The sequence below is a fragment of the Balaenoptera borealis genome, assembly GCF_965194805.1.
Source record: "Balaenoptera borealis genome assembly, chromosome: 8".
Classification (NCBI taxonomy): domain Eukaryota; kingdom Metazoa; phylum Chordata; class Mammalia; order Artiodactyla; family Balaenopteridae; genus Balaenoptera; species Balaenoptera borealis.
The window spans coordinates 25,065,023-25,353,380 of NC_138865.1; the positions used below are offsets into that span (position 1 = coordinate 25,065,023).

The 288,358-nt window shown below is 45.0% G+C and overlaps 3 protein-coding genes and 1 long non-coding RNA gene across 10 annotated transcripts; 2 read left to right on the plus strand and 2 right to left on the minus strand.

Annotated features, from left to right (window-relative positions):
* Positions 1 to 11,585: 11,585 nt before the first annotated feature.
* LOC309632957 (uncharacterized protein) lies at positions 11,586 to 21,609 on the minus strand (the record flags this gene model as incomplete). 2 transcript variants are annotated; one of them, XM_082401075.1, is made up of 2 exons in its annotated part: positions 11,586 to 15,254; positions 19,890 to 21,609. In XM_082401075.1, the coding sequence occupies one exon, from the start codon at positions 21,607 to 21,609 to the stop codon at positions 21,085 to 21,087; it is 525 nt and encodes a 174-aa protein (XP_082257201.1). In that variant the 3' UTR covers positions 11,586 to 15,254; positions 19,890 to 21,084. The 2 variants fall into 2 exon arrangements, with proteins under 2 accessions (XP_082257201.1, XP_082257202.1); XM_082401076.1 differs by lacking the exon at positions 11,586 to 15,254 and having other exon boundaries at positions 18,137 to 19,991; positions 20,935 to 21,609.
* A 72-nt stretch (positions 21,610 to 21,681) lies between these two features.
* FAM120A (family with sequence similarity 120 member A) lies at positions 21,682 to 125,154 on the plus strand. Of its 4 annotated transcripts, XM_082401037.1 has the most exons (18): positions 21,682 to 22,347; positions 41,878 to 42,124; positions 45,508 to 45,590; positions 59,825 to 59,953; positions 60,724 to 60,820; positions 71,913 to 72,010; positions 72,255 to 72,532; positions 83,535 to 83,622; positions 85,374 to 85,601; positions 88,201 to 88,375; positions 97,951 to 98,200; positions 105,770 to 105,884; positions 111,228 to 111,437; positions 113,201 to 113,384; positions 113,974 to 114,111; positions 116,450 to 116,591; positions 117,060 to 117,156; positions 123,243 to 125,154. In XM_082401037.1, exons 1-18 carry the CDS (start codon positions 21,874 to 21,876, stop codon positions 123,552 to 123,554), a joined length of 3,345 nt encoding a protein of 1,114 aa, XP_082257163.1. In that variant the 5' UTR covers positions 21,682 to 21,873; the 3' UTR covers positions 123,555 to 125,154. The 4 variants fall into 4 exon arrangements, with proteins under 4 accessions (XP_082257163.1, XP_082257162.1, XP_082257164.1 ...); XM_082401036.1 differs by lacking the exon at positions 113,974 to 114,111; XM_082401038.1 differs by lacking the exons at positions 113,201 to 113,384; positions 113,974 to 114,111; positions 116,450 to 116,591; positions 117,060 to 117,156; positions 123,243 to 125,154 and adding an exon at positions 107,261 to 107,315 and having other exon boundaries at positions 111,228 to 111,365.
* On the minus strand, positions 124,730 to 138,082 carry LOC309632973. The gene is made up of 2 exons (XR_014247236.1): positions 138,010 to 138,082; positions 124,730 to 126,933 (listed from the first exon to the last, which is right to left on the minus strand). It is a non-coding gene; the product is annotated as an uncharacterized lncRNA (long non-coding RNA).
* Positions 138,083 to 138,351: 269 nt separating this feature from the next.
* PHF2 (PHD finger protein 2) lies at positions 138,352 to 231,399 on the plus strand. 3 transcript variants are annotated; one of them, XM_082401035.1, is made up of 22 exons: positions 138,352 to 138,619; positions 188,302 to 188,387; positions 193,125 to 193,239; positions 198,629 to 198,789; positions 207,744 to 207,885; positions 208,705 to 208,891; positions 210,043 to 210,205; positions 211,170 to 211,257; positions 211,702 to 211,808; positions 213,424 to 213,515; positions 214,849 to 214,938; positions 215,506 to 215,865; positions 216,883 to 217,002; positions 217,463 to 217,581; positions 219,427 to 219,605; positions 219,752 to 219,822; positions 220,596 to 220,759; positions 225,006 to 225,280; positions 226,966 to 227,061; positions 227,595 to 227,704; positions 228,308 to 228,728; positions 229,403 to 231,399. In XM_082401035.1, exons 1-22 carry the CDS (start codon positions 138,522 to 138,524, stop codon positions 229,489 to 229,491), a joined length of 3,333 nt encoding a protein of 1,110 aa, XP_082257161.1. In that variant the 5' UTR covers positions 138,352 to 138,521; the 3' UTR covers positions 229,492 to 231,399. The 3 variants fall into 3 exon arrangements, with proteins under 3 accessions (XP_082257161.1, XP_082257160.1, XP_082257159.1); XM_082401034.1 differs by having other exon boundaries at positions 225,027 to 225,280; XM_082401033.1 differs by having other exon boundaries at positions 220,599 to 220,759.
* The last annotated feature ends 56,959 nt before the right edge of the window (positions 231,400 to 288,358 follow it).

The following is a 288,358-nucleotide window of genomic DNA, read 5'->3' on the forward strand; positions in this document are numbered from 1 at the left end:
TTCAGTTCTATTCATTTGGGGTTCACATGTTTCGAACCTCTGTTGTTTGTGCATCACATTTAGGATTGCTATAGCGTCTGGGTGGACTGACCCTTTTAGTGTTATATAATGTCTCTGTCTCTGGTAATTTTATTTCTGAAGTTCAACTACTTTGATATTAAAATGGCAACTCCTTCTTTATTTGATTACTGTTTGCACGGTATATATATTTCCATCCTTTAAATTTCATCCTGCTTATATCATTACATTTGAAATAAGTTTCTTGTAAATAGCATATAGTTGGGTCATGTTTTTTAATCCACTCTGCCAGTCTCTTTTAATTGGTGTATTTGGACCATCTATATTTAATGTAATTATTGAAATATTAGGGTTTAAGTCTGCTGTTTAATTTTGTTTTCTGTTTGTTCTGGTTTTTGTTTTTCTGCTTTATTTTGCCTACATTCCCTTGGATTACTTGATAATTTTTAGAATTCTATTTTGATTTATCTAAAGTGTTTTTAGTTTATCTTTGTATAACTTCTTTATTGGTTGCTCTAAGTATTAAATGATGTATATATACCTTATTACTATTATTGGTGTCAACATTTTACTTATTAAAGTGAAGTACAGAAGGCTTACCTCCCTCTATGTCCCTATACTTTCCACTATTTATAACATAATTGTCTTAAGTATTACTTCTACACATATTGAAAACTACCATCATTATTGGTATTATTTTTGTTTCACCATCATTCATAATTTAGGAGTCTCAAGAGGAGAAGAAATATGTATTTTCTTTACCCCTCTTCCTTTTTTTACTCTTTTCACATTTCTTCCTCTTTCTCAATGTTTTATGACTTCTTCTATTGTTTCCTTTCTGTTTCGAGAAATTCCCATAGCCATTCTTTGAGAGTAGATCTGTTGGCAATAAATTCACTTAGTTTTCCTTTTTCTGAGAACGTCTTGATTCCTCCTTCATTCCTTAAGTATACTGAATTCTAGGTTGACAGTTCTTCTGTTTTGGAACTTCAAAAACATTTTGTCACTTCGTCCTGGCCTCCATGGTTTCTACTGAGAAATATATGTCATTCTAAATGTTTTTTCTCCTATAGGTAAAATGTCATTTCTCTCTCACTGCTTTCAAGATTTTCTTCTTTGTCTTTAATTTTCAGATGTTTGACTATGCTGTGTCTTGTCATGGATTTCTTTGGGTTTATAGTATTTGGGGTTTGCTTAGCTTCTTCAAACTGCGGCTTATATCTCTTGCCAAATTTGTGGAATTTTCAGCCATTATTTCTTGTATTTTTTCAGTCCTTCTCTCTTTCCCCTCTTCTTCTGGGACTCCAGTGACATGTATGTTAGATCTTTTGTCATAGTCCCACAGGTTTCTGAGGCTCTGTTCCTTTTTTTTTTTTTTTCCAGTCTATTTTCTCTCTGTTGGTTAGTCTTGGTAATTTCTATTGTTCTATCTTCAAGTTCATTGATTCTTTCCTCTGCCTCCTCCAATTTGGTATTGAGTCCATTCACTGAGATTTTTGGTTTTGGTGCTAAATTTTTCAAATTTAAAATTTCCATTTGGCTCCTCAGGTTTTCTATTTCTTTGCTGAGATTTTCTATCTCTTTGCTGAAATTTCTATTTTTCATTTGTTTTAAGCATGTTCAAATTACTCATTGAAACATTTTCATGATGGTTACTTAAAATTTATGTCAGATAATAATAACTCTGTCATTTGGTGTTGGTATGTATTAATTGACTTTTTTCATTCAAGTTGAGATTTTTCTATGACAAGTGATATGTCACTTAGTATGACAAGTGACATTTGTTTGAAACCTGGACACTTTGGGCTATGTATTATAAGACACTGAGTCTTTTTTATATCTTCTGTCTTAGTTGGCTTCTTTTGAAACTGCTTTGGTAGAGGAGGTGTGGAATTCTTCCTTGTTACTGCCACATGTTATTGCCATATGATGTGGAAGCCCAGGTTCCCCCTCAGCTTCCTTACAGTAGGCAGGCATGGGGATTCCAGTTCCCCACCAGACCTTTGCTGACACTACCCTAGCTACTAAGGGCAGGAGTGCCTCCTTACTTCTCCTCACATGGCCTGTACTGTCACAGCATTGGAGTGGACTCATTATCAATGAGTGGTAATTCTCCACTAGACCTCTTCTGATACCACCCCAGCATGGAGGGTGATGGTTACCTCATAACCACTGGGTTGAGGTGGAAGTCTAGGCTCCCCATGTAGTCTCCTGTGGCACTGTGGGGCAGGCCTCAATATCTCCTGGCAGGCATAGAAGTCCTGGATCCCTAGCTGGGCCTCTCTGAAACCATTCTGTAGGGAACTTGGGGAGCCTATTTAATGCTTGACAAAGGTGGAAGACTAGGTCCCTCTTCCAGCCTTTGATGGTGAGGCTGGAGGTCAGGTTGCAGCTTCTTCTATGGTATTTGGCTGTAGTAGAGCAGTTATTGTCTAAAAGTTTTCTGTTTTCCTAGTCCTTTGTTTAGACAGAAAGCTGCCTTCCACTGAGGCTTCTTAAATTTTGGTCTGTGTCTCATGTTGTTTTTCTGTTGCCAGTGTTTGACTGCTCTATGTACCTCATATAAGTGGAATCATATAGTATTTGTCTTTTTCTGACTGGCTGACTTAGCATAATGTCCTAAAGGTTCATCTCTGTTATAACATGTTGCAGAATTTCTTTACTTTTTAAGCTGAATAATATTCTATTGTATGTTTATACCACATTTTGCTATCCATTCACCAAAAATGGATGCTTTGGTTGCTTCCACATTTTAGCTATTGTGAATAATGCTGCTATGTACATGGGTGTACAAGTATCTCTTCAAGACCCTGCTTTTAATTCTTTGGGTATACACCCAGAAGTGGAATTCCTGGGTCTTATGGTAATCCTATTTTTAATTTTTAAAGGAACCACCATAATGTTTTCCACAGTGGCTGCATTTTACATTCCCAGTACACAATGGGTTCCAATTTTCCCACATCTGCACCAAGACATTGCTTTCTGTTATTTTGATAATAGCCATCCTAATGAGTGTGAAGTGGTATATAATTGTAGTAAGTTTTCAAATCAGGAATTGAGAGTCCTCCAGTTTTGTTCTTTTTTTTCTTTCAGGATTATTTTAGCTATTCAGGTTCCCTTGAGATTCCATATGAATTTTAGAATGGGTCTTTCTATGCCTACAAAAAAATGTCATTGGAATTTTGATAGGGATTGCATAGAATCTGTAGATCACTTTGGGTTATCTTGACATTTTGACAATGTTAAGCCTTCCAATCCATAAACATGGGATATGTTTCCACTTAGTTATGTCTTCTTTAATTTCTTTCAGCAATGTTTTGCTGTTCTCATTGTACAAGTCTTTCACCTCCTTGGCTAAGTTAATTCCTATGTAATTTATTTTATGCAATTGCAAATGGTATTGTTTTTGTAACTTCCTTTTCAGATTGTTCAGTTTTTGTGTTTAGAAATGCAACTGATTTTTGTGTGTTGACTTTGTGATCTGCTGCTTTGTTGTATTTATTTATTAGATTTTTTTTGAGTCTTTAGGATTTTCTATACATAAGATCATATCTGTAAACATAGATAGTTTTAATTGTTCCTTTCCAATTTGGATGCCTTTCATTTCTTTTTCTTGCTTAATTACTCTGATTAGAACTTCTAGTACTATGTTGAATAGAAGTGGTGAAAGTGGGCATCCTTGCCTTGTTCCTGATCTTTGAGAAAAAGCTTTCAGACTTTCACCACTGAGTATCCATCATGTTGGCTGTAGATTTTTCACATATGGCCTTTATTATGTGGAGTTGTTTTCTGTTTAATCTATTTTGTTGAGTGTTTTTATCACAAAAGGGTGTTGCAGTTATAAAGTGCTTTTTCTATATCAACTGAGATGATCATGTGAGTTTTTTCCCTATATTTTGTTGATGCGGCATATTACATTGATCAATTTTCATATGCTGAATCACCCTTGCATTCCAAGAATAAGTTGACTTGGTTATGGTATGCAATCCTTTTAATATGGTGCTGAATTCTGTTTGCTAGTATTTTAATGAGGATTTTTGCATCAATATTCATAAAGGATATTGGTCTTTAAATTTTCAGTTATCCCTACTCGAAGCTTTATTATTATTATTATTATTATTTTAAATTATATCTCAAAGCTCTTAATTTTTTAAATTTGTATTTATATATATATTTTTTGGCTGTGTTGGGTCTTCGTTTCTGTGCGAGGGCTTTCTCTAGTTGCAGCAAGCAGGGGCCACTCTTCATTGCGGTGCGCGGGCCTCTCACTGATGCGGCCTCTCTTTGTTGCGGAGCACAAGCTCCAGACGCGCAGGCTCAGTAGTTGTGGCTCACGGGCCCAGTTGCTCCGCGGCATGTGGGATCTTCCCAGACCAGGGCTCGAACCCGTGTCCCCTGCATTGGCAGGCAGATTCTCAACTGCTGCGCCACCAGGGAAGCCCCGAAGCTTTCTTATTTATTTCCTTCCTTCTGCTAGCTTTTGGCTTAGGTTGTTCATCTTTTTCTAGTTCCTTAAGTTATAAAATTAGGTTGTTGACTTGAGATCTTTCTTTTTTTCTTTTTTAATGTCAGCATTTATAGCTATACATTTCCCCCTAAGTATTGCTTTCCCTATGTTCCACAAGTCTTGGTGTGCTGTGTTTTCATTTTCATTTGTCTCTAAGTATTTTCTAATTTACCTTATAAAATCTTCTTTGGCCCACTGGGTGCTTAAAAGTGTGTTATTTCCAAAATTTCTTGAATTTTCAAATTTTACTTATATTATTGATTTCTAACTTCATCTAGTAGTGGTCAGAGAAGACATTTTGTATGCTATCCACCTTTTAAAATCTATTGAGACTTTTTTTTTTTTGGAGTAAAATTGCTTTACAATGCTGTGTTAGTATCTGCTGTACAATGAAGTGAATCAGTTATATGTATACCTATATCCCCTCCCTCTTGGACCTCCCTCCTTCCCACCTGCTCCCCCCCGCCATCTAGGTCATCACAGAGCACCGAGCTGAGCTCCCTGTGCTACACAGCAGATTCCCACTAGCTATCTATTTTACACATGGTAATGTATTTATGTCAAACCTAATCTCTCAATTCGGCCCACCCTCTCCTTCCCTTGCTGTGTCCACATGTCTGTTCTCTACGTCTACATCTCTATTCCTGCCCTACAGATAGGTTCATCTCTACCATTTTTCTAGATTGCACATATATGCGTTAATATACGATATTTGTTTTTCTCTTTCTGGCTTACTTGACTCTGTATGACAGACTCTAGGTCCATCCACATCTCTACAAGTGACCCAATTTTGTTCCTTTTTATGGCTGAGTAAGATTCCATTGTATATATGTACCACACCTTCTTTATCCATTCATCTATTGTTGGACATTTAAGTTGTTTCCATGTCCTGGCTATTGTAAATAGTGCTGCAATGAACACTGGGGTACATGTGTCCTTTTGAATTATGGTTTTCTCAGGGTATATGCCCAGTAGTGGGATTGCTGGGTCATATGATAGTTCAATTTTTAGTTTTTTAAGTAACCTCCATACTGTTCTCCATACCAGCTGTATCAATTTACATTCCCGCCAACAGTGCAAGAGGGTTCCCTTTTCTTCACACCCTCTCCAGCATTTATTCTTGGTAGATTTTTTGATGATGGCCATTCTGAATGGTGTGAGGTGATACCTCATTGTAGTTTTGCTTTGCATTTCTCTAATAATTAGTGATGTTGAGCATCTTTTCATGTGCCTCTTGCCCATCTGTATGTCTTCTTTGGTGAAATGTCTATTTAGGTCTTCCACCCATTTTTAAATTGGGTTGTGGTATTTTTCTTTTTTTTTTTTATTTTGAGCCCCATGAGCTGTTTGTATATTTTGGAGAGTAATACTTTGTCCATTGCTTCGCTTGCAAATATTTTCTCACATTCTGAGAGCTGTCATCTTGTTTACAGTTTTGTTTGCTGTGCAAAAGCTGTTAATTAGGTCCGATTTGTTTATTTTTGTTTTTATTTTCATTACTCTAGGAGGTGGGTCAAAAAAAAAATCTTCCTGTGTTTTATGTCAAAGAGTGTTTTTCCTATGTTTTCCTCTAAGAGTTTTATAGTGTCCAGTCTTACATTTAGGTCTTTAATCCATTTGGACTTTATTTTTGTGTATGGTGTTAGGGAGTGCTCAAATTTCATTCTTTTACTTGTAGCTGTCCAGTTTTCCCAGAACCACTTATTGAAGAGGCTGTCTTTTCTCCATTGTATGTTCTTGCCTCCTTTGTCATAAATTAGGTGACCGTATGTGTGTGGGTTTCTCTCTGGGCTTTCTATCCTGTACCATTGATCTATATTTCTGTTTTTTGTGCCAGTACCATACTCTCTTGATTACTGTAGCCTCGTAGTATAGTTTGAAGTCAGGGAGCCTGATTCCTCCAGCTCTGTTGTTCTTTCCCAAAATTGCTTTGGCTATTCATGGTCTTTTGTGTTTCCATACAAATTGTAAAAATTTTTGTTCTAATTCTGTGAAGAATGCCTTGGTAGTTTGACAGAGATTGCATTGAATCTGTAGATTGCTTTAGGTAGCATAGTCATTTTCACAATATTGATTCTTCCAATCCAAGAACATGGTATATTTCTCCATCTGTTTATGTCATCTTTTATTTCTTTCATCAGTGTTTTACAGCTTTCTGAGTACAAGTGTTTTGCCTCCTTAGGTAGGCTTATTCCTAGGTATTTTATTCTTTTTGGTACAATAGTAAATGGGATTGTTTCCTTAATTTCTCTTTCTGATTTTTCATTGTCAGTGTATAGGAATGCCAGAGATTTCTGTGCATTAATTTTGTATCCTGCAACCTTACCAAATTCATTGATTAGTTCTAGTAGTTTTCTAGTGACATCTCTAGGTTTTTCTATGTATAGAAATGACATATATCATGTCATCTGCAACAGTGACAGTTTTACTTCTTCTTTTCCAATTTGGATTCCTTTTATTTCTTTTTCTTCTCTAATTGCTGCTGCTAGGACCTCTGAAACTATGTTGAATAAGAGTGGCGAGAGTGGACATCCTTGTTTTGTTCTTGATCTTAGGCGAAATGTTTTCAGTTTTTCACCATTGAGTATGATGTTTGCTGTGGGTTTGTCATATATGGCCTTTATTATGTTGAGGTAGGTTCCCTCTATGCCCATTTTCTGGAGTGTTTTTTTCATAAAGTGGTGTTGAATTTTGTCAAAAGCTTTTTCTTAATCTATTGATCATATGATCATATGGATTTTATTCCTTAATTTAATATAGTGTATCACATTGATTGATTTGTGTATATTGAAGAATCCTTGCATCCCTGGGATAAACCCAACTTGATCATGGTGTATGATCCTTTTAATATGTTGTTGGGTTCTGTTTGCTAGTATTTTGTTGAGGATTTTTGCATCTATATTCATCGGTGATACTGGTGTATAATTTTCTTTTTTCATAATATCTTTTGCTGGTGTTGTTATCAGGGTGATTGTGGCTTTATAGAATGAATTTGGGAGTGTTCCTCCCTCTGCAATTTTTTGGAAGAGTTTGAGAAGGATTGGTGTTAGCTCTTCTCTAAATGTTTGATAGAATTTGCCTGTGAAGCCATCTGGTCCTGGACTTTTGTTTGTTGGAAGATTTTAAATTACAGTTTCAATTTCATTACTTGTGAGAGGTCTGTTTATATTTTCTAATTCTTCCTGGTTCAGTCTTGGAAAATTGTACCTTTCCAATAATTTGTCCATTTCTTCATGGTTGTCCACTTTATTGCCATATGGTTGTTTGTAGTAGTCTCTTATAATCCTTTGTATTTCTGTGGTGTCAGTTGTGATTTCTCCTTTTTCATTTCTAACTTTATTGATTTGTGTCCTCTCCTTTTTTTTCTTGATGAGTCTGGCTAAAGGTTTATCAATCTTGTTTATCTTCTCAAAGAACCAACTTTTAGCTTTATTGATCTTTGCTATTGTTTTCCTCATTTCTATTTCATTTATTTCTGCTCTGATCTTTACGATTTCTTTCCTTTAGTGACTTTGGGTTTTCTTTGTTCTACTTTCTCTAGTTGCTTTAGGTGTAAGGTTAGATTGTTTATTTGAGATTTTTCCTGTTTCTTGAGGTGAGATTGAATTGCCATAAACTTCCCTCGTTTTTTAAAAAATATTTTATTTTTTATTTTATTTATTTATTTTTGGCTGCATTGAGTCTTCATTGCTGCGCAGGCTTTCTCTAGTTGCAGTGAGCGAGCGTTACTCTTTGTTGCAGTGTGCAGGCTTCTCATTGTGGTAGTTTCTTTGTTGCAGAGCATGGGCTCTAGGCATGCAGGCTTCAGTAGTTGTGGTTCACAGACTCTAGAGAGCAGGCTTAGTAGTTGTGGCACATGATCTTAGTTGCTCTGCAGCATTTGGGATCTTCCCGGATCAGGGCTTGAACCCGTGTCCCCTGCATTGGCAGGAGGATTCTTAACCACTGTGCCACCAGGTAAGTCCCTAAACTTCCCTCTTAGAACTGCTTTTGCTATGTCCCATAGGTTTTGTTTCATTGTGTTTTCATTGTCATTTGTTTATATGTATTTTTTTAATTTCTTCTTTGATTTCTTCAGTGATCTCTTGTGTATTTGGTAGCACACTGTTTAGCCTCCATGTGTTTGTGTTTTTTAGCTTTTTTTCCTGTAATTGATTTCCAATATCATATTGTTGTGGTCAGAAAAGATGCCTGATATGATTTCAATTTTCTTAAATTTACCGAGGCTTGATTTGTGACCCAAGATGTGATCTATCCTGGAGAATGTTCCATGTGCACTTGAGAAGAAAGTCTATTCTGCCACTTTTGGGTGGAATGTCCTACAAATATCACTTAAATCTATCTGGTCTATTGTGTCATTTAAAGCATGTGTTTCCTTATTTATTTTCTGTGTGGATGATCTGTCCATTGGTGTAAGTGGGTTGTTAAAATCCTCTACTATTATTGTGTTACTGTTGATTTCCCTTTTTATGGTTGTTAGTATTTGCCTTATGTATTGAGGTGTTCCTATGTTGGGTACATAAATATTTATAATTGTTATATCTTCTTCTCGGATTGATCCCTTGATCATTATGTAGTGTCCTTCCTTATCTCTTGTAACAGTCTTTATTTTAAAGTGTATTTTATCTGATACGAGTATTGCTACTCCAGCTTTCTTTTGATTTCCTTTTGCATGGAATATCTTTTTCCATCCCTTCACTTTCACTCTGTATGTGTCCATAGGTCTGAAGTGGGTCTCCTGTAGACAGCATATATACACGTCTTGTTTTTGTTTCCATTCAGCCAGCCTGTGTCTTTTTTGGGAGCATTTAATCCATTTACATTCAAGGTAGTTATCAATATGTATGTTCCTATTACCATTTTCTTAATTGTTTTGTGTTTGTTTTTGTGGTTCTTTTTCTTCTCTTGTGTTTCCTGCCTAGAGAAGTTCCTTTAACATTTGTTGTAAAGCTGGTTTGGTAGTGATGAATTCTCTTAGCTTTTGCTTGTCTGAAAAGCTTTTGATTTCTCTGTTGAATCTGAATGAGATCCTTGCTGGATAATCTTGGTTGTAGGTTTTTCTCTTTCATCATTTTGAGTATATCCTGCCACTCCCTTCTGGCTTGCAGAGTTTCTGCTAAAAAGTCAGCTGATAACCTTATGGGGATTCCTTTGTATGTTATTTTTTGCTTTCCCCTTGTTGCTTTTAATATTTTTTCTTTGAATTTAATTTTTGTTAGTTTGATTAATGTGTCTTGTTGTGTTTCTCCTAGGGTTTATCCTGTATGGGACTCTCTGCCTTTCCTGGACTTGGCTGACTATTTCCTTTCCCATGTTAGGGACGTTTCCCACTATAATCTCTTCAAATATTTTCTCAGACACTTTCTCTATCTCTTCTTCTTCTGGGACCCCTATAATTCAAATGTTGGTGTGTTTAACTTTGTCCCAGAAGTCTCTAAGACTGTCCTCATTTCTTTCCATCCTTTTTTCTTTATTCTGCTGCTCAGCAGTTATTTCCACCATTCTATCTTCCAGCTCGCTTATTCATTCTTCTGCCTCAGTTATTCTGTTACTGTTTCCTTCTAGTGTATTTTTCATGTCAGTTAATTGTGTTGTTCATCTCTGTTTGTTCTTTAGTTCTTCTAGATCTTTGTTAAACTTTTCTTGTATTTTCTCAATCCATGCCTCCATTCTGTTTCCAAGATTCTGGATCATCTTTGCTATCATTACTCTGAATTCTATTTCAGGTAGGTTGCCTATTTCCTCTTCATTTATTTGGTCTTGTAGGTTTTTACCTTGCTCCTTCATCTGTGACATATTTTTTTGTCATCTTTTTTTTTGTTTTTGATGGGTAGGACTGTGTTACTGTCTTACTGGTTGTTTGGCCTGAGGCTTCCAGCAGTGGAGTTTGTAGGCTGCTGGGTAGAGTTGGATCTTGGTACCGAGATGATTACCTCCAGGAGACCTCACTCAGACAAATATTCCCTGGGGTCTGAGGTTCTCTGTTAGTCAGTGGTTCATACTTGGAGCTCCCACTGCAGTAGCTCTGGCCCGACCCCCGGTTCGTGAACCAAGATCCTGCAAGCAGCGTGGGGTGGAAAAAAAGAAAAAAGAAAAAAGAAAAAAAGGAACAGAACAATAACAAAGAGTAAAAAATAAAACAGGATTAGAAAACTAACAGGTATGTTAGAAAGAATAAAAAAATAAAAATATAGATGAAACAACAACCAGAAGGTAAAGCAGAACCACAATAGTAAAAAAGAGGAGAAAAAAAAAAAAGCTGGAAAACGCCTTGGCTGTGGGGGGCCAGGCTTAGGCAGGGGTAGGGTTTAGGTGGTGGGTAGGGCCTATGCTTAGGACCCACAGGCCTGGAAAAGGCCCTGGGGGGTGGGGGTGGGGCTTATACTCAATGCAGTAGGCAGTGTCCAGGAGTGCCTCTGGCCTTGGAGGTTGGAGGACCAGGTCCACGACCCCAGCAGGCTCACTGGGCCCAAGTGAGTGAGAGAAATGTTAGGTGCATTCCCCCTGATCCTCCCCTGAAGGGCCCCTCCCCATTGGCCTCTCTTCTTCTTCCCCTCCTTCCTCCCTCCTATGCCCCTAGGAGCTACGTGGCCAAAGGGGGTCCTGAAGGCAGGGGATGAGACCCCAAAGCCCAACAGGCTTCCTGGGGCCGAGTGGGTGGGGGAAACACCCTCTGCACCTCCCCTGATCCTCTGATCCTGGAGGGCCCCTACCCATCTGTCTCTCCTCCTCTTCCCACCCCCTGCCCATGCACCAGGACCCCTGCAGCCAGAGGGGGCCTTGGAGAAAGGAGGACCAGGTCCAGGAGACCAGCAGGCTTCCTGGGGCCTGAGTGGGTGGGAGAGACACCTGCCACACCTCCCCTGATCCTCTGGTCCTGGAGGGTCACTCCCCCACCGTCCACCTCTCCTCCTCTTCCCCCCTCTTCCCTCCCTCCCACGCCCCTAGGACCCATGGGGCTTGAGGGGGCCCCAGAGAATGGAGGACCAGGCCTGGGAGCCCAGCAGGTTTCCTGGGGCCTGAGTTGGTGGGGGAAATGCCCTCCGTGCCTCCCCTGATCCTCCAATCTTGGAGGGCCCCTCCCCATCCACCTCTGCTCTTCTTCCCCCACTTCCTCCTACGCCCCTAGGACCAACGCAGCCCAGAGAGGGCCTTGGAGGGTGGGAGACCTGGCCTGGGAGCCCAGCAGGCTTCCCAGGGCCCGACTGGGCAGGGGAAACGCTAGGCACACTCCCCCTGATTCTCTGAGCTCCAGAGGGCCCCTCCAGGCGTGGGAACCCCTCCCCCTCCCAGCCACCCCTCAGGGGCACCGGTCTTGTCTGGCCCCCACTTCTCCTCCCCCCTCACTCCCCCCACGTCTTACCCGGTCACTCAGGGGTTTCTCCCATCTCCTTGGGCATCAAGGTCCCCCACCAGCATCCAGCAGCCACCCTAGTTGTTGTCTATTGAGACTTAATTTATGGCCTAACATATGGTCCACCCGGGAAAATGTCCCATGTACACTTGCGAAGAATGTGTATATTGTTCTTGGGTGAAGTGTACTGTATATGTCTGCTAGATATAGTTGGTTTAGTGTTTGTTTACATCCTCTATTTCCTTATTTATCTTCTTTCTGGTCGCTCCGTCCAGTATTGTGATTTTTTAATTTAAAATATATTTTGTCTGATATTAGTATAGCTACTCATGTTCTCTTTTGGTTACTATTTGCATAGAATCTTTCTCCCATCCTTTCACTTTCAACCTGCTTGTGTCTTTGGATCTCAAGCGAGTTCTTGTAGACAATACCTAGTTGGATCATGTGTTTTTATCCATTCTGGCAATCTTTATCTTTTGACAGAAGAGTTAATCAATGTATATTTAAAATAGTTACTGATAAGGAGGAATTATTTCTGTCATTGTGATGATATTTATTTTCTATTTGCCCTATTGTTTTGTTTTGGGTTTTTTTCGGGGGGGCTGTCATTTCCTGCATTCCTACCTTCTTTTGTGTTGACTTTTCTGTAGTAAATTGCTTAAATTCATTCTTAATTTCTTTTTGTATATATTCTATAGCTATTTTCTTTGTGGTTACCATGGGAATTACATTTAACATCCTGAAGTTATAACAATCTAATTTGAATTTATAGCAGCTTAACTTCAATAACATACAAAATATTTGCTCCTTTGTAGCTTCATTCTGCCCCTTTCAGTTGTTGATGTCACAAAATTGCATCTTTATACATTGTATGTCCAAAACAAAAACTAATAATTCTTTTAAAAGCATTGGTTTGGAGTTACAAACCAGTGTTTCAGTAATACTAGCTTTTACACTAATTTTTTTCCCTTTAAATGTAGTAGTCTCTTGAATCATGTAGGATGCAAAGAGTGTAATTACAAACCATTGTCACAATAATACTAGCTTTAAAAATTGCCCATGTATTTACCTTTATTGTGATCTTTATTTCTCCATACAGCTCTGGGGTACTGCTGAGTGTTCCTTCATTTCACTTTGGAGGACTCCCTTGAGCATTTCTTGCAAAGCAGGTCTAGTGGCTACACCCTCAGCTTTTGATTATCTGGGAATGTCTTTATTTCTCCCTCACTTTTGAAGAGCAGTCTTGCTGGATATAAGATTCTTGGTTGACAGGTTTTTTTCTTTAGCACTTTGAATATATCAGCCCACTGTCTTCTGGCCTCTAAAGTCTCTGATGAGAAATCTGAACATAATCTTATTGAAGATCCCTTGTATTATGTAATGATTTGCTTCTCTCTATCTGTTTGCAAGATTCATTCTTTGTCTTTTGAAAGTTTGATTATGTGTCTCAGGGTGGGTCTCTTTGAGTTCATCTTATTTGGAGTTCATTGAGCTTCTTGGTTATTTATATTCATGCCTTTCATCAAATTTGGTAAGTTTTCAGCCATTATTTCTTCAATGTTCTCTCTGTGCCTTTCTCTCTCTCTCTCCTCCTTCTAGGACTCCAATGATGAGTAGGTTGGTATGTTTTATGATGTCTCACAGTTCCCTTAGGCTCCATTTCTTTTCTTCAGTTTTTCTTTCTGTTCTTCAGCCTGGATACTTTCCACTCTCTTATTTTCTAGTTCACTGATTATTTCTTTTGCCTGCTCAAATGCCTTTGAATCCCTCTAATGAATTTTTCATTTCAGTTATTGTACTTTTCAGCTCCAGAATTTCTTTTTTATTTCTTTTTAGGCTTTCTATCTCTTTATTTATACTTTTATTTTGTTTACACCTCATTTTCTTGACTTCCTCCACATCTTCATATAGTTCTTTGAGCATCTTAGGACAGTTGTTTTAAAGTCTTTGTTTAATATATATTCCATTAGGTCTATTTCATGGACAGACTCTTGAATTATATTTTTTTCCTTTGAATTGACCATACTTTCCTGATTCTTTGTATGCCTTGTGTGAGTTTTTGTTGAATGAACACTGGACATTTGAATCTAATAATATGGTAACTCTGGAAATCAGATTCTCACCATTCCTCAGGGTTTGATGTTTTGATTATTTTTTCAAAATAAAAATAATGTCTTCTTAGGTCTTTTCTGAGCCCTTCTTTGAGCACATTTAGTCACTTTCTAATTTCCCCCATATATGTAGTTGTTTTTGAATGTCCTAGTCTTTAATACCTGACTACCAAAAGGGGAAAAGCAAAAAATTAAGGCAGGAGAAAAGGGTACTGGCCTTTTAAGTTTCCTAGAAGGCTGTTCAGCTAGAGGAGAGAAGCTTGCAATGAGGTGGCGGTGGGGGGGGGGGGCTGTGAGGGGAGGTGCAGCAACAATGGCTGCCTGCCTTTTTCCATGCACCTCTGTGATCAGAAGAAGCAATCAGTGACCAGAACACAGATCCCCAATATTTGGGGAACAGGGTCCTTTTTGTCTACCCTGGCTCCTGCAAGCTGTGTGCAAGCTGCTCAGTGCCTGCCATGTGGCTGGAGGTGGGGATGTGTAGCTACTACTGTCAGCTAAGAGCTGAAATTGACTAAAATTAACCAAAATTTACCATCCAAGCCTTCCCCAGAAGTTGCAAGTCTTCAACAGACTCCAGAGTTCCAAATTAGTTACGTCAGACAGAGTCTGCCAGTGTCATTGTTGTCTAGGTGCGAGACAGATTTCTGGTGCTTCCTACTCCATTATCTTCCCAGAATCCTTGTCTAGAGTTAATTTTATCTCACTACTAGAAGAGCCTTTTTAGTACTCTAGCTGATGACTTTTGAATGATGTGATTTTCCAATCTGTTGGGACAAGCACTACTTCTGGCCTCATGTGAACTTCAGGCACTGTATCCTTTCATCCTTCCCAATGGATTTTTCCTCTGCCTCAGGTAGCTTGCTCACATGTATTCACTAATTGATTCTCAGCTGAATATTTGTGGAGGAGTCTCTGCAGATCTCTGGAGTCCTCTCTTTGTACATCACTCCTCTTTCCAGTACTGCCCTGTGAATTCTAGCCATCTTGCCCAACCCAGATTCCCAGTTTCATCCCCTCAATTTAGGGAGGCTGCCAGGCTCTGTGGGTTCATTTCCTTACATCATGGCCTCAAAACTCAACAGGCAGTGAGGTGGGTCAATTGTAGGGCTCATCTCCTTTCTTTTCCATTTCTCAAGGATCTGTCCTTCATTGACTTATGTTCAATGTCTTGAGAACCATGGTTTCACATATGTTGTCTGGGTTTTTTTGGTTATTATTATTTCAGGTGAGAGGGTGGTCAGTTCCTGTTACTTCATCTTGGCTGAAAACGAAAGTTTGAAGCTTCAATTTAAAATTAGTTTCTTCCTTATATGACCTCCTAGGATATATTCTCTGATCTTCCCATTGGTACTAATCAATATCTTTCTTGGTAATACAAGTTATATATGCAATTATTTTCTTTTCTTAGTAGTCTGTGAGTTTGTGGAGAATAAGATATAAATCTGAGTCACAATATGTACTTTACAAATATGAAAGATATGAATGCTTAATAAGCATCTACTTAGTGGATTAAACTATTAAAAATTAACCTTACTTGGCATAGATTTCTAGACTTGTAGGTCATGGAAATATCACAGTGTATGTTGATAGTTGCAAGGAGTTCCATGATGTTTCCTATGAGAACTTTTGTGTTAAGATATAGATATCGATTTCTTAGGGTAGTTAAGTGAATTTGCAGTGAGTTAAATAAATGCAAAGAAAAAAAGAAAAATGGATCAAATAAAAATAGGACATGTTCTTTAGACACGTAGCTCACCAGTGATTCAGTATATAATCAGTGGCTTAAAATTCAGAAGGCATGGCTTTACAGTGTCTATATCTTTTAAGGACAGGGTATAGGAAGGGTCTTATCATGCATGTCATGAACATATATCTATTTTGGACATTCAGCATTCCTTTTCCCTTCCTAAAGATATCCAGATATCTTTCTCAGAAGTTGTATATTGTTTTGGTGAAATGGTCAATCCAGGTACTTGCTTACCATATTAACAGCAAAGGAGCCATATTCTTTTCACCAGGTTGGAGACATTAAATGTAATCTAATATGGGGCCAGACTGATGCAATTGTTCAGTTTGTTAGGAATTAAGATCTTTTGCTACAGTATCCACTAGACACATGTAGCTATTTAAATTAAAATTAAATAAAATTAAAAATTTAGTTCCTCAGTTGTATACATCAAGTGCTCAATAGCCAGCTATGGCTAGTGGCTACCATACTAGACAGTACAGCTCACTTCCTTCATCACAGAAAGTTCTATTGAACAGTGTAGCTCAAGGAACATAAATGTTAGGATAAGATTATTGAGTATATAATCTTTTCTTTTTTAGGGACATGGAAATTTTTATTTTAAAATATTATATTTATAGTGCTTCTTGGTTTGACAAAACTGTAGGTATCTGTTATAAGATAGATAGACTGGGCTTCCCTGGTGGCGCAGTGGTTGAGAGTCTGCCTGCCAATGCAGGGGACACGGGTTCGAGCCCTGGTCTGGGAAGATCCCACATGCCACGGAGCGGCTGGGCCCGTGAGCCACAATTGCTGAGCCTGCGCGTCTGGAGCCTGTGCTCCACAACAAGAGAGGCCGCGATGGTGAGAGGCCCGCGCACCGCGATGAAGAGTGGTCCCCGCTTGCCGCGGCTAGAGAAGGCCCTCGCACAGAAACGAAGACTCAACACAGCCGTAAATAAATAAATAAATAAATAAAAGAACGTGAATTTCAAAAAAAAAAAAAAGATAGATAGACTAACAGGCATTGTCTCATGACTGTGCTGAAATCCTTATTCCGGGTTGCACTGAAATGGAAGATGGAGCTCTAGGCCCCAGTCCCCCGTCCTGGGCCAGTGCTGCCTGTACCACCTACCTGGGACCCGCAAGGAGTGAGGGAGGGGGAGGAGGCAGTGATGGGCAGGGGAGGAGGGGCTGTTTCTTGCCTTCAGCTCTTTCCCAAGCTCAGGCTACTGCTCCACCCTGAGGGCATCTGCATTTAAGGCAGAACTTTCTCCCTGTCTTCCAGAGGCACTTGCATTCTTGTAGTTCCAAAGGCAAGCCTGACCTCTTCCTTTGGCAGCAGAGTCTGTGCCAGGAGCCTCAGCTCAGTTTCCAGAGAATGACTATGTGCTCTCACCTGTCTGAGGCCCCAGACACCCTGGAGGAGGTCAGATTCATGTGTTCCAGCATTGTCAGGGCTGGGTGCTTTTCATATTCTGGTGGGAGAGAACTGCTCCTACCAGAAACATTTTTATGGTTTTTATCAAATGCAATAGACCATTTAATGATAACTAGTCTCTACTTAAATCTTAAAATGGTTTTGTACTTATGAATGGAGATTCCTGGTTTAAAAAAATAAAATTTTCATTTGATTTATATCATGTTTAAAAATAAGATTTAGTTTACTAAAAAAATTTGGGGAGGGGGAATTCTCTGGTGGTCCAGTGGTTAGGACTCTGAGCTTCCATTGCAGGCAGCGTGGGTTCAATACCTGGTTGAAGATCCTGCAAGCGGTGTGGTGTGGTGCGGCCAAAAAAAAAAAATTATTTTTTGAAGATTCCATAAGGTAGTATGTAAGGGATGACTATAAAGTTCTTCTATTCAAATGAGAGAATATATGCCCAACTGAGTATTGTCTTCCAAAGAATCCCTATGGATGTTTGTCTACTTACTCCTTAGCACCTTCCAGATATGAGGGTGGGAGTCAAGGCAGACTGATGCCTCATGTCAGTAAGGACTGATGTGGAGAGGAAGAGGTCTTGGATACACAAGAAATGCCAGGAAGGCCTCTGTGTATTTCCACAAGTGGTGGAGAGGGGACACAGACAATCCTTTACAGACTTCAGAAAGAATGGGCACCAAAGAGCTCCCAGTTGTTGTTAGATAGGGAAGAGAAAATTAGTAATGAAGGAGTACAGTAACCCTTCAGCTGAGATGGTAACCAGCTGATTATATAAAATGTTTGTCAGCCACGCATTTGGAAACTCCCTCTATTCTTGAAAAGCCCCAGAAATTTGCATTTATTGAAATTCACTTATACTTTCCCATTGACGTACAATTTAAAACTATAATGTATACCTGTTTTAAAAAATTATGGTTGAAAGAGAAAATGTATTCATACTTCTGAAGAGAACATGACTTTTAATCCACATAACTAAAGACAAAAAGCACTTTTTAATTCCAGAATACCAAAACAAAAACAACTACAAAATCCTCAAGACTGTAGAGATACCTGTGTGTTCTTCCAGGTAATTTAAATTGACAATCAATTAACAGATTAGAGCTTAGTGCTAGGTAAACATTACATGTTCAAATCCCAAGCAGAGATTAATTTGCTCTCTTCCAGGGTCACACATTTCACGCTTAGCCCCAGCCTGCACCCCAGCCTGCTGTTCTCCTACTATATGCTAATGTTTACATGGGTCTCAATCACTTTAGTTGAAACACTGAACGCTTAACCTTTTAGTGGATAGAAGCCTCAGCTAAGTAGAATATTAAGTAAAGTTATCATTCTACTACAAAACACTTTAATTGGGAAAGAATCATGTAAATAAGATAGACAATATTTTCCTACATTGGGCTATAGATTAACTGATCAAAACTAAATTGGCTAAAATGTGAAAGAGCTGAAAATAAGTATTTCTGTCATTGGTTTTCCACACACCAGTAATTTTTGCATACATGGGCTGGCTCTCTTTGTCTATTAATCATAACTTTTTTCCGAAATCTCTTTTTGTAATTTTTATAAAGCATGGGGCCATGTCCTTTTTAGCATTTTTGTTTATTTTTCAGATTTTTTTCTTGCTTGTGGGGCAATCTCTTAGTGAAATTAAAAGTTTTCTCATATGCTGTAAGTGAAATGTCCAAAGATAAAGGTGGTTGCAAATAGGAAAGTCCCCAACCATTAGTTATCATATATTGTGAACCCAAGAAGATATTATAATTTTTATTAAATTTTAAATACAGATGTTTCCTTTTACCTTGATACTTAAAAAATTTAACTTCAACCAACCTCTGAATTTGAAGATTATATAAAATATTTGTCAGCCAAACATCTTGCCAGCCACTAATAATGTTACTCAAAACATACGAGTTTTTTTTTTTAATGTGAACACATACTTAAATAGGGAAAGTAAGCATAAATCAATTTATGTTTTATACTTATGAAAATGAATTTTAAGGTTTCAAAAAGTAAGATAACTGATCCATGTTCTTAAGGATAAAGTTTATACAATTATAGGATGTGGAAGTAATAGTTACAAAAGCCAACATTTATTGGACATTTACTCTGTGGTAAGCATACAAATTGTCTCATTTAATCCTTATAATAATCTGGAAGGTAAATACTATTAATATCCTCATTGTACAGACGATAGAAAGCAAGGTTTTAAAAGATTAAGTAATTTATGCAAGGGCACAGAGGTAGGACTAGACAAATTTGGTAGTCTGACTCCAGAACCTTAGTCCTCTATACTGTCTTAAGACGAAAATAAATTTATTCTCAGAACCCCAGACACTGGCACCAAAGCATTTAAAATGTTAAAAGCAAGCACATTTAAAAGAAATAAAAACAGTACATAGCAAAAGTAAATATGGAATGCAATGCTATAAATTAAATTACAATGAGTGACTAAAATTACTACTCCTAATCTTGTGTACCTACAGTGGATTATAGAAGGAAATTTGAATATTTGTGGTGTCAGTATTTAACGTGGCTTTAAATGGTTAAATAACATAATCCTGGCTTCATCTCTAAGTTTGTGTATGAGTAAGTGGCTTAACTTGCCAAAGTCTGTTTTTTAAAAATTAAACATACTTATCAAAATACCAAGAGCATTTTACTTATGTGTATATCATACTGGCCTATATTTGAGGTGAAGTTATAAGAAATGGAAAAATTCAACTTGCCTTTTCGGGGACAGAGAGTATGGAGGCTTCTTGGAACCTACATGGGTGCAGGTTCCATCTGCTCTGCACCTGCTGTCTGGGCCTGCTCCTCTACAGAGGTTTCTCCAGAAAAAAGAACAGACAGGAGGATTGGAGGTAAGTAAAAACGCCACTTCCAAACTTCAAAGAGTTCTGAGTTTTTAAATGCTTCATTCTGTAAGACATTAATCTGTTTTAAAAAACATTTTATCGAAGCATAATATACTTATAATATTAACCTCATTTAAAAAGCAATTACTGCTGAGCTCTGGGACAGAAGTCATGAAAGGATCTCCTTCCAGAAGATGCTACTACAGCAAGGATTTAAATCATTTTCCTTAGGAGGGCTTGCACAGCCTCAGGAAAGCGAGAGTTAGGGAAGATAGGCATTCCACAGTTGGAACTAAATAGAAAGGAGGCATTTCACATGCTGTAACAGATCTACTGTTTTTAAAGTCTCTTCGGTGATTATCTGACACTAAGGCTACTTGTATACTACATTATAGATTGTCATTTCAGTGTCTGGGCCATGAAATCTGTTACTGGTGTGAAAATGAAAAAGGGGAGCCTGAGGCTCCTTCAGACAGTGAAACCACTTTGAGTGGGTTGAGTCAGATCTGCCTGTAGGGAACCGTGCTACCTAAAAGGGAGCTCCAGTGAGGGTCCCGGCTCACACCGCCCTATTTCTCCCAGAAAAGCAGTAAACCCAGCGGGCAGTGGGGTCAATCTGCCACCTTTCCAACTTCCTCAGAATTACGACTCCACTCCTTGTGAACAACCAAAAGTCTGGAGAGTTATTTCCCAAGTTAATTAAAGATACCAACGCGATTAAGGTTGAGAGAGCAGGTGATCATTTCTAAAACTCGGTAACTACACTTGGGGACACAGCGCAGAGACTTATTCCTTTCTCCATTGGGGACAGTGGCTTCTGCTCCCTCCTCCCTCCCAGATGCACCCCGACTTCCAGTTCCTGACCAGCCTGCCCACTTTCCCTCTGCAGCCACCCCGGCCAGGGCACTGGTCCCACCTCGGGATGACTGGCCCTCCCGGGACGAGGACGGGACCTCTTTGGGGTGACCAGACCCCAGGGATTAGGGCTTCTCAGGGCACAGGGATGGGAAGGGGCCTCCTCTGCGTGACCGGTCCTTGGGGACGAGACAGGGCCTCCTCGGAATGACTAGACCCGGGGACTAAGATGGGGCTTCCAAAGGGTGACCAACGACGGGACGGGGCCTTCTCGGGGTGACCGGCTTCCGGGATGAGGCCTCTTCAGGGTGACCAGATCCCGAGGACCGAACGCGGACTCTTCGGGGTGACCGGCTCCGAGCGGGTACGGGGAGAGGGCTGCCTGACCGGCTTCCGGGGATAAGGCCGTCTCGGGGTGACCAGATCCTGGAGCCGGGGATGTGGCCTCCTCGGGTGACCAGCTCTGGGAGACCAGGAAGGGGACGAGATGAGGCCACCGCTCTGAGACCTCCCGGGAGCTCGCGCAGGCCCAGCGGCGCCGCTTGGGCCCGGTGCCCCCTTCCCTGGACTGGACCTCGCGGACTCTCCCAGGTCTGTCCTCCTCGGTCTCGGACTGGGGTTCAGGATCGGAGTCCCGGCCCTCAGTGTATCGACCGCTCAGTGCGGTGTACCGGCAGCTCAGCCGCGGCACCGCCTCTTCCGCCTCTTCCGCCGGCCCACGTAAGTCAGCTGGCATCGCCCCGCCCCTCCGCCGCCGCCCGCCCGCCCGCGCGAGGCCGCCTCAGCCTGGCCTGGGCCTGGAGCGGCGCACGGCGCAGGTCCCTCCCCGCCATGGCCCTGGGAGGCGGCAGCACATGGCGGCAGCAGCGGCCATGAGCGCGCCCGCGGCCCGGCCCGGCCCCCCCTAGAGCCCGCCGCCCCGGCCCCGGCCAGCGCCACGGCCCCGCCGCCCCCGGCCCCGCCGCCCCGCCGCCCCGCGCCCGCCGCCGCCGCCGCCGCCATGGGCGTGCAGGGCTTCCAGGACTACATCGAGAAGCACTGCCCGAGCGCCGTGGTGCCGGTGGAGCTGCAGAAGCTGGCCCGGGGCAGCCTGGTGGGCGGCGGGCGGCAGCGGCCTCCGCACACGCCGCTGCGCCTGCTGGTGGACGCCGACAACTGCCTGCATCGCCTCTACGGCGGCTTCTACACCGACTGGGTGAGCGGCGGCCAGTGGAACCACATGCTCGGCTACCTGGCCGCGCTAGCCAAGGCCTGCTTCGGCGGCAACATCGAGCTCTTCGTCTTCTTCAACGGCGCGCTCGAGAAGGCGCGGCTGCACGAGTGGGTCAAGCGGCAGGGCAACGAGCGCCAGACGGCGCAGCAGATCGTCAGCCATGTCCAGAACAAGGGCACCCCGCCGCCCAAGGTCTGGTTCCTGCCACCCGTCTGCATGGCGCACTGCATCCGCCTGGCGCTCATCCGCTTCCACGTCAAGGTGCGGCCCGCCGGGCGGGCAGGCTGGCCGGGGTCCGCGTGGGCCTGGGGGCCGGGGGCGGGGTTGGAGGCCGGGGCTGGGCTGGGGTCTGCGTGGGCGTGGGGCCGGAGTAGCTGGAATTCAGAGTCAGGGTGGGTCGGGATCTGGAGTCCGAGGTCGGGGTTGGACTGGAGTTTGGGGGACCAGAGAAGGAGCGGGCCAGAGTTCTGGGCCTGAGTCGGGGTCTGGGGTCCGGGCTTGGGCCGGGGTTGGGGTCTGGGGTCCGAGCGGGTCGGGGTCTGGGCTCGGGGCGGGCCGGGGTCTGAAGTTGGAGCTGGGCCGGGTTCGGGGTCTGGGTCCTGGGGACCGCAGGCGCCTCTCCCCTCCTGGTCTGAACTGCTGCAAAATGGACGCGCGGCCTGGAGCCCGGCCGGCGGCTGCGAGTGCCCGGGGTCTGGGGACTTCGGCTGCTCCAGGCCGTTTGAGAACCTTAGGACCAGCGGATAGCTGCAGGCTTGGAGGGTGCAGTGCCACCATCGCTGAGATCCGGAGTATTCCTCCACTCTTTGAAGCAGGTAGATTACTAACCTGAACTTTTATGAGACGCTGGTTTTCCTTTAGCAGGGCTTGAACAGCAACAGGTTTTTTTGGGGAGCAAGTGGGATAGATGGCGACAGGAAGGGGTCTCCAGCCACTGAGGGTGGATGGAAGGTCTGCCTACTGCTGTCACCCCGGCTCAGCTGGGGGCAGTGACCTGGGCAAGGCCTGTGGAGTTAGCCTCCTCTTGAGAACGCAGGGCTGGGTCCAGGTTCCCTGGAAGATGACAGTTTTTAGAGAAATTGTCGGATTTTCGTGTGTGTTAGATTTCAAAGAATCATAAAGTTTGACATGCTGAAATTTTGTCAGTTCTGTGACTTAAGAGTCTACGTGAAAAAGTCTTTGGTTCTGTGTATCTGATGTGAAGAGAGTAGTTCAGAGTCAGGGCAAAGAGAATGTGAATCAGAGTTTACAGGATTTATTTCTCTCTGCACAGTGAGGATTCCACCACTTTGGGCTGTGCACTCAGGTAACCAGAGCTTTGACTGTCCGGCATTCTGCTGTGCTTTTGGCAGAGGTCTCCTCCCTGAACCCAGGCCAAGGAGTGCTTGAGGACCTAGCAGCCACGGCAGAGATAACATGCAAATCAATGACCCTTGACTTGAGTTTTGATTGCTTCCTTTTTCATTGTTCTTTGTTTAAAAGTTTTAGGGGGGCTGTTTTGGTTTTCTGACTTTTGCCACTCTGCTTTCCAACGTGTTTGTCATTCCTTTATTTCTTCTTGAAACTGTGCTTGTTCCCAAAGTTTGTGAAATTCAAACTTCCTGATTGCTCTTGCCTGTGCTGAGATGGTGGTGGTTAAGCCTAAAGTGATAGCGGAAGTCCCACCCCGATCCTGTTGCAATTGGTGACAGGGTTTCTAAGTCTGCGGGTCGAGGCTGCTGGAAGAGCGGCGATTGGTCTGTGAGTATGGCAGAGACCTAGCCTGCGTCCCTGGGGAAGTTCGGCTGAGAGCCAGGGACTGCTGCTGGCATTTTCTGCCCTGGAGCCTGGGCTCTCTGAGAAGTAAGACAGTGCCGACTCCCAGGTGTGATCCACCTCCAGAAGATGCCCTGAGTGTTAACAGTTTTATCTTGTTCAGAGATGGAAACTGCTACTGGGAAGACAATGAGCTTTCTAGTCAAGTGGCTTTCAAAGGAACACTGTGAATTTTACTTAGGATTAGAGTCAGTGTTTGTACACAGTCGCTGTATCTTTTGAAAGAACTGCTAAATTCTTTTTTAATTGTAAAATTTCTTCATGTTTATCTTTGTGCCCCTGTAAATGTCTCACTTACCTGCTGGGTGCCCAGAATTTTGACTAATGTGTGAGTAAGTGAGTAAGAAACTAGATTTAAGATCATTTCTTCCACTTAGGTTTCTGCACTCAAGATATAATTGAGTCTATAATTATTTTGCTTTAGATAAGCTTTTAACTCCTTATATAGAATCACAATATAGTGTTAATTGTACAGTTTAATATAGTAATGACTCAGTTCCCTGGTGGACACTTAACTGGCAGCCTCACCTTTTTGGAAAATGCCTAAGAAATCTAACTACTAAAAATTTCTCAGCAGCCAAATGAGAGGTCAGGAAGCTTTGGTATAGTGACCCAAAAAGGAAACAAAGAAGCTTTCTGTTTCCTCATTGAAGAATCAACTTCTCTCCCTGGTAGACTGCCCTCTCCTTTTCAGATGTAATTCTGATAAGCTTCGTTATCTATTTCTAAACTTAGCTTGAGAAAAGGGTGCAGAGGAAAGTCTGCCAGGCAGGCGTACCATTAATAGACGGAAGTGACACTTCACAAGGGAGAAGATAGAAAAAGCTATAAAAAACACACATAATTCTGGGGCTTCCTTAGAAAAAAGAAAGCAACCCTATGTACTTCAGTAGCCCCTGAGGGTGGTATGGTTTACTCTCTGAGGATGATTTTGAGCCAGAAAAATTTATGTTCAGCATTCTCTAAGGGAGTGAAGGGAGTGTACTGTTTTTTAAAAAATGCCCATTAAATGGTTACGTGAATTAAAACCATGATGGCATATCACTACATACTTGTTAGAATGGCTAAAATAAATAATTCTGGCAATGCCAAGTGCTGGAGAGAATGCTGAGCAATTGGAATCGTCCCACGTGGCTGGTGGGAATGCAAGATGACACGCCACCCTGAAAAACAGCTCCCTTAGTTTCTTATAAAATGCATTTACCATGTGGTCCAGCAATTGTACTCCTGGGTATTTTCCTAATGAAACTATTATTCACACAAAAACTGAACTTGAATCCTCATAGCAGTTTTATTCATAATAGCCAAAACTGGAAACAACCAAAATATCCTTTAATAGGTGAATAGTTAAGCTATGGTACTGTGCAGTACTACTTAGCAATAAAAAGGGAGAAACTACTGATACACACAACTCGGATGCGTCTTTATAGCTTCATGTTGAGTGAAAGAAGCCAAGCTCAAAAGGTATGGTTCTATTCATATGACATTCTCTTGAAGATAAGGCTGTAGTGATGGGGACCCGAGGAGTGGTTGCCTGAGGGTGTGAATATAAAGGGACAGCAGGAGGGAGCTTTTTGGGGTGATGGAACTGTTCTGTAACCTGACGGTAGTGGTGGTAGCATGTTGTAAAATCATAGGACTATACATCAAAAGTAAATAAAAGTTAATTTTACTGTATGATATTTGTATTTTTTTTAAAGGTTAAATAAAAATTGGCAAAGGAATTGATGCAAACATCTCACTATATATAATGTTGGGCACATGAGGCATTTTTCTTATAAAAATCTACCATCGTATTGGTCGTCTCCAGGGTTCTGTAAACTGGCAGAAAGTCTTAATTTCCTGTCAGCTTTGCTTAGAGAAATCTTTTTTGGCTTAGAAGAGTATGTCTTTGCTAAAGTAATAATTGCATTTCTTTAACCATTAGAAGTTGGCCCACACATCAGCTAATTTTGTTCAGGTCATTAAACTGCCCGGCCTGAACTTGGCTTCTGTTAGTTACTAGGAGCATTTCCTCTTGTGTGCCTTGAGTCATCATAACCTTTGAAACTTGGTGAGGACTGATGTTGATTTAAAAATCTTGGTGGCATTAAATGCCTGGAGCTTTACTAAATGTTTCTGCCTGAAGACGTGTGGTGTTGGTGTACAGGTTTATAATGAAGTCCTTGAAATCTTATCCTGAATTGGTACTCTGGGGTATTTACTGAGATCTTACCTAAAGCAGAGCTCATGTTTTAAGTCACTGGAAGAATGTGAGATTAGGCTGTGGCCTGAGATCTTGGGATGATGATCTCTTTCTTTGTATACTTTGTAGGGTGCCAGTCCCATGCTAGGTCATCTCTCACAGAGCTGTCTCATTTAGCCCTCAGTGTTTTGTTAATATGGGAAGAAACGGGATTGCTGATTGAGCAACGTCTGGGGACAAGTAACCAGTAACTTCAAGAGGGAAGTGGTGTGCTGAAGTCAAAGTTCAGTTTCATTGTGCAAGAATGCTGTGGGGTGTGCCTACCTGCAGTTCACTCTCAGGTCAGATCTGATAGCAAACGCCTCTGCTGCTTTTTCCAGGTGGCACAGTTTCTATCCAAGAGACACTGAAAACTAGCAATATACTGTTATACTTAAAGCTCTCTAATTGATCAGGGAATACTTACAATTCAGAATTGACCACATTATAACTCAAACCAGCCATACATTTAAAATACTTATTTTAAAATATTTATTTTCTTCAAGTGTACCAGTTTTGTGACTGCCTTATTTTACTTAGCATAATGTCTTCAAGGTTCGTCCATATTGTAATGTTGTGTCAGAATTTCCTTCCCTTATAAGGCTGAATAATACTGTATCCTGTGGATGGACCACATTTAGTTTATGGATTCTTGGGTTGCTTCCCCCTTTGGCTGTTGTGACTAATGAATAGTGCTGCTGTGAATATGGGTGTACAAAAATCTGTTGGGAGTCCCTGCTTTCAGTTCTTTGGGGTATGTACCCAGGAGTGGAATTGCTGGATCATTTGGCAATTCTATATTTAATTTCTCGAGGAATCACCATACTATTTTCCACAGCAGCTGCCTATGTATATTTTATATTATATATCATATGTTATCAAAATAGTTTTAGTTTTTAACATTAATGTGATCACTACATTATTCAGCAATTTGTTTTTTTCTAAGTATGTAAAAAATCTTTTCATGTCTATACTTACAGTTCTAATTCTTTTTAATGCCTGCATAGTGTATGATTTATCTATCTATCCCCTACAAATGGTATGCACACACAGACTTGATAGATTGAAGAGTGTGCACATTTTAAATGCCTTACAAGACTATAGAGCCAACATTGCCAGACCTTCAGATTTTTCAAGAAAGTCAGAAATCCAGATTTTTATTTGAAATTATACCATTTAAAAAACACCTTTAAGCCAAGGAAAATGGACTCCGGGCTAGATTCAGATCTTGAGCCACCAATTTGTGACTTCAGCACTGATACTTATCAACAATTATCACCCATTTTTTAGGTTTAAAGTTAGACTTACCAAAGCCCATTGCCTCTTCCCTTCAACATTGCATTGTTGAAGCTTTTTTGTTTATCAAAGCACTTCCATTTCCTGGAGTTACTGAAATACGACTTTCCATAAATGCCATAATTCTGTGGACTTTCTCTGTTATATACTCTTCTCATTATTACCCATATTACCTCTTTTGAGGTTAATACTATGCACATATTCTTTCAACATCTGACAGTTTCCAGTGCACGTTTTACTGTTCTCAAAGACTTGAGCAGCTGGTTTTATGTACTTAGAGATTACTTCTCCCATATCCCATTCAACACACAAACTGACTATTCTCCTCTCTAATCTGATCTCAGATTACTCACCTCTAGTGACTATTGTAATTTCACTTTAGCTACCCTAGGGTTTGTTCCCTATAATTAGCAGGAAGAATGATACCACCTTTAAGACTTCAAACTGCATGTCCCCCCTAGAGCCTGACTTTTACTGATATACCCTTCATTCTCCTTTCACTTTCCACAATTGTCTCTTCTCCCAGTCTGTTCTGATTTCACTTTTAGCCCTAACTGGTTTGAGCCTGATGGTCACCTATTTCAGAGTTACACTTACCACCCTAGAGTCATCTTTGGCATTTTTATCATTCCATCCTGCCAGTCCCTGCAATATGACACGTCAGTTCTAGCCCAGCAGTCTCTTACTTACACTTCTGTTTCTCATTTCTAGTATTCCCAACATGTGAACTCACCAAGTTTACCAAAAAGGTCTGGTGGGTTGTGAAACCAAATTATTGGGTGTTTATTAGCATTTAGAAAAATTCACGCAGAATAAAATAGAGTAAAAAGTAGAATGCAAGACATGTATTAAGGGTAAATACCATTATATTAAACTGTGTCTTACTGTGGATAGTAGTCACAATTGCCTCTGGATCTGACCAGGCCCCCATGCCTAGTGTCAACAGTGGAACTCATCTTGCACACAATGTCAGAGCAGCCTGCAGGGTCCTCAGGTGAGTCATTCTCCTGGCAACCACTGTCAACAAAACCATTAATCCAAACTCCTTATTCAGGCTTTTAGACCCTCCTGCAATCTGAATCCATTCTACCTTCCTTCAGTTTCACAATTCTTCTATTATAGTTTTAAAATGCTCCCAACCAGACTGTTCACTGTTTGCCCAAGAAATGTCCATTTCCCAACTCTACTGATGTCTTCCTCTGTCTACCCCACTTTCGCTTGTCAGAATTTTGGTTCTACCTCAAAGCCCATCTCAACAGCTTTATTATAGCTACCTTCATATGTATCTCCCCCACTAACTCTAAGCTACTTGAGGCCAGGGACTAATTTTACTCCTCCTGTATTTCCTATGTTTAGTATAGTCATTCAACTTTTTAATCATAAATTTACTTTGTTCTATTTATATAGGCAAATTTAATTATTTTCTTTCAACACCTGGATCAATGGCCATTAAGTAAGATTTGTTTTCTTACTTTAAATTTCTTATTCTCTCTTCTCTGGTTTCCAGTGATGATTCATTCTCCCTTTAGCAAACATTGAGTGCCTGTTATTGGCCAGGTGTGGAGGAGTGAATATAGCAGAAAAGAATGGAATCCTTTAAGGAGTTTACTCTAGTGGAAGCGGGGGGCTCGTTTACATCATTTTCCCATGTCACGTTCGGAACTTTCTTTGATGCCATAGGACAATCTGTTTAGTCAGTGAAGAGCAGTAAGTGATTCTCAACAGGGGCTAGAGGGCTGGTGATTTTGGCAAGGTCTAGAGACATTTTTGATTGTCACAGATGAGGGCATACTGGCTGCAGGCATCTAGAGGCAGGGGCCAGGGTTGCTGCTAAACATTCTACAATGCCCAGGACAGCCCCACAGTAAAGAATTATCCATTTCCAAATATCACCAGTGCCAAGGCTAGGAAATCCTTGTGTGAACAAGTCAAAGAATTCTAAGCTTTGGGCCTTAGTAAAGCCATATAAATGTTTGAAATAGAGATTTCTAAGTATACCAGGGAGAGAAGTAAAAAAAAAAAAAAAAAAAAGAATACAGCTTAGTTTTCTAAATAAGATACATACATACACACACCTTCTCTCTTATATATTTCTAGACCCACATTGCTCTTCATTTTGTTTTATACAATTAGAATTTATACAATGGAAAGAAATTAATTAAAACATACTACACATTCCAGCCTTAGTAAGAAATTGACCATAGGAATAAATAGCATGTAATATGAAGAGGAGTTCCTTTTTTTTTTAATTGGGATATAGTGGACATACAGCATTATATTAGCTTCAGCTGTACAGCATAATGATTCAATATATGTATATATTGTGAAATGATCACCACATTAAGTCTAGTTAACATCCATCACCATACATAGTTATACTTTTTTTCTTATGAGAATTTTTAAGCTCTCTCTTAGCAACTTTCAAATATACAATACAGTGTTAACTATACTCTCCATGCTGTACATTACATCCACATGACTTATTTATTTTATACAGATGACCCTTGAACAACACGTGTTTGAGCAGTGTGGGTCCACTTATATGTGGATTTTTTTCAATAGTAAATATTACAATCTGTGGTTGGTTGAGTCCATGGATGCAGAACCGTGGATGGAGGACTAACTATAAAGTTATACACAGATTTTTGACTGCGTGGAGGGTTGGTTTGCCTAAACATCTCCCTCCCCATTGTTCAGGGGTCAACTGTAACTGGAAGTTTGTACATTTAGACTTCCTTCACCCATTTTCTCCACCCCCACCCTAAAGAAGCGATACTTTAGAATTTGAAAAATTAGATTTATTTTCCAATGGGTTTATAGACAAAGTTTTATAAATAGAACAGTTAGATGTAAATGAATCAGAGTTCAGATAGAAATATTCTAAAATTCTCCAAATGTCTCTATATAGCTGGAATTGTTTATTTTTTACTTATGTTTATGTTTTCTCTAGCAAGTAAGTCCTATGATGGATGACCACCTCTTAGAACATTATGTTATCCATCTCTTAGAACACTGGCATGTAGTAGGTGTTCAAAATATATTTGAGAAATGGACAAATAAATCAATTCCAGACTCACCAGTTAGTCACCTTGTGCAAGGCAGTGATGGCAGAAAGATGGTAGAAAGTTTGTGTGCAAACCCAGAGTCTAGTCAGTTCCACAGATAAGTAGTCTCAGCTTGGCCACCTGGCACAGAGGCTTTATCTTTGAGTAAGCCCTTTATGCTTGTTAATTTAGGAGCTGTGTTGAAGACATCAAAGGGGTGACTGCTTAGGGAAATGGGCTGCATTTAGCCATCTTTTTTTTCTCCCTTGTTATACGTGGCTCTATCAAACATTGTTTCTCGGCATTTTAGGGCCAGTATAGAGTTGAACTTGGCACACTGATTTATCTGCAAAGGTGATGGTAAATCTACAGTAATTAAGGATCTGTGATCTAGAAATGTGATTCTTTTTTACCCTGGTTACTTGGTATTTCCCGCTTGTCTCTAGAATAAATTTATTTCTTTGGAAAAACTGAAGCTACCCTGTTGGTATTTTGCCAATTAGTGTAGGAAAATATACTGGAAGGAGTATTACTGGAGGGTTGAGTTTTCATAGGTCTGGAGTGTATTGTTCATCTTCATGAGCCGGAGTGCCAGCCAGTCCAGACTGGGAGGGCCTCCCTGGACTGCTTGGATGAGCACAGGCACCATGGTTTTTCAACCTCCTGTACCTATGTGAGCCATTAAAGAGGTCAGTAAAGAGTTTGCACGTGTCACCATTTTGAAATAAGTTGCATCAATCTGAGATTCATTTTTCTAAATTCCAAAAGTTAAATTTTGATGTATTTTGGAACTGGAGTTTTAAGAAGAATACTATTGCTAGGAGTTAGCTGAATCATTAGGAGATTAATATAGTAGGCTGAATAGACACTGAATACAAATAACGTTGGTGTTTCAACACTCCTTTTTTTTTTAAATTAATTTTTATTGGAGTATAGTTGCTTTACAATGTTGTGTTAGCCTCCACTGCACAACAAAATGAATCAGCCAAACACATACAGATATCCCCTCCCTTTTGGACTTCCCTCCCATTTAGGTTACCACTGTGCAGTAGGTGAGTTCCCTGTGCTATATAGCATGTTCCTATCAGTTGTCCATTTTATCCATAGTATCAATAATGTGTATGTGTCAGTCCCAGTCTCCCAGTTCCTCCCACCCCACCCCTTTCCCCCTTGGTTCAACATTCCTTTTATTATTTTATTTTAAAAATGTATGAAGTTTAACTTGCATTTCTTTTAGGACATTCACTCTCTTATTTAATTTTTTAACAGAGAAAGGAAACAGTTTTATTATTGAATAAGCATTGAAACAGATTGCAGTTGCATCACAGGCAACCTGCTAAAGAGATTGCAGAGAAGAAATCTCACCCTTTTATGTAGGCTGGCAAATATAATACATTACATATATGCTAATGTCATTATCCAAAGGAAAAATAAAACTTCTTTTTTGACAAGGAGGAAGTTATATCTTGGAGCTAAGTGCCTAGGATTTCTGAGAAAACAGGGAGACGGGGTGCCACCCTCTTATTATTATTATAATTTTTATCTTTATTTTTGTAATTGTAAACTATATATAACAAAAGTTTTACCATTTTAACCATTTCTTATTTTTATTTTTGTATTAATTTATTTTATTTTTGGCTGCATTGGGTCTTCATTGCTGCACATGGGCTTTCTCTAGTTGCGGCTAGCGGGGGCTGCTCTTCGTTGCATTGCGCAGGCTTCTCACTGTGGTGGCTTCTCTTGTTGCAGAGCATGGGCTCTAGGTGCGCAGGCTTCAGTAGTTGTGGCGGGCGGGCATAGCAGTTGTGGCTTGCAGGCTCTAGAGCACAGGCTCAGTAGTTGTGCACGGACTTAGTTGCTCCGCAGCTAAGCATGTGGGATCTTCCCGGGCCAGGGCTCGAACCCATGTCCCCTGCATTGGCAGGCGGATTCTTGACCACTGCGCCACCAGGGAAGCCCGCCCATTTTAACCATTTTTAAGTGGAATTAAGTTCAGTGGAATTAAGTACAATCTTCCCTCAGGTATATGTAGGGGACTGATTCCAGGAGCCCCCTCAGATACCAAAATCCAAGGATGCTCAAGTCCCTGATGTAAAATGGTGTAGTACAGTGAGTCCAGTTGGCCCTCCGTATCAGCGGATGCGAAACCGCATTCACACTGCTGTGCAGACATCACTACCATCAATCTCCAGAACTTTCTCATCTTCCCAAAGTGAAACTGTCCTCATTGAGCACTAACTCCCCATTCCTCTCTGCCAGCCTGTGGCAGCCACCATTTTACTTTCTTGTCTCTATGAATCTGACTACTTAAGGCACCTCATATGGATGGAATCACACAGAATTTATCTTTTTGTAACTGGTTTATTTCACTGAGCATAATGTCCTCGAGGTTCATCCGTGTTGTAGCATGTATCAGAATTTCCTTCCTTTTCGAGGCTGCATAATAATCTTTTGTGTGGATAGAACACATTTTGCTTATCTGTTCATCTGTCAGTGGACTCTTAGGTTGCTTCTACCTTTTGGCTATTGTGAATAATATTGCTATGAAAATGGGGGTGCAAATATCTGTCTGAATCCTTGCGTTCAGTTCTTTTGAGTATATGCCCAGAAATGGAATTGCAGGATCATATGGTGATTTTATATTTTGAGAACTGTTATACCATTTTCCACAGCAACTGCACCATTTTACATTCCTACCAGCAATATGTGAGGGTTCCAATTTTTCCACATCCTCGCCAACACTTGCTTATTTCTGTTTTTTTTTTTAGTAGCCATCTTAATTGGTGTGAAATGGTATCTCGTGGTTTTGATTTACATTTGCCTATGATTAATGAAGTTGAGAATCTTTTCATGTGCCACTCCCTTATTTTAAAAGAAATTGTTTTTCCTTGCTTTTAAGACTACTGCAACCAATTCTTATAGAATAACCAAGAGCTATATAAGGTAAGACGTTTATTCAGCCATGATTACAGATTTCCTGAGGAGAAGAGATTTACTTTTAGAGACATTGCTAATGTATGTCATGACACTAAAATTGCTTTTTTAAATTAAACAACAACAATAAAAATCTTCTACCAAGTTAGCGTTGACTTTCATGTTCTCACTCTTCAGCTCGACTTGAGTAGGGAGTAAGTAGCCTGAGTAAGTTTTACCCACCTCACACATAGTGTCTAGAATTCTGCTGGATAAAGGTCAGAGCCTGATTTTTTTTTTTTTTTTTAACAAAAGAATTTAGGTTGACTTATCCTCTTACGTTCAGGTTAACTTACATCTTTTAAGGCTGGTAGCTGGTTGAAGGACGTGTCACATTATTCCCTGAGCTTCTGTAAAATTATTCTAAAGAAAAACCACATATGATATTTTTATCTGTGTGTCAGAAAATCTCTTTATGACAACTCATAGTGTTTCAGATCCTGCATGCAAAGTATGAAGAAGCAGATCCTTTCTCACATAGCTTACTTAAAAATAAATAGTACCTGACATTTATCAAGTGCTTATTATTTATGAATGATTCTGAGCTGTTTACGTGTAGTAACTCATTTAATCATCACAGCTACCCTATGAGGTAGGAGAGTACTATTATTTTTGCAGATGAAGAAATGGAAGTACAGAAAGTATTAAAGTAGGCAGTGGAGTTCACTTGGTGCCAGAGACACAAAACCTCACTGTACAAGTGCTTCTTCACTGGAGATTAGGAGTAAGTAACGGTGTTACATTTTCATTCTTGTGGGACTTTCCGCATAGCTGCTTTCAGCATTAATAAATAATTACATTCACAAAGTAAGCTTGAGAATTTTTTAGTCATTATTCTTTGTAAAAAATACTGAATTTTGATGTATCTGCCTTTTTAATGATGAAACTTAAAACTATTGAGATAAAAAGATTTAACTAGGATTCTGTGGCAAATATATAGTTGTATAAAATTATCCCTAGCTAAATACAAAATACTTCATTGGGACCAAAAATGGGGCGTTTTGCCAGCTACTGAAGATCTTCAACACTGATTGCATACACCACGTTTCTTGGTGACGGATGGGTGGAGAGGTGAGGTGAGGTGTTTGGTGGTTCCCAGCCTGGTTGTGGCTACCAAAGCACGTATCAAGTGGGCTTCCCTCTTGGCGCAGTGGTTAAGAATCTGCCTGCCATTCAAGGGACACAGGTTCGAGCCCTGGCCCGGGAAGATCCCACATGCCGCGGAGCAACTAAGCCCGTGCACCACAACTACTGAGCCTGAGCTCTAGAGCCCGCAAGCCACAACAACTGAGCCCACGTGCCACAACTACTGAAGCCTGCACGCCTAGAGCCTGTGCTCCGCAAAAAGAGAAGCCACAGCAATGAGAAGCCCGTGCACCACAACAAAGAGTAGCCCCTGCTCACCTCAACTAGAGAAAGCCCGCGCACAGCAATGAAGACTCAACACAGCCAAAAATAAAAAAATAAAATAAATAAATTTATATATAAAAAAAAATAGTAAACGACGAATGCTCTGTGCACTGTACACAGGAGCTCTGTGGTTTCACTCCCTTGATCTGAAGTCGCATTTTGATGCAGTGGGGATGGCAGCCATGGCAAAAATCCGTCAAGGCCTGGTGCCTTTAAGGTGGTAGGCGGTCTGGTTACTAGCCTGGTGTTTTCTGTGAGGAGGCTATGCATAATTCCAAGTCTGGCTCACTCTCATAGGAGGCCTTCACCCTTTCTTTATCACCTGTGAGTAGGTAGGTCTCAGCTTAATTTTTTAGCTTGCTTTATACTCTTTGGGAGTTCAAATTGAAATAATCTTCCCAACATTATATTTCATAGTTTTTACTCATTTCTAAAATAAGAATTAAGAACTAGACATACCATTTTCATTAAGCATAATGTGCCCAGTCTGAGCCAGGAGCTGGAAGGCCAGGGAATTGGAGAAACAGAACACGGGGAATAGGGTGAGTAGAAGAGATGGCAAACAGGAGTGAAAGGCATTCAGACCGGAAGAAAGACACACTCAAAGGAGAAAGAACAGCGATACCCTGTTAGACCCTGATTCCTAGAAGCTTAACCTCTGGGATTTAATTTTTATTTTTAATTAAATAACTACCTCTCAGGTTCTGTTTTGATGCAATCCAGGTGTTTTCCTATCCCCACCCAAACCTTGCATCGAGTCTCCTTTGCACCGCATCCAATTCTCTGCCCCTGACTCTTTACCAGGCTCTTTGACATAAGTCTTGAGGAATTGTTCAGTGGGCCTCTTACAAGTATTCTTGGTTGTTGGACTTTATTCTTTCATTCATAGGTTTATGCCGTCTGTGGTGGGCTTTCCTACTTCCCTTAGTTGGACTGCCTGGGGAGAGTTGTGTTTTCACATGATAGACTCTTGGAGACTTTGCCTGTCAGGCCTTTCAGTGCTTTGTTCACATGATGAAATAGCTTAAAACAGTCTCTCAGTTAGTGTCTTGTAGACCAGGGGTCCCCAGCCCCTGGGGTACGGACTGGTACCGGTCCATGGCCTGTTAGGAGCCAGGCCGCACAGCAGGAGGTGAGCAGCGGAGGAGTGAGCAGAAGCTTCATCTGTATTTACAGCTGCTCTCCATGGCTCGCATTACTGCCTGAGCTCTGCCTCCTGTGAGATCACCTGCGGCATTAGATTCTTATAGGAGTGCGAACCCTGCTGTGAACTGCACATGTGAGGGATGTAGGTTGTGCGCTGCTTATGAGAATCTAATGCCTGATGATCTGAGGTGGAGCTGAGGCAGTGACGCTAGCACTGGGGAGTGGCTGCAAATACAGATTATCATTAGCAGAGAGGTTTGACTGCACAGAGACCATAAAAAATCAATTGCTTGCAGACTCATATCAAAACTCTATCAGTAAAGGAAGCTCAGGGCTCCCACTGATTCTGCATTATGGTGAGTTGTATAATTATTTCATTATATATTACAATGTAATAATAATAGAAATCAAGTGCACAATAAATGTAATGCACTTGAATCATTCCGAAACCATTCCTTCCCCCACCCCCACCGCCGCCTCCAGTCCGTGGAAAAATTGTCTTTCAGGAAACTGGTCCCTGGTGCCAAAAAGTTTGGGGACCGCTGTTGTAGACTATTGTGGTTTTTTTTTTTTTCTTTTTAAAATAAACTTCTTACTTGGGAATAATTTGGGGTTTATAGAAAAGTTGCAAAAATGGTACAGAGAGTTCCTGAATATCCTTCACTCAGCTTTCATGCGTCTTAGCATCCTATGAGCTAGTACAACTGTTACAACTGAGAAATTAGCATTGGTACAGTACCATTAACTGCATTATGTATTTCATTCAGATTTTTTCCATTTTCCACCTGTATCCTTTTTGGGTTCCCTGTTGCCTTTAGGCGTCTTGTCTAGTTAGTGATCTCTGATCTGGGACAGCTTCTCAGCCTCTGCTTGTCTCTGTGGTGACTCGACACTTTTGGAGAACTGATCAAGCATTTTGTAGGTTGGCCTCCAATTTGGGCTGTCTGATATTTTCTTGTGATTTGAGGAGAACGCTGCAGAGGTGCAGTGCCCTCCTTCCGTATATCTACTGGGCGTCTGCTCAGTGTCATGCCTTTTAGTGGAGAATGGTATTTAGAAACCATATCGGGGTACAGATGTTCTTTCTCCGGGGGTGTTGCTGCTTCTAGGTTCTCTGCTGACTCCTGGGAGATGTATGTGTGTGTTTATAGACTAATCCACGTGCACACACTTACCGCTAATGATTTCTGTGCCTGTCTGTCTGTGTTGTCATCTACTTGTGGGTTCTTACGGACATCTCCATGGCTAACCCAACACCACAGGGTCATGCTAGCCTCCTCCCTTTGCACATTTGTAAGCTCGTTCTCTGATAAGGAGACACTGAGGTCATCTACCATCCATTTACCCCAACCTTAACAGATGTGAAAGTGATTTCAGAGTTGTTCATTGGCACCCCTGTGACAGACAGTTTATAATACAATTCGATACATTTGTCAGTTTGCATTCTGACCTAGCATCCCTGACTGCTGGCTGATTTTTTTTTTTAAGTTGTGTATATTAAAGTTTATTCTTTGTATGATATGTACAATGATGTGAGCTTGTACAAATGCATAGAGTCATGTATCCATCACCCAGACTCTTTCATTTAGGTGTTTTGTGGGGTTTTTATTTCCCTAACCGAGTAACTGCTACACCACACTTCCACTGTTCACTTGTTGGAAAGGATTGCATCTCTGTTACCTTGTGGTTTTTAATGCCATGTAGCCTTCCTCAGATAAAGGCAAAATGGATTTTAACCAGTGGGGAAGAATACTAGAATTTCAGAAGTTGAAAGAACCTTAAAGATTCATTAATTTTACATTCCTAGCTAGGCAGGTTGGACATCAAGCCAGAACTCGTACCTGTACATTTTGGTTCTCCTCCCCATCCATATCACTCAGGGTACCTGAGATAGGAAAGGTGAGCACGACAAAGGGCACAGATTGCTCCACCTTGCTTTATTATTATTATTATTCTTTATTGAAGTATAGTTGATTGAACTAACACAATGTTAGTTTCTGGTGTACAGCAAAGTGATTCAGTTATACACCTTGCTTTAGATTTGAAGTCTGTGCTTACTTAAGGGCAGGATTCCTTTATCTTTTGTTTTAGGAGATTAATTCTAGCAGACAGCTATTTGTTTAATGTTAGGTGTGCTTTGGGGGAGGATTAAGATATTATTAACATTTGCAAATTAGTCTTGTAGTGAATTATTAATAGTTCATTCACTTTGCTTATTAATGCCAGGCTGAAACCAAGTGTTCTGAATGAACGAAGAATTGTGTTTGGGGAAGGGTCAGTGGAAGGAGGTGACTGTGGAAAGCGCTACATTCCACTCTCCAGAGATAGATGAAACTGCTCTATAAGGCTCTACTGGCTGTTGGTTTCTACTGTTTAGAGTTTATAGTAATCTTTATAGATAATTTAAAGACTGTTTGGGGCCCCTGAACTGGGACCCCCCAGAGTTTTTCATTTCATAAATAGTCTTTACTGTGTGCCAGGCACCAAGCTAGACCCTTGATATGTAGATGAGCGAATTGCATGCCTTGTCTGGCAGGAGATGGATGTGAAAGGAGGAGTATTTGCCCCCAGTGCGGTGGCATAGAGGTGGCCATTGTGGGCGTGGCTTATATGAGGGCTGTTTCAACTTTTTATTAGATTTTTTTCTTTTAAAAAAGTTTTTTTTCTACCATAATTCAAAAAGAGTCATGTACCACAAAGTTCATTGAAGCAATATTTACAATAGCCAGGACATGGAAGCAACCTAAGTGTTCATCGACAGATGAATGGATAAAGAAGATGTGGCACATATATACAATGGAATATTACTCAGCCATAAAAAGAAACGAAATTGAGTTATTTGTAGTGAGGTGGATGGACCTAGAGACTGTCATACAGAGTGAAGTAAGTCAGAAAGAGAAAAGCAAATACCGTATGCTAACACATATATGGAATCTTAAAAAAAAAAAAATGGTTCTGAAGAACCTAATGACAGGACAGGAATAAAGATGCAGACGTAGAGAATGGACTTGAGGACACGGGGAGGGGGAAGGGTAAGCTGGGACGAAGTGAGAGACTGGCATGGACATATATACACTACCAAATGTAAAATAGATAGCTAGTGGGAAGCAGCCGCATAGCACAGGGAGATCAGCTCGGTGCTTTGTGACCACCTAGAGGAGTGGGATAGGGAGGGTGGGAGGGAGACACAAGAGGGAGGAGATATGGGGATATATGTATATGTATAGCTGATTCACTTTGTTATAAAGCAGAAACTAACACCATTGTAAAGCAATTATACTCCAATAAAGATGTTAAAAAAATAATAAAATAAAGTTTTTTCTTTCTTTTTTTTTTTTTTAAGCATAATTGTGCCACCCTGCACAACTGTGTTAGTTTTTGCTTACTCCCTTTCAGTCTTTTCCCACAGGTGCAGTTTTATGTGGTTGTATGTAGCGGATATTGTATTCTGAAATGGTTTTGTTTAATATTTTGTCCTAAGCTTTTCTCAAGTTTCTCCACAACATTGTGTAGTTGCTGTGTTTACCCAGCTCCTTAATGTTAACTTATTTTTCCCATAGAAGGCTACCCTCACCCTTTTTATGCTCCCAACGTTTTTTATCAGATACGTTGGTTTCTTAGGCTCTATTTCCTGGCGTAAGATTGCTCCAGAGTCAAAGAGTATGAGTGCTTTACAGCTCTGGAAATATATTGCCTGTTGTTTTACAATGCCAGCAGCCTTCCTTGAAAACCTGCCAGATTAGATCTGTCCCTGCCTACTCTGACTCCATCACCTACTGCTTTCCCCTGGGTCTCTGGGATGAGGCTGCGGACACCACACTCAGCTCTGAGTCAGTACACCTGCTGTTCCCCTGCTTGAACACCCCACTGAGTAACCACACAGGGCTACCTCCTTCTTTCCCCTCCAAGGGTTGTTGTGAGGGTAATGAGGTAATATGTTGTGAGGCATGCAGAGAGTGGGTGCTCAGGGAGGATGAGTCTCTGAACCGCTCTTGTCCTGGAGCTGGGCAGAGCTAGGTTCTGAACTGCTGGCAGCCTCAGTGTCCTGGAAGAATAGGTTAATAAACTCTCTTGCAAAATATAGCTTGTACTGTACTCAACTCATACATTTAATTTTGCCCCATCTCCTCTACAGGATATCTGGCTCTATGAAGCAAGCAGCCATGCTGCCTTTTCTAGAACTCCTCCGAGGGGACTGGAGTGAGGGGGTGGTAACTCACAACCTCTCTTCATTTCAGGGCCTCTTAGGATGATTATGCAGACTTTAATATTAAAGATGTCTGGAAAACAGGAATTGCTGGTGATTTTTAAATGCCTTAAGACATTGCTGTAAATATAAAGTTCTGTGTAATAAAATGATTTGAGGTAGAGGGCATGGACTTGGAGATTATCATTTCTAGATGAAGCTGGGCTAATTAAAAAAAATTTTAACTGTCGTTTTCTATTTTAGTGAAAGTACTCTATTTTTAGATTGAGATAAAACAGCATCATCCTATTCTAAGACAGAACAGTAAGTTGTTATTGTTTTCTTTGTAACACAAAATATTTTTATCAAAATACTTATCAAGAGAATGCAAAAAATTATTTTTCCTTTAAATATGCATCTTTAAAAGGACTGCTTTGCCGCTGAATTTTCATTATAACTAACTTTCTAACAAAATTTGGTGAAAGTCAGTGAGAGATGAGAGTAACTCTACAATGATGTCCATCTAGTAGGTGACCATTGAACACTTGAACTTAATTTTTAATGTATTTTTAATTTTAATTCAATATAGCCACAAATCAGGCAGTGTAGTTCTAGAAATTTATGTTTAAGGGCACTTGTTTTTAACCTTTAGGGCTCTATGGAGAGTTAATTTTCCACAGCTCAATCACTCAATTAAGTTTAAAATTCTGTTTTCTAAAATACCTTTATCCATTGTAGGGGGAAAAAAAAACCTGCCAAATTTTAGTTGGATAAATGAGTGTGGGTAACAGCAGGAGAGGAATTGTCTTTGACTTTATATATATAATTTTAGGAAAATGTTTTTCAATGCCCTTTGGTATGTTTTTTGGAATAGAGAAATTCCGGGGGCTTTTTGCTTTCCTGTGGGCGTTGCTTCTCTGCCCTCTTTAGTATGTGACAGACACCTTAGATGGGGTTGACCTTTCACAATGGGAGAGCCAGTAGAAGTAAAGAAGCTTCAGCTTGTAGTTTTCATCACTAAAAAGGCAGTAAATTTAGACCTAGCCTTCACAGTTGTCCTGAACCTGGTGCCACACCACCAGGCATGGTCCTTTGCACAGAATAAACACGTGACAATTATTTGGTGGTGAACATGTTCATTCTTATTATTACCCATATGCTGAATACTTCAGGGTCTATAGTAACTAGTAGGTCGGTGATGGATAATACTTGGCTTTTTTTTTTTTTTTTTTTAATCCTTCTGGTTATTTCACCTATTTGCTTTGATTTACTTTGAAGAAATTATTTTGTTTTCACTGAGTGGCTGGCTTCTCTCTGTCTCCTTCCTTTACACTTCTTTATTTTCCTCTTCTGTCTCTTTTTTTCCCGTCTGTCTCTTTTCCTTCAAAATACTGTCACAGGGGCCACCTGGCATTGTGTATTTTTAAGCAGGGTGATCTTTGAACTTGATAAGAAATTGAAAGTTAATTTGCAGTCTGGATGGGATCATAAGTTACTGACCAGGAGATTATTTCCCACTGAAATTTCTTATTTGAGCAACGTGCTGCCTACTTTATTATTGTCAGTTTTGACTGTTTGGCTCTCTTGCATATCTTCCATATCTGGAATTTACAGGTTCTGTACAGATATGTCTGTGTATTGAGCACATGCTGCAGTGGTGCCTGGCCTCTGACGAAGTGGTCTTCTCACTTGCACAGGTTGCGCAGAGCATCGAGGATCATCATCAAGAAGTGATCGGTTTCTGCAGAGAAAACGGCTTCCACGGCTTAGTTGCATACGACTCTGATTATGCCCTGTGCAACATCCCCTACTATTTCAGTGCCCATGCCCTAAAACTGAGCCGGAATGGGAAAAGTCTCACCACAAGCCAATATCTGATGCACGAGGTTGCCAAGCAGCTGGACCTGAACCCAAACCGCTTCCCTATCTTTGCTGCTCTGTTAGGTAGGTGGGCAGTGTGAAAATTCATTTTATAAAGGAGTTCTATACTCGAAACATACTGTTGTTGTTTTTTTTAAATTTCAATGCTAGAATGTTTTGGATAGTATCGCACTTAAATTTAAAAGAACCAGGGAATGGGCTGGGCTTCTCCTCAGTAACATTCTTTACTCATTATTTTTTGGTGTCACTGAAAATGTGCTTCATTTGTTCTTAAGTGTTTGTTTATGTATTGTTCCATCTAGGCCGATAAACTAATTTTGTGAAAAAAAATGCCCTTAAAGTTTGGGGAAAATAACATTTAAAAATCACAAATGTTAACACAGTCTCGCTTATGAAAATTAAACATTTAAACCTTTGGCACAAATTATGTTTGTTATAGAAGAAAATATGCTGTGAAGTTACCACTGTCATGTTTTCCCCTCACTTTCAGGATTCTCACTACTTTAAAAGGGAAAAAAAAAAAAAAAAATTACGTTACCCTGTTTCCAATGCCTGCATCTTAAGTAAATGTATAAATGTCTTTAAAAACTCCCTTGGAGGAATTCCTTATGCTGAATACCTAGAAAGGATGAAATCTGGTTTCAACTAAGATTTTATATATTAATTTCTTTCTCTTAAAAATAACTTGGCAATAAGTAATATATTTATTTATCACTTTATGTCTGTAGTTTATAGTTATTTCTTTCTTTTCTGTCCACTTCCCTTTCTTGTGCTTGGAATGTACACGTTTCTAGCTACTTGAATATCCGGCTCTAGTTTGCTCAGAGTTTGTAAAAATTATGTCCACAGTATAAGTAAATGTGTTCTGAGCAAAGCCCTCCTGTGAGTAAAATCCATGAATTTCAGTGATGGGATTGAGGGCTGTTTGGGGACACACAGGCCCTTTTTGAAAGATATGTGGTCTCCAGAAAAGTGCGATCTTATTGTACTCTCTCAATTTCTATTCTGTAGTGCTTAGCAGTGCTGATCTGGTCATGTTTAAGAGGGGGATTATATTGTAGGTTATTTTTAGAAATTCCTAATTATCAGATTTTTTATAAACATTCCAAAATAGTTTTATACAACTAGAAATTATAGTGAGAGAGCCATAATTTTTCATATATTATTTGGTGATAACATTTCAAATTGTATAACTACAAATCAGTCAAAAAATTTCTGATTTTACAAGTTGTCTTTATTTGGATCTAATCTCAAGTACATGTCTTTAAGTTAGTACTTGGCTATTTTCTGTCCATTTTCTTGGTGAACTCTTGGGACTTGGGATTTGGAGGATTAAAACCTAATTTCTAAATATATGTAGTACTTTCATATTTTCAGACATTAAAATATAAAAGGATATTTCCTCAAATGTTAAAAAGTGATGGAGTGGATGGGCACATTATGAAAGTTTCATATTTACTTAAATGTTACCACAATTGACTTTAAATGAATGGGAAAATTGTATGCTTTTAGAATATGGATGCCTTAACTAATTTGGGAAGGATATTTGTTTATCTTATTTAAGGAAACATTGAATAAATTTCTTGGGAGATAATGCCAACTAATACTTTTCTAGCTAACTTATTTTGTGAAATAGTAAAAGAAATGAAAAACAGTAGTAACATTGTGAATAATTTAGTAATAAGTTAAGGCTTGGAATTTCTTCAGAAAATTTAGGCAAGTTATAGATAAACGCTTAATTGGGTGAGCATTTTTAGTTTAGATTTTGTGTAAAAGTTTCAACGTCCTCAAATGAGAAAGATTATTTTTCCTTTTTTTAATACAAAGTATAATTTCTCCTTTTTGTAATAGAAAGTATAGCTATATAAGATGTTTTGTTTTAGAAAGGTTGAGTGAAATACTCATTTAAGTATTTGACCCAAGTTTTAACAGACTATTCTTTTTTTTTTTTAACATCTTTATTGGAGTATAATTGCTTTACAATGTTGTGTTAGTTTCTGCTTTATAACAAAGTGAATCAGCTATACATATACATATATCCCCATATCTCCTCCCTCTTGCGTCTCCTTCCCACCCTCCCTATTCCCACTCCTCTAAGTGGTCATGAAGCACTGAGCTGATCTCCTTGTGCTATGTGGCTGCTTCCCACTAGCTATCTGTTTTACATTTGGTAGTGTATATATGTCCAGGCCACTCTCTGTTTGTCCCAGCTTACCCTTCCCCCTCCCTGTGTCCTCAAGTCCATTCTCTACATCTGCGTCTTTATTCCTGTCCTGCCCCTAGGTTCTTCATAACCTTTTTTTCTTTAGATTCCATATATATGTGTTAGCATATGGTATTTAACAGACTATTCTTGATGTTGGAATTGGCTTAATATCTTTTCAGATAGAAGCTTCAAAAACAAATCTCAGATACTTAATACTTCACAGTAAAGTTCTATACATTCCATGAGCTGAGGAAAGCAGTACAAAACTCGGTAACTGGACAGTTAGGACTTACCTTTGCTCTTCTGGACATAATGACAGTTCGGTACATCTGTATCATATATTTGTGTGTTTAGAGTATTATGATTAGCAATGCTGCAAATGAACTCACCTTGTTTTGTTTTCTGTTAGCAGCTGATTAATGAATCTGCTTAGTGTGGAGGTGACTAAATCATAATATAAAAATTACAGAATTATTTAGGAAATTACTGCTTTTAAATTGTATCAAGACCACTAACAAACCAAAGATGTTAGTATATCAGGCATCCAAGCACTACACTGAAGGGAGAATGTTCCCCACAAAATGTAGTTTCTCAGCTGAATACAGTTCTTATTTGTGACACAGCCCTGGTGATAGTGCGTAGAGCTGATTGGCACTTCTTGATGGCACTTGTTGTAGTCTGTGCTTTGTACATCTATTTGTGGGTGGTGCTGGAAGTTATGGGAGGAGGGTGTTGATCCGTGTCACAGGCAGCAAACGTTGTCACTTAACCTCCCTTAGATTTTATAACTATAGATTCTGCCTCTGCCGTTGAACCTACTTCACAGAATGCAGTTTGAACTATAGTCTCTCATAAACACATGAAAACTTGTTTCAAATTGACATTTGGCATCTGGCATTATCAGACTGACCTTAATACTGTGCTGGGGAATTACTTAGGTTTTTATGCAGTCTATTCAGTTTGAATGCTGTTGAGCCTCTACTGGAAATTCACGTTGTACTTGAGGCAGCTGCAAGAAGTCTGCCTGCTGTATGTTGCTTTGTATTAGAAGATGAGGAAATATTCTCAATTTCTGTGTGGAAGTTTTATGTGGCGTATCAAATGAGGTGGTCCTATGAAGTCATATTGCAAAGTCTGAAACTAACAAAGATAATCTACAAATTATAACATGCAATGATACTGAGTTTCCCCTGTGTCACTCATGATGATGGCTTTTATGGTATCCCTGTTTGTATTCCAGGAAATCACATTCTACCTGATGAAGATCTGGCTTCCTTTCATTGGAGTTTACTTGGTCCAGAACATCCACTAGCCTCACTTAAGGTACAGATTCATTTCATTTCCAACATTTGTTGATTTTGCTATTACTTTCATAATATAAATAATGTTTCTTTATTGTAGAAGGAAATATACCACAAAATTAGCAATATTCTGCTTCCCCCTAACTTCAGAATCTGTGTTGCCTTAAAAAACAAACAACCTGTCTTATCTTGTTCCCAGCACCTATATTTTAGGGAAATATATAAATGTACTTAAAAATTCCCTTAGAGGAATTCTTCATGCCGTATACCTAGATAGGTGGAAATTTTTTAGCTAAAGTTTTTATGTATTAATTTTCTTACCTACAAGTATTAATTTTTTTCAGTAGATAATACCATCTTCTGTTACTCAGATCAACATCTTAGCATAGTTTGATAAATTTCATAATTTTCTTACTAATTTTTCAATATTGTAAAAATCGATTTACAGTTTTAATGCTATTTGAATGATGGAGGAGACCCAAGTTCATTAGAGAAGTGGTCCATTTGTACTATTTTGTTAATATTTATTTTCTTATTTTTCTCCCCTTCCTGTTTGTGAAAGTAATGGACATCCAAGAAGACTCACTTAACTGATTTTCTAGAGTGGGAAGGTTTACGGTTTGATGTGAACATAGTAGTGAAATTGGTATGAGCCACTAGGGAACTTGGAGTTGTACTTGTGAGTGGCTTCCTGTGATTTTCCGTATTCCCTTTGCTGGGTAAAGTGGCTCTGGTGTTCTCTGCTATTTAGTGTTGTGATCATAACTGCCACTTGTTAGGTGGGGAGCTGGGAAGTCGGGACCTACACTGGCTGGCAGCCTGGGCCTCAGTTCCTCATAGTAATAGGGAGGTTGCATGGAATGGTTTCTGAATGCACTTTTTCCTGTTGTCAGAATTGCCCTCCAAATTGGAGTTTTTGTGTTTTAGCTTATAGTGAGCTTTTGTGATACTTGCAAGTTCAAGCGGCATTCCTTTCCTGCCTCTTTCATCTTGTTTCTTGCTGCCTAGAATCCCCTTTCTTTTCCATTTCTTATTGATGAGTCCTGATGTTTTCCTTTTTATCATAACAGTTCTTTGTATGGGGCTTTAAAACTTCTGTTCAAAAGTCAGTTTTTCTCCTCTTGTTAGAAATTACTTGTTTTCTTTTGCTTTTTTGTCCTTGAAGGGGAACAGCTTTCTATTTGCTATTGGCCAGAGTGTTCTTCATATGTATTTTCATTTACAGAGTGCTACAATTTGTAATCTTGATTCCAAGCTCCTGGTGATACCATTATTGAACTGCAGAATAGGAAAAGTATAGTCTGAAATCAGGTGGACTCAGAAGAAGTATTGTGCTCATTAGGTTCATTAAGCAGTATGCTTTTATAAGTTGAGACAAAATGAAGGCTTGTTTTTTAGAAGGTTTGTAGAGTTTTGAGTAGCCGGGGTGAGAGGCTCCCAGGATCCCAGACCATATACATATATCTAAATTGAGCTTGCCTTGTTTCATGTGTCAGAGGTTAGAAGTGAGGAGCTGTTTGAAGAATTACTGGAAAACCAACTCAAACTATTGATAGGTTACAAACATCATTATCATGTATTTTTCCTAGTAGTTTGTTAAGAAAAATATTAAGTATGTAAAAAGTTGAAATAGAAAATGTCTATCAATATATCCACCATCTTGGTTAAACAGTTGTTAACAGTTTCTTCTAAAGTATATTTGTATCTGTGTGTTTGTTTTTTAACTCAACTATTTGGAAGTAAGTTGCAGATATCATAACACTTCACCTGTGAGAACTGTGGTTTACATCACCACCACCTAAAAATAAGGATAATCTCTTAATTATATTACTATTATCACATTAACTAAATTAGCAATAATTCCCTAATGTCATTTAATATTAAGTCCATGTTCACATTTTTCTATTGTTCTCTGAAAGTTGTTTATAGGATTGTTTGTTGGTTTTTTTTTTAAAGCAAATCAGATTTTTTTTGCATTATCATCATGTGTATTTTAAATATTAGCTGGGTGTTTTTATGGCATAGTGAAGCAGTCCAAAATAATTTTTCAGTGAGTTAATAAGTTGTAGGATTTTTAAAGTCACATTCTGAAAAGCAAAGCATGTCCAGCTTTGAGTTCAAAAATTGCATAACTTTTATGTTTTGACCTTTTATACATAGTTTTCTGTGTATAGTATCATTTTAATCATTTTAACAAAGACTGTGGGATATTGAATGTGGTTTTTTTCTCATGAACATTACTACTGTATAGAATTATCTGTATCCCATCTGCTTTTTTAGTCTCTTCTTTTTCACAGTAATAAAACTAACTACATCTTTTGAAAATTTGGTTAGTTGTTGTTTATGAAACTTTCTTATGATTTTCATTTGTTCCTTTTTAACACAGTATGTTGTATACACAGCTTTTAAAGATATCTGATTTTGCACCCCCAAGTTCAAGCATTCCTTTTATCATCCTTTATTTTGCCAAAGTGTTTCACCAAAGTCACATCTACCAGTTTATTGTTCACAGAGGGTTGGTGTTATATGAACTTATTATCTAATAAATTCAAATCACCCCTTAACATGTAATACCATAATCTTACCCCTGTCAACATTTCAACCATTGTATTCATTTTAATGGTTTTTGTGTTCCTAAACTTCGTATTCAGTTTCATGTATTTCAAGTTTTTATCCCCATCAGTCATTCATGACCCCCCCAAGTACTTCCGGCCCCGGAGTCCCTTCACCATTTCCTTCATATTGGACAGGCTACTTTGCAAGTTTTATGCTCGCGTTTCCTCTCCCCAGACCTCCCACAAGTGTTGTTCTCCTGTATAGCTATTCAGGTTCTATTTTGGTCTCTCTATACTACCACCCCAATTGTGGCAAGCAGGCAGTGTGCCCCTCCCCTGGCACACTGCCTCCCCCCCACCGCCACTCCCCCCAAGCCTAGCTCTGCCCATCAGCCCCGGGCCAGGCAGGTGCTGGTTTCTCTTGAACTCCTTCTCCCTCTGTGTGTCCAATTAAATTAAAATACGTCCTTGAAAGTTCCCTTGCTTGCTTCTGCCTCTTCTCAAAGCTCTAAGTCCTAGCTCTTGTACATTTCTCTTTCTGATTTAAATAGTCTTTAGTATTTATTGATATAACCCTACCTTCAGGTTCACTTATTTTTAGTCACTTTCCTTTTTTTTTTTAATTTTATTTATTTTTGGCTGCATTGGGTCTTCGTTGCTGTGCATGGGCTTTCTCTAGTTGCGGTGAGTGGGGGCTACTCTTCCGTTGTAGTGTGTGGGCTTCTCATTGCAGTGGCTTCTTTGGTTGTAGAGCACGGGCTCTAGGCACGTGAGCTTCAGTAGTTGTGGCGCACGGGCTCAGTAGTTGTGGTGCATGGGCTTAGTTGCTCTGCGGCATGTGGGATTTTCCCGGACCAGGCATCGAACCCGTGCGCCCTGCATTGGCAGGCGGATTCTTAACCACTGCGCCACCAGGGAAGTCCCAAGTCACCTTCCTTTGCCAGCATTATCTTTTCCCTGAGGCAGCTGTATACCAGGGCAGTCTGTCAGGTCAGGTTAGGAATGTTTTGTTTTAAATTTACCTAGAGTTTTACCAGAAGGTATCTCTAACTTTATATTTTTTACGTGCCACCAAAAGTCACTGAGTAATCCTTTCTACCCATACCTTTAGGGACAGGATGTGGCAGTTGACCCCGGGGAGGAGGGAGGCTGGTTCTGGGTGAGTAGCATGTTAGGGTCCCTAGGAACGTGGAGGTGGACAGAAGGGCCATCTGTGTGTCACCATGCAGTCCATGCAGCCCCAGCCTTCCCAAGGTCAGGGCACATGGCAAGGCTCGCAGGGGGCCCTCAGGATGAAGCCCGGACTCGAAGGATCTCCTCTCTCTTGGCTTCCCTGAAGGGGGAGCGGGTCGCAGCTGCACCTGCTGCGATCAGTGGCCAGCCAACCAGTGATCTTCATATCCACCGTACGTGGCCCCTGTCTGGGTTTCACACTGTGGATCCAGCTGCCAGAGAGAAGAGCAGCACGATTTCAGGCAGTTTGAGTTTTATGGTATATCTAACGTACTGTGCAACCTTACCAGAGTGAGATTGATGATCAGACTTTCTGGGATCCTTTGTGAAAGAAAGTTGAGTATAAATTGTGCATGAATAGAAAGATGATGGGCTTCAATTATTCTGAGTTCCACCTTTTAAGGCAGGGGTCCCCAGTCCCCGGGCCACAGACCGGTCTGTGGCCTGTTAGGAACCAGGCCGCACAGCAGGAGATGAGCGGCGGGCCAGCAAGTGAAGCTTCGACTGTATTTACAGCTGCTCCCCATCTCTCACATTACCGCCTCAGCTCCTCCTCATATCAGGTCAGCTGCGGCATTAGAGTCTCATAGGAGCGCGAACCCTACTGTGCACTGCGCGTGCTAGGGATCTAGGTTGTGTGCTCCTTATTTGCAGGAAGACAAGCTCAGGGCTCCCACTGATTCTGCATTATGGTGAGTTGTATAATTATTTCATTATATAAATGTAATAATAACAGAAATAAAGTGCACAATAACGGTAATGCGCTTGAATCATCCTGAAACCATCCCCCTCCCTGTCCGTGGAAAAAGTGTCTTCCAGGAAACCAGTCCCTGGTGCCGAAAAGGTTGGGGACTGCTGTTTTAAGGCATTGCAAGAGGTGGCAGTTTGGGCACTTAAGACCTTCCAAAGAAGGAATTCCTGCTTGCATGTTAGAGTTAATTGAAGTTATCTCAAGAAGTCATCCTATAGTTTCATAAGAGCTAAGAAGTACTTCCTAAAATCTAAAGACTTTTTGGGCTCTAGAGAAAATAACGTTAGGGGCCTGGAAGGTTGAAAAATTCAACCATTATGCATTGTGGAAGTGAGAGCTATTTATAATTGCACTCGTGGAAGAGAACCACTTTTAACAGATTGATATTTGGTACTCCAGAATTGTTTTAAAATGTACATCCTACTAATATTATTATTATAATGTCATCATCATCATGCATTCAGTGAGCTGCACATTCTTAACAGTCTGGAATTTCAGTGCACAGATTAACGGTACTGGGCTTTAAGCTTTTAGGTCGTGGAAACTTGCTTTTAGTAAGAAGTCTTATTCTTTGCTCATTTAAAATTTATATATGGAATCCTTAAATGGAAAATAAAAGACTGAACTCAAAAGATTTTTGCTTGTTTATATCTTCCCATCAGAGCTTCCTTCCCTGTCCCCAGTTGGTTTTAAAGTGAAGATGGGGGACTTCCCTGGCAGTCCAGTGGTTGAGACTTCGCCTTCCAATGCAGGGGGTGCGGGTTCAGTCCCTGGTGGGGGAGCTAAGATCCCGCCTGCCTCAGGGCCAAAAAACCAAAACGTAAAACAGAAGCAGTATTGTAACAAATTCAATAAAGACTTTAAAAATGGTCCACATCAAAAATAAATAAATATTAAAATAAATAAAGTGAAGATGGAAAGCTTGGCATTCTGAGGAATCTGCTGAAATCACTGGGACTCAAGAATAGCTTTACTGTCTCTGTTTTACAGATTGTGGGTGGATCACAGGTCACTTTGCTGGGAAGGAGGGACAGAGTCATGGGAGGGGTTTGTGTTCCCTAGTTGTTACAGGATTGCTTTCAGTTTAGCTCCTTCCTCTTGAGGGACTGGGCCTGCCCTGGGCCTGCGGGCAGAATTCTTCCGAGTGAGCTGAAATGCATGACCTAGCCAGAGGAGGGGAGATTCGTGGTCCAAATGCAGTCTGAAAGATACAGTGTTTATAGTGCCCGACTTCTGATTCCTGGGGTGGTGAGTGATAGGGTCAATGAAACAAAAAGAAGCTTACTTAGGGTATTTTTGCTTTCTCTGTTTCTTCTCATGACCTGGAATCTTCTAGTTTTATGTTAAATAAGTGGCATATTCTCAGTTTTAAAAATGTGTGCAGACACTTTCAAGCTTATTTCCTCCCCCTGTGGGTCCACAATCTCCGCCTTGTTCATAAGTAGGCCTTCTCCATCACTCTGACTGGAAGAGATCACTTCTGCTGGAAATGTGGCTCTTTTGGCAGTTTCCCGACACTGTGTCTTGGGTGTGCACACATACACCCCTCACATTGCCAGTGGTCTCTCTGCTCTGAGCACTCCCAGGCGGCTCAACCGGAGATGTCACTTTTCTTGAGACTAGCCCAATCTGGGTCCAGAAGGACATGTGACAGAATTGGGGTTTGCTGGCAGTTTACTTCCAAATTGCCATTCTTGGTTAGAATGTTTTTTAAATTTTCTTTTTATAACAGTTTTATTGAGATATAATGACATATCATAAAATCTACTCCTTTAAAGTATACAATTCAGTGGTTTCTAGCTTTCACAGAGTTTGTGCAACCATCATCACTGTCTAATTTTAAAATATTTTCATCACCTCAAAAAGAAACCCAGTATCTTATCTGTTAACAGTCACTCCCCATTTCTCCCCCTCCTCTACCCTCTGGCAACCACTAATCTACTTTTTCCTCTATGAATTTGCCTCTTCTGGACATTTCACATAAGTGGAATTATATGACCTCTTGTGTCTGGCTTATTTCATTGAGCATAATGTTGTTTCAAGGTTCGTCCACACTGTAGCATGTATCAGCACTTCATTTTTTCTTTTTATGGCCAAAAAATAGTCTGTCGTGTGGGTATACCTACCATGTTTAATCCATTCATCAGTCAGTGGACATTCAGGTTGTTCAGCCACATTTTGGCTTTGTAATGCTGCTGTGAATATTCAAGTACAAGTGTTTGTGTAGACATGTTTTCATTTCTCTCAGGTGTATACCTAGGACTGGAATTGCTGGTCACATGGTAATTCTATGCCTAACATTTTGAGGAACTACCAGACTGTTTTCCACAGTAGCTATACTGTTTATACTCTTACCAGCTATGTGTGAGGTTTCTGACTTTTCCACAACCTCACCAACACTTGTTATTGTCTGTTGTTTTATTTTTAGCTGTTGCAGTGGGTGTGATGTGGTTTTGATTTGCATTTCTCTGATGACTAATGATGTTGAGCACCTTTTCCTGTGCTCACTGGCCATTTGTTTACCTTTTCTGGATAAATGTCTATTCATATCTTTTGTCCATTTTAAAATTTTTTATTAGTGAGTTGTAAGAGTTTTTTTAAAAATATATTCTGTATACAAGTCTCTTACCAGATACATGATTTGCAAACACTTTCTCCCATTCTGTGGGTTGTCGTTTTACTTTCATGATGGTGTCCTTTGATAGCTCTTCTGAGACTCAGGCAAGGTCAGAGTACTGGAGATTACCCACAGACAACTTGGCTGCATGTTGTTTCCAGTAAAATAGTGTATACTATACTGCAGCCTTCTAGGCCCTGAGTCATACACTGGGTCTTCTCCCAGAAGAGCTCCATTTCCTATCGTACACTTTAATATCCCTTCTCCCTTTTGTCTCCACCACTTCTATCTTTAGTATTCTCATAAGCTGACACTTGGCTCTTTTGCCCGCCCTGGGGCCTTCTGCCCATTTATTTGTTCACTGTTTCTTTCTTCCCTAGCTGGCCTGGACCTCTTGGTGGGTCATCTTGAACTGGTTGTACCAACATCACCCTTCTCTTGCTCCTTCTTCCATCTCACCTGCCCAGCAGACCCCTCCACCCTAGATAGGTACTATCTAGAGAAGATTTGAGAACCACACAGCTAATGGATGCCACTGCAAACTTACGGTCTAAGTTAAAGAAGGATCTAAATAAATGAAGAAATGTACGTGTTGATGGCTCAAAAGACTCTGTTGTTATATAGATTTACTGCATCCCAATCAAAATCCAAGCAAGCTTTTTTTTAAGTAGAAATTGAAAAACTGATTTTAAAATTCATGTGGAATTGCAAAGGACCTAGAATAGCATCAGAGATGTTGAAAAGGAAGAACAAAGTGAAAGGACTTAGTATTAGACTCACTTTAAAGCTATAATAATCAACTCAGTGTGGCACTGACATAAGGGTAGTCGAACAGATCAGTGGAGCAGAACAGAGTCCAGAAATAGACCTATATATATATTTAATTATTTTCACCAGAAGTCCCTAAGTAACTAAATGGGGAAGGGTTAGTTTTTACAATAGCTGGATATCCATATGCAAAAATTAAAAGAATATAAAAATTATTCTAGAAGAAAATATAAGAGAGGATCTTTATGACCTTGAGTTAGTCAAAGATTTCTTAGTTAAGAAAATGAAAAGCAAGCAACAACAGAGGGAGAGGAGCTATTTGCAGAATATTATCTCTGGTAAAGGACTTGTATCCAGAATATGTAAAGAACAACACAATAAGAAGATACACAGCCCAACAACAAAAAAAAGATGGGTGAAGTTTTGAACAGACGTTTTGCAGAATATTCAGTAAGCACACAAAGAGATGCTCCATGGAATTAGGGAATGCAAATTAAAGCCATCATGAGCTGCACTACCTGACCACTGGAATGGGCCAAATGAAGGAGACAGATGATGCCAAGTGTCAGTGCATGTCAGCACCCATAGCTCTGAGATGTGGCTGCTGGGAAGCAGAATCCAGACTGGTCACTTTGAAAACAGTCTGGTAGTTTCTTACACAGTTAAACATATACCTACCATATAACCCAGCAATCCCGCTGCTAGACATTTACTCACGAGAAATGAAATCCTATGTTCACAAAAATAATTAACCCTGAGTGTCCTGGCAGCTTTATCCATTGTAGTCTCGAACACACCAAGCAGTAGTCAGCTGCTGAATGGATGAATAAATTGTGGGACAGTCATACAATGACATGCTGATAGCAGTGAAAGGAACCAACTACTTTCTTATAATATGTATGAATCCTAGAAGCGTTATCTTAAGTGAAAAGTCAAACACCAAAGAAATATATGATTGCTTTTATGTAAAACCCTGGAAAAGGCAAAAGTATGGTGATAGAAAGCAGGTTAGTGGTTGCCTAGGGCTATGATGGGAAGGGGCACAGGGAACTATTTGAGGTGATAGAAACGTTATACTTCATAACTATGGCGGTGCCTACACTAATGTATGCGTTTATCAGAGCTCAGTGAATTATGTGCTTGAAATTGATGAATTTTACTTTAAGTAAAATATCTCAGTAAAACTGATTCTTAAAACTATGGTCTCCAACTTCAACCAAACTATCAGTGTCAGCAGTTAATCCTTTTATTCTCCTTAATATTTATCTTAAACATTCATCATTTCTTCAGACCTCTCTTCAGTTTCACACTTTCTCTTACAGAGAGGCCCTTTATCCGAGGATGGTGAGAGTCCTCAGCTTCTCGTTCCCCTGTTTTCATTCTTCTTCATCCAGGCCCATTTTACTTCCTGAGACTAGACTATACTGACATTCTTGAGCTGTTGTCACTGAACACATCCAGGGAGCCCTGCGTTACTTCGTCCAATCAACTCCTTGCTCCTGTGTAGACGCCCCCCTCTTTTGGTCGTTGGCCCTCAGTTTGTAAATGCGGTCTAGTCTCCCATATTCTCCTAACTCTCTTTTTCATCCTCGACTCTCCCGAAGGCAGCCTTCCATAATGTCCCCAACAGCTTAATCCACCCTCACCGCCCCCTGCGCCCCTCCCCACCGATCTCTGGTGGACACAGTTGGGTCTTTGTCCAAGGCTGTGGATTTGACAAATGCTTTGTCAAATGATTTTCAGCCTCTCTGGAGCACTTGACACTGTCAGTCATCCTGCTCTCCTCACCCCTCTGGGGAAATTCCTGCCTTGATTCCCAGACCCCAGCTTTGTTCTGTATTCCTTATTTCCACATCCTTTCCTTGTCTCTCGTGTGAGCTGGCTTCCTCTAGTTGCATGTGCATTCCCTAGGATCCATCTCTGTACCTTGCTGTGAGCCTCACACTTTCTTTCTGGCACGTCTCATCTGCCCTTAAGGTTTCAACTACTATGTTGATGACTCTCCAGTGTACTTCTCCCAAGAGACCCCTTCCCTGAACTGCAGGGTGTATCCCACTGTCCACCAAGTCATCTCCACTTGGGCACTGCACCTGTGCACCAAATTTGATGTTTCTGACTTAGAAATGTCGTCACCTTCTCTTAATAGGTTTATCCTCCTGTATTTTGTTTCTCGCTAGTGATACCACTGTCCCTGCAGTCATCAGGTTAGAAATTGAGAATTATCTTTGATTCTTCTCCTCTCTGCATCTGACTCTACATCTGACCTTTCCCACCTTGCTCATCCTGTCCTTCTCGACCACCTGTGTTATCGTTACTTAGGTTTACGCAGGAGCTGCTAAATGTTCCCTCCTTTGTTCCTCTGCCTTCATGCCCATCCTCCATGTGTCTGGAACTCAGGCCTGATTTCATACCTCTCCTGTTGAAAATCTTTCTGTAGCTCCTTTTGTTGACAACAGGGGTTTGGGTTTCACGGATCTGTTGGGGAAGACAAAAGTTGGGAGGGCTACTGTTGTGTTGCCAACTTTTAATTATTCTAAATAAGAATGTTAGAGGAAAAAGGAACTCGCCGTCTACCATCATTTCATAGAAAAGGACATTTAATGCTAAAAGAGGCATAATTTAGAGATGACTAGACCAGAGTGTGGTGGCCAGGTGTGCAGTCTGCAGGTCGGGCGGTGGCCCAGCTACTCACCTCGTTGGCTCATATGGGTGCCTGAATGAACTCCTGTCAAATGGGGAGTACATTTAGGAGTACACCTCACAGCATTGTTTTGCGGATTAAATGAAGTGATGCATACTGAGAGCAGTGTGTGGCATATAGTCTAGAAGAACTCAATCACAGGACAGTACAGCCCCAGCTGTATGCAGACACTTCTGCAGGAGGGAGCCCAGGCCTGCCCTCCTTTCCCTGTGAGCCTACTGGTGACCCTTGCTCATAAAACGTGATGGAATTTTTCTTTGTTGACACTTAATACTTTAAATACTTTAAATTCAAATCCATTAAATCCTTCGGTATATCTGCATAACAGTTTCCACCTGCAGAGCTCACATTTAGCATTGTTTGTGATTAATTGCATTTTATCATCCTTTTCACAGCTATATTTAAGCAAATGTATACAAGATATTGATACACGTCATAACTCTTCAAGAATCTCAAGGCATAGCCATAACGGTTTTGGTGTTTAAATGTTTTCCTTACTCTTGACTCTTTTAGAAAATACTAGCCCTCAAGGTGTGTTCAGTGATTTAGTGGTTGGAGGACTTATTACAACAAACTGCCAGAGCCCCCTCACACAACTCTTTTCGTTGGTTTGGGGGCTCCAAGACGGCACTGGATTGGATCTCAGGGCCTGCACTTTGAGAACCACAGAGGATGCAGAAGCCTTTCTCCCTCCTCAGCTGGGCCATGATTCCTCCAGGGTGTCCTCTGAGGGCCCTGTTGGAGTCTGGTCAGCATTTTTTCTCCAATAAGAATGTGAGCTTCTTGAAGTCAAGACACTGGGGAGCTGCTCCATATTCTTATTTTCTAGAATAATACCTTACCCACAAGTGAATGTTGATCAAATCAGGTTTCTAGTTTTCTTCCTGAAAATTGCCAAGATTTGTAATCCTTTCACTTTGCTCTTTTCCAAATGGCAGTGAAGTGGATCAGGTTCTTCTGCTTCAGCAATGATATTATGTGAAACTTGTTTTTAGATTCACTTGCATTTAAAGAGCAGCCAAGATACGGCTTGGGAGCAGTAGCACCAACAGTCTCAGAGGAAGATGTGGGTGCTCACCCTGAGCTGGATTTGGAAGGCTGGATTAGGAGTGAAGCTGGGGGAGCGAGGGGTGGTGGGGCGTGAGGGAGGAGTCCGGGCCATGGGAAATTATAAAGGACGCAGTTTCAGGGTGGTGTTAATTAGCCTCTCAGAAGGATTTAGGGGCCCTCTAATTATAGGATCTGCTCACTTCAAGGATTTTATAGCCTTAGTGTTGTGGGGAGTGGGGGTAGTGAAGACGAGGATATCCACAGGAACCAAAATGACAGACTCTGTCATCTTCACTTGAGGTGGGATGGGACAGTATGCGGCTGCCCAGTCGTCTGTGGTGTCCCGGTGTCAGGGTGCACACGCTGGGAGAGGCTGCCTGCACTACCGCATTAGCTCCCAGCTGCTGGAGGAAAGCCCTTTTCATATTTTGGACGTTTATGTACCCAGTAAATTCTGTTCTAACCATGTTAATTGTCATTTGTTCTATATATAAACTCCTTCTACAGTGGCCGGCCTTTCCAGTACTGTATGCAACATAATGAGGTAACCCTAGGCTTTCTGACTGCCAGGGGGCATTCTTTGGGCAACTAGTCTCAAACTGTAGTTAGAGACAGAAAGTCGAGGCCCAGAGAGGGGGTTGTCCAAGGGCCTGGAGCCCACTGGCCATTGCAGACTGTCCTCAGGCAAAGCTGTCCCCTTCCCTGTGGAATGTGCTCACCAAGGGGGAAATGTCGACGGTAGGACAGCTCAGGGTTTCTGTCCTGACTCCTCGTTCCTGGGGCTGCCACCAAGCTGGCCCTCCTCGCTGTCCTGGCTGTGGGACTATTAAACACCCCAAAAGGCGGGGAGTGGACAGAACTTCCATTGCTCCCAGACTGGCTGGAACGCACTGTTCCAGGGACCTCTTCATCATGAAGCGTGTGTGTGTCAGTAGCTTTTCATTCTGCAGAGGGGGAATTGGGTTTCTAGGAATGTGCTTGTGGTCTGCAGCCTCAGACATTTTACTAGTTCCCTGGAGTTCATTGTGATGAACACTGACCAGAACAAGGAGATACATGCTTCCCTAGGAGACGGAGCAGCTAACATTTTCAAACATGGAAAACATTATTTCAAAAGAAAACCATTGCTTGGGACTTCCCTGGTGGTCCAGTGGTTAAGATTCTGCGCCTCCACTGCAGGGGGCGTGGGTTCGATCCCTGGTCGGGGAACTAAGATCCTGCATGCCGTGCGGCACAGCCCAAAAAAAAAAAAAACATTGCTTTTCTAAAGAGAAATTGAATATACTCATGTGCATCTGAAAATTTGCATGATGATACCCTAATAGTATAAATATCTATTTTTCCAGAAGTTCTTTCATTCTATTTGTTAATTTTTTTTGTTTTTTCTTTCCTTTTTTCCTTTTTTATTTATTTATGTTTGGTGTCTTAAAACAGCAAATAATATCTTACAGTTCTAGAGGTCACAGCCAAAGTGGGTCTCACTGGGCTAAAATCAAGGTATCAGCAGGGCCAGGGGGAGTGTTTCTTCTGGAGGCTCCAGGGAGAGTGTTTCCTGCCTTTTCCAGCTTCTGTAGGGGCTGCATTCCGTGGCTCATGGCCCTTCCTCCATCATCAAAGCTGGCAATGGCCGATGGAGTCCTGCTCTACCTCATGTATGAAACCTGCTCCTCTGCCTTCCTTTCTACATTAGAGGGTCCTGTGATGACATTGGGCCCATCTGAATAATCCAGGGTAACAGGCTTGGCCTGAGGTTAGCAGACAGCCAACCTACCCCCTCCTGCCGTGTAACGTACCACATTCATAGGTGTGGTGGGCAGGAGTGCACAGCTCTGGAAACACAAAGCCTTTAGATGGTTTTGCCATCTTTTTTATCTTTATGATCTTTGTGACTAAATAGGAAATAAAATGTCATTTCATACTGTCATTCAATTTTTAAAAAATTTTTATAAACAGAGTTAGTACCTGATTCATCTTTGTTTCTAAGAACATGGGCATACCTTAATTTTGTTAAATTAAGGTATCTTTTTTCTTTTAGTTTTCATGAAAAAGTCCAAAACAAACCTTTTTAAAAAAAATTTGCTTACTTACCTTTTTCTGGTATCAACTATTCTTGGATAGAAAATATTCCTACACTTTATTCCATGTGTCTTTCACCGGACATGCCCCTCAGCAGTCAGGGATACCATTATCCTCCCCTTCAGAGCTTACCTTGGCTTTTTGCAGTGGTCTCAGGTGCTTGGGGCTGCATTCATCCAGCACAGCCTCCTGGTGCCTGGTGTTGAAAGAAAGGAAGCATCTGTGGCCCAGGGCTTCTCTGTGCTGTGCTCACATGAGCAGGTTGCAGACATCCCAGAAGTAATGGAAGGCTGTCAGACGCTCTTTTACCTAGCCAGGTTGAAGCAGCTGAGTTATATTCAACAACTGAAAGGGAGATCCAGGGCTTGACTCTCAGACCACCAGAGTCTTGGGGCCAAGAAATCACAAATTGATACTAATCAGGCCCTTAGAAGGGAAACATCACCTGGAGTTTCTGGGCCTGTGTTTAGAATTAGTGTATTGACATGTGTGCTTGTATTCTTAGGTCCGGGCCCACCAGCTGGTCTTGCCACCGTGTGATGTGGTGATCAAGGCTGTGGCTGACTACGTTCGCAACATCCAGGATACCTCGGACTTGGATGCCATAGCTAAAGATGTTTTCCAGCATTCTCAGGTAGAAGTACAAGCTCCTGGGTAGCGCTTTGTGCTCTGGTGTGTGCTGGGTTTGGAAGGGGTTTGAGAGGCACACACCAGCCGTGTCCAGGAGTGCTTGCCCAGCTGTCAGGCCTCTGCCAGCCAGGAGGGCTGGCACCTCGCCTAGCTCCTCCAGCCTCCCCTCCGGCCTGCACAGAGGAGGGATTGAGGTAGATGAATGGTAAGGTCTCTGCTGCTCCTAGATTTGCCGTCATAATTTAATGGGATTTCTACTAAGAAGACAGATGAATCAAATGGGTCAAATGGAATTGTGGATCTCTGATTTGTCCATCCCTTCAGGTGATGATCAGGGATTTCTTCTTCCTTTTTTGGAAAGTAAGGATGCGAGGGGGGTCAGGGTTAGTAGAAGAGGTGAAGTTTGTGTGACTTCCTGTTTGCTCTCTGAAGAACTAAAACTGCTCCCCCACTTGCTGGAGATGAAAAGTAAAACCTTTCTGGGTAGCACCAGAGACCTGGCCAAGGAAAAGTTGGAGGACTGCATCCCAGAACTCAGGTCTCCTGACTTCCATGTCAGACTCTGATAAGTACATTGCTCTAAGAGAGTTAATGTTCGATTTGTTTCTTTAATGATAATCTGTTGATGTTCCTTGAAGATTTTAATGTCATTCTAAACTCTCATCTAGCTTGAAAGGCCGCAGATTATTATACATGTGCTGAATTATAAAAATATATTAATACACATGACCAGTGGCATACTGATTTACAAAGGTTTTCCTGCGTTTATTTCAGTCTAGAACAGATGACAAAGTTATTCGATTTAAGAGAGCAATTGGATATTATTCAGCGACTAGTAAGCCTATGGCATTTCACCCACCACATTACTTAGGTAAGTAACTCAAAGCCTCTGTGATGGATGCTGACCATGCAATAACCAAAGAGATTTAAATATTCAACCAGTAATCTTGTTGGTTTATTCTTTTGAATTGAGATTTCTATAGTTATACAAATAAGTATAGCAGAACTTCCTGGGCAGACTCAGTGGTAATTCCTGAAAGTGTTGAAGAGCAAGAGAAAAGTTATGAGACTGGAGGAGAAGAGCAGGCAGCCATGAGGACCAAGGCTAGCAGATGACGGTGACGCTGAAATCTCTGTCAGTGAGGTGTCCTCTTGCAGAGAGCACCAAGGACATAGAAGACCCTCTGGATCTATAAGTGCCTTCATAAATGCAGTGGATTTGTGTCTCCTCTTTTGTTGCCTTTTTTGACAAAAGATCAAATTTCACTCAGAGATTTGAAATTGGGGAATAAAAAACAGTTATAAACTGTTTGCCTGAAGGCTGCTTGATAGTGAATATCTCACGGGAGGTTGTAAAGCACTAACCCTAAATACCAGCCTCCTTCCTGAGTGAGATTGCCTTTCTTAGGCTCCAGAGCAGTAAAGCTATGAGAAATCATATTGCCAACCATTGTTTCAGTTGTGCTTATTTCACGTAATGAAAGAAGTCATGTTCCTGAGATTGTCTGTAGTGACAGTCTAGTCCTCATATGACAGTTGTACTTTAATCATTCATTATAGTATACTTGGGACTAGAACATTTAAAGAGAAGGAAAATGTGGGGAGAGAAAGGATAGAGAAAGACACTTGACTTAACATTTGGCATTGATCTGAGCTGTTAACAGTTTGGAAGATGTTCTGAAGAGGAAGGTGAGTTTTAAATTAGGTTTAAGTTTGAATTTCTTAAAAATATTTACTGTTCTATACTGTTCTATAAGTTCTAAAGTGCTTTCATGTTCTTATTAAATCATCAAAGGACATTATGAGGTAAGTATTTTATAAATGAAGTCAATACTCTTAGAATTCTCTTTCACTTTCAGTGGTTTATGGAGAACAGTGGTGTAATTGGTAAAGAATTTGGGGTATTTATTTAGAGTGATGTTTTCAAGCAGGTTAATGTAGGTGATAACTACCTACAAATCCTTCTATAAAGCATTTCCCGTTGCTTCCGACTGTTGCAGTAATCTGAATTGTACAGCAAGGGACTTAACAAAGCACAGTCACAGAATTACAACAGGGCAGGAAGTTTGGGGCAGTGTAGAGTTCAGTGTATGGCCTGGAATATTGGGATGAAATTGAGAGAGGTTGAGGCAAGATTGGGAAGGAAGGTTTATTTCAAGTTAGATATCTACACATAATTTGGAGCCAGCAGAAACAGATTAATGTAAAAATCACTTTTATTGTTTTTTTTTCTGATAAGTATAAAGAAGTAAAAGTATCTGGAGATAGTGCTCATTGATTTCGTCTATATGTGCTGTTAGGGACCCACTAAATGGAGAGTGATGACTGAAACGGAAATCAAGAGCGTAGAAGAGGCAACACTGAGTTGGGGAAATACTTTCTTGGCATCCCAAGTGAGAACCTAAGACATATTTTCCACAAAAATATTCTTATAAGTAATAGGTAGGTCATAAGTGGTCTTTTCCAACCATAGTTCATTATGTTATTCTATAGGAAAACACATTCAGAATTTTGAAGAACCAATATTGGAAAATAACTTTCTTGTTCATTAGACCCTGTCTGTATTAATCATTTTAGAAACTGGAATATGTGTAGAGCTTTGAAGAAATCTTACAGAAAAATGGGGAGAGTTGACTCTACCCAGAGGTTTCTAAATCTGTCTGGCATTTAGATTCTACCGCAGAACAGTTTTCAGAAGCCTAATTGGCCTCAGGGTTCTGTATTTTCAAAAGGAAAACCTTCCTGGCCAGACCCCATGTGAACTGGTGTTGGGGGGGTGACTGCTGTGTCTTCCGTGCTTTCCTTCTGAGTTCGTGGTTCTCTGCAGCATTGAGAAAAAACCTCAGGTCTCCGTACTGTTATTGGATGGTGTGGAATTTACAAAGGAAGTGCACATGCTCCCTGTCCCATTGCTGGGAGGCCTGGTCTGCATAGTGTGTGGTCTTTTTCAGGGTGGAAAAAGAATTTTTTCCAGCCCATGCTGTTTTTGTACTATGAACTCCCAGAAATTATCTACATTATATAACATATTATAGATTACGGATATATTAATATATAATACCTATCTGTATATATGTATATTTCTGAATTACCTACTAGATAGATTTTTTAAATGTTACAGGTGAGATTAATATTATTTTTCAAGCATTTACTCTACCAGAAACACTGTGTTGGGAATTGGGGATCTAGATATGATTATAACTTTTTCCTTTCCATCGTAGCACTTAATGTCCACCATCTCCAGAGAATCTGCAGTCTAAATGTAAGATATGTCAGAATTGAGTTGTCAGCAATATTTGGCTCCCTGGTTGAACAAGTAGTTCTTAAACCTTAGCTGTGCTCCAAAATCATTGGCAGAATTTAAAAATAGCAAATAACAGAGATGTTAGAGGCCCGCCTCAGGTCTGTGAACGTGGACTCTGTAGGCGTGAACTAATCCTAGTGTATTTGTGAGAAGCTGCGCAAATAAAACAGAGGCCTTGTTAGTCTGAAGAAGCATGCACTGTGTCCTCTTGGCCTTCCTCAGTGAAAAATAGATGAGCTCTCACTGCACACCTACTAGAATAGCTTACGATCCGGAACACTGTCACCACCAAATGCTGGTGAGGATGTGAAACACAGAAATTCTCATTTCTTGCTGGTGGGAATACAAAATGTTACAGCCACTCTGAAGACAGTTTGGCAGTTTCTTACAAAACCAAACATACTCTTACCACAAGATCCAGTAATCCTGCTCCTTGGTATTTACCCAAAGGAGTTGAATACTTATGTTCACACAGAAACCTGCACGTGGATGTTTATAGTAGCTTTAGTCCTAATTGCCAAAACATGGAAGTAACCAAGATATCCTTCACCAGGTGAATGAATAAATAAACTGCTACATCCAGACAATGGAATATTATACAGTGCTGAAAAGAAATTGGCTATTAAGCCATGAAAACCCATGGAGAAACCTTTAATGTACATTACTAAGTGAAAGAAGCCAATCTGAAAATGCTACATACTGTATGATTCCAACTGTATGACATGCTGGAAAAGGCAAAACTATGGAGACAGTAAGATGATCAAGGGTTCCAGGGTTTGAGGGTGAGAGAGGAATAAATAGGCAAAGCGTGGGATTTTTAGAGCAGTGAGAATATTCCTTATGATACTATAATGCTGGATTTATGTCCTTGTAAGTTTGTCCAAACCTATAGAATACACAACACCAAGAGGGAATCCTACTGTAAACTATAGACTTTAGTTAATAGTAATGCGTCAATATTGGATCATCAGTTGTAGCAAATGTAGCACACTAATGCAAGGTGTATACTTTCTGCTTATGTTTTCTGTAAAGCAGAACTGCTCAAAAAATAGTCTATTTATTTTTTGAAAAATGTGAATGAGCCTTTGATGTATTCACTTCCTGCCACGCACTATGCTGAGTGTTGGACAGGGTGGTAGACAAGATAGGTGTCATCCTTGCGCTTGTAGATGATTGAGACGAGGAATCGTACAGGAATGTGAACGGGAAGGTCAAGGAGGACCAACCCGGTTAAAACAATACTTGATTAAACCAGTGTTTAGTTCTGCTCAATTAAATTAATGTTTAAGTGAGGTTTGAGTGTAGAGTAGGAATTTAGCAAGATGACGATAGAGCGGAAGTATATATGCAGAGGAGACAATGTGTAAAGGTCCTGAGGTGAGAGGACAGGATGTAGAAGAAACAGAAGAATGTGGTTGGAGCACAGGAAAGCAAGGGAAGGAATGGTCAGGTGATGCTTGTCGGGCCATGCATGGCCTTAGATTTTAGACTTACACTTTGGACCATGAAAGCTCATTGAAAGATTTTTTTTCATTGTAAAAACTTAAATTATTTTGAAACTATCATACACACAGTATATTTGTACAGTAAATAAACATCAGTGGAATATTACTAGTATCAGAGCCCTATCCCTGTCTCTTCCTGGTCACGTTCCCCTGTACTCCAGCACCCTGAATTTTGTATTAATGGTCCCCTTGCTTTTCTTTATTGTGTATGTACCCTGAGTACTAATTGGAGCAGCGGAAGTAGGTCGGATGCCCTGGGGAGGTTTTCTGTGGAGCGCACTCTGTATGGAGGTCTTGAGATGGTGTACCTCAGATCAGGGAAAGGAGGTGGAGCTGGGGGCACAGGGAGAGCAGTGCAGCAGCCAGAATAGGAGTCGTGGCAAGAACAGTTGTCAGCAGAGGTGAGGAGGAGGCTTCTGTGGCACTCGCAGCTCCCAGACCCCGTGCAGGTGCGGGCGCCTGCGTGATCCTCAACGAGATGCAAGGGGTCCTAGGAAAAATAGTTTTTTAGCTTTGCAGCTTCTTCTGTGCTGTAAAATATGGAAGAGGGTGGGATAGGTGGCCAGCACCAGTCCTCCAAATCCACCTCCAATTGCTTCCATAAAGGGTGGGGCTTGAAATGGGAGGGAAGTTTGAGCATGCTTAAACTTTTAGGTTGATGATGAAAGCTGAGACGGGACTATGAAGGGAGATGGAAGGTTGGAGGTAATAGTGACCCCTGGTCCCTCGGAGCACAGAGGAGTAAGGGTCTGGTGGGGACCAAGGGAGCCCTCAGGGCAGCAGGCCACCATGAACAAATAATAGAGAATTGTGCAAAGAGAACCATATTGAAATAGGAGCTGTCACCGCTAAAGCAAAGAACAAATTCTACATAGTGACCACAAAGAAAGGACCTCTGGCTATAGAAACTTCCTAGGTGCTGGCAGAGAGGCCCCATGGGTGTTTTATCTGGACGGGCTTGCCCAGGTCAGGGGCCTGCATCAGCCTGTGTCCTGACAGGCCCCCAAGGCTGGCCACGTTCTACCTGACTGGATCAGAGGATCCTGATTCACAAAATGCCAGATGGCAAGCTTCAGTGCCAACTGCTGGTGACCCATCTACAAGAGAACATAAATGCCTACTGTCTTAACAGGAACAATTAGACTCCGTAGTTGGTGCTCCTGGACCACAGCTCTTGGGACCAGGGCTCAGAAAGGTGCATCTTCAAGTGTAAGGGAGAAGCAAGGACCAGTCAGTGGGCCCTCATTCTGAGCCATGGCCTTACTGGAAGGCATCACTTCCTGGTGTCTTGAGAAGGTGGGTCCCTGAGGCTACACAGTCTGCACAGTGCTCACCAAACTGTTCTATTGATTGTTGCTGGGCTTCTAGGTTGTGTTGACAGTCTTTTTGAAAATACATCTCTACCTCCCCAACAACACACACTCCCAGCATGAGAGGGGATGGTCAGGAAGTGTCCCCCCCTTGAACATGAAGACACAGTCTGTGAAGAAGGATGTGGCATCTGCTGGGCTTCCTCAGCTGATGAGAAGAGGCTGTTAGGTCTCCAGGACCCAAGGTCACTCATTCGGGTCCACTGTGGGACACAGAGGTCATGCAGAGTCCATAACGTGACCTGCCCAGAATAGAGGGCGATGGCATGTACACATGTGCCCGGGGAGCAGAAGTGAGAGAGATCAGAACGCTGCCCGCGCTGCTCCTGTGGCTCGAACTGTTGAACTCCTCAGCGTCACTGCTACCCTATGCCAGGTGACATGGCCCTCAGGACCTCGTCCACCTGCCATCGTCCATGCGCCCAGGCTCACTATGCAGGGGTGACACAGGCCTGCTGCAAGTGCTGGCTGTAGCAAGGCCTCAGGACCCATAGTGGGACTGACGTACATACTATAAGGCAACTTGCCCTGTTCCCACCGGACAGTGTGCCTTTGGAGCTTCCCTGTAACTTCACAAAGGTTTGCCTTAGTTTTGTTTTTTTTTTTTTTTTTGCCTTAGTATTTTTAAAGCTTGTCTAATGTTCCACAGTGGGGATGTGCTGTAATCTACTTAACCATGTTCTGTGGTCATCACTAGAATATTTTCAGTTTTTCTACTGTTATAATGATCAGTTTAAAAATTTTTTGTCACCAAGTATATGATATTATACTGTTGCTCTACTCTACTAATAAGTTTTTGAAATTTGGCAAGTTATATTCATTCTTAAAGTTTTGATTACTAAACCCACTCTTTCCAAGGTTTTTGCTTAAATTTTCTTATTATGGAAAGCTTTAAATATAACTGAAAAATACAAAGGATAGTATCATGAGCATTAGGGTACCCACTAAACAGGTTTAACAAATGTCTTTAAAGAAATACATTAGGCTGTTCTGAAAGGTCATGTCTGTCCCCCTCTAATGGTTTTTATAGTTCCTTACCTCGTATGGAATAATAAATCATAGTGTTTTGATTTTTAATTAAATGCTGTATTGTACCTGTCATTCTGTACTTGCTGTTTTTGAGATGTGTGCATGTTCATCTTTTTCAATTTTTATCTTTTTAAAGCTAATGCAAATGGCATTGATGTCAAGCCCCGAGGGGTCTGACAGAACAGATGCTGCCAAAGAGAATCTAAGATGCTATCACGTTAAATAGGAAGTCCACTTATTCTTTCTCCTTGATTCCTATGTAGATCAGTGGACTCTCTCAGTCTGTTCCTGTGACCTTTCATTCGGTTTTTAGTCAGTTTATTTCAGTTGATGTGGTATGCAGTGCTATAGGCTGTCTGGTCTTACGGGTTTTTGAAAGGTCATTTTTTTTAAAAACCTGAAAGTTAGTCATTTTAGAAGAACTGAAAATACATCTCCTTTCGGTTGCTGTCTGGTTTAAAAGACTGCAAGGTGTGTCTTCCTGAGATGGGCACAGCTTGTCATCAGGTCTGTTGGTGGCTTCTCAGTATTCAGTGACAGAAGGGGACTGCTAGTTCAGTTTATCAGTGACTTCCAAATAAAGGCCTTTAGACTTTTCTTTTAGGTTGTGCTTTTTAGAATTCACAGATGGACAGAAACTGCTTTGTCTTGATTTATCATAGACTTATAAAACCATGTAGGTGGCTGAATGAGATTTAAGAGTTCTTTTCTTTTGCTGTTTTACGCCTACGATTCAAACCTGATTAAGTGAACTCAGGAATTTAATAGATTTGGATAAAATTTGGGATAAGTTTCTCACTATTCAGACTCTTGCTCTTCAAGACTCAGGTATCATGTGGATTTGAATAATGCTGTATCCTTTGAGGTCTACACACGTGCTATCCAAACTCAAGGACAGAAGAGATTTGGATAACCAGGGATGCTGTGTAAGCACCAGGATACCTCCTGACCATGGTATATTCCTACACCAACAGTCAAGCAGTCAAAGCAGCCCTTGTCATTGTTGAACAGCTCTAGTTCTCAGAAAAGTCTTAATTATTGATATATTAACCTGAAATGTGCTTCCCTAGGTTAAGTTTTTTCATTGCTCATAATTCTTTCAGGTGCCTACTTGCTTTATTCATGATCTTACTTTAATTTGCCCTATACTTAGCCTTCCATTGTGAGGGCTTCTCTCCTGGACAGTGGCCTCTGACTCTTCCTGTGGGGCCTTGCCAGCACTGTGGCTCCAGGTAGGCATCAGCTGCCCCAGCTCTGAGCTCTTGGGAGTTGGTACTCTGTAGAAACTGACAAGGTTCAGTCCTCTAAGAGCTGGGATGATTTCTGTCTCCTCCTTCCCAAAAGCCCCGTGCCTCCTTGGCTATGCCCGGCCTACCAGGCTTCATAGGCCACACCAGTGTCCTGTTGGTTCCCACTGTCCCCCACCCCAGCTTGCCTTCGGAAGCTATTTGTTTGGGAGAGGATGAAAACAAATTACGTAAAATTCCCCTTCATCTAACTTTGTACCTTAAGTTCTGTAGAATGTTGGTATTGAGTGAATATGTCAACATGGTTAACATAGTTTGAAAATTTTGCATTGTTTTTTTGCAAGCATTGAAAACTAGTGTTGGTGGTAGGGAATATATTGGTTTATTTATTCTTTAAATTTTCAAAGCTATGTTTTTTGTGTAACACTTGAAAATCATGCATCAGCCCCCATCTAAATTATAGAATTAAAAAAATATTACTTTGTTACTATTATTTGTTTAATGTAACATCTTCACAGTAACATGCCCAGTAATAGATGAATATTCGTTAGGTTGGGGTAGGGGTGACTAGTTCTCAGTAGAGTTTTTGGTTAACGCCATTCCTTCTTTTAATCTTATTTTAATTTAGAGAAAAGCTGGTTAGCTTCATACAGGCACAGTGAGTAATTCAAGGGAGTGGATACTGCACAGAGTGTCTTATCTATGAGAGTTCCCAGCTAACTAAGCACAGCTGTAAGGGCTGCAACGCATGCTTTCTTTCTCTTATTCTCAAAGTCTTTAATATTTAAATATTTTTTAATTATGAAAATATTTTTCAAATACTCATTAAATACTTTTTTCCCTTTCGTCTGTCTTCATTCTGCATACTTTTCTAACAAAGGCCTACCTCTCTTAGTAAGTATTTGTGAAAGGAAGAGAATGAGAAACTGGTGGTGTTCATCTCCGCTCTGTGAACTGGTGTCAGTTCTGAGAAAGATGTCCTTGTCACACAGAAGACAGACAATGACTCTGCTTAAGCTGCACTAGGGCATTGAGAACAAGAACTGATTTATAAGAAGGCATGCAGTATGCAGAGGCAGGCCCTCGCTTATTAGGCATTTCTGCAGCCATCAGAGAAATGTAGACAAATTAATTCACTTAGTAGACTAGGTTATGACAGAATAGTAACTAGTCCTGTGGGTTCTCAAAGGTTTATTTGAGGTCAGTGATTGAAATACGATTTTAGAAAATGTTCTTTCCTTGGAAATCTTTGCTTTTAAGTTATAGTTTTGTGTGTGTTTTTGTTTTGAGGGGTTTCTTTCTTTTTGTTTTTATTTTTGTTTGTTTTTTTTTTTTGAGGAAAGTTTGTGCTTTCAGGAATTTTGTAGCATATAATGGCCAAAAATAGAGTGAAACATAAATGTTCATCTTCACTTGAATGCTGCTGCATAATTGAAGAGTCCAGTCTCTCATTCTTATTACTCTGAAGTTAAGTATGGCAGGTCAGCTACAAGGGATTGTATACTAGACTTTTTACAGTGACTTAAGTTACAGCATTAGAGCTTGAGTGGATTTCATAATACTCTTTCACCCAAAATCTGGCTAAAATTCAGAATCACCTGAGAAGGGACTTTAACAGTTACGGCATCACCTATCTCACACTCGGAGGTTCGTAACTCATGGACTTACTGTTTGATCAAGAGTGTCTCCTTGTGTGTGCAAGTGCAGGCGAATGTGCATGTGTGTCTGTGTGGTGAACATTTGTGTGTATGTGAGCGTGTGGACAAGTGTGTAGATGGGACACCAGCCCCACATGCACATGTGCCAGCGTCACCATTCCCAGCTACTTGTCCCGCAGCCATCTCTGTTCAGTGGAAAGTGGAAGCTGGGCCAAGCTTTCTGTTCATGCGAGTTGAGATCAGAGGGCTATGGCATTTCCAACTTGAGCACCAGGCGCTTGGAGATGGGATCTTCCAACAGATGATGGCTTCTGAGGCTCATGAGTCTTGTGGGGTAGTAAGAAGTGAGCAACGGCCCAAACCTCAGTGCTCCCAGTGTCCTTGCGGCCCAGGACTGGATTGGCTCAGGGAGCCTCAGGTTAGGCATCAGTGGGAGTTTCCTTTCAGAGAATGAGAGGGAGGGTTTGGGGCACTTTATTATTTTTTTTAGTTAAATTAAATGTGTGTTTATTTTTCTTGACAAGTTGGTAGTGGTTTATGGGTTGTGTGTTTCTCACCTGATGTCCCTCAGGTTTTGAGGTTAGAAAAGCACTCTTCCTGATAAATGACATTCGCGTTGAGGTAGCTCTAGGCTTGGTTTTGTTCTGTTTTTAAAAGAAACCTAAGGAAGAGACGGTGTGGCCGTGGGGGCACCAGTAGGGTCTGTTGTATGTTCTCACTGGGTGTGTTTTCTCTGTCTCCTGCAGTCTGAGTCCTGACGACACCCCCGGGTCTTGTAGTAGCCCTGGGCTGGCCCTCGCGGCCTGTCCTCTCAGGCACGCCACACCTAACTGTTCAGCAAGTGAACAAAGCCCTGAAGAGTCTCCTCATTTTTATCACATTAGTAAATCATGATATTTTGAAGTGTCTTTGACATGAAGGCCACACTCATCCCCCATCACCGCATGCTGGGGGCATTGCCCTACTGGCCTTGCTTGTGCTCACCCCCACCTCTCCTCAGGCCCGCAAGGAGACTGAGTGTTGTGGATATGGAGGTTTCTGAACCTTGGGCCGAGTTGATTGCTTTATGTCATGTCTTTAAGCTGACGTGAGACCCACTCCTGCCTGACGTTGTGTTTGGGGCCGCTTCTCTACGTGGCTTCCATTCTGTGCTTCACTGTTAGAAGTTAGCACAAGGATAATGAAGAACAAATGCCAGCATACATCAGAACAGGTTTTATAAAGTCATTTTCTAAGGGAGCACAGAATCCCAAGTTTTACTGACCCTGCAGTGCATGTATAATGCATGTGTAACCTGATCATGGTTTCCTTAACGATGAAAACAAACCAAAAGTATAGGCAGTGACTACCACACTTCACTTTTTATATTTAAAAGTGTGCTAGTAGCTACGAACCTAATTTTAGTTTAAATAGAAAAATTCCATTGTTTCACGTATGGAAGGGGAAGTGCTGTGTCCTTCTTTTGTTCCTTTAGTGCTTAGAGTACTACAGGGCTTCCAGCTTTGTCAGCAGTGAGCAGAGAGAGAATAAGAACACCTGTTAAGTTAAAGACAGAGACAAGCCAGGCATTCAGGGACATGAACAAAAGCAAAAACACCATCAGACATTAATTGAAAACTCTTGGAAGTTAGAATTCTAGCCCCAGTGTATAAAATTGGTCATCATAAGATTAAGTATTTTTAATGTTAAACATGAATTTCTGAAGGTTTCTGGGAAGTGGGGCCAGTGGTGTGCTGGCACCTGAGGAGGTGCCAGACAGATGGAGATGTGTGCTGGCCACTGCTGTGTCATGGGGAATGTTCTTCTGCTCACAGTTGTTTTATTGTTTTCTTTCCATATTGATGAAACAGCCAGACCAAATCCGTTTGGAATGCCTGGGATAGTGCCACCGTATGTCCCCCCCCAGATGCTCAACATTCCACAGACCTCTCTGCAAGCAAAGCCTGTGGTAAGGCCTTTCCTTTCCTTCCTCAGCTGGTCTGCCCAGCCTTGGTGCGGGACAGCTGCCTTGAAAGCTGCATATGCATCAAATCTTGATGAATGCTAAAATAATTTCTTCAGCTCATGATATGTGAAGCATCTGCTTCACAGTGTTTGTTGAATTAAAACTTAGCCAAGGCCGGGTTATGCTAATGTGTTCCGGGCCATGCAGGCAGTGTGTATGCATGTGTGATCCGTACCCTCTGTTTCAGGCCCCCCAGGTGCCCAGCCCTGGTGCTCCGGGCCAGGGTCCACACCCATACAGCCTCGCTGAGCCGGCTCTCACCTTGGAAACCAGCGGAAAGAATCTGACTGAGCAGAACTACAGTAACATTCCTCATGAAGGAAAGCATACCCCACTGTATGAACGGTCCTCCCCGATCAACCCAGCTCCAAGCGGCAGTCCCAATCACGTGGACTCAGCATACTTTCCTGGTTCTTCTACGTCATCATCTTCAGACAATGATGAAGGCAGTGGAGGAGCTGCAAAGTGAGTGGTGTATGGAGTAGTTGGTGCTTCCGGGAAGTGTAGCAGCTTCTTAAGTAGCTTGTAGTCCCCAGGGAAGCCGCCTTCTGGCTGGCCAGCCCACGGCACCGATGGTTGTGCTCAAGTATGCTGTTTGTTATAGGTAGGTGACAGTTACTCTGTGCTTGGACCAAGACTCCTCAGACCGAAAGAAAAGGTTAGATGTTTCCTTGAGGCTTCCAAGGTTGAAAATCTGTACTATGCCAGCCCAAAGCCTTGGCGTCCCCCACCCCCCACCCTGCTCTTTTTGGGTGGAATTTTAGGAAAATTAGTTTGTGTGACCACCAAACGTGGTTAAGTTATCTGGTCAAGTTCTACCTGACCCTTACTCTCTTTTGGGCTGTGATTCCCCTAGTCCCACTCCCAGAAAGCATTTTAAGTTAGACTCCTGTGGCTTTCAGTCTCTTGGCTCCTGGATTGAAGGGGAATCAGAATTTCCTTTCCTTCTGAATTCAGCAACTTGAACCCCAACTCAGCAGCTCATAGGACTGTTCTTGAAATAACACTGTTCACCCAACCAAAACCATGGAAAGCTGCCAGACCCAGGTTGGAATTCTCCCTGTAGAAGGAGTATTTTAAACAATGTGTGTCCCTGAATAAATGCGTTTTCAAATACTTAAATTTGTTAGAATCTGATCGAGAAAGTCTTAAAATTCACAGTCCTCCTCCTCCCCTTACATAATCTTATGTTTCTAAGAAACCTGATTCAAAAAAAGAAAGAAGAAAGGAAGAGTCTTTCTTTTCTTTACATCTGCATCTCCTTTTCCTCGGTTTGAACTCTGATTCACAGTAGATGCCCAGGGCTAGTTATTGCTCTGTCAGTTTCTGCTGTAAGAAATTCTGAGACACAGTTTCCAGTCTTCCTGCAAATTCTATGGGTGTGTCACCTGAAGCCAGAGATTCTTCCTCTTTTGTCCTCTTTTTCTCCATCTGTAAAATGGGCACCAAGTTTGCTGACCTTGGGCGGCAGTTACTGAGGAGTTTGCTGCCAGCCAGGGATGTGTGCTGTTGTGAAACAGAGAAGCATAAAATGCATAAATATTTAGTTGTTGTATGTGCAATCCTAAAATTCTAAAATGAAGGAAAAAGTTGTAATTTAGCGTTCAAACTTTTAAATTAACCTTCTAGAAAGATAATATATTTAAGACCTACTGAATGAGAATTGCTGTGTTGGGGCTTAGAAATCTGCAAGTGTAAATGAGACCATGTGACTCTTCAGCAGAGAGAAGTATGAGAACAGCTGATAGATGTCTCAGGAACCCTTTCACTCACTAAGGAACTCTGAGTTTTCTTTTAATAATTGACTCATGTCAGCAAGACCAAGATATCTGTAGGCAGGTTCATTTTAGTAAGAAACATTCTTTCTAGACTCTGAAACACAGGTAGAAATAAGACACAAAGCCACTGTTTGTGGCTTGGAGTCCTGTGCAGGTGATGAGCGTTGTGAGCCAGGACAGGCCCTGGTCTGGGGAGGTCCAGTGGTGATCCTGTTCCTTCGGGTAGGGATGCGGAGATAATGTGAGTTGCCTGCTTAATTTGGCAAGCTGCCCTGTTAGGATATGAGTTGAACTTGAGTGGATAAGATTGCATGAGAGCCCCTCCCTTTTCTTGTGCATACTCAACTCTGCCCTGTTCCCAAAGGTTCTGATCCGTGTTGCCTTCCCTGGAGCTTTTCCTCAATCTTAGTCATTTCTCCTACCTCTGAGCTCTGTAGCACTTAACTGTCTATACCCCCAACTCGGGGCATTTTTACTGTGTTTTTCTGGAGGCGCCTCTGGAAGGTGAACTCCATATGTGGGGATGGCATGGGCATCTCACCCTCTCGTGGTGTGAAATGTGGTAAAAAAGGCAGAGCACATCCACAATCTGGAATTGAAAGATTGCTAAGCCTGGATCAAGTTATGTGGCTTAGCAATGTTTTCATTTCCTTGAATCTGTTTTTCCATTTATTATAACAAATAAGAGATAGGTGTGTTAAAACTGAGAGGGAGGAGGGAAGGAAAAGGGGACAGGGAGCTTGTACCAGAGGCTTCAGGATCATAAGCCAGCCAGAGTAGGATCTGATTATGGGCATCCCTTACTTGTGGCAGGATGCTAAGAAGGGTAGTGTTCACGACTTCAGGGTGAGGATTCCGGTTGAAGTTATGTGTGTACACTTTTGAGGCCGTGCATAGGACAGAGAATTGCCCTCCTAGTTCAGAAACTAAGTAGGGGCAGTAAGTCAGGATTTGGTTTACCTTTGGTTTGGACTGAAATTGGGACTCCTGGATCTGCACTGTGCTCTCAGGATGGTCTTAAGGGAAAGAAATCATCCATTCATTTAGCCGAGCAACACCTGAGCCCTTGCCATCTACCGGTGAGCATAGTGGCAGGCAGTGCAGACATGGCGTGCTGAGGGAGGCCTGCAAAGAAGTGAGTAGACAAACGAACAGATAACCCAAGTGGTGAGTGTGCGAGGCAGACACCAGACAAGTTGGTCTGGAGGAGGGATTGCTTCCTGAGAGGCAGGATTCGAGCTGTGACGGAGCGGGGGGAGAGCTGGACGAGTGCGGGGTGGAGGAAGGGGAAGCCAGCGTGGCTGCGGTGTCGAGTGAGGTGGAGGCTGGGTGGCGTACATTCTGAATTCTGCTCTGAGAGTGATGGGAAGCATCCACAGTGTTTGCTTGGAATGGTCCTGGGGCTAGAAAGATCCCAGCGTTTCTTTGGAAATGAATTTGCTCCAGTCTGGGTGCTCTTTGTCCTGGGGATGGGCAGGTGTCTGGGTGGCCAGGCCCTTTGGCTGGGGAAATTACTGCACAGTTGAACTGAAGTGCCTCTGGTCATACCACCTTCTGCAGATTGACTGTAGAAACATTTTTAATTGCCCTACCCTAAGACACCGACTTGTACAATAGAGAGGAGGGAGGCCTGCACCGGCCCTGGCTGGGTGTGCCCTTTCCTGTTCAGTTCCCTCAGGCATTTGCACTCCTTCCACCATATTCCCCGCAGTACCGGGAAATAATCCTGAATATGGGAGATCACAAAATAAATGACCTCATTTCCCCAGTGGAAAAGCAGTAGTATTTTTTTTAAAGGATGGTGCTGACGGGTAATGGGGCCTGTTACAGAATAAGCCTCCCCAAAATACGCCCCCAAATAAGCCCCTCCCCCCAAAAAACCACCCAGCTTCCTACAAGTTAAAAAGATAACTGCTTTATATGGCAAAGAATATACACATGCAGTTCACAGAGGAAACACAGATGGTCAATAACACGAAAGAATGTTGTTCACTCTCACTAAAAAAAAAATCAAAGGCATGCAACTTAAAACATAACAAGGTACCTTTCTTTAACCTATAAAATTGGCAAACACTGGTTTTTAAAGATAAAGTTCAGTGGGGGACATCGGTGGAGTTGGTGGGACACGAGGTTTAGGCTCTCCTGGCAGGTCCTCGGTCTCTGTGGTCACCACGACCCACAGGTGTCTGAGGGCTGTGGATCTTCCTCCTGGGAGGGTTTGCACCATCTGTGTGCAAAGATGGGTGTGGGGGAGCATTTAAGAGCAAAAGATGTGTGTATGCCCCAAATGCAGACAATAGAGACATTCCTTATAGGGAACACCGTGGAGCCACTCCAAAGAATGTCCTGATGTAAAAGGAAGTACGTGCTAAGGTGTCCTATGGAGGAGTTGCCAGGTGTGAAAGTGCCTCTTGGCTGGTCTTCAGGTTCAGATGGTGGCACCTTTGCTGTATGTGTGTATGTATGCATTCGGCAGGCCCTGTCCTTTATCTCCCTCCCTTTTTTTTAATACCTTACCTGGCATTTTAGTCTCTTCATCTGGGAGTGTTCAGGTGTCTTTCCCATCACACTGCTGGAATGGACTTCCTGGGCTGTTGTTCTCTTGAAGTCAGCACGTGTCCCTGCAGGGTTTGCAGGTCTGTGCCAGACAAGGAGTCTTAGGCTACGAGAGGCCCCCTGCACACAGCTATGGTGAGTCGGGTGTCCGGGCCAGGGCTGAAGCTGTCCCGAGTCTCCTTGGTGGCTTCGCTTCTGTAGAAACGCAGCCTGCTGCTCTTGCTGTGGTTCTTTGTGTGTCAAAGGACATAGGCCGGTGCCTGGGCAGCTATTCCAGGACAATTATTTTGAAGTAAAATAAGAAAGGAGTGTGTTGCCTTCTAACAAAATAACTTTTTTTTCCTATTCCTTTCCTTAGAGTATCATCAACATATACTTCTTTCTCTATTATTGGTTAAAATGTAAAAAACAAAACCAAATCAAACCTCAGGCTGTATTCTTGTCTTTCTTTCCTGGTCTTTGTCAAATCTTTGTAATTCTATTTTGGTTGAATTAAGAATTACAGTTGAATTCTTGTGGAGGTGTTTATATTATTTTCATAGATTTATTGGCTTTTAGAATTTGAGTCTGATCTGAGGTTGCTAATTTTCAGTTTTCAGTTATTTTGTATCTTCTTTCTAATTACCATTTCAATACACAGTTATAGAATTCAAACATTAGAAAATACAATATAGGAACTCCCCCGTGATCCCACCTCTAGAGAGACAACTGTTTTCAAAAGATTGGTGAATATTCAAACACCTTATTTTTTACTGCATATACTAACATAGGGTTTTTACAATAATCAGATCTTATCTTAGGGACAGCAACTTACCTTTTTTCCTTTTTATACTGACTACACTTCTGTAAGTATGTATTCTTATTTGTATGTATATGTGTAAATATGTATGTGTACACTGAATATTGCTTCAGTGTTTTTGCATGTCATTACTGACATTTTTAAATGGATATTTAAAAGTCCTATTAGGAGAGAAGACTAACTTAATTTTTCTCCACTTTGTGACTTCATTTGTATAGATTTGTTCTCTTTCCCTGTACATTTACGTACACATCGATTTCGAGGTATCGTGTCATGGCGGCATCAGTTGTATAAGCTTTGCATGCCCCCATGTGGTCCCTGTGGGACCAGATCTGGGCTATAGAAGGTCGCTGTCAGTGCCTGAGAGACTGTTAACCAGTGCAGAGACCCAGTGCTGTCAGGACCCAATACCCCAAGCTCCCATGGCTTGTCTTGCTAGATACCAGTTGCCACTTGGGGTTATGTGACCTAGAGCTCCCTGGGCCCAATGTGCCCAATGTGAATGGGAGGGCTCTGGGTTGTTTGTGATTTAAATCAGTTGATGAGTAACCACAGTAAGTGACAGCTATCACTATTATTTAAAAACTAACTATGGTCCAGTAAAATACCAAAACATATGACTTCATTCTTAATGTAAAATACCTAAAGAATTTCATTTAGCGCCCTTGATCTGGTGTCCTAGGAAACATGCTTCTTCTAATGCATCTTTTTTCCTTTAAGTGGTATTGGTGTTCTACTCTGAGTCCTGTCAGGCTTCCTCTCCAAAGAAACTGTGTGATTTGCAAAGACAATTACATGTTACCCTGCCCTAGGGTACCCAGTCCCAGACAGGCTAAATACAGCTGCACATTTTCCTTTCAGATTGTTACGCTGTTGTGCCAGACAAATGGCTACTTTACATTTATATTTTGATTTTTTAATATAAGGTAACATTTCTAATATCTTCTCAGAAAAACTATTTTGAATTTTTATGTTCGGTAAAAATTAATAATTATCTATGCCATCATAGGGAGAGGGTCTGTATTTGTTCTAGCCACCAACTGACCCATGTAGGCATTTTATGTCAAGCTCATCTGACTCAGGTGTCTCTGAACCTTCACTTGGGTGGGAAAAGCATGAGAAGTCCTGACAAACACGAAAGAGTAGCATTCGGGACAAGAGGCCCATCTGACTGCTGCATAGGAACAAGACCAGTACTTCTCTGTTACCAGCTTTTTATGAAAGAATCTGAATGTGTGACGCTAGCTTAATTTGGGGCACAGGGAGACTGTACCTAGGGTGTTTGTATGTGATAATCTTGTGGCTTCCCTTGTCAGGGAGCTCAAATCTTCACCCTCTGTCGTAGGAGCACCTGACTGCCAGGTCCCTTCCTCAGAATTCTTGGGGGTCTGTTGAATGAGAACAGGCTGTGGATCAAGTCTCCTTTCCATTCCCGAGTTAGGGAGCATATGGAAATGAAAATGTATGCATGCTTGTTGAAGCTTTACATGATTTAACCATATCTGTGACCTTACACACATATACTAGATAGTGCTACTGAAGATTTGATCTTTCATGTTTTGCTTCTTCCCTTTAGTTTTTATTTTTTTTTATTTTTTTTCATTTATGGCCGTGTTGGGTCTTCGTTTCTGTGCGAGGGCTTTCTCTTGTTGTGGCAAGTGGGGGCCACTCTTCATCGCGGTGCATGGGCCTCTCACTATCGCGGACTTTCTTGTTTTGGATTACAGGCTCCAGACGCGCAGGCTCAGTAATTGTGGCTCACGGGCCTAGTTGCTCCGCGGCATGTGGGATCTTCCCAGACCAGGGCTCGAACCCGTGTCCCCTGCATTGGCAGGCAGATTCTCAACCACTGCGCCACCAGGGAAGCCCTTCCCTTTAGTTTTATTTGACTTTTCTTTCTTTCCTATTGACAAGTAAGTCAGCTTGTGGCAAATGCTATCTTCCTTTTCTGTTCCATAAAAACAAACCACACCCATGGCAGGGGGGCATGTGACTGGTCAGACACTTTTACACTTGGTGTAAATGGACACCAGTCTATTTCCATCCTAGCATCACCAACCTGCTGACTACAAAAATGTGTAGGAGAGAATTCAGTAGTTAGGAGAGTTGGCTACTTTCAACCAGCTTTACTGCAGAAAAAGCCCCAGGTGTCCTGGAATGCAGTGAGGCCTCGCATCGCCTCCTGAGAGTCCACAGAACCTAGTGGTGTGATGCTGGCCTTTCTCCTTGCCACCAATCTGGTATGAGGGTAGTTCTTTTCTGTTGATTGCCTGCTGCGTCATAAGCGCATCTTATGGCTTTTTGGTAATAGCATGTGGTAATGTCTGGAATGGTGGGTCTGGGTTTGAATCCAGTCACTTTTGATGTGGCTGTGAGTGGATTCCTTCTCTCTCAACCTGAATTTTACCAGCAGAGAGTTTTGCCTTGGGGTGAGCAGGAAAATTCAACTTGAGAACACATGCAGAATTCCCTGTGGCCTGCATGGGTCTCAGCAGGTCTCCCCAGGGCACAGCTGATGAAACTTCACATTGACATTAGCAGTTCCAAATGTGATTATGAGGTGGGAGCAGTTGTATAGAATGGAACCTAACTGAATATACAAATAATTCTGAAATCTCTAATCTATCTTGTTCTTCAAAGCAAGGCATTTGTTATATTCAAATATTTTGTTTTCTTAAGTTGTAAAGTGATATAGTTATCCTATTGAAATATTCTGGACTTTAAAAAAATTGGCCATTGTCAAGATTATTTTCAGGCAGAATTTTAGATTTTATAGTACAGTATTAAAAGGTCTTATGAAGGACTTCCCAGGTGGTGCAGTGGTTAAGAATCCACCTGCCAATGCAGGGGATACGGGTTCGAGCCCTGGTCCAGGAAGATCCCACATGCCGTGGAGCAACTAAGCCCGTGCGCCACAACTACTGAGCCTGCGCTCTAGAGCCCGCGAGCCACAGCTACTGAAGCCCACATGCCCTAGAGCCCGCACACCATAGCTACTGAGCCTGCATGCTGCAACTACTGAAGCCCGTGTGCCTAGAGCCCGTGCTCCGCAACAAGAGAGGCCTGCACACCACAACGAAGAGTAACCCCCACTCGCCACAACTAGAGAAAGACCTTGCGCAGCAGTGAAGACCCAACACAGCCAAAAAAATAAATTTAAATAAATAAATAAATAAATAAAAATAAAAGGTCTTATGAGCATTTAGATTATTACATTATTTTTAGTTTGATAATCTATATAAAACAAAACTAAGATTTATAAATAAAAATTCTATGTGATCTTAAGTGGGACAAGCTTTCCACTTGAGTAGTGTTGGTATGGTCTCCCCACCACACTGTACCCATATAAAACCCAGGTTTTATACCTTCTTTGCCATATACCTGTAGGCTACAGTTATGTGATTTATTCATTCAACTGTTGGACACCTGTTTAGTAGTGACTATAAGGTCTTATTATCTTCATGGAGTTTATAATTGAATGATGAAAACAGACAGTAATTAGAAATAGTGCTGAATATGATGCATGCCATGAAGGAAACACAGAAATGAGAATAGCAAGGATGGGGTGGTCAGGGAAGGCTGCACCCAGTTGCAGCCAAGTCGTACAAGATGAGGCATCACATGTATACAAAAACGTCAATCTGTTGTAAAGAGGGAAGGGTGGCAGTCCAGTAGGGCATGGAAGATAATTGCAGTCCATACACCTGACCAAGAACTTGTATCCAGAACCTATAATTTCTTCCTATAAGTCCATAAGAACATTCTGTACATTCTCCACCTATTGTAGAATGTTTGAACAGGCACAACACAAAAGAAGATGTCACACATGGAGAGATGCTTATCTTCATCATTATCAGAGAAGTGCAAATTAGACTATGCTGAGATTCACTGCATTCCCTCCCAAAAGGCTAACACAAGAACAACAAAATACTAAGTGCATCAAGGGCAGGGATCTCCTGCAGGGCTGGATTACAGATCCAACTGTGGCGTGCCCCCACAATGGAATGCATGCAGCACTGAGACCGAACCAGCACTGTGTACAATAGTATTGTTGAGCCAAGACACCTGGACACAAAAAGTGTACAATCGCATGATTCTTTTTATATCGCGTTCAAAACCAGATAGAAGAAGTCTTTGCTGTTAGAAGTCAGAATAACCGTTGCCCTTGAGGCAGTGTCTGGAGCAGGTCAAGAAGGGGATCCTGGGATGTCAGCCCTGAGTCTTGATTTGGTTGCTTACATGATGTGTTCAGTTTGTGGACATTCATTAAGCTGTTCACGTGTGCATTTTATTGATATGTTATACTTAAATGTTTAAAATTGTAGGTAACAAATGTTATGTTTCTTTATAAAACATGTAAATATCCAAATAATTTGTTCTAAAATTTCACAGAATAAAAGTCACCAACCTTTTAAGCAGCTCTATACCACATTCTAATGGAATACTCACTTTGGATGTATGTATGACAAGATTGTCCACTGTCTGTTTCCCTATTTCACAGGTCCTGGCACAGTTATCACATAACATGTCCTGACCAGTAGACACTCAGCAAATAATTGATTCACGAATCAATTTGTCCAGCTTCTTATCTGCTCACTCACGTAGTAGCTGCTTTTCTCTCGGATTTTAAACAGGATGGATCACTATGCTTTTGGAATACCTAGATTTATTTTTATGCCTTCTCATCACTTGGGTTTCCTCTGCTTTTGCAAAGTTGTAGCCTGAGGTTGCACACATGAGTAGCAAACTTGGACAGAACAGTGGTTTCTCTGAGTCCTCACTGAAGATAGGGAGCCCGGATGCTGGATAACTGGGCATCTGGGCGACCTTGTTTCATGCGGAGGTATTGGGGTATCCCATCCCGTGACTGGGATCAAGGAGCTAGAATTAGACTCCAAAATATCACAACATGGGACACGATTCTTGGTTTAAGATGGGACAGGCTTCTCATCTCTCCTCTTTTTTGCAACTGCTTTTTTTTTTTTTTTTTTTAAGTAGAACTAAAATGAAGTCGCTTGGAAGATAGAATTACCAAGTCTTAAAATCTCTGTTTGTCAGGCGAGTCAGAAAGGCAAACCAAGTAAAAGCTTTCTACGTTGGCTTGGCTTGCCTTGTGGCCAGCACTGGTTTTAGAAGGTAATTTTGGCGTGGAGCCCTGCAGGGGAAGGGACAAGTGAAGGGTGGATGCCTGTAGTGGCCCAGGCCATCCCTACAGCTCACCAGCATTACATCCCTGCTCAAGCCCCTCTAGATTCTCTCCTCCTCCAGGATGGTGCTTGTCACAAAATTTGCCCAGGTACCGAAGTAAATTTTCTTTTACAATGTGGCCCATAATACACAAATGCACAAAGAGTTTTTGAAATAATATCATTCATACCACATTCACTGCATCTGCTCTGTTCCATTTCTTTCTTTTTTTTTTTTTGGCTGCACTGCACACCACGTGGGACCTTAGTTCCCTGACCAGGGATCAAACCCGTGCCCCCTGCAGTGGAAGCGGCGGAGTCTTAACCACTGGACCGCCAGCGAAGTCCCCATTTCATTTTTTTAAAAATGCGTGTTAAATCCACTACATTGTTTTCTCAGGCTACTAATGGATCACAACCCACAGTTTTTTAACAACACTGATTGAAATACCTCATTCTGGCATTTAAGATACTCTGTAATCTTCCCCATCTCTTTTTCCCACTTTTACTTTGCCAAATAAAGTTATTCCCCACATAAGATTCAGTTAACTCCCTGTTCTCTGAGCTTACCAAATCCATTCCCTCTCCTTGGGCCTGGAAGGCGCCCTCCCACCTCTGACTTGTTCGTGTGAGTTATCCCGAGCCTTAGCTCCTATGCCCCTTTCCATGAATAGGAATGCCCCCCTGAATTGTCACTTGACATGTAATACCTTACATTTATTTATAAATTGAGTTAACATGTGACCCAGATAACATTCAATCTTCTACTGCCTGATAATTATCAATTAAATATGATTTTTTTGATCTTACTTCTCCAAGATGACTGAGCTCCCAAAGGCGAGGTCTGCATTTGTCTCCTGTATCCTGAGGCACTAGCGCATCCTAGACCATCTTTAAGCCGAGCAGTGAGGCATAAGTTAGGTGCTTGATTTCTCTTCTACAGTGGGTGGTTACCACCTACCTGTTTGAAGTAGGTGGAAAGTGTTCCCGTGATAGGATTCTCTCTGGAGATAGGTTGTTGGGGGAGGTGAGATCAGGAAAGCATAAGGTATCACTGAGTCTGTAGGCTTAGTGCAGGCCCTTATTATTATGAGCATGTGTGGGAAGTGGTCGACACTAATCAGTATTCTTGTTCATTTTATGTTCAGCCATATCAGTGGGAACAAAATTGGCTGGGAGAAGACAGGAAGCCATTCAGAACCTCAAGCACGGGGAGACTCAGGAGACCAAACAAAGGTAGTAAGTCTATGCCTTTTATTCTTTCAAATTCTCCTTCTCTCAGCATGTAGTGCCAGGGATTGGTTTAAAGTAAAATGCTCTCTCTCTTTTTTTAAGCATGTTATTTATGAGTAATACATTGACAGGGGTGAGAGAGGAAGGAGGAACCCCAGGGCTGTGCTACCGCCAGCCTGCTTTCTTTCACAAGGCAGGGTGGTGACGTAGTAGAGATCCTCTTCTCTCTGCTCTCTGCATAGCCTTCCAGAGCCCTCATTTCTTGTAGGGTTTTTGTGGTGATTAAGTGAGAAAACCACCTGGGATGTATACATTAAAAATGAAAAAGATAAACTAAATTTTCCTTTTTTTTTCTATTTCTACCTGTTAATATTCATCTCTAGAAATATCTGTTTAACTTACAAAGCCACATCTGTCCCCACATGTGAGGCTGGAAGAGGGCTTGTTTTATATAAGGTGATGGAATATTAGAAATCTGTTTAAAACTCTGAAATATTCTCACTGTTGAATGATTATCCTGCAAATAGATAACAGAAATGCTTTCTGGATGCCTACTATTTGCAAAGTACCTCCCAAAGCATTTTCAGTTGTTCATGTCTACATTCTATGGAATGGAAAGTGTACAAAACACTCGTGAGTTATCCATGAGTTATTCATCTTAAGACTAATTTTGGCACTTTACGTTTTAATGGATAAAATTAAGCACTTGTTGCATACCACTGTAAAGAATACATTTCGTTTCAAAACAGAAAAATGTATATTTTTTAAGGTGCCACAAAATCAGTGAGCAATTATTATTACTAGGATTTACTGTGAGAAAAAACAGTTTACTGCAAAAATAATAATTGCTCTTGGTAAACAATTAGGACTTTGCTAAAATTTGTAAGGAGAAAACTAAGACTCTCCCTTTGCCTTTCCTCCCCTTGGTCCTGCTGCCTTGCAGCGGTCCAGCACTGAGGTAATCATTTGGTGTCCACACTCTTTCCTATTCATGTACATGCATTCTGTATTTTGGTGATTGATTGTTACAGAATGGGTATTTTTCACCTGACAGTTTACCATGCACATATTTCTATGTTAGTATATATAGATCTGACTCATCATTTTTAACGGTATTAGCTTGTTCTTTGGTTTTAATTTTTGGTAGATAGTTCTCTACATATACTTAATTTGGGGCTTTTCGTGACCTAAGAGAATGCCTGAGGTTTGTTTTTTGTTTCTTCTTTAAACAACAACCGGTGGTGGTGGTGAAGAGCAGGCCTGACTCGAGCCTAGTTTTGAGTCCCAGGTCCATGAGTTACTGGTCTTGTTACCACGGACGAAAGACGTACCCTCTCAGAGCATTAGTTTTTTTATCTGTAGAGAGGATGATGCCTATTTAGTTTAGGAAGGGTCTCCAAGGAAAGCAGAAACACAGGAGTTGACCACATGGGGAGAGCCAGGTGGGACCAGGGTTAGCAACCACAGAAGGCCACTCACCCCACGGGGATCCCAAGGGAGGAGCCATGGGTGGGGGTCACCCAGCAGAAGCTGCAGCAGTCCTCCAGGCTCCCACCCCCAACACAGGCATAGTGGGTGTCCGTTTACCACTTCCACTGTCCAAGGAGGAGTGGGTCATAGTTCCCTTGTCCTCATTGGCGAAGTTGTTAATCACGTCTCTCTGGATAGGACTCTGTGTTGCAAGTGGACAGACAGGTTAAAGGAGTGGAAATGTGACATGAAACCATTTTCCCCTCTCACCCATTGCTCTGTAGGCAGAAGGTTCGTCCACTGCCTCTTCGGGCAGCCAGCTTGCTGAGGGAAAGGGGAGCCAGATTGGCACTGTTCAGCCAATTCCGTGCCTCCTGTCCATGCCCACCAGGAACCACATGGACATCACCACCCCGCCCCTGCCCCCCGTCGCGCCTGAGGTGCTGAGAGTGGCCGAGCACCGGCACAAGAAGGGGCTGATGTACCCCTACATCTTCCACGTCCTGACAAAGGTATGCACAGGGGCTGTGGGTGTGGCCGTCATCTCACAGTGGTCACTCCTGTGGAGTGTGTCCTTGTTCCTTTTGGAACTGCTTTTTATCTTACAAGCTACTTGAAACAAAGTTCATTTTCCCTTTTCTAAACTTTGAGAAAAAAGATAGAAATTTATACTTATAATAAAAGAAGAACTTGGGAAAAGTCTTATTTTCCTCTTCAATTTAATACAAAATATTTTTGAAACTTCTAATTAATGGCACGTCATGTCATTTTCTAATTTGTAATTTTATTCTTTTTATTTCTGATTTCAAAATTTCCTACATCATATTTATGCTATAGTGTCAAGTTAACTTGTGATGTCACATTCAATATCTGATTTATCATCTGTCCTAGAAATACCCAACTTCTGAGTGGCTGATAGCAGTTCATGTAATTCGACTTGTTCCTCTACCTCACTGAGCACTTATAGCAAAAAATGGAATACAGGACCTCGTCGATTTATTATTATCTTACTAAATGTATGCTTAAATAGATATACAGTGTGGTATTAATTGTTTCTGAATCTTAGTGTCTTGAATAGATCTATGTGTACTTAAATTTCCTCAATGATTTGTAGTCTTTATGTTTATAATCACAGACCTACAGTTTAACAAGTTAACTTGGTGACCAGATTTCTCATGCAGAATTGGTTCATTACTGTATGTATATTTAACATGTTTTCATCAGTATCTATACCACCATATATGATCAACCTTTTTTCTTCCTATTTTCTGTAGTCCATCTATGGTTTGTAGAATGGAGTCAGGAAATACAAAAGTCACTCCCATTCCACAGCACTCCTGAGCTGGACTTTAACTGTCAATTGACTAATTTGAACTGCGTACTTTTATATTTTATAAATTAAAGGACATGAAGAATACTATATTTTATAAAATAAAGAAAAATATTATATTTTATAAAATAAAGGAAAAGAAGACCAGTACTACTTATTCAGGTCCTTTAACGTATTTTTAAATTGTAATTGCCTCCAAGTCTCATCTGTTATTGACATGGGTATGCATGTGTGGTATCACTTCTCAGATTATGGTTATAAAGTAAACATTTTATTTTTCAGGTCCAACATAAATTATAAGGGTAAGTGAAAGTTACTGTTGCGGGAAAAGGATTTTGCTAAGCTTAAAGGGACCTGAGTTTGGGGAAGATTGTGCTCTTTCTCTTTGTGGTTGTTTGGAATATGAGGTCCCTGGACTCCCTGCTGTTTGTGCCTTGCCATGCTGGTGGATCTGACTTGGGGACTGTCGGTTAAATCAGTCTGAGTGATGCAAACTGCCTGTCCTCCTCTTCGGTACTCACTGATTTCAAGGGCAAATATTGATAAAATCACTGTGGTTGAGAAAAGTGAACTCGACTATCTTCTGATTTTAAGGTGCCACCTAAAGTTTTTCAATATATTTGGGAAAAGTTTAGACTAAAATGTGTGCTGTTTCCTGGGAGCTGAGTAGCTCTGGTATTAAATTGTCCAGGCTGAGACATTTGCAGTGAAGTGAAGCTTCATAGTAAGAATGTAGAGAATTATCAAAGCCTCATAATATTGAGAGAGTAATAACTGACTAGATGAGTGTTAACCACATGTAGGTACTAGATTAATGAGTATGAAGGTTCTGATAAGGGAAAAGACCAATTTTGAAATTAAATTTATGTGAAAGAAAGAGTAAATGCAATGACATAATTAAAAGTATGTACCAATAGAGTTAATATACATTGGAGGTCATAAATATATTTTTATGTTATGAATATACATAAATAAAATTCCTTGTGAAATATCTTGAGATGTACCTTGATAGCATAAAATATTCAAGACAGGACCAGGGTCTCAGGTGCAGGTGGTCGTAGCAGTCATTTGTCTCCTGGAGCCACAACGGAGCCCCTGCTGTGTTGGCAGAGGTGGATGGGGGTGATGAACAGAACGGGGCTTCCTTCGTTTTCTGCCCCTAGTGACCATCATGCCCTCTCATTCAGTGTGACGCGTCTGTTGAGTACTTGGTGCACTGGGGCAGAGGCCTGATACATGCCGAACACTTTAAAAATGAATAACGCTTAAAAGAGTTCTCTTAGGTAGATCATTTTTGTGTATGGTAATTTTTTATGGAAGAGCTTGGTAAAGGAAATTTGTGACTGTTTTATTTTCAGGATGCTCATTTCTTGGATTTTATATAGGTCATTGAAAATTATGAATTTCATTACATATGGCTATCTTGACTCAAATAAAATTTGCCACTTCTCAGCGTTTTCTATTCTATTTGTTGTCTGATGTTATCTATCTAGACTGTTTCAAAGACTTTGGGATCATCTACATGGTTTTCTTTAGTTCTTGGTTCCAGATTAAAAATAAAACAATGTAGATTTTATTTTGACTCTTTGAGCATATGTTTTGACGACAACCTGCTAAATGAACTCTTCCTACACATCTTGATGTAGGCAACTTATTAAGCAATTGATTTGGAATAGAATTGCAATTTCGTTAACTGGAGATAATACAGTATATTTCTGTGAGTTTATTGTAAATTCAACATGAAAAACGTGCAATATTATTCTGCTTTCTTCCATGCAAAGGGTGAAATCAAAATTGCTGTTTCTATTGAAGATGAAGCCAGCAAAGACCTGCCTCCCGCCGCCCTGCTCTATAGGCCAGTTCGTCAGTATGTTTACGGAGTCCTGTTTAGCTTGGCAGAAAGCAGAAAGAAAACTGAGAGACTTGCTTTTAGAAAGAACAGACTTCCACCAGAATGTATGTACTGTAAAATCCATTGTTTGTTTTCCTCGGTACCTCGTAATCTCTTGTGCATTTTTAAAGCATTAGAAGGATCGTAACTGAGTTCGCCCTGAGAGTCCCCACATAAAGGAGGTGGGCTTCATTGGGGCTCTTAGGAAAGGAGGACAAGCCACAGGCTGTCTTCCTCAGTAGCATCCCAGCAATGGTGTTCATTCAGTAAAATGATGAAACAGCAGGTGTATGCTTTAAACTGAACTGTGATCTGGAAACAGTCCTGATGATTGCTGTCCTGCTGTGGTTAGCATGTCCCAGGCAGAGCAACAGCAGTGTCTGCTCTGCTGTCCACGAGATATGGTCCGCTCTTTCCAGAAGTCAGTGTTCCTGGGGAGGTCCCACCAGCTGTCCACAGGGCCGCTTCTGTGCAGTTGGTGTATTGCTGCACACATCCCTGAAGCTGAGAGGGGACTTGTAATGATTTCCCTCAGAGACCTCTGGCTGATCAACTCTGGGGGTGGAGGGAGAAGTGGAAAGACAGAAAATGTTGTTTGAAATTTTGGCAAAAGTTGAGGTCAGAGTATTCCCTCTTCTAGTGAGCCAGTGTAATTTTGGGGGGAAAATCATGCCTTTCTGTTCTAGGTAACTTTATCTACTAATGTAGGGAATGTAAAAGTCACTGTATATTTAGTAGGAAATATTGAAAAGTTTCACAAAACATGCAGTCTAAAATAAGAATATTATGAAGTGTGGAAATTGTAGATTACTAGATCATCCTCTAAACTAAGGCTATTTACTGACAAATCACCTTCTTGTATGGCAGCTCAGTGCAGGCCTGGTAACATGGGTGAAGCTGACCAGTTCAGGGACAAGTGTGGGAGTGGGTCTTACCTTTGGAACTCAAAACTAGAGAGATTCTCCAATGCTAAAAACTCAGTACTATAGATTCCTAAGGTTTCTATTTCTAATTACTATGAGACAATTGTGATTCTGTAAGCCTTTCAAATGAAGCCATCTGTCACTACCCTTAACTTGAAGATAGTCGTACTGAGAGTGGCGTGTGACTGTAGCTGGAGAGGGTGATGCCGGCTCTGCAGGGCCACCTCTAGCTGATGCTCCTACTGCCTTGATCAGGGCTGTAGGCACCATGTGAATACCGAGTGTTGTCAATGGACACTCTTTTCAAAGGCCCAGTACGTTCCAGATGTACAAATCCTCGTTCTTTTCTCACGCTGTGTGATTTATTTGCTCAGAAAAGAAGGACCTTTCTAACTTTGCATGGGATTGGTCAGTTTTCTGTGCTGGCCCACCCAGGCCACCCTGGCTCCGCAGCTGTGACGTCCACTTCAGTTCACCTCCGTCTTCGTCCCTATAGCCCCCTGGGTCTCTGTTGGGCGTAGAATGCTGAGTGCTGCAGGGTCCCATGCAGCCCCACTTCCTGCCATGTCCTCAGCTCCGTAGCACCACATTGGCTTTCATGGTGAAAGGCTGTTTCTTTCATTTGCTTGTATGTTCCAGAAACATAGTTATCTTTATGCAGAGACTCCTCGGGAGCTTTCGGTGGTCACAACCTGGAGACCCTCAGGTAGATCCCAGGTCGGGCTCCCCTTTGCAGTATTCACAGCTTCATACAGCAGCCTGAATATGGCTGGTGTGCTCTGTTCATGCCCTCAGCGGTGGGCAGTGTGCATCCCTCATGTCTGGTTCAGGGAGTTCTGTGTCACAGGTGAGCTGCAGGTGCCAGGCGCTCTCAGGAAGTAAGAGTCTTGGTCTGTTCTGCCCTGCTGCCAGTCTGAGGGTTTAAAACACTGTGGAACACAGAGCTGGCAGCACACAGCATGCTCCACTCCCTCATCATTTAATTTGTACCTGGGTGGTACAGGTGTCTTACTGGCCTGGGAAAGGCTGGCCTGTTAGCAGACAATAGGGGAAGCAGAACCCAGGGGAGAGTATTAACTAAATGGACCAGCATCCTCTGAACATAAGCAAGAGAGAGGCACATTGTGGTGAAGGGCTGAGTGTGCAAACCACACCATAGGGCCTGATGCTGCTCTCGCAGAGAAATGACAGGGTCAGTTTGCCTGTGGCAGGCTAGTTCTGGCCGGGGCTGGAGGGCATGGGGAATGGCACGATCAAAGAGAAGAAGAGAAGAAGGGTGATATAGTCTGGGTGACTCAGATGAGCTCTGTGAGGCTCTGGATGGAGGTGCCTTGACTTCATTTGGAGGGGGGGAGGCACAGGGGAATACAAAGGAAAGGAGGAGAAAGGTGTACTAGTGTGAGGTGGACGGGCGAAGGGTGAGGTGAGTGGGAGAAGGCCGTAGCTTCAAAGAGAATTTGGCAGGCATGTCTTTTTCCTTTCCTCCTGCCTCCACTCCCCTCCCCACTCCTCTGACTTCTTTTTAAGGATGGGACAGACACAGTTGTTTGTCACTGCTATGTTACTTTTGGCTAATGGGAAACACTGACTCTTATGATGCCACTGATTTAGGTTTCCAAGCCTGAAACATCTACTAAGTGACTATGCATTTTACTATTCTTACCGAGAAAATGCTGTAGCTTCTTGATGGTCTGGATGACATGGGAAAGCAACAATGTCTGATCATGCCAAAAAGAGCATTTTCTCAGGAGTTCTTGGTTGACAAGATTTGAAAATATGTTGAAATCTTGTTTTACCTACACTTATTCTTAGACCATATGTAGATGAAACGAAATCAATGGCACTTTGCAGGAGATTCATAAACCACGTGAAAGTGCACCGTAAGGTCCTTGGGACAAGTTTGTTTTCCACATGCCCGCTGGCTTTGCTTTCCACTTTGGTAGTCTGGTAACCAAAACCAAGCTATGTGGGTTCCAGATAAACCCACCTACTCAAGTAGGTGATGCAGCTGCTTCTGAATGTGAGGGTTTCGATCTAACGTGGCTTCAGAATGCCGTGCGTACAGATGCATGTTCCTGGTGTGGTCACTGTGACAACCAAGAGTTTTCCCAAGAGGGCTTTGTTGTCAGAACTAGTCAAAGGGCATATTGAAGTCTATAGGGTTGTTAAAAAATACTTAACTCTCATTAGATATAAGACATGTATCCATTTGGACATTAGTCTCTTGCTTAAGGCATATGATAAAATGTTCATCATCTACAGTGAATTTTCGTGTGACTTACCAAAGTTTCATTTTTAAAGTCATTATATGGTTAAAGTAGGATAGCTATAGTTGGATCCTTAAAAAATTCCAGCCTTTGAAAATCATATTGAATTACATGCTGGCAGTTTATTTTTCTATTCTTTTCTGTCCATTTCTAGGTTCTATCATTTTGCTTTTAGGAAATTAATAAGAATACTTGTTTTATTGTGGCAGCACGCTACTGAAGTCACTATTGTGGAATTCGAAATCCTACCAGTCCAATCAGAAGACTGTTGACCCAACACAAACAGACTCACCCAGATGTGTTGGATGGTGATGGTGGCAGTTGCTTTGGGGAGAGATGGGAACAGGGACCTAGCTGTCTCTGTAGCTGCTGGAATAAAGGCTGGGCCTGGAGACAGGCGCCTGGGTCTGAGCCAGCCCTGGCCTCGAGGCCTTTGTGTGTGAAATCCAGATGGCGTGGCTGCTTCTCAGATGCACTTCCGCCCTGGAGTCGGCTCTGGCCTTGAGTGCCCTATTGACTCTTCTCCCTGGGGGCGCTCCTCAGCCACCTGGGCACTGGGGTTCCCCCAGGTACTCCCCAATGGTGAAGGGGCCAGAAGAAAGGGATCAGGTTCTAGAAAGACTATAGGATAAGGAGTCGCCTCATCTATAGCTGAACTGCTAAAATTCCAGGAAGTGATTTGTGAATTTAAAAATTATTATCCACTTAATAAAACTGGCTTCCGTTTTCTGCAAGTCTCTTCAGTTCCTCAAAATTAAGTAAAAAAAAAAAGCAGGCTTGGGAATTCCCTGGCGGTCCAGTGGTTAGGATTCCACTGCAGGGGGCACGGGTTCAGTCCCTAGTCAGGGAACTAAGACCCCGCAAGCCGTGCAGTGCAGCCAAAAAAAAAAAAAAAACAAAGCAGGCTTGTAGAAAATAGATGGACGACATAAATTATAGACACGTGAGATGTAGTTATGGAAATAGAAAGCAAGTTTATATTATACTATGTTTATATTTACTATACTTACGCTGTATTTGTATTTCCCCATATTTATTCTCTACTTTTTAAACTATCAAGAAAAGCCAAAAGGAACATTGATTTCTTTTTCCTGGTCCACTTTGCTTTAGAAATTTTGTTAGTGCCAAATAATTGGGACTGCTAATTGAAAATAAATAAGTTAAATTTGTTCATTGTGAATTACATTATAAAGCAGAATACTATAACATGACCAATATTAATTAGCATGCCGTTTCAATATGTGTGAAAATTGGTTACCATTATCATTTTTTTCTTATGATTTTATGAAGGCTGTTTATATATTAATCTGAATTTCTTTATTCTTCAAAGCTTTCCAGAAGTAGCATTAGCTAACTGCCTTTTTCTCACAGAACTTTGAGCAGCTGAGCTCGAGAGACAGCTGTTGGGGAAGGCACTGTTGTGTGACAGGCAGTGTTTGATGGTACTCTTTTGGATTAATGTTTATGTCATAGTTCCTTGAGCTTCGGAGTTTCTAATGTAGTAGGAATGACATAAATGGGAAGAATGAAGACTAAGAATAGTGTTTACCACATGTCTATAACACCACGTAACACCATGTTCTATGTGCCCCGTGGCCTACTGAGCATGTATATGTTTGTGGACAGTAGGATACCCCCAGCCTCAGATATGAAAGGTTTAAGGAAAAAATTCATAGTCTTTTACTTTTGAGAGTTGTGGAGGGTGCTCACAGATGCGTCAGCATGAGGAAATGGGCGACTAGCTAGTTGGAACCCCACAGCCTGTACACAGTGCTGCTTGGTAGTTAACCAGCAGTTTTCCCATTGGAAGGATTGACCAGCTGTCATTGCATCCATTTTTCTGTTTCTGCCGTGATACGAAGGAACTAGAGTTTTGTTTTTATTTATTTGTGTGGTTTTGTTTTTTTTTCTATAACTCCAGAGGAGAGCTCAGGGTATAAAACAATGGCTCCTCCCCCAGATACACACACTTGCACAGACACAGACCAAAGGGTCCAGTTGGCCATAGTATTGGAAGTTGTCTCCATCTTTTTCCTTACCTGTAACCATATTGTGTGTGTGCTACAACTCTCACTCCTAAGCCCTTACAGCAGGCGCTGCTAGTTGCTCATGGTGCTCTGGCACTGAGCTTAGAGACATACTTCATCATATGGCACTATAGGCAGCCACCACCAGTCAGTTGGAACAGGCTTACAAAATGAAACGTTCATTATTCCTGGTCTGGGATGGATCCCAAATTCAGCATTGTAACAGATTTCTAAGGTAGCTGGTTGTTGTATGTGTAAATGTGAAAATAGTAGATGATTAACGTCTGATGGAAAACATTGGGTTTTTACGGACAGCTTAAGTTTTAATAGTGTTTTATGTCTGGAAATTGTATTTGAAGAGGTACTTCCAGTAAAGAAGCTGCATTATAAATTTAGCTTCCAGTAATACAGAAGACTTGTGCCCTGGAGTTGTTTTTGCCAGTGTAAAAATTCAGTTTAGTTTCAGGTAAGGAAGACAATCTAATAATTCAGTTTTTTTGAAGCTGTCCACTTGAAATCATGAGTTTTCCTGTCAGTAGAAAAGACGAGATAAATATTTATTGATGGTGGCACACAGAAAATTTATTCATGGACAGTAGCTGGATTAGCTAACCTCTAGGATTCTCTTATTCTTGTTTTAACAAGGCAGCATGAACATGTCTTTCCAAAATGGTGCCTTCACAGAGAGGGTTTTATACCCCAGTGCTCTTGTCTGCATGCACTTGGAGTGCTCTCATAATCCAGCCGCCCCGTACCATCTGGATAATCCCTGTATAACCAGTGGGTTTTGCAAAAATGATAAGAGCCCAGATTACTTGCTGTTAGCTGGCTACTTTGCATCTGCTTATTCCTGTGAGCTGAATCAGAGACCGAGCCTTCCCTCCTGGGCAGCAGCGACTTGGGGAGAAGCCTGGAGCCAGAGGGAGAGAAGGTACCGTGTGTGTACCAGCCACCCCAACGGGCAAGCTTGTAACACAGAGGCTGCCATGTGTCAACCCGAAAATGGGATGTCCCTTGGAATTCATTAATCTATAAAACACTAACCTTTAATTAATCTAATGTAATGAGCCTATACAACATAAGTTGATCTCACACAGTTGAAAGCACATAACAGGTGCAAGATGCCTTTGTGTTTCCTCATCTGGATTGTGCTACAGAGTGAGTTGTTGGCCTCTTTTTTTAGTGCCTAGTTCCAGGGCTGGGCCAGGGTGAGGCAAGTGAGGGACCCAGGCCTCAGAATTTAAGGAGACCCTTGTTCTCACACTGGCGCGTGGGAGTTGGCACCTGAGCCCTGGGTGCCTTTCCTGCCTCACCCAGTGCATAGTAGGTGCTCAATAAATATCTGTTAGGTGATTGGCCAAAGGTTCCACAGCTATTAAGTGGTGGTATACGCAAAAGATCTCCAAGTTTTCAGTTTAAAAACAGATAAATGTTAAAAAAAAATAAAGCAAATTGGAAGCATCTTTGCTTTTGGAACAAAGCTTTTTGTTACTGCACATTTATTTTCTCTGATAAAGACATGTATTTCCTAAATTAGATATGAGCAATTCTTGTCATGAATAGTGCAGATAAGGAAGCTACTATATCTGATACCTCCTTTACAGCTGCAGCCTCCCCTGCCCCGTCCTGTGCTCCTGGTGGGTATGGACTGCATGTCCCTGCTAGTATTGGGGCAGTCCTTTCTCTAGGACACGGGAGTTCATGAGCATCAGCTGGCGGTCCTCAGGCACGAGTGTGCTCTCATCTGTAGCCTCTACAGGCTGAACAGGATCTGAGCACACAGCATCATGCCAGGTAAATTCAGGCATACTTAGGTCCCTCAGAGCCCCAACTAGTGTGGACACAGCTGTCTAGGGCAGCTTCAGGGAACACTCAAGTGAACAGACCCACTTGTGAAGGGACTGCTGGTACCTCTGACCTCCACTTATCTTCGATGTAGGACATGGAACATAAAGTATGTATAGGTCTAAGCATTCTGAACTTGAGAATGAAAATCCTCCACCAAAAATTTATTTCTAGAATGAAAACAATGTAATAAAATGATTGCTAAAAATTATTAAAGAGAGACAAGAGCAGAGCTGACAAAGGGGAAAGAAATAAATGGATGAAGATGAAGACAGCTTTAATAAGAAAGCCTCTCTTGAGAAAACTCAAGGGAGACTCCTGGCACTATAATCTGAGTTTTTTAAGATGCAGTAAACTTATGCTCTGTGTGCATGCGTGTGTGGTGGGTGTGTGCGTGTTTGTATTTTGGGGGAAGAAAGTGAGAGACCTTAGATTAACTAGGTTATTAACCCAGATTAACAACCAAAGATAAAATCTAATTAGTTCCATTAAATAAATCTTTGCCATCAAAATGAAGATGTTACATAGAAAAAATAGATTTATGCATTTTTGCTTGGGGGGCGTGAAAATGAACTTTGTGAACTGACCTAATAGAAACATAGCATTACTGGTTGTCTTGTAACCTCCTTTCACCTGTTTTCTTGGGGCTGACAATGTGCCAGCCTCTCAGACTGTAGTTGGGACAAAGGTGGGTGGGGTGTACTGCACCTAGGAGGGCGCTGCGGTGGTGACGGCCACCCTCTGCGTACGGGTGGGCGACGTGTGGAGCTGTGCGCGCCGGAGGTCGGCAGGAATGGGGGTGAGTGCTAGATTGTGAGTCCGAGGACAGGGTCTGCCGGACGCTGGGGACCTTATGAGTTTGTGTCTGGCACCTAAAATATAGATAAATTCAAAGACACATGTATTTATATATACATGTATATCTCTGTTTTGACTTGATGGATTTTAAAACAAACATTTTAAGTTTAAATTTTTTTTTTAACATTTAAACACTAAGATATCCAAATGTAAATTAAAGGGATTTCCCAATGACAAAACAGTTACTTTTTTGTAAGAAAATTTTCAGAAACTGTCCTGACTTGCACCCCTGCTCAAGCAGCCTGCTCCTGGGAGTTGGGGTCCCTGCAGAATGGCCGCGTGGCACTCCTCTGCAGCGCACTGTCACCTGACTTGACTGGGGTTGATTGTGCAAAAGCTTGCTTTCCCTGTTGCTAACAGCTGTGTATATCCAGGTATCTGACTCCTGAAGTTCTTCGTGACATTGGAAGAGATGATTGTCTTGCCTGATTCTGTTCAGACTTGGGGTGGAGCTAGAGATGAGCCAGTTAATCATTTAATTTTGTCAGGATTTGGGTTCTTCACAGTCTCGGTTTGCCTCAGGTGTTCCTTTAGGGAAAATGAGCCCAGGAAGGGGGTATGGTTATTTGGATATAATTGATGTATCCAAGATCACGTTAGAATCATAGCACCATCCTGGTTTCTGTATCAGCTGTCAGCCGTGTGAGGGGAGGGTGGGTTATGCTAGCAGCTCTCTGGGCCAGGGGCTCCATGGGGCCCTGCTTCAGTTCTGATGTTTATTGCCCAAAGTGAGCTGTTTGTTACAAAATTCACACCCAAATCTGATGAAATTGTTTACATCAATGCACTTCGGTGAGAAGTTTTAACATATTTCTCTGCAGTATGCTTTATCTCCATTGTTTTCCTTCCCCCGTCACAGTCTCTCCCTTAAGTTATCTGGAAATTATGTGGGAAAATGTGCATGTTTGTGTGTTTTAAGAATTAATTGATGCTAATAGTGGTAAAGCTACGGTGGATAAAAGGTCATTTTTTTGTATGAAATCAACTTAGTACTTCTTGATTTTTTTTTTGAAGTGAAATGGGGAATTTTACAGTTTGTCTTCAGTCCTGCTGAAGAGAAATACTGTGTAACGACTTCACTTGGGATTTCAAAACATGGACTGTCGCTTCCGCTTGCCACCTCACTGGGCCTTGGGGATCTCACTACATGGTAGTTTGTCCCTGCCAATCTTTAAAATAGACTTTAACAGTTATATTTGTTAAAGTAGGAGGTCCTTAAGTAAAGTGGCTACCAAATGCAAATGATTTCTCCGATCTAATTAGTATGACATGTAGAAAAAGGTTCAATTAGGTTCAGTAGTTCAATTTAGCTATCTAAATCGGATTTTCCATGGATTTCTTTGATAATCACATACTTTCTGTAAGTTGTACCCATTGTTATTACTAAAACTATTAATGGATTTATAATATTAAAACAAATTTTATCTAACATCCTTGATTTATACATATTAGTTATATGGGGAAATCTAGCTTGATTTGATTGAGAAGAAATTTAGTGGTGGCCTGACTGAAAATCTGAATGAGTCACCGAAGTTCATAGAGTAAAGAACAAAATGAGGATTAGAGGTGAGGATTGATGACCGATGGCTTACTAATGAGAGAATCCATTGTTATACCAGAATGATATCTTCATACTGTAATTATTAGAGCTGTTTGTTTTTGTTAGGCTTAAAGTAGCTGAGATAGGGCATAAATGGTTCTCTGATTTTCCTTCCTGTAGTTTCACCAGTGATCATTAAAGAGTGGGCAGCTTACAAAGGGAAATCTCCGCAAACCCCAGAATTGGTGGAAGCTCTTGCCTTCAGGGAGTGGACCTGCCCCAATCTGAAGAGACTCTGGCTGGGGAAGGCAGTGGAGGACAAGAACCGCAGAATGAGGGCCTTCCTGGCCTGCATGAGGTCAGACACACCAGCCATGCTCAACCCAGCCAGCGTGCCCACTCATCTCACGGTGCTGTGCTGCGTCCTACGGTAGGTGCTGCTGGCCGCTGCCTCAGCCGCTGTGTGTTCTCTAGCAGGTGCTTGTACAAATGCCTCTCAAAGACGCTTTCTGTATGAAGTAGGTGGGGGTTATTCCAGATGAATCATGTTGTCGGTTGAAGTTTGTCCTCATCTCATATTTTCATATATTATAGAAATATAGGCCATGTAAATGCAATGTGGATCTGAATTGATGCTATATAGTATGTTTATAAAATAGGTATATTTGATGAACCTGTATTTTATGCAAATATCATAATGAGTTTAAACATAGTTTATCCTTTAAATGTTAAAGCTTTTGAAGGCTATTGGGGAGCTATATTATGTATTATTTGTAATTATTCTTTAGGGAAAATGTGTGTCTTCTTCCTCCTTCATTTATTTAACCATATGTAGATCAGTATGGACTCGTGGTTATCTCTCTTCCTAGGGTTATAACCTGATATAACCTTGTTATTTGGTTGTTCAGTTTGTTCCAGCTCAGACCTTGGGAGTTCGTTCAGTGGCTCCTATGTCCCTTGTCCCCCCAGGATGTCCTTGCTTTCTGGCACCACAAGATGCCCAGGCTGTTCTGTATCTGCCCTGGAACCTGCCATCTCTAAGGGGCTGGCTCCTGCCTTGGAGAGAGGGGTTTAAAAACCTAGATGTGGGCACTCTGTGCTTCCAGACCCTCTCAGCCAATGGGCCACAAATGCCTATGTGGACACTGTTGGCGTTTTGGAGTTAATTTGAATTGGCATGCATACTTGAATCAGGTGAATTAGTTTTTTGAGGGTTTTTTTTTGGAACCAATTTCAAACTTAGGAAAAAGTTGCAAGTATAATACAAAGAGCTTTTTTTTTTAAATACTTGATTTAAAAAAAAAAAAACTTGTGATTTTATAACAAACAAGGACACTGTCCTATGTAACCACAATACAACCATCAGGATCCATCAACATTAATACTTTATTTCTATCTTAACTTCAGGGTTTGTTGCAGCGCCTCCCTTTGTAGTTGGAGGTGAAGTCCCATTGGTCTTCAGCAGATGCTGGTAGAGGGCAGAGCTGTTCCTCTGCTCCTCCTGTCTCATCCATGCTGTGCATCTGTGCTTTGACCGCTTGGCAAAGGGGGTGTCTGCCTGGCCTCTCCAGCAAGGCCATTCTGTCCCCCTTGTAACTAATACGATTTCATGGGAGGCACTTTGTGTAAACATGCCATTCCTCCTCAGACTTCAGTGTATTTATATCAACATGGGCTCCTGGCTTCATCAATGACTTGTGGTCCACTACTGCCATCATGTAATTTGGTGCTCCACTGTCACCTGTTGGGCCAGTTGTGGGCCTTGTCAGTCTGGCCTCCATGTGAGCACTTCTGTGCAGAGATTCTGACCTTACCGTGGATGCCCCCTTTTCCCAGCAGCCCTGGTTTCTAGTGATGGGGTCAGTATTGGACACCAGGCTCTTGACAGCAACTTTGCTGCTCCCAGACCTTCCCCAGTGTGCATACAGGCACACAAACAACTGCATGTTTGTAGACTTCCGCTTTTTGATATCTTCAACCTGCCCATCCTAGCTCTCCCTTCCCATGTGTATGGTCTCTGGCCCTGACAGACAGTGAGAGCCTGGGGCCCAGCTGCCATACAGGTCGTCACCTGCCCCAGCCCTGTGTGTCCCATCCCCCTGGGCTGGCCCCTTCTCCATGGTCCCCTGACCCCCACTGGGTCTCACCTGCTTCCTGAGGATGGGGGCAGAGCTTTAGTCAGGTGTTTATTTCCTGAAGTTTCTTACATTCATAACCGACTTTAAGGCCAATAACTTATTTAGAAGCCTTTCCTTAATTAAATTGAGGTTGACTAAAATTAGCATACTGTATCAGTTTCTTATCTTTATCTCCATTGAGGATTAGCTAGTGGGAAAGACTAGTTTTTTTGTTTTGGTTTTAGAATCCTCTTCTGGTTTCCTCTGATGGAGAGTTCATTTTATATTAGCCAAAACGTTAAGATTAAGACTTTGGGTGCTCTAAGATCAAATTAGCAGTAATGATTTTGGTTACTTTGTGTGTCTTCCAAGTTTAAAATGATGTGTGGCCTTTAATCTAGTGGGTGGACAGCTAACTGTCTACCATGTACCTGACCTGAAGGTCCCACTGGGCACTGAGTGAGGACGATGTGTGCTGTGCCTAAGGCTTGTTTGGCTGCCTCTTGGCCAGAAGCAGCTGTACATTAGTGCAGGACAAGCCACTGCTGTGTTGACGTGAGCACAGTGCTCACATTATTTCATGCTCCTTGGGATGGCGGTGCCTTCACGTCTTGTTTCTCCATGCACTGGGCCTCCTGGGACACTGGGTTGCCTGGTGGGTGCAGACTGGACAGTGTGACCAGGCCCCACTCTTTTTTTTTTCATATACCTTTTGGTTTGGGGTTTGTTTTTAACTTTTTATTTTATATTGGAGTATAGCCAATTAACAGTGTTGTGATAGTTTCAGGTGCACAGCAAAGCAACTCAACCATACACATACATGTGTCCATTCTCCCCCATACGCCCCTCCCATCCAGGCTGCCACAACATTGAGCAGAGTTCCCTGTGCTATACAGTAGGTCCTTGTTGGTTATCCTTTTTAAATGTAGCAGTGTGTACATGTCAATCGCAAACTCCCTAACAATCCCTTCCCTCCACCCTTCCCCCACTGGTAACCATAAGTTCATTCTCTAAGTCTGTGAGTCCACTTCTGTATTGTAAATACATTCATTTGTGTAATTTCTTTTTAGATTCCTCATATAAGCAATATCATACGATATTTCTCTTTCTCTGTCTGACTTACTTCAGTCCACATGACAGTCTCTTGGTCCATCCATGTTGCTGCAAATGGCATTATTTCATTCTTTTTTATGGCTGAGTAATATTCCATTGTATATATCTTCTTTATCCATTCCTCTGTTGATGGACATTTAGGTTGCTTCCATGTCTTGGTTACTGTAAACAGTGCTGCAATGAACATTGGGGTGCATGTATCCTTTCGGACCATGTTTTTCTCCAGATATATTACTGGGCCCCACTCTTTGTCTTTGTCCTTGTGGCCCTTCCTTGGTCATTACCCCAGAAACAGCTCTGCTTCTTTTAGGCACTGTTCAGATGGCCTTTGGAAAGTCTTTCCAGGTTTCAGGATTGTCCTGGTCCCTGTTTTTATTTTTTTGTGTTGTTTATAAAAAACGTACTCATTTTAGAACTTGAAAAGGTTAGTAAATGCAACTAGTAATCTCTCATTTCACCAAACCTCCTCCTGTGCTTATCTCTGTGGTGTCGAGAAGCTACAGTGAGTGCAGCACAGGTTCCCTCGTACTTGCTACTCTGGTGGAAGCCAGAAGACGTGCTTGGTTGTGCAGACTGTTGTGTGCATTGTGGGCTTGGAGCCATGGAGTTTCCCACTGGGAAAGACTCACAGTTTCAGATCCTGAGGAGGAGGGGCTTATTGAGGCGAGGTGGTTGGGGAGAGATGAGAGAGAATGGCTTATGGGACCAGTCTCGGGGATTTGGGGCCAGGACACCAGTAAATGGGTTGGTCCACTTCTGCTAAGAGAATTTGTTCTACCTTCATGAGTGTTTTGGGCCACAGGGACAAGCAGGTAAAGAAGGATTCCCTGCATGGCTTCTGTTTGATTGATGGGTATGACCTGCTGAGAACGTGGGGTGAAGAGTGGGAAGGGCATGGAGCAGGGGGTTGCGGGGGGCGGTGCAAATGAGTAAGAGGGTTGGTGTATGTCTCCAAGGGCCTGCCAAGGACAGGCTGTGGCCTGGGGCCAGTGGCCCAGTGGTCTTTCTCTGGCGAAATTGCAGCTGTGTGACAAAGGTCTGCTGAGGATGGGGGAGGGGGCAACAAAGGGCAGAGCCTGTGTCCCAGATATGGTAAGGCCCTGTGGAGGCCACACAGCATGACCCTTGGCCTTGATGGCTGGGGCGGGGCAAATGTCAGCAGTCACAAGGTTGGGCTGTCATCCCAAAGGCTCTCCCCTTCCTTTAATCCTTTTTTTTTTTTTAACATAATTTCAAACTTGAAGAAATTATAAGATTAGTACAAAAAGTTGGTGGCTATTCTTCACCCAGATTCCCCACATATTAACCTTTTACTGCAGTGGCTTTCTCCTCTTCTCTCCATGTGTCTGTGTGTTTTTCCTTAATCCCTTGAATGGAAGTTGTGAGTATGATACCTCTTTACCCCTAAACTCTTTATGTTTCCTAAAAAAACAAGGACATTATCAAAATCAGAAAAATAATACTAATACATCTGATCTACAGATCTTACTCAGATTTCTCCTGTTATCCGAATAACATCCTTTGTTAGCAACAAAATCTTGCCTTGTGCTTGCGCTCAGGTGCCTTGTCTCCTCCAATCTCAGGAAGCTTCTCGTGTTTCTTTGGGTTGATGCAGAGATGTTTCTGAAGAATAAACACTGGTTTGTTTGCAGACCAGGGATCTGCAGATCATACGTCTTTTAGACAGCATGTGAACTGATGCGTGTGGCTGCTCCAGGAAACTGTGTTTAAAAACAGGCAGCCAGCCCCTGGGTGCAGTTTGTCAACCTCTGGGTAGACTATTTCTCCGTCTAGATTTGCCTGTGTTCCTTCGCAATGAGATTCCGCTTCTGCCTTTGGGGCAGGCATACCCCAGCTGGGAGGTGGTGGTTTTCTCTATGCTTTCACTAATGATATCAGCACCCATACAACAGCAATCAGGAGAATGGGGGAAGAAATGGCAGTCACATCTCTAGAAATCCTTGTAGTGAAGATGAGGAGGGGCCAGCATCTGAGCAGAGGTTCAGTGTGAGGGTGAAGCAAGTGTCCAGAACAGAACAGAAAGCAGCCTTTCCTAGGGTACAGCTGAGACCAGACAGACGAGGTCCTTATCCAAGAGAGCTTCTGAGAAGACAGACTGAGTTACGTTCTGGAGGAACTTAATAAATAAAAAAAGGGAGATAGAGGGCTTGAGCCCCCAAACAAGTGCAGGCTTTTCCAACACCCCAAGTAGCATACCAGGGTCCAGCTCCCCATCTGTGCCAATAGGAGGCAGACCACGTTGGTCCCCCAAGTGACGTGGAGACCTGCTTCTGTTCCAGCTTCCATGCTTCTAAAGGGTAGTGAGAGGAGAGGTGACTAAGGGGGAACTGCAGATACCCTCAGACTTCCAGGGTAGGAAACTTAAGGCCCGACCCAGGAAGAAGACATGGAAAAGAATGTCTAGAGAAAACTGAGAAACACAAAGTGATTGAAAACACTGTCAGTGCACAGATAGGAAGAGCGTGAACACGTGAGATAACCAAGGGTCAGTTTTTGCTGCTCTCACCTTTGCCCCTGACTGCAGTGCCATCGGTGCCATCCATGTTCTATGGTATTTAAGCTGTCTATCTATGTACATGCATATCTTTATGAACACACTTCATACTCTTTCTACATCCAGAAAGTCTTTCTGAGGACTTACATTGAAAAAGAGATAAAGGATGACTTTGTTAAAATGTAAATAGAAAGCCAAATGGAGGAAATGGTAGGTATTCTAACCCAAAAGACTTTTCATTGTTGCAGCTGAACTGACTGCTGAGAGTCTTTGCTGCCAGAAAAACCAGGAAAGATCTTAAGAAAACCAGCCTGTCCCCAAAACAATCTTTTTCTGATTCATAATTTTTAAAGAAACATCTAGCCTAGGGCTAGGGGATGAGGAGGGGAGTTAGTGTTTCATAGATCTGCAGGATGAAAAGAGTTGTAATGATGGACGATGGGAGGATATCTGTGCAACACCATGAATGCACCTCATGCCCTTGCACTATCCACTTAAAAATGGTTAAAGTGGTAAATTTTATGTTATGTGTATTTTACCACAATTTTTTAAAAATAAGAAATAAAAGGGTTGTATAACATGGATACTTAGGCAAAGAACATTGTATATTGAGCAAAATCTTTCCACAGTAATTTTTTTCAGAGAAAAGTAGGGAGACTTTCTTCAGATTTGCTGCTTCTTGCAACAAGCCCTGGTAAAAACTCAGTAAGACTTTTATTTAAGATTTTTGGCACTCAAACAATTGCAAAGGGTGTTATTTTTGTCATTGTAAATGTTGACAGTTTAATGAAGTAAAACTTTTATATCACTCGAATCTAAATACCATACATCCACTGTTTGTTTACCTTGAAACTGCATGCCCTTCCTGCTTCTACTACATAATTTTACCATGAAGTATATAAGCTCTGTGCCTCCACTTCCCCATCTCTACAATGGGATAGTAATGGTTCCTGCCTCAGAGTTGCTGTGACCATCTGAGGAATCAGTGTGTGTAAATGCTCAGACTAGTGCCTGGCACCAGCAGGCACTTTCATTTTCTATTGGGATTTTTATTGAAAATACTTCTCTTAATCAACTGGATGAAACTTCCTCCTTCACCTTTTAAGTTTATGTTCCTGTGGATGGATGTTAATTATTACAGAAATGAGAGCGGGCTCTGTACCAACTCTGATGCTGATTTTTGTTGACTTAAATTTTAAGCACTGAGAAAACTTTCTCAGCAGACAGTACTGGAAAGAGCTTTGTTAGGCATGTCACAGTTCTCCAGACTCCTTTTAAGCTATTTGCCAGAGATCACATAGGGATCTGTGTATCTCCAGAAGTTATTTTTGGTGATCATCTGGCAACTTGGCTAGGTCATCCTTCAAGTTTGCTGAATGCAGAGACTTAGGAACCACTGGACATGCAATGAGACTTATGACGAAGTTCTTGGTGGTTAACCCTTTACTCTCTCACACCCAAATACTATTTGGGATTGTGCCTTTGCTTAATGTCCTGGAGGTTGTCACTGGGGCAGTGCCGTGCGGCAAGGTGAGTAAAGGGGAAATGATTGGCAGAGAAAAGGGACTGTGGACACCTGGCAGTTCTCAGGCAGATAGTACAAATGGAAGTTGAAGTTGTAGAAATTGATTTCCCTTTCGCTGCTCACACCAGGGTGGCCCCAGTAAGTCTGTGTGTCCCCAGGGATTGCAGGTACCAGTTCTGAAGGCTGAAGCTTTAGTTCTTGTCCCTGCTGTCCCTTCCTATTCCACTGCAGAGCATTCACCTGCCACTGCCAGAGCCCCTTCTGTGCAGACAGTCCGCACAACACTTACTCTTCATCAGGAGATAAATCTTGCTTATTTGGACCTAGGGCCTGCCTCCCAGGTATCCTGTCTTGAATTAAAATAGATAAATCATACAAATTTGCGCTTAACATATATTTTCAGGGTTTCAGGGTAAAACTTGTGCTTAACTTTTACCTCACAAAAGTAAAGTTGTATCAAAAAAATCACTTACCAGCTGGTTTGCAGTGTGTTTAGATTTAGTGTTATTTTTAATTACTCCGAACATTCTTATCAGCCCAGATGATGGATTAGGTTTTCACTTGTAATTGGCATCATCCAGTGAAAATAGAAAAGCTGGGTAAGAAATCCATATAGGCCTCCTTAGCTTGTGTCATCCTGAGTCTCCTTAGAACCTGAACACCAGGTTATGCATGTGACTGGTGACTGCTCCATCCTGACACCAGGCCTTCTCTGTCCACCCGCTGTAGGTATATGGTGCAATGGCCTGGAGCACGGATACTGCGTCGCCAGGAGCTGGATGCCTTCCTGGCACAGGCGTTGTCCCCCAAACTCTATGAGCCTGATCAGCTGCAGGAGCTCAAGGTAATTGACAAGCCTCATTCCTTGTTTTGGGAAGTCTTGTTTTGGAGTTCTGTGAGACACAGCTAACCTCACCGAGGAGTCACTCAGTGCACTAAACTAGTAATAAAAATGACGTGAACTTAGAGCCTTCAGGGCAAAAGGAATTTCCTTCCCGGTTATGGAAACAGTCAAGTCTACTTTTGTTCGATAAAGATTTTCCCTTGTTTACCAATGGGTGTTTATTCTCGTTTTCCACATCAGGAAATAAACTTGCCTTTTATTTCAGGTGGGGATCCCAAACCCTGGGAGGGCTTGGTCCTAAGAATTTACTAACATCTGGCCAGGATTCTTTTTCTTGTTTCGTTCTGTTGTTCCTAAATACAACATTCGTTTTCTCTAAAAAATAGTCTTTGCCCTCCTAGTACTGTAAATCCCTTTTAAAAAAACCACTTGAAGAACAATGTTATGTCATCATCCCTGTGCCCTTTTAGTCAGCATTTAACATCGTATTCCTTTTAATTTTCCCTTCTAGTATTCCTTTTTTTCTTTAATTGTTTTGACAGTATTAATTTTCTCCATGTTGTCACCTGATTTTTTGGTGTGCTTATCTTTTCAGTGCACTTTTATTAGTCACTGTGTCCACATGGCTGTACTCGCTTTCTAATTTCTACACTAAATTTTAGAAAATTCAATACTTTTCAGAGTTAGCTAAATTAGTGGATCTGCCTTTTCTTTTTAATGTACAGGGTTTTGTATTTTTTCTTTGCCATTGGTTTGGGTTTTTTTTTGTTGTTGTTTGTGTTTTTTGTTTGTTTTTTACAAAATTTGATTTGTAATCAAGTAATCTCTTTTGACAAAATCGCCTTCACTTTTAGATCTTTTTGCCATTCTTTATGAAGGCGTTCTTTCCCTGCAGAAGAGTTTTAGGCTCATTTGATGGGTTTTCAGTATTCTATTGTTGGGGCTCAATAAATCTCTGGTTTCCCCTAAATTACTGAGTTAAATTCAGTAATCCGGTGTTGACCCTGAACTGTGTGGAGCCCATGTCATTTGTGGTCGCCTTAGGCTTCTGATGACTTTGAAACAAGCTAAACTAAAGACAGCCAAACTTAGGAGAATCTACCTCAAATTGTATTCTTTGTAGTTTAAGCTTTTCTGTTTGTTAGGCAGAAATTATTTTTTTAAATGGTTTTGAATTTAAGTTTTCATTCTAGAATATTTGGCCGGGTGTCCCCCCAAGAGGCTGGTACTAAGTGCAGGCTCTCCCTCCCTGTGTCCTAGCGTGTGGTGCCGTCACCAGCATCTTCATCAGCAGACTGTGCTCAGGGGTGTTGTAAATACTTTTACTAGAGTGTGGTGCCATCCCTCTACCTCTACTTCCTGTTTCTCTTATTTAGATTATTACATCAGTATTGACATCCCAGTTCTGAAAATCAGACCGCCAGGTATCAGGTATGCCCACCAAGCCTTATTCACCATCAACTTGCTTTTACTCAAAGTTCATCTTCTCCCATATCCTTTTCATTTTTGGATCAACACATAGGATATAACTTTTGAAAGACAGTCGCACTCTAAGCTTTCATTTTGGTTCTTTTGAGGTCTTAGTGCTTTCATAATTTTCTCCTGATTCTTCATCTAAAGCCAGGCGTTTCTAGAGCTGTGTTTAGAAAGACCCATTTTATGTGCAGTTACTTCAGGCCCACCACTATCCCTTTGGGTCTTGCTGGTCTGGAGGTCTGTGTTCCTTTCACCAAGGACAGCCTGCATCGTTAGTGCTTCATTCACGAGCACCATAAATTCTGAAAGAGCTGGAAGGGAAAATAACAGCATTCATTGGGGGGAAAGATAGTTGGGGGTTTTTTAAGATCAGAGATCCTCTCAGCTATCAGATTGAGAACTGATAGGAATAATCATTATTTAAATGAACAAAAATCCCTATACAGAGACTGAGGGTCCCAAAATTCAGTGATAGAAAAGTAAATTTCAAAATTGCTTTCTCACTTAACCATTAAAGTTGTTTTGATATTTCAAAAACAATGACGATGCTTTTCTATAAAATACCATTTTCCTGTTGAGGATATAGTCAACTCTTGATTTTTGTTGTTGTTTTAGGGGCCATTATCCAGTTTGTGGATTGCCCAGATCCTGTTTTTCTTCTCCCATTTTTGTCCATTATATGCTTTGAGAATAAATAGGAGAAGAGAAAGAGAAGACCTAATTTTGAACAGTTTGGCCTCTTGATGGCTATTCTGTTAGGAGGTTTGGTGGGAAAAGGTGTTGAAACCGTTGGTTTAAATGAATTTGCAAGAGTTTCGTCTTGTCCAGTCTCTGTCCTCCCGCCATGACCCTGAACAGTTGAGTGTTCTGCGTGGCTCCTTGAGGATCCATGACAATGATTGACAGCCCTCACTTTTTCCCTGGTTTATTTTTGTGGCGCTTCTCCTAGGTTACCAGCACAAACATAATGACTAAGGTAAAATCAGCACTGACGCTGTGTTTGGAGGAGGGCGGGTGAAGGATGAGGAGAAGGACCTTTGCACAGTTTTAATATTTATCCAGTTTCTTTCTCCCTTGCTTTTGACATCCCTATAATTGCCTTAAATTCTTTTAACAGTTTCACATGCCAAGTGCAGAATTAAAAGATGGAAAATGAAGAGCTTTAAAGACAGTAGTAGGGACGTGCAGCATGTCTGTGATACCTGTAAGAATTGTTGTGCGTATAGGTAAATATGACAAATCAAAGTAAGAGTCTGTTGCCCAGTAATTAGAAGTTGGACCAAGTAACCTCAGTGGAATTTGGTTCTTGAACTAATTGGCCAGAGATACATTCTATATTTGTATTTCCTGTAAGATCATAAAATTTTGTCACTATTTTTCTAGTTGAGGAACTTTGAATAATGGTGAATATTTTATCTTATGTGGTATAAGAGAATGAGGTTGGAATGTGAATATTGCAACCATTTCTATGATCAAGGGTTCAGATTCTGGTGCCACCAGATCAGTTTTGTGACCTTGAGCTCTCTGTGACTCAGTTTCTCCATCTATGAAATGGAGTACTAACAGCAGTATCATACATAAGATTGTTGAGATGTTAATGAAATAGTATATGGAAAAATACTTAGAGTGGTGTCTGATACATATTTGTTAAGTGCCCCGTAAATATTAGATAGTATTATGTGTGTAATTAACATTTAGGGAATGAAATATAAAACACCACGTAAAGTAATTAAAAGTTTTTTTGAATGAAGTGAAATCCACACAGCAATTGAGATTTTATTCACATTATTTAGGCAGTTTTTATTTTAAGAATTTTTCTCTATTGAATTAATGGTAGTTGTTATTTCTAAAACAAATTGACTTGAAAATCATTTTTTAAACCCATAAAAACACAGTTCTTCAACTAATGATGAGGCCATTTAAAATGAATATATATGTGTGTGGATAATGTAGATTTATCCATTCCTCCCATCCGCTCACTGGGAGGTTACTTGTTCTAACTAGGGTGCTTCTGTGTTCCACGCACTGGCTCCCATTTCTTAGCCTCAGCACTCAGATGGCCATCTGCCCAAAATGGTTTTGAGCTATATTAGTTAAATAAGGGCTAAGGGTGGCTATGACCAACACCACCAGTGACTAAGAAATGACAGCAGTATCGGATTTCACCAGAAGGACCCTGCTGGCACTTTGTTATAAAGCAGACGTCTTTAGAGCAGCATCGGCACCATCGTTCCCTTCCCCTCAGCCTTGACCTGGTCCTCCCTCCTCTGGCCTGGAAGGCTGTGGGCTGACAGTGAGAGAGCGGCTAGAGGCCTGGTTGCCATCGTCCCTGCAGAGGGGCCGGGGGATGGGTTTCTGCACAGGCAGCCTCCACGCTTGGACTGGCATCGCTGCTGTGCCACTTTCCCACAGCGTCAGTGTTTAGGGAGGAGAAACTCCCTCTTTCTGCCTCAGGACTCAGAAGAAGGGAGTTTCCACTTCCTTTCTGCAGTGCAGAGAAAGGCAAGGCCAGTGGGGATCTAAGTAAGTTAGGTGACTTTTTTTTTTTTTTTTTCCCATTTTGACCCTCTTTCTCTCCCCTTTCTGCTCATAAATGTAAAAAGGCATCAAATTCTATCATCCTGACCCCACCTGCCCTCAACTGAACATGTTTATTAGTTCCATTTTCTGACACTACATTAGAGAAGCAGGAGCCAGCAGAGGTGGGCTGGGAGGGGTGGACAGACTTCTCCAGGTTCAGGAAGTTCTTTACTGCATTGACTTCAAATTTAAAAAAAAAAAGGGGGGGGGGGAGGGGGTTGGAAAACACAGTGTTAGCTGATAATGGGGAATGTTGACACTGACAGCACAAAACATCAGATAATCATAAATTCATTAGTATTTGGCACTGGAGTCATCTTTTTTATCTTTAATGAAAAGCCAGTTTACCTGCCACAATTAGGCATTGCTTAGTTTGGTACCCATAAAGACTGCATTCTCAAGATACCATCACCTTAGAAAATAGCGTGGAAGGTGGGAAGACAGAAACCAGGACAGTTAAAACTCAGTCCTGGATAATCCACAAACAAGGTCCTTCACAGATAATCAAGAGTTGACTGTATTTGTCAGTGTTTCTTATCCTACACATTAGATGCTAGAAGAAAGGGCTGTGTGTACAAAGGAAGGCTCACAACACTAATGACTGAGTGAGAAGAACCCACAGATACAAGTCTTTAGATTCTGGTAGTCTGCATGGTTCAAATACAATGTTTTTGCTGTTGCGTTCTTTCATTTATAAGCTATCCATTTCTCCTGAAACATTTTGACAGTCTCATTAATAAGTTGCTATCTAAAACATTAACATATAAAATAATGTAAACATAAAGTACAAACTTTAGAATGAAATTATACCAAGTAATTTTTTAAGATAACTGCTCGAAAAATGCAGAATCTTAGTAGAATATTCCTTTTTACAACATTTCTATTAATATATTACCAGTGTTTAGAATCTTCAGTGTAAAATTTTATTTCGTAAATGAATTGTGGGCTTCTTAACTGCTAAGGAGACTATTAATAATTTGTTACTTTGTCATGTGTCCACCTTAAATACAGCATTACTTTATACTTGTGTAACTCTTTACAAATTCCAAATTGAAATATTTCAGTATGTTTATAAAACAGTCTCTTAAATTTAAATTTGTTAAATAACATAAGTCTTTCTGTTCAGACAAGTCAGTGTTAAGTCACTGTAAGGTAGTGATAGGGCTGCTTATGGGGCATTTGGTTGAGGGGTGTGCTCATTACGTGTGGAGAGTTGTAGTCAGACATTGCAAGAATTGGATACTGTAGTACTCTTACTCCATAGAAATCACTCTTTTCCATTTAAAGATTGAGAACCTCGACCCCCGCGGCATTCAGCTGTCAGCTCTCTTCATGAGTGGCGTGGACATGGCCCTGTTTGCGAACGACGCGTGTGGCCAGCCAGTGCCCTGGGAACACTGCTGTCCTTGGATGTATTTTGATGGGAAGCTCTTCCAGTCCAAACTCCTCAAAGCAAGCCGGGAAAAGACCCCACTCATCGACCTCTGTGATGGTCAGGTCAGTTGCAAGAAAGCAGGCTGGTTGGGGCAGGGAGGAGCGGGTGGCCACCTCCAACCAGAATGAAATAACGCTCACTGGCTAATCTGTTGTCTTTCCTACCGAATTTGTAATGAGCCTGTGTGACAGGAATTTGATTTAGATTGGGCCCAGCCCAGTGTGTAACTAAATGCCAGTTCAGTGCCCAGCTCAGGATATGCACTTGGTTCTCATTATTCACGGTAATTATATTCTATATATTCGCCTTGAACACTGAATTAGCAAATACTGAACCTTTGCTCTTAGGGGAAATATACGGTTAGGTTCCTGCAAGCCTCCCGTCACATCATCTTTGTCAAACAGTCGATACATAACCTTGTTTTACGTGTGTTTCTGTTTAAATACTTCTTAATGCATATATACTACTAATTCACTCACATTGAACTTATGGCCGACAGCACTATAACTCAGCCTCACCAAAGCTCATTTAACTAACACGTGCATTTTCTCTGTAAGGCACATCACAGCCTAGCACTTGGGAGCACTAGTCAGTACTCAGCACTGCTCTTGGGGCCGTTTCAAACAACAAAATCATTCACAAAAACACGAAAAATGTGGCACTAAGGAGACAGTGAACAGGACACATGTTTACAGTATAACAGCTGAAACACGAAGGCAGTGCTGTCTTCTTCAAGCTCAGGTGGCAACTCAAACTTTATCCCACTTAGCAAATGTCTTCAAATGACTATGAAAATGCCAGGAGTATTGATTTTGAGGTTACAAGTAAATTTTAGCAAGTGGGTAAGTGTGCAGATGTGGAACTCATGAATAATGAGGATTGACTGTACTTTTTAAAAATCCTGATTTAAAAATAAAGTGAAGTAGGTTATGAGGTTATCTTGTCCCTTTATATAAAAGAAACTCACATGTGCTGCAAGCTTTTTAACCTTAGACTACAAAACATGCATTCTCCCACGTGCTGCTTTAGTCAAGCTCAGTCTAAAGACAGATTTACAGAGTAAGCAGATTTTCAATTTCTCTGATTAAAGATTGGTTGCTGGTGTACATATTTATGTATTTATTAACAAAAGACGCTCAAGTTGAATGTTTCTGATGTTTATTCACAGTGGAATTTGACATAACACAAGTTGTATTGTCCACATTTGTGCAGGTTACTGAACAGTCATCTCACAGACAGCCCCACAGACAGATCAGTTGGGCTGTTGTCCTGTCCAGTCTCGAAGAGCTCCAGGCTTCCCTTAAAAAGCATCTATCACTCTGTGCCTCAGTTCCTTCTCTGTAAAATACAGTAAATACCTGACCGAAAATTAAATGGATAGGAAAGTAAATTTTAAAGATGTGAACTAGGCATCATCTACCTCCTGGTCCACAAGTGGAAGGAAGGCTGTGAGCATGATCTGTCTGGACTTAGTCATTGATTTTGAGAACCAAATTCATTTTCAGTTAATAAACTTTATAGTAAATGGTTCTCACCTGAAGATATGCTGAGAAAGTAGAAATTTAAATTCTTGTTTTATAAGATTAAGATTACGAGATGAAGAGGTATCTGTTAATTTTTTTTTTTTTTTTTTTTGCATTTTTGCTTTTGGGGTCATGTTTGCATTCTGTAAACAAGTGTCACTGAGCAGATTGTGACTGTGTTATTTATGGGTAAATAAGTAGGCATGGCACAGTGGTCAGCATGTCTCATTTCTTTCCTGTTCTTTCCAATTCAATTGAAACCTTGTGAATGAAGTTTTCACATGCCAGTCCTTGACTTCCAGGCCGAGCAAGCTGCCAAGGTAGAAAAGATGCGGCAGAGCATCCTGGAAGGGCTGAACTTCTCCCGGCAGAGCCACCCGCTCCCCTTCCCACCGCCAGCGGCGCTGCCTTTCTACCCCACCTCCGTGTACCCACGGCACTTCGGGCCCGTCCCACCAGCACAGGGCCGAGGGCGGGGCTTTGCAGGTGAGTGTGTCCACCGCTGTATGTAGGGACTTGCTAGAGTGGGGAGACAGACGCACGTACAGCGTGCAGGCCTTCTTAGTGGGCAATATCTTGCTGTGTTGAGACCTTGTAAATAATTGACAGGCTTAGTTATGAAGTTTGCAGCAACATCTCTTCACATTAGAAAGGAGCAAACTTGATCCCGGAAGAGATTATGTATGGGAAAGGGAGCGGGAACTACAAAAGCTATTGCAGAGATCAGATTTTAAAATTGGTCAGTGCAGCTGAAAACTCTGCCCACGTTTGTGATTTAAGATTTTCTCATGTGTGGGGTCAGCGGAGCTCTCCTCCACTAAGGCCACCTCCCAAGCCTGTGGCAGAGCCCACAACAATAGTGTTCGGTCTCCAGAGGCTCCTGCAAGAGCAGGCAAGGCGACATTTCAGTGTTGTTGGTGACAAGAGGGGTCAGGAGTCTCCTCCCTGGCAGCTGATGGTGTAAGAACAACAGCTGAAGGACATGGGGGTTGCTCTACCTGAAAGCCCACTGGTGGCTCTCCCTGAACCCAGTTCCTCATGGCTTCTCCCATCTCTCTCCACCCGGGTCCCACAGGAGTCTGTGGCTTTGGAGGCCCCTATGGGGAAACTGTAGCGACAGGCGCTTACCGTGCCTTCCGCGTGGCGACGGCAGCAGGACACTGCGGAGCGTTCTCAGGCAGTGACAGCAGCAGGACTAGCAAGTCACAGGGCGGTAATTATGCCACACCTCCTCCTAGAGCTTCTGTTTGCCAGCAGCTTCCCGCTTCTTCTGGCTCTTCTTCCTCCTCGTCTGTCCTGACTCCAGCACCATATCCTTCCTGATAGGTCCCCACTCTGGCATTCACTGCTGCTCTTCTCCCAGCCTCTGCCTGCCCCCAGGTCTCTGCAGCAGCTTTGCTGTGGCCCATCTCTGCCTTCCAGAGGGGCCAGTGTGTGTCCACACACAGCCCTTCTTCTGTGCACCTGGCCTCCTAACCACTGTCTCCTGTGATAGAACAGGCGGCCCATTAATACCCAGTGACGTGTTTTTCCTGTCGTATTCCCTAACAGCCCCCTCTGGGGAGAGAGGATGATGCCTGTATAGAAGATTCTAAGGGCATTGTACAGTTCTTGGCATAGAAAACTTTATCACAGTTTGTTTCATAGAAACATTTTTAAAGAAAGATCTAATATCAGATATATAAATAGTCTATTTTAAATTCCCATTGCTTCTCTTCTTATTTGTATTAGGCTTGTGAGGGAGAGAAAAAGTCTTAGCATTTAGTCTTGAAATACTATCTTGTGATTTTGCTGTACTTTGAAGCCCATGACTTGTGACTTTGTCATAAATCCCACATTTTGGGACTGCGGATCTAAACATGGCTATCAAGTCTACGTTACAGGATCACTCAAATACAATTTTGAAGAACTTTTAGGATAGGCAAGCCTTTCTTGACCGGGAATATTTTTCCAGCTCAGTTACTTGCGTACTTACAGAAGCTACCTAGAGACATCTTTTGTAGCAGTAAGACTCTTACAGATGAATGCTGCCCTCTCTCTGTAGCTGTAGGAGCCACTTCTCCTCTCCTACTGCATGCCCCTCTCCTGCCTCCCCTTAGTTCTCCCGGCTGTCCAGGGTGCTTTTCCTCCTGTTACTGCGCATTATGCAGTGCACAGTAACGTGTGTTCTCTGCTTCACAATCGGCTTCAGCTTCTTGCAACCCTTACCTGGAAACTTACGCTGGCCTGCAGTTGTGATAAAATACTGTGGTGGCAGGGAGGGCAGGAGGGGGGAGTTCTGACTATGAACATTGTTTGGTCAGAAGTGGTTTTTTAGTCTGAAATGACAAGAGGAACCTGCTTCTTAACTTCCACCAAATTGTGTCTGGAATTCGGATCTGTGCTGTCCAGTATAGTAGCCACTGGCCACATGTGGCTCTCGAGCACTTGAACTGTGGCTCATCCAAACTGAGCTGTGTCCTAAGCACACATCTAATTTTACAGACTTAATACAGAAAAAAGAATGTAAAATGTCTCATTAGTAGTTGTTTTTTATATTGATTACATGTTGAAATTAATGTTAATTTGGGTATATTGGGTTAAATAAAATATACTTTTTTTTTTTTTTTTTTTTTTGGCTGCACCATGTGGCATGCGGCATCTCAGTTCCCCGACCAGGGATCGAACCCATGCCCCCTGCATTGGGAGCGCAGAGTCTTAACCACTGGACTGCCAGGGAACTCCCTAAAATATACATTACTAATATTTATTTCATGTGTTTCTTTGTACTTTCTTAATGTGGCTACTAGAAAATGTAAGGCTTGTTGTAGATTTTGTTGAACAGCGCTACTTGGCTGTTAATCATCATGGCTAATACCAAGATGATGGAGAATTTATTATAATCCATTCCATGTGCCAGAAAAGAAGATGCTTGAGGTTCTGTTTTGTTTTGTTTTTATCAGAAATTTTGGTACCAACTAATTGTTTGAGGATTTTCTTAGGTAAGTCAGAAAACCTTAGAATATGCAGGCTACCAGTAATTAATAGAAGTTAGTGAATACAATGAATATTTGTAACCCTGTCTAAGGAAATTATTGTTTAATAATGCAATAAGAAGTAACAGGCTAGCTTTACTGATTAATTTCTGTAATGTTTAGTTAAGGTAGTAAACTTATAAGTAATTACCCAAAGAGAAAGACATTCTGAGTTTGCAGATTTCCATCTTGGTAATATAGAAGGTGTGCCATATGCACCCAATACTTTATTGGATCTATTTCTACCTAACAGTCGTGCTCATTTTGCAGTTGTAACCTATTTCAGTTGTCATGGGTTCTTTAAATAGCCAACACAGTTGTCTTACTTTCAGGTGTATTTTTAACAACAGCTTAAAAATAAAACCATTAAAATCAAACTCGTGCACATAGATAGTTCACATAATAAACAAGTCTTCACAAAGCAAGAGAAAGGGGCTTCATATGAAATGGAAACCACATTTGAAAAGAAATTGCTTGCTTATTTCTCTTTGCTAGTCCTGTGATTGTAAAGATTTTTTTTCATCTACTTTTGTGCAGGAATCCAACCTATACCTTCTCAGGGAGGGAAGCTAGAAATAGCTGGCACCGTGGTTGGCCACTGGGCTGGGAGCAGACGGGGCCGTGGAGGCCGTGGGCCTTTCCCCCTACAGGTAGTTTCTGTTGGAGGACCAGCAAGAGGGTAAGTTGTGAACAATGAAAATGTATTTGTATAAACTTAAAAAAACAGCCTCTTACTTGTTACTTTAATCATGAGTTTACTAGGAACATTTTTACATCATTAAATACATTATTCTTTCATATCATTCTTAGTGGTTGTATAGGAATCCATTATATATAGCATTATGTAATTATTTAAACCATTATTAAATAATTATCCAAAAATTACTCAATTAACCATTTTTTAATGTTTTTAAAAAATCATTTTTGAAGTGCATTATTTTTAAAATTGAATACACTGGATATATACCAAAAAAATAAGATTGATTACTTGGACTAAATCTTTGGCGTGACCATGATTTAATAAAGTTTGTGCTTCCTATAGCATAGACTAGGCACCTTTAAATCCATCTGATATTATTTTAAATGTTTAAATGTTATCTGTAACAGATTCAAGTCTGCTTGTTTTCGTCCTCTTTTATGTGTCTAGGCGTCCAAGAGGAGTTATTTCCACTCCAGTGATCAGAACATTTGGAAGAGGTGGAAGGTACTATGGCAGAGGCTATAAAAACCAGGGTGCGATTCAGGTAATAACACAACATAGTGCTAGTACCAGTTCACTCCTGAGTGCCTGATCGTCCCAGGCCAGTGTTTCAGTGCCTGTGTCCAGATAGGAGGGGTGTCAGAATGTTTCTGTAGCTATTGAGCTTCTAACACAATAGCGGCACATGGTGCTTACCAGATCATTTTAGCATCACTTGTGGTAAAGAGAGCATGATCTCGTGTTCACATGCTGTACATAGGAATTTAGCTGAGAATAATCCAGGAGCTATTAATGCTGTTTATATTATAAAACATTACGTAGGTAAATCACATTTAGGATTTAAAAGAAAATTGTGACTTTAAATCCTGGAACAGTGCATCTTTTTCTCCTCCTGGACCATCATGACTAGCTGTTCCCTGAAAGGATCAGCTTATGAGAAAATAAAGTCACGTCTGTCTTCATGAAAGAGCTAGAACTTTCTTCAGCTTTGGATATTCCATTTTAGGACCTGGATTCTGATGAACTTCCCCTTGAGAACAATCTTTTAAAAACACCAATCAGCCCTAACAATGTGTATTATGTTGTCTCACTTACTGAATTATGGCGTTTAGTCAAAGTACAGTTTTTTCCCATAGTGTCCTTGTAAACATTAAGAGGAGTACACTCTTGTGACTCATTTATTAATAACCCATATTTGGAAACTTACTTGGCCAAGAGAAAATAAAACTTCTGCCTTTGCCTGGTGATCTTAGCGTCTTGGTAGCTTCTGTTTTGATGAAATACATCAAGCAAGTCAAGTGCAGAGGCAGTCTCTTTCCTGAAAGCAGGCCCAGGCAGCCCCTCTTTGCAGCACAGCATCCAGCAAGGGGGAGGCACTCAGCTCATTCTGGCTCTCCTGTAGCCCCACCCTGACCTTCCTCAGCCTTCACCAAAATGCCCTTTTGAGCTAGAGGCACTCTCGGCCTCTCGACAGGTTTACAAGAGGGAGGAGAACTTCATTCTTACTGGTTCTCCAGAGCTCGTCCTATAAAAATGCCTCTGGTTGTACGTTATGGTCATACATGGTGGATACAGGGGCCTTTCCTAAGCTGGTAGTGGGGAATATGTGTCCCTATGTTGCTTAAGCACTTTTATTTTGATTTTAATATAAAACCTAGATACCAAAAACCACACACACACACAAATGTAGCTTAATGAGTTATAAGTCAAATAGCCATGTAGCCATCACCTGTGTGATGAATAGCATTTTCCCAGCCATACCAAGAGCCCCTCACGGGCCCAATCCCAACACCAACCTCCTGCCTCCCTCTGCACAAAATAACTACAACCCTGGAGTTTTACACTCAGTTATTTCTCCCTTGTCTCTTTCTGGTTTTATCACTCACAATGTGCGTTCCTAGACACTGATGTTGAATTGTGTTCATTTTCTTATAGTTTGCTATGTCTTCTAAGTCTCTCTGAATCAGCAGGCTTCCCTCCCTCCGTTTCTTTTCCTTCACTTATCTATTGAAGGACAACCCAGGTAATTTCACCTGCAGACTTCCGGCTTTTGCCGAGTGCACACTCATACTCATGGTGCTGTTCCCCATGTGGCTCTGACCTTTCTTGCCCGCTGGTAGCTGGATCTGGATGCTGCATCGGACTTCAGTTTGTCCCTGTGGCAAGACTGTAGTGTGTGCTTTCATGTCTGCTTATCTATTTTTATGTTAGGACCTGTTAATCCATTCATATACTGCAGATTGCAAAATGAAGATATTCTCATTCAGTCATTTCTTTTTCTTTATTTATTGGGGTATTTTTATAAAAAGATGCTTCCCATTGCTTTCTGTTTGGTGCCTGAGTATTACAGCCCTTACAGGAACTAGGTCAACACATGGTTTTTTGTAGCTCACCTCACCCATCCTTGGCCACTGAGCCCTTTGCCGTGACCTCTAGTCTTCAGTAGCTTCCTGTGTGGTGTATCACCCAGCCCAGCAGACCAGTGACAGTCGTTTCTCTTAGTTTCTCAGTTTCTTTAGTGAGAAATGGCATTTCAAGTAGGGGCACCAATGGACCCTGGCTGCCATAGGGTCAGTCATGGTTCCTAGTGTTCTGTGTACATAGACACACAGAGTCCTGTTTCTTTATATATGTAAACACACACACAACCGATATGCCTTTTTATTGTATTTTTTAAAGGTATGATTCTCATGAATTCACACTGATGTTTCCAGTTCAAACTGAGGACTATAGGCTCTTATTTAGTCTCATTTCTGTTACATCTCTATGTTCTTTCTTCTACACCAAATCACCATTTCTAGGCTTTTCCTATGAACAGAGCTAGAGGGAAAAGGTGTACACATCCACACTCACGTATACTATGCACACACAAACATATATACATGTAATCTGCTGCTTTTTTCCTCCCTAATTAAACTGACTCTTCTTATTCAAATTTAGGATTTCAGGAATTTGACTTAACCTTTACTGTTTATATCAGTATGTCTTTTCTTCCCTTCTGAGAATCTTGGTTCCTAAGAACCCGGAGGGTGATTAAATTAGAACATCCCATAACTCATTATTTACTTCATCCCACATTGCATACACAGTCTGCTAGGAATAGCTAATTCTTCCATCAACAGCACAATCACTGGGAACAATTAAAAGAAAATGTTGGTATATGCTTCCCCCATTTTCCCCCGTCATCCTCACAGTTTTGAAAAATAGCTTTGCCACTATGGTCTACATTGGCCAAAGTATACTCCTTTCAGCCACATTTGTCCAGGGTTCGTAGATAATTGTGTCCCGTGCCCCACCAGCCTTGAGTCTGCTGGTCCATTTTGTCCCTCTAAGGCTCTTTCTTTAGTGGGTTCCTAGGGAAGACTTAGGAAAACAGTGTTTAATTTGAAAACGGTTTATTTTCCTAGCAATTAGAAATACTGGTTCACATCTTCTCAAGTGACTTACACATTATATGATTTTCCTCTGTTATAAAGCTTTGCTGTTAAAGGCTAATAATAATTGAATTGTCTTTCCCTTTGAAGGGAAAAGACATTTGCTGTTTTGGCCTAAATGCCTAAATTGTTTTCATTTTTCCATCGAAGTTTAGTGACATGCCCTGCTGCTGGTTGTTCTTGGTCAGTGCACTCGGTACGCAATGCTTTCTTTCCAAATGCAATTTCAAATTTGTTTTATGTCAGAAAATTTTCTTGAATTACTAGTTTTTCATTTCAGTTCTTTTGCTTTGCTTTGTTTTCATCTCTGGTGCTCCTGTTGTACTAGTCCTTCTGGGTCTGTCTTCAGTGTTTGGCATACTCTTGATTCCTTTTCGTCTCTTCCTTTCTTTTTTGAGATGTAACTCATATACTATACAATTCACCTGTTTAAAGTGTATAATTCAGTCTCTTCCTAAGGTCATATGCAATCACCGTTAATTCCAGAACATTCGTCACCCCAAAAGAAACCCCTTATTCATGAGCAGTCAATACACCCCACCCCCATGGTCTCTGGTGGCTCTGCTTTCTGTCTGGAGTTGCTCTCTGTACATTTCATGTAAATGCACATGTTGTGCCCCATACCAGGACTTCATTCTGTATTATTGCTGAGTGATGCTCCATTATATAGATGCACTACATTTTGTTTACTTGTTCATCAGTTGATGGACATTTAGATTGTTTCCACTTTTTGACTATTATGAATAATGCTGCTATGAACATATATGTACAAGTTTGGTTTTTTCCCCCCGGTTTTATTGAGATGTAATTGACACATAATATTATATTAGTTTCATGTGTACAGCATAATGATTCGATATTTGTATTTATTGCAAAATGATCACCACAGTAAGTCTAGTTAACATCCATCACCACACATAATTACAAATTTCTTCTTCTCGTGATGAGAAATCTTTTAAGTGATGAGTATATCTTGTGATGAGTATATCTTTTAAGATATACTCTTTTAGCAACTTTCAAATATATGAGTACTGTTAACTATCTCTTTTAGCAACTTTCAAATATATGAGTACTGTTAACTATAAGAGTGTTGTTAACTACTGTTAACAACTTTCAAATATATAAGAGTACTGTTAACTGTTAACTACACATTTTCAGTTCTCTTCGGTATGCATGTAGGAGTGAATTTCTGGGTCATATGGTAACTCTGTGTTTAAGCATTTGAGGAACTGCAAAACTGTTTTCAAAATGGCTGCACCATTTTCCATTCCTATCAGCAATGTATGAGGATTCCAATTCTCTACATGCATGTCAACATTTGCTACTATCTGTTGTTGAGTTTGGCCATCCTAGTGGGTATGAAATGGTATCTCATTGTGGTTTTGATCTGCATTTCCCTTTCTTCATCTCTCTGATTTAAAAAATTTTGTTCTTTCACCTTCAGGTACTATGATGTTTATTTGGTGTTGTTTCTTCTAGTTTAGTGTTCATTTCTCGAATTATTTTTTCTTTATTTTAAATTCTTCCCAAAGTTTTTCACCTCACTTTATGGCTTTTCCTGGTTTAGTCTGTGCTCCTCTTCCTCAACCTGTCCTGTCACAGCCTGTTTTAAAATCAAAGGAAGCAGTCTTGGTCTTTTATTGACATGCCTTTCTGATGTATTTCATTGTCCTTAGGGATGTTGTTCCATCTTTTATTGCCATAATGTGTGGATTCCTTGGTACTTCCTGTTGCTTGTTTTTAAGTGAAAGTAGTATTCTTGCACCTTGAGAAGGACAGATGATGAAGGGCAGCTTGTTTCCTAAGAGTCTCTGGCCTTCCTTTCTCTGTTGCTGCCATCCTGATGGGGCCAGTTCTGATACGATGTGTCAGTGGGACAGAGGAGGCGGTGCTGCCCCGTGCTTGTGGTGCGTATAGTGGTGGGGGACTCCTTGCAGTGGCCTACGCTTATGGGAAGAATTAGCTGTAGAGAGGGGGAGTGTCTGTTTCCAAACAGGTACAGACTGGCTTTCTTTCTTAGTCTTCCTGCATCCTTCATAACTATAGGGAGGTTCCCTAATAAGCAGGCGCCTCAACACATTTCATGTAGCAGGCACCCATGGGGAAACTGCTTAATCACCACTGGCAATACTCTGCCACAAGTGTGTGTTTAGTCTGGCAAGTGGACTTTTCCTCGAGAGAGTGAGGGTTTTGAGATTTGAAAGCATGTAATTGAAGCCTTCAGTATTATTTTTCTCCGCTTCTTGGCCCTCCTATATTTTTATATTATGCTTCTCAAGGTTCCAAGAGAATGACAGTAGTATTGACTTCTAGAAAAGTTTACATGAGTGTTTCTGAACTATAGGATTGAAAACTAAAATGAGAACAGTCCTTCTGGGTCTGTTGAACAGTCCTTCTGGGTCTGGGTCTGTGTAAAATTGAGCCCAAATGGGGAACATGGTAGCCCGTGGTGTACAAGAGGGTGTCTCTAAAGTAAGGGTGATAGGTACCTCCAGTTCCACTCTGTATATAGACTACAGAGTGGATAGAGTATATAATAGAATGTTTAGAGTATAGAAAATTTAGATGACAGAATGGATAGCGTATAAAATAGAATGTATAGAGTGGATAGATTATAGAGTGTATATGGACTGTAAAGTATAGAGAGTACAGTTGACCCTCGGACAATGCCGACTCTCTGCGCAGTTGAAAATCCACATATAACTTTACAGTCAGCCCTCCTCCATATCCACAGTTCCACATCCGCAGATTCAACCAACTGTGGATCATGTAGTACTGTAGTCTGTGTTTATTGAAAAAAACCCGCATAATGGCGGACTTGCGCAGTTCAAATCCATGTTGTTCAAGGGTCAACTGTATAGAGAATGTATAGAGTATATAATAGAATATGTAGAGAATAGCTTGCATAGAGTATATAATAGAATGTAGAGAGTATATAGAGTATACAATAGAATATGTAGAGTTTAGAGAATATAGATTATGGAGGATATAGAGTATATAATGGAATGTATAGAGAGTATACACAGTATAAAATGCATAGGGTGGAGAGTACATAACAATGAGAGACACAGCCATGCACTCGCTGTGTTCTGTTCTTAAATCTGCAGTGAGTGTCATCAGGCCTCAGCTGGTGTCTCCTCTCTCCCGCTGTTTATCAAAAACTGCCTTATCGCTTGCTGTGCTTCATTTTAAATAGGGCAAGCCTCCTTATGCTGCTTCAGCAGAAGAAGTGGCCAAAGAACTGAAGTCGAGATCCGGGGAATCTAAATCCTCCGCTGTGTCTTCAGACGGGTCCCTGGCTGAAAACGGAGCGGTGGCTGAGGAGAAGCCGGCTCCCCAGATGAATGGGAACGCGGGCGACACCAGGGCCCCCAGCCACTCGGAAAGTGCCTTGAACAATGACTCTAAGACGTGCAATACAAATCCTCACTTAAATGCACTAAGTACAGACAGTGCTTGCCGTAGAGCTGATGCTCTGGAGGCAGCTGTCTTAAAGAAAGAAGAGTAAACTTATTTTTTATAGAGGGTGAAGGATGCTGGAAGGGTAAGGATTTAGGAATATCTGGAGAGAAAGAGAGCCTACAGTTATGTACATTTTTTCCTTTCCGTAAGAGAAAAATGAGGACTTTGGAAATTCGGATCCCTCTTTGATATCAGAGATTTAAACAACACATTTTTAGTTTTAACCAGTTGTAGTCAAAATGCTACAATAAAACAAAAAGAGAGAAAGAAAATGAAGAGCATTTGACTCCCACACTTAAAATGAAGTACACACAAAGTTTAAACTGGTTAATGACAAAAGCCTATAGCTGTGTTTCTTGAACTATAAAGAAAACAAATTTTGGCAGTCTTTAAGTATATATAGCTTAAAATATCATTTTTAGCATTTGGCACCATATGTATGCCATTATCTTTGATTTTGCATTACTGTTCACAAGAAAGCTTTGTCTAAGGCTTTGATTTTATGATTATGAAAGAAATTAGGCACAACCACAGTTTTTCTTTCTTACTTAAATTTCATCACTGTTGATGTGGTTCTTTTGTGTTAAAAAAAAAAGTGCAACTATCAAAACTGAAAAAACTATAGAGTAATATTGCCGTTCTGCTGATTTTAAATATACAGTACATCATACATACTTTACAAGCAAGTTAAATGGAGATAAAGTTGAAATCATAGAAGATGCAAATGACCTTTCAAAATCAACACACTGTGTTCTGAAACTTTTCGTGACTTAATACCATGCATCTGTGATCAATGAACTATGTGGTTTTGAATCGGACGTAGACCATTAGTGCTACTACTTGAGCTAAACTTCTGCATGGTTCATAATTTTTAAAGTGTGTAGTTAATATTATGCATGTTATTGTCCTTTCTTCCATTCTTACCAGTATGTGCCCATTTGCAAAACAAAAATGCTAATAATCAGTAATAGTCCTATAAAAGATGTTAACTCTGTTTAGTCATTGACTGATCTTGCTCTAACCTTAAAATTTTGTGATTATTGACCTCTGTTGCATTTATTCTAAAACCCCCCAAATTATCTAGCTGTTTCGAATATCAACATTACCCTGGTGTATTCACTGCTGTATGCATTATTGTTCTTTGTTGCTGTTTTATGCCTTCATATTAGCAAAATATGAAATTCTGTGAAAAACAAAAAAAAAATCCCTTTGATCTTTTAAAAAAAAAAAAAACAACAACCCCCCCTTCTGTAGCAGGAAACAAATTGCTTGTTCTTGAGAACTTTCCCATCAAGAATTTAGTAGAAGCAGGTATACTTATATCATTTTGATGTTTTTGTTAATGTTTCCAAACAATGTACTTTGAAATCAGAATCACTTCTTATTCGTTTTCATATAATTCTCCTGATGCTCTTCATCACACATTAGTGATCAGAAATGAGATGTAATTCCCCAATCCCTGCCCGCAAGACCTGAGTAGGATCTTACTGTAAGTTGAAGGGAGTTTTGCCCTAACTCATGGATTGTGCAAGAATGAACTGCTGTTGGGTTTGACTGATTGTAGATGGGTTGTGGTGTGGTGTATCTGAAGGCTATTGAATGCAACTTACAATGCTTAATAAAAATCTTTATTCTTTTAGTATAAAGATGGTACGGCTTTTAAATTCCTTGTAAAAACATACCTTTTACTGAGGTTTAATTCAAATTGAAACAGCTACTGAAGAGCTTAGTCAAATAACCAAAATTTAGAAATATTTTGCCCATTGCAGGTAATTCCAGGTTTCTAGCTCTAAAGAAACATATGTGGTCAAAATGCAAGTTATGCTGATGTCTGAATTTCACAGTTACAAAAAAACATTCTCTGATAGAGCAGGCTTAGAAATAGAAATTTAATTTAAAAAAAAAAGCCCAAGGAAGAAATACATTTGATCTTGATTAAACCGCCTTTTTTTTTTTTTTTACCAGATCCATACTATATTCAGATTTGTTTCGTTATTACTTAATGTCTTTTTTTGTTCTAGTATCTACCACATTATATTTAGTTGTTATGTCTCCTTAGGCTCTTCGTTCTGACATTTTCTCAGACTTTCCTTGTTTTTGGTGACCTTGTGACAGCCTTGAGGAGTAGTCAGATATTTTGTTGAATGTCTTGTAACTGTGATTTGTCTGATTTTTTTTTTTTTTTAATGAGTGGACTGGGGTTAGGCTACATAAAATTAACATGCCTTATCACCATTGATAGCGACCTTGATCATCTGGCTGAGTTAGTGTTGGTCAGGTCTCTTCACTGTAAGGTTGCCAGCCCCTACTCCTTTCCATACTGTGCTCTTTGATAGAGCCACCATGTGGCTCACGAGTGACTCACGAGTGGGGAGTCATGCTTTAGTTATCTAGTAAATTATTTGGAATTCTTGTGCGTGGCAAATTTGTCTCTTCTCTGCCATTTCCCCATATGTTTTTACATCATTGAGTTCTGAGTGCTTAGCACAGGACAGGGGTGAACGGTAGGCATTTAATACATTTTGGTCCTTGTTTTGTGAACATCCATTGTAAATCTCTCACGTTCTAATAACACCTTCAATGATGATGCTAAAACAGGACGTGCTTTTTTAGAAGCACTGTTCTAGGTGTTTTAGCTCAATTAATGCTCACAGCAATGCTATCAGGATGACACTGTTATCACCACCGAAGGTTTTTAACTTATTGGAGGCCACACTGCTAGTGAGCGGTGGAGACAGGGTCTGAGTCCGTGCCCTTTGGAGCCCACGCTCAGAGCCTTTGAGGCGCCCTTTAGTCCATCATGCCCCTACACATGGCCCGCCCAGCTCCTCCGGAACCGCTTCTCCGGGAGGTGCGGGGAGGTGGGGCTGTGTCCCCGCCTCCGCGGGGTGGGCAGGAGGGGAGTGGCCACACGGGAGAGACGGGGGCGGAGGGGGCGGTGTCAGAAGACGTGTTATCAAAGACGCTGGGACTGCGGGCGCGCGCTCTCGGCCGGGGTCGGAGAGGGAGGGCCGTCTCAAGGCCCCGCCCGCCCGCCCGGCCTCCTAGTCAGAGGAAGACGCGCCCGGGATGCGCGCTTCCGGCCTTGCGTGGAGAGGGGTGGGGCCATGCGTAGGGCGGGGCAGGGCGGGGCCTTGTGTAGGGGAGGCCCGTTCCTCCCTGCGCTGACGGTGCGCGCGCACCTCTTTCCTCCTACCCTTGAGGCCCGCGTTCCGCTGCGTCCCAGCGCTGCTACCCAGGCCAGGCGCGAGGCGACCGCGGGAGGTCGGCGGGGGCCGGTTCGGTGTCCACACTGCCAACTCCTGGGGCCGAGTTCCGCGCGCAGACAGCTGACCGGATCCTCGGGGACCGCGAGAGCTGGGCCGGGCTCCCTACACGGTCACCAAGATGCTGACATCGAAGATTTCAAAGCTAAAAAGAAGGAGCTAGAAGAAATTGTTCAGCCAATTATTAGCAAACTATGGAAATGCAGGCCCTCCCCAAACTGGTGATGAAGAACCAGCAGACAACGATGAGTTGTAGACACTGCTCCGCTAGTGCTGTAATATTGTAAATAACTGGACTCAGGAACTTTCCTTAGGAGAAAATTGAGAGAACTAAAGTCTCGAATGTGATTGGAATCTTCATCTTGGAGTGGAGTTGAAAATGTTATAGCCCAAGTAGCTGTTTACTGCTTTTCATTAGCAGTTGCTCACATGTTTTGGGGTGGGGGGCGAGGAGGAATTGGCTATCATCAAAAGTAGGTGAAAAATCTGGGTTAGGATGTGTGTTCACCTTGAAAATGTCCTATTTAACAATTGGGTCATGTGCCTCTGGTGTAGGAACTTTTTTTCTACCATAAGTGACACCAATAAATGTTTGTTGTTTACACTGGTCTTACAAAAAAAAAAAGAAAACCCTCCAGTTCTGGGGCTGGGCACCGGCACTGCATGTCCCTATAGCCTGGGAGCCACCTACGCCTCTGTGGGACCCACCACGGTCCCCGGTGCCCGGGACTGACGAGGCACTGTCCTGAGTCAGTTTGTTCCAAGCAAGCCCTGAGTGTTCTCCTGGTTCTGACAGGTGTGCAGACTCCAAATGCTGTTAACCCTCTATTCCTACAGGCTGTGGCTCTGGGATTTGGAGGAAATAAAGGAAGCACCCACACCTCTCCTCCCTGACACTTGTCTGGTCAATCGTGTTGGCCCCACCGTTCCTCAGGGACGTAGGTTCGAGCTCCTCTGCATTCGTATCATGCTCTGGTCCACAGTACCAAGGGCCACGATGGCCCCCCAGTCCTTGCTTGCCCTCATTTTGCGAGGCAGTGGGGAGCAGGGGGGGCTTCCTCTTTACAGAAACCTCAATTCCAGTGAGGACTCACCAGCACGTTTAATCCAGTGTCAATTGCAAACGCCTGTCAAGTTTCCTCCGTTGGAATGTCTTTTCAGGGAGGGTTGTATTCTCAGTGCCACCGGCCCCTACCCCCAGATGCCAGCAGTGCCTCCCCATCATGACAACTGCATGATGCTGCCCTTCCCCTTCCCCACCGCCCCCTCCTCTCTGGAGCAGGTCCTCCCCGCTGAAGAATAACCCTGTGTTTTGGAGAGGGGATAGGGACGGAGGCACAGGCCTGGGCAGGAAGCAAAGGGAGGCCGAGGACACCACGCTTGCTTGGGGACAGGCTGGCCATCTCTCCCACGTCACTAGGATCACGGGGGATGGCCTGAGTGGCATCCAGAAATAGGCGAGGGGCCAGCAGCTGTGCGTGGCACTCTGGGGCTCGGGACTGAATTCTGACCCCAGCGTTGCTCCTAGGACAATTCACATACTCTCCTGGGCTGATGGTTTCTTTTCCCTTTCTTCCTTTTTGAAAAATAGCTTCTACTGATTTTTTTTTTCTGGTTTCAAAAGTAATATGTTTATTGTAGTAACTTTAAGAAATACAAGTAAACAAAAAAAAGAAAAATCACTATACTGTTAATATTGTTAATATTCGTAATCACCATATTGTTAATATTTGGCCCCTATCTTTCATTTTTCTATGTAATATATAATTTTTTTTGCAGAAAATAAACCATTACACATGTTTTGTAACATTTTCTCCCCACCTACAAAATATTTTATGGCTCTTTCTCTCTACCATTTCATATTCTGCCATAGCCCCACGATTCCACGGGTAGCTGCACCATGAAGTACCTGCTTGCCCAGTGTGGCTGGACATGGCTTTACTTTGGCATCCCCCAGTATTGATGGAGCATCTGTGTTGGGTACTGCCCTAGGCCCTGAGGCTCAGAGGGCAGCAAGGGCCCTCCCTTCATGGGCATTTACAATTGGGGGCTGGGGGAAGTATACATGTGTACAAATAAGACTATTTCAGACAAGAAGATGAGGAAAATAAAACGGGGTGATGGTTCCGAGGCAGGGGGGGCCTCTGGGATGGGGGATGAGAAGGATGGTGGTCTGTGGAGAATGAGGTCAGGCTTAGGCCTGGGGTAGGAAGCAGTGGATGGAGAGAATTCATGAGTGAGAGGGAAAGCCAGTGATGCAGGGTGAGGGTTCTGGGCATGCTGGTGGCCCTTCAGAGGTTGTGACCAGTCTCCAGGTAGTCACAGCCTGGGAGGCATGCACACCCTACAGGTGGTTAGCATTTCACCAGAAGGACTGCCTAAGGGTGGGATGTGAGGGTAGGTTGTCTTGGTCCTTGGTGCTGACCAGACCCTGACTCTTTGCTAGAAGGACGCAGAAAATGGTTTTCTGGTTTTCATCTGCATTGCTTCGATTGCCAGCGAGGGTGATATATCCCTTCTTAGGTTTACTGTGCCCTCGGTTTACTATTTTCTAATTGACAGAGAACATCTAATGCCCTGGCTCTTTCCTGATTCCAAAATCCCAGGCCAAGGCAAGAATGTCAAGAAATAATTCAGCAGTTGTACCCTCATCCATATGATTGCCTGCAAGGACAAAGAGTTTCGGACGCCTCCCTCCTCGTCCCCCCTCTTGGCCTCAGAGGGAGCCTGTTGCCGCACTGGGTGCCAGTTCTTTCCTGATGTAGGTGTCCTCAGGAGTAGCTCTCTCTCCCAGGGAACTTATTCTACCCTCAGATTTCCTGAGAATTACTAATTTATTACCCCCTTTTACTCCTTAATCCCCACTTAGTCGAATGAACCTTGCAGAGACCACTTTGCCTGGAGCCCTGTCTTTGCCCTGCCCATGTGGGCCTAGGCTGTTGAATGCTTGTCCTCTGCTCCTTGCTCTATTAGCTTCCCTGGCACAGACTGGGCCACAGATGACCCGAGGACCTGTAGACAGGGCCAGAGTAGCTCTGCACTAGATGCTTCACCCTGTGCTATGGGCTGGACTGGGTCCCCTCCACTTTCATATTTTGGAGCCCTGACCCCAGTCCTTCAGAATGGGACCTTATTTGGAAATAGGGTTATTGCAGATGTAATTAGTTAGGTTAGGATGAGGTCCTGCTGGAGTGGGGTGGGCCCTAACCCAACAAATCTGGTGTCTCTATAAAAAGGGGAAATTTCGACACAGAAACAGATACGCACAAAGGAACAAAATGGCCATGTGAAGACTGGACTGATGCTACCACAAGCCAAGAAGCTACCAGAAGCTAGAGAGAAGCTTGGAGCAGACCCTTCTTGGGGCCTTCAGAGGGGGCATGGCCTTGCTGGCACCTTTATCTTAGACTTCTGGCCTCTGGAACCCTGAGACGACACACTTCTGTGGTCCTAAGTCACCCAGTGTGGTACCTTGACATGGCAGCCGCAGGAAGCTGATACGCTCTGCATGCTGCCGTCCTGTTAAGTGCAGACTGTACTCTGCCCAGGGGTCTCTGAAACCATGGCAGGGGGCGGGCACCACCACCCCAGACCCTTAGCTGGGTGTGACTTAGCTCTGGCTGCATGTGTTTCTTTTTTCTTGACACCCAGAATAGTGACTGGAAATGGCCCAGGCAGACCTGAATGTGAGAGGTTCTACCTGCAATGAACCTGCCTGGTAGCAAGAACTATGGCCCTGCCTCTCAGACAGATGGAGGCTGATTTCAGGCTGAGGGTCTCGTCCTCACTTGGTATCAACCCAGCGACCATGTTGGATCCTATACAAGTGCTCCCAAACCCATGCATCTGGGAAGAAAGATATTAGGTCTTCCCTGCTTAGAGAGATTCCTGGATCTCCATCAGTCCTTCTGTCCACCTGTTGGTCATCTGGGTCTACTGGGGCTGGCGTTGTGCTTGTTGCTGAGGACTCAGCCATGAGCAGAATAGAGACCTCTCTGTGCTGTGTCACTTCACCTGAGTGGACAGTCATGTGGAAATGCAACGAGAAAAAATAAACCCATGTGAAAATGCAACAGCAATGATAATATGCTCTGTGAAGGAAAATGCAGAGGAAAGGAGGAACTTACTATGGTGGAGGAAGGTGTCAGGGAATCCTCTGATGAATGACCTGGAAGCCAGGTGGGAATTACCCAGGCAGAGTTTGAGCTGCATCAGGGTGGGTACCCTGGTTGGCCTTAGCCTGCTGCATCTGGCAGGCACTGGCACCCATAGCAGACCTAGCCAGACCTCATCGCGCCACACCCCCTCGTGGCATTTGTGCATGTCCATCCCTGCAGACCTGAGTGACCCAGTGTGGGCCATAGGAGGGCCACCCTGGTCCCAGTTTGACCAGGATAGCCTTGTTTGCCCCTGTTCTGGTATTTTATTAATAGCACCCTTTTGGATAATAAATTATATGGTCATCCAGCTGAGTGAGTTTGGTCTACAAACTCACTGCTTCCAAACATCACAGGGCCATCCTAGAGATGGACAACAAGAAGGGCACACTTTCGTACCCATCAGAAAAATCCAGAAGGCTTTCAAAATTCCTGTGGCTTACTGTTCATTTCAATTGGTTCTGGTTCTGATCACCATGGTCCCAGTAGCGCAAGAAGCTCTTAGAATTTTCTTTGCATTCATCAGATGGATTCATCTGATACAAACGCACGCATCCAACCTTGAATTAGTATGTCCTTTCTGACATCTCCCCCCAAGACAGTTATTAGTTTTCTGTCTCCTGCTCTGGCATATGAGCTCCTTGGAGGTAGGAATGGTGTATGCCTTGTTCACTGCTATAACATCTGCAGTAGTTGTGTGCCAACACATTGGATAACTAGATTAACTGAACAAATTCTTAGAAACACACAACCTACCAAAACTGAATCATGAAGATATAGAACATCTCAATAGATCTATAACTATTTAGGAGATTGAATCAATAATCAAAAACCAAGAAAAGCCCAGGACCAGATAGCTGCGCTGAATTCTACAACACATTTAAAGAAAAATTAACACCAATCCTTCTTAAACTCTTCCAGAGGAGGGAATACTTCCTAATCCTTTCTTTGAAGCCAGCATTACCCTGACAAAAGCCAGACAAAGATTCTACAAGAACAGAAAACTACAAAACAATATCCCTTGTAAACATTGATGCAAAATCCTCAACAAAATACTAAGAAACCAAATTCAACAGCGTATTAAAAGGATCATACACCCTAACCAAATGGGATTTATTCCTGGGATGCAAGGATGGTTCAACATCCTTAAAATCAAGAAAAAGTCCCCCCAAAACAATGTAATACAGACCACATTAACAGAATAAAGGGGAAAAAATAATCATCTCAATTGATGCAGAAAAAGCATTTGACAAAATTCAACACCCTTTCATGATAAACAAACAAACAAACAAAAAACTCTACAAACTAGGATAGAAAGAAACTTCTTCAGTGTAGTAAAGGCCATATATGAAAAGCCCAAACCAAACATCATACTCAATGGTGAAAGACTAAAAAAAGCTTTTCCCTTAAGATCAGGAACAAGAGAAAGATGCCCATTTCACCGCTTCTATTCAGCGTGCTATTGGATGCTCTAGCCAGAGTAATTGGGCAAGAAAAATAAATTTAAAAAGCATTCAAATTAGAAAGGAAGAAGTAAAATTATTTCCGTTCATAGGTAACATGATCTTATGTCATGTAAAATCATCAAGATTTGGGAACTCTAAAGATTCTACAAATAACTGTTAGAACTAAAAAACAAATTCAGCAAATGTGCAAGATACTGAATCAACACACAAAAATCAGTTTTGTTTCCATACACTAAGAGTGAACAATCCAAAAAGGAAATTAGGAACATAATTCCACATACAATAGCATCAAACAAACAAAATACCTAGGAATAAACTTAGCCAAGGAGACAAAATATTTGTACACTGAAAACTTATATAAAACATTGCTGAAAGCAATTAAAGAAGATACAAATAAATAGGAAGACATCCCATGTTAATGATCAGAAGACTTACTGTTGTTAAGATATCAATATTACCCAAAGCAATCTACAGGTTCAACACAATCCTTGTCAAAATTCCAATAGCTCTTTGTGAAGAAATGGAGAGGCCAATCCTCAAATTAATATGGAATTGTAAGGGGCCCAGAAGAGCAAAAACTTGAAAAAGAAGAGCCAAGTTGGAGGTCTCACACTTCATAATTTCAAAACTTACCACAAAGCTACAGTAATCAAAATAGTGTGGTACTGGCATAAAGATACACAAACAAACCAATGAAATACAATAGAGACCCCAGAAATAAACCCTTGGCCCATATGGTCAAATGATTTCTGACAAGGGTGCAATGACCATTCAGTGGGGAAAGGAGTGTCCTTTCAACAAATGGTGCTGGGAAAACTAGATAACCATCTACAAAAGAATTAAGTTGGACCCTTACTTCACACCCTATACAAAAATTAATTGAAAATGGATCAAAGTCTTAAATTTAAGAACTAAAACTACAAAACTCTTAGATGAAAACATACAGTGGAAAGCTTCATGACACTGGATTTAGCAATGGTTTCTTAGATATGACATCAAATACACAGGCAACAAAAGGAAAAAACAGATGAATTGGGCTTCATCAAAATTAAAAAATTGGGGGCTTCCAGGGGCTTCCCTGGTGGCACAGTGGTTGAGAATCTGCCTGCCAATGCAGGGGACACGGGTTCAAGCCCTAGTCTGGGATGATCCCACATGCCACGGAGCAACTGGGCCCGTGAGCCACAATTACTGAGCCTGCGCTCCGCAACGGGAGAGGCCACGATAGTGAGAGGCCCGCGCACCGCGATGAAGAGTGGCCCCCGCTCGCCACAACTGGAGAAAGCCCTCGCACAGAAACGAAGACCCAACACAGCCAAAAATAAATAAATAAATAAATAAATAAATAAATAAATAAATAAATTTATTAAAAAAAAAATTAAAAAATTGTGTGCATCAAAGGACATGATCAATCAACAGAGTGAAAAGAGAACCCATGGAATGGGAGAAGATACTTGCAAATCATATATCTGAGAGGGGATTAATATCCAGAGTACATAAAAAACTTCTACAACTCAACTAAAAGCAACCAACTCAAAAAATGAGGAAAAGATGCGAATAGACATTTCTCCAAAGAAGGTATATAAATAGCCAATAAGCACATAAAAAGATGCTCAACATCACTAATCATTAGGGAAATGCAAATCAAGACCACAATGATCATGGAGTTTCAGTAGAACCAAACTGCTGCCGTTAAAAACTATTATATTGAACTATACATTGAGAAATCAATCAAAATAAAAATATTTACCTCAAAAAAACCCCCCCCACACACACACAAAAAGCCACAATGAGATACCACTTCCCACACATTAGGATGGCTATACAAAAGATAAAAACAAACAAACAAAAAAACAAATCCAAAACCAGAAAATCATGTGTTGATGAAGATGTGGAGAAATGAGGACCCTCGTGCACTGTTGTTGGAAATGTAAAATGCTGTAGCTACTGTGGAAAACAGTATGGTGGTTCCTCAAAAAGTTAAAAATAGAATTACCATATGATTCAGCAATTTCACTTCTGGGTATACACACAAAAGAAGTGAAAGCAGGGACTTGAACAGATATTTGTATACCCATACTCATGGCCAAATAGTGGGGACAACCCAAGTGTCCATCAACAGTAAGCAGATAAACCAAATGTGGCATAGCCATACAATGAAGTATCATTCGTTCTTAAAAAGGAAGGAAATTCTGACACATACTACACCATGGATGAACCTTGACGACATTCTGCTAAGTGAAATAAGCAACACAAAAGGACAAATACTGTATGATGACACTTATATGAGGTCCCTAGAGTAGTCAAATTCATGCAGACAGAAAGTAGAATGGTGGTTACCAGGAGCTGGAGGTAAAGGGTAATAGGGAGTTAGGGTCAGAATTTCAGTTTGGAAAGAGGAAAATAGTTGTAGAGATGGATGATGGTGATGGCTGCACAATATTGTAAATGTACTTAATGCTACAGAGCTGTACACCGAATAACGGTTAAAATGGTAATTTTTATGCTGTGTATGTTACAATTAAAAAAAAAACAAAACAAAAGCCCTGTACTTGCAATTCAGTACACTTTGTTGAGTAGTAGGTGAGTGAATAAACACATACTGGAAGATGCTGCTTTTCCACTGGGTAATAAGGTGAATAAAACACGTCTTGTCCTCGGATGCTCACGGCAGGTATGCAGCACTGCAGTCGTGCTTCACCAGAGTGCCAGGGTGGAGGGGCAGCACATGGCCTTGTAGTTTGGAAGCCCACCCCCCTCACCCCTACAGCATGCCAGGCTTCTTGGGGTGGGTGGTGAGGTCTTGATGCTTGCACAGACACATGGGTGCTGTGCCCTGGGGAATGGGGGCAAACTTGGGAGACGGATGCTGAGGTCAGGGGCAGACCGCATGGAGGGGCCACTGAGCTTAGTGTGGCAGAGTGCTAAGGCCACCCCTATTCCTTTCTGGGTCCTTGCAAGTAATTTCCCTTTGCTTTCCTTCCTCGACTCACCCCTTCCAGGCCTCTGCTTCCAGGTCACCTCAGGAGTTCTCCGCCTCTGCCCGGCCCCCACCCTGTGCCAGTTTCCCCAGGCACTGTGGTACCCAGCCCACTATATGTGTTGCTGTCTCCCTTTACTGCCACATGAGCTCCACAACACTTGGGCCTGCTGAGTGCTCCATGGCTACAACACTGCTCAGCACACAGCAGATGTTCAATATATGTTGAAGTAAATGAATGAGAGAGAGGGAGGACATAGAGATAAGGCAGGTTTTCTGATGGGGCATAAGAGGGAACTCATTGGGAGGAGCCAAAGAGAGGAAGAGTCTGGGACCCATATTGAGTCTTATTTTAGTTTGTAGCTGGAAGGCAGCCTTGGAAGAGCTTTGAGTAACAGGAAAGTATTTCAGTGGACATTTCCAGATGCAAGTGGACACAGCTGTAGACAGGGGAGTCCTGGAGGGCAAGGAGTGGAGGTGGGTGGCGCAGGGTAGCCAGAGCCATCCCAGAGGTCAGCAGTGAAGGACTAGGGGTCAAGGATGGGCTCCCATGCCTAGTGTATGTGCTCAGGGTGCCCTGGGAGGTGACAGAGGGGCGGCAGTGCAGGCTCAGGCCCTGGAGAAGTCTGGGTTCCTGGCTTGCTCCTTCCTCTCACTAGCCAGCTGACCTCCTCCATGAGGCATTCAACTGCTTTGGGCCTCAGTTTTCACTTCTGAAAAATGGCACCAGTACTTTACCTCTCTCTGATACCTGTTTACATACCTATCTCTAAAGTGGCAGCAGTAACACCTAAGGTGTCAATGTGAGTGCTGAGTATGTAATAATCACTACCCAGGGGGTATGCTGAGTGCTTTATAAGCAGCTGGGTGAGTTCTGGTCCACGTCTGAAGAACTAAGCACAGTGCACTCCACCTGGTAAGCATTTGACAAATGCTGGGTACCTACTATCATTATTTGTAAAATAGGAAATGGAAGTGTCAGAGATGAGGACTGCCCACAGTCAAGTTGGTCTCCAGAAGTTTCTGGCTTCGATGGATGATAAGTGGGGGGTTGTGGACACTGCTAGTTTAAGTGCTTCTGTACTGCCATGGGGGAAGGTAACTCAGCAGTGCCCAGGCCAGGCTCTTCTGGGCCTCCTTGCAGACTTTGATCTGCAGGCTGAGTACTGTTTATCTGCACCAATTCACATTAGGGTGTTAATTGTGGACAATGCTTAATAGTCTCACTCCCTTTCCAGAGCCATCCAGGTTGTCACCAGGAGGAAGGACTCTGGAGGTGAGCGTGACAGCTAGAATTCAGGTTGGAAGGCCTTGTGCTCCAGATCCTGGGCAGCTCACCAATGTGTGAGAGGGTGAGGGAGGGAGATAATCCCTTTCTCCCCACTTCCCCCTTCTCCGTCTTCTTTTTCCCACTCTCACATTGTCCCTCCCAGCTAAGGCCCTGCCCTGGTCATTGCTGAGGCTGCGGTTGAGGGGTCACCTGTAGAGGGAAGGCGGCTGACAATGTGAAGGCAGATTTTGACTCAGCAGGAGGGAGAGCTGCCTACAAGTGGAGCAAGTTGCCCTTAGCAGCTGTAGGCCTCAGCTGAGTACCTGTCAGGGATGCTTCTGTGAGGTGAGCTGAGCCAGGTTTCCTGCCCCAAGCCTGGAACTCTGTGCTTGTGGTGGCCAGCATCTCCTAGCACCATGCATATTTTGCTTAGGGAGGGTGGGGAAGACCGACAGAGTGAGGGAGCACAGACAGGTTCCTTACTCTGAATTAGGAGCCAGCTCTGTTCTAGCATCCTGAAATGATCACGGATGCCCAAAGGATGCAGCAGCTGGGTAGGGGGCAGGGGAGAGCCTGCTACAGAATGCCTTGGGAAAAGATCCCTCAGAGCCAGGCCCCCTCCCCCTCTCACACTCAACAATTACCCTGACCACCACAGGTGAGGAGGGAGGACCACTTTAGGGCAAAGGATGCTGGGCCCAGAGCAACACTGCAGCACCTCTCGGTTCCCCCCTCCTCCTATATCCTTGTTGCCACCAGCAGAACTCAGCAATTTGGGACACAGACAGGAGGCCTGGGACCTGCTGTCCTCCCTGCACCCTAGGTCTCACAGGCCTGGGGGCTCCCTCCAGGGCTCCTGGGCAGCTCAAATTCCAGGTAACTCCTTTCTCTTTACAGAGCTGACCCGTGCCAGCATGCTCCCGGGTCCCCTGAATTCTGTCCTCTGAGGACTGAGCATCAAGATCGTGTGAGGGAGGGTGGGCTGTCCCCAGCCAGGAGTAAGGGGGAAAGGGAAGTTGTATTCCAGCCAGAAACTCAGTCGGTAAGGTAGGAGGGAGGAGGGAACAGGAGGAACCCCCCACCCCTGGCTGCCCCCTGCTCCGCTGCTTATCAGATGAAACTTAGAGCCAAGTAGTTGCTCCTCGGCCTTCTTAACCAGGAAGGACGTCGTCCTCCTCCTCGGGGGTCTCACCTCACACCCAGAGGGTCTCCCAGACCTGCCTTCCCCCTGTACCCTCAGTCCACCTTCTCCCCGGGGAATCCCCCTACCCACCTTCTTCCAGATGACAGTCTACTAGCCCACCTTCTCCTCTGGAGGGGTGTCCCAGTCCACCTTCTCTCCCTGCAGGTCCCCCGACCCACCTTCTCCTGGCAGGTCCCCCGGTCTCTCTTCTCCCTCAGCAGTGTTCCCCCGGCCCACCTTCTCCCCCGGCGGGGTACCCCGGCCCGCCTTCCCCGCGGTCCCCGGCCCGCCTTCCCGCGGCGGGAGCGGCGGCCCAGGCTGGCGGGCGGAGGCGGCGCCACCCGGGGCGCTGACGTAGAGGCCGCTCGGCGGCCGGGGGTCCCTTCGGTGGGGCCGCGGCTCTCCGCCCGCCGCCCCCGCGCGTCCATTCCCTTTTGTGTCCCGCGCGCGGCCCGTCCCCCGCGCACACTCGCGCCCTGCGCCCCGCGGGCCAGCGGGCGGCTCCCGGCGCGGCCCTGCACCGCGCGCCCCGCTTTGTGTGGACGCGCCGGCCGGGTGCGCGCGGGCTGTAGTGCGCCCCCGGCCCCGGCCCCGGCCCCGTCCCCGGCCCCGGCCCCCGCCCGGCCCGGCCCGCCCGGCCCGACCCGGGAGCGCAGCGCGGGCCGAGGGGCGGGCGGGCGGCGCGGCGAACATGGCGACGGTGCCCGTGTACTGCGTCTGCCGGCTCCCCTACGACGTTACCCGCTTCATGATCGAGTGCGACGCCTGCAAGGACTGGTTCCACGGCAGGTGAGCGCGCAGCCGCCCGGCCCCGGCCCCGGCCCCCGGCCCCCGGCCCCGGCCCGGCCCGGTGAGCGTCCCGCAGGCCCCCGCCCGCCGCCTCCCGCCGGCCGCGCGCCCTTTTGTGCCCGGGGCGGGGGCCGGGGCTGGGCGGGCGCCCCTCGCCGCCGCCGCTCACAAAGCGGGCCCGCGGGGGGCCGCGGGTGGGGGCCGGGCCGGGAAGTTGGGGCGCCCGGCCGGCCGGGCCGCCTGACAGCGGGGCCGCGGAGGCCGGGCTCCCGAGGCCCAGGCCCCGCGTCCGCCGCCTCCCCCGCGAAGTTGCAGGAACTTTCCCCGCGCGGGCCCCAGAGAGGCGCGAGTGGCGGGTTCGGACGCCGGCGGGGCTGGGACGGACGTGGGGCCCGGCCGGGTGGCGGCCGAAGCTCCCACCCTCCGCCGCGGCCCGGAGCTCCGGCACCTCGTCCGGGTGGACGGGACCCCTGCCCGGCCCCAGCAGGGCTCCTGGACCCGGCCGGCCTGCATGTCCCCGGGCGGGAGTGCGGGTGACAGAATGGTGTCTCTGTGTGGGTGGGGGTGTCGTGACTTTGCCGCCTCCTCCCTGGCCATCACATTTCCCCATTCCCCTCCTCTCTGTTTTCAGACACAGGCCCACCCTGGTTTTCACTTGACCTTATGCTCTCTCAGAGGAAGATGGGGTGGGGGGAGATAAAGCTTGGCCTTTGCCTGTGACCATGACCTGGCCCTGTGCCGAGTTTTCAAAAGCCCGAGGCCCCTTCCCACCCAGAAGTAAGTGGAGGAGGAGGAAGAGGAGGTGATACTGGTGCCCAAACTGCTCCAACAGGTTCTCATGTGTTTGGGCCTCAGCGGGACCGCCAGAGGCTGGCCAGGGTAGTGTGCTCTCCTATGCTCCAGTCTTAAACCCAGCAGGAACAGGGCTGGGGGCAGGAGATGGGTGTGTGGTGGTAGGTGGTCCCTCAACCCCCAGAGAGGAGAGCCTCCCCCTGGCTTTAACTGTGGATGGGCCAGTGGCCCTTAAACATGGACTATGGTGTCCAGTCCTGCCAGTTTACATGTGGGGAGCCAGGCAGCCAGATGTGGCAGGGCTCACTCAGGTTGATCAGCACCAGGCCTGATTCCCAGCTCAGTGCCTGTGACAGTGACCCCAGTGAGGATGGGTGGGACTCCATGGGACAGGGACTCCCACTGAAATCTCCTGGGCTTCCTGGGCTGCCTTCCTGTGGATGTCCAGGGCTGCAGAGACCCCACAGAGCAGAGGAGCCTGGAGTGTGAGCGCTGGGCTCTGCCCAGAACACTGCTACTATGCACACCCACCAGTTGGCATCCTCTCAGAGTTCATGGCTGGATCAAGGGTGAGAGCTGCCACGTGATCCTTCATGGCTCCTCAGTTCCAGAGATACTGAGAAGCGGGCCCTGAGTGCCCTGAAAGTGGTAGGGCCTCTCCCTCCTCCCCCACCCCCACCGGGGGCCTGCAGAACTCCCTAGGTGCCCAGGCTGGGGGAGTGTGAGGGCCTGGGAGGACCCTTGTCTGGCTGCCCAGGGGCCCTCTCCTCTGGGTGGGGAAGGCAAGACCAGTTCTGAGCTAGACTTTGAGAAGGGAGGTAGGGGGTGGGAGGAGTGGAGGAGGTAGGGAGAGACCCAAGAATGCGGGGCAGGCAGGGGAAAGGGGCTGAGGGCTGGCCTGAGGGGCTGGTGGCATTTGCTCGATTGGCTTAGGCAGAGGCAGGGAGAAAGATGCGTCCTGACAGCTTAAAGGGGATGTTTTTGGGAGGTCTTATTTCTTTATTTCTTATTTTTCATGTGAGGTCTTGGATTTGATCTGATATACGCACAGATCATTTTGATCAGCACAGATCCATTTCCACCTATGTGGGGTCGCCCTAGGGTCTGAAAGGGGCTGTGCTTTCCCCCTGCCATGGGGCACATCTTCTCTACATCTAATCAAGGGTCCCTTACGGAAGTGAGTGAGCCCTGAGGCCAGAACACCTCCTGTAGTCCTTAGTCCCCTGGGTGGCTCAGGGGAGGTGCTGTGATGGGGGAACACAGGGTCAGGGGTTGGGACCTTTGTGGGCAAGGCTGCATGTGGCCCTCGCAGCCCTGGGCAAACCCCCCACCTCTCTTGGCGTGGCCCTTCTCCACTGTGACAGGAAGGTGTGTGAAATGATCCACATGTTTCCAAATCTCCTGATATTCCTGGATGGATGGCCCTCCGTTCTTTCCAGATCCGTGTATCATCTGTACTGTTGTTTACTTCATATTCAACAGCTCAACTCACTTTTTAAAAGTTTGAATACTTTGTAACTTTTTATTTTGAGAGATGTTTAGACCTAAAGAAGAGTTACAAAAAAGGTACAGTTTCCTTCTGTCCCACACCCTGCCTCCTCTGAAGTTAACATCTTATCAAATTATGCTGGAAGCATGGAAACTGAGGCAGAAACACTAGCGCAGTACTGCTAACCAAACTCCAGGCCTCGGGCAGATTTATTTAGGTCTAGGACCCCATTTCACTCTTGTGTCTCCTTACTCTCCTGAATCTTTCTTTTCCAAGGAAACTTCATATCATTCCCTGAAATAGGACATTAGTATAACTTGCCATAGACAGTACTTGTAAAAATAAACATAACTGTGAAAGTAACAGCCTCCCTCTTGTTCCACCTGTGACCCCTCACATCCCTACAATGCACCCCATTTTGGATGGATTGGAAGGGGGTCTCTGAGGTTACTTTCACTGGCAGTGGCCAACTCTTTGCTGGTAGGACTCTAGCAGCATCTCCGGCTGAGATCGTGGTCGGGGCAGTCCCCTTCTAGGGGAAGAACCTGCTCCCAGAATGTGTCCACCTTGGCAGGAAGCCTTGAGCACCCTGACCACCCCTCCTGGCATTCTTTGGGGAGGTCTTTCCGCTGGACTGTGCTGGTACTCATTCAGCCAGGAAGTCAGGAGCGCGTGTTCCACCCCATCTTGACCATGGCTGGTCACTCCTGGGGCTGGGATACCTTGTCAGCCTAGTCTGCCTTCACTGGCGCCTACTGTAGTGTCGCCTGGGAACTGGCTTTGACTAGGAAGGGATGGATTTTGCGGCTGGTTGTCTTCGGAGCTGCCTTACCTGCGTGTTTGATAGGGAAGCATGGCACTACTCAGGCACTGGGAAACTTCCTGCCCAGTTAGGGTGCCGCAGAGCCACTTAGGGCCAAGAACTGGGGGGCTTCTGTCAGACCCCATGTGTCCTTCCACCCCTGCCTTCAGCAAGGCATCTGACCATGGACCAGTCACTCTAGGGACTGACCTGGGCCTCTCACCTTGTCACCGTCTTGATGTGAAGAGTCTCTGTCTCTGAGAAATAGGAGTGATTCTGTTAAAGTATCAGATATCCTGAAGCTTCCTGGCCCTCTTTAAGTTCCTGTTGTATTAAACTTGAAGGGTTTTTGGAAGCATAATCAGTAAAGTTGACTTTAAAGAGTTTGAAAGCTGAAGGTGCTGTACAAGTCCTTCAGTGGGAGAAGTTTCATTTATCCCTCAGTAAGTACTATGGGGTGCATGTTCTGTGTGGGGTGCAGTGCTGGCCCTGTGGGTTCCTGGGGTAACAAGGCAGCTCCCTTGCCTCTTACAGGGTTTCTTCTATGGGAGTCAGACTTGTGGATCGGGAGTTCCGTGCCAGCCTGGGGAGCTGCTTCAGAGCCCCGAGGAAGCACTGTGCAGGGCAAGGAAGCTGCATCAGGGACGGCCTGCAGGTGTGGCTAGGAGGCAGTAGCCACCCTGGGGGCTCTGAGCAGAGCAGCAGTGGGAGGGGACTGAGGATTTGACAGGGTCCCTCTGGCTGCTGTGGGCACAGTTGGGGAAGAGGGTGGGGAGGGACAGGAGCCTTTGTCCAGGTGAGAGGTGACAGGCAGGACCTGGGGGTGGGGACTGGGGTGTGGAGAAGGGGTCGAATTCTGCAAGTACTCAGAAAGGTGGGCTGACAAGACTTGCCTGGTGTAGATCCCCTCTGATTCCTGTGTGTTTGTCCCTCCATCTGGGGTCCGCCTGCCCTCCTCTCCAGGGCCCTATCTCTGTGCCCATCATTCCCAGGACTGGTTGGCCTTTGTGGGCTCTCGCTGTGTCTTTCACCCCATCCAGCCTTAAGCTTCCTGGGGCAAAGCCTCTTCCTGAGTCCTTGGCCCTCATGGCTGCTCAGTACCACAGAGTGAGACTGTTGGCTGGCTCTGTTGGCCAGCAAAGTGTGCGCACTTGGAGGGAAAGGAGGGCCTGCCAGGGGGACAGGCCTCAACGTCGCAATCTAGGTGATCAGAGCTGACAATTAAGTCTTCCAACCTGAGATCCCTTAATACTGGGGGAAGTGCCATTCACATGGCAATGGAGTTGTGGCGTGTTTGACGTGGTTAGGAATAACGATTCATCATTTTTAAATGAGGAATTCTCACTGTGTGAGTTTAAGAAGTTCCAGAGTTTAAGAAGTTCCAAAGGAGGTTGGGGGAATGTTCTGCCAACTTACAGAGGGCAGAGCAGATGTCCCCTGTCCATTGATCCTTTCCAAATGAGATGAATCTCAAAGGAAGAGACTTGGAGCTCATGGTAATTACCAGAATGTTTGCTTTTATTGAAAATATTGGCTCAGAAACATGCTTGGTGTGAGCCTCTGCACTGCAGCCCACGTTTGTTTGGGGCTACTTTGGCTCAGGTGCGGCTGCAGTTGGCCTGAGATCGGGCAAAGATTTGGGGTACTTCATGTGGACCCTGCCACTGCTGGGTACCCAATCCTCTGGGGCCATCCCCTCGCCTCTGTGCTCGTGGCACCTGGCCGTGTGGCAGGGCCTTTTTCAAAAAGAATGAGCAGATTTGCTGTTGGGAGGGAGTATTGGCCAGAAAATAATGTTCCACGACAAAGTGTGCTAAAAGAATCTAACTCCTAAGATTCCGGTGTGGGTAAAGCAAAGCCGTCAATTGACTTCTAAATGACTGATGTGACTAATAGTGCTGCAGGGCTCGCACTCAGGCTGGCCTTTATGGCGTCAGGATTAGTTCACAGTTATCCTCTTTATTGGTTCTCACAGCTACTTGGGTGGTGGGCCAGGTGGGCCACCTTGTCCTCCCACTTCAAGCAGATGTGGGGGGGGTCTCGTCTCCTCACCTGCAGCAGGTGTACGTACCTCTGCCAGGTGCAGGGACAGAAGTGGCGTTTGGCATATTCTGGCTCCGGGTGCTGAAAACCCCAATACTGTCCACGGTTTTGAAATGCTATGTGGATGGAAACATCTTCTCAGCAGGAAGGCCACATCCGGTGCCAAGTAGGGAAGCTGGGCCCTCTGCAGCACCCTCTGTGTCTCAGGTGTGCCCAGTCACCCGCTGGCCTCCCATTTAGAGTTGTACCTCCATCCCTGCACCTCTCCTCTGTCTCACTCCATTTCCATCCCCCTACTTCTGCCTGTCTTGGTTCTCAACTTTTTGGCTTGGTGGGAAGTGAGCCTAACCGTGCTCTTTGGAATGGGGCTTGGCCCTCTGCTTCAGGGTGCAGGGTCTCTTCACTTCCACCCAAAGTGCTGGGTCATCCGTGGAAAAACATCTGTGTAAAACATAGTTAGAATTCCAGCCAGTGACTGGCTTTGACCTCAGAGCATAAGAACTGAAGGTCCTGTGGTGTTTGTCCAGGCAAATGGTGAAACCCGCCTTTCATCCTTTTTTTAAAATTTAGAGTGAAATTCACATACCATGAACTTAACCATTTTAAAGTGCACAGTTAATAGCATTTAGTGCATTCAGAATGACTTGCAGCCATTATCTCTATCTAGTTCCTAAACATTTTCATCACCTCAAAAGAAAACCCATTAAACAACTTCCCCGTCCCTCCTCCTCTCAGCCCTGGACAACCACCCATCTGTTTTCTGTCCCTATGGATTTATCTATTCTGGACATTTCATATAAATGGAATCATACTATATGTAACATTTTGTGTCTGTCTTCTTTCACTTAGCATAATGTTTTTTAGGATCAACCATGTTGTGGCATGTATCAGAACTTCACTGATTTTTTTATGGCTGAATAATACTCCATTGTAAGGATATACCACAGTTTGTATATACATTCCTCTGTTTATGGATACTTGGGCTTTTTCCACCTATGGCTATTGTCAGTAGTGCTGCTGAGAACATTTGTGTACAAATACTTGTTTGAAGACCTGTTTTCAATTGTTTAGGGAATTGCTGGGTCATATAATTATTCTATGTTTAACTTTTTGAGTAACCAACAAACTTTTCCACAGCAGCTGCGCCGTTTTACATTCTTACTACCAATGCAGGAGCAATCCGATTTCTCCTCATCCTTATCAACACTTGTTGTTTTCTATTTTTAAAATTATGGGCGTCCTAGTGGGTGAGAGTTGGTATCTCATTATGATTTTGTTTTGCATCTCTGTAATGGCTGATGATGTTGAGTATGTTTTCATGAACTTGTTGTCCATTTGTGTATCTTCTTTGGAGAAACGTCTGTTGAAACAGTTTGCCCATTTTAAAATTGGGTTCTTTTTTTTATTTTTGAATTTTAAGAGTTCTTTATATATTCTGGACACTAGACCCTTATCAGATAAAATTGGCACATATTTTTCCATTTTGTGGGTTGTCTTTTCACTTCTGTGGTAATGCCCATTGATGCACAAACATTTTTAATTTTGATGAAGTCCAATTTGTCTTTTTCTACTGTTGCTTATGCTTTTGGTGTTATATCTAAGAATCCATTGCCAAATCTGAGGTCATGAAGATTTACCCCTTTGATTTCTTCTAAGAGTTTTATAGTTTTAGCTCTTGTATTTAGTTTTTGACTCATTTTCAGTTAATTTTTATATAAGATTTGAAGTAGGGATCCAACTTCATTTGTTTGCATGTGGGTATCCAGTTGTTCCAGAACCATTTGTTGAAAAGACTATTCTTTCCCTATGGAAAGTCTTGGTAGCCTTGTTGAAAACCATTTGACCATATACATGAGGATTTAATTCTGGACACCATTCCATTCCGTTGGCCTGTATGTCTGTTCTTATGCCAGTACCACACTGTTTTGATTACTGTAGCTTTGTAGTCAGTTTTGAAATCAGGAAGTGTGAGACTTCCAACCTTGTTCTTTTAAAAAAATTATGTTGACTTTTTGGGGCTCCTTGCAATTCCATATGAATTTAAGGATTGGCTTCTCCATTTCTGCAAAAAGGGCTGTTGGAATTTCGACAGGGATTGCATTGAATCTGTAGATTGCTTTGGGTAGTATTGACATCTTAGTATTACATCTTCTGATGCATGAGCATGGGATGTCTTTCCATTTATTTAGATTTAGGTAGCCCCTGATTTCTTTCAGCAATGTTTTATAGTTTTCAATGTACAAGTTTTAAATTTCTTGATTTAGTTTATTCCTAGGTACTTCATTCTCTTGGATGCAATTGTAAGTGGGATTGTTTTTGTAATTTCCTTTTTGTATTGTTCACTGCCGGTGCTTTTACCCTTTTTATTAAAAAAATCACCTTTTAACATGTGGCAGCTGAATTTCCAGAACCAGACATGTGTGGGGTGCAGGTGTTCATGCATGTGCTGGGGTGTGTACACACTCAGCTGGGTGCCTGTGGATGTCCTGTGTCCAGAGTGTGTCTGCATGCCCTGGGAGGGGTGCTGCTTTCCTTTTTAATCTTAAGTGTTTGTTGAGCCTTGCCTGTGTCACATCCTGGGCTAGGCATTTTTCATACACATGTGTTGGGGGGCTCCTTCTTGTATTGTGTGGGGGTCGCCCTGCAGGTCTCTATCTCCTTTACCCTGACTGTTGAGGAAGCTGCCACTGAGTAGATCAGGGCCCACTGCTGGGCATGTGCTGCACATGGCCTTGCTGAACTTGCCACTGCCCCTGAGGGCTTGGTGGTGGTGGGCTGTTCTGATTGGGAGGCAAGCGAACTGTGGCTGGAGAGATCAGCTCGCTGAGGTCAACACTACAACATGATAGGCTGGGACAGCAGCAGTGTGTCTGTCCTGGAGCTCCCCCGACCAGCGCCCCTTCATTGATGTTAATGATGGGGGACAGTGCCCAGGACCCCAGAAGGCAGGAGGTCCCAGTGAATGCAAATCTGTAGGATGGGTCAGCACTGCTCCTTGGGTTGAGCAGGACATGAGGGCAGTGAACAAGCCCCTGGGGTGGCAGCCCAAGCTGCTGACTAAACCGTGAGCCTTATGCTGGGGTGGGTCACGTGCCTAGGAAGCTATGGGCACAGTCTCTGGCCTGGGTCCTTCAAGTGGGGTGCCGTTTTCTGCTTCACACAGAAGTGCAGAGTGGAACTCATTTCTTCTTGTGCCCTACACACCGTGGGCTGGGCACAGGTCCCATGGTGCCGGTTAAGTGTGAATGGCTGGATGGGCCTTGGAGAGTGCCCTGGGGCCAGGTCTGAGCTCACAGATACGTACCCTTGGGACAGCCAGACTTGGGCTGGCAATCCCAGACTGATGTATAACCAGCCCAGCTACACGAACTCTGATACTTGAAAATCTTCTTGTAACTTTGTGACTTTGCCTCTCATTTTATCCATCTCCTTAGAACTACCCCCCGAGTCAGAGTCTGAATGTGAATCTCAGGGAAGTTGGGCTAAGTGGGAAGGGCAGTGAGAAGGTGCTTCCTGGGGACATGAGCGTGTCCCAGTGAGACACAGGACCCTTCCCTGCCCAGACCCCATCTCACCACCCTCCTGGGCTGACTTGCCATCAGCTGGAGAGATGACACAGATTTAGGGGTTCAGCCCCCATTTCCTGCAGAAGAGATTGAGGCCTGGTGCAGCATGACTTTTGGCACCCTGGAATAATCAAGAAACTGCAGCCTGATCCAGTGTGCCTCCCAGATGAACAACGCCCAGGGAGGTGTGCAGCGAGCTCCCCAGGAGAGCTCCCCAAACCCTGTGGGGAGGGGGATCCCTCAGCACTGCATGAGGCAACACAGCGGATGTGCATCAGAGCTCGGGGTGGGTTCTCACTAAACATCCTTCTGCTGACATTTGCAAAACTCCAGGATTAGTTGCCATTGGTGCCTGTGGAGTTTCTTTCCTGGAAAGTCTAACATAACTATGGCTAATCTCCCAGCTGTTTTGGAGCTATAGCTCGTAAAAAAAGGGGCACCTGGGACGGTGAGGGGTGTTTCTCGCCTCTTGTTTGCTCCCAGCAACAGGTACTTTCTGTCAACACCTCGTTCTTTCAGCAGCTCCCCAAGGGCACTAGACTTGGGTCTGCTTAGGAGAGACCCTGGCTCGGAGAGGGCCAGCAGCCGGCCTGGGTCACCGGCTGATAAGTGGCACATGCGGCTTTGCCACTCTGACTTCACCTTGGCAAGTTTGAAGTCTGCCAGGCACTGCTCTTTCCCCATGCTTCACCCATGCTGTTGGAAGGTGGAAGTCTTAGCTGCCGTTCGGCCTCGTGGTTCTCATGGTACCATGTTGTCATGGTGACCTTTCGATCCCAGTCTGGGTGCTTGTGTAGCCGGCCCCCATCTGATCCTGGTACTGCCCCTGGGCCTCTCCAGCATCCCCCTCAGGAACCTGGACCCCAGTCTGCCAGGGCGCCTGCCACCTGCCCACTGTACAAGCACCAAGCATTTGCATTTCAGTCCCTGGCTCCAGATGTGGAGGTGGACAGGTAAACCTGGGCGTGGCTCACTAAGTGAGGGTGGGGCATCTTTGTGAGTCTAGGGGCCGGGTCATATCGGCGCCCCCTTCACTGAGCCACAGCTAGGTGTGGAACTAGGGCTCTGAGGACCTTTTACCTGGGTTCAGCCCCAAAACACAGGTACCAATGCTTTTCCACTGTGTCCTCAGCCCAGTTCTGCCCAGTGTGTGCTGTGTGGCCCTCTGCTGGCCTTGAGATGTCCCCTCCCAAGTCCCACAGCCACTCCCCACCCCCGACTCTCTAAAATCCCTGTGGGGCCTGAAGGTAATGCTGGGCAGAAGTGAGGAAGAGACCCTGGAGCAGGGAGCCATGAAGCCACTTTCCCAGGCCCCCCATGCCGTGTCCCAGTCCTGCCCATCCCATGCCCTTCTCCAGCTCCACAGGGCACGTGGTTCCCTTCCTTTCGTCCACAGATGATGTGACCCTCTGGAATAGAAGGTGGGTGTTGGTGGGACCAGAGAGCACCACATGGCTCTGCTCATCCTTGCACTCAGCGGCTGAGCTCCGGAGGTGCCGCCCCACGTGATCCTTCTGCAGAGCAGCCGTCCCGGCCTCAGGGCTGTGAAAAAACCAAGTGCTGGACTGAAGCTTGGAGAAGGAGGCAGGCAGATTTGCATTCAATTTGAGAAAAAACTTTTTAATAATTGAAACTGGCCCCAGACTGGACACGTCTGGGGAAATAGTGTGTACGTTAGAGTAGCGTTTCTCAGCCTGCGCTCTGTGGACATTGGGGCCAGAAAATTCTTTGCTGCACAGGATGTGGAGCAGCATCCCTGGCCTCTGCCTACTAATCCAGTAGCACCCGCCCCCCCAGCTGTGACAGCAAAAGTGCCTCCAGGCATAGCCGATGTCCCTTGAGGGACACAGTTGCCGCCAGTTGAGGGCAAGAGGCGACTGAACTTCTGCAGAAACATATTCACCTTTATTGGGTAGAAAATGGAGCTTCTGACCCCTTTTCTTATGTTTATTGTGATAAGGAATAACTGCATTTATTCACTTAAAAATAGTTAATTGAAAAAATTTGCAAACAGAACACTAAGACATGGGTTTTTAAAAAAGGGTATGAAAGAATATGTAGTGAAAAGCTGTCTTCTCACCAGAACCAACTCGATTGCAGCCCCTTAGGAAAAACTGCTGAGAGATTTCTGTCTATACAACGTCTGTGTCAGGCAACCACCCCCTCTCTCTTTTCTCAGGCACATAGGCACACAGACACACATTGCGGGCATGGCTCTGCCTGGGACATAGTTCTCAGACAGGGCTCTGTTGTGTGGGCTGCGCTCAGGGATGCGTTTTCCCCGTCTCCTCTGGCCTGGTTGGTGTTAAGCTTGTTTCTCATCTGGAGCAACTGCAGTTTTGTACAGGGAGCGTCCTGGTACATACGACTACGTGTGCATATGTGCAAATTTATCTGTTGGATAAATTCCAAGACAATAAAGGTGCTGAGTTGAAGGGAAGCATTTCAGGTTTTAAAATCGCCAGATAGGTTGTACAGATTGCTCTACACACTGGCAGCACATTTTCTGAACTTTTTGATCTTTTGTCAGTTCAGTCTGGAAGGTGAAAAATTGTATCTCACTATGGTTTTATAGTGCAGTTTTTATATTATATATTATTATATTATCATTTCAGTTTGTAGTTGTCTAATTATTAAGCTCACTCACTTTTAAATCCTTTTCTCCCTACAACTGTAGGATTTTGTAAGTGGCCCAGATGCTTTCTAACAAAGACAAAAAGAGCAGGCTGAATCTGAGAAGTGAAATGATGGGTCAGGGCAGCGGGGGGCACTCCCATCCTCTCCCTCCTCCCGCTCCAGCAGTGCTCTGAGCCCCTGCAAACCTCCAGGGCTGGCAGAGGGTGAAAGCTCACTTGTTTGCTAAATATCCCCTCTCCCTTCCTTTTGAGTCTTATTGTGAAGTCAGCCTCATTCGCTTTTATTTTCTTCATAAACTTTTATTTTAGACTTGTTTTAGGTTTATAGAAAAGTCACAGCCATGGTAGGGTTTGTGCATGCCCCGGCTCAGTGTCTCTGATTGTTAGCATTTCACATCACTTCCATACCCTGGTCACAGTGCAGGAGTCCATGTTGTTTCATTGCCATGCACTTCCTACTCCTAGTCCTCCCCACAGAGCCACGTTTACTGGAGGCCTTGCACACCCAGCTGCTCCAGTTGTGGTGGCTTCGTGGACCCCTTTGTCCTCTGATCCTGACCCTGAAGATCCTTCAGGGTTTGTGTACCTTTGAGGAGCCATGTCTCCAGCTCATGAGGCCTCCCCCCAGGCACCTTCACACATCCCTGAACCTAGGACTCAAGCCCCAATGAGGGCACCCTGACAGCTCGTGGGGCTACCTGTGACCCTGTGAGGGAGCTGAGTGTCACTCAGCAGCCCTGCGGTGGTCCCTGCAACACAGACATGGGGCGCTCTCCACGTGGTCCTGATCACAAGGGCTGCCATTTAGGATCATGGTGCTGTTCCCCTTTCACAGTTTCTTCTAGATCTCAGACTTGTATTGTTTCATTAGATTTCAAACTACTCTTTGGAAAAGAAAGATGTAATTAGAGTGGTTTTTTGCACCGCCTCTCTGAAAAGCTGACTAAGAGAGCAGTTCCCCCCCTCCCCCACTCTTACGCTCTGCCTTAGGGGCCAACATTACCACCATCCACTTGAATGGCTCCTGCCCTCCGGACACACCACTGGAATAGGATGTGCGAGTTGGGCCTCCCAGGGAGGACTTGATCCAAGCCCCTCTTTCACAAACGAGAAACAGAGGCTGCCCAGCAGTCTGTGTCCTTTCTCAGCCTGGTGCTCTTTCCAGACCTTGGGGTGTTCCCCAAAGATGGGCTGCAACCCTCTTGGTTGGTTCTGCCCTTGGGGAAGCCCCCCTGCCCCCAGTCCTGAGCAGCACACGTTTGAGTGCGGGAAGCCCTGTGCCTCCTGTGATTCGGTGAGTGATGACTGTCGGCCCCCATTCCAGAACACCTCGCTGTGTGGCCGGGCTGCCTGTCTGCAGTGGGAGGCTGTGCCCAGCTGGCCTTGAGGTTCTGGGGTCAGGAGGAGGTGGCCTGAGGCCTGTCCAGGTAGAGGCCTGCCCCACTCCGGGGTCATCCTGCTGGGGCCTCCCTTCCCTGCCTGCCCATTTGCCTTTTCTGCAGGACCTCTGTGTCACCCGGGCGGCCTGGCCAGCTCTCCAAGGTCCCTTGTTGGAACCACGGATCAGGATCCAGCCCATCTTCAGCCACCCTCAGAGCTGGCCACTGGAGACCTGAGGGGTGGCAGAGCTGGGCCTGGTTGTCTCCTTGCCACTTCCCTCCCAACACTCCGGGATTCCAGGATTCAGATTCATTTTAAACTCTTGGGGGAATCCCTGTGCAGACGGTCCCTGTGATGAGGCCGCTGGTCTGGATGATGGCACATGGTCACAGAGCCTTGTTGTACCAGCGTGTCCTCCTCTGGGAGCGCGCAGTCATCTCCCAGCACTGGCCTGTTCACCGTGATCTGCACACACTGTCAGTTAGTGAAGGAAAAGGCTCTTGGCGAGGTCACCCAGCAACAGTTGGCAGCCTGCCATTCTTACCCGTCGCTTGGCAAGAGAATCCTTCAAGGCCTTCCCGGAAGTGTCCTGTCTGTCGGAGGGAACTATGGACAAGGCCTAATGCTGTGCTTGCGGGTATCTGTCAGTGTGAGTGTCCCTGGGATGGACGGAGGGCTCTGGTGCCCTCTGCACAGTGAGGTCCAAGGTATGTGTGTGCCTCATCTTGTCCTCAGGACCCGCTCCATGAGCCAGGCGAGGTCCCTGATTTAGGGATGGCAACATTGATGCTCAGTGTTCCCAACACACCACTAGGTTGGAGGTGATCAAGCACAGCCAGTGTCCTTTCACCACGCTCACTGCCCACTGGTCATGCTGGCTGCTGTTGAAGTGTGCCTTGAGGCCCAGCTTGTACCAACCTAGCCTCATGGCCCCGGTCCCCTCTGGGATAGGGTCCATCAAAAGGCACTCACCTCAGGGGGCCGCAGCACATGTCTGCTCCAGGCCCTACACCTTGCATTTGTGCCTTCTGGGAGTCTGGGGCAAGGGCCCGCTGGAGCCCATCCAAGTTTCAATATCCTGATCTTTGCTTTTCTTGTCCTTTATGGTTAAAAAAGAAAAAAAAAGATAAAGAACAGATATTAGAATGTTCCAGCAGGATAGGACCTTGGAGCATACCAGTCACTCCTCCCTCAAGATATAGCAGCAATGGGGACCACAGCCTTCCCTTCATTCTGGGCTGCCCCCTGTAGGGTCACAGCACAGAGTTTGTTCCCAGGCCCCACCCCTAAACACCCTCCAAGTTGATGCCCTCAGGGGTGTGGTAGGGGTTGAGGACAGGGGCCTTACCTCTCTTGGTCTAGAGTGGTATTTCTGTTAACATGACCTTGGATTGCATTTGCTCAGGTGAAATTTGTCTTCCCAGCCACCTTGTGAGTCTCTGAGGGTTTTATCCAGATGGAAGGCTGTAATTCCCAGAGCTTCCTGACAGAGGTATTTGCTCTATAGCTGCATACAGTTGGTTTCCCTAGAAACTGCTGGAATAAATACTCCAAAACCTGCTTCTGATTTTTAAAGAGACCATGCCATTTATCTGGAATATCTATTAAAAATCCACTGGAACAGGTTTAAAAACATATAAAGAGATATTTTGAATATTCATTTAATATATCAAGGATTCTAGACTCTTAGATGATAGAATTGAGGGGAGGATTAAGTAAATTATAAAGTACTCACAATAGGAAATTATTCAGTCATCAACAGTGACGTTTACGACAAGATTTCAATGATACGGGAAAATGTTTATGCTATCATGTTAAATGGAAAAAACCCCCAAGATTCTACGTTGTCTATATAGGATGTTAGTTGGTGTGAATCAGTTAAAACAGAAGACATGCTGGAAGCAAATGTTAGAGGGTTGAGAGTGGTTTTTCCTGTTGCTTTCATACTTATCTCCACTTTCCAACTTGTTTTCCAGGAGCATAATATCACTTTTATAATCAGAAATAAAATAAGCATGAAAATAAGATTTCAGAGTGCAGAGGTCATCCTCCCCTGCCTCTCATTTCACAGATTTTGTGGACTACAGGTTTTATAGACACTTGGGCTCAAGTGTCTCCCACTGCACAGCTGCCTGGAGGCAAGGGTGAGGGATGCTTTCTTTAGGACCCTTGACTCTAAAGGCCCTTCTGGCAACCCCTCTTCAGATGTGACCCCCCCACCCCAATAATGAACGCTAGCCTAGCCTGCAGCCTGTCTGCTGAGGAGGGGCTCCGTCAGCCACCCAACAGCCCCATCTGCCCCAAGCATCTTTCTGCAAGTGGAGCTTTAAGTCCCATAGGACCCTGTCCAGTCAGAGGCCCCCTTTGGGATCATCCCAGGGATGAGGCCTCAGGCTAATGGGTTGAGGATGGGCCCCCCATCCCCCCCCCACCTAACTAGGAGCAGTGACTGAGGCCCCATGACCACTTCCCAGAGCAGCAGGACCATCCTGTCACCAGCTACTCTCACGCCGGAGTGTCCCACCCTAGGTGGGGACCAAAGCATATGGCCAGCTTTGGAGGACAGAGCCTGTAAGCCAAGCTCCTTCTGGTCTGTCCTCACATTTCTCTCCTGCAGACTGACAGCTAAGCCCCTAGTTACTTCATTCCAAATCTGTGAGGGAAGACAAGTGAGGCCTCAGTGCCACAAAATGTGTGGTTTGCAAGGCTGGTGGGGGTGTGACACAAGAGGGGGCCCTTGGGGAGGTCCCAGCAGACACCAGCCTTACCAGACATGCTGAAGGCACAGGCCAGCATAGGTTAGTTCCAGTCTGAGAAGCTAAACACTGCTCTATAAACGGGGAGTCCTCCTTCACAGAGCTTTAAAACATTACTTACAGACATCAAATGATTACTCAAATACACTTGGATACTTACAGATACTAAATTATTATTTACAGATGCTCCACCTAAAAATAAAGAGTAGAGTAACCTAAGGCCAAAAATATGGGGAGCCACTTCCAATCGGATCTACTTTAGCAATGACAGCAAAGAATTCTGAAAATACAATGTAAGCCATGAGAGATTTAGGATTTGGTGTTACAGAAAATATTTCCTGATCACATTCATTGTGTGACCATTCATTTTCAAAATGCTCATTCTGGTGGCGCTGGGTCGGAGGACGGAGAGAACTATTCAGAGAACTGTGATTTCTTCTTGAGTCAGACCTGCCGTGTGGCTGGCTGAGAGGGTCTTGGTGCTCCGGCTGGGTGTCAGGCCTGAGCCTCTGAGGTGGGAGAGCCGAGGTCAGGACATTGGTCCACCAGAGACCTCCCAGCCCCACGTAATGTCAAACAGCGAAAGCTCTCCCAGGGATCTCAATCTCAATGCTAAGACACAGCTCCACTCAGTGACCAGCAAGCTACAGTGCTGAACACCCCATGCCAAATAACTAGCAAGACAGGAACACAACCACACCCATTAGCAGAGAGGCTGACTAAAATAATAATGAGTTCACAAACACCCCAAAACACACCACCAGACGCAGTCCTGCCCACCAGAAAGACAAGATCCAGCCTCAACCACCAGAACACAGGCACTGGTCCCCTCCACCAGGAAGCCTACACAACCCACTGAACCAACCTTACCCACTGGGGGCAGACACCAAAACCAATGGGAACTACAAACCTGCAGCCTGTGAAAAGGAGACCCCAAACACAGTAAGTTAAGCAAAATGAGAAGACAGAGAAATACACAGCAGATGAAGGAGCAAGGTAAAAACCCACCAGACTAAACAAATGAAGAGGAAATAGGCAGTCTACCTGAAAAAGAATTCAGAGTAATGATAGTAAAGATGATCCAAAATATTGGAAATAGAATGGAGAATATACAAGAAACATTTAACAAGGATCTAGAAGAACTAAAGAGCAAACCAACAGTGATGACCAACACAAGAAATGAAATTAAAAATTCTCTAGAAGGAATCAGTAGCAGAATAACTGAGGCAGAAGAACGGATAAATGACCTGGAAGATAAAATAGTGGAAATAACTACTGCAGAACAGAATAAAGAAAAAAGAATGAAAAGAATTGAGGACAGTTTCAGAGACCTCTGGGACAACATTAAACACACCAACATTCGAATTATGGGGGTACCAGAAGAAGAAGAGAAAAAGATCAGGTCTGAGAATATATTTGAAGAGATTATAGTTGAAAACTTCCCTAATATGGGAAAGGAAATAGTCAATCAAGTCCAGGAAGCTCAAAGAGTCCCATACAGGATAAATCCAAGGAGAAACACGCCTAGACACATATTAATCAAACTATCAAAAATTAAATACAAGGAAAAAATATTAAAAGCAGCAAGGGAAAAGCAACAAATAACATACAAGCGAATCCCTGTAAAGTTAACAGCTGATCTTTCAGCAGAAACTCTGCAAACCAGAAGGGAGTGGCAGGACATATTTAAAGTGATGAAAGGGAAAAACCTACAACCAAGATTACTCTGCCCAGCAAGGATCTCATTCAGATTTGACGGAGAAATTAAAACCTTTAGAGACAAGCAAAACCTAAGAGAATTCAGCACCACCAAATCAGCTTTACAACAAATGCTAAAGGAACTTCTCTAGGCAGGAAACACAAGAGAAGGAAAACACCTACAATAACAAACCCCCCAAAATTAAGAAAATGGTAATAGGAACATACATATCAATAATTACCTTAAATGTAAATGGATTAAATGCTCCAACCAAAAGACATAGACTGACGGAATGGGTACAAAAACAAGACCCATATATATGCTGTCTGCAAGAGACCCACTTCAGACCTAGGGACACATACAAACTGAAAGTGAGGGAATGGAAAAAGATATTCCATGCAAATGGAAATCAAAAGAAAGCTGGAGTAGGAATTCTCATATCAGAAAAAATAGACTTTAAAATAAAGACTATTACAAGAGACAAAGAAGGACACTACATAATGATCAAGGGATCAGTCCAAGAAGAAGATATAGCCATTGTGAATATTTATGCACCCAAGATAGGAGCGCCTCAATACATAAGGCAAATGCTAACAGCCATAAAAGGGCTAATCGACAGTAACACAATCATAGTAGGGGACTTTAACACCCCCCTTTCACCAATGGACAGATCATCCAAAATGAAAATAAATAAGGAAACATAAGCTTTAAATGATACATTAAACAAGATGGACTTAATTGATATTTATAGGGAATTCCATCCAAAAACAAAATAATACACTTTCTTCTCAAGTGCTCATGGAACATTCTCCAGGATAAATCATATCTTGGGTCACAAATCAAGGCTTGGTAAACTTAAGGAAATTGAAATCGTATCAAGTATCTTTTCTGACCACAGTGCTATGAGATTAGATATCAATTACAGGAAAAAAACTGTAAAAAATACAAACACATGGAGTCTAAACAATATGCTACTAAATAACCAAGAGATCACTGAAGAAATCAAAGAGGAAATCAAAAACTACCTTGAAACAAGTGACAATGAATACACAACGACCCAAAACCTATGGGATGCAACAAAAGCAGTTCTAAGAGGGAAGTTTATAGCTATACAATCCTACCTCAAGAAACAGGAGACATCTCAAATAAACAACCTAACCTTACATCTAAAGCAAAAATAAAGTCAAAATGGATTATAGACCTAAATGTGAGGCCAGACACTATAAAACTCTTAGAGGAAAACATAGGCAGAACACTCTATGACATAAATCACAGCAAGATCCTTTTGACCCACCTCTGAGAGAAATGGAAATAAAAACAAAAATAAACAAATGGGACCTAATGAAACTTAAAAGCTTTTGCACAGCAAAGGAAACCATAAACAAGATGAAAAGACAACCCTCAGAATGGGAGAAAATGTTTGCACACGAAGCAAGTGACAAAGGATTAATCTCCAAAATATATAAGCAGCTCATGCAGCTCAATTTCAAAAAAAACACCCCAATCCAAAAATGGGCAGAAGACCTAAACAGACATTTCTCCAAAGAAGATATACAGATTGCCAACAAACACATGAAAGGATGCTCAACATCACTAAACATTAGGGAAATGCAAATCAGAACTACAATGAGGTATCACCTCACACTGGTCAGAATGGCCATCATCAAAAAATCTACAAACAATAAGTGTTGGAGAGGGTGTGGAGAAAAGGGGACCCTCTTGTACTGTTGGTGGGAATGTAAATTGATACAGCCACTGTGGAGAACAGTATAGAGGTTCCTTAAAAAGCTAAAAGTAGAACTATCGTATGACCCAGCAATCCCACTACTGGGCATATACCCTGAGAAAACCATAATTCAAAAAGAGTCATGTACCACAATGTTCACTGCCGCTGTATTTACAATAGCCAGGACATGGAAGCAACCTAAGTGTCCATCGACAGATGAACGGATAAAGAAGATGTGGCTCATATATACAGTGGAATATTACTCAGCCATAAAAAGAAATGAAATTGAGTTATTTGTAGTGAGGTGTATGGACCCAGAGACTGTCATACAGAATGAAGTAAGTCAGAAAGAGAAAAACAAATACCATATGCTAACACATATATATGGAAACTAAAAAAGAAAAAAAAAAGGTTCTCAAGAACCTAATGGCAGGACAGTAATAAAGACGCAGATGTAGAGAATGGACTTGAGGACGTGGGGGAGGGTAAGCTGGGACGAAGTGAGAGAGTGGCATGGACATATATACACTACTAAATGTAAAATAGATAGCTAGTGGGAAGCAGCCGCATAGCACAGGGAGATCAGCTCGGTGCTTTGTGTCCACCTAGAGGGGTTGGATAGGAGGGTGGGAGGGAGACACAAGAGGGAGGAGATATGGGGGTATATGTACATATAGCTGATTCACTTTTGTTATACAGCAGCAACTAACACAACATTGTAAAGCAATTATACTCTAGTAAAGATGTTAAAGAATAAATAAATAAATATAAATAAATATAAAACTTTTATAAAAGTAAAAAAAAAAAAAGCCTATTCTGAAATGTCGTGAGAACACGTGTATCTGTATGCTGGTGCACACATCCTTTCTGAGTGTGCCAGGTGCACTTTGTAATGCACGAGGATGGGCATTCCTACAGATGCACCCTCTGGGCACATGTCCTTTACAAACGTGTGTGTCCACATGGCTGGTTTGCACCAAATATGTGCATATTCAAAGATGCCCTATTCTTTTTTTCTTACACATTTTACAAAATTCAGTTTTATTCTTTCCAGCTTTACTGAGTTGTAATTGACAAAATTGTAATATATTTAAAGTGCACAATGTGATGATTTAATATATGTATACATTGTGGAAAGATTCCTGCAATTGAGTCAATTAGCATATCCATCATCTCACATAGTTTTTTTTTCTTTTGGTTAGAACAGTAAAGTTATACTCTCTTGGCAAATTTCAATTATATAATACAGTGTTATGAACTCTAGTCACTGTGTTATACATTAGATCCTCAGTCCTTATTAATCTTACAGCTGAGAGTTTGTGCCCTTTTACCAGCCTCTCCCCACCCCCCCCTCCCCCAAAGATGCCTTGTTCTTGGAGGGATGGTAGACCTGGAATTCCTAAGATGATTCCATCAAACAGAAAGTCAATATCCCTAAGTTGACCCACTTCCTTTACTTCACCGAGCTTCGTATTACTGTTAGTTTCACTCCTGTACTATGTCAGATTTGGTAACTGGTTTCTGTTCGAATTGTTGTGTCCATGGCAGCCAGCAGGAGTGGACATTTTCCCAGTTCCTCATTTACCAACCATCCATCCTCTTGGGTGAGCTGCTCCCAGCTGTTCCTGAGTTTTCTTTTGAGCCGGGCTCCCTCCTCTCCTGTTTTCTGGTTGCGGGGTCTGTGCTGAGACATCTACAGGGTGCTTGAAGCAGAAGAGGCAGAACCAGGTTGAATGGGTGGCTGTCCTGGGCGGGTAACTTTGAACAACTGTGGGCGAGGAGAATCCAAGGAGGTTTGCTTGTTTCTGTCAGGACCCTGTGCCCAGAGCGGGAGGGAGGGAAGCTGCAGGTAGTGCTGGGGCAGCAACCCAAAAGGGTCTGGAGGTGCCCCCTGAGAACCAGGGCCGAGACTATTCTATAGAGACTGGTAGCCTTGTTGGGCCGTGCCTTCTTCACCTAGCTCAACCCAGTTCTGCACCTGGCAGGTTCTGGGCCTCTGGGAATGATGAGCAGTGTGGGCTCACAGGCTGCCAGGTGTGTCCGAGACCTCTATAGGAGGAGACAGGTGATGTCAAGTACTTTCCCAGCCCTAAAATCCCACACTTCTTGAATCTGATTGTTTTCTGTGGTGGGTTGGGTCTATCCTGGTGGGAGTGAGGGCTCCTGGCGGTCCCAGCCGGCCCCCACAGCTTTGAAGAGATGGCAGGCAAGGCAAATGGGTGGGGTTGTTCTCGCTTCCTGGGGCTTCCCTCCCAGGATAATGCTGATACAGACAACTGAAGGTGTGTCCCTGGGCAGAGTTAGGGAAATCATGCCTGAGAGTCTCAGAATTTCTGCCACGTCTTAAAAAAATAAAAAGTGCCTGGCTATGAGGTTCTGGAAGACGTGCAACAGGAGTGACAGGCGTTCTGGGACTTTCGTCCTGGTTCCTCTTTGTTCCCGGACCCCCGCCTGCCGGCTGTGGGAAAAGCAGAGACAGAGCCCTGGAGGGAGGAGCTGTGAAGTGGGGGGAGGAGAGCAGCGGCTGCCAAACCTCAGTTTCCCTACCTGCGGAGCTGGAAGCAGCTGTTTGCTGGGTGCATGGGGCTGGTGGACATGCAGTGCCCACGGAGGGGTGTGGCTTTAACAGCCCTGCCTATGTTGGGATGCAGGAGATGGTTGAGTGTTCTGAGATCTGCTGGGGAAGGGCCCCTGTTGTCTCTAGGAGGAACCTGGCACATGCTCTCAGGGGGGCTGGGACCTATCCTGTAGGCGACATTTCAGTCCCCCTGCTGCTGAAGCCCTTTCATTCATCCCCTCCTGCATTTGTGGGTTCTTTCAGCCTCCCTTTCTATACAGTGTGGGAAATATCCATACAGCCACGAGTAGGGGGTTTTAAAGGAGTCCTCTCTTCTTGGCTCTCTGCTTCTCTGATTTTCCAACCCCTTCCCTCCCCAGGAGAGCACCTCGGCCTGGCATCCTCCTCCTCTAGGCACCCAGAAGGGGGGTGTGCTAATGTGTGCAGTGGTCCTCAGGAGCACCGTCTCCCAGTTTCAGCACTTCCTGTAGCTCAGCTGATAGGCCTCTGCACTTCATCTCTCCAGAGGGCTGGCTGGTCTGCCTTGGTGGGAGGCCTGCTGCGTGTCTGATGACCACCAACCCGGGGTGGGGGGGTGCAAAAGTCCAGATGCCCCTAAGAGAAGACAGGAAAGCCTGACCCATTCAGGCACACAGCCCGCCGTGAACCCTGATTATTCTGACAGGTGAGAATCAGGCTGACGGATTGATAATGGAGGCACCAACTCCCTAGGAATGTGGCTGCGCTTTGTGGGAGCCTTGCCGACTTCCTCATTTGCAGAACTTTGAGACTTGGCTCCTATCCCACCAGAAAGGCCATGGAGAGGGACACTGGGATGGGCAAGGGATGGGCAGCCATCAGGGTCCCTATGGGCTGGATCAAACTTCCACAAGTGATGATGACGAGCAGGGAAAGCCACCAGTCTCAATCAGAAGCGCCGTGCCCATGCTGGTCCTGGCCCTTGCAGCTGTCGCCTCTGGAGGCGGGCATGGCCCCGCATCCTGCTACCTCCTGGGAGGCCCCACTCACCTTTCATGCTGTGTGAAGGCCCAACAGGCTGGCCCTGAGGCTTGGGGCGGGGTCCCCTTTGCTGGGAAGATGGACAGAAGAGGAGCTTCCATAGGCCTTCCGGGCCAGGCTGGCTCCACAGCTGGAAGTCTTGGCTGCCATGTGCTCAGGTCTCATCATTGTTTCATGTCCCCAAGAATGGCATCCTTAATGCTGGCCCATGTGGGCCTGGGTCTCTCTGTCCCAGGACTGGCTGTGGTTGGTCCAGGGAAGAGCCTAGTAGGGTGTCCTATTGGCCCTGAGCCCTAGAAAGTACAGTCGTCCTCCAGAGGATCCTGCCACAGGCATGTGCGGTGAGTGTGTTTTGGTGGACCAGCTACCTCTGACCCCATGAGAGGGTCCAGCACAGAGGTCCCCATGCAGGGAACTTACGATCACCTCCAGGAGGGCATTTCCCTAAGAAGCTGCATCCCGTGCCATCCTATTGGCCTCGCTCTGTCCCCACACTGCTGGGGGTCCAACATGAGCCCCCACCTTTCCACATGTTTGCTTCTTGCCTGCACCCTCAGAAACTGTTTTTATTGTGCATGTTCTTCATAAGTGATTTCATTTGTACCAGTTGTTCTTCAGCCCCTTCTTCCCTTCAATGCAGGCCTCAGTGAGCCAACCCAGTTGGACACCCTCGGTTGTTCCAGAGCCCCCAGGGTCTGCTGACCGTGCCCCTCATGGAGGTGGAGCAGCTCAGGCACCTGTCCCTATGGACCCTGCAGAGGCTCCCGACGGCAGTTTCGGGGTGGCTTGTGGGGCTGGGGCTATTCTCAGGGTTAGTTTTTATGTCCAGCACATTCACTTCCCTCTGGCAGTGACAGGCAGAGATCAGGCGGCACTGGCATGGCCTGAAAGCATACGTGTACTCCCGGAGCAGGCTCACACTGCACACAGTCATGCTGCTGCCCTTGCATGACCTCCGGGTCAGCCTTTCTGTTCTGCAAGTCCAAGAAGTGAATTTTTAGAGGGATCAAGGAGGGGGTTTCAGACAAATTCCAAGTGAGTTATGGTCAAGGTCGTGCAAGGAGATGGGGTTGGAAAACCAAGTAAAGGAGCGTGCCGCATTCATCGTTTGAATGCCAGTGTTTCAAAACGAGATCCCGTGCCAGTAAACAGCTCATGGGGGAGCTAGTCTACCACCTGGAGTGTTTGATGATCACCCCTGCATTTCACCTTTCCTGGTCTGCACTAAAGCATGAAATGTCTCAGCTGGGACAGACGGGGTCCAACTCTCATTTCGCACATTGTGGGATTCAGAGTCAGAAGGAACTTAGAAATGCAGGTAGGGGTGCCAGATAAAAAATAGTTTGAATTTCTTTTTATTGGAAATGCATATTTGACTGGGTGTCCTGTATTTTTATTTGCTAACTCTGGCTACCCTAGGTGTAGCCCAGCCCTGTATCTTTGTCAGTGAAGATGTTGCAGCCAGGAAAGGTAGGACTTCCACTGTCCCAGCACTTTTCAGGGAGGGAATCTGGCTATTGGGATGCCTTGTGCCCCCCAGCTTGGTCTAGCCTGCTTTACCAGTGAGAGGAGAACCCTGCAGTGGGGGGTGTGTTTGCGTGTGTGTTTGTGTGGTGTGTGTAGGTGCGTGTGGTACATGTGGGGTGTGTCGTGTACATGTGTAGAGTGTGTGTGTATGTGTGTAGTGTGTGGCCTGTGGGGTATGTGTGTATGTGTTGTGCGTGTGTGTGGTGTGTTTGTGAGCATGTGTTTGCATGTATATGTGTATGGTTTGTGTGTGTGTGTTATGTGTGGTGTGTGTGTGGGTTATATGTGTATGTATGTTTGTGTGGCAGCCACAGGGCGGTGGAGTAGGATATGGCTGCCTGTGTTCAGCACCCTGAGAATTTGGGGGGAGGCCCTCGTAAACCCTCAAGGCCATGGATGCCACACATTCTTTCTCTTGAAGGGAAAGCAGATGCACTAGGAGGAGAGTCTAGGAATTTTCCAGAGCATCACCTGTGTGAATCTGTCCTCACTGTGGGAGGCTGGGCCACTGCTCCACTGATGTGAGGCTGCCTGGCCTTCCTACAGCGTGGGATGGCTTTGCAACCTCAGATCTGTGCGGCCACCTTCAGCACATGGCCTGAGTGAGCACCTCACCTGTCACAGTTTCTCACCTGTAAAGTGAAAGTGACAGGGCCGCTTTGCATGTTGTCGTGCAGATTGAGTCCCAGGCCAACAGCTACTCTTTGATCACATCCTGGCGCCTGTCAAACTCAGCAGGCCAGTGTGGATGGGGTCTCAGCCCCACAGCGTGGAGGCACTTGGCTGGAGCCCCATTGGCTCAGCACGGGCAGTTCTAAGTAGCGTCACGTCATAAAAGAGTTAAGTTTTGCTCAAGCCTGAGAGAGGGAAAGACTATCACGACACCACAGTCAGGCTGAGTTTATAGCCAGGCTCTGACTGGTGGAAAACACAGAAAGGGGTTCTAATCTTTTTTTCGATGTGTTTATTTGGTAAAGAATAGAGGATAAATTGGGCAACTATGGACTTTAAAAATCGGTGTTTTGGATTAGTTGGCATTTCAGGAGCGGTAATTGTGTGCTAGCAGGAGGACTGGCACCCCGACCCCGTGCACTGTTGCCAGGAGGATCTCTGTGGACCTAGGAGGACCCAGGAGGTAGATCAGTGCCCAGTGAGAGCCCCAGTGCCTAATGGGCACACCAGAAAGGCTCTCAGGAGGGTGGGAGCAAAGCCCAAACGTCGTTTCTGGGGGATGAGGGGACTGTTTTTTCCAGGACACTCCAGGTGGCGAAGCAGCTGCTGCCCCCACTCCCCCACGCCTCCCCGCCCCAAACCTGATGGCAGTGATGGGAAGAGATTCTTGGAGAAGGGGAAGCAGGGCCCTGACTAATGCAAGTGGCAGCAAGGTGGACGTTACGCTTCTCCAACTACTTACAGTCCATCCTGCCTTGGCTCTGCTTCCTAGAGCTGAGCTAGGCCTTTCTTCAATTCCATACAGCCCTCAGCCTCCATCTCTTGGCCTCTCTTCCATTCTCTCCTCACCTCCTGAAGCTGTTTTCTCTTGTGTTGGGCCCTCTCATTCTCTTTCATGGCCCTTTACTTTGCTTTCACATTTTCCCATATCTTTTTCTTTCTTGGTGTTTCATTCCTGGTGACTCCAGTTCACCAATTCTCTGAATTCCATGGACACATTAAACAAATGTGTCTAATTTGTTGCTTAAACTGTTCATGGAGTTTTAAATTTTAATATTTTTCATTTCTAGAAGTTCTAGTTTTTCAGATTTGTCTCATCATTTTATTTTTCCAGCATGTGTGAGTGTGCGTTTAATGCTTTTGATTCTTTTTTTTTCCTACTATCATTTAAAATTGTTTTATATCTTCTATTAGATGACTCTATTATTGTATAATGTACTTGGGGGTTTAGTCCTACTTTCCCTCAGGGTAGGTCATCTCCTTGTGTTTGGAAATCTGTCCTCCTGAGGCCACAGGGAGCTGCTGTCCTCACCCAGGTCTATGGGGCACAGCCGGCACCTGCCCCACAGTGTAGTTTCTAGGGGGTGTTGGAGCATCTGAGATGGCCCCCTAAAGTGTGCCCCCTCTTCTCTGCTCCATGGGCTCTGGAAACCCCACCGCTGTGCAGAGGCTTTCAGCCAGCTTCTGTCTGATATTCTGTGGGCCTGGGCTGGTCTTGCGTTGATTTGCCTCTCTGACAAGGCCTTTCAGGGACTGGTGCCATGACTGAGCAGTGCAGAACTGTGAGAAGAGTTATTGATCAGTAAAAACACCTACAGTGTCATGAAGAGACGTGAGGTCCAGCAGCAGGCCCACCCATAGTCTACCACGGACTGCGGCCCTGCTTCTGTTCCCCTGGCCTTCAGGCCATGTGTGCCATTTCCACATGGCTGGAGACACATCCTGATGTTGTAAACGTTTTCCTGTGTTTTTCCACGGCCTCAGATTTCTCAGGGTGTGGCTCACTGTTAGTCCCTTGGTTAGTGGCACCCCTGCGCCAGGCCTCCCTCTGTGGAACACCCGGAACATCAAAAACATCCTCTTACGTTCTTTGGAATCACATCTTTGGGGCAGAGTCCCAGCAGTGAATTTATTTGGTCAAAGGGCCTGAGGCTGGTTGTATGGCTCATTGGTTGCGATATTGCCCCTTAGGGCACTCAGGGGTGGCTCTAGTGCTGTGACAGACTGGTGAGGCCATGGGGAGATGGAAGCTTCTGATTCTTCCAGAGCCTGGGGCTGGGGGCCCTGCCTAGGAGTCTTTCCAGCAGGGAGGGTTGATGGACCCCCTCCCTAAGAGGGAGGACCCCTGAGTCCTCCCTCAGGGGCACAGATGGGGGCATCAGTGGGGGCACTGATGTGGGAAGGAAGCTGAGAAATGGAGATGGACTCCCAGGTCTGTGGCTTCCCTTCCCAGGGACCCAAGGCTGCAGAGGCAGCTGGCCCAGATGATGGCGCTGGTGCTCGGAACCTCATATTGGTGCCCTGGGCCACAGTGCATGGGCAGGACAAGGCCCAATCTAGATACTGGGTCCCCTCCCCTAGGGCCCTGTCACCACTTGGCGGGAGCGGCCAGGTCGGGAAAGGGATGGTTGGCTCCTGGCTGGGCCTGGTGTTTCCAGCACAGAGCACAGGGCGTTCGCAGGCCTTGGATACAGTCTGTCCTTTGGTTGACTTTGAGGGGCCGTGGACCACCCCCACAAAGTACTGCTGGTGCTGGACTCCCACTTTCCACACAGCTAGGGTCACAGCCCCTTCCCCTTCCCCAGGCTAGCCCTCACCTCCGGGCCTTTACAGCTGTTTTCTGTCTGCAGCCTCTCTTCGCTCAAGCCCGGCTATACCTGCTGCCTGAACATTCTCTCCACTAGGGTCGACCACATGGAAACCTGGACACCCCCATTGTCTGCAGATTCAAATGGCAACCCTCAGCCTGGGTCGGGACATGCTGGGTGCACCCTGAGTCCCTGCCAGCCTGTCTTGAGCCAGGACCACACAGGCTCCTCAGTGTACACTTCACCTTTGCCCAGCGGCACCCCTTACTGCAAACCTGCTTGTGGAAGGAAGCCTTATTCTCCCTTCAGGATGGCTTGTTCCAGATGCTGCCGGAACTCCTATCTGATGGCATCCCCATGGGGTTGTGTGTGGCCTGGCATAGTGCACTTACCTTCAGTGCTCACCTTGTTATTGCCTCATTAGTCACCACCTGGAGGCTACCCAGTGGCTGCCTCTGGATCCCCAACCCACAGCCAGTTCTGGTCCAGATGGGCTCAGGGTCTGGGGTGGGCCAGTCTGCACCCACTGGACACTGCTAGCGTGTCTGTGATCGTCTCAGAAGCCTGCTGGCCAAGGGGGCATTTCTGCTGTTTGAGGGGACACCCTGGCCTTGACCTGTGAGCATATGAGGGAGCACCGAGAGTGTGGAGGAGGAGACCCTGAGATGAGGAGGCCCCTGCAAGATGGGAGAAGACAGATGGTGCTCCAGACATCAGACTAAGAGGCAGATAGTGGGTGGTGGGTGGAGGCCTGCACTCACTAGGTGGGGGCTGAGGGTCAGGCACAGTGGAGGCCTCAGCCTGGAGCCCTGAGCTCTGCTCCTGGTATCAGGGAATCAGGGAGAAGAGTGGGCTTAGTGGGGGTGAACAGGAGGCCTAGGCCTTGCTTTTAAATTTAGAGAGATGATTTACATTAGCATAGGATTCCAAAATTAAATAGCAGCGTGTTTCACCATCTCATTACCCAGTAAGTCAGCATTTCTTATATCCTAGTCCTTGTCCATTTGCTTGCTCATTTTTAAGTTATTTTAAGTAATATCTGAGGTAGATATTATTTCTATAGGTTTTTATTAGTATTTCCTTCATAAGATTTTCACATAAGGTTTTGGCAGTTTTTCTCCAGCATTCTCACCAGATGGCTCCCCTTGTCTCTCTAGGATCTTTCAGTTAGGAAGCATGTGGACACACGTGGAACTTTTCCTTTCTGATTGAAAAAAGACGTTTTTAAAGAGTAGTTTTAGATTTACAGAAAGATTGAGTGCAAAGTGCAGAGTCCCCATGTACCCCTTCATACCTGCCCCCAGCCTTCCCTATTATTAACATCTTGCATTAGTGTGACATATTTGTTATAATTCATGAGCCAATATTGATGCATCATTACTAACTAAAGTCCATAGTTTACATTAGGGTTCACTCTTGGTGTTGTACACTCTATGTTTTTGGACACACGTATAATGACACGTACCTGCCATTATATCAATAGTATAATACAGAGTATTTTCACTGCCTTAAAAATCCTCTGTGATCCCTCCGCCTATCCCCCCCTGGCAACCACTGATCTTTTTACTGTCTCCGTAGTTTTGGGTTTTCCAGAATGTCATATAGTTGGAATCATACGTATGTAGTCTTTTCAGACTGGCTTCTTTCTCTTAGTGATATGCATTTAAGTTTCCTCTATGTCTTTCATGGCTTGATAGCTCATTTCTTTTTAGTGCTGAATAACATTCATCATCTGGATATGCAACAGCTTATTTATCTATTCAACTACTACAGGCATCTTCGTTGCTTCTGAGTTTTGGCAATTATGAATAAAGCTGCTATAAACATCCATGTGCAGGTATTTGTGTGGACATAAGTTTTCAGTTCATTTGAGTAAAAACCAAGGAATGCCATTTCTGGATCGAATGGTAAGAGTACACCTAGCTTTGTAAGAAACTGACAAACTGTCTTCCAAAGCGGCTACACCATTTGCATTCCCACCAACAATGAATGAGAGTTCCTGTTGTTCCACATTTTCACCAGCATTTGATGTTGTCAGTGTCCCAGATTTTGGTCATTCTAATAGGTGTGTAGTTGTATCTCATTGTTTTGTTTTAATTTTATTTATTTTTGGCTGCGTTGGGTCTTCGCTGCTGCACGGGTTTTCTCTAGTTGCAGCGAGTGGGGGCTACTCTTCATTGCAGTGCATGGGCTTCTCATTGCGGTGGCTTCTCTTGTTGCAGAGCACAGGCTCTAGGTGCGTGGGCTTCAGTAGTTGCAGCACGCGGGCTCAGTAGTTGCGGTTCACGGGCTCTAGAGAGCAGGTTCAGTAGTTGTGGTGCACAGGTTCAGTTGCTCTGTGGCATGTGGGATCTTCCCGGACCAGGGATCAAACCCGTGTCCCCCGCACTGGCAGGCGGACTCATAACCACTGCGCCACCAGGAAAGTCCCAATACCATGCTATCTTGATTACTGTAGCTTTATAGTAAGTCTTGAAGTTGGATAGTGTCAGTCCTCCAACTACTTTCTTCTCCTTCAATGTTGGCTATTTTGTCTCTTTACTTTCCATTTAAACTTTAGAATCAGTTTGTCAACATCCACAAAATAACTTGCTTTCCTTTTGATTGGGATCACATTAGATCTATAGATCAAGTTGTGAAGAACTGACATCTTGACAGTATTGATTCTTCCTATCCATGAATATGGAGTATTTCTCCACTTATTTAGTTCTTTGATTACATTCATCAAAGTTTTATAGTTTTCCTCACATAGATCTTGTACATATTTTGCTAGATTTATACCTCAGTATTTCATTTTTGGGGGTGCTAATGTAAATTGTATTGCATTTTTAATTTCAATTTATAATTATTCATTGTGGTATGTAAGAAAGCAATTTACCTTTGTATATTAACGTTGGTATCCCACAACCTTGCTCTAATCACTTACAGTTCCAGAAGGTTTTTGTTGATTGCTTAGGACTTTTTATGTACACAATCATGTCATCTTCAAACAAAGACAGTTTTATTTCTTCCTTCCCAATCTGTATATTTTTTATTTACTTTTCTTGTCTTGTTTTATTAGCTAGGACTTCCAGTACCATGCTGAATAAGAGTGGTGGTATTGAATATCCTTGCCTAGTTCCTGATCTTAGGGGAAAAACATCTAGTTTTTCATATTACATATGATGTTAGCTGTAGTTTTGTGTGTGTGTGTGTGTTTGTTTGTTTGTTTTTTGTTTTTTTAGGACTTTGTTACCAAGTAGAGGAAATTAACCCTCTATTCCTAGGTTGTTGTGAATTTTTACACGAAGGAGTGTTGGACTTTGTCAAATACTTTTTCCCCATCTATGATTATATAATTTTTCTTCTTTAGCCTGTTTATGTGGTGGACTATGTTAATTGATTTTCTTTTTAAAAATTTATTTATTTATTTATTTTTGGCTGTGTTGGGTTCTCGTTGCTGCACACGGGCTTTCTCTAGTTGTGGCGAGCGGGGGCTACTCTTCGTTGTGGTGCACAGGCTTCTCATTGCGGTGGCTTTTCTTGTTGTGGAGCACAGGCTCTAGCCGCGGGGGATTCAGTAGTTGCAGCACGTGGGCTCAGTAGTTCCGGTGTGTGGGCCCAGTAGTTGTGGCTCGCAGGCTCTAGAGCGCAGGCTCAGTAGTTGTGGTGCGCCAGCTTAGTTGCTCCGTGGCATGTGGGATCTTCCTGGACCAGGGATCGAACCCATGTCCCCTGCATTGGCAGGCAGATTCTTAACCACTGCACCACCAGGGAAGTCCTAACTGATTTTCAACTACCGAATCAACCTTGCTTAGGTGAAATAAATCCCTCTTGGTCTTTTTACATATTCTTGAATTTGATTTGCTAATGTTTTGTAGAAGATTTTTGCATCTGTGTTCATGAAAGATATTGGTCCATAGTTTTCCTTTCTTGTCTTTGTCTGTATGGTTTTCCTTTCTTTGTCCTTGTCTGGTTTTAGTATTAAGATAATGCTGGCCTCATAGAAAGAGATAGGAAGTATTTCCTCTGCTTCTAATTTCTGGAAGAGATTGTAGAGAATTGGTATAATATTGTCCTTAAATGTTTGGTAGAATTAATCAGAGAACCCATCTGGGCCTGGTGCTTTCTGTTTTGGAAGGTTTTTAAATATTGATTCAATTTCTTTAATAGATACAGTCATAAGCAGATTATTTCTCCTTGTGTGAGTTTTGGTAGATTGAACCTTTCAAAGAATTGGTTTATTTAATCTAGGTTATCAAATTTGTGGGCTTAGAGTTGTTCATAATATTCCTTCATTAACCATTCAATGTCCATGGGATCTGTAGTGATGGCCCCTCTTTCATTTCTGACATTAGTAATTTGTGTCTTCTCTCTCTCTTTTTCTTTGTTAACTTGGCTAGAGGCTGATTAATTGATTGATCTTTCCGAAGAACCATATTTTGCTTTCCTTGATTTTTTTCTATTTGCTGTTTTCATTTTCATTAATTTCTGCTCTAATTTTTTTATTATTTATTTCCTTCTGCTTACTTTGTATTTAGTTTTCTTTTCTTTTTCTAGTTTCCTTAGGTAGAAGCAGAGATAACTGATTTTAGATCTTCTTTTGTAATGTTTGCATTCAATGCTGTAAATTTCCCTTTAAGCACTACTTTCACTGCATCCCATAAATTTTCTTAAGTTGTGTTTCATTTTCATTTAGTTAGAAATATTTTTAAATTTCTCCTTAGACTTTGTCTATGTGTTATTTAGAAGTGAGTTATTTAATCTCCTAGTATTTGGGGGGTTTTCTAGATATCTTTTTATTATTGGTTTCTAGTGTAATTCCATTGTGGTATGTGAGCATCCTTTGTATGACTTCTAGTCTTTTAAATTTGTTAGTGTGTGTTTTATTGCCCAGAATGTGATCTCTCTTGGTGAATGTCCTGTGTGAGCTTGAGAGGAATGTTTATTCTGCTTTTGTTGGATGATGTATTCTATAAATGTCAATTAGATCAAGTTGGTTGGTGGTGTTGTTCAGTTCAACTATATCCTTACTGAGTTTTTGGTCTGTTGGATATGTCAATTATTGATAGAGGATGTGGAAATCTCTAATATAATAATGAATTTGTCTATTGCTCCTTGAAGCCTATCAGTTTTTGTCTCTGGTATTTTGATGTGCTGTTATTAGGCACAGACACGTTCAGGATTGTTATGTCTTCTTGGAAAATGAACCCATTTATCATTACATAATGCCCCTCTTTATCCTGATGATTTTTCTTACTCTGAAGTTTACATTGTCTGAAATTACTTTAGCTACTCTGGCTTTCTTTTGACTAGTATAAGCAATGATATATCTTTCTTCATCCCTTTACTTTTTCCCCTCCATCTAAATTTTTAAATTTTTATTATTTTCTAACAGACTTTTATTTTTTAGAGCAGTTTTAGATTAAAATTGAGCAGAAAGCACAGAGTTCCCATACCCTTCCTGCCCCTACATTATCCCTTTACTTTTTAAAATTAATTAATTAATTAATTAATTAATTAATTTTTGTCTGCGTTGGGTCTTCGTTGCTGCGCACAGGCTTTCTCTAGTTGCAGTGAGTGGGGGCTACTCTTCGTTGTGGTGCGCAGGCTTCTCATTGTGGTGGCTTCTCTTGTTGCAGAGCACGGGCTGTAGGCGTTCAGGCTTCAGTAGTTGTGTCACGCGGGCTCAGTAGTTGTGGCTCATGGGCTCTGGAACGCAGGGTCAGTAATTGTGGTGCATGGGTTTAGTTGCTCCGCGGCATGTGGGATTTTCCCAGACCAGGGATCAAACCCGTGTCCCCTGCATTGGCAGGTGGATTCTTAACCACTGCACCACCAGGGAAGTCCTGTCCCTTTACTTTTTTTTTTTTTTTATTTTTTTTATTTTTTATTTATTTATTTATGTCTGTGTTGGGTCTTCGTTTCTATGCGAGGGCTTTCTCTAGTTGTGGCAAGCGGGGGCCACTCTTCATCGCGGTGCGCGGGCCTCTCACTAACGCGGCCTCTCTTGTTGCGGAGCACAGGCTCCAGACGCGCAGGCTCAGTAATTGTGGCTCACGGGCCCAGTTGCTCCGCGGCATGTGGGATCTTCCCAGACCAGGGCTCAAACCCGTGTCCCCTGCATTGGCAGGCAGATTCTCAACCACTGCGCCACCAGGGAAGCCCCTGTCCCTTTACTTTTAATCTATCTCTTTATATTTAAAATGAGTTTCTGATAGAAAACATGTGGTTTTGTTTTTTCCCCCCGACTCTTATAATCTCTGTCTTTTAATCTGTGTATTTAGACCATTGATTTTTAAAGTGATTATTGAAAATGTTGGATTAATATCTTTATATTTGTTTTTGTTTTCTATTTGTTGCCCTTGTTGTTTGTTTAGGTTTTTGTCTTCCACTCTTTTTCCTCCCTTCTCTGGTTTTAATTGAGCATTTTACATGATTTTTTTTTTCTCCTCTCTTAGTATATATACTACTTTTTAAACCTTTTTTTTAGTGGTTGCTCTTGAGTTTGCAATATATATATTTATGGCTAAGCCAAGTCCACTTTCAAACAATATACCACTTACGGATAGTGCAAGTTCCTTATAACAGAGTATCCCCTATTCCTCCCTCCCATCTCCTATGACATGGCCATCATTCATTTCACTTATCCATAAGCTATAATCAAGTTCATTGTTGCTATTATTATTTTGAACAAATTATCATCTGTTAGATCAATTGAGAATAAGAAAATAAAAGATTTCATGTTCCCTTAATTTATGCCTTTTCTAATGCTCTTCTTTTCTTTATGTAGATCCAAATTTCTGACTTATGTTCTTTTCCTTCTCTCTGAAGATATTCTTTTAACATTTCTTGCAAGGTGGGTCTACTGGTGACAGGTTCCCTCAATTTTTGCTTGTCTGATAAAGTCTTCATTTCTCCTTCACCTTTGAAGGATAATTTTGCAGGATACAAAATTCTAGATTGGTGTTTTTTCTTTCAACATTTTAAATGTTTTACTCTGCTTTCTTCATATTTGAATGATTTCTAAAGAAAAGACCATATAATTCTTATCCTTGCTCTTCTATGAATAAAATGGTTTACCCCTATGGCTTTTGTTTCAAGATTTTCTCTCTTTCTTTTTTCTGTTACAGTGTTTTTGATTTCTAGCACTTCCTTTTGTTCCTTTCTTAGGATTTCCATCTCTGTGCTTACATTGCCCATCTGTTCTCACATGTTGTCCACTTTTTCCATTAAAACCCTTAACATAGTAATCATAGTTATTTTATTTCCTTATCTGATAATTCCAACATCTCTGCCATATCTGAGAAAGCATATCTCATGCTTTCTCTGTTTCTTCAGACTGTGTTTTGTTTTTTTGTGCAAAAAAGCTATTTTAAAGACAAGAAAACTGTCCCCCATCCAGAGGTGCTCACTTGTAACTGCTGTACACCACAGCCTCCCTCCCATCTCTTTTCCGTGTGGATGTTGGGGTGACCCAGTGTGCTGTTTCCTGTATTGCAGCATAAACGTGTCCCTGTCAGTACAAACCTTTGGGTGCATAACGATCTGTTAGGTGGAAACTGACTTAACAGCTCCCCTGTTGTTGGATACTTTAGTTTGTGAGTTTTTTAGTCTCTCCTGACCTTGGGAGGCTGAAAAGCAGGTTTCCTTGCTGTAGTCTATGGACAAGGAGACTGAGAGAGGCGCCCAGAGGGGCAGCACCCAGGCCAGCCTCCTCCCTCCTGCTCACCCTGATGCTGCTGCAGGCCTGGGTCGGACCAGGACTCCTGGCATTTCAGCGTCCTGGCCCCCCAGCATCCTGTGACCACATACCAGCTATGCTGTTAGTTCTGCAGGTCAGTGTCCCAGAGCAGCTCCAGGCCTAGCGTCTCCTAGGACAGATGAAGTCCCCTTGCTGCTGGACTGCCTTTCGGTCAGGATGTGTGCAGACCCTGTATTGGTGGGGGAGGAGGGGTTGCTACCCCAGACATCATCACTGAGGTCTGGCCAAGGAGGGGGAGCACTGGAAGGCCTCAGAGGCCAGTGGGACCTCTCACTACCCTGGCACTGGGCAGTGGAGGAGGGCCTCAGGTGGGCTCAGCTGCCTAGAGCAAGGGAGTATATTCTGACCTGGTGATGGGGGCAGAGGCAGAGGTTGCAAACTGCCTGCTGGGCCACAGGTGTGTGCTGGGCCCATGATGTTGGTCAACACAGGGTTTTCAAAAACAGTTCCATTAGCTGCAACATATTAAAGTCAAGAAATTTCACATAAAGATGTGCATTCCCACGTTTTCTTGAAAAATCGGGAGATCTGACAGAGCTCAGTGCACATCCACAAGGTGCCCCCATGGGCCTGCTTGGCATTGGGCTGTGGTGTTCCCGTCTCTGCTGCTCACTGAGCTGAGTGGGGGCTGCACCTCTGCCCCCTCACACCTGCACCTCTGCCCCCTCACACCTGCCCGCTCCTACCTGTGGGCATGCAGCATCCCCTGTGCACAGTCAGGGCCCATTTGGTGGGTTGTTCTAGATGACCTTCAGGTCCCTGCCATGTAGAAATGTGATGGGTCTCTGAGGGCCAGCTGTGTGGAGACCCGTGAGTGCTAGGGCTTCTGTCCTTTCCTTAGAGCTGTGTCAGGGAGGGCTGTCCCTGTGCATTGGGCTGCCTGCTTCCTGCCATGGCCCAGAACAACATTAAATGTGATTTGTTGAAGGAATTAAAGCAGGGTGGGTACGCCCACTGTCCACGCTTGGCCTTAGTGTCCTCGTCTCACAAATGAGAGTGCTGGGCAGGATGGATTTTTGCTGAGAGTCCCTTCATTTTTGATGCTGCAAGAGCCTTCGATTCTTACCTGCTTGAACCTGCTCTCAGAAAGTTCTGAGCACTTACCATAAGCACACGCCAGCACTTGCTTATGACCTACATTCTATGCAGATTTATTTTCGAGAGTCAGAAGAGTATATCTTTAAAAGTCTATTTTTGTCCTTTAAAAAATTCAAATAGCTCTAATATGAATCAAATCAGTTTATTGGGATTACAGTTGTTCTTTATAATGTTTAAAGGGAGATAGCAATATGCACACACAGGAAAAAATTCAACAGTCAAGAATTTGTCTTCAGTGGCAACTCTGTCTCCTCCCTGCTGACCACCAGTCTTCTCCAAAGGTGGCCACTTGGGTTAGGTTTCTGAGTCTTTGCAGAACATTCTGATTACAGAGGAGCATGTGTATGCATTTCTTTCAATGCCCCACAAAAAATGGGTGTGTGCCCTGGCCCCTTCTGCAACTTGTGCTCTTTGCTGCACAATACATCCTGGAGATTGTTCCAGATAGAAAGTGTAGAGTTTGTACTTCTTGGCATTCCAGACATTTACCTAAGTCTCCCCTGGATGGGCACCTGGTTGCTGCTGCAGTAAACGCCCTGTACACCCCTGCGCCAGTGTACCTGTGCATTCCTGGAAGAGGGCCACAGACAAGGGTACACGTGTTCTCAGTATCAGCAGCTCCCATCCTAGAGGCTGTGCCAGTGTGTGTTTCTGCTGAGGACATAGAATGCTTGTCTGTCTGCAGCATTGACACACCAGGTACTCTCCAGTCTCCTAGGGCTGTGCCAGCCGATAGGTGGAAAACCTTGCACTTTTAGTTTGCATGTCTTACTGAAAGTGCTGTTGCACCTCTTTTCCATATGTTGAAAAACCACTATGTCCTTTTCTGTAAATTGTTTACTAAAAGCCATGATTTGAATCACTGGTCAGGCAGTTTCACTATGTTTTTTTTCCTACAAAAAGTCTTTCTACTGTTTACTCCATTCTTGACATGTGGTCCAGACCTAAACTGAGGTCTCGCAGAGGCACATAAGACTACACGGAAAGCAGTCATTGATTTGGGTACTTGGTATTTTTCACTCCTGGTGCTGCTGTTCATTGTTTGGAATTGTTTGGGTTTTGTGTCCCTGAGGCCAGCAGCAGGGCACCCTGGCAGGGCTATGGGGAGATGTCCCCCTCAGCTGTGTCTCTGTGGGGTGTGGGAAAGGCCAGGTTTCCCTCCCTGACATGGCCTTGGTTAATTAGTGCCATGAGCCTCTGTGTCCTGCTTACTTCTCTCCAACAAACACTTACCTACACTAAACCTGCAGATGTGGTTTGTACTTTTAAATGCTTTAGGAGTAAGATTTTAAGAAGGCAACCCTTAGGAGGGTTGTTTCAGCTAAGTCCACATGAGTGTCGTGGGCCCTTGAGTGCTGACCTCCCTCTGGTTCCCTCCTGTTCTTGTTTGCTTATGGGTGGCGGGGCGGGGGGGCGGCGTCTGCTCAGTTGTGATCTCTACTGGAGTCTCCGTGCCGACTGGAAATCAAGGACTTCCCTGCTTCCTCTGGGACGGAGCTGCCCATGGGTTTCTAGGTCGTGGAACTTCAGTGCTCTTGGGACTTTGGAGATGCGCCGGCAGAGCGGTTTGCTTAGGGCTGAATAACAGGACTCCTGGAGGATTAGTGACTTATGTCCCAGGTGCAGGGGGCTGTGCTCCATCTGTGGTTTCCGCCAGTCACTCCTGGGGTTTTCCATCAGCAAATATAGTCCAGAAATGAGGTTGAGCAGTGAATTCCTAGGCAAAGCTGGCACCTGGGTGCAGACTGTGGCCGAGGGCCAAGGTTGCTAACCAGGAGCGAGCCTGGGACTCATGCTATGCATGTGGGCTGCTTTTCTGGAAGGGGTTGTGTGTCCGCCTAAGAAGGAAGTTATAGCCCCGATGGCTCATGGAAACCCCAGGTGAGAGCTGAGAGGAGCATAGGTCCGGCCCCACCTGGCTTCCTAAAATAGGCCCTGCTACAGCAGCTCCCAGGCCCCAGCTTGTCTTTAGAAATGGGCCTGATCCAGTAAGTTAGGTGGGGCTTGGGGTCCAGATCTTCAAAACCTTCCCAAAGGCTCTACCATCTTGTCTGGACATACTGCCAAGACAATATAATTGCCAGGACATATTAGTAAGTGGAAACCCCAGGGCAATAACTGGATCAGCCCTGGACACTGAGGCCACAGGTCAGACGTTGTGGGGACAACAGAGTGACCCCTCACAAAGTCGCTTCTTCATCACCTGATAGTGGACTTGCCCTGGCCTAGAGACTCCAGTCTGCATGCCCATGGGGGCACAGCCTGACCCGAGTCTGTGACCTGCACCAGCACCACCCATGGGGCACTCGTGTCAGGTGTGGTTGTGCAGGAACACCAGATAGTCCAGAACTCAGTGTCTGTAGGAGATCACTGGCTTGGAGCTTGCAAAAGGCAATAGTGCCAAAGACAAATAGCATCCCTCACCCCCATTTAAGGAGCCCAGAGGCTGGGCAGCTGGTGCCATGTGTGATTCTGAGTCAAATATACAAACAGCTGTGAGGAATGTTGTCGAGACAACCGGGAAAACGTGACTATGTAGACATGTGCATTAGGACACATCTTATGGTGTTAACTTTGATGTTGTGGTTATGGTGGCGACAGCTTGGTTCTTAGGAGACTGCAGGCTGATGAATTAGGGGGCCGGTCCTCACGTCTATAACATATTTTCAAGTGTTTCAGAAAAAAACTACAGAGATATAAAGCAAATGAGGGGAATTGTTAACCGCTGGAGAACCTGAGTGAAGGGAACGCGGGCATCCATTGTAATTTTTCTATAGGGTTTAAAATTTCAAAACGGGAAGTGGGTCGGGAGAGCCCTCTCAGGTGATGGTGACACTGAGCAGGCAGAGAACTGTCACCTACCTGCTCTGCCTGAGTCCCTCACCCGTGCCAGGGGAGGGCCTGGGTCCTGTCCATCTCATAGTGGCACCTGTTTGTAGACTCCCCAGGGCTGTACTCTGCCCCACTTGGGACCCTTCCCAGGGCCCTGTGCTTGCTCCCCCCTGCCCTGCTCTTCTCTATCCTGTCAATCCTCTCACTGCCCCTCCCACTGCCTTCGGTGCCTTTACTAGATGAAGGAGACTAGGGATGTGAGTCACCTGCTCCAAGGTGGCTGGCAAGAGAGGTGTGTGGACATTGGAGACCTTGACCTCCACCTGCACCCGCTGGAGTGAGCGACATCAGTTTATAGGGTCATGACCCACCTTGTTTAAACCTTTGAACTAGGAGAGAGGAGAAACCCCATGTGTCCTGCAAGGTACATCTATGAATGTTTGCTTCCATTGTAAGTATGGACGCAAGTGTTTCTTTTAGAGATTGTGATAAATTGTGATAAATTGGGAAGTTAAGTGGAGGCTCTTTGGGCTCTGCTTTCCTCCCCTGCAGTGGTGCTTCCTCCAGATTCCTCTGAATGGTGCTCTCCGGGTTGGCCTGGAAGATGATGGAGACTCCTCTCCAGCATGTCTGCCTGTGGCTTCCATCCCCCCATGGCTTTCATCCCCTCCGTGGCTTTGTCCCCCCGATGGCTGCTGTTCCCCCATGGCTTCCAACCCCCCATATCTTCCATCCCCCGGAGGCTTCTGTTTCCCCTGGGTGCCCCATCCTGCTGAGGGAAGTGTGGAGAAGCACAAACAAAGGTATTACGGCCAGGAAGGAAAAACTTTGGGCAAGACGGGGTGGGGCTCAGCTGGTCAGAGGCCACTGGTCCCTTATTCTCTCCTTGGAGATAGGGAGGGGCTGGGCTGGAGTCCATTCACCTCAGAGTCCTGGAGGAGTGGATGTGACACATCTGGGAAGAAGAATAGATGTTGACATTCTTTCCATGTGGATTCTGTGTTTCCCTCTGGAGTTTTGCTCTTTCTCAGCCACTTGCTGACAGATGAGAGCATGTGTCATGATCCATCAGACCAGCAGGAGAAAATGTTGATGATGATGATAATGTTGCTGGTGATGGTGATGGTAGTGATGGTATTGGTGAGGGTGGTGATGATAATAGTGATGATGGTGATGATTGCAGTGATGATGATGGTGATGGTGATGGTAGTGATGGTATTGGTGAGGGTGGTGATGATAATAGTGATGATGGTGATGATTGCAGTGATGATGATGGTGATGGTGATGGTGATGGTAGTGATGGTATTGGTGAGGGTGGTGATGATAATAGTGATGATGGTGATGATTGCAGTGATGATGATGGTGATGGTGATGGTAGTGATGGTATTGGTGAGGGTGGTGATGATAATAGTGATGATGGTGATGATTGCAGTGATGATGATGGTGATGGTGATGGTGATGGTAGTGATGGTATTGGTGAGGGTGGTGATGATAATAGTGATGATGGTGATGATTGCAGTGATGGTGATGGTGATGGTGATGGTGATGGTAGTGATGGTATTGGTGAGGGTGGTGATGATAATAGTGATGATGGTGATGATTGCAGTGATGATGATGGTGATGGTGATGGTGATGGTAGTGATGGTATTGGTGAGGGTGGTGATGATAATAGTGATGATGGTGATGATTGCAGTGATGATGATGGTGATGGTGATGGTAGTGATGGTATTGGTGAGGGTGGTGATGATAATAGTGATGATGGTGATGATTGCAGTGATGATGATGGTGATGGTGATGGTGATGGTAGTGATGGTATTGGTGAGGGTGGTGATGATAATAGTGATGATGGTGATGATTGCAGTGATGGTGATGATGATGGTGATGGTGATGGTGATGGTGATGGTGATGGTGATGGTGATGGTGATGGTGACTACAACAAGCAGTAAACTGTCTTTTCAGGCTCCTGCTGTGTGCCAGGCGTGGCGCTGGGCATTGTACATACAATCCTTTTTGAGCTTACCTGCCCCACTGGCAGGGGCTGGGAGGACAATTGTCCTTCACATTCTGGAGCCTGTTTTCATTTCTTCTGAGTATTCAGTCCCTCCCCATAGTCCTGGTTATCTGTGGCTGTGTAATAGTCACCCCAAAACATAGTGGCTTCTGACAACAACTGTGTGGATTTTTCCCACAAGTCTGCATCTGAGCTCAGCAGGCAGACCTACCCCCACCAAATCTCTGTCATTGCTCTGTGGCTGGGTCCCCACGAGGTCCAGGTGGAAGCCACATGGTCTGTGTGACTCTTGGGGGTCCTGATATACTGAGTCCCCAGGCTGACTGCCCTCCAGGGTTGGTAGTGAGACCCTCCTCTGTGGCGCAGTGTCACCTACCGCCCCCCAGGCCATGGCAGGCACCTTGTCATCCCATGCACACAGGCACCCCCCTCCCTGGGGGCCAGGCTTTTCCAGCTGGGCCAGGTCTGGCTGTTTTCTCTTTCCCCTTTCCTGCTCTTCTTTATGAACTTGTCCTATGAGGGCTCAGGTGCCTCAGGGGTCCGGTCTTTATTGCACCCCCCACCTCCTCCTGTGGCAAAGTGTTTGCTACCTACTCCTGCAAAGCAGGCCCTTGGCTGACTGGAAGCTGTGAAGGCTCCTGAGCCTGGCGTACGAGCTGTGGGGTGCAAACAGACTTGGCTGCCCCCACCTGCTCTTGCCACCTTTTCACATGGTCCTGGCAAATGCGGACCTCTCTGGGCCTCAGCTTCCCCCTTGCACACCATGCCTGAGGCTCTTAGGGTGAAACCACAAAACCCATGGACAGCTGCTGCCTGGGGGCGTCCCGAGGTGGGACCCAGACACACTGCCTTGAGCCCATGTGTGGCTCTGAGGGTGTCAATTCCCTCCTCCCACTGTGATTTCTCCCCTGTCGTGTGCAGAAGGTTGTGTGGCTCCTGGACTAGTGGCTGGGCATTCAGTGATTTAGTAGTTGTTCACACGATTAGGGCCTAAAGGACCACCTTAAGTATGACATGTGGCTGATGACCATCTTGAAGCCGAGTGGTGACCGAGTTGTGGTCCCCATGGCTGCATCGTGTGGAAATGTGCCAGTGAACAGTTTCTGGGTATCCTTCGGAGACCGCAGGCTGGGATGGGGGAGGATGAGGGAGGAAGGGGATGGCCGTGAAGTGGGGCTGGCTTGACATAGGATGAAGTCATCATGAGGGGAATCACTGAGCACCCCCATGCCTTCCAGGGCTCCTTGGCCAGCCCAGGCTTCCATGCAGGTGTCTGCCTGCCCTGCCTCTCCCTGTTGTCTCCAACGTGGCCTCTCCCCTCCATCAGGCTCCCTGGGGGAGACCCAGGGGCCCTGAGATGGGTGTCCCAGCCTCGCTGCAGGGTGGACAGCTCAGGAGCCCTTCTCAATGGGGCACCAGGACCTAAGAAATGCAGGAGGAGGTGAGCTGGGAAGGGGCACCGTTCTGACTTTCCAAATAAAGCAGGAATTTTGCTGCTTGTTATAAAAAGAATACACACTCATTTTCAGTGATTTAGGAAAGTACAGAAAAGTGTAAAGAGAAAACAAGCATGCCACTGCCCGGCACCAGTGTGGAACCCTTCTGTGTGCCAGGGCTGTAGTTTTAGTGTCTGCAGATCTTAAACATGTAAACTTAAAAATAAAACCTGAGTTTTGGTGACTGCATAATATTCTGCTGTGTGAGCGTAGCATGACCTGGGTATCTGACCTCCTGGCTGGAAAAGTTTACTACTCCTAATTTTTCGCTGTTTTAAATAATCTTGCGGTGGACCATCTTGCATGTGAATCTTGTATGCATTTCTACTTTCTGCCTTGTAATAGGTTTGTAGTTGTGGAATTACTGGCCTGAAGGATAAAATCCTTCTTAAAGCTCTTGGCACACACGACCATATTTGGGGAGACTCCTCCCCATGTTAATTCCTCCATGGGCAGGATGAGTGCCTGGTCCCTGTGGCCCCACCTGCATCATGACCATTATTGACACGTCAACTGTGCCACCTCTGAGCCCCTCGGTGCTTCACACTGCAGGGGCTGGCATGTGAGGCGAGGTTTACCCGTCCCCCTCCCCTCTGGAACTGAAAGGGGCCACTTCCTTCTTTGAGGCTCCTCCCCTAACTTAAAAAAAAGTCAAAACAGTGTTACAGAAGTTGTGGTTTATGTTAAATCAACATTCTTGACAACACAATAGAAAAAAACCACAATGCAATCTAATTGTGGATTCATGAGAAAATTCCAGCCTTGATTCTCACAGGCTGAGCAGAGGAGTGTGGTGGGGTGCCCAGGCTGGGCCAGGAGCCTGTGCCCTGGGGAGCTCCTCAGGCAGGGCCATCACCATGAGGTCATACCCTGCATGCTTGGGGCTGGGATTCTAGAAAGTCCTGCTGGAAGTCGCCCTACTGGAGGGCAGAGCAGGGATTACTGTGGGACGACCTCAGAAGAGCTGCTTCCTCTCTCGGTCCCCCTGGCCCTTGGTGTCACAAGGGTCTCACAACCAGAGCATCTCCAAGGGGCAGATTCAGATTTTGCACAAAGAGCAGGGAACCCAGGCTTCCTTGGGAGCAGGACTTCCCAAGGGCAGCTGGCCACTTTGGCAATTCTGACATGATTTTGCCGCCTTTGCAAGTGTCTGAAATCTGCAGCCTCCCACCCCTCAGTTCCCTTTTTCTTGGTCATTTTCTTTGGTGTCTTATCCCCCACTCACCTCTGCCTTTGAAAATTCTGTTGTCTTTCTACTTACTTGGCTCTGGGTACCAAATTACCTTTAACATTTGTTTGGGGTTGACTTTCTGGCACGCTGGGGTGGCTGGTGGCTCAGATCAAACCAGTTCCTGGCCCCACTGTGTCGTGAGCCCCTGAAAATGCAGCTGCATCTCTCCTTGTTTCTCACCACCTGCCCCCTCAGTGGCAAGGTGAGTGCGGTGGACTGAATGAGCACATAGACAGGAACACATGGGCCCACACACACACTTGCACACACACACACACACACACACACACACACACACATTCACACACCCCATAATTTTGTTTTGGGTTTTCCACCAAAAGAAATTATACCATACACATTCTCCTATTACCTGCGAATTTTCAATTTACAATTACTGTGGATATCTTTCCATGTCAGGATGTAAAAATCTACCTCATTCTTTTTATTTTTAAAGTAGTTCAGCAGTATCCTGCCCGCACAGAGCATTCTGCATTACCGTCTGCCTGTGCCGGGCAGGTGATTTCCAGGTTTCCTTTATGCTCTGAGGCCTGGGTCCAACCTCGGTCTGTGTCCCAGCCTCTCCCTCAGCTGTCACATGGGCAGAGCCATCCCTGGGCCCCTGGAAGGTCTACAGGTTGGTGGAGACATCACTCATTCATTTGAGTCTTCTCCTAGGAACCTGGAGTCCTGGGTGCCAGCGACCTGGGTTCTCTCCAAGGGAGGGAAAGCGGGGTCAGCAGGGTCCGTGTTGATGTCTTAGGTGGCCCTGGCAGCCTGTGCTTCTGCCTGCTGCCCACCCCCTGGGTGGGCCACGGCTTTCCACCCTGGGCACTGAGGCTGGGCAGGCTGGATTTGGCCCCTGAAGCTTCTGTCCTTTAGGAAGCCATGTGGCCTATGGGGTGCTTGGGGGACTGCTGCTCTCACCAGAGTTAAAAATGACAAACGCCACAATTATCTGGCTGACTGTGTCTTTTCTCCAAGGTGTCAGGGCTGTTGCAGTTGGAGCTCTGTTTTAGAACTGATGTCCTGGGTGATTCTGTCCCCATCTAGCCTCGAGGTCTGTGTAGGGCTCCCCTGCCTTGGCCCCACAACACCTCTCCCAGCTGCTGGTCTTTTCCCCTGTGCCCTGAGTTACCTCCCCCACTGTCTCTCCCTGCCTCTGCCCCTCTTCCTCTCACCCTCATGCCCTCCCCCAGACACCACAGTGTGCTCACCCGGCCAGCGCAGCCCGAGGCCTGGCTGACCCTCCCAGGCTGCAGGTGGGGCTACCTTGTGCAGTTGTGATGATCTTGGGGACACGGATGCAGCTGGGCCCGGACACGTCCAGGGCCCAGCTTGCAGGTGATGCCCCTCATCCTCCTTTTTCCCGTGGACCATTTGCAGGTAACTTCGAACCCCTGCTTGGGCCTGGAGTGTATGGCAGGCTCTAGTGCCTGCTTCCCAGGACAGTGACGCCCACCTTCCATCAGGAAGCTCACTGTATCCTCATAGAGCTTTCGTCTGTTGCAGTCCCACAAGGGGCAGGGGGCAGGGGACAGGCGAGGCTCTTGGGTGCGTTGCTGTAGACACAGGAGGACTAGCAGGCTGGGTGTGCTGAGCCCCCCACGTCCATCAGGGCAGTCCTTGGGGGCCCAGCTCTTGTTGTGAGCCAGCAGTGGTCTCCATGGGGTGGGTGGCCCAAGCACTGGTTGCCCCTGCTAGGTGAGGGGCAGCTCTAAGGTGTTCCCAGCAGAACAGAACCCACCTTCCCTGCTTCTCACTTTCTCTTTCAGTCCCGGGGCCTTCCTGCACAACATAGCAAACAACCAGACCCATCCTGGCCCAGGTGAGACCTGAGGCCACCAGGTGGTGGTGTTCTAAAGACCCCCAGGGGTGGAGTTGGGGTGTCAGCATGCACAATGGACATGGTCGTGACCCCTGGGTCTCAGCTTCCACACCTGTCACAGGGGCCCCTGCCGTGGGCTTTCCAGAGCATGATGAGGCTTCAGGGATGTGTGGGACCAGCAGGTAGTGTTTGGGGGAGCCAGTCCCAGTAACTAGGCCTGAGGAATGCCAAGTGGGGGGTTTGTATTTTAAGGCACATTGGTTTCCTTCCTTTTGATTGACCTGGAGCCTCCATCAGAGAAGCCCCTTGGACCTTCCAAGGTGCACCTGACTCCTGACCTCCTGAAAGGGCCCTAAGTCTGTGTCATCTGACCTCAGACCTCCTGCCCACCTGCAGGGTCAGTGCCGGCACATAGAGGCCTTGCAGCAGAACCTGCTGCAGCCTCCTTGTTTGTCCCTGGGGCCCCTGGGACCTGGGCAGGCAGGGGTTCACACCGGGCCATGGGACAGAGGCAGACCCATCAGGGGAGGTCGGCCATCCTCAGTGTTTGTGAGCTCCAGGAGCTGCCAGTGAGAAGATGGCCTGGAGCCACTGCCCAGTGTGGACGTGTAGTATGCACTGTTGACCTAAAATAATAACACAGCCAGCTATTTTACCAGAAAAATGGGTTTATTCAGGCACAGCAAAGAATTGCAATTTGGGACATGCAATCTCTGGCAAGCCACAGGCAAGTCCAGGGAATAAAGGAGAGTAACATTCTTTTATAGAGGAGAAGGGAGAGTTGGGAGGAGCTGTTGTAAAACAAGAGTCCATTGGAGGAAACTGGGAGTTCGAAATATAGTGGCTTTCATTGGCTAAGTGTGACAGCCTTTGGTTGGCTGGGCTGTTGCCAGGCAAGGAGAAATTCTTCCTCCTTCTGGGTAGTAGTAAAGTAGTAACATTCTTCCTGTTGGAGATACAAAGGTATAGTCTCTTCCTCTGGGTCTATAATTGACATTGAGTGATAGGGTGTAAGAGCTCTCCATTATGGCCTCCTGACTCCATTTTAAATGAGGGTCTGTTTATTAATTTTCACAGGACTCCAGGTGTGGATGTGGGGTGTAACTTCTGGGTCCGGTCTCTGGACCTGGCCAATCCTGAGCAGTTGCAGGGCTCTGCCTTTGTCTCAGTCCATGACTCCTGGTGGGTATGGGTGATGGGGGCTCACTGTGTGCCCGGTTCTACAGTTGCTGGGTTTCAGCCATCTTCACCCTGGTGTGATCGCTGGTATCATGAGCCCACTTTATGGATGAGCAAACTGAGGACAGCCAGCTCAGGGCCTGCCATGCAGAGAAGACCCAAGGCACAGGACCCTTCTGTAGCCTGGCTCTGGAAGGCAGGGGCTTGGGGAAGACTGGTAGGGAAGGAGCAGAGGGTCAGGCCTGGTGGGCTAGCCCTGGGTAGGGGGTGGGGCTTCAGGTGAGCCAGCTCTTCCTCCTCCTGGGTGGAGAGAAGCTGTCCTCTGCTGCCCCGGCCTCCAGGGAGCGCCCCATGCCGGGGGGCTGAGGAGATCTGGCTGTGTTTACTGTCCTCACTGTGCCTTTGCCAATGTGGCATGTTACCAGTTTAATGTGTTCGGTTTTGGTTAATTTGTCAGTTGAAAATGATATGTATTGTGATTTTAGCTTGCCTTTCATGGGTGGTTAATGAGGTTGGGCATCCTTCTCACACAGCTGTAGCCTGTGCCTGTTCTGTTCCTGGCTCTGCCCTGTTCTGTTGGGAGATGCCAGTATATAGTTCATGGAGGAAGAGTAGAAAAGCTTTGCTATATTTGCTGTACATACTTTTCATAGCACTTTGAAGTTTGTTTTCATGATTTGGAGCACTGTTTCAATCCATCAGTGTCCTCTCCGGTTTCCTTTCCATTTTCTTTTTTGTTTGTTTGTTTAGAAAGTCACTTTGCGTCATGAGAGCAAATGTGCCCTCATGTTCTGATTTTGATGGCTTTGTCTTTTACATCTGACTCTTTAGACTTCTTTCACTTTATTACCGTTTATGTTCTGAAGTGAAGACCGAACTTTATATTTTCAAAAAACACTTGCCAAGGTCTTTCTGGGCTTCAGGCTCTGTTCCCAGGGCTGTCGGACTGCGGCAGCTGTGGCAGGCAGTGTCCTGCCCAGGGACCCTGGGGCGTTGGTGGCCTGTAGAGGGTCTTGTCTGCTGAGTGCTCATCCTGGGCCAATGGCTGAGGGTGGGGGGAGAACTGTCCCTCTGAACGGTGAGGAGACCTTTGGGTGTGGGCAGACAGCTAACCTCTTATGACTCAGTTTCCTCATTGTACAATAGGGCTAATGATAATTATCCTGATTACTGCAAGGTTGTTGCAAATAAATGAATGTAGAGTTCTTGATGCTGCCAGATGCAGAGTCAGCACTCAGCCAGCCTTAGTGATGATGGATGGTGTCACTCTCACAGGGCCACCAGGTTCTTTTCTTTTTCTTTTTTATTGAGATAAAATTCACATAAAATTAACCATTTTAAAGTGAACAATTTGGTGGCATTTAATACATTCACAGTATTGTGCAACCATCACCTCTATCTAGTTCCAGAACATTTTCATACCAAAAGGAAACTCTGTGTGCACTAAACAGTCACTCCCCATTCCTCTCTGCCCCCACCCTCTGGTGCTGCCAGTCGGCCTCTGTCTCTCTGCATTTACCTATTCTGGGCATGATCATGTAAATGGAATCACAATATGTGGCCTTCTATGTCTGGTTTCCTTCACTCAGCACAATGCTTTTGAGGCTCATCCTTGCTGTAGTGCGCATCAGCACTTCATTCCTTTTTAAGGCTGAATACTACTCCATTGTATGGCGGCACTGCAATTTGTTGAGCCATTCGTCAGTTGACAGACATTTGGGTTGCTTCCATCTTTTGGCTATTGTGACTAATGCTGCTGTTAACATTTGTATACAAGGATTTGTTTGAGAAACTGTTCTTAGTTCTTTTGGGTCTATACCTTGGAGTGGAATTGCCAGGTCATATTATAATTTTATATTTAACTTTTTGAGGAACCACCATACTGTTTTGCATAGAAAATGTACCATTTTATGTTCCTACCAGTAATGTGAGAGGGTTCTAATTTCTCCACATCTTCACCAGCACTTGCTAGTCTCCTGCTTGTTTGTTTTTTTCCTTTTGAAAATTATAGCCATCCTAGTGAGTGTATAGTGGTATCTCATGGTTTTGATTTGCATTTCAGTGGCATCCAGATGACTTAAGGATGTTGAGCTTCTCTTCATGAGCTTGTTGGCCATTTGTATTTCTTCTTTGGAGAAATGTCTATTCAGATCCTTTGACCATTTTTAAATTGATTTGTCTTTTTGTTGTTAAGTTGTAAAGTTCTTTATGCATTCTGTATGATAGACCCTTATCGGGTAATATGATTTGCAAATATTTTCTCCCATTCTGCACAGTGCCTTTTCACTTTCTTGATAGTGTCCTTTAATGCAGAAAAGTTTTAAAGTTTGATGATGTTTAATTTATGTCTTTTTCCTTTTGTTTCTTGTGCTTTTGGTGTCATTTCTAGGAATCCATGTCCAAATCCAAGGTCATGAAGATTCACTCCTGTGTTTTCTTCTAAGGGTTTTATAGTTTTAGCTCTTATATTTAGATTGTTAATCCATTTTCAATTAATTTTTTGTATATGATGTGAGGTAGGGGTTCAACTTCACCCTTTTGATATCCAGTTGTCCCAGCACCATGGTACAGCTCCCTGGGGAAGGTGACTTACAGCAGTCCCCTTCACGGGGTCCAGAGGGGCCCTGCCTATGGCTGCAAACTGCCTATGGTGAAATGGTGGGGGTGCCCTGGCTCTGAGACACGCCCCCCCCCCCCCACCTCAACCTCCCTGGGCTCTGTGGTGACAGGGCAGTAATGGCCCTCATGGAGGCAGGCCCAAAGGATGGCCAGTTCCCTCTGCCTTTCCCAGTCACACATGGTGAGGTCTTCCTTGACCCTCCCTCTCCACTTCAAGTCTCCCATCCCATCCATGTGGGCCACTGTCCCCACACACACTCTGCCCCAGCTGCCCTCATGCTACCCTGCCCTTCCTCTTGAAAAGTGAGTGGGAGGTGCTGCAGATCTTTGCAGGGGGAGCCCTTGAGGAGTCGCTGACTGCTGGTTAATGATGTCTGTTTCTCATCCGTTTCAGCTGTGTTGGAGTGGAAGAGGAGGAGGCCCCAGACATCGACATATACCACTGCCCAAACTGTGAGAAAACCCATGGGAAGTCCACCCGTAAGTATAGCACCATGCTGCTGCTCCTTGGATCTGACTGTGGGGGCAGGGTCTCTGCTTGGCCTTGACCCCAACCCTAACTGGACCCCACCTTGCTGGCATGAACCGCCCTGTGTAGTTGCATCCAGGGGACTCTGGTATCTAGGGACCACCTCCTGCCTCATTCATTGCCCCTCATGGCCTTGCTGGGCCCACTGTGGCCCCTCCTGATCATCACCTGCCTGCACATGCAGCTGGGGCCCCTCACGGCCTTTGCGAAGAGCCCACCAGCCTTCAAAGGCCTGGGCAGGGGTTGCAAAGTCCAGCATTAGCAGTGACCAGGCAACCTGAGATGGGTACATAGCCTGGGAGATGTCCAAGGGGCCATCCATCCCAGCCCTGCCCAGCTCTGCCCAGCTGGCCATCTCTCTGCAGGGGTCCAGGAATGTGCATTGTTGGGGATTTGCTCTCCTTCTCTTCTCTAACCCCCCCTGCATGGAATCTTAGGTGATCACCTTTCTCTCTCTCTCTCTTTTTTTCCAGCAGTGAAAAACATTTTATTTCCTGTCAACTCTACATTATTAATAAGTAAGAGTACAGGGAGGAAAAATAATAGTTTTTTTTTTTTTTTATTGAAGTATACGGCCAAGGAATTTTGTAGTTTTGAAATGCAAAAGAATTCCCTTCTCAAACTGCTATTTGTGCATCACAAGGACTTTATCCTCCTCCCCTTCCATCTGGTCCTTTGGGGGCGTGGGAGGCCCAGTGGGGGCTCCCCAAGGCACAGGCTCATCCAGGGTGGCCCACATCATGGCTAGAAGGCAAGTTCTAAGGCCAGGTCTATGTGGGGGAAGTGCCATGGGGCTTCTGGGGCTGGACCCCTGTAGCCCTTGTGGAGTGAGTCCTGTGGATCCAGTGGGCATAGAGGGAGGACACCAGCACAGGGCGGAAGCCCACCTCCAGCACCCCTGTTCTGTGAGGCGAGGCCAGCCAAGGGAGCCCAGCCCAGCCCCTTGGGAAGCTGGGTGAAGTGGGGTCTCACCTCTCCTTGACTTTTCTTGGGCCTCTCTTTGTGCCTGGCCTGTGCCCCATCATCATAAGTGACCGTGGGAGCTGAATGCATTTCGGCTCTTGTGCTCTACCCTCCAGCACGTGTGGGCGTGAGGTAAATGCATGAGAAGACGAAGAAGAGAAGGCCTGGTGGCTTCTGAACTTCCTAGGCAGGAAGATTCTCAAGTTCCTGACTTACCCTCATGCCCCTAGAAGTTGGCAGCACTGATGCCCACAATACGTCTCACCTAAATTACCCGATCCTTCTGGTAACTGCTTTCCAGCAGGTACAGGAGGATGACTATCATCTCACCTAAATTACCCGATCCTTCTGGTAACTGCTTTCCAGCAGGTACAGGAGGATGACTATCATCTCACCTAAATTACCCGATCCTTCTGGTAACTGCTTTCCAGCAGGTACAGGAGGATGACTATCACCTCACCTAAATTACCCGATCCTTCTGGTAACTGCTTTCCAGCAGGTACAGGAGGATGACTATCATCTCACCTAAATTACCCGATCCTTCTGGTAACTGCTTTCCAGCAGGTACAGGAGGATGACTATCACCCTGTGGCTTAACCTGAATTCCTGGCACCTCATGAACCTCCAGGAAAGCTCAGAGCCTAGGAGAGACAGACAGGGTGTGGACCCAGGTCCTGCATCTCGTGGCCCTGGGTGTGGGGTGGGGGGCTGATCAGGGCTGGGGCCGGGAGACACCCCCCTGCCATATAGAGCTGAGTGGCTGGGTAGGCGCTACCCTGGGAGGTGCTCAAGGAGGGTGGGGGGCAGGGCCACCTCTGTGAGCGCTGTTCTAGATCAGCAGACAGTGTGGGACTGCAGCCTGGCAGGACCTTGCAGCCCCTCCTTGGCTGTGTGTGTGTATGTGTGTCTTGCATGTGTGCACACGTGTGTGCGTGCATATGTGATTTATAAATTCTGTGAATCAGACTTCTTCTTGTTATTGAGGCCTGTGTGCCCATCAGGGACGAAGGCACTGGTTTTAGCATCTTCCGCCAGTGTGGGCTCCTAGATTGCCCATCACCCTTTATTTTACATGTGTGTGCCCTGACCAGAGCCTGTCTGTGACACACTGGTTGGTTTTTTCTGCTTGGATTCCAGTCACACCTTCCACAGTAAGGCCCCTCGATGACCCTGTGCCCCCTGGGGGCCCCCTAAGCCCATGAGCCTGCCTCCTTTCCTCGCCCTGGCCTGGGTGAGGTTTGTGATGGGCACAGTGAGGTGGGGATGGCAGGGAGAGGACCAGAACAGGATAGAGTTGGGGAATGGAGCACCAGGATGGGATGGAGGCGGGGTTCCCAGAGTGAGCTGGGGCTGAGGCCACATCCCTCTAGCTTTGCATGTCTTTACCAGATCACAGGGTTCTCGCCCCATGCTGTTGCCACCTATCCCTTGGACTGATTTTGGTCTGTGACCCTCAGGCCCACAGGTTTACACAATTCACAGATTTAGGGGGGGACCCAGGGGTCCCTGTGGGAACTCGTCAAGGTATCCTTACTGACACGAAGGCTCGCAGGAAGCGGGTGACATGGCCCTTAAAGTGGTTCTGAATCCTGGTGTTGCCTCTTGTTAGCTCTATGACTGCTTAAGAGGTTACTTACTAATTTCTTACTTTCCTCCTCCCTGAGGCAGGTGTAGCTGTCACATCTTCATGGTGGGGTGAACCACGCTTAGGACGGTGGGCCGGGCTCTGGTGCTGAATGCCTTAGGGACACCTCTTGCCCCCATAACCAAGGGGACCCACTGAGACCCACCAGCTTCCTGCTGTCTCCTGGGCACCTTGTCAGAGGGCCCCTGCCTTGGGCCACCATAGGCAGGAGAAGGCTCAGCCTCTGGGCTTAGGAGGGTCATGGGCCCTGGGGAGGGAGGGAGCCCACCAGCCAGGGCTGCAGAGGGGTTCAAGGGTAGCCCCATGGAGCTCAGACCCTGCCTCACAGCTTCATCTTTGGCTGTTGTCCCAGCATACCTGCTCCTGCCACAGTATCAGGCGTATTCCAGCCTCTCCGTGAGGTGCTTGGAGCTGCCCAGTCCCGAGTGAGGGCCTGGGAAGCCCAGGTGACCCAGGACTGCCACTGGCCCCTGGTCAGCATGCACTTCTCAGGCCCAGCCCCTGGCAGGCAATGGAGATGCTGCTTCTTTCTCCTGCTGCCCGCTGCTCCCCGGCATGTCTGCTATCGCTGGGCTGCATGCCCCCTCCAAGACTTGGTTTCCCCACATGACCTTCTGACACAGGTCACTCCATGCTCACGAGGAGCCTGGGAAGCCAGGACTAGCATTAATGATGAAGCACAGAGATACCTAGTAACTTGCCTAGGGTCACATGACTACAGGATAGTTGGATCCCTTTGGATCTCCTGTCTGTGCCTGGTGCTGCCACCAGAAGTTCCAGCTCCGGACCTCACTTCATAGGATCTTGACAGATTTCTATAGTATCCACTCACACCTTGGTCTTGGAGACCAAGCATGATGTAAATATCACCTGTTGTAGGAGACAGTCTCAAGGAGCTATGACTTGATGAGACGGGGAAGGGGTGGCAGTTTGGAACAGAGCTAAGCTCAGCCACCACCCACCTAGCGCCTTCCCCTTCTTGCTTTAGGCAGGTCCTACTCAGGGGCAGTTGTCAGCTCCCTTCATCCCCACAACCACCGAGATGCAGGAGGACTGCAGCCCCCACCCTGTCTGCATCTGTGAAGGACAGGCACCCTGAGGGCCCCGCCAGCTCTCCCTCACCTCCAGTCTCATCTCAGCCTGTTTCAAACCCTTCCAGGCAGCCCCCAGGGATGGTCTCCATGCCTGGCCCATCTTCACTCACCGAGTTATCTGTGGCTTCCCTGAATGGGAGCAAGGGTATCAAGGAAATAGCTTCCTTCCCTCTGGGGGCTCGAAGTCCAGTAGGGGCAAATGTTAGTGTGTATGCGTGTGCACGTTTGTGCTTGCGTGTGTGTGTGTCTGTGTGTGCTAGTGTGCACGTGCCTGTCCCAGTCCAGTAGGGGCATGTGTGCTTGCATGTGGGTGCACATACATGTGTATGTGTGTGCATGTGTGTCACAGCCCAGTAGGGACAGGTGTGCATACTCACGTGTAAAAAGTCCAAGGTGGGTGTGTCCAGTGCCCTTGGAGCATGTGTGACAATAGGACAGCCTGAGGGAGTGGGCAGGGGGTGGGGAGGGCAGAGGGCGGGCACAGCAGGTGGCGCTGGCCTGCCTTGCCTGTGAGTTGTGGTCTGTCATGGCAGCAAAGGTCCCAGCAGGGAAGGACAGGGTTGGTGCTGTTTGAGGGCAAATCTGAGGGGAGGCCAGGCGGGAGGTGTCCAGAATAGCGAGCCTTAGTGGGACCTTCTCAGGAGGCGCCTCTGACGAGTTCTCAGCAGACTGAGTGCTGAGTGACATGGGGTCCCAGGAAGGCCCCAGCTTTCGGGTGCCATCGTCTGAGCTGGCAGGTCGGAAGGTAGGGGGTGAGGTGGGGGCTGTGACTCAAGGATGTGGAGGGCGGGGGCTCCTGACCATGTGACAACTTGGGGTCCTGAGAGGCGGGGGAGGCTGGGTGGGCCAGGGACAGGGAACCCCAAGTTCTTTGCCTCTGAGGGGTCTGAGTCTTGCAGCATTCACGGTGGCTGCCCTCGCGGCCGGATCCCTGGAAGCACGGGGAGGGGGCTGTGGGTGATGACCTGCCTCTTGTTCCCCCGCAGTGAAAAAGAAGAGAACCTGGCACAAACACGGCCCGGGGCAGACTCCCGAAGTGAAGCCCGTGCAGAACGGCAGCCAGCTCTTCATCAAGGAGTTGCGGAGTCGGACCTTTCCCAGGTGAGCAGCTGGCAGCCCTTTCCTCTCCAGCCTGCCTGCTCCCTCCGAGGTCTGGATACGCACCCCACCACTAGGGCTCCAGGGCCATGGGTTTCCTTCCCGGGGAGCAGCACAGTCCCCAAAACTCCAGGTGCTCCCGGCATGGGGGCTGATCTGTCCCTTCTCAGCACCTCCGAGGACAGGTTATGGGGACCCTCTTCACAGCCTGGGAGGGAAGGGACCTATCTCCCCCACCTGGTATGGCCCTTCCCATGGAACCTTCCTGAGAGAGAGGCTACCGTCCCCATTTTATGGACCAGGAGTGGGGGCTGGTGTCCAGCCTGAGACCATCCTCTGGAGGTGGCAGGTCCTGGTATCAGATGGCTGTGGGCTTTCCTCTGTGTCCACGGCCTGGTAGGGTGTCCCTACGTCTTCTTAGAGCACACTCTCCCCCTGCGCAGCCTTGTCCTATATGAGGACCGAGGGCAGAGAGCAGGATCAGGGCCACAGGAAATGGTTTCTGGTGAGGGGGGCACCATGACTGCATGGACGTGAGGTTGTACAGACAGCTGCTCTGAACCCCCCTTGTCCCTTCACAGCTGGAAGACAGTTTCTGTTTGTCTGACAAAGTCTTTACTTTTTCTTCTTCACTTTTGAAGGATAATTTGATGGGCACAGAATTCTAAGTTGGTGGGTTTTTTCTTTTAACACTTTAAATGTCTCACCCTATGCTCAACTTGAGTGCCTGGTTTCTGGTGAGAAATTCAGTGTAACTCTTACCCTTGCTCCTCAGTGGATAAGGTATTTTTCCTCTCTGGCTTCTTTCTTTTTTATTTTCTTTTTTCCCACCTTTATTGAGATACAATTCATATACTATACCATCCATCCATTTAAAGGGTACAATTCAGTGTATTCACAGCTCTGCACCACCACCAGTCAGTTTTAGAACGTTTCCATCGCCTCAAAAAGAAACCTGTAGCTTTATCATCCTCATTCCTCCCCACTTCTCCCTGAAGTCCTATCACTAATCTGCTTTCTGTCACTGTAGATTTGCCTATTCTGAACATTTCATCAAAATGAAATCAGAGAATATGTGGCCTTTGTGACTGGCTTATTTCACTTAGCATAATGTCTTCAAGGTTCATCCAGGGTGTAGCAAGTGTCAGTGCTTCATTCCTTTTTTATGGCTGAATAATATTCTGTTGTATGGATAGACCACATTTTGTTTATCCATTCTTCAGCTGATGGACATTTGGGTTATTTCTGATTTTTGGCTACTGTGAAGAATTCTACTATAAATGTTCTTGTAAAATATTTTGTTTGGACATATATTTTCATTTTTTTAGGAGTAACTCAATATTTAATTGTTTGAGGAACTGCCAGACTGTTTTCTAAAGTGGTTGTACCACTTTCCATTCCCACCAGCAGCGTCTGAGGGTTTCAATTCACCAGAACTTGTTATTATCTGACTTTTTTTTTGGCTGCGTCAGGTCTTAGTTGCGGCACGCGGGATCTTTGTTGAGGCATGCAGGATCTTTCGTTGAGAAGCACAGGCTTCTCTCTAGTTGTGGCATGTGGGCTTCTCTGTAGCGGGCTTTTCTCTAGTTGTGGCATGTGGGTTTTCTCTCTCTCGTTGAGGCGTGCGAGCTCAGTAGTTGTGGTGAGCCAGCTTAGTTGCCCCGCGGCATGTGGGATCTTAGTTCTCCAACCAGGGATCAAACCCCGCATCCCCTGAGTTGGAAGGTGGATTCTTTACCAGTGGACCACCAGGGAAGTCCCTTATCTGACTTTTTGATTCTACCTATCCTTGTAGGTGTGAAGTGGTCTCTCACTGTGGTTTTAATTTGCATTTCCCTGATGGCTAGTGATGTTGAGCATCTTTTCATGTTCTTGTTGGCCATTTGTTGTTTGCCCATTAAAAGTTTTTTTTTTGTCTTTTTATTATTGAATTGTAAGAGTTCTTTATGTATTTTAGATACAAGTCCCTTACCAGATATATGATGTGCAAATACTTTCTCCAATTTTGTGGGTTGTCTTTTCACTCTCTTGGTGTCTTTTGAAGAACAAAAGTTTTTAATTTTGATTAAGTCTAATTTATTTAGTTTTTCTATTGTTGCTTGTGCTTTTGTTTTAGACAAAAACAAAAAGAAACCATTGCCAAATTCAAGGTCATGAAGATTTATGCCTATGTTTTCTTCTAAAAGTTTTATAGTTTTAGCTCTTATATTTATGTCTTCAACTCATTTTGAGTTAATTTTTGTATATGGTGTGAGGTAAAGGTCCAACTTCATTCCTTTGCATGTGGATATCCAGTTCTCCCATGCACCATTTATTGAAATGCCTATTCTTTCGCCGTTGAATTATATTGGTACCCTTGATGAAAAACAATTGACCATAGATGTTTGGGTTTATTTCTGGACCCTCAGTTCTGTTCCATTGATCCATATGTCTCATATTATGCCAGTACCACACAATCTTGATTACTGTAGCTTTGTAGTGAAGTTTGAAATTGGGAAGTGCCCTCCAACTTCCTTCTTTTTAAAGACTGTTTTGGTTATCTGGGTGCCTTGTATTTCATTTAGCATTCCAAGTTCAGCATGTCAGTTTCTGCAAAGTAGTCAGCTGGTATTTTGACAGAGATTGTGTGGAATCTGTAGATCAGTTTTCCATTATTTCTTGAATCCCACTCCTTCCTTCTAGATTTGGTTTCCTTCTTGTTGAATTATATCCGTTAGTAGTTCTTTCAGAAAAGGCCTATAAAAATATTCTCTGTGTCTGAAAATATTTTTATTTTGTCTTTATTCTTGCATGATTCTAATTTTCTAAAATGGATCTAAAATTCTAGAGTAAAAGTTATTTTCCCTGAACTTTTTGGAGATACTATTTTGTTGTCTTTTGACATTTCTTGTTACTGATATCAGTCTAGCCACTGGAGTTTTTGTTTTGGTTCATTTTCATTTTTGGTAAATAATCTGTTTTTTTCTCTGAAAACTTTTGAGATTGTTTTCTCATTTTTAATATACTATAGGTATACTGCAGTGCCTCTAATGGGCATTTGTTTTTATTTATCCTGTTCAGGACTCAGTAAGTGCCTTTAATTTGAGGTGTCATGTTTTATCTCAATTCTGAAAAATGTCCTGTTTTCTCTTTTAATAGCACTTCTTCCCCATTCTGTCTTATTTTTCAGATCTTTTCATCAAATTCACTATTTTCTTTTCAGCCAGCTACTATTTAATGTATCTACTGAGTTTTAAAAAATGTCAATCATCATATTTTTCTTTTCTACAATTTCTATTCCTTTTTAGTGTTGCCTGTTCTTTTCCCTCCTTCTCTGTTCTTTGCCTTATCCTCTCATTATCCCTTTGGATGTGTTTAATGTACTTGTCTTAAAATCCCCTTTTCAATTATCCTATGATCCTCAGTTCTGGGGAACTACTCTTCTGGGCAGATGAGGCTCTGGCTCTCCCTCCTGGGGGTTCACCTCCTTCTGTGAGGCGTAATCTTCAGAGGGCATCATTCCCATGGCAGCCAGTCTGCCCTGGGCTCTGAGGTGTCCCTACAGGATGGTTTCGTGTTTGCCTCTTGCTGGGTCCTCATGGGTTTCACAGTTCCAGACCCAATCCATGGGTGTGAATTTGGAACTCTCACTAGTGAGACAAGAGCTTGGGATTCCAGTTTATCAAGGGTGATCTTCTACCTCTGGCTGCCTTGTAGCTTCCACCGCTGACTCTGTGCTGTCCCAGTACTCCCAGAGCTTCTCACAGCAGTTGCCCACCACACTACTTCTTCTTCCTCACCCTCCACTCACTCCTTCTGATTTATCCCTAACAGTCTGTCACCATGGCGTCAAACCCCAGGATCACTCTTCAGTCCTCACCTTAACTGACCCTTGTCAACACGTAGCAGTGGTGCAGCCCCCTCTCCTTGAGTCCTGTCCTCCGTGGAGACCATGCTACCATGCTCTGCTGGCTGTCCTCCCCTGCCCGGCCCCCTCCCCTGCTGACGACTCTCCCTGAGGGATTCTGGGAACTCTGCTCGATCCCCACCATCTGTTTCCCTGGCCTCATAGATTGTCCCTTGGCCAGCAGCTCCTCAACTTCTTTCTCCAGCCACTAGTCCTTCTGAGCTCCTGACCGGTCTGTCCAACTGGTGCATCCACTGGCCAATCCCAACAAGTGTGTTCCTACTCAGCTCTGGATCTGCCCCCACCCCCATTCCTGCCCCACCTCCAGGCCTCAGTCGGTGGCCCCGGTCCCTTGGTCACTCAGGCCAGTCCCTTGGCCTCCCCCTGTTCTCCCACCCCCATCTGATCTCCTGAGCCCACCACCTCCCTCTCACTGTCACCTTCTGGTCCAGGCACCGCATGCTGAGCCTCCTCCTCCATGGTGGCCGTGCCCCACCGTGGTCCTGCTGCTGTCCACTGTACAGCCGCACAGCAGCCAGGTGAACCTCTGACTGTCACTGCCCTTCTCAAGTTGTCCAGTGGCTCCCCAGTGCTCTTGGCATAGGTGGCCTGGCCCACCACCTCACTGACTTGGGTGCTTGCCCCTACCCCCACCCCCAGCCGCCCAGGTCCTTCTTATTCCTCACACTTGCCACATCCTCCTCCCTCCAAGGCCTTTGCTGGTACATTCCTTCTACTTGGAGCCCTGCCCCTCTCACTCCTGCTCCCCCAGTCTTCGACAGGCCCAGTCTGACACTGCTTCCTGCTGTCTCCACCACAGCACACGGCACTGCTCTCAGCTGTGGGTTAATGGCCTTGCATGCTCATCTGATGAAAGCCCCTCTCTGGCGTCACCACACAGGGGTCTTTCCAGCTGGGCCCCACAGGTCTCTGGCGCCCAGGGCAGCATCTGGCACACAGGGAGGCAGGAGAGCTGCTGACCACAGCATCCCAGCCCAGCCCTGGGTCCTGTGTTTGGCTTGTCCAGGGGGTAGGTTCTCTCTGAAAAGGGGTTTATCTCCATCTGCTGTGTCCTTAGACCTACCCCCATGCAGGGGTCTGATCTCTGAGCACTTGAGAGGAATATTATCGAGTGGAGGGCGAGTGGAGAGCAAGGGAGGTGGGGGAGGGATCTCGTTCACATCTCTCGAGGCTCCCTCTGCCATAGTGAGAGGGATGGGTGCGGTGTGTCCCCATTCTCTACCCACCACGGCCCTGGACAGGTGCCCAGACCTCCTGGACCTCAAGGTTCCTGTCTGTGACGAGTGTGTGGGACCCTGTCATGTCTACCCTGTGGCTGCCCTGTGGCCACTGAGTGTGGCACCGTGGCAGGTCCTCCTTCTGGGGCATGGGCGGTGTGTGCCTGGAGCTCAGGCTCCATGTCTGCAGCCCTGAGGCCCTGTCCAGGCCTATCATGGAGGCTGGGACCTGGACTTGATGTGACCCCCGACTTGTATTTCCCTGCAGCGCGGAAGACGTGGTGGCCCGCGTGACGGGCAACCAGCTCACGCTGGGCTACATGGAAGAGCATGGCTTCACCGAGCCCATCCTTGTCCCCAAGAAAGATGGGCTGGGCCTGGCGGTCCCAGCCCCCACCTTCTACGTCAGCGACGTCGAGAACTACGTGGGTGAGTGCCCTCTCCTGCAAGTGAGTTGTGGGCTCCCTGAGCCAGGAGTCCCTGTATACGCTGCCCAGGCCCTGACTGTGTCCCAGAGCCATGTGAGCCAGTGTGACTCAGGGTCCTCTTGTTCCGTTCTGGGTGCTTTTCTTAGAATGAGACCCCATGCCCCAGCAAATGATGCTGGCCCCTGGCCCCTTCCCTTCTCAGTTACTCTGCCCGCAAAATGGGGGCTTCGTGGGGACCCCTGGATTCTGCCAGCTACAGTACTGTTGGGCGCTAATGATAGTCATGCCTGGGAGGGCCCCAGCTGTGTTGTCCACAGTTCCTGATGTTCGTGCCATGTCCTTCTCAGCCTCTGCTGGGGCCAACCTGGGGGCTGACCTCCCTTGTCTGCCCTGGACACGCCGTCCCATGGCCCCAGGACTACCTCCTCTTCTGGATCCCTTTGGGTTCTAGCTGGTGCTATTGGCGCCCTGTCTTGTGTTCCCTGGCAGCTCCCAGTGCTGTGGACACCCTCGGTCAGGACACCTCTGGGTGGATGAAGTGCTTGTATGTGCTGGGACATCATCTGGCACAGAGAGGCCAGCACGTGCTTGCAATGACCTTGGCAGGGCTGGTGGCCTCACAGCCCTGGCTCTGAGGCCCTTATGTTTGCTGGGTATTGGGGTGTTCACAGGGATGCCTGGGTGGCCAGTGAGGAGAGGGGAGAGAAAAGACCCTGAAAAGGCAAATGCCCAGGCCAGCTCTGGCCACACACTGGACAGGAGAGGGCACAGGTGCTGAAACCCTCAGACAAGTTGTTCCATCACTGAGCTCTTGACCCTTTGCATCTGTAAGGCTTATGAATGGGGGGCAGGGGGCAGATGGGTGTGAGGATTAAGTGAGATCATCTGTACAAGCCACACAGGAAGCCAGTGGCATTCCAGAGAACAGGGGGGCGGGGTGGGAAACACCCCTTCTCTGGAGCTGAAGCCCACCAGGGGAGGCCCCAAGGCTGGCCAGCTTGTGGCAGGGAGGAAGAAGGGACTCATGTTTTCAGTCTGGGAATGACCACAGTCCAGGACTGTTTCTGCCATGTCGTAGCGCCTGTAATAACAGATAATAACTAGTGAGTGTCTACCAGGTGCCAGGCATTTTTCTAAGCTGTTTCTGCATAGGAGCTAGTGTTGTCCTGCTCACAACTCTGTCATCCAGGCCCCAGGCTCAGCCAGCTGCAAAGGGCAGGGCCAGGTCTGCCGCAGACCCTGCCTCCCCCCCACCCCCCAACCAGTTGTGCTTACAGGAGTGGGAAGCAGCTTACTGAATAGGGGAGGAGACGGTCCAGAGGTTTCTGTTGTAAACGTCTTTCTTTCACCTCTTAATTTTTTTATTATGCAACTTTTCACACACACACAAAATGAGAGAAATAAGCAGTGAACCCTCATGTACCCAGTACTGGTCACAAAACCCATCAGCTTTTGGCTGTTTTCCTGTCTCCCCAACTCCCTCCTCCCCCAAGTATTTGAAGGCAAGTCTCCGGTACATACATCATTTTACCCATGAAAACTCCAGTACACAGCGCTAACAGACAGTTTTTAAAAAAATATAATCACAGTTCCATCTTGCACTTTACGACCCTAACAATAATTCCTTAAAATCACCTAAGACCACCTAAATTCTCCCCAGTTGCCTCAAAAACACCTTTTTATATCTGGATGTTTGACTCTGAATCTAAACAAGACCCACACACTACATTTGGGTTTGATGTCCCTTCAGTCTCTTCTGTAACAGCCCCCATCCCCTTTCCATTCCCTTGGTTTTTTGGAGAAATGGGGTTGGTAGTCCTGGAGAATCTTTCTTTTTTTTCTTTTTGGCATTTTATTTTATTTATTTTTTTATACAGCAGGTTCTTACTAGTTATCCATTTAATACATATTAGTGTATGTATGTCAATCCCAATCTCCCAATTCATACCACCACACCGCCCCCCCCCCCACAACTTTCCCCCCTTGGTGTCCATATGTTTGTTCTCTACATCTGTCTCTCCATTTCTGCCATGCAAACCGGTTAATCTATACCATTTTTCTAGGTTCCACATATATGCGTTAATGCACAATATTTGTTTTTCTCTTTCTGACTTACTTCACTCTGTATGACAGTCTCTAGATCCATCCACATCTCTACAAATGACCCAATTTCATTCCTTTTTATGGCTGAATAATATTCCATTGTATATATGTACCACATCTTCCTTATCCATTCATCTGTCGATGGGCATTTAGGTTGCTTCCATGACCTGGCTATTGTAAATAGTGCTGCAATGAACATTGGGGTGCATGTGTCTTTTTGAATTATGGTTTTCTCTGGGCATATGCCCAGTAGTGGGATTGCTGGGTCATATGGTAATTCTATTTTTAGTTTTTTAAGGAACCTCCATACTGTTTTCCATAGTGGCTGTATCAATTTACATTCCCACCAACAGTGCAAGAGGGTTCCCTTTTTTCCACACCCTCTCCAGCATTTGTTGTTTGTAGATTTTCTGATGATGCCCATTCTAACTGGTGTGAGGTGATACCTCATTGCAGTTTTGATGTGCATTTCTCTAATAATTAGTGATGTTGAGCAGCTTTTCATGTGCTTCTTGGCCATCTGTATGTCTTCTATGGAGAAATGTCTACTTAGGTCATCTGCCCATTTTTGGATTGGGTTGTTTGTTTTTTTAATATTGAGCTGCATGAGCTGTTTATATATTTTGGAGATTAATCCTTTGTCACTTGCTTCATTTGCAAATATTTTCTCCCATTCTGAAGGTTGTCTTTTTGTCTTGTTTGTAGTTTCCTTTGCTTTGCAAAAGCTTTTAAGTTTAATTAGGTCCCATTTGTTTATTTTTGTTTTTATTTCCATCACTCTAGGAGGTGGGTCAAAAATGATCTTGCTGTAATTTTTGTCAAAGAGTGTTCTTCCTATGTTTTCCTCTAAGAGTTTCATAGTGTCCAGTCTTACATTTAGGTCTCTAATGCATTTTGAGTTTATTTTTGTGTATGGTGTTAGGGAGTGTTCTAATTTCATTCTTTTACATGTAGCTGTCCAGTTTTCCCAGCACCACTTATTGAAGAGACTGTCTTTTCTCCATTTTATATCCTTGCCTCCTTTGTCATAGATTAGTTGACCATAGGTGCGTGGGTTTATCTCTGGGATTTCTATCCTGTTCCATTGATCTATATTTCTGTTTTTGTGCCAGTACCATATTGTCTTGATTACTGTAGCTTTGTAAGATAGTCTGAAGTCAGGGAGTCTGATTCCTCCAGCTCCGTTTTTTTCCCTCAAAACTGCTTTGGCTATTCGGGGTCTTTTGTGTCTCCATACAAAGTTTAAGATTTTTTTCTTCAAGTTCTGTAAAAAATGCCATTGGTAATTTGATAGGGATTGCACTGAATCTGTAGATTGCTTTGGGTAGTATAGTCATTTTCACAATATTGATTCTTCCAATCCAAGAACATGGTATATCTCTCCATCTGTTTGTATCATCTTTAATTTCTTTCATCAGTGTCTTATAGTTTTCTGCATACAGGTCTTTTGTCCCCCTAGGTAGGTTTATTCCTAGGTATTTTATTCTTTTTGTTGCAGTGGTAAATGGGAGTGTTTCCTTAATTTCTCTTTCAGATTTTTCATCATTAGTGTATAGGAATGCAAGAGATTTCTGTGCATTAATTTTGTATCCTTCTACTTTACCAAATTCATTGATTAGCTCTAGTAGTTTTCTGGTGGCATCTTTAGGATTCTCTATGTATAGTATCATGTCATCTGCAAACAGTGACAGTTTTACTTCTTCTTTTCCAATTTGTATTCCTTTTTTTTTAAAAATTAATTAATTATTTATTTATTTATTGGGCTGTGTTGGGTCTTCGTTTCTGTGCGAGGGCTTCCTCTAGCTGTGGCAAGTGGGGGCCACTCTTCATCGCGGTGCGCAGGCCTCTCACTATCGTGGCCTCTCTTGTTGTGGAGCACAGGCTCCAGACGTGCAGGCTCAGCAGTTGTGGCTCACGGGCCTAGTTGCTCCGTGGCATGTGGGATCTTACCAGACCAGGGCTCGAACCCGTGTCCCCTGCATTAGCAGGCAGATTCTCAACCACTGCGCCACCAGGGAAGCCCTATTCCTTTTATTTCTTTTTCTTCTCTGATTGCCGTGGCTAGGACTTCCAAAACTATATTGAATAATAGTGGTGAGAGTGGACATCCTTGTCTTGTTCTGATCTTAGAAGAAATGCTTTCAGTTTTTCACCATTGAGAATGATGTTTGCTGTGGGTTTGTCATATATGGCCTTTATTAAGTTGAGGTAGGTTCTCTCTGTGCCCACTTTCTGGAGAGTTTTTATCATAAATGGGTATTGAATTTTGTCAAAAGCTTTTTCTGCATCTATTGAGATGAGCGTATGGTTTTTTTTCTTCAGTTTGTTAATATGGTGTATCACATTGATTGATTTGCGTATATTGAAGAATCCTTGCATTCCTGGGATAAACCCCACTTGATCATGGTGTATGATCCTTTTAATGTGTTGTTGGATGCTGTTTGCTAGTATTTTGTTGAGGATTTTTGCATCTATATTCATCAGTGATATTGGCTGTAATTTTCTTTTTTTTGTAGTATCTTTGTCTGGTTTTGGTATCAGGGAGATTGTGGCCTCATATAGTGAGTTTGAGAGTGTTCCTTCCTCTGCAGTTTTTTGGAAGAGTTGGAGAAGGATGGGTGTTAGCTCTTCTCTAAATGTTTGATAGAATTCACCTGTGAAGCCATCTGGTCCTGGACTTTTGTTTGTTGGAAGAGTTTTAATCACAGTTTCAATTTCATTACTTGTGATTGGCCTATTCATATTTTCTATTTCTTCCTGGTTCAGTCTTGGAAGGTTTTACCTTTCTAAGAATTCGTCCATTTCTTCCAGGTTGTCCATTTTATTGGCATAGAGTTGCTTGTAGTAGTCTCTTAGGATGTTTTGTATTTCTGCAGTGTCTGTTGTAACTTCTCCTTTTTCATTTCTAATTTTATTGATTTGAGTCCTCTCCCTCTTTTTCTTGATGAGTCTGACTAATGGTTTATCAATTTTGTTTATCTTTTCAAAGAACCAGCTTTTAGTTTTATTTATCTTTGCTATTGTTTTCTTTGTTTCTATTTCATTTATTTCTGTGCTGATTTTTATGATTTCTTTCCTTCTACTAACTTTGGGTTTTGTTTGTTCTTCTTTCTCTGGTTCCTTTAGGTGTAAGGTTAGATTGTTTATTTGAGATTTTCCTTGTTTCTTGAGGTAGGCTTGTATAGCTATAAACTTCACTGTTAGAACTGCTTTTGCTGCATCCCATAGGTTTTGGATCATCATGTTTTCATTGTCATTTGTTTCTAGGTATTTTTTGATTTCCTCTTTGATTTCTTCAGTGATCTCTTGGTTATTTAGTAACATATTGTTTAGCCTCCACGTGTTTGTGTTTTTTACGTTTTTTTCCCTGTAATTGATTTCTAATCTCATAGTGTTGTGGTCAGAAAACATGCTTGATATGATTTCAATTTTCTTAAATTTACTGAGGCTTGATTTGTGACCCAAGATGTGATCCATCCTGGAGAATGTTCCGTGTGCACTTGAGAAGAAAGTGTAATCTGCTGTTTTCACATGGAATGTCCTATAAATATCAATTAAATCTATCTGGTCTATTGTGTCATTTAAAGCTTGTGTTTCCTTATTAATTTTCTGTTTGGATGATCTGTCCATTGGTGTAAGTGAGGTGTTAAAATTCCCCACTGTTATTGTGTTACTGTCGATTTCCTCTTTTATAGCTGTGAGCAGTTGCCTTATGTATTGAGGTGCTGCTATGTTGGGTGCATATATATTTATAATTGTTATATCTTCTTCTTGGATTGATCCCTTGATTATTATGTAGTGTCCTTCTTTGTCTCTTGTAATAGTCTTTGTTTTAAAGTCTATTTTATCTGTTAGGAGTATTGCTACTCCAGCTTTCTTTTGATTTCCATTTGCATGGAATATCTTTTTCCATCCCCTCACTTTCAGTCTGTATGTATCCCTAGGTCTGAAGTGGGTCTCTTGTAGACAGCATATATATGGGTCTTGTTTTTGTATCCATTCAGCGTGCCTCTGTCTTTTGGTTGGAGCATTTAATCCATTCACGTTTAAGGTAATTATCGATATGTATGTTCCTGTTACCATTTTCTTAATTGTTATGGGTTTGTTTTTGTAGGCCCTTGTCTTCTCTTGTGTTTCCCACTGAGAAAAGTTCGTTTAGCATTTGTTGTAGAGCTGCTTTGATGGTGCTGAATTCTCTTAGCTTTTGCTTGTCTGTAAAGCTTTTGATTTCTCCATCCAATCTGAATGAGATCCTTGCTGGGTAGAGTAATCTTGGTTGTAGGTTCTTCCCTTTCATCCCTTTAAATATATCATGCCACTCCCTTCTGGCTTGTAGAGTTTCTGCTGAGAAATCAGCTGTTAAACTTACGGGTGTTCCCTTGTATGTTATTTGTCATGTTTCCCTTGTTGCTTTCAAAAATTTTTCTTTGTCTTTAATTTTTGTCAATATGATTACTATGTGTCTTGGCGTGTTTCTCTTTGGGTTTATCGTGCCTGGGACTCTCTGCACTTCCTGGACTTGAGTGGCTATTTCCTTTCCTATGTTAGGGAGGTTTTCGACTATAATCGCTTCAAACATTTTCTCAGGTCCATTCTCTCTCTCTTCTCCTTCTGGGACCCCTATAATGTGAATGTGTTGATTTTAATGTTGTCCCAGAGGTCTCTTAGGCTGTCTTCATTTCTTTTCATTCTTTTTTCTTTATTCTGTTCCACAGCAGTGAATTCCACCATTATGTCTTCCAGATCACTTATCTGTTCTTCTGCCTCATTTATTCTGGTATTGATTCCTTCTAGTGTATTTTTCATTTAGTTATTATATTGTTCATCTCTGTTTGTTCGTTCTTTAATTCTTCTAGGTCTTTGTTAAACATTTCTTGCATCTTCTCAGTCTTTGCCTCCTTTCGTTTTCCAAGGTCCTGGATCATCTTCACTATCATTATTCTGAATTCTTTTTCTGGAAGGTTGCCTATCTCCACTTCATTTAGTTGTTTTTCTGGGGTTTTTTCTTGTTCCTTCATCTGGTACATAGCCCTCTGCCTTTTCATCTTGTCTGTCTTTCTGTGACTGTGGTTTTTGTTCCACAGGCTGCAGGATTGTGGTTCTTGTTGCTTCTGCTGTCTGCCCTCTGGTGGATGAGGCTATCTAAGAGGCTTGTGCAAGTTTCTTGATGGGAGGGACTGGTGGTGGGTAGAGCTGGGTGTTGCTCTGGTGGGCAGAGCTCAGTAAAACTTTAATCCACTTGTCTGCTGATGGGTGGGTCTGGGTTCTCTCCCTGTTGGTTGTTTGGCCTGAGGCGACCCAACACTGGAGCCTACCGGGCTCTTTGGTGGGCCTATTGGCGGACTCTGGGAGGGCTCACACCAAGGAGTACTTCCCAGAACTTCTGCTGCCAGTGTCCTTGTCCTCATGGTGAGCCACATCCACCCCCCGCCTCTGCAGGAGACCCTCCAACACTAGCAGGTAGGTCTGGTTCAGCCTCCAGTGGGGTCACTGCTGCTTCCCCTGTCCCGATGCACACTGTACTTTGTGTGTGCCCTCCAAGAGTGGAGTCTCTGTTTCCCCCAGTCCTGTCGAAGTCCTGCAATCAAATCCCGCTAGCTTTCAAAGTCTGATTCTCTAGGATTTCCTCCTCCTGTTGCTGGACCCCCAGGTTGGGAAGCCTGACGTGGGGCTCAGAACCTTCACTCCAGTGGGTGGACTTCTGTGGTATAAGTGTTCTCCAGTTTGTGAGTCACCCACCCAGCAGTTATGGGATTTGAATTTATTGTGATAGCGCCCCCTCCTACCATCTCATTTTGGCTTCTCCTTTGTCTTTGGCTGTGGGGTATCTTTTTTGGTGAGTTCCAGTGGCTTCCTGTCGATGATTATTCAGCAGTTAGTTGTGATTCCGGTGCTCTTGCAAGAGGGAGTAAGCTCATGTCCTTCTACTCCGCCATCTTGAACGAATCTCTCTGGAGAATCTTTCATATTTGAGATTTGGGAAGATCTTACATTAGGGATTTGGCTGACAGCGTCCCTGTGGTGTCATTTAACGTGTTCTTCTGTCCCTAATAGTTCCTGTAACAGGTGGTTAGAGGTTGCTTAGATTTGTGTTCAAGTTGTTGGCAGGACTCCTTCTTGGGGTAGGGGTGCTGCCACCCACTTCTTTTCAGTGGTCAAGGCAGTGCAGTCTCATCTGTTCACAGAATGCTCCATCAGCCTTTCAGCTCACTGTCTGAGCAGCTGGTGAGGACTGTTGCAAAGGAAGAGTGTGCTAATTCTGTCCTTCTCTCTCTGTCTATTGTGAGTCTTCTGTAAAGAACTTTCCCTTATTAGTTACTTGGTTATCCAGAACTCTATTTCTGTCATCAACAATTTTTACCCTGAACTTTTCCCATCAAGTATAGAAAATGTAGGATAAATGTTTTTCCTTTTATTATCAATTTTCAGAATAATAAGTTGGTGTCCTAGAAATGCAAGAATTTTTTTGATTTAAAAAATTTTTAAGTATAAATATGTCCATGCATTATTTGGGACATATTTACACTAAAAACATCTTCATTGTTTATCTGAAGTGTAAGTTTTTACCTGGTGTCCTGTATTTTTATTTGCTTATCTGGCCGCCTTAGCTGAGGCTCATGACTGTGCCACCCCACTGTACCAGGGGGTCTTCATGGCCACCCAAGGGAAGGAGCAGGCAGGGCAGGTGGGGGGAGGGTCAGACGTTAGAGCCTAGAGCCTCAGCGTTCAGCCCTCCCTCAGTTGTCTTCTGAGGGTGAGTGAGCATTTCCTCTGCACATCCTGGCCCCCGACCTCACGGAAGGCCACACCATCTTCCCTGGGTGTGCTCACCCTCCCCTGCTGCCTCCCCAGGCCCAGAGCGGAGTGTGGACGTAACAGACGTCACCAAGCAGAAGGACTGCAAGATGAAGCTGAAGGAGTTTGTGGACTATTACTACAGCACCAACCGCAAGCGGGTCCTTAACCTTACCAACCTTGAGTTCTCTGACACCAGGTGAGTGGGGCCAGGGTGGAGGGATGGAGAGGGATACTAGTTTGGAACATGCTGGAGATTTAAGCCTGTGACTGAGGCTGTTGAGGTCAGGGTGGCCTGGCTTATGATTTGTGGAACATCTTGTCCGAGCAGGCATGGCCTTGAAGGCAGAGATGTGCCCAGGGCAGCAAGAACACTGAGACCCCGTTCTCGGCTGGGCTGAAGTGTCACTGCACAGGTGCTGCTGAGCTGGATGTTTTTGATGCAGTATTGTGCATTCTATCCAGGACAGTGACATTTAATAGAATCAAAGGCTGCCTTTGCCTTTTCTCATCTTCCCTGGAGATGAGTTATCTGGTCTGACATGGCCCAGTATGGCAAGGAGTTGCAGGCACCCCTGTTGTCTGCTCTGGAGAGAAGTGGCTTTTCCTTAGGTGTTGCCAGGAAGCGCCTGGGCTGTGCATGAGCAATGATATTCACTCTCAGTGCCCCATCGTGCCCAGCGACACTAGCATGAGCCCACCTGACAAGTCTCTTTCCAGTTCTCCAGGAAGGAAGTTGTTTCTGGGGTAGATGGTTCTCAGGCCTTCTCCATGCCCATCTTTGGGTGAGAGCTCAGTGTTGGATGCCTGCCGCAGTCACACCCAGCAGCTGGGCTCATTCTGCCCTCTGTGAACCTCAGTTTGCTCATCTGTAGAATGGGAGCAATGCCATGTAGCCCGAGGTGGAGAAATAGGCATGGGACACACATCTCAGAGCACCTTTCCACCCTGCCCAGTGGGCAAAACAAATGTGCTGACGGCTCCCATCACTGTTGACTGCTCCTGTCCCTGCCCCCAGAATGTCCAGCTTTGTGGAGCCTCCTGACATCGTAAAGAAACTGTCCTGGGTAGAAAACTACTGGCCCGACGACGCACTGTTGGCCAAGCCCAAGGTGACCAAGTACTGCCTGATCTGTGTGAAGGACAGCTACACTGACTTTCACATCGACTCCGGGGGTGCCTCTGCATGGTACCACGTGCTCAAGGTGAGCGCTGCCTCTGCTCCCCATGTGGGCCCTACGTGGGCCTCAGGGGCAAGACCTGCTCTTGACCAGGCCACTCTCTGCCTGCAGGACCGTTTGTAGTCCCCACAGGCCCTAACGGTGGCCAGCATCAAGTGGGATGAGGGACAAGATGTTTCTCCACAGAAGGGACACAGATGTTGGGCCCTTGGGAGGCATGGGCGTGGGGGAGAGCACCTCAGGACCAGAGCAGCACACGTGTGTTGCCTTTTCTAAAGATTGAGGCTCATGAAGCAATTGGAGGAGGCCCACTGCAGTGGTGACCGAGGGCTCATGTCCAGGGAAGGGAGAGCAGTGCTGGGAAGACTTCCTGGCAGAAGGGATGAGGGAGCATGCCCCACTGGGAGGATGAGGGGGTGGGCTGGGGGCTGGGGAGCAAGGCTGCAGTGGCGTCTGAGTGGCAGAGAGAGCTAGGGGACTTCTGGCTGGGGACAGACAGGGAAGCTAGGGGAAAACGGAGATGTGCAAACAAACAAAAAAGGAGAACCTAAGCCTTGGGCTCACCACCTTGCCCCGGCTCTCCCCAGACCTGCTAGAGCCCAGGCTAGGGTAGGCAGCTCAGCTTCTGATCCTAGCCCTTCGAGGCCCTGAGCAAGTCCTGCCCCCGCCCCCCGTGCATCCCCACCCTCAGCCTGTCTGCCTCGTGAGTGAGGACCTCTATATCTCCCTAGTCCAAGTGCAGGGCTGGGCTGGTGCTGATGCTGGCAGCAGGGCCGTCCTTCCATCTCCAGCTGGGACCCAAGCCACTCTCAAGAGCAGAGCTTTCTTGTAACTCGTCAGCCAGCAGGTCACAACGTTGTTCCCCTTGGCAGACAGGCATCCATAGTGCTGCAGAAACATGGTGTGTGGAGTGGTAGGGGTTGCCCCGAACATGCCGGAGGCGCCTGGGCCTAGAGTCTTCCTAACACGCAGACGTCTGAACTGCAAAGCACATGTGGCCCCAGTGTTTCAGGGGAGGAATGATGGGCCTGGGCAGGATGCTGTTGAAGCTAGGACCCATCCCCGGGACGTGGTGGGCTCCGTCCCCTCTCAGCATCCCCAGGACATGATGGGCACTGCCCACCCCCAGCACCCCCAGCATATGACAGGCTCCGCCAATGGCCTCTTGTTGGCAGGGGGAGAAGATCTTCTATCTCATCAAGCCGGCTTCGGCCAACATCTCCCTGTATGAGCGCTGGCAGTCGGCCTCAAACCACAGTGAGATGTTCTTTGCTGACCAGGTGGACAAATGCTACAAGTGCACCCTCAAGCAGGGCCAGACGCTCTTCATCCCCTCGGGTGAGTGCCCTGTCCCCATGTTGTGTCTCCCACCTCTGATGTCTGCCAGGGGAGGGCATGCCCTGGCTGTTCCCTGCCTTGCCTTGCCTTGGGGTCAGTCCTGCTCTGTGGTCACCTCTGGGGCCACCTCGGGGCCATGAGCCCCTGCAGCTTCCAGCCTGGCTGTGCTCACAGAGGCCAGGCACGTGGGATTGCATGGGGCCCCAAGAGCCCAGCCCGGAGAGCGCAGCCACACTGTCAGAGATGGTGTTTGCTGATCTCAACATCTCAAACATATGCAGAAGGAGGAAGCATGACATGAGCAGATAAATGCCCTTTACAGATGTCATGTTGCTTCACCCATAAATATTTCACCGTATCTGTAAGGTTTCCTTTTAAAAATAACATAATTACGATACTGTCATCACACTTTCAAAATGAACAGTTAACAGTTCCTTAGTATCACCAAATAGCTAGCCAGTGTTCAGATTTTCTAATTGTCATATATGGAGGCCCTCACATTTCCACTGATTTATGTGCCTCTGAGTGAGTGCCTCCTGATCTAGCCCCTACCCCTGTTTCCTACAATCACAGTTATTTCCCAAAGTCTGTAGGGACAAACCCAGCTCTCCCGGGAGGTGTGGCAACTCTGCCTGTCTCTTTCCACCCCTGCATGTGGAGATCAGGGATGTCAGGCAGCCCGACCCTGGGGTGGGTCTGAGCAAGTCCCCTTGGCTCCTGGGCCTCAGTTTCCCTGTCTATACCATACAGGGCTGGATAGAATAGACTGAGTGAGCTCGGACACAGTCTGTCCTTCTGGGAGGGCCCACCCACTCATTACACGGAAGCCAGGGCCAGAGCACCTTCCAGGGGGCCCGGGTGGATGGGGGCACAGAGGAAGGGCTGGCAGGAGTCAGGCCCGGTAGCTGCCAAGAGCCTGGCATGAGAACACTGTGAAGAGATAGCCCCATCCCTGTCTCCCCAGGCTGGATTTATGCCACACTTACACCTGTGGACTGCCTGGCCTTCGCGGGACATTTCCTCCACAGCCTGAGCGTGGAGATGCAGATGAGGTAGGGCCGCACCTGACTCCCAGGATCCGCTGGGCAGGGTCCCCACCGTCGGTGTGATGATCCCTCTCCTGAGGCCTGGCCGGGCCTCCGTGTGGTGGGGAGGAAGGAGGAGAGGGGCCGTGATCTTACCAGGGCCCCTGAGGTGCCTGGCCGCTGCACAGCCTCGGGACTGTAGTGGGTTTGGGGTGGGCTGAAAGGCCGAGTTGCCTTCTCCTTGGGCACTGACCCAGAGGTCTAGAAGCCGCGGCCCATGGGGCTTGCCCTTAACGCAAAGCGCTCATCCTGATGTGGTCCTCTGGTCCACCTCGCCGCGTAGGGCCCAGAAGGGAGGCCTGAGCGGTCATGGCCTAGGTGTGGCCTCTGGTCATAGGGTGGGTTCACCTTCCTTTATCATTGCCTGCTCAGGGCTTAATGCACTGAATAGTTCTTTGCTATGGCTTCCAGAGCATACGAAGTGGAAAGAAGGTTGAAACTGGGCAGCCTGACTCAGTTTCCCAACTTCGAAACTGCCTGCTGGTACATGGGGAAGCACCTGCTGGAGGCATTCAAAAGTACGTCCCCTGGTCGGCGTCTCAGCCTGCGGCTCTGGACAGTTCGTTTGCGTGCGGAGCTCAGGGACGCCGGGGAGTGGTAACAGTTCTGCCATCATGCAGCAGGGTGGCTGGGCCCTGGGGGACAGGCTGAGCGATGCCTTCATGGGCCCTGAGCAAGTCCCCTTAGCTCACGGGCCTTGCTTTCCCTGTCTGTGTGCTGTGGGGCTGGACTGGACTCCTGCCTGCAGGGTCATCTGGTGTTGCAAAAAGAGCCCTGGCCGCACGTTCCCAGACCGGGTGTGTGTTCTGCTCGGTTCCTGTGGCCTCGTGTGGTTACTGACAGGGCTCAGTTGGGACATTGAGGGGCCTGGGGGCCTGCCTGGCTACCAGCTGAGGGACCCCTGCAGCATCCCTGCTGTACTGGGGGTGGGTGTGCATGCCAGAGTCCCCTGTGGAAGGCCTGTGGGGAGGGGTGGGCTCCCCTGGGTCCATGCCCTCTGTGGGCATGGCCCTCCGTCCCAGGCCCTGCCAGGCCATGCCTTCGGGATCAGCGTTTGGCTCCTGGTGGCCAACCCCTGCTCAGGTCTCCAAACTTTCTGCAGCCGGGTGAGGGACCCAGGAGGAGCATTTGCTTTCATGGAGAGCTTCCTTTTTCAGCAGCACCCACCCTTCCAGGAAACTGCTGTTTTGTGTTCTGATAAGAGCTATGAGTGGAGACCACCGTGTCAGGACTCCTTTGCACTTTGGCTCTAATTTGAGATGAGAAAGCTGAAAATGGTTCTTAACCTGGGCTGGCCAAGTTTCAGTGAAATTCTTCCATCGCTCTCTAAATTCAAGCCCTGTGCTCCACCCTGGCAGAGCGAGTGCCCTGCCCTAGGGGCCTCTTGCCAGGGAGATGGAATGGGGGTAGTGTAGGTGGAGTCACACCCTGGGGACCTTGGGACAGCCTGACCAGGGTGACCGCTGACTAGCTGGGCCTCGCTGAGCTGCCCCTGCCGCTCTGCCTCGGGCCTTCCTCTGTGAAGGGGCTGGCAGCTCAGCAGCCCCAGAGCTGAGAGGACCCAGGGATTTGCCACAGGCCAGACAAATGGTCACCTGGTGGTGTCAGAGCTCAGGGCTGCTCTGCCTCCATGCTGAGCTCTCTGCCTGAAGGGGGAATGCTCTGTCCCTTTTGTTTGGGGCTGGCTCTGGCTCCCAAGGGTGTGTTTGAGGTGGTGCTTGCCCTGAGCCACCCCAGTGGGAACTGGACCCACTGCCCGGCATCCTTCAGCTACGCAGGGGGCAGTGTGAGGGTGGGCATCAGAAAGCATCTAGGGATGCTTGGTTTGGGGCATGACTGTGGCCCCTCACTGATGCAGGCTGGGGACCAGGTGCAGGGAGGAGTCGGGCCACCTGCATGAGGGGCCTGGTGTGTAGACAATGGGAAGGCCAATCCTGCCCCTCGCAGGGCATCCTGCGTCCCCTAGGTTCCAAGAGGAACCATTGGCAGTTGGGCAGTTGGGCAGGTGGCAGTGGGCAGAGGCCTCTGAAAGGTCTGGCCCTGAGCGTCCCCCACCACTGGGGCTTTAAGTCACCTGCAGGCGGCAGGTGAGAGTGGGCACCCTCCTGAGCAAACCTGTCTATCTTCCCCCAGGTTCTCACAAGTCTGGGAAGCAGCTGCCCCCTCATTTAGTCCAAGGAGCTAAAATTCTCAATGGTGCTTTCAGATCATGGACGAAAAAGCAGGTAGGGATGTGTACTAGGAGTGATCCAGGGCAGAAGGGAGGGTGGCAGGCGGGGAGCCATTCCCAGGGCTTGTTCTTCCTTTGGTGGGAACTAGCATGTGAAAAGCAGGTGGGTGCCACCTGGCCAGGTCAGACACCTGTTGGTGGGGGCAGATGCAGGACAGAGCCCTCCATCTAGGGACCTGGCCTGAGGGGTGGGGGCTGGGCGGCAGGGAGGTTCAGTGGGAGGAAATCAGGTGGTGGAGACAGCACTGCGCGAACCCGAAAGGACAGGGAGCAGGGAGGACTCGAGTCAGTGACTGGCTGGATGTTCAGGGGTCTGAAGAGGAGAGTGGAGATGTCCTCTTTGTCCTACTGGCTGTCCCAGGCATCAACTCAGAAGCTGGCTTTGCTCTGTGACTAAGACAGTCCCTTTGCCCCATGCCCCTCCATCACCCCCCCCCCCACACCACCACAGTAGCACTGCCCTTTGCCCCTCATGGCTCCCTTAAAGCAGCATGTCTGGGCCCCACCTCATGCCCCCACTGTAAAGCGTTAGCATCCGTGCAGCAGCTGCTTCTCCTAATGGAGGCTCCAGAGAAGCATCTTCCAACTTCCTTTGGCATCTTGCCTGGATTGTTGGTACAGAGGGAGGGGAGAGGCCTGGCCAGCCTTGGGACTCCCTGTCCACTGCCAAGGGAACTCTCTCCCAGTCAGGGGTGCCAGCATAGTCTGAGCAGGTCCCATCAGGCCCGCAGGAGGCCTTGTGGGGGTGGGGAGTCCAGGAGGGGAACACCTGTGCACTTCCTGCTGCTCTCATGGGTGAGCTGGGTGGGGTGGGGCAGCACATACCCTCCTAGAGCCCTCTTTCAGCCACATCTTCTCTTGCCTCAAGGCCTGGAGTAATGCAGGGTGTCCCTCCTACCTCACATCAGCTGTGTGGCCAGGTGGAGTGGCCTCGTGCCCAGGAAGAAGGGATGGCCCACATTCACTTCACAGCTGGTGGTGGCCTCAGGCACCCGCTCCTCTCTGGGACTTGTTTGTCCACCTGTAGAGTGGAGTCATGGCAGAGCCTCCTCGTTGGGGCAGTGTCTGGCCAGAGCGGGCTAACTCCCTTAGGACCCCATGCAGACAGTCCACACCTTTGGCAGCGCCTGCCCTTGTGCCTGTCGGGACGGCAGTGGGGCCGGAGGTCCTGGGTGGGTAGATGGGGGACAGCCTGGAGGGACAGAGGGCATGAGTCAGGAACCACAGAAGCTGAGCCTGCTTGGGGCCCCTGTGGGTGGAGGGTGGGTGGGCATCAGTGCCCAGACTCGGTGGCTGGCCCGCTGACCCTGTGCGTGGCTGTCCTGCAGGCTTTGGCGGAGCATGAGGATGAGCTACCAGAGCACTTCAAGCCATCGCAGCTCATCAAAGACCTCGCCAAAGAGATCCGTCTCAGTGAGGTAGGGCTGACCCTCGGGGCCCGCTGACCTTGGCTGAGGGAGGCCTCTGCCTGTCTTCCCTGGGTATCTCTCCGGAGATGGCCGTGCGTGAGGCAGCCCCTCCTGTAGCCCTCTGCGGCAGGGTCGCCTGCATGATGCCTCTGGACTCCTAGCTCCCGGTGGTAGACTTGCAGTCTTCTGGTGGGAGCCCTGGGAATTAGTGTGGGGACTCCCTGCAGCTCCCTGTGGGGGTGGGGAAGGACTCTGCAGGGAGGACTTCAGCCCCTTGAGACCCTGCTTGTGCGAGCCTGTCTAGTCCCCACCAAGGAGGTAAAGGGGTCAAGTGGCTGGTGATGTAGATGGATGGCACCCTGCCTCACGGATGGTGTGGGACAGATGTGAATGTGTCACACAGATGGTGTAGATGGATGTGAGCCTGTCACACAGATGGTGTGGGATGAATGTGAGCATGTCACTGATGATGTAGACAGATGCTCCTTTTCTGCTCGAGTGTGTCTCCCATGGCCTGGGGCTGTGAGACCCTCCTGGCAGGGTGTGGTTGGTCACCTCTCCCTGTCCTTTTCCTAGAATGCCTCCAAGGCCTCCCGACCTGAAGTAACTGCGGCCATCTCCTCGGACGAGGTCTGTTTTGGGGACCGAGAAAAGGAGGAGCCCCCATCCCCCATTGAGGCCAGCCCTCCTCGGTCCTTCCTGGAGAAAGTGTCCAAAAAAAAGACTCCCAAAACCGTGAAGATGCCCAAGCCGTCCAAAGTTCCCAAGCCCCCAAAGCCCCCCAAGCCTCCCAAATCACTGAAGCTCAAGGACGGGGGCAAGAAGAAAGGGAAGAAGTGCAGGGGCTCGGCTTCACCCACCATCCCCAACCTGGACCTGCTGGAGGCCCACACCAAGGAGGCACTGACCAAGATTGAGCCTCCTAAGAAGGGCAAGGTGGGTGGCCTCACCCTCCCCACCTATAGTCAGCAGGCCTGCAGACACCTCCGAGGACCAGGCCTGTGGGATGTGGTGCTGGGGCTGCCATGTCCTTGTGCTAGAGACCCAGGGCAGCTGGGCTCTGCCCCAACAAGCTTGGTGTAGTGGGCAGCTGGAGAGAGACCCTCACGATGAAGGCAGCAGAGTCTCTGCTGGGTCAGGGTGGCACCACTGAGGGTCATCTGGGGGGACAAGCCGGCTGAGTCTTCCCTGGGGCCCAGACATTGGCTGAGACCTGAAGGTGGGTGAGGTACCAGTGGAGGGCAGTGAGGAGGCAGGGGTGGAGCCGGTGATGGGGGCAGGTGTCCTTGGGGGCCTGAGACCCTGTGGCAGTGAGAGAGGCAGGCCTGGCCCTGAGGACCCACCAGTGTGAGTAGAGGGTCTTAGGTGTGGGCTTTGGGGACCATGAGTCCCTGAGACCAGGCCACATTGAGTGATTTCCTGCTAGTGGGAGGTCATTGCTCACTTCCCAGGGGTTTGGTGGCCACTGGAGCTAGTGTTGCAGAGCTTAAGTGGGGCACATTGGTTTTTCCTTCCTCAAGGCAAAGAGGGCAGATGAATGTATGAATGAATGAATGGATGGAAGGAAGGAAGGAAGGGAGGGAGGAGTAAGAGTAGATGAATTAATGTGTGGGTAAATGGTTTGATGGATGGATGGTGAGTGGATGAGTGGGTGGGTAGCTGGCTGGCTGGTGAATGGATGGGGGGGTGGATGGATGGTGGATGGATGGGTAGATAGACGGGTGGTGGGTGGATGGGTGGGTAGATAGGTAGATGGTGGGTAAATGGATGGGTGGGTGGATGGATGGATGGTTAGTTGGGTGGGTGGCTGGGTAGATTGATGGATTAGCAGATGCATGCAGGCCAGCAGGAGACAGGGACTCTGTGCTGTGTGGTTCTCACTTTGTACCGTAGTCTGGTGGAGCACTGCCGCCCACCCATGTCCGCTACCAGATAATGGCTGGTATTTTCTAGGCCGCAAAGAATGTCCTGAATGTGCCCAACAAGGAGGTGGTCAGCACGCAGAACGACGTGGAGAGGTTGGAAATCCGAGAGCAGACTAAGAGCAAGTCGGAGGCCAAGTGGAAGTACAAGGTGAGATGTGTGTGTACAGGTATGCTGGTGCGTGAATCTACTCTCAGGGAGGGCTATGTTAGCGAAAGAAGGTGGTGTGCGGGGCGAGTGTGGGCTTGGTGGTGTGTGTGTGTGCCTGTAGGGTATGTCAGGTGTGTGTCTGCCTGTCCGCGGGTGGGCAGTGCTGTGAAGGTCTTTGAGGGTCTGGGTGTGCACGTGGCTTCCATGGAGCTACCTTCTGAGGGGTTGGCGCGGGCACATCTCGGCCTAAGAGGATGGATGGCGTTGCCCTTTGTGGCCTGCCCTGGTTCAAGCTCACACTCCCTGGAGCTGGGCAGCATCCGAGGGCAGGTCCTGTGGGCCTGGGGCTGCAGTGGGTCCCCAGGTGACATGTCAGAGGGAGGAGGCTGCCCAGTCCAGCTGCCTCTGCCCACTGGGCGCCTGTACGGGGCTCAGGGATGGTCCTGGGTTTGCTTTTCAGAACAGCAAACCCGACTCCCTACTGAAGATGGAGGAAGAGCAGAAGTTGGAGAAGTCTCCTCTGTCAGGGAACAAGGACAACAAGTTCTCATTTTCCTTCTCCAACAAGAAACTGCTAGGGTACGTGAGTGCTCGTGCCAGGAGGGGTTGGTTGCGCATGTGCCACATGCCACACACACACCCTGAGCACCGCCCCCCCACATCACACACACACATCCCCTGCTTGTGCACACATGACACACACACACCCTCCTGGAGGTCTCCGCGGTGAGCCCCCCTTCTGAGCTGGCTGCTGTTGCTCGGCACACCCTTCGTGAGGGCCTCCAGGCAGGCTCCTTTCCTGCCTACTAAGCCAAAAAGCTCGGGTAGGTGGGCAGGGGGCAGTGGTGTGTGCCAGCAAGGAGTAGGAGAGTGCGATTGGGCAGATATTAGCCGAGTGGCTGTCCTGGACTGGCACAGAGGACATGGTGGGGGTCAGGATCTTGGCCTTGGAGTCTAGATGCCAGTGGGGAGGGGCTGGTATGAATCCAACACTCTCAAATCCATCTAAAATTATGGCTGCGATTGGGGCCATGGAAGAAGGATTTGTGGGGCCTGGGGTGCTGTGGAGTCCTTGTGTGTCCAAGGGAGTTGGTGGGAGGGCTTCCTGGAGGAGATGGCACTGAGCTGAGAGACTGGGGCACCTAGCCTGGGAGGGTATGTGTGTGTGAGCTGGTGTGCCCGGGTTCTGGACTGTATAAGGGGTCTCCATCTGCTGACCAGTGTGGTGGGCTGGCCAGATGAGAGGTTGGTGGGCCAGACACCCTGTGCCCACCAAGAAGCCCTTTGTGGCTTCGGTCCCACACCCAGTTGTATGCTGAATCCAAAGTCCAGGGTGGGTGCCCAGCAATCAGGAAGCAGACATGTCCCAGTGGGAATGGGGCCACTTTTCTGCTGTAGGCCTGAGTTTTCTCATCTGCCAGATGGGGGGAGAAGGCCATTTTTAGGTGGTGGGGGAACAGAGCTGGTCAGCATCTTGTGCTCTTGCAGAGCCTGGCACAAGTGGGCCCGTTATTCCCAAGAGCTCACGGCAATGTGCCAAGGCTGCTTGGTGAGCAGGTGGGTTGGGTCTGATCTGCAGGGGCCCGGTTGCCCTGACTTCATGGCCCTGAGCACGTCCTTGATTTATCTGAAGCTCAGCTGCTAGGTCCCGGGGAGCTTTTGCACAGCATTAACTCTGTGACTGACTGACTGCGCTACAGAGTTTAGAAATGGAGGGGAGAAAGGGAGACATGATTCTATAACTATGTCACACCTGTGTGTATGTACATGGGTGTGTGTGTACATGTGTGTGTTGTGTTACGTAGCTCATGACTACACCCAGCAGGGCTCACTGCCAGCCGTCCTCTGTGTTTCCATTGTTGGGAATCAGAGCTGTACCTGTTGGGAATTGCAGATGCCTGTGCCCCGCCTGCTGTCCCCACTGCTGAGTGTGCGCCTTGTGCCCTCAGCCGACAGGGAGACAGCGGCTGGAGCGTTGGACTCTCCTCGTTTGCAGTAGCCCTGTCTTGCCCCAGGAGAGAGATGAGTTGTGTGATACTTTTTAGACTATTGTGTCTACACCTCAGCCCTGAAATTATTTTTCTAGAATAGCTATGTAGAAAACCCAGGCCAGTTGGCACTGGCTCCGTCTGACACTGGGCTTGTATCAGGCCCCAGAGCAGCCTGAAAGAAGGCGTGCTCATCCATTGGCTAGGGTGAGGGGGCAGTGAGGGGCACAACCTTAAATAGCCCGAGAAAGGGCCAGGCATATACCCTGTGGGTTGTGCGTTGTCTTCACTGGGGTCACGACATTGGAGAGGAGGCTGTGGGGTTGGGAAGGGTCCCGCCTGGCTGTTGGTCCTCCAAGGCCTGTGGGGGCTGGTGCTGGGGACACTAGCCCGGCTGTGCGGATGTCCACTGACCGGCCCACTTCTGCCGCCCCAGCTCCAAGGCCCTCAAGCCACAGCCAGGCCCAGGGGTGTTTGGAGCCTTGCAGAACTTCAAGGAGGACAAGCCCCAGCCAGTGCGGGATGAGTATGAGTACGTGTCGGATGACGGGGAGCTCAAGATTGACGAATTTCCTATTAGGAGGAAGAAAAATGCTCCGAAGAGGGACTTGTCCTGTGAGTTGGGGGGACATGGGGAGGGGGCAGGCCCAGCCCCATAAAGGCCATCTCAGGCATGTGGAGTGGGCATCGGGTGTGGCTGGACCAGGGTCCCCCTCTGCTCCTCCGAAACTGCTGCTGACTCCCATGTGCTCTGCTTTCAGTCTTACTGGACAAGAAGGAGCCGCTGCCCACGCCCGTTACGAAGCCAAAGCTGGACTCGGCGCTCTACAAGGTAAGCGAGTGCCTTCTGGGTGACTGAGCTTTCTGGGTGGAGTGCAGAGGGGGATGTTTTCCTGGGGAGGCTGGCTGGGCTCCAGATGAGGAGCTCTGAGCCCCGGGACCCTGCACAAAGGGACAAAAGCAGATGCAGGACTTGTGGAAGGTCTGCAGGTCTCTTATGAGTGGTGGGGCCTTGGGAGCCGCACTCCGTAGTCAGATCCACCGTGAAGATAATGCATCTCCTTGATGCTGGAGGACTGGGGTACAGGGGGTAGCAGGCCAGGCCTGCTGGGGGTTGGGTCTTGCACTAAACATGTGGGGGTTAAGTTAGATGTCCTCCAAGGCCATGCATGTCCAACCCAGGACGCGGTGGCCGTCTCCAAGGAAGCCAGGTTCCCTGTTGGGGTCATACCCTGCCTGCAGAGCCCAAGGTGTCCCTGCAGAGCCACTTGCCAGGGGCTGTTAACTGGTGTCCCTCAGGTACAGGCACACCGCCTGTTCCCAGTCCAACCATGCCGACTCCTCTTGTATCTGTGTTCAATATTAGGGTCTCATGTAAGGTCCTGTGAACCAAGGTTCACCTGGGGAAATGGTGCAGGCGGGGCTCCAAGATCCCAGCGCAAAGCTCTGGCCCCTGTGCCCTGCTCTGTGTGTCTGGTCAGCCAGCCCCATGGTGCTCGTTACAAGGACAGGCTCTTTAAAAACCTCTTTTTCTCACTGAAGGGAAACAGTAGTCCCTACCCCTACCCCCAAGTCCTTTTCCGACCGGCTACTCTGTCCCCACAGCAGAGTGATGACTCCTCTGATGAGGGTTCGCTGCACATAGACACGGACACTAAGCCCGCCCGCAATGCCAAAGTGAAGAAGGATGGCGGGGGTTCGGCTGCGGGCATCTTGGACCTGCTGCAGGCCAGCGAGGAGGTCGGTGCGCTCGAGTACAACCCCAACAGGTAGGCCCGGTGCCCACGGGGAACTTGGGGAAGTGGGTGCTTCCACAGAGGTGGGCCAAGCAGGGCTCCGTCAGCCCATGTCCCAGAGGCCAGGTGGCCAGAGCAGGACCCCTGCCTGGCAGAGGTGGTGCCAGGTGGCCAGAGAGGTGAGCGGGGGCTGGCTGTGCAGGTCCTGTGTGTTGCAGAGCTCCTGAGCGAGGACACAGAGCTCTGAGGACAGATGCTTCTAGATGCTAGATGGGGAGGCAGCTGAGAAGTAGTTCCACGTTGGGGCCATGGAGGGAGGAGTCTGTGGGGCCACCATACCTCTAGGTGCCTGTGGGGAAGCAGGGCCAGGCTGGGCACCTGGAGGGTGTCAGGGTTGTTCCAGGCCAAGACCCCCAGCTGTCTCTGTCTCATCACTTCCTGAATGCCATAAAAATAACACAAGAGAAATTCCACGGTGTGTGCCCAGTGTCAGGGTCAAGGGCATTTAATGGGCCTCTCTGGGACCCCAAGCTGGCTTCCCTGCAGAGACCTTATCTGCGGCAAGGGAAATGATGGCTTCAGAGCTCGGGGACGTGAGAGCCCACTCCCTGAGGAGGGGCTGGATCGGCCAGGGGTCCCAGATTCCCACACCAACTGCGGGGTGTGTGGGAACCAAGCCACGCTGTCCTTGAGACCTGTGTGTATCCAGATGTGCAGCCTCAGGAGCCCACTCGCTGCTGGTGTATATGCTGTTCTTTCCTGGAGGCCCTGAGATTCTGAGCAGTCGGGCAGGCTAGGACATGTGTCTCCTCAGCTCAGGCGGTCTTCCCTACCTAGGCCTGCCCAATTGCAATCCTTTGATTTGAGAGAAATGGATTAATCCTCTTTGGGTTTTGCATTGGTGGAAGGCCACGGGGCTTGTTTTTCTCATGGTGGTCCCAGTTAAATTCTCTTTTGATCCCAATTAACTTTTGTTTTTATGCATCATGGCCATTTTTTTTTTCCACATGGAATTTCTACAAGTACCACAGACAGAAAACCAAGGGATCAGGGCCCGTGCCCCCTGTAGCCTCCCCATTCTGGGGACCTCAGCCACCATGGTGGGGGGTGGCTCCCCTCCTAGTCCTTGAGCCAGCAGGAGAGTCCTGCTGCACGGATGGGGAAACTGAGGCTCAGAGAGCTTAGGTGACTTGCTCAAGGCCGCACCGCCAGGAAGTGGCAGAGGCAGGGCCAGAATCTCCATCTGCTGATAATGGAACCCAAGCGTGGGGGTCCTGGAATGTTAACCATGCTGGGCGGTGACATCCAGCCAGGAATGACTTGGCTTGAGGAAGGCAGGGCTCATGTGACCTGCTTGGGGTTCGCTTGGTCCTCCAGATCTGCGTTCCACCCGTCCCCCTCTGCCTCTCAGTCTGTGCTTCCAGAATCGAGGTCCAGGGGCTACACGAGCCTGTGGAAGCAGCATGTCAGCCCCGTCTTAGACAGTGGGACTCCGGGAGGCGGATTAGGGCTTGATTGAAAAGCGTTCTTGCTAAATCAAACGGTTGTATTTTCCTTCATAAATTACCATTATTTGTGCAGTGTTATGCTCACAGACAGCCATAGGCGCCTTCTCTCATGGGAGTGGAGTGTCTGGCTGGAGGCTTCTACAGAGCTGTGGGGTGCAGATTTCCTGTTCAGCATTAAGTGGTTTCTGTAGATGAGCAAACCTAAGCCCCTCACTGCAGAGATGCCCTGTGGCCTTTGCAGTGGTGGAGGGACCCTGACCTGAGGCCCTTAGCCATGAGGAGAAGCCTTTTCCTGGAAGGTGCTGGTGCCCGGGCTGGCCCATGACCTCTTTGGAGGTGCCTTTCTTCTGGGAAGGCTATGGCTAGCTGGCACCTCAGTGACCGGTTGACGCTCAGACCCTGGAGAAGTGCCCTACACACCCTGGGTCCCCCTTGAGTTCCAGGCAGAGGCACCCCTGGGCTGAGGGCAGGTGGGGCTGGTGCCACAACTCTGCATGGAGCTGGGACACAGGTGCTGCAGCTTGGGCTCCTAACTGAACCTGGACACAGCCCGCCGGGAGGAGGGCAGCCAGTTTGAGGATGCGCTGTGAACTGCTCTGTAGGCACACACGTATGTGCTCACACACGCCTGCACACGTGCACGTGTGCCTGCTGGGGCTGGGTCCCCTCGGCCGCCGCAGGCAGTTCCTTTCCCAAGTCTCCCATTTGGAGTGTAGGTCAGTGTTTGATGGTCCATTTGCTCTGTTTTAAGTATTTGCTGTTTGGAAAAAGCCAGCTGAAGAAAATGGAGGAAAATATGTTAATTTCTTCTGGATGGTTTGCTTAGTGTTTACTGCCTGGGGGTGAGGGAAAGAGAGGATTTTGTTATGATAATTGGAGGATTAAGGTATTATTTTCCATGCGCACTAGTTAGACTTTGCTCCTTGATTCGCCGGCCCACGTGGACAGCCTGCAGCCCTGGGCTCCAAGGCCCCTCCCTCTTAGGTTGCAGCCGAGCTGGGCTGGGACCATGAGGTCCAGATGGCACAGGCAGGTGGCTGGCTTCCATGCTGGCTCCCGGAGGACCCTCATGGTGAGTGTCCCGGCCCCCACCCTCCCATCCCTGCAGGAAGCCTGCTGTTTGGCTGGGCCATGAGGCTGGGTGAGGGTGCCTGAGACCTTCAGGGTGAGCCTGGAAGGGCCTCATTCGTAGAGCATTGGAGAGCCTGGCAGAGGATGGGGGGCCAGCTATCAGCTCTTGCTGGCTCTAGTGCTGGGTCGGGGGCCTGTCCCTGCTCAGAAAGCATCAGCGATGATGGTACAACAATGATACTACTGCTACCAAATGCCATGTGCTCTTGGCTGGGTCTGGGTAGCCCTTTGCCGTCATGGCATGGGACAGTGGGGGTCTGGAGGATGCTGGGGCAGGTGGAGAGTCTGGTGGAGGGCTCCCGACTCTCCATGGCGGTCTGACCATACTTGATTTTTCCCGTTGTTTGTGGCTTTGGAACCATAATCCATTTGCTTCCAGCAAAACCCCAAAACGCTGCGATCCAGTGTGTCTCGGGCAGGGCTTGGGGAAGTGGTATTCGTGGAGGGCTGCCCAGAGAGGCGCCTGCCCGTCGCCTCCTCCTGGCTTGGGGCAGGAGTCCTTGGCCTGGAGCCCAGCAGTACCCCTCACAGGATGGCTTTTGTCCAAGCTTGCCTCGGTGGGCCCCCAGGACCACAGGGGACCACCCTCTGTGTCTGTGCTTCCTGGGTCCAGCTCCATCTCCCTGCACCCTCCAGCCTCAATCTTGGGAACCTTATTTCTGAGCAGGGACTCCTTCTTGTTCTGATGTCTTACTAAACATGCTTCAAATACTTCTCGGAAGTGGAGGAGGGAGCAGGGACCATGCAGAACCACCAGGGGCCCATGTGGACTGGCACTTTTGGGTGCTGCTTCTGGGTCTGGCAGCCCTGCAGGTGGGTCCACTCCCTGGGGGCACATGGGGCAGGCAGGAGGGGGCCTGGATGTCAGACACACAGGGCGGGCCCGCTGCTGGGACTCCTGGGCCTCCTGGGTCTGTGACCAGGGAGGAGGGCTAAGCAGTGCCCCACTCCAGGTCCTGCTTGCTAGGGTCCCAGGGTGCAATGAGAGGTGTGGCCAGGCTCCCCAGAGGCCGTGGTGGGCCATCCTGACCCAGGTGGACAAAAGCGCGGGGTGATGGGCGAGGACGAGGGTCTGGGTGCTGGTGCAGGTGCAGTCATGAAAAGATGGTGTGGGTCACCTGGGGAGATCGAGTGCCATGGGAGGGAGAGGGCTCTGCTGCCCCATCTCAGGTACCGGATGGGAGGACGCCCTTGAAGACATGGGGGAGGGAGCGCTTGGGGCTGGGGCTGAGCGCAGGAGTCCACGGTGGGCGGAGGTGTGCACAAAACCAGCAGGAGTGGAAGAGGGAGGGAGGGGGGTGGCCTGGGTCCTTGGGGGAGTCTGCTTGTTGACTTTATGGTAGGAGAGATCAGGAGTAATGGCACCTTTGTCTACCACCTTCTATCCCTCTGCCCCTCTTCATCCCCTCCCTCCACATCCTCCTCCCTCTCTTCTCTCTTTATGCCCCTCTCTGTCCCAAGGCCTCCAGCCCTCCTTTGGTGTTGGGGGGTGGGAACAGAGGGTAGGGGAAGGGGATAGCTGGCTCTTTCCATGGGGGAGTTATCAGCTACCACTGTCCTCCACCCCACACCCTCTGCTGGCTGCTGAGTGGGAGGATGTGTGGGCCATGGGCTGAGTGCCTGTCTCTCTGTGCCTCCAGCCAGCCCCCCGCCTCCCCCAGCACACAGGAAGCCATTCAGGGAATGCTGTCCATGGCCAACCTGCAGGCCTCCGACTCCTGCCTGCAGACCACATGGGGTGCTGGCCAGGCCAAGGGCAGCTCGCTGGCGGCCCATGGCACCCGGAAGAATGGGGCTGGTGGTAAGAGCGCAGGCAAGCGGCTGCTGAAGAGGGCGGCCAAGAACAGTGTGGACCTGGATGATTACGAGGAGGAGCAGGACCACCTGGACGCCTGCTTCAAGGACTCGGACTACGGTGAGCGTGGCTGTGCGGGGAGGGGTGCTAAACCTGGGGGTTGGGAGCCAGGCCCTCTTATGGATATAATTCACAGACCTTAACAGTCACCCTTTAAAAGCCTGTAACTCAGTGGTGCTTAGTGTATTTAGAGGGATGTGCATGCCACCATCATCACACCCAATTTGAGAACGTTTCATCATCCAGAAAGGAACCCTGCCCTGTACCTGTTAAGAGTCAGTACCTCTCCTCTGGCCCCTGGCAGCCACTGATTTATGCTGCCTCGTAGATATTCCTAATCAGCATGTGTCACGTGAACAGAACTGCACAGTGCTTGGTCTTTGGTGCCTGGCTTCTTTCATTAGCATACTCTTCAGGCTTCATCCACGATGTAGCATATGTCAGCTCTTTGTTCCTTTTGATGGCTGAATAATATTCCACCACGTGGACACACCATGTTTGTTTATCCCTTCATCCATCCACAGGCACTTGGATGGCTTCCACCTTTTGGCAGTTGTGCACAGTGCTGCTGTGAATGTTGGTGTGCAGGGAGTTTTGTATGGCCTGTGTCTATGGTGCTCCTGTGGTGTATACCTGGGTCACTGCCTGTTTCACCTTCTGAGAACCTGCCCGACTATTCTCCACGTGGCTATACCATTTCAGACACGTTGAGACCGTGTCCATCCTATGTCTGTGTAGACAGAGAAACCGAGGCCCAGAGTGGCTTTGTGGCCTGAGTCCGAGGTGGGCAGTGAGTTGGTGGCTGGGCCATAGCTGTGGCCTCTGCCCAGGGGCATGGCCCCTCGCCTCCCACTACAGCCCTTCCTTCCAGGCCTGGCGCTTTGGGTTCCAACAGGCTCTGAAGGAGCTGCTGTTGGCCGCCTGGGAGGGGACTTGGAGCAAGGACCTGCCTCCATGCCTCAGCCCATTGCCCATAGATGTTCCAGCCCCCGCGGGTGCGTTGTGCTCCTCAGGGCCAGGGCCGTGTTGGCCCCCATGGTGCAGGGCCTGTTTTCAGTTCAGTCCTGATGGTCTGAGGGCAGTGTATTTGTCCTGGAGACCCTGTCCCTGGAGAGCCCTCCCGTGGTGAGGCTGGACCTACCCTATCTGGTGGACACTTTCAGGCCTCAGTGAGGGGCCTGCCGTGGTCTGACAGATCAACAGCGGAGTGAACTCCATTTTCTGGGCACCCTTGGGGCACAGGGCAGGTCCTGGGGGTTCGGGTGTCACAAGCCTTGGAGGTTGAACCTGTAATGGGAGGAGGTACCCAGCGAGTCACCCAGGGCTGCTGTGTGGGTCTCCCTCCTCCAGAGACTTGCTGAGGTGAGCCTGGGATCCTTCAGAGCCACCCAGCTCCGTGGATATCAGATGTTTTCTTCTCTGATAGCAGCAGAGGAGATGTTTTGAGAATTGGGCATTCAAGTGGGAGTGGTGGCCAGGCTGGGGTAGGAACAGCTGGTCAGGTGGCCATGGGGGCTGGATGGAGCCCCTTGTCTGGCCCTCTCTGGCCCTCAAGGGGGCCTGGGCTTGACAGTTTCAGAGGCCACCTGTGCCTATGCATGTGGCAGCCACACCAGGAGGGCTGGTGCTCTGCAGCCTGGGGACAGCCTGGGGGATGCCGGTCACAAGGTCTGCCAGTAGCCTGCAGCAGCCACCCTCCTGTGGCCACACCAGCAGCCCAGCCCTTCTCCCCTTTGCCCCTCTAGTTTACCCCTCCCTGGAGTCGGATGAGGACAGTCCTGTTTTCAAGTCCCGGTCCAAGAAGAGGAAAGGCTCGGATGATGCTCCCTACAGCCCGACAGGTAGTGCTGGGGGCTGGAAGGGGAGCTCCATCCACACTGAATGCCAGCAGCCATGTTCCACACCCACTAGCTCTGTGTGGGGCTCAGACGGGCTGTCACTTGCCTGCAGGAGCCTGATTGGCGTTCCACTTCTTTCTCCCGGGACCTCAGCCCAGGTGCTTTTGCAAGCTCATCCAAAGGCATCCCAGCTCCTGCCAGTAGGGCAGTGCGGTGTCCCTGTTGTGAGGTGGCCCTCTGCCTAGTTTCTCCTCAATGAACAGCCCTGGGAGGGTCACGTTTGTACCTGGCCCCCCATCATGGCAGCCAGCGGGGTGGGGTCTGGTTCACCTAGCACATGACTTCCCTTCTGACCTCTCCTGTCTTGCTGGTGTAGGGAAACCAGCCCCACACCAGGTTAGGGCCCATGCTGACACTCCCCGAATTGTGACTTGTCCCTGGGATTTGGGGACAGACTGGGGCAGGACCTGGGGATCCCAGGAGGGCGCACAGGCAGTGGGTGGCTGCTCGAGGCAGGTTGACCTTCTCTCCCGCAGCGAGGGTCGGCCCATCGGTGCCAAGGCAGGACAGGCCTGTGCGCGAGGGGACCAGAGTGGCCTCCATTGAGACCGGGCTGGCGGCTGCTGCAGCCAAACTGTCCCAGCAGGTGAGGAGGGGACCCACTCCTGGGCTCAGGCTCCCCAGATGCCTCTGCTCCCCCCACCCTCATGTACGGAGACCACCCAGTCTGGGGCTGTCACAGCCTTGGGGACATTTGAGTACTGCTGACCCTGGTTCCTCCAGGCTCCCAAGTCCCTGCTAGTGGGAAGCAGAGAAGCTGGGAACTGGTGGCAGGAGTCTCATGGCAGCTCAGAGTGGGGTGGTGGGGAATGGAGGGGGTTAGGGTGACGGGGGAGGGGGCCCATACTACGTGCCCACCAATAGGTAAACTCAGATTGAGTCTGTCCACTACAGCTGAGTGCTGGTGCCACATCCCGCGTGTCCCCGTGTCCAGGATGGCCCACCTCACAGAGGGGGGCCTGGTGGTCTCTCCACAGGCCCCAGTACTGCTCTGCAGGGCTCGTGGTGGCTGGAGGTGGGGCTTGGGCGTGGTCCAGCCCTTTCTGCTCCTGCAGTGCTGGCTTGCTCAGCTCCATGGGAGAAGCCTTGTGCACAGCAGACCAGGCTGCTCCCAGGCTGCAGGCTGCTTCCCAGTGTCCGAAACCTGGCCAGCCCTGTGGGGTGACACACCTGCATGTTTTGTTCAAAGGAGGAGCAGAAAAGCAAAAAGAAAAAGAACACCAAAAGGAAGCTGGCTCCCAACACCACCTCCCCTGTCGCCTCTGCCTCTGCCAGCACCACCTCAGCCGGCACCACCTCAGCCGGCACCACCTCGGCCTCTACCACCTCGGCCTCCACCACCTCGGCCTCCACCGCCTCGGCCTCCACCACCCCAGCCTCCACCACCCCAGCCTCCACCAGCACGGCCAGCAGCCAGGCCTCACAGGAGGGTAGCTCACCTGAGCCCCCACCAGAGTCCCACAGCAGCAGCCTGGTTGACCACGAGTACACGGCAGCCGGCGCCTTTGCTGGGGCCCAAGCCGGCCGTGCCTCTCAGCCCATGGCCCCTGGGGTCTTCCTCACCACGAGGAGGCCCTCCTCGTCATCCCCCAACAACACCGCTGCCAAAGGTACCTTGCCCGCCGACCCTGAGTCACCTAGACTTGCAGACTGTCCCTGTGGATGACCACAGGTCTCCTTTGTCCCTGCAGCCATGAGTGTGTATGGCCAGGCACTCAGTCAGTATGTGGAACAAATGGTCCCTTTCAAGACCAAGAGCTCTGGTTACTCACCAGGGGGGTTCTGGTTACTTTGGAGTTAGGTCTGGCCCTTCAGACTCCCAGGGCCTCGGCTTTGGGGCCTGGCTTGAAGTCAGAGTGTGGTTGGTGGTTTGCCGAGGATTCACTGGGAGGAGCCTAAGGTGACCCAGCCTCCTCTGTGTGAATTAGGGGTGGGATGGCTGGCCGGGTCTCGTGGTATCCCCACTGTCACCCCCGGACGCCCTGCACCATGGGCGTGAGGCCCAGCCGGCCATGGACGTGGGGAGTGTGGCTCTAGGTGGCCCTAATGCCATCCCTGGCCTGTCCCTACCCTACTCACCACGGCCCAGCCCCTTGTCGACATAGCCTCTGAGTGGGGCGCTTTGCTGACAATTGGTGGTTTTGGAGGGATTCAGGACTCCCTGGACCTGGGAATTGCAGGCCCGTTTTACAGACAGGGTGGGGGCTCAGGAGGGTTACAGACCCCCATCCCACATGCTGCTCCTGTCACTCATCTGTCTTTTTTGTGTCTGTGCCTCCCCCAGGAAAGCGTACAAAAAAGGGCATGGCCACTGCCAAACAGAGGCTTGGGAAAATTTTGAAAATTCATCGGAATGGAAAACTGCTCCTTTAAAGTTTGGAAAGCCAGGATCCTTCTGCTCCGCTCAGGACCCTTGGAGCCCTGCTAAAACATCAGCCCCCAGGAGGGTGGCCTTGCTGCCTCACCCCAGGGAGGGCCTGGCCTCTTCCCGGCAACCATCCCCCTCACATGAGCATCTGTTGCTTCAGCGGGCGGAGCTCGCCAATACGGACAGACGTCCTTTCTCAAGTTGCTTAGAGTGACCAGTTCCCGAAACGTGGCCCTGCCAGTTTGAGGACCATTCCAGTTTCAGGACAGTCTCCAGGCATCCCCGAGCATGGGTGTGATTGCAGGGCCTTTGCAGCTCTGCTGGGAGCATGAGTCCTTCAAGGAAGGAGGAGTGGGCCAATGCTCACCAGGCCCAGAGTCTGAGCTGGCCACAGGCTGGTAGCCTCCAGAGGCTTTAAAAAAGGCAAAGAACACTAGAGAGGAAGAGGAGGAGAGATCGGGGTGTGTATGTGCCCCCCTTCTCTTCCCAAGTGATTCTCAGACAAGTCCAGAGACTGTTGGGCCCAGCCAGGAGAGGAGCCTCTGTGCTCCCCGGCTGGTGGGTGGTGGGCCGGATGGTGGGTGTTGCACCCTGAATGCCTGGGGCATTTCTCAGGGCTGGCTGGGGCCATGAGCAGGGTCAGTGTGTCAGTGTTGGGGGGGAAGCCATCATGGGGTCCCCAGGGAAGGGTTCAGGCCCAGCCACAGTGTGGGGCCCAGGGGGCCCAGGCTAAGCTACATGGGTGGGCCCCATCCAGCCTGACCATCTATACTCCGAGAAGCACTTCCCAGCCAAGGCACCCCGCCATATGCCTGGTGGGGCAGATGGTGGCCGGGTGGCCCGAGGACTTGGGGGCCAGGCACTTCTGTCTTGTCACCTGTTAACGTTTGGTGTCGAGTGCATGGGTGGCTCCTGGACCACGTGTCTGCCCATCGACACGGAGGGGCTGGATTTGTTTCTCAGGCAATCCTGTATTTTAATTTTAGATGTATTTCCTGAAGCATATTTTTCATAGAATGTAGCGTGTAAATAGCTTTTTAAATAACTTCTTTTTTATAAGAGTAAAAGTATCTTTAGGAATTTCTTTCTATAGAGTCCTTCATTAACATTTATACGAGTTTTTTGCCGAGTATGATGAACAGTTGGGTTTCCGATGCTTTTCCTTTTCCTTCTTTCTTTGTATTATTATGGTTATTATTATTATTTTTTCTTTTAGGAACTAAGGTATTGCCTGAAAAACAAGTGATGTCTTTGCAGCCTTATATCTGTCTTTACAGAAGCAAACAGTACACAAAAGATCTATTTCAGACACATTTGAAGAGGAATCTTCAACTTGAATACCAGCTCTTTCTTTCCTTCTTGTTGATGAAGGGGGTGGGGGTACAGTTATTTTACTAGCACCTTGTGAAGTGTTTCTGTGTTTTGTGATGCTGTAATTTATTAATGTTTGTAGCTTTTTATATTTGTACATTTCTTATGAGCTTTGTTTATATGCCCATCCCTGGGTGTTCTGTCCATGAGGAGAGGCAGCTTTGCGTGGGCCTTGCCACCCTTGCTCATCCTGTTTGGGGGATGCAGCCCCAGGACCCAGAGGCTGGGAGGGGCGAGCCTCATGGGGCCCTCACTATTCCGACCCGGCGTTTTGAAGGTTTCCTTTCCTGTCCTTGTTGAACATTTATATAATCTAACCTGGCCATCAAGCTGTTCTCTCTCTTCCTCTCTCTATCTCTCTTTTATTTTTTTAATTTTATTATTATTATTTTGGCAACATGTACATTTCTAACAAAGTTTATTGTGGCTATTAAAGTGTTTTATTTCCCAATTCATATTACTCTTGTATCGAGTTCATGAGGTCTAAGGTAACTTAGATCAAAGTTTTAAAAGAGTAAAAATATTTCAGGTTTTGTACAGAACCATGTCTGTGTCATTTCTGCCTTGTTGACTGTCATCCACTCTGGTAGTGAGGACGGTGGGGATCCTCGACGCTGGGGAGAGGAGTGGGCCAGTGAGTGGGCTGGGTGTGAGGGTGAGCAGTCAGACCAGGCCCCCTACCCAGGCCCAGCCCTGGCTGCCACCTTTCCCCTTGGAAAGCCTTTGGATTGCCCACAGGGCATATGTACTGCCCTGCACCCCAAAGCTGCAGCACCCTGAGCCCGCCTGCAGGAGCAGGCAGACGAGACTCTTGGTCAGAGTGGGCAGCCTTTGAGACCCTGACAGTACCAGCCCCAGCCCCTAGCATCCTCTAGTACCTTCTTAGTGTTCACACGTGTGCGGTTTAGTTGAGTCCGGTGAGAGGCACCGGAGAACATGTGCAGGATTTCAGTCTAAAGCTGATGTTAGGGACTTCCCTGATGGTGCAGTGGTTAAGAATCCACCTGCCAATGCAGGGGACATAGGTTCAATCCCTGATCCGGGAAGATCCCACGTGCTGTGGAGCAACTAAGCCCGTGCGCCACAACTACTGAGTCTGCGCTCTAGAGCCCGTGAGCCACAACTACTGAGCCCGCATGCCACAGCTACTGAAGCCTGCGTGCCCTAGAGCCCATGCGCTGCAACTACTGAAGCCCGAACGCCTAGAGCCCGTGCTCCGCAACAAGAGAAGCCACCCAATGAGAAACCCACGAACCACAACGAAGAGTAGACCCCGCTCGCCACAACTAGAGAAATCCCACATGCAGCAACGAAGACCCAATGCAGCCAAAAAAAAAAGAGCTGATGTTATTCCCAACAAATGAACAAAAGCAGACCCCTCCCCCCACCCACGCATACACAGATGCACAGTGCAGGGCACAGTGAGGATCGAGGATTAGGGAGAAAGAATGACCAACTGGCCAGAGGGGACTGTCACAGAGGAGACCCTAGGCCCACGCTGGGGCTGCCCCAGCTGCCAGGCATCTCAGACATTGCTGGGCCCTGGTATGCAGTGTTCAGCCAAGGCAGCTCCACAGCCTGAATTCGCTCCGCTGAACCCCGCAAGAGGGGCCTCTGCAAACCCCAAGGTTGGGCATTCACCCTCCTGGCAGCTGTCCTGTCCCTGCCCAGATCCAGCCAGATCTTGCCCTGTGGCTTCCCCAGGGGTCCCCACCCCCTCACCCCACAGCCGCTGGGGGACCGTGCCAAGCCCTGGGCTGTTCTGTACAGCCCACCCCCCCGAGGCCTGGCTCTGGCTGCCCAGCCTCTGAGCTGGAGTCCTTGAGGCTGAGCTATCTGGGTGCTCCTTGGGTCTTCCCACCCCAGCATGGCTGTAGGGACTGGGTCTTCAGAGGGCCATCTGGGACCTAGGGCCTTAGGCTTGGGAAGGACCTCCCAGAAGGTACCCAGAGCCTCTTCCCTGGCCCTAGGCCCTATCCTGGGCTGCACCCACACCATCCTGGTGCAGCATGGCCTGGTCGTGCCCTGGGCCATCACTGTGGCGCCAGCTGCACTTGTGTGCGGGAATGTCTGTAGGTGGACCAGAGGCATGCATTTCTGGGTGTGCCTGCAGCAGGGGCAGCAAGGGGCCTGTGTCACTCTGTGCTTGGTGCTGGCTGTGGCCCTTCCAGGGTCTTCTCCCCATCTCCATGCAGGGCCAACAGCCCTGTGACAGTGAACTGGGAGGGGAGGGGCTGAGCAAGCTCCCTGCCCGGCCCCACGGACCCCTCATTTAACAGGTAGGTAAACTGAGGCCCACACTGAAGCCCTCCATGGATGAGACTTGAGTGCTCCAGGATTGTCCCTTGCTCACCATAATTTCTCAGCCTCCTGGTGACAGGTGTAAGTGGAACACCACCATCGTGTTGAGGCAGCTTCTGGGGGCTGCAGGATGCCAGCAGCAGGGTCCTGGAGAGCCACCTGACCAGCAACAAAGGTTGCAAGAGGAAACATGAAGGGTTGCATGTTAGGCCTCTGAGATGTTGGGAGCTGTTTTTTTACTGCAGGCTGCCTAGTTCTGTCTGACTGAGACTCACATACGGCTGTGTCCTGTGTACTGAACATGGCATAAATAAATAAATTGCCCCTTAAGTCGGCTTCCAAATTTCAGCTGAATTTTACAGTCATTTCCTGAGCACCTATTGTGTTCCAAGCTCAGTGTTGAGAAACTTCCAGAGGCTTCATCGGGGCCGATTTTGCCAAGGAGGACTCCAAGCTCAGAGGGGGCACCTGTTCCCCTGCTCCTCTTGGGAAGCGTGGGCCTTGCCTGGGACCCACACTGCCACCTGCTCACTTGTACAGTAGGACAAGCTGTGATGAGACACACCCATGGTGTTGTGTTACACTCCAGGTGAATGAAGGGGATCTGGAAGCTTCCCTGGAGCAGCCCATGAGATGAAATTGTCTTCAGCAACACAAGCAAAGGCCCCAGGGCACGTGACCAGACCTCAGGGTGGTCAGATGGTGGGAGGTAGGACTGGAGCTGGCTCAGAGCAGGCAGAGGGTGTCCACACAGTGGGGAATGTGGCAGGCCCTGGGGAGCCCCTGCAGCTTAGCAAGCAGGTGCAGTGGACTCTCCGCGAAAGCAGCCTCTGCAGGGTAGGCTGAGGGCAAGGGGGTTACCCTCCCCCTGGCTCACATTCCCCTAGGATCCCCCTCCTCCTAGGGCTCCCTCTCCCCTCAAAGGCTCCTCCTCCCCCAAGTCTTGCCCTCTACCCCTTGTGCCCATCAGGCACATGTTGCCATCGTCTCTGTGCAAGTGGGGAGCTTAGCCCCGCCGGCAGCCCAGTCTGCTTTGCATGGTCCTGCCTGGGTGCTCGGAGCCTTGTACGGACCCTGAGCCAGTCCCCAAACCTGCAGGAGAGAGTCCCACTTGGTGCCTTGGGGCAATACTGAGAGCGACCACCAGGGGGCATGGGAGGGCCACGAACGAACAGTCCTTCAATAGAACAGCAGTTCATTTAGCACGTGTTGTCCTGTGGGCAAGACCCTGGGGCTAACAGCCGAAGGGACAGCAATGGGCAAAGAGAAATAAAGTTAACAGCATGCTGTGAGCGTTGGGAAGGAGATGATAATAATCAGATCAGCTTGGTCCTGAACTGTTTAAGGGCTGGGTGTGCTGGGACCTGTTTAAGTATCTGGCCTATATTAGCGCATTCACGCCTCACAACTGCCCTCTGAGGAAGGTCCTACAACTGTCTCTATCCTACCAAGGAGGAAACTGAGGCACAGAGTCTCACAGTTAGTGGAGCTGGCAGGACAGTTACAGAGCCCTTGAGCTAATGAGAGACACCATCCTGCAGACGGCGGCCAGGAGGGCAGCTCCCCAAGGCCCAGGAGGAAGAGCTGTGCCAGAGCAGAGGAAAGGAGCTACCGTTCAAAGGCCCTGAAGTGGGGACAAGGTGAGGTGCCGTCTTTGAGGATGGCTGGAGTGAGGGGCTGAGCACAGGGGATGGGGTGGAAGGTTGGGCAGGGCAGCAGGCTGGGCCATCCCCTTGCCTGACTCTCCCTTCCATCATGGGGGTCTCCCTCTTCCCCAGGCTGCACAGAGACCTTCAAACCCCCCTTTCCCCCAACCACACTTTCCCCTCTGGACCCAGCCCACTCTGCCTCTGTGCACAGCCCTGAACCAGGAACCCTCTTTGCAGATGAGGACACTGAGGCAGGTCTTGTGTTGGACACATGGCTGCCGGGGTCTCTGCCGTCCTTGTCCACGGTACTGAGCGCTGGATGGTGTGTGGGAGGAAGAGTGAAGTGGGCTCATTGTCCAAGGGTTAAAGAAAAAGATGCTGCGCTTCCCTGGTGGCGCATTGGTTAAGAGCCCACCTACCAATGCAGGTGACACAGGTTCAAGCCCTGGTCTGAAAAGATCCCACATGCTGAGGAGCAGCTAAGCCCGTGTGCCGCAGCTACTAAGCCTGCGCTCTAGAACCCGCGAGCCACAATTGCTGAGCCCATGTGCCACAACTACTGAAGCCCGCGTGCCTAGACCCCGTGCTCCACAACAAGAGAAGCCACCACAGTGAGAGGCCCGCGCACTGCAACGAAGAGTGACCCCTGCTTGCTGCAGCTAGAGAGGGCCCGCGCACAGCAACAGAGACCCAGTGCAACCAAATATAAATAATAAATAAATTAATTTTTAAAAAAAAGAAAAAAAAAAGAAAAAGATGCTGCTGATGTAAAACTTCAGGCTGTGTTCCCAGCCCTGTGAAAGCAATTCTCCATAACAATAATGATAATGGTGCATAAGATTCATATCAAAGACATTAGAGGCTGGTGCTGAATTCCATAGGTTTCATGTAGTAATTGTGCTGCCAGTGTGGTCCCATTTCCTGAGTGAGTGCCTACAGTGTGCTGGGCAGGGTGCCATGAGCTTTCCCAAGGCTAATCACTTACCACTGCCCCTACACCTCAGGCTTGGGTCCTGGGACTGGGAGGCCTCTCTGAGAAGGTGACCTTTGAGCAGAGCCCAGAGACCATGGAGGAATAGTGTTGCGACCGAGGGAACAGTAGAGCAAAGACCCTGGGGCAGGATCCAGCTTCGTGAGGAACAGTGGGGGCAGTGTGGGTGGAGAAGTTGGCAGGGCCAGGGTTCCAGCAAGGCTTCGTCTGCCCCAGGCCTTGGTCCAGGCTGCGCCCCCTGACATGAGTGGCTATACTCTTGGCCCAAGGAGCCCATGGCAGGCCCAGCCCAGCCTGGCTGTGGAACCTTGGGGCTGGCCTCACCTTCCTCATCTGTAGAGTGGCTGATAGCGCGACCCCCACACAGAGGTGCTGCAGGGCTGACTTCTCCCCACAGGCCCGCCATTCCCACCTGGCCCTCTACTGGGGCACGCCCCACTCTACCTGCCTGCCCTGACAGCCTGTTTGCTGTATGATCTCAGGCAGGACTTCCCCTCTCTGGGCCTCTTCTTCCATCAGCCTTCCTGATGATGAGGGGGGTGATGGAGTAGGGATCTGGAGCTGAGGGGACAGCATGTCCCCACCTGGTCTGCCCTATGTCTTCTCTGCTATGGCCTGCAGAGGACTGCCCACACAGGAGGCAAGTCTCAGCAGGACACAGGACACAGCCCGGCTTTAGGTGGCCAGGCCTGGCCTGAGAGATCTGTCAACAGACATGCTACGTGCACCCCGACTTGCAGAGGTGTGAGGTGTGGAGCAGAGGCTGCGCCCTGGGCTGGGTGTGTACCCAGGTGGTTGTGTCGATGATCAGTTAAACGTTTATTCACATGCAGTTTGCAGTCTCCTTCCCATGTTTTGGAGTGGATCCTTACTTTTCACCACTCATGGTTTTGTGTCCCTAGAGCCCGGAGGATGGAGGGACACCAGGTGGGGCTGCAGGGTTGAGGAGGGGTGGTGGTGTGAGCGGAGCACCGTGGGCTGTTGGGCAGCCTGACAAATGGCCTCCCTCCTCAGCCGCCAGCCCGCCTTTCCCAGGCTGAGTCCCATCGGCCGCCTCATCCAAACATCCCAGGGGATGCCACCTCGGCAGAAAAATGATGCTGTTCCATTAACATCTGACACGGATTTGCAGGCCCCAAACAGACGAGCGTGCATGTAAACACCCGGCCTAGCTGGGCCCTCGCCCGGCTCAAAGCGGGATCCTCGTAATTAATTGTCCGCCTGCCGGCCTGCCGGCCTGAACCCACACTCCAGCCCGTGTTATTTCAAGATCGCAATCCCTCCTGTCCCCCCACCCCGCCCAACTGCATTTACCAAACAGCGGATGTGCTGGAGCTTGTAGGAAGGAGCAGAGAGATGGTCCTGGCTCTGCAGGCCTCAATTTCCTCCCTGTAAAATGGAGCCACCGACTTGGCCTCCCTGATGGTCAGGAGAACAGGGCCCATGTGCCTGGCTTGAGTTGGGCCAGAGCATCTGCACACTCATGAGCATGCTGTCTCGGGCTGCCCGGCCCAAATGGGTCGCGTGTTGAGAGAGCACAGCCCCAACAGGCCACCAGGGTCTCCACACCCCGGATGTGGGCTCAGCTAGGCTGACACTGCTGTTTATCTTTTCTACTCATTTTGGCTGATTAGTAAGTGTGTAAAGCCACATGTGTTACAATATGTGCCTTTTTACCTTGAAGAGGGAGGATTTTTTGTAGAATGTTGTTCTAGAATGTTGTCTAGAGTCAGTGATACCTTGTGCATATGTGTACACCAATAATACCTCTTTTGCTTATCAAAGAGAAATCTCATATAAATGGGCCACAATTCTGAGTAAGCTTTGGTCTGCCACATTTATATTTATTTCCTTCCTTCCCTCCTTTTTGGTTTAATTTATTTTAGAGTTTAGGAAAACTGCATGACTTTGCCTGCGATGGGCCATCAAGGGTCTCCCTGCTCTGCACCTGCAGCTGGTAGAGAAGCCACCTCTGTGAGCTGTAACATGGGGACAATTATCTTACCTTCTATGGGGTCATAGGGATAAACCAAAGCCAGGCTCACAGATGGGTCCCTACAATGTGTTCTGGGATCAGTATCTTTGCTCAAATGCTTAAATCTGAGGGAAAACCCCAGTCCTACTTTCTTATTCTTTTCTTTTTAAATGATCTAACTATGACTCCCTGGGATGAACTGTAGTTAATGGCCAAGAGCAGGGATCCCAAGTTTATCCTCCATCAACATCCAGGTATTTGTGACCCATATCACACAGACATTTGTTGGAGGGTTTCTCCTGGTGGCTGTGGATTAAGCTCTGGCAAAGTTTATTGGTGTCTGTACTCTGCTCTTCCCAGGGGGTTACCAGGAGCAGTGCCAGGGTTAGGGGTTGAGGGGGTGGTTCCATGAGAAGGAGGCATCTGGGGGCTTGTGGCAGATGTAAATAAGGATATTTTCTGGGGAATTCTTTCATTTTTTGTTTCTGTTTTTTCTGTTCTAGACTCAGACCATATAGTTTTTGTAACTGTGGCTTTAGGATATATTTCCAATCTATCAAACACTCCAGGTGCTTCTTGAATTGCTGTGCTGCAACCTGTGAAGCAGCTCTGAAGGTGGGGGAAAGGGGGCTCATGCTCCAGCTATGGTCTCCACTCAGGGAGGAGGGGTGCCTTCTCCATCTGTTCAAAACCTCCCTCCTCCTCTCCCCAGATGTGGCCATTCTCTGGGTTCAGCTCTCCTGCCCTCACCCTGCAGTCTTCTGGAGGGGACCTCTCAGCTGTGCCCACTCAGCTGCTCCAAACCCTCACTCCTCAGTGACTTTGGCCTCAGGGGCCCTTCTTATCTGTCGTTCCATCAACACGCTTAGATGGGTTGATTCTGGCTTCTTCAGGTCTCATGTACCTGCCCGCCCCAACTTAGCCTTCCCCAGGATGCCTTATACCAGCCCTGTCCTGACTCTGTTTCCCGGATTCCCTTCTTCAGTCCCCAAATTCAGTCCCAGACACCACCTCCTGTGGTCATTCTTCAGCCCAGCCACCTTCTGTGGCTCCCCACTAACTGCCTACAGGACCCTCACAATCCAGGCCTTCAATTCTTTCATGCCTCAGTGCCCACAGCCCCAGCAGGGCATCCTCTGTGTGGTCAAATGGACACCCTCCTGGCCCACTTCACCCCAGAGGATAGTCTATGTCCTCGACGTGGGCCTTGGAGCTGTGGGGAGCCCCTGGTTCAGGGCAGGCAAGGGCACCAGTGGCTGGAGGATAGTGGGAAAGCAAGGTGGATTGAAGGACCAGGGACCCCAGAGGAAGGAGGGAACAGGAAGGTGGGAGGGGGACAAAGGGAGACTTTGAGAAGAGGGATGTTTTAGTGGAGAGAAGGAGTTTGTAAGGAAGAGGGCTCCAGGCAGAGGGACTAATGGCATGTGTGGAGCAGGGGCTGTTAATTCCTGCCCTGCAGGGGTGGATTAGGACAGACAAGCATCCAGGGTGGCCCTTCTGAGGCCTGGGGTTATCACTGCTTCCTCTTGTGAGGCTGCTGGTGATTCATGGTCTGAGGGCTGATGGGCAGGAAGTCAGAGGCATGGCTAAGCCAGCAGGGAGGGGTTGTGGCCACTCACACTGTGGTGGGCTGGGCTGACCTGTGCAGGCAGACACAGGCTCCTGGGAGCCCAGGTGGCAGAGTGCAAGATCCCCCAGCCACAGCCTAGGAGCCCATTCAGACAAGTGCTGTCTGGCCTTCAACCCCACACCCCTAATACCTCTGATGGGGTGCTCACATCCTCCTGGATGCTCTGTCTCACTCTTAAACTTGGTTGGACTCAAAGATCTGGAACCTGCCTTCCTAGGCTGGCCCTGGAGGGCCTGGAGAGGAGGTTCCCTGGGGCTTGGTTCTGGGGCTTAGGCCATAAACCAAGTCCAAGAGAAGGGGCCATGCAGCTCTGGGGCTGGTGGCATTTTTTCCTGGTAGTACAGTGGGTGGCTGAGGCCAAGTGATGCAAGTGACATGGATGTTCTTGGTGGCTCATTTAAAAGTGGGGGCTGCTCCTAGCAACCATGGCTCAGGCTTATGGGGGAAACAGATCGTGCTCTGCTGGGAAGTCCTGTGGGAGCCCAGGTAATGGGAGCACTGCAATTTGTGAAAGGTGGTGCAGGGGCAGATCACTGTGTTGGAGGCTCCCTCTGAAAACAAAAGTGGAGAACAGACGGTTGGGACTGAGAGGAGGCAAAGGGACCAAGAAGAAAGGAGGTGGCCACAAGGCCTGAGCTGGGACCAAGGCCAGGGTCATCAAGAGGACAGGATGGTTTCAAGAGCCACCTGGCTCTCCCATGACCCCTATGAAGCTTAGAGAAAATGCCTAGCTGGGGGAGATGGGACCAATTGAGAAACAGACCTCCCTCCCTCCAGAACAGGCCTTACTGATAAACTATTTGCAATGATGAAAATGTTTATATAGTGTAGTTGAGCACTGGAAATGTGGTTAGTGTGACTGAGTTTTGAATTCTTAATTTTATTTACTTTTAATTGCTTTAAGTTTAAATTTAAATGGCTGTGTGAAACAATCAATGAAATAGAAAATAGAAGAATAATAGAGAAAATCAATGAACCCCCAATTTGGTTCTTTGAATAACACTGATAAATCTCTAGCTGGACAGGTAAGAAAAAATGGAGAAGATATATATTTCCAATATAAGAGTGAAAGAGTGGTCATTACTGCTGGTCTTGCAGACATTAAAAAAAAACAAAGAATATTATGATCAACTTTATGTAAATGTTTGACAACTGACATAATATGGACAAATTCCTTGAAAGACACAAATAACCAAAATCGGTGCAAGAAGAAAGAGAATATCTTGTTAGCCTTCTGTGTATAAAAATTTTCAAATTAATAATTAAAAAACCTCCCTGCCCCCCTCACAAAATTCTAGACCCAGATTGCCTTACTGGTGAATTCTAGCTAACATTTCATAATGATATAATATATAAACTCTTCCAAAAAATACTGGATGAAGCAACACTTCTTATCTCATTTTATGAGGCCAGAATTACAGTGATGTCAAAACTAGAGATATTACCAAAAAATACAAAGAAATCTATAAACTTATATCCCTTATGAATACAAACATAAGATTCTCCATAAAATATTAGCAATCAAATCCAGCAATATAAAAAAAGGATCATATATTTAAGTGAGGTTTATCTCAGGAAGGTGAGGTTGGTTTAACATTCTCAAATCAATCAATGTAATTCACCAAATTAAGAGAATAAAGAATAAAGCCATATGATCATTTCAAAAAACAAAAACAAACAAACATAAAACAAACCACTTGATAAAATTAGGCACCCATTCAAGACAAATCTTTCATGAAAATATATAATAAATAGAAGGGAATATCTTCAACTTGATAAAAGTCTAGATACTTCCCCCCCAAAACAGAATTGAGATAAGGAAATCCATTCTAACACTTCTATTCAATAGTGTACTTAGCCAAAGCAATAGGCAAGAAAGAAATAAAAGCCCTATATATTAGATGACATTCACAGATGCTACTATTGTGCACATAGGAATTTCTAAGGAATATGCAAAAGAGTTACTGGAACTCATTTGAGCAAAGACCTGGAGCATAAATCAGTTTTATGTATAATGAACAAAGAAAGAGAGAAAGAGGAAAAAGTGTTAAGACTGGAGAAACTGGCAAAGGCCAGTTCATCAAGGCCACAGAATACAGGATCAGAATTTAAAAATCAATTGTATTTCTATATGCTAGCAATGAACAACTGGAAAAATGAAACTATAAAATGATACTTTTCACAATAGCATAAAAACATAAAATCCTTAAGGATAAATTTAACAAAAATATTTCCAAAAGACCTATACACTAAAAATTACAAAAACTGCTGGAAGAAATTAAAGACTTAAAAAATGAAGAGATAAATTGTATTCATTGTTTGGAAGAATCAATATTTTTAAGATGTCAGTTTCCCCAAAATCGTTCTATACATCTATTGCAATTCCAATCTTAGCAAGCTTTTTTGTAGAAATTGACATAGAAATGCAAAGGACCTAATACATCTAAACCAAACAATTTTAAAAGAACAACATTGGACTTACACTGGTTGGTTTCAAGACTTGACATAAAGTTATAAAGACTTGTTATTAAACTAAGCAAATGAAACAATGTAGTAGATATAGAAAAATAGAACTGGATGGCATGTTCAGAAATTATCCAGGAATATCTATATGTATATAGTCTATCGATTTTCAACAAAGGTACCAAGGCAGTTCACTACAAAAAGAAAATTCTTTTCAACAAATTGTACTTGAAAAACCAGATATCTACCAGGAAAAAAATAGAGCTTTGGCTCTTACCTCATTCATACACAAAAATTAAGGTCAAAAGGATCAGAGACCTTAAAAAGCTAAAACTATACATCTTCAAGAAAACATAGGAGAAAATTATCATGAACTTGTATAGGCAAAGATTTCTTAGAATGGACAAAAAAGAACAAAAAGTAAATTAAAAATTGGCAAGTTGAACTTCATCAAAATAAAAATATTTTGCCTTTTGTAAGTTTCCATTAAAAAATAAAAACCAAGCCACATGAAAGACATAAACCTCCAGATTCAAGAAGCTGAGTGTTTCCAAACAAGATAAATCCAAAGAAATCCACACCAACCATGACACATCAGAGTTAAACTTGTGAAAAGTAAAGACAAAGAAAAATATTTTTAAAATTCAGAAAGAAATGGCACATTATCTACAAAGAAGCACCAATTCAAGTGACAGTAGATTCCTCATTTGAAACTGTGAAGTTCAGAAGGAAGTAACACAATGATTTTCAAATGAGAAAGAAAAGAATTGTCAACCTAACATCCTATCTTCAGTGAAACTATCCTTCATGACTGAAGGGGAAATAAAGATACACTCTCAGATGATCAAACAATAAGAGAATTTGTTGCTAGCACACCTACTCTTAAAAAATAGCTAAAGAAATCTCTCCAACATAAAGGAAATGATAACAGAAGAAGACTGGGAACTTCAGAAAGGAAAGACAACAGAATAGGTAAAAATAGAAGAAGGAATAGATAAAAATATAAGTAAACACAATAGGTAAAAAGAGAAGTAAAATAGAAGTAATCTCTTTACCTCAAGAATTTCTTTAATCATATTTTGTTGTTGAAACAAAAGTAGTATCACCCTTGTGATGTGGTGCTCAAAATATGTAAAAGAAATAATTAGGAAAATTATATTTTAAAAGTTGGCAGGGTAAAGACAGTCTAGATGGAAGAAAGGTTTCTACACATCACTCAAATCAAAGCAGTAATTTTTAAAAGGATAAGTGGCTATGTTAATATCATATAAAGTAGAATTTAGAGCAAAGAAAATTCCTAGGGACAAAGAGGAACATTACATAATGATAGAAGCAACAATCCACCAAGAAGGTATAGCAATCCTAAATATCATGCACTAACAGCTCTTTCAAGTACATGAAGCAAAAATTGATAGAGCTGAAAAGAGAAATAGACAAAGCCATAATTATGCTTGGGAATTCAACACCTCACTCTCAGCAACTGAGAAAACACAGAACACATCACCAAGCAACAGCAGAATACATATTCTTTTCAAACAGCCATGGGATGTTTACCAAGATAGGCCATAAAGCAAACTTCAACACATTTAAAAGAATTGAAATCATACTGAGACACCAATAAGGTAAAGACCAAAGGAACATCTCCAAACACTTGGGAAGTAATCATCAACATATTTCTAAATAATCCATGGGACAAATAGGGAGTTTCAAAGAAAATACAATAATAAATAGAACTGGGTAAAAATAAAAACATAGCATATCAAAAATTGTGGGATACAGCAAAAGCCATGCTGAGAGGAAAATTTATAGCACTAAATGCTTATATTAGGATTTAGAAAAGTTCTCAAAACAATAATATATGGTCATACCTCAAGAAATTAGAAAAAGGAGAGCAAAATATATCCAAAGCAATCTGAAGGAAGGAACTAATAAAGATAAGAGCAGAAATTTATGATATTGAAAAGAGCAAAACAATACAGAAAATTAATGAAAAATATCATCAAAATTGATAATCTTTTAGCAAGACTAAGATAAATAGAGAGAAGATCCAAATCACCAATATCAAGAATGAAACAGAGGGTATTACAAGAGCTTCTGCAGCCATTTAAAATGTAGTAAGGGAATACTGTAATAAACTCTATGAGAATAAATTTGACAATTTAGAAGAAATCAGTTGATCAATTCCTCAAACACTAAAAACAACCGAAACTCAATCAAGATGAATGAGAAAAATTGAATAGTAATATAACCATAAAATAAATTGGATTGGTAATTTTAAAACTGCTGGAAAAGAAATCTGCCGGCAAAAATGATTTTTCACTGGAAACTTCTAGAAAACATTTAAAGAAGAATTAGCACCATTTCTGCAAAATCTATCTCAGAAAGTACAAAAAGAGGGAACACTTGCCAGACTTATTTTATGAGACCAATGTTACCCTGATACCAAAACCAGAGAAAGGGGAGAGACAGAGAGAGAGACAGAATGAAAGACTAATATCTTTCATGAATATAGAAGCAAAAATTTTCAACAAAATATGAGCAAATCAAATCCAGGAATATAAAGGAAAAAATTATACACTCATAGTGGGACTTATTTCAGGAATCAAGTCTGGTTTAATATTTTAAAATCAATCAATACCATCAGCATCAACTGGTCAAAGACGAAAAATATGACTATATCCATGGATGCAGAAAAAGAATTTGACAAATCCAATAGCCATTTATTATTATTATTATTTTAATTTATTTATTTTGGCTGTGTTGGGTCTTCGTTGCTGTGCGCAGGCTTTCTCTAGTTGTGGAGAGCAGGGGCTACTCTTTGTTTCAGTGAGTGGGCTTCTCATTGCAGTGGCTTCTCTTGCTGTGCAGCACAGGCTCTAGGCACACGAGCTTCAGTAGTTGCAGCACACGGGCTCAGTAGTTGTGGCTCATGGGCTGTAGAGCACAGGCTCAGTAGTTGTGGTGCATGGGCTTAGTTGCTCCGGGGCACGTAGGATCTTCCCATACCAGGGCTCAAACCCATGTCCCCTACATTGGCAGGCGGATTCTCAACCACTGCGCCACCAGGGAAACCCCTACTTATTATTTTAAAAAGCATCAACAAACTAGGAATAGAGAGGTGAACTCCCTCAACTTGCTAAAGAACATCTACCCAAAAACCTATAGCTAACATCATACTTAATGATGAAGGACTAAATGCTTTCTTTCTGAGTTTGGGAACAAGGGAGAGATGTTTGCTCCCACCACTGTTATTTCACATAGTACTAGAAGTTCCAGCCACTGTGACAAGGAAAGGAAAAAAGCACACAGATTGTAAAGGAAGAAATTAAACTACCCCTATTTGCAGATGAAATGATAGTATATGTAGAAAATCCAAAGGAATCTGCAAAATATATGAACAGACTCTTAGAGGTAATAAGTTAATTCAGCAAGGTTGAAAGATAAAGGATCAAAATACAAAAGTTTATTTTATTTCTATATACTAAAAATGAACATTTGAAAATTGACATTAAAAACATAATATCATTTATACTCACTCCACAGAAAATAAAACACTTCGGTGCAAGTATAACTAAACATGTACAGGATCAGAAAAGCTGACAATTACAAAATGTTGGTGAAAGAAGTCAAAGAAGACCTAAACAAATGGAAAACCATACCATCTTCATGAATTGGAAGACTTAACATGGTAAACAAGTCAGTTCTCCCCTAGTCAATCTATAGGTTTAACGTAATTCTTGTCAAAACTCCAAAAAGCTTTTGAGTAGGCATAGACAAACTCTTTTTAAAATTTGTATTAAAAAGCAAGGCTTTAAATTAGTGTTATGTGTTGAATTGTGTTCCCCAAGATTCATATACTGACATCCTAATCCCTATACTTCAGAATGTGACCTTATTTGGAGATAGAGTCTCTTTTAAATTTAAAAGATCTAATTGGCTTTATTGAACACTCATGAATCAGGCAGTTTCCCATCTAGCAAGACAAGAGGAGCTGTACTTATGATATCACTCATATGTGGAATCTAAAGTATGACACAAATGAACATATCTATGAAAAAGAAACAGACTCACAGACATAGAGAACAGACTGGTGGTTGCCAAGGGGGAGGTGGGGTGGGGAAGGGAAAGATTGGGAGTTTAGGATTAGCAGATGCAAATTAGTATACATAGGATGGATAAGCAACAAGGACCTGCAGTATAGCACAGGGAAATATATTCTATATACTGTGATAAACCATAATGAAAATCAACATGAAAAAGTATACATATAATATGTATAACTGAATCACTTTGCTGTACAGCAGAAATTAACACGTGAATCAACTATATTTCAATAAAATTTTACAAAAAGAACTATGAAAAAAAAAAAAGAGGAGCTGCACTGGGAAGTAATTCATAGCTATGGTCTGTAAGACCCAAACCAATCAAAATCAAATAAGTCTAAGAAAGACCCCATTGAAAGAGTCACCTTCTTATGCCAAGTGGCTTGTTTAGTGATTTCATGTAACTGAGTCTCAGTGGAGATAGAGTCTTTACAGAAGTAATCAAGTCAAAATGAGGTGATTAGAGTGGGCCGTAATTCAAAGCAATGAACCTCAGTCTAAATGTCACACCTTATACAAATATGAACTCAAAATGGATCATAGATTTAAATGTAAAACTAAATGAATTTTAGAAAAAAATTAGGACAAAATCTTTGGTACCTAGACTAGGCAAAGAGTTCTTAGACTTGATATCAAAAGAATGATCCATAAAAGGAAAATGAATCAAAAGTAAAAACTTTTGCTCCTCTGTGAAAGACCCTTATTGAGAGGATGAAAAGATAAACTACAGACTGGGAGAAAAATATTTGCAAGCCACATATATGACAAAATACTAGTGTCTACAATATATAAAGACCTCTCAAAGTCTAACAGTAAGAGACAATTCCATTAGGAAATGGGCAAAATGCATAAACAGGCATTTTGCCAAAGATAATCCACAGATGGCAAATAAGCTTGTGAAAAGATGCTCAAAAGCAGTAATCATTAGGGGAATGTGATATTATTACATGCCGATCAGAACAACTAAAATAAAAAAGTGTGACAACGCCAAATGCTGTGGGGATGCAGAGAAACTTGATCTCTCATACATTCCTGGTTTGAATGTACAATGGTGTAGCCACTTTGTAAAATACTTGGGTAGTTCCTTTTAAACTTATTAATGAAATGACTTAGAATACCCAGCAATTGTACTCTTGGGCATTTATCCCAGAAAATGAAAATGTATTTTCACACAGAAATTTGGACAGGAATGTTTATTTATAATAGCTAAAACCTAGAATGGATCTAACGACCTTCAACGAGTGAATGTGGAAACACTGTGGTATAGCCATACCATGGAACACACTGCTTGGCAAGAAAAAGGAATGAATATTGACACACACAGAAATATGGATGAATCTCCAGGGAACTAGGCTGAGTGAAGAAAAGCCAATTTAAAAGGACACATATTGTGGATTCCTTTTATATAACACTTATTAAATAACATAATTATAGAGATGGAGAACAGATTACTGGTTGCCATGGGGTAGGGATGGGATGGGAGTGGCTATAAGGGGGCAGCGTGAGGGAGACTTGTGGAGTGTCTTGATCCTGGAGACAGTTATATTCAGCTACATGTGATAAAATTGCATAGAGCTGCACACACACACGCACACACACACTTGCATGAGTGTACCTATAACTGGAGGAATCTAAATAAGCTCCATGGACCATATCAATGTGAATCTCCTAGTTTTAATTACACGCTATTGTTATGCAATATGTTAGGCTTGAGGGAGGCAGAGTGAAGGGTGTATAGGACTCCTCGAAAATCTTTTGCAACTTGCTTTAAATCTATAATTATTTCAAAATAAAAAGGTAAAAAAGAAAGGCAAGCCAAAATTCAGAAGGGAAAAAAATCTAAATAGATTTTGTGTGTCCAAAACACATAATGCTTACAACTCAGTAACAAGACAAACACAGCAAAAAAGGGCAGAAGAGTTGAAAGACCTTTTCCAGAAGAAGATATTCAGATGACCAGTAAGCACATGGAATGGTCTCAATATTGCTCATCAGGGAAATGCAAATTATAACTGTAATGAGATATCACTCACTAAGTATCCACTAAAATGCTGACATTACTACGACTGACAATATGAAGTGTTGAAGAAAATGTGGAGCATGTAGGAATTCATATATACTGCGGGTAGCAGTATCAAATGGGCCCCACTGTGTGAAACATCTTGGTAGTTTCTTGTTAAGTTAAGCACATAGTTACCCTAAGACCCAATACCTCAGTACGGTTGACTTAATAATGCCTTCTATGTTTCCCCTCATTTTGAGGCTGAGATCCTGCTCCTTTAACAAACCCCAACAGCCCAGCTTGGCTGAATGGCTCACCATTTACTTCTGGAATGGAATCTTCCATGTGAAAGCATTTTTCTTCTTGTCTCCTTTAGGTAACTACATACAAATCACTGACTCTCCTCGGACCAGGTTGGCCTCCTCTCAGAGTGCTCTCCTCTCACAGAGACTTCCTTCACTCCTGGTCTGTCCTCTCCTACTTTATCCTTCCAGTGTCTGGTTCAGGCAGCTCCTCCATCTGGAAGATTTCCCTGATTCCCCAGGCTGAGTCAGGCCTCCTGTGGATCCCCCAGTGTCCCCATGGTGTCACACACTGACATGCTGCTTTGTCCCCCCTCCCCGGGGATTTCCTCTGGGTTGGGCCCTCCGTCCCTGGTTGGCTCAGAGTCCTCACATCCTTGCTGCTGGGAATGTGGGGCCTGCCTCCTGCCCCAGGCTTGTCCTGAAGGACACTGGGGACTTCTACCCTGTGCGGGGGACTGAAACCTGCATCCAGTCTCCCAAGCGGCCATACCTGTGTTTGGAAATGCAAGCTTGACAGGTGGGTTGGGCCTGGCGCTCGAGTTCAGGGCTGATTCGTTAAAAGGTTTTATGAAAGCATGCTAAATAGACCATGCAATTGCGAGAGTAAGTCTTTCTCTGGTGGAAATTACTCAGCCATTTGGTTTTTATTTTTGCAAAGGCGGTTCGGCCCTTTTGAACACTCACTTGATACGCCTTCGCTGCCAAAGCAACAGGAAGATATGCTTTGAATTCTCTGTAAAACCCCCATGTAAACACCAGGCTTACGGGTAATTGCAACAGAGCACCGGCTCCACTCCGGGAGCCTTCACATGGCCTGCCTTCCCCGACTACTGCGGGTAAACACACATTACCCTTGGGAGCCCCTGCCCACCCCCAAAACACCCACTCCCCAAAGCTTCAAGGGTTGAAAATGAGCCATTTGGGCCCCCACCCCAGACTGAGAGGCAGGGCTTCTGGAAGGGTTCTCTCTGTGGGGAAAGGGGGCTTCCAGCTTCTGGAGGCCTCTGGGTCCCCCATCTCTCGTGGTTAGCTCTGTTCACCCCTCAGCTCCGATCCACAAAGTCTAGTCTTGGGGAGCCTTCCCTGTCTTGGCTCAGGTCTGAGCAACTCCTGCCCGGCTTCCCGATGGTGTCCAGCCTCCAGACTCATTCCTCCAGGCCCATCCTGCAGGCCCACCCACCTGGGCCTGCCCCTTCCAGCCTCAGCTCGGAAGACACTCCAGCCCTGTGCTTCCATGATGTGTGCCACCTTGGCTCACCTTGCCTGGCTCCTGGGGAGGCTTTTACTTGGGACCAGCCATTTGCAATTCTATTCAATACTCACCTCCTGCTATAACTCAGAGCAGCCTTTCCAGAACTCCCAGCTGCATGACTTTCTCTTGCTTCACAGCTTTCCTGAATCTTCTCAGGGTGATGTGTGTGGCCTTCGTCCGCACTGAACTGGATCCTATCTGGGCTCTGGGTTGGGCCCTGTGCCTGCCTGGGAAGCCTTGGCCAGGGTGCAGGACTGTTAAATGGAAGTTTCAGCCAAAGTCCCCTGATACAGTACATAGGACATTCCAAAGGCAGATTTGAAATTCCTGCAACTCTGACCAGCAAGGTCCAGGGAAAGGGGTCAGTGTCCTGTGGGACCTGCAGGGGCTTGTCTCTGCCGTTGAGAGACCCCTGGCCTGGATGAGCAGAGGGGGTCACCAGGGACTGCTGGACAAAGCCTTATCTCAAAGCCTGTGATAGCAACTGGTACAGGGACCCCACTTTGTCTCCTGAAGCCCAGGCTACTCTCTGGGTAGGCCTGATGGCTACCCCTGCCACACACCCTATGGTCAGAGCTGGATGCAGCATCAGGTTCCAGAGTAGAAACGACAGTGACAGTAGGGTGACTCCCCGCTCTTGGGACCTGGAGAAGTGTGGATGAGCTGGTGTCCATCCTGGGCAGGTATGGGGGGCCACTGGGCATATGTAAAGGGATGGAGGGGGCAAGCATGCCTGTATGAGATAGCCTCTGGTGAGCCATGTGTTTATACCTCCATGTACGCTGTGAAGAGCTGGACGCCGGGACCGAGAGAAGGGGTGTGTGCAGCCCACATCATGCGCTCCTTCACTTCACTCACTCATTCACTCGTCACCCCCCAGCAGCTGCTGGCCACTGGGCCCTCTGCTGGGCATTGCTCTGACCCAGTGTGAGTCTTTGAGGGGCCCAGGCTGGTGGGGAGACTGACACAGAAATGCATGTGACCCCACAGGCTGCCAGGAGAGGAGGCAGAAGTGGGGCTTCAGAGCCCAGAGGAGGCCCTAGAGAGGGGCTGGCCACGTGGGGGTTGGTGTGATGGGTGATAATGTGCTCCAGGTGGGGGACAACACAAAGGCCTGGGTATGACAGCAGTGTGGGTGGAGGCTGCACGCGGTCAGGGGAGGAGCCTCTGAACTTGTTCATCCCCCTGTGGCACATAGGCAGGCCCATGGAACTTGGGGGGCCCCCTGGTCCAGCCTCCACCCAAGGCTGGCAGCTTCTGTCCTGCCCCAGCGCTGCCTGCCCTTGCTCATGTGCCAGCGAAGGGGCCCTCCCTCCACCTGGGCATTTCCCTCCATCCTGACTGAGCTCTCACTGGGAGGATGTGCTTCCCACAGCACCATTGGGGTCTGAACTGGGCAGATGTTGAGGTGGGGGGCAGTGCAGAGATGGGTCTTTGTGCAGAAAAGGAGTTGCCAGTACTTGCGGGTAAGGCCGTTCTGTGGCTTGATGGGTCACAATGGACTCAGTCACGCAACCTCATTGTGTCTCAGTTTCCTCATCTGTAAAAAGATGGGGCTGTTCATCTCTAACTTGTAGCGCTGTGGTGAGCATTAAGTACAGTAATGTGTATGAAATTCTTACCTCCTCTGGGCATGTGATGGATGTGAGTTATTGGTACAATTATTGGTTCCGGAAATGCCCTCCTCATTCTTGAGCCAGTGCCCCCCACCCCACCTCTCAGGTAACTGGGGCTGGAGGCCTTCTTGAAAAACCATGGGCACAGCTGGCCATAGGCATTGGTCCAGGTGACTCCTAGCCTGAGAGGCAGGGGCTCACTCCCACTGTCAGGGTCTCAGAGACTGACCTACATGGTGTCCCTGAGCGAGCCCCACCCTAAAAGCACCCAAACTCTAGTGTTCTGGGATCTCTGCAGCCAAGGACAGACAGGGCCTTAGGGAGCAGACTTGACTCCATTATGGGGAACCCCAGTCATCCCATTCTGGTTTGAGTTTAAACCAGCTAGATGGCTGTTCTGGGGAAGAATAGCTGATCCTCTGGCAGTGTGGCTGTGGCAGTGTGTGTCCTTCACCTTGGCTGACAGAGATTCCATCATCTGTCACCATCAACAATTGTCCCTTATCCCAGTGAGGAGATAGAGGCCCGGAGGGGCTGTCTCCTCCTCAAGCAGACTCAAGACAAGGGTCTGAGTGCAGCAGTGAGTGGGCGGAGCCCCAGGAAACACCAGGAGAGGAGGGAGGAAGGGAGACAGGGAAGAAGGAGCCTAGCAAAGCATGTGTCACCTGGCCAGCCACCCTTGTGGGTGTCCATGTACAACTCCAACCTCAGTTTCCCCACCTGAGTGAGTTGGGGCACGTCTACCTGCCACTCCTGTCAGCAAAGGGGCACTTTATCCTGGCACATTCCACCTGCCTGGCAGAGGCAGAGGCTCTGCAAAGGGTCCCAGCTCAAACCAGAGTGGCTGACACAGTGAAGGCTGATGAGTGTGGGTGGACAGGGCAGTGTCCGTGCAAGGACATAGGGTGGGTCCATCTCTCAAGGACATAGAGAATCCGGTTCCCTGTGACACCACCATGCCTAGCACTTGGCTTGGGCCAGAGAGGGGGTCCATACATTCCAAGTGGGGCCTAACTTGGAAGACTTGAATGGCTGGGGACCTCTAGAACCATCTGGAAGCTTCTTTGTCACAGACCCAGCACATCTGAGGGGAGACCTCACTCCTTGATGGAATGTCAGCGGATTTGTAGTCACGTTGAACACCACCATTCAGTGTGCTGGATGCCGGCCTGGGAGCTTTGCGGGCTCAGGACACTGCTGCCTGCGGCCAGACCCGTGAGGAGGCGGGTGGTGAAGGCATAATCTAACCCGGGTTTACTCCTGGGCTCCAAACCCCACCCCACCCCACCCCACTTCTGTAAACCACCAAACTTCATTCTTGTGTGAAAAACTTCTCCATTCTGTCAGCAAATGTTTACTGAGTTCTAGTCTTGGTGACCAAGCTGGATGTGGCCCCAGTTTGCTGGAGCTTGAGCACAGGACTCAAAAAACAAGAAACCAGCAATGACATGCCTGGCTTGGGTGGGGTGAGGTGAGGGTGCAGCGAGGAGGGGTCCTGTGACAAGGAGAGCAAGGGAAGGCCACTCTGAGAAAGCGACTTTCCATCTGAGATGACAGCAGAAAAGGCCTGCGGCGAGTGCAAACCTGGGCAAGGAAGGGCCTTCCAGACTTCGGGAACAGCTTGCGCAAAGGTCCTGGGGTACAGCTGAGCTGGGAGTATCTGAGGGCTGAAAGGAATGACTCAGGAGGAGGGGGAGAGGGTATGAGTGCTGAGGTATGGAGCTGTCTTGAGGACCTTGCAAGTCTTGAGTCTTGGGGAGGAAATGGGATGGAGGAATAAATGAACGGTCCATGGGGCCACCTCAAACCCAAACCCTCTTTACCCCCAGGCCACATTTGAGGTCTGCAGGGCTGGTCCCCCTGGGGACCTGGGCCAACCTCATGGCCAGCCGCTCTCCTCCCCCTCCAGCTCCCACCCTATGTTCTGGGATCCCTGTCAGGGAGCAGGGCGCAGGCGGTGTGGATCAAAAGGCCCCCGGGGGCTTGGCTTTGCCCATCAGGGAAACATCACATTGCTCTGGAATGAGGTGATTTCGAGCAGCCGATGCGAGGAAATGGGTATTTATGTAACGGTGGGCATGGTTTTTATTTTCCCTAATTTTCAGATTACTTTCGATTAGGCCTCTTCGGAGTAGAAAAGGCTTGAAGTGAAATAGATCCTGCCTAAATCATTATGGCCAGCCCGGCCCCAGGCTGCCTCTGCAGACAATTACCCCAGACCCTGGGGTTAGGGGGCAAACTCCAGGCCGGGGTACTTCCTCGGTGCTCGCAAGGCAGGGAGAGCCCAGGGCTCGGCCGCACGGCCTTTTGTGCTGTGTGGACACACAGCGGCCATTGATTCGGCCGTTCCTCTGGCCAGAGGGGCTGGGGGGAGGGAAAGAAGAGAAGTTAATTCCCACCAACATCTGGACTCTATCTCTTCTCCCCACCCCCAACTCAGGACAAGGCAGGGAGGGGGAGAAGGAAAAAGGAAAAAAATGCCCAGGCCAAATTCAAATGCTTTCATAAATTTTGCACCAGAAATGTTTTGACGTGAATATTTTTGTCAGTCTCCAGCGTTTGCCAAAAGAAACTCAACTCCACACGACAGCTCGAATATACTCTCTAGATGACTCTGGAGCCGCTGGGAGGCTGGGCAGGCTGGACCCCCAGCACCTGCGAGGCACGCGGAGCCTGGCGCCTGGCCTTGGGTGGGCAGCCGGGGATGTGCTGGGGACCTGAGGCTCTGTGGGTGTGCGACCTTGAGGACGGCTGGTCTCTGTTGAGGGAAGGCCTGGTGGGCATCCCCAGGCCGGGGCGTTCTTCCCAATGTCCACCCATGAGGAAGGCCCACGACCCAGTCCAGCTGAGCCCAGGGCAATTAGCTGCGAAGGACGCCGACAGGAGGTGAATTGAGGGATTGATTGAAAGCATGTTGACACCTCTGGAGGGAATCATACACATATCTTAATAGTGGGTTTCTTCTGCAAAATTGAAAAGAACAGTCACTTTTGATTTTCTTTTTTTCTCAACTATATTTGTTCCACTTTTCTACAATCAATATAAATTACTAAAAGTGTCATTTAAAAAATATATCTCTCTTTCTCAAACAATGTATATAGAATTGTCATATGATCTAATAATTCCACTTCTGGGTATATACCCCAAAGAATTGAAAGCAAGGTCTTGAAGAGATATTAGCACACCCATGTTCATAGAAGAATTATTCACAAGCCAAAAGGGGAAGCAACCCACTGATGTATGAATGGATAAACAAAATGTGGTATATCCATACAATGGAATACTATTCAGACTTAAAAAGGAAATTCTGACACAAGTTAAAACATGGATGAAACCTGAGAACATTATGCTAAGTGAAATAAGGCAGTTACAAAAGAACAAATACTGTATGATTCCACTTATATGAGGTCCCTACAGTAGCCGGACTCATAGAGACAGAAAGTAAAAAGGTGGGTACCAGGGGCTGGGGGAGGAGGGAATGGGGAGTTCGTGTTTAATGAGGATAGAGTTTCAGTTTTCCAAGATGAAAATGTTTTGGAGATGGATGGTGGTGATGTTTGCACAACACAATGAATGTACCTAATGCTGCTCAATTGTCACTTAAAAATGGTTAAAATGCCAAACTTTATGTTATGTATATTTTACCACAATTAAAAATAATTTAACAGATATGTGTCCTCCTCCTTGCCAAATCAGTTCCGCCTGATGCAGTGGCCCTATCCAAAGGCATCCCCTGGGGGGCGGGGGGTGGTCTGGCTGGAGCGTGCGTCCACGCTTGCCGGCCCTGTGGACTTGGTTTTTCTCATCCATAAAATGGAATGCTGCCTCTCCCCAGCACAGGGCTTTGAGAAGGATACCACAGTAGGTGCCCAGGGTCAACATGGGGGCACTAGGGACTGAGCTGGGTGGACACCGTCTCTGGACTGGCCTGGCCGTCAGGAGCCGGGTACCCCCCTGCTGACACCCAGAGCACCAAGAGCTTTCTAGAGGGGGCAAAGGAGATGGAACCCTGGGTTGGATTCTGAGCCTGCAGTTGGGAGGGTCATGGCCCCCAGTGGTGGATACAGCCCACAGCGGGCAGGCCAGCCAAGCCCCCTCCTCACTCCAGGGCCCTCAGGTGGCTGTGGGGAGATGGTGGAAGCGGTGGCTAAAGGTAAGCTCCTAGCTTCTCCATACCTCAGTCTCCCCATCTGTAGACTGGGATGATGATGTCAACCTCAGGGGCATCTGTGAGGAGTGAATGAGAGCAGGTTCTGCTACACAGGAAGCGCCCAGTACCCTGTGCTGGGTTATTAGGTTAGTACTTGCTTCAGTACCCAACATGTGCAAATGGGCAACAATATTGGCTGAAATAGTTTTTATCTGAAAAATGGGGATCCCATGTGCTCATTTGTTGTTTCTTCCAAACTACTCTACTGAACACCTGTCCTGTGGGCCTGGAACTGGGACGGGGCTGGCCCTTCCTGGGGGCTGCAGGCCAGGTAGGGGGGCAGGTGCAATGGGATGATCCCAGACAAAGAGGTCAAAGGGCAGGAAGGAGTGAGGCCACTGAGAACATGTACTTGCAGGCCTGAGGGGCAGAGGCTTCTGGAGAGGTACCACCTCAGGGGAGATGGAGGAATGGAGAAAGCAGTGTGGTAATAGCATTTGCCAGTCCCCCCATGCCTGAGTGGACTGGCTCTGTGTTTGGCTGTCTGTCACATCTGGTCTCCAGCACTTCTCCTTACTATCTCACGGTCCCAGGACACAACCCTGGGCACATTGGCTACATCCTACCTGAGATGGATTCTGTGTGGCCTGCAGGTTGACGCCAACATTGACTAATCAGGAGATGGGGTGGCTAGCTGTGTGGTTGTCTGGGACTTCCTCTAAAGGTTGTGGCTAGCTTGTACCTCGTGCCACGTGGGGCCACGTGGGGCCCCATGTGTGGCTCCACCCAATGAGGTAAGCAGAGTTGATGTGTCTCTTCTGGGTCTGAGCATTTGACTGCAAGGGGGAGGTCCTCCAGCTCTATCTCCTTGGCATAGAGACATCTGGGATGGGGGATGCTCCTTTAGCCAGCACTGAGTTGGGCCAGTCCCCTAAATCCTCTCAATGAGTCACATAGGACAAAAATCATGGTAAATGATGGTGATCAGGGGCTCCTGCAGATTTTAAGGGACACAGACGATGAATGAGCAAGATAAAAATCTCTGTTGTTTCCAGCCACTGGGATTTGAGGTTTGTTACTATAGCAGAACCAAGACAATCTTGACTGCTACAGATATTTTACATAATTATCTGGATCTCTGGATTTTCTAGAAAAAGTTGGGAGCTCTGGCCACGTGAGGCCCAAGTGCCCGCATGGCCATGAGTGGATGGGCTGAGTGGTAGCTTTGTATGGGGGCAAGACTATTCCACTTTGCCTCAGGTTCCCCTTCACCCACTCATGTTACCATTGTGGCATGGGAGTTTGCAGAGTCTCCCCATTACTGTGAACTCCTGCTCCAAGGAGAGGCTCTGAGACTTGGTCACCTTGATGTGTGAGGGAATGCTGCGCTGTAGGGACCTTTGCATCCAGTGCTTGGCAGCTTGGGATGGTAGGTGTTCATAATGCGTTTGCTACTAACAAACCCCTACACTCAAGGAATGACACAATCAGTGGGAGGGAGTTGCCCTCACAAGGAAGTCTGACCACACTCATGGCCATCTACTCCACTTCTGTTTGTCAGAGCAGGAAGATTCTACTGTAAGGGCTCAGAAGAAGACGGTAGGCACCTGGAATAAGAAGCTCCCAGGTGAACTGATCAAAGTCACACAGCTAGTGCGGGGAGGATGCGGCTGGCCCGAAACCAATGCTTACATTTGCTCACAACATTTCCTTATATAGCTCCCCAGGGGAACTGAAAGCTCTCCTGCTTCTCCACCTACTTTCCTCAAAGGTCATCAGGCTTCATAAGGTCTTCAAAAGATACTTAGTCTTACTCCTTTCCAGAAGAGAAATCATCTCTGTACACGCCACCAAGTGTCCAGATCCAAGAAATTCCCTTGCTTTCCCTCATGGGTGTTCACTCTACTTTGGGAGCCTACTTCATTATACTTCCATCTTAACATTTCTGGAAGAAAAATATATCAGACCAAGAGAATGAACCTCTCTCAAGATGTCCACCTCAAGCACACAGAAAGAATCAGGCCAGCCACCAGTAAATCTCCCCCAAAGAAGTAGTATAGGCTGTACATCACAGCAACTCAACAGAGCTCAGCTACAAGCCCCTTGAGGCAAAGATTCTGATCCTCCTTTTACTGATGCGGAAAATGAAGCACAGAAAGATGGAACAACTGGACCAAAGACATACAGTAAATTGGGGGTAAATACTGGAGCTAAACCTTCTGCTTCCAAATCCAACATTTCTCTGGCCTCTGGCCTGATAAAGTCTCCTATTCCTAGAAATCAGGAAAAAAGATTCAGGCAGACTTAGATTTTATTATAGACTCTTCCATGTACTCTAACTATGAGACCTGGGCAAGTCCCAGTGCCCCTCTGAGCCTTGGATTCTTTGTTGGTAACATGGGGCAAGCACACTCCATACACAATGTGGGAAGATTAGTTCTGACTGTGTGAGGCTCATGTGTGGTTAGTTATATCCAGTCACTCATAACCCTGGGATATTTCTAGAGCTACTCCACTTGGAAAGCAGAGTCCCCTTTGTGAAATGCTAGGATTTCCATCTGGAAATAGAATGAGCGTTTCTCCTTCACCTGAAAAATTAAGATTGTGAAAATAGGAGGAACTGCTGCCCTCCTTCAACTCTCTTCTTTGGGGATTAAATTATTCTTCTGTTTACTTTGGAAATATACATATCCAGCCTAAGAGGACAGTTTGTATGGAGGCTGGATCAGGAAAGGCAATCAACTGTCGCTGTCAGGCCTGGAATAACAACCAGGCTGGCCTGCCTTCTCCCTCCCTTCCTTCCTTCCTTCCTTCCTTCCTTCCTTCCTTCCTTCCTTCCTTCCTTCCTTCCTTCCTCCCTCCCTCCCTCCCTTCCTTCCTTCCTTCCTTCTTTCCTTCCTTCCTTTCTCCCTCCCTCCCTTCCTTTCCTTTCCTGATTATATTTTATTGTGGCAGAATATACATAACATAAAATTTACCATTTTAACCATTTTTAAGTATACATCATTTTAAAGTGATGAAACTAATTACATTCACAATGTTGTATAACTATCACAAATATCTATCTCGAGAACTTTTTTATCATCCCAAACAAAAACTCTGTAACCTCTAAGCAATAACTTCCCATTCCTCACTCTGCCAGTCCCTGGTAACCACCTTTCTACTCTCTGTCTGAATTTGCCTACTCTAGGTATCTCATATAAGTAGAATCATACAATATGTGCCCTTTTGTGTCTGGCTTATTTCACTTAGCATAATGTCTTCAAGGTTCATTCATATTGTAGCATTAACAGCATTTCATTCCTTTTAATGGCTGAATAATATTTCATTGTGTGTATATATCACATTTGTTTATCCATTTACCTGTTGGTGAACACTTGGGTTGTTTCCACCTTTTGACTATTGTGAACAGTGTTTCTATGCATGGGTGTACAAGTGTCTGAGTCTTTGCTTTCAGTTCTTTTGGGTATATGCTTAGAAGTGGAAATGCTGCATCTTATGGTAATTCTATGTTTAAATTTTTGAGGAACTGCCTTACTGTTTTCCATACTGGCTGGATCATTTTACATTCCTATCAGTAATGTGTGATATTTGCAATTTCTTCAAGTCCTCACCAACACTTGTTATTTTCCTTTTTTTAAAAAAAAATACAATTGCCATCCTAGTAGGCATGAGATGGCATCTAATTGTGGTTTTGACTTGCATTTACCTAATGACTAATGATGTTGAGTATCTCTTCATGTGCTTATTGGCCATTTGTATATCTTTTAAAAATATGCCTATTCAACCCTTTGCCCATTTATGAATTAGATTGTTTAATTTTTGTTGTTGAGTGGTAGGAGTTCTTTATATATTTTGGATATGAATACCTAATCAGATATCTGATTTGCAAATATTTTCTCCCATTCTGTGGGTTGTCTTTTCACTCTCCTGACTGTGTTCTTTGATGCACAAAAGTTTTTAATTTTGATGAATCCAATTTATCTATGTTTCTTTTGTTGCCTATGTTTTTGGTGTCATAACTAAGGAATCATTGACAAATCCAATGTCATGAAGATTATTCTCTATGTTTCCCACTATGAATTTTATAGTTTCAACTCATGTTTAGGTCTTGACACATTTTGAGATAATTTTTTTTATAGGGGGTAAAGTAAGGGTACAAATTCATTATTTTTCATGTGGATATGCAGTTTTCCCAGTACCACTTAGTTGAAAAAACTTTTTCCCACTGAATGGTCTTGGCAAACTTGTTGAAAATCATTTAATCAAATATATGAGGGTTTATATCTAGGGTATCCATTCTATTCCATTGGTCTATATGTCTGTCATTATGCCAGATCACACTATTTTCATCACTGTAGGGTTTTTTTTAGTAAGTTTTGAAATTAGGAAGTGTGAATCCTCCAACTTTGCTCTTCTTTTTCAATATTCCTTTGGCTATTTGTGTTATTTGAGATTCCATATGAATTTTAGAGAGGGTTTTCTATTTCTACCAAAAATGCTGTAGATTTTTTTATAGCGATTGCATTGAATCTGTAGATCCCTCTCGGCAGCATTGTGATCTTGACAATATTAAATCTTTCATTTCATGAATATGGGATGTCTTTACATCTATGTCTTCTTTAATTTCTTTCAGCAAAGATTTGCAGTTTTCAGTGTACAAGTCTTTTGTATACTTTGTTAAATTTATTCCTAAGTATTTTATTCTTTTTCGATGCTATTGTAAATAAGATTATTTTCTTAATTTCCTTTTCATTGTTAGTGTATAGAAATACAACTGATTTTGGCCTATTGTTTTGATATCTTGCAACTTTGTTGAATTCACTTATTAGCTCTGACAGCTTTATTTGTGTGTAGAGTCTTTAGTGTTTTCTACATATAATATAATTTCATATTTGAACAGAAATAATTTTTTTACTTCTTCCTTTCTTATTTGAATACCATTTATTTCTTTTTCTTGCCTAATTGCTCTGACTAGAATTGCCAGCATTATGTTCGTTGTTGTTGTTTTTATTGAAGAATAGATGGCATACACTATTATATTAGTTTCAAGAGTACAACATAGTGTATTTGTATTATTCATAGTGTATTCATTTGTGTATTTCCCTGATGATTAGTGATTCTCAGCATTATTTCATGTGTCTGTTGGCCATCTGTATGTCTTTCTTTGAAACCTAACTATTCAGGTCCTCTGAATATTTTTTAGTTGGATTGTCTCTTTTTGATATTGAGTTCTGTGAGTTTTTGGTATATTTTGGGTATTAGCCCCTTATCATAGATATGATTTGCAAATATTTTCTCCCATTAAGTTGCTTTTTCATTTTGTTGATTGTTTCCTTTGCTGTACATAGACTTTTAGATTGATGTAGTCCCATTTGTTTATTTTTGCTTTTGCTGCCCTTGCCTGAGAAGACAGATCCAAAAAGTATTGCTAAGACCAATGTCAAAGAGTGTACCGCCTATGTTTTCTTCTAGGAGTTTTATGGTTTCAGATCTTACATTTAGGTTTTTAATCCATCTTGAGTTTATTTTTATATATGGTGTAAGAAAGTGGCTCACTTTCATTCTTTTGCATGTAGCTGTACAGTTTCCCCAACACCATTTATTGAAGTGATTCTCTTTTCCCTGCTTTATATTCTTGGCTCTTTTGCCATAAATTAATTGACCATACAAGCATGGATTTGTTTCTGCGCTCTCTATTCTATTCCATTGTCTGTTTTTGTGCCAGTATCATACAGTTTTGATTACTATAGCTTTGTAGTATAGTTTGAAATCAGGGCACATGATCCCTTCAGTTTTGTTCTTTTTCCTTAAGATTGCTTTGGCTATTTGGGGTCTTATGTGATTCCATACAAATTTTAGGATTATTTGTTCTAGTTCTGAGAAAAATGTCATTGTTATTTTGACAGGGATTGCACAGAATCTGTAGGTGGCTTTGGGTAGTACGGACATTTCCAATAATTCTTCCAATCCATGAGCATGGTATATATTTCCCTTCATTTGTTTTGTCTTCAGTTTCTTTCATCAATGTCTTATAGTTTTCAGAGTATAAGTCTTTCACTTCCTTGGTTAAATTTATTCTGAGGTATTGAATTCTTTTTGATGTAATTGTAAATGAGATAGTTTTCTTTTCTTTTTTCTTAATTTCTCTTTCTGACAGGTCATTATTAGTGTATAGAAGTGCAACCAATTCATGTGTACTGGTTTTTTATCCCCCAACATTACTGAATTAATTAGTTCTAACAGTTTATTGATGGAGTCTTTAAGGTTTCTATATGTAAAATCATGTCATCTGCAAATAGTGACAGTTTTACTTGTTCCTTTCCAATTTGGATGGCTTTTAACATTTTCTTGTCTCATTGCTATGGCTAGGACTTATACTACTATGTTGAGTAAAAGTGGCTATAGTAAGTATCCTTGTCTTATTCTTGATCTTAGAGAAAAAGCTTTCAGCTTTTTACCATTGAGTATGATGTTAGTTGTGGGTTTGTCATATATGACCTTTATTATGTTTAGGTATGTTCCCTCCATACCCACTGTGTTGAGAGTTTTTATCATAAAATGATGTTGAATTTTATCAAAAGCTTTTTCTGCATCTATTGAAATGATCATATGGTCTTCAATTTGTTAATGTGGTGTATCATATTGATTTATTTGCAGATATTGAAAAAATCCTTGCATCCCTGGAATAAATCCCAATTGATCATGGTGTATGATCCTTTTAATGTACTGTTGGAGTCAGTTTGCTAGTATTTTGTTGAGGATCTTTGCATGTATATTCATCAGTGACATTGGCCTGAAATTTTCTTTTTTTGTGGTATCTTCATCTGGTTTTGGTATCAGGGTCATGATGGTCTCATGGAATGAATTTGGGATTGTTCCTTCCTCTGCAGTTTTTTGGGATAGTTTCAGAAGGATAGGTGTTAACTCTTCTCTAAATGTTTGTTAGAATTCACCTGTGAAGCCATCTGGTCCTGGAATTTTGTTTGTTGGGAGTTTTAAAATTACTGATTCAATATCATTACTGGTAATTGGTCCATTCATATTTTCTATTTCTTCCTAGTTCAGCCTTGAGAGATTGTACATTTCTAAGAATTTGTCCATTTCTTCTAGATTGTCCATTTTATTGGCATATAGTTGTTCATAGTAGTCTCTTATGATCCTTTGTATTTCTGTGGTGTCATTTGTAACTTCTCCTTTTTCATTTATGATTTTATTGATTTGGACCCTTTCCCTTTTTTTCTTGATGAGTCTGGCTAGAGGTTTATCAATTTTGTTTATCTTTTCAAAGAATACGCTTTTAGTTTCATTGATCTTTTCAATTTTTTTTTAAGCCTCTATTTCATTTTTTTCTGCTCTGATATTTATGACTTCTTTCCTTCTATTAACTTTGGGTTTTCTTTGTTCTTCTTTTTGTAGTTCCTTTAGGAGTAAGTTTAGATTGTTTATTTGAGATTTTTCTTATTTCCTGGGTTGTCATAAACTTCCTTATTAGAACTGCTTTTTCTGTGTCCCATAGATTTTGTTACATTGTGTTACCATTTTCATTTGGGACCAATAGCAGGGTCACAGTGCAGGACAGCTCAGACCTGGGCTTTCTGATCTGGGGCCCAAATCCCTAAGAAACATCACTCCCGCTGCCCATTCTACTCTATAGTGGACCGTCAGCACTGCCTGTGTGTCCTGGGCCCTGGTACCTCACATTGCTGAGCCTTCCCGCAGCCTTGCTGTTCAGCATCTTCCCACCTGGAGGGGTACTTCTCCCAGTGCGTCTCCTCTGCCCATCATGGCCTCACCTGTGAAGCTGCTCCTGGTCCTCAGTGTGAGGATGGTTCATGGCTGGACCTGATGCTATCATGACAGTATATGTGTGTGCACATGCATGCTCACAAATGTGCATTGTTCTGGCATGTGGTATCAGAGCTCCATAATATTCTCATAGAGGTCTGTGAGCCTCAGGTGTTTAGCTCCCATTCCCATCAGGGTTCAGGCTCAGAGCAGCCTAGACCCCCTCCCTCCGCAGGGCTCACACCATATGCAGCTTTGACACTGCAGCCATCACACTGTGTGTTTGTGGGGTCTATTTTCTGGGGTGTTAGAGATTTGGGGGCAAGTTCCCATGATTGTCTCCTTAGTGGACCCAAGTGATGGAACCTCAGCCTGATTGTTTAAGCAGATTCTAATGTTTTCCTGGGACCAGCTTCCTAACAGGCATTTTTGGTTGTGGTTGTTTTTTAACTGGGTTTTAATTAAAAAATTTTTTTTCTTATAAAAGTCTTTATTACATATAATATATATATGTATGTATATATATGTGTATATATATGTGTGTGTATATACACACACACACACACACACACACACACACACACACACACACACACACACATATATTCTTTTTCATAGTCTTTTCCTGTTTAGGTTGTTACAGAATATTGAGCAGAATTCCCTGTGCTATACAGTAGGTCCTTTTTGGTTATCTATTTTAAATATAATAGTGTGTATATGTTAATCCCAAACTCCCAGTTTATCCCTCCCCCCCCCACCTTTCCCCTTTGGTAACCATAAGTTTGTTTTCTAAGTCTGTGAGTCTGTTTCTGTTTTGTAAATAAGTTCATTTTTATACTTTTTTAAGATTCCACATATAAGCAATATCATATGATATTTGTCTTTCTTGGTCTGATTTACTTCAGTTAGTGTGATAATCTCCAGGTCCGTCCATGTTACTGCAAAGGACATTATTCATTCTTTTTAATGGCTGAGTAATATTCTATTACTCATTACACATCTTCTTTATACATTCAACTTCACTACACATCTTCTTTATACATTCATCTGTCAATGGACATTTAGGTTGCTTCCATGTCTTGGCTATTGTAAACAGTGCTGCAGTGAAAATTGGGGTGCATGTATCCTCTCAAACTATGGTTTTCTCCAGATATATGCCCAGGAGTGGGATTGCTGGATCATATGGTAACTCTATTTTTAGGTTCTTAAGGAACTTCCGTACTGTTCTCCACAGTGGCTGTACCAATTTACATTCCTGCCAACAGTGTAAGAGGGTTCCCTTCTCTCCACACCCCCTCTAGCATTTGTTATTTGTATACTTTTTAATGATGGCCATTCTAACCAGTGTGAGGTGGTACCTCATTGTAGTTTTGATTTACATTTCTCTAACAATTAGTGATGCTGAGCATCTTTTCATGTGCCTATTGGCCATCCGTAAGTCTTCTTTGGAGAAATGTCTCTTTAAGTCTTCTGCCCATATTTTGATTGGGTTGTTTGTTTTTTTGATATTGAGCTGAATGTTTATTTCAGAGATTAATCCCTTGTTGGTCGCATCGTTTGCAAATACTTTCTCCCATTCTGTGGGTTGTCTTTTTGTTTTGTTTATGGTTTCCTTTGCTGTGCAAAGCTTTTAAGTTTAATTAGGTCCCATTTGTTTATTTTTGTTTTTATTTCCATTACTCTAGGAGACAGATCAAAAAAGATATTGCTGTGATTTATGTCAAAGAGTGTTCTGCCTATGTTTCCCTCTAAGAGTTTTACAGTATCAGGTCTTACATTTAGGTTTTTAATCCATTTTGAGTTTATTTTTGTGTATGGTGTTAAAGAATGTTCTAATTTCATTCTTTTAAATGTTGCTGTCCAGTTTTCCCAGCACCATTTATTGAAGAGACTGTCTTTTCTTCATTGTATAGTCTTGCCTCCTTTGTCATAGATTAATTGACCTTAGGTGCACGGGTTTATTTCTGGGCTTTCTATCCTGTTTCATTGATCTATATTTCTGTTTTTGTGCCTGTACTATACTGTTTTGATGACTGTAGCTTTGTAGTATAGTCTGAAGTCAGGGAGTCTGATTCCTCCAGCTCGATTTTTCTTTCTCAATTTTGCTTTGGGTATTCGGGATCTTTTGTGTCTCCATATAAATTTAAAAATTTTTTATTCTAGTTCTGTGGAAAATGCCATTGGTAATTTGATAGGGATTTCAATGAATCTGTACATTTCCTGGGGTAATATAGTAATTTTGACAATATTAATTCTTCCACTCTAAGAACATGGTATATCTTTCCATCTGTTTGTGTCATTTTCGATTTCTTTCATCAGCATCTTGTAATTCTCAGAGTACAGGTCTTTTGCCTCCATAGGTTTTTATTTTTAATATACTAAAATACATTTTATTTTTTTAAAAACTTTTAATTTTATACTGAAGTATAGTTGATTAACAATGTTGTGCTAGTTTCATGTGTACAGCAAAGTGATTCAATTATACATATACATGTATCTATTCTTTTTCAAATTCTTTTCCTATTTATGTTGTTACATAATATTGAGCAGAATTCCCTGTGCTATACAGTAGGTCTTTTTGATTATCCATTTTAAACATAGCAGTGTGTGCATGTCAATCCCAAACTCCCTAACTATCCCTCACTACCACACTTCCCCCTTGGTAACCATAAGTTCGTTCTCTAAGTCTGTGAGTCCATTTCTGATTTGTAAATAAGTTCATCATACTGAGTGACGTAAGTCAGAGAAAGAGAAATATCATATGATATTGCTTATATGTGGAATCTTAAAAAAAAATGATACAAATGAACTTAGGTAGGTTTATTCCTAGGTATTTTATTCTTTTTGGTGCGATGGTAAATGAGATTTTTTTAACTGAAATATATTTGACATATACCATTGTATAAATTTAAGGTGTACAACATATTAATTTGATACATTTATACATTGTAGCAAGGTTGTCAATGTAGGGATAATTAGCGCCTCTGTCACATCACATAATTATCATTTCTTTTTAGTGATTTGGATAATTAAAGTCTAATCTCTTAGCAGGTTTTATGATATAATACAACATTGTTGTCTATATTCACCTCATTGTGCATTAGATCTCCAGGGCTTATTTACTAACTCATTGCAAATTTGTACCCTTAAACAACAGCTGTTTTGCCCCCCACCCCCATCCCCTGGTAACTATTATTTTACTCTCTGTTTTTATGAGTTTGGTTTTTGTAGGTTTTACATGTATGTGATATCATACAGTATTTATTTTTCTTTGTCTGATTTACCTCACTTAGTATCACACCCTCAAGTTCCACCCATGTTGTTACAAATGGCAGGATTTCCTTCTCTCTCATGGCTGAATAATATTCCATTGTATATATACATATTCCACCTCTTTACCCATTTATCCATTGATGGACACTATACTTCCAATACTATAAATTTTGCTGTAAGCTCTATTTTAGCTGCATCCCACAAATTTGAATATGATATGTTTTTATTTTATTTAGTTAAATGTATTTTTGAATTTCCTTTGAGAATTTCTTTTTGTCCCATGGATTATTTAGAAGTGTATTGTTTCATTTTTAAGTGTTTAGAGATATTTCTGTTGTCTTTCTCTTATTGATTTCTAGTTTGATTCCATTCTGGTTAGAGAACACACTCTGTATGATATTAATTTTTTTAAAAAAAATAATTAATTAATTTATTTATTTTTGGCTGTTTTGGGTCTTCGTTTCTGTGCGAGGGCTTTCTCTAGTTGTGGCAAGCAGGGGCCACTCTTCATCGTGGTGCACGGGCCTCTCACTATTGCGGCCTCTCTTGTTGTGGAGCACAGGCTCCAGACGCATAGGCTCAGTAGTTGTGGCTCACGGGCCTAGTTGCTCTGTGGCATGTGGGATCTTCCCAGACCAGGGCTCAAACCCGTGTCCCCTGCATTGGCAGGCAGATTCTCAACCACTGCATCACCAGGGAAGCCCATTTATGATATTAATTTTAAAAAATTTGCTGATGATTTTTTTATGGCCCAGGATATTGTCTATCTTTGTTAATGTTTTATAGGTGCTTGAAAAAAATGTGTGTTCTGCTGTTGTTGAGTGGAGTGGTCTATAAATCTCAATTCGATTATGGTGGTTGACTTTATTGTTAAGTTTTTCTGTATTCTTGCTGATTTTCTGTCTAGCAATATATCAATTGTTGAGTAAATGTTGTTGAAGTTCCCAACTATAATTTCAGATTTTTTTCCATTTCTCTTTTAAGGTCTATTGGTTCTTGCTTCATGTATATTTTGAGGTTCTGTTGTTTTGTGCATGCACATTTGGGGTCATTATGGCTTCATGGTAGATCAATCCTTTAATTGTTATGTAATGTCCCTCTTTCTCTTTAGTATTTTTCTTTTCTCTGCTAATATTCAAATAGCCACTCCTACTTTAAAAAAAAATAACATTTTCATGGTCCATCTAGTTCTATCATTTACTTTACAATCTGCCTAAGTTGTTGTATTTGAATTGAGTTTCTTGTGGTCAGCATACTGTTGGAATCACAATTTTATCCACTCCATCAATTTCTGTCTTTTAACTAGTGTATTTAGACCATTTACGTTTAAGATAATTACTGATAATATTACGACTAAAGTCTGACAGTTTATTTTGTTTTCTGTTTGTTTGTTTCTTTTATTTTTCAGTCCTCTGTTTCTCTTTTAATATCTTTCTGTGGATTATTTCAACATTTTTTTAGTATTCTCTTTTGATTTATGTATAGTGTTTTTGAATATATTGTGAAGTGTAGAAAACTTAATTTCCTTTATGTTTTTTACCTTCCCCATTTAAAAAATATATCTTTAGTATTTCTTCTTCATACATTGAGCACCACATCAGATTATATAATTTTGATTCAATCATCAAATATGATTTAAAAACTCATAAGAAGTAAGATAGTCTTTTACATTTACTCCTATTTTTACCCATGTTAATGTTGTTCTTTCCTTTCTGACATTCCAGACATTTTTCTTTCACCATTTCCTTTCTGTTTACAGAGCTTTCTTTAGCCATCATTTAAGAGAATGTCTTATAACAGTAAATTTTCTTAAATTTCTTTTATCCTTCATTGCTTGAAGGACAGTTTCATTGGATTTGGCATTCATGGTTGACAGTTCTTTCAGTACTTGAAAAATGTGCCTACATAGTTCCTGATGAGAAATCTGCTTTAATTCAAATTTATGTTGCCTTATAAGTAAGGTGTCTTTTCTCTCTGGTCATTTTCAAGATTTTTTCCTATATTTACAGTTTTCAGAATTTTAAATATGTTGTGTCGTAGCGTGGATTTCCTTAGGCTTACCTTATTTAATATTTGCTCACCTTGAATATACAGGCTGGTATCTTTAAGTTTAGTAGGTTTTCAGCCATTAGTTCTTCAAATATTTTTTCGTCTGTCTTTTGCTTCTTTCCTTTTAAGACTACAATGAAAATGAATGTTAGCTCTTTTCTTATTTTCTCACAGGTCCTTGAAACTGTTCTAAATTTTTTTTCTGTCCATTTTCTCTCTGTTGCTCAGATTGTGTAAATCCTCTTAATCTGGCCTCAAATTTACTGATTCTATCATCTATGATCTCCATTCTACTACTGAGCCCTACCATGTGTTTTTCATTCTAGTTGTTGTATTTTTCTATTCTATCATTACCATTTTGTTCTTTTTCATAACTTTTACTTCTTGAATGATATTTTCTATTTTTAAAATTTGTTTCAAGAGAATTTATAATTGCTTGTTGAAGCATTTTTATAATGGCTGCCTTTAAATCCTTGTCAGATAATTTCAATATCTGAGTTATGTCAGTGTTGTTATATGTTGCTTGTCTTTTTCATTTATGTTGTGATTTTCCTGGATCTTGGAATGACAAGTGATTTTTTGTATTGTATTTTGGACATCTTACATATTATATTATGAGACTCTGGATTCTACTTCATCATCATCTTCTTCTTTTTTTTAAATCAGGTATTCCTCCTATTCATCTGTAGTACAAGGGTCAGGTAGGTGTGTATGTGTAGTTCCCCACTGAACCTTGCTGATAATTTTTTAGCTGAAGTGTGGTACCAATCAAAGCACACTTTGTGAGCAGGAACAACTCCTGCTGGAGTTGATCTGAGGGAAGGAGAATTAGAAGGCTGGCTCACACTGCTTTGTTGCTGCAGGGTGGGAGCACAAGTTTAGTTCCCTACTGGGCCTCACCAACACCAAGAGTCAGGGGAAAGTAAAGTGTTTATTTACCCTGACTTGTACTGCCTTGTTCAGTCTTACTGATGCTGTGAGGGATGAAGCCTCAGCTTTCTAGACTCTATCTGTGGGAGCATCAAAGTACTGCTTGCTTCTGCTGGGAAAGTGATGGAAGATGAACAGCTTACTTGATCCCACCAAAACTCGCCTGCTGCCTGCTTCTATAGGAAGGGTATGGAGGATCAACTTCCTCTCAGCCCAACTGAAACCACAGAGGGGGGATTGGTGCAGACCTCCTCTTTGTCTTTGGCTGGAGTAGGGTGGGTGTTGCCTAAAAGGATTCCTATTGTTAGGCCACACTCTTCTGGTTTTTTGACTAGGGAGAACAGGCTTTTAAATTTTTAATATTTTATGTTTTTAATTGTGTTAAAATCACATAACATAAAATTTACCATTAGTGACATTTAGTACATTCACAATGTTGTACAACCATCACAGCTACCAAATTCTAAAACATTCCCATCTCCCTAAAAGGAGACTCCCATATCCGTGAAGCAATCAATCCCCATTCAGTCCTCCCCCTGCCCTGGCAACTACTAATTTGCTTTCTGTCTCTCTGGATTTACCTATTCTAGACATTTCATATAAATAGAATAATACCATGTGTGGCCTTTTGTGACTAGTTTCTTTCATTTAGTATAGTGTTTTCAGGGTTCATCCATTTTATAGCATGTGTCAATATTATATTCCTTTTTATGGTCAAATAATATTCCTTTGTATGGATATGCCACATTTGCTTATCCATTCATTGGTTTATGGACATTTGAGATGTTTCCACTTTGGGGCTTTTGTAAATAGTGTTGCTATGAACATTTGTGTACAAGTTTTTGTTCAAACAAACAGCCATTTTCTATTCTTTTGGGTATAAACCCAAGAGTGGACTTGCTGGGTCATATGGTAATACTATGTTTAATTTATTGAGGAAACACCAAGCTATTTTCCATAGTGGCTACACAATTTTACATTCTACTAATAATGTACAAAATTTCAATATCTCTCTATCCTTGTTAACACTTGTTAGTTTCTGGGCTATAAAAAAAAATAGGCATCCTAGCAGATGTGAAGTGCTATCTCTTTATTAGTTTGACTTGCATTTCCCTAATGACTACAGATGTTGAGCATATTATCATGAGTTTGTTGGCCATTTGTTTATCTTCTTTGAAAAAATGTCTACTCAGATCTTTGGCCTATTTTTTAATTGGGTTATCTTTTCATTATTGAGTTGTAGGAGTTCTTTATTTATAATACATATTAGACCCTTATTAGATACATGATTTACAAATATTTCCTCTCATTCTGTGGTTTATCATTTCACTTTCTTGATAGTGTCCTTTGATGCACAAGTTTTTAATTTTGATGCAGTCCAATTTATCTATTTACTTTTTTGTTGCTTGTGTGGAATAGGCTTTGTGTGTGTGTGTTTTTGTGTGTACTCATTGGTAGCCTGTTAAGACTAAACCACTGATAATATGAATATCCTGATTTACATGGAAGACAACTGAAATCCAGTGAAGCTAAAGCCATTCTGTTGGTAGATGGTGGAACCAGGGTTTGAACCTGACAACCTGGCTGTGGAGCTCTTCTATCTTTTGGACACAATTACTGAAAGCTTAACTTCTGGCCCCCAGTGTCACGAAAATGATGGGATTCTACACAACAGCATTCTTTGTGTAAAAAACAGCTATCTTATATTTAGGAAACCAATTAGGACTATCAGAACACTCGGGTTAGTCACAACGATACAATAAAATGTCAGGCTATATAAAGGTCTCAGCCTAGAAATTTCACAGTAGTTACCCACACGCTAATGTTTAAAACACTGAGAGGTAGGTGATGCAGGATAGACATCTTGGAACTACATTTGCAGTGTGCCTAAGTCATCTAATTTGATCTGAATCTAGTCCAAATAGGTTTAACTCTCTAAGGGAGAAACAGACCATCAGGGTGTTCATCAAAGCTGGCTTAAAACAAAACAAAACAAAACAAAACAGGGGTAGATCAGCCAAGATGGTGGAGTAGAAAGACCCTGAGCTCACCTCCTCTCATGAGCATACCAGAACCACAACTATCTGTAGAACGACCATCTATGAAAGAGACTGAAACCTACAAGAAAAGATCTTCTACAACTAAAGACATGAAGAAACCACAGTAAGATAGGTAGGAGGGGTGGACTTGTGATGTAATCAAGTCACATACCCTGGGTGGGTGACCTACAAACTGAAGAACAATTATAGTGCAGAGGTTCTCCACAAGAGTCAGTGTTCTGTGTCCCATGTTGGGCTCTCCAGCCCATGGGTCCTGTACCAAGAAGACAAGCCTCCAGAGCATTTGGCTTTGAAGGCCAGTGGGGCTTAATTTCAGGAGCGACTTCATTTTTAAAGGACACGCACAAATTCTCATGCACTCTGGGATCCAGGGAAAAAATCAGTAATTTGATAGGAGCCTGAGCCAGCCCTACCACTGGCCTTGGAGAGTCTCCCAGTTAGGCAGGGAGTGGCTGCTGCTCACCCTGGGGAAACAGACATTGGCAACAGCCATATTTGGGAGCTCATTCTACCATATGGAAGCTGGTGCTGGTGGGTGCCATTGTGGGATCCTCCCTCTAGCTCATTAGTGCCAAGAACTGGCCCAACCCAACAGCCTATAGGTAGCAGTGCTAAGACACTTCAGGTCAAACAACTGAGTGGGAGCACAGCCCCACTCATCAGCAGACAGGTTGTCTAAAAAATTCCTGAACCCACTGCCACACCTAGACATGCCTCTACACATGACCTTGCCCACCAGAGGGCCAAGATCTAGCTCCACCCACCAGGGAGCAGGCAATGCTAGCCTCTAGACCAGCCTCACTCACCAGTGGGCAGACACCAGAACTAAGAGCACAACAATCTCATAGCTTGCAGACCTAGCCCACCCACAGGAGGCCAGACCCTACCTTGGGGCAGCTGGGCCCCACCCTTGCTTACTAGCAGGCCAACACAAGCTTCAGGACCCAACTGTGTCAGGAACCCCCCCCCCCCCACACAGCAATCTGACACCAGCTCTGCCTACCAGTGAGCTAATGGTAGCCATGGGACCCTAGTGTTCTGCCTTAGTTGCCTCGTGATCAGTCCTCACTAACCAGCAGCCAGCAGCATCCACACAAGGCAGGACTTGGCAATCAACTGGGCTAGGGACCAACCAAGCCTATGAGACTACCCATATAGTCAACCCGCCACAACAGAAGGATCCACACATTCCTCTTAGGGGAATCCCTAGAGCATATGTCTTGGGTGATGAGAGGGGATGTGCAGTTGGGATACATTGGACTTCTTCTACAGAGAAGGCCACTTCTCCAGGTCAAGAAACATAACTAACCTACTACATACATAAAAATACAAATAGCAACTGACAAAATGAGGTGGCAGAGGATCATATTTCAGACAAAGGAACAAGGTAAAACCCCAGAAGAAGAACTGAGTGAAGTGAAGATAGGCAATCTATCCAAGAAAGCATTCAGAGTAATGATCCTAAAGATGAAGAAAGAACTCAGGAGAAGAATGGATGCACAGAGTGTGAAGTTAGAAATTTTGAGCAAAGAGTTAGAAAATGTGAAGAGCAACCAAACAGAGATGAAGAATAGAATAACTGAAATGAAAAATACACTACAAGTAATTATCAGTGGACTAAATGATACACAGAAACAGATCAGTGAACTGGAAGACAGAGTAGTAGAAATCACTGCTGCTGACAGAAAAAAGAAAAAAGAATGAAATGAAATGAAGACAGTTTAAGAGAATTCTGGGACAACATCACGCCCACTAACAGTTGCATTATAAGGGTCCCAGAAGGAGAAGAGAGAGAAAAAGAAAGGGGCTGAGAACATATTTGAAAGCATAGTAGCTGAAAACTTCCCTAAGCAGTGAAAGGAAGCAGTCACCCAAGTCCGGGAAGCACAGAGAGTCCCATACAGGATGAACCCAAAGAGGAATACACCAAGACAAATTGTAATTAAAATGACAAAAATTGAATATAAAGAGAAAATATTTAAAAGCAGCAAGGGAAAAGCAATAAGTTACATACAAGAGAGCTCCCATAAGGTTAAAAGCTGACTTTTCAGCAGAAACATTGCAGGCCAGAAGGAAGTGTCACAATATATTTAAAGTGGTGAAAAGGAAAAACCTATAACCAGGAATACTCTACCCAGCAAGGCTCTTGTTCAGATTTGATAGAGAGATCAAAAGCTTTACAGACAGGTAAAAGCTAATAGAGTTCAGCACCACCAAACCAGATTTACAACAAATGTTAAAGAAACTTCTCTAGGTAAAAAAGAAAAGGCCACAACTAGAAACAAGAAAATTACAAAATAAATAAGCTCACCTGTAAAGGTAAACATTAAGTAAAGGTAGGAAATCATCCACACACTAAGCTATTAGGGTGGTTAAAAGACAAAAGTAATAAAATCATCTATAACCACAATAAGCAGTCAAAGGATATACAAAGAAATTAGATGTAAAATATGATATCAAAAACAGTAATCATGAGGGGATGAGAGCACAAATTCAGGGTTTTAAAAACTGTTTTGAAATTAAGAGATCGGCAACTTAAAAAAATTATATATATATATATATATATATATATATATATATATATATATATATATATATATATATATATATATATATATATATATATATATACACACACACACACACACACACACACACACAGACTACTATATAAAAACTCCATGGTAACCACAAACCAAAAATCTATAATTAATATACACACAAAAAAGAAATCCAAACATAACACTAAAAATTGTCATCAAATCACAAGAAAACTGGGCTTCCCTGGTGGTGCAGTGGTTAAGAATCCGCCTGCCAATGCAGGGGACACGGGTTCGAGACCTGGTCCGGGAAGATCCCACATGCCACGGGGCAACTAAGCCCATGCGCCACAACTACTGAGCCTGCGCTCTAGAGCCCACGAGCCACAACTACTGAGCCCATATGCCACAACTACTGAAGCCCGCGCACCTAGAGCCTGTGCTCCGCAACAGGAGAAGCCACCACAATGAGAAGCCTGTGCACCACAAGGAAGAGTAGCCCCCGCTCGCTGCAACTAGAGAAAGCCCGCGCACAGCAATGAAGACCCAATGCAGCCAAAAATAAATAAAATAAATAAATTAAAAAAAAAAAAAATCACAAGAAAACAAAAGAAGAAGAAAGGGGAAAAAAAAGACCTACAGAAACAAACCCAAAACAATTAACAAAATGGCAATAAGAACACGTATATTGATATTTACCTTAAATGTAACTGGACTAAATACTCCAACCAAAAGTCAGAGTGGTTGAATGGATACAAAACCAAGACCCATATATATGTTACCTGCAGGAAACTCACTTCAGATCAGAGACACACAGAGACTGAAAGTGAGAGGATGGAAAAAAGGTATTCCACATAAATGGAAATAAAAAAATAGCAATACTTATATCAGACAAAATAAAGACTGTTACAAGAGACAAAGAAGGACACTACATAATGATCAAGGGATCAATCCAAGAAGACAATATAACAGTTGTAAATATATATGCACCTAACATAGGAGCACCTAAATATATAAGGCAAATATTAACAGACAAACAAGGAAAAATTGACAGTAACACAATACTAGTAGGAGACTTTAACACCTCACTTACATCAATGGACAGATCATCCAGACAGAAAATCAATAAGAAAACAAAGGCCCTGAATGACACATTAGACCAGATGGACTTAACTGATTATATATATATATATATATATATATATATATATATATATATATATATATATATATATCGAGAGAGAGAGAGAGAGAGAGAGAGAGAGAGAGAGCATTCCATCTGAAAGGAGAACAATACACATTCTTTTCAAGTGCATGTGGAACATTCTCCAGGATAGATGAAATGTCAGGCCACAAAACAAGCCTTAATAAAGTTAAGAAAATTGAAATCATATCAAGCATCTTTTCCAACCCCAATACTATGAGACTAGAAATCAACTACAAGAAAAAAACTGCAAAAAACACAAACACATGGAGGCTTATACAATATGTTACTAAACAACCAATGGATTGCTGAAGAAATCAAAGAGGAAATAAAAAATACCTAGAGACAAATGAACATGAAAATACGGTGATCCAAAACCTTAGAACTGCAGCAAAAACAGTTCTAAGTGGGAAGCTTATAGTGATACAAGCTTACCTCAGGAAACAAGAAAAATCTCAAATTAACAACCTAAACTTACACCTAAAGGAACTAGAGAAAGAAGAACAAACAAAACCCAAAGTTGATAGAAGGAAAGAAATCAAAAGATGAGAGCAGAAATAAATGAAATAGAGACTTAAAAAACAGTAGAAAAGATCAATGAAACTAAAAGCCTATTCTTTGAAAAGATAAACAAAATTGATAAACCTCTAGCCAGACTTATCAAGAAAAAAAGGGGAGAGTGCTCAAATTAATAAAATCGAAAATGAAAATGAGAAGTTACAACTGATACCACAGAAATACAAAGAATCATAAGAGACTACTATGAGCAACTATATGCCAATAAAATGGACAATCTAGAAGAAATGGACAAATTCTTAGATATGTACAATCTCCCAAGACTGAACCAGGAAGAAATAGAAAATATGAATCAGGCAATTACCAGTAATGATATTGAATCACTAATTAAAAACTCCCTACAAACAAAATTCCAGGACCAGATGGCTTCATAGGTGAATTCTAACAAACATTTAGAGAAGAGTTAACACCTGTCCTTCTGAAATTATTCCAAAAAATTACAGAGGAAGGAACATTTCTGAGCTCATTCTATGAGGCCACCATCATCCTGATACCAAGACCAGACAAAGATATCACACAAAAAAGAAAATTACAGGCCAATATCACTGATGAACATAGATGCAAAAATCCTCAACAATTAGTAAACTGAATCCAACAGTACGTTTGAAGAATCATACACCATGATCAAGCGGGTTTTATCTCAGTTATGCAGGGATTTTTCAATATCTGCAAATCAACCAACGTGATATTAACATTGATTGAAGAATAAAACAAACTGAAGAATAAAAACCATATGATCATCTTAATAGATGCAGAACGAACGTTTGATAAAATTGAACATCCATTTATGATAAAAACTCTTCAGAAAGTAGGCATAGAGGGAATCTACCTCAATATAATAAAGCCAACATATGACAAACCCACAGCTAACGTCATCATACCCAATGGTGAAAAGCTAAAGGCATTTCCCCTAAAACCAGGAAAAGACAAGGATGCCCACTCTTACCACTTTTAGTCAATATAGTTTTGGAAGTCTCAGCCACAGCAATCAGAGAAGAAAAAGAAATAAAATGCATCCAAATTGAAAAGGAAGAAGTAAAATTGACAATTGTTTGTAGATGACATGATTCTATACACAGTAAAATCTAAAGACACCACCAGAAAACTACTAGAGCTCATCAGTGAATTGAGTAAAGTTTCAGGATACAAAATTAATATACATAAATCTGTTGCATTTCTATACACTAACAAAGAACTATCAGAAAGAGAAATTAAGTAAACAATCCCATTTACCATTGCATCAAAAAGAATAAAATACCTAGGAATAAACTTACTTAAGGAGGTAAAATACCTGTACTTGGAAAACTGTCAGACACCAATGAAAGAAGTGAAAGATGACACAAACAGATGGAAGGATACACTATGTTCTTGGACTGGAAAAATTGTTAGTAAGATGACCATACTATCCAGGGCAATCTACAGATTCAGTGCAATCCCTATCAAAATACCAATGGCATTTTCACAGAACTAGAACAATTAATTTTAAAATTTGTATGGAAACACAAAAGACCCCGAATAGCCAAAACAGTCTTGAGAAAGAAAAACAAAGCTGGAAATATCATTATCCCTGACTTCAGACTATACTCAAAACAGTATGGTACCGACACAAAAATGGAGACATAGATCAATGGAACAGAATAGAGAGCCCAGAAATAAACCCATGCACTTATGTTTAATCAGTCTATGACAAAAGGAGGCAAGAATATACAATGGAGAAAAGACACTCTCTTCAATAAATGGTGTGAGAAGGGGCTTCTCTGGTGGTGCAGTGGTTAAGAATACGCCTGCCAATGCAGGGGCACAGGTTCGAGCCCTGGTCCAGGAAGATCCCACATGCTGCAGAGCAACTAGGCCTGTGCACCACAACTACTGAGCCTGTGCTCTACAGCCCATGCGCCACAACTACTGAAGTCTGCGTGCCACAACTACTGAAGCCCACGCACCTAGAGCCCATGCCCTGCAACAAGAGAAGACACCACAATGAGAAGCCCGTGCACTGCAGCAATGAGTAACCCCCGCTTGCCGCAACTAAAGAAAGACCACGTGCAGTAACAAAGACCCAATGTGGCCAAAAATAAATAAATAAATTAAAAAAAAATAAAAAGATCCTGCATGCTGCAACCAACAGCCAAAATAAATAAATAAATAAATATTTAAAAAAATGGTGTGAGAAAACTGGACAGCTACATGTAAAAGAATGAAATTAAGACATTCTCTAACACCATATACAAAAATAAACTCGAAATGGATTAAAGACCTAAATGTAAGACCAGATACCATAAAATTCCTAGAGGAAAACATAGGCAGAACACTCTTTGCCACAAATCGTATCAATAGTTTTTTGGATCCATCTCCTAGAAACAAAGGAAATAAAAGCAAAAATAAACAAACGGGACCTAATTAAGCTTAAAAGCTTTGGCATAACAAGGGTAACCATCAACAAAATGAAAAGACAATCTACTGAATGGGAGAAAATATTTGCTAATGATATGACTGAAAAGGGATTAATATCCAAATATACAAAGAGCTCATACAACTCAACATCAAAAAAAACCAAAAACAAAACCCGATTAAAAAATGGGCAGAGAACTGAATAGACATTTTTCCAAAGAAGAAATACAGATGGCCTACAGGCACATGAAAAGATGTTCAGCACTGCATGATTATCAGGGAAAGCAAATCAAAACCACAGCTGTCAGAATTGCTATCAAAAAGAACACAAATAACAAATGTTGGTGAGGATGTGGAGAAAAGGGAACTTTCCTACAGTGTTGGTGGGAATATAAATTGGTGCAGCTACTGTGGAAAACAGTATGGCAGTTTCTCAGAAAACTAAAAATTGAACTACCATATGACCCAGCAATTCCACTCATGGATATGTATCTGAAAAAAAATAAAAACACTCATTTGGAAAGACACATGCATCCCAATGTTCATAACAGAATTATTTACAATTGCCAAGTTATGGAAGTAACTTAAATGTCCATCAACAGATGAATGGATAAAGAAGATGTGGTATATCACACACACACACACACGGTGGAATACTACTCAGTCATTAAAAGAATGAAAAATTGTCATTTGCAGCAACATGGATGGATTTGGAAGGCATTATGCTTAGTGAAATAAGTCAGACAAAGAAAGACAAATACTGTATGATATCTCTTATATGTGGAATATAAAAAATACAACAAACTATTGAATATAACAAAAAAGAAGCAGACTCAGAGATATGGAGAACAAACTAGTGGTTACCAGTGAGGAGAGGGAAAGGGGGAGGGGCAATATAGGGGTAGGGAAGTAAGAGATACAAACTATTAGGTATAAAGTAAGCTCCAAGAGTATATTGTTACAAGCTTTTGTACAGCAAAGGAAACCATAAACAGAACGAAAAGACAACCTACAGAATGGGAGAAAATATTTGCAAAAGATGCAACCAACAAGGGCTTAATTTTCAAATATACAAACAGCTCACACAACTTGACAACTAAAAAACAAACAACACAATCGAAAAGTGGGCAGAAGACCTAAAGAGACATTTGTCCAAAGAAGAAATACAGATGGCCAATAGGCACATGAAAAGATGCTTGATATCACTAATTATTAGAGAAATACAAATCAAAACCACAAAATGACCTCACACTGGTCAGAATGGCCTTCATTAAAAAGCCTACAAATAACAAATGTTGGAGAGGGTATGGAGAAAACAGAACCCTCCTACACCGTTGGTGGGAATTAAGTTGGTGCAGCCACCATGGAAAACAGTATGGAATTTCCTCAGAAAACTGAAAATAGAATTACCATATGATCCAGCAATCCCACTCCTGGGCACATATCCAGACAAAACTATAATTCAAACAGATACATGCACCCCTATGTTCATAGCAGCACTATTCACAGTAGCCAAAACATGGAAACAACCTAAACGTCCATCGACAGATGAATGGATAAAGATGTGGTACATATATACAATGCAATACTACTCAGCCATAAAAAAATGAAATAATGCCATTTGTAGCAACATGGATGGACCTAGAGATTATCATACCATGTGAAGTAAGTCAGAAAGAGAAAGATAAATACCATATGATATCACTATATGTGGAATCTAAAATATGACACAAATGAACCTATCTATGCAACAGAAACAGAATCAGAGACATAGAGAATAGATTGGTGGCTGCCAATGGGGAGGGGGGTAGGAGAGGATTGGATTGCTAGTTTGGGATCAGCAGAAGCAAACTGGTATATATAGAATGGATAAACAACAAGGTCCTACTGTATAGCACAGGGAAATATGTTCAATATCCTGTGATAAATCATAATGGAAAAGAATATGAAAAAGAATGTATATATATGTATAACTGAGGCACTTTGCTGTACATCAGTAATTAACACATTGTAATTCAACTATACATCAATAAAAAATAAATTTAAAAAAGAGTATATTATATAACATGGGGAATATAGCAAATATTTTATAATAACTATAATGGAAGATAACTTTTAAAAATTGTAAATCACTATATCGTACACCTGTAGCATATAATATTGTATATCAACTATTCTTCTACTTAAAATAATTTAAAAATTGAACAAAACAAAACACAGAAACTTTTAAAGTACCAAATAAATTTGCTTTTCTATTTTAAAAACCAATATCTCTTTTCCATGGTTCAAAATTCAGTAAGGACAGAAGGATACACAGGAAAATCCTGCCCCTCCCACTCCAGGTCAACCACCCTATCCTGCCCATTTCCTGTGTACCCATTTAGAATGTCTTTATGCACAAACAAGTGTTTTGTCTGTATATTATCTCATTTTTGTCTAGCTGTGCAAACTTTTGTGCTTTTGTTTTTCCCTTTTGATACATCTTGGAGGGAGTCTTCATGAGTATGAGGCATGCCCTGATTCTTTCTTATGACTTGCCCTCACCCTCTCTCCTCCTCCTTCCCACTCTTGGCACAAGGTCTTTGGAAGGCAGGGCCAAGGACAGAGGCTCCAGCAGCCCTGTCACCCACCTGAGACCCCAAGATCATGACTTTCTTGCTGACGGCCCCTTGGGAAACTCTGGGGAAGACTCAAGTCCTCATAAGATGTTGCCCCCACACTTCCTTGTGGGATGGATCTGGACATAGTAGGGGGAGATGAGGGTGGGAGGTAAGAGTAGTCCAGCCCAGCCCATGACAGGAATTACAGCTTCTGTCCTGCCTGCAGAAAACCCACTGTGGGGCTGAGAGTCCACCCAAGGGTGCCTGGGCAAGATCTCCTGTGAACTCACACAGCCCTCAGAGGGAAGAAGGGAGGGAATGCTCCTGCACCTGGCAGGTAAGGAGATAAGTACAGGGAGGACCAAGACCTGGCCCATGTGCTCAACCTGGCAAGTGACCTGCTCCCCTGTAAGAATTTCTGAATACATTTCTCTGTTTTTGTTTCTCTGGGGAGAACATCAGTCCAGTTCCTATGCTGAGCCTGGGCTTTGGGACCAGATGGCCTTCACCCGAGTCCCGACCCCACCCTTAGCAGAGGTGCATTCCTGGGCACATTCCTTGACTTCCCTGGCTGCGGGGTCACACCTGGGATACAATTCTGCAGGTTGGAGACTTGAAGGCTCCTGGACAGTGCCTGATACTACATTAAGAGGAGGTCCGCCCCCCCCCCCCCAACTGGGGTTGAGTGTTCCATCTCACACCATTAATAGGATGCAGCCCTCCTCCTCCTGCCTATGGCCCATGAGCCTTTCTAGAGGGCACAGAGGTCCCCAACTTGCCCTTCTCAGAATTCTGGTTGCTCTTTCTGTGACTATCTGATAATTTGACACAGGAGTGTGATCTCAGGTGACTTCAGGTGGATTGGTCTCCTCTGTCTCTCCCTGGCTCTTGGCTCTGAGTATAGAGCTGGAGTGCTGTCAGACTCAGTTGGAGCCACCAGTTCCAGGGAAGAGGAGGCTGTGGGACAGTCCCTTAGAGGAGCCTCTAGAACCCACCCCAACCTGCAAGCAGCGGAAGGAGGTGGGGCAGGATGATAGGACTGCCTGCCACTGTGGCTAGACATGGATGTGCCTGGTCAGTGAGAGAGACAGGGCAGAAACAGCCACCCACCCTCTGTCCTGCTATCTGCTCTTTTTCTTTGGAAGCCCACAGCGCTCTCTCTTTCCTGGTTCAGGTGGTATAGGTGGAGCCAAACCTGGGACCCAGTCCTGGCCAGTCAGACCATGAAATTCTCCTGGGCCAGGATAAGTTCAGGGGTAGGCATGTGGCTGGATCAGAGCTTGGCAGAATGGATATAAAAGCACCACACAACTTTGTGCTGTTTATAAGAACTTCACTTCAAATTCAATAGTACAGGTAAAAGTAAAAGATTGGAAAAGACATATCAAGCAAATATTAATTTTTTAAAAGTAGAAGTAGCTACATAAATATCAGATAAAGTAGACTTCAAAGCAAAGAAAGTTATTAGAGACAAAGAGACACATTACATAATGAGAAAATATCAGTCTACCAGGAAGCTTAACAGTCCTAACCCTACAAAAACAGACCCTCAATATGCATGAAGCAAAAACTGGTAAAGCTAAAAGGAGAAATAGACAAATCCACAATTATATTTAGAGACCTCAATACCCCCATCTCAGCAACTGATAGAACCATGAAATAGAAAGCTAGCAATGCTTAGAAGAATTGAACAAAGCAATCTACCAACAGAATTGAATTGACATTTATAGAACACTCCACCCAACAACAGCAGAACATACATTCTTTTCAAGTGCCCATGGAACATTCACCAAGGTAGACCATATCCTGGGCCATAAAACAACCCTCAACAAATTTTTAAAAATAGAAATCATGCAGAGTGTGTTCTCTTACCATAATGGCACCAAACTAAAAATCAATAGAGAAAGACAAGAGGAAAACCTCTAGATACTTGGAAATTAAACAACATACTTCTAAATAATCTATGGGTCAAAGAGAAAGTCACAAAGGAAAAAAATCTAAATATGTGTGATTCAACTCAACAGTGCTGAGAAGAAACTTTACAGCACTTAAGTGCTTACATTAGAAGGGAAGAAAGGTCTCAAATATATAATCTTAAGTTTCTACCTCAAGATATTAAAAAAGAAGGGAAAAATAAACCAGAAGGCAATAAAATGTAGGAAGGAAATAATAAAAATAAGAGCAGAAATTAATGAAATTGGAACTATTTTAAAAATTAGAGAATGTCAATAAAACAGAAAGCTGATTTAAAATATCAATTAAACTGATAAGCATGTAGCAAGAGTGACAAAAATAAAAAGAGAGAAGATTCAAACCATCAATATCAAGAATGAAGTAGGGGACATCACTACAGATCTTGCAGCCACTAAAAGGCTAATAAAGGAATACTATGAACAACTTTATGCTCATGAGTTCAGCAATTTAGAAGAAATGGACAAATTTCTCAAATACCGCAAACTATGAAAACTCAACCAAGATTAAATAGATAATATCAACAGTCTTGTATCTATTAAAGATATTTAATTTGAATTAAAAAGCTACCAGGCTAGAAATTTCCAGGCTTAGATGGTCTCACTGGAGAATTTACCAAACATTTAAGTAACACTAATTTTACATAATTTCTTCTGGAAAGTAGAAGAGGAGAGAACACTCCCTAACTCATTTTATGAGACCTTCCACAAGTAAATGGCTAAACAAACTGTAGTACATAAGGTATACCATGGAATAATACTCAACAATAAAAGGGAATGAACTATTTTTTTCCTTTCAGTTTTATTGAGATATAATTGACACACAGCACTCTGTAAGTGTAATGTGTACTACATAATGATTTGACTTACATGTTTGTCTCTTCACTCTTTGCTTGCTTATGGCATTTCCATTATGGCTCATTCTGACATTAAATCAAAACGTAGAACTTTATAATTACTCCATATTTGTAATACTGGGTCTTTTTCTCTGTTTGAATACTGGCTGATACAGATGTCCACAATGTAAGTGTCTCCAGAGAAACAGACTCTTATGGATAAGTTCCCTGTATTGGCTCTGAGTTTCTGGAGCTGGTTCTCTAATCTTCCTAGATTTAAAGGCACTAGTGACCCTGCTTTTAGTGGTAAAGAAGACAATGGCAGTCTGTGTCAAGATGTGGCAAAAAAGTTACTCAGATGATTGCTGTTGGACATTTTGTAATCAAACACAAATGGCAAGAGTCTGGGTAGCCACATATTTGCTACCTTAGAACATTTTAGTCAAAATAAGGAGTATAATGGATTTGGGCAGTTGCTCCTAAATGTGTTAAAGAGAGTGGGGAAAAAAGAAGATGAGCTCAAGCTTCAAATTCCCAGCTCAAACTCTGCATTGATGACCTGAAGTCTTCTACATGTTCCCGGGAACCCTTATCTCATATAGCCACAGGGCTGGGATTTCTGTAAGCCAAACATAGAAAGTCATCTTGTGAATGGTTGATTTATAAAGCAAACTGAAGCCCCAATCCTGCATGGTGTTTGCTATTAAGGTGAGGGCAAGAAATGGGAAGAAATGGTATCTTGAAAGTTGGAAGGGGGATACATGGAAAGATACCAATGAAAGTGGAGACGTTGAACCCCTAAATTCTGCTAAGTCATCTTGACCAGGAGAACCAGTTCTCCCACCCCTGCCTGAGAAGTTTATCTGAAGAACCTGTAATGTCCCCCTCTCCCACCATGAAGCCTTGCAAGACATTGCTGATTTTACTCAGGTCCCACCCCTACCCCTACCACCCCTCTTTGCTTCTAGACATATGACTAGATGCAAGTCCTAACAGACCCCAAAAGACGAGGTAAAAATTATGACCCATGAGGAAGTGCAACCCCCAAAAGAGTGACATGATTTTCCCAACTTATACAGACAGAAATCCAGGGGATGTGTGGGAATGAATATTAAGAGTATGAGATAATAGCAGAAGAAACATAAAGTTGGATAAGAGGACTTTACTGATATGGACCCACTAAGCAGAGATTCTGGATTTAGTATTGCAGCTTGAGGGGAGAGAAAGGGCTTTAACAGTTTGTTTGGTTTCTTGGCTAAAACGTCGACCAAATGGTAACCCACAGTAGATGAGTTTGAGATGCCAGAGCTGCCTTGTTTTACTGCAGAGGAAGAAATCCAAAGGCTTAGGGAAATTGTAGTGTTAGAAGGGGTTTGTCATTTAAGATCTGCTCACTGCCCTTTGCTCACCAAAAGGAAGGACACACCTTTATCACAACTGTGAGAAGTCAATTTGTGGGGGAGTCCCAGCATCCTTGAAGAGTTCTGTGATTGCTCTTCCTTGTAGGTCAGAAATTACAGTGGAAACTGCTGTCACTAAATTGAGAAACCTAAAGGCAATGGGGATAATTGGATCCTGGGGTGACAGAGGCCAAGTGGTAGCCCTTAATCACCAAAGGCAAGGTGGGCATGGACAGTAGAGTCAAAGAAGCAATCAGAATAGTCTGACTTGCAGAGACCTATGTGTTGACCAAAGGTCTTGGTGTTTCTGGAAGTGAAATAGATGGGTAGTCCACTAAATACTTGATCTGTATGAGCAGAAAAGTTCTAGGTCAATGAGTAAAAGTCTAGCCTGAATCATAAAAGCATAGAGTCACAGCCCTCAATCAAATGCCAGACTTGAGCCAGTTTACAGACCCAGAGCCCCTTGAATGAAAGGGAAGACGGATCCCCTTCAGGAAGGACTCCATTACACTGTGAAACCTTACACTGTTAATCTTTTTACCAGCCTTCTCAGAAGGGACCTATGGCCATTCACCAGGATGACTGTGCAATAGGGAAAAGGGAATTATCAGACTTTTGAGGGATTTCTGACACTAGTTCTGGACTGACACTAATTCTAGGAGACCCCAAATATCCCTGTGGTCCACCAGTCACAGTAGGGGCTTATGGAGATCAGGTGATCCATGGAATTTTAGCTAAGGTCCGTCTCACGGTGGCGCCTATGGTTCCCTGAACCCATCTTGTTGCTATTGTTCCAGTTCCAGAATGAATAATTGGAATAAACATACTTAGTATCTGGCAGAATCCCCATATTAGTTCCCTGACCTGTGCAGTCAGGGTTATTATGGTGGAGAAGGCCAAGTGGAAGCTACTAAAATTGCCTCTACCTACAAAAGAGTTAACCAAAAGCAATTCTTTAAGATATTGCAGAGATTATTGCTACCATCAAGGACTTGAAAGATGCAGGGATTGTGATTCCCACCACATCCCCATTTAACTCTCCTGTCATGTGCAGAAGACAGATGGGTCTTGGAGAATTCCAGTGGCTTATCATAAACTTAACCAGATTGTGACTCCAATTGCAACTGCTGTACCAGATGTGGTTTCATTGCTTGAGCAATTAACACATCCTCTGGAGCATGGTATTCAACTACTGATCTAGCAAATGCTTTTTTCTCCACACCTGTCCATAAGATCCACCAGAAGCAGATTGCTTTCAGATGGCAAGGCTAGCAATATATCTTTACCTTCTTACCTCAGAGGTATATTTCCCTTCCACAAGACATCCCACCAGTCCATTACATTTATGACATCATGTTGATTGGACCTAGTGAGCAAGAAGGAGCAATCACTCTAGACTTATTGGTAAGATATCTGCAAGTCAGATGATGAGAAATAAGCCAAACTAAAATTTAGGGGCCTTCTACATCAGTGAAATTTCTAGGGCTCAAGTGATGTGAAGCATGTCAAGATATTCCTTCTAAAGTGGAGGATAAGTTGTTGCATCTGGCCCCCTAACAAACAAAAAAGAGGCACAGTGCCTAGTGGGCCATTTTGGATTTTGGGGATATTTGGCTGTGTTACTGTGGTCCTTTTACTGTGTGACCCCAAAAGCTGCTTTTTGAGTGAGGTCCAAAACAAGAGAAGGCTCTGCAACAGGTCCAAGCTGCCATGCAAGCTGCTCTGCCACTTGGGTCATATAATCCAGCAGATCCAATGGTGCTTGATGTGTTAATGGCAGACAGAGATGCTGTTTGGAGCTTTCCACAGGCTGCTATAGGTGAATCCTAGTGCAGGCCTTTAAGATTTTGGAGCATGACCCTACTATCATCCACAGAACTACTCTTCTTTTGAGAAACAGCTCTTGACCTGCTATTAGTCCTTAGTAGAGACTAAACACTACTATTCATGGGTCACCAAGTTACCATGTGACTTGCACTGCCCATCATGAACTGGGTGTTACCTGACCCACCATGCCATAAAGTTGGTTGTGCACAGCAGCACTCCATCATCAAATGGAGATGGTATATACATGATCAGACACAGCAGCGCTGAAGGCACAAGTAAGTTACATGAAAAAGTGACCCAAATGCCCATGGTCCCCACTCCTGCTACATTGCCTTCCCTCTCCCAGCCTTGACTTATGGTCTCATGGGGAGTTCCCTATGATCAGTTGATAGAGGAAGAGAAGAGTTGGGCCTGATTTACAGATGTTTTTGCTCGGTATTTGGGCACCATCTGAAAGTGGACAGTTGCAGCCCTATAGCCCCTTTCTGGGACATCACTGAAGGATAATGGCAAAGGGAAGTCCTCCCAGCAGGCAGAATTCAAAGTTTTGCTTGGAAGGAGAAATAACCAAATGTGCAATTATATACTGATTCATGTGCTTTGGCCAATGGTTTGAATGGATGATCAGAGACTTGGAAGGAACATGATTGGAAAATTGGTGACAAAGAAGTCCAGGGGAAAAAGTATGTGGGTAGACCTCTCTGAATGGGCAAAAAATGTGAAGATATTTGTGTCCCATGTGAATGCTCATCAAAGGGTGGCCTCAGCAGAGAAGGATTTTAATAATCAAGTGGACAGAATTACATTTTCTGTGGATACCAGTCAGTCTCTTTCCCCAGCCACCCTGTCATAACTTAATGGGGTCATGAACAAAGGGACCATAGTGGCAGTGATGGAGGTGATGCACCTTGGCTGACCTGAGTCCCCAAAATGGCACTATTCCCCAGGGTGATCAGCCAGTTACCTGGTGACAGGTTGATTACATCGGACCACTTACATCATGGAAGGAGCAGGATTTTGTTCTTACTGGAATAAACACTTAGAGTATGAATTTGCCTTCCCCGCATGGAAGGCTTCTGCCAGAACTACCATGCATGGACTTATAGAGTGCTTTATCCACCATCGTGGTATTCCACACAACATTGCTTCTGATCAAGAAACTCACTTCACAGTAAAAGAAGTGCTACAGCAGGCTGATGCTCATGGAATTCACTGGATTCACAATGTCTCCCACTGTCCTGAAGTAACTGGTTTGACAGGTTGGTGGAATGGTCTTTTGAAGACTCAGTTACAGTGCCAGCTAGGTGGCAATACCTTGCAGGGCTGGGCCAAGATTCTCTAGCTGGCTGTATATGCTCTGAATCAGTGTCCAACATATGGTGCTATTTCTCCCATAGCCAGGATTCACGGGTCCAGGAATCAAGGGGTGGAAATGAGAGTGGCAACACTCACTATTACCACTAGTGACCCACTAGCAAAATTTTCGCTTCCTGTTCCTGTAACTTTATACTCTGCTGGCCTAGAGGTCTTGGTTTTAGAAGGAGAAATGCTTCCACTAGGAGACACAACAATGATTCCACTGAACTAGAAGTTAAGGCATCCACCTGGCCACTTTGG

Excerpts from the sequence above, each read along its gene's own strand:
- FAM120A (XM_082401037.1), top strand. The coding sequence starts at position 21,874 with ATGGGCGTGCAGGGCTTCCAGGACTACATCGAGAAGCACTGCCCGAGC. Across the intron at positions 22,348-41,877 it reads TCATCCGCTTCCACGTCAAG|GTTGCGCAGAGCATCGAGGA; the intron begins GTGCGGCCCGCC and ends TCACTTGCACAG. Across the intron at positions 83,623-85,373 it reads ACTCAGGAGACCAAACAAAG|GCAGAAGGTTCGTCCACTGC; the intron begins GTAGTAAGTCTA and ends ATTGCTCTGTAG.
- PHF2 (XM_082401035.1), top strand. The coding sequence starts at position 138,522 with ATGGCGACGGTGCCCGTGTACTGCGTCTGCCGGCTCCCCTACGACGTT. Across the intron at positions 217,003-217,462 it reads AGGCCAAGTGGAAGTACAAG|AACAGCAAACCCGACTCCCT; the intron begins GTGAGATGTGTG and ends TTTGCTTTTCAG. Across the intron at positions 227,705-228,307 it reads CAGCCAAACTGTCCCAGCAG|GAGGAGCAGAAAAGCAAAAA; the intron begins GTGAGGAGGGGA and ends TTTTGTTCAAAG.